The following is a 257,138-nucleotide window of genomic DNA, read 5'->3' as shown; positions in this document are numbered from 1 at the left end:
TCAGAGACAGTTGACACTGCTAGTACATAAAAACAGCAAAAGAAACATGGTTTGAAACTAGACTTTCAATCCATAAACTTGTTAAAAATAAGTATAGGGAAGGGAGAGAGGTTGTGGGGGGAGGGAGCAGAGGGGTTTGCTTAGACCAATTAATCTGTTTATTTGATCTTCCCTCCATCTATGTAAATCTCCAGGACGTGAGAAATCTTGCTCCAATCCTCACTTCTCTCTGCAACTCCACACCTCAATTTCCCGCATGCATCAATCCTCAGCTCTATCAAAGTGTGATGGGGCCAAGGCCATCCGGTAAAGAGGAAGACCTGGTACGGTCCTCGATCTTCAGTTTTCTCAGTGAAGAACATTTCTGTAGCCACTCGGCAATACATTCAAGTTTGAGGCAATCGGCAATATCTATCCTCTGAAGTGTTTGCAGACCCTTCGAGCCACTGGGGTAAAGAAACCTTTTTCGAGAATCCCGCAAACATCAAGGACTGAAGCCTCCACATGGAGAGTGGTCCATTACTTTCGCTTTGTGACAAGTTCAACTTACTGCAGTTGCAAATCAATAGATTCTCAAATACCTTCAATATGCCTTGTGGTAAGGAGGCCAACTCAGGACAACCCCTCTAGATAATTTAAAGAGCATCATTCGCGTGTATAAATCGTCAAACTAGGCCTCCAAATTCTTGCACTTTCTAATGAATAGACACTGCGGAGAAGTCAAGCATCCTATTCCATTCTCCAACAAAAGCAGCTGTTTCATGGTTGTCTACAAAAAGTGGAGGCTGATCATATTATAGATGTTTGGGGCAATTGCTCAAGTTTCTCACACCTGGGCCAGGCAAATCCTAAGCTCTGCAAATGGCGAAGCTCGTACACTGAATTAGGGAGTTTCTTGATCTTACAGTTTACGCACGAATGAAGAAACATTAAATGCTTTAGAATGCCAATAGAACTTGGCATAGGTCAAGCTAGAGTCTTGCAGTTAAGAGTCTTGCAGTTAAAACCTGTGCAAGTGCTCGAACCTTGAAAAAATGCACATCTCCATAGAACCTCCCAGCAGCCCCCTGCTTTCTTGTAAGAAACATGAGGGAGCACATGCGGCTAGTTTGCTCTAGTAGCTGGGTAGCTCATCTTCCGCTAGAAGAGAAGGATCAGAAAATGACGGATGCCAAGGCAGCAATGACAAAATTTCTGAAATAGAAATTGATTTCTGATCAGAAATCAATTTCTTAATTTCTATTCATTGGACAAGTTTCTAAGTAAAGAAACTTGTTTGATAATGACTCAAAATTTTTATCTTTAAATTAGAAATCCGTTTGATAACAGAACAAAATTTCTATTTCTAGGAATAGAAATTGATTAAATAACAATATAGGAAATCCTCGAATACAAAATAATAGTCGAAATAATACTAAAACAACATAGGAAATCCTCAAATACAAAATAATAGTCGAAATAATACTAACACATTACAAAGGTTAGAATACAATTTCATAGAATTTCCGGCATATTATTATCCCTTGCCATTTTATTAGCATTTGTTTTCCTAAGCGTATTTATTTGGTTTTTCCTTGGTCAATGTATCGTTTGCAAGCTCATCTTGCGTAGGTTCAGACGAGTACTGTGGAAACATGAATATGGGTGCCATCAATGGCGCCTATACAGCCTTGTCATTTTATCAAAAACTAGTATTATACAAGATTATCAACAAAATAAAATTAATGGTGTAAAGGAATACATAAGAATTCTACCTTAAAGTAACGTTTATGGTTAAGAACCAATCGGGGGAATGTTAGTTTATTTTGATTCTCGAATTGAATCAATCTAGTTGCTCATCCCTAATTTCTTTATTGTTGCTCAATGAACCTTTAATGGCCCTTGCATAGCAAAGAGAGAGATTCTCTTGCCTTCAAATTAAAATTCAAGATTGTGTAACAATCTAATTATTTTGATTTTGCAAGAATTTTGAATCCGTAAAAAAAATAAGGTTAAATTTCTAGGCACATTTTTTATTCATCTATTACGTAAGAACTTTTTCTTCAATTAGCTATGCGCGTGCCTTTTCTAGGAGGAAAGAGTCCCATTGTTTTTAAGTAAGCATTTAAGAACTTTGGTCGTTTTTTAAAATTGGGGACCTATTCAATTGCCTTTCATCCTAAAGCAAAAGTCATAAAAAAAATTGAAAGAAAAGCAAAAAAAGAAAAAAAAAAACACGAGCAAAATAAGAAAAAGAAAATTAGCAATAATTTGTGAAGTTGTGGTTATGAGTGAATTAAGTTGGCAAGAAAGCGCAAGGTTCTTTTATATGGTTTGATTTCAATTTCTGATTTCATTTCAGAAACTGATAAGTTAAAAATTTTAACTTCTGATTTCTTCAATTTCTCTATTTCTGAAATAGAAATATGTTTCAGAAATAGAGAAATCAAATTGCGTTACCAAATGGATTTCTGTTCCAAACTTGTTCTGGGGAACAGAGAAACAGAGAAATTGAGAAACAAAAATTTTGTCATGCGCGCCCCAAGTAATCGGGCAAAAGCCCTGTCTGATGAAAGCTTGATAGAAGCTATACAGGAAGACAATTCAACATCAATGATGTATGGGAGCTGATTCCAAAACCCAAAGGCAAATCCGTGATTGGAACGAAATGGGTTTTTAGGAACAAGATGGATGAGAAAGGAAAAGTGATCAGAAACAAAACAAGACTTGTAACAAAAGGATATACACAGGAAAAATGGATAAACTATGACGAGACCTATGCACCAGTAGCGAAGTTAGAAGCAATTAGACTAAAGAAAGCACCTTGATCCTAGTATGAAATGTTGAGTAAGTTCTTAACCCATAATGGTTTGAAAAGGGAAAAGTTAGTACTACTCTTTTTATAAAGAAAGAGGGAAAATATTTTCAGCTGGCACAAATTTATGTAGACGATATTATCTTTGATTCTCTTAACGAAAATCTCTGTAAGAAATTTTCAAGATCTATACAGGATGAGTTTGAAATGAGCATGATGGGTGAGTTAACTTTCTTTCTAGGATTGCAAGTAAGACAATCGAAGAAAGGTATATTCATTCATGAAAAGAAATATGCAAAAGATCTCATCAAGAAATTTGGGTTGGAGAATTGCAAGAAGACAGAGACACCAATGTCAAATTCCTCGAAACTGGACAAGGATGAAGGAGGGAAGAAAGTAGATTAGAAGCTATACAGAAGCATGATCGGTTCTCTTCTTTACCTAACTGTTTCTAGACCTAATATTTTATTAAGTATTTGCATTTGTGCTAGATTTCAGTCTGATCCAAAATAATCTCATTTAAGTGTTGCAAAACGCATCATTAAATATATTGTGACTTCTCCAAAGTTAGGTCTATAGTATCCAAAAGAATGAGACTTCACCCTTCTTGGATACTCAGATGCTATTTTAGCAAGTTGTAAAGTCGATAGAAAGAGCATATCTAGCACTTGTCAATTGCTGGGAAATATGTTGGTATCTTGGCTCTCAAGGAAGCAAAGTACTATAGCATTATCAACAGCAGAAGCAGAGTATGTTGCTCTTGGGAGTTGTTGCTCTCAAATCCTATAAATAAGACAACGATTAAGAGACTTTGGGATTGAAGAATTATGCACCGAGATTAGATGCGACCCAATGGGTTTGGTCTGATTTAGGGTTAACTCGGGATCAATCGATAATTTTTTTATTTCATTTTTTGTACTTCTTGAAAATGCGATTGAGGACCAGATCGATCTAATGAGTTTGTTGATGAGCAAAGTCAACTAAAAGAGACGAGCGGTGAGCATCAAACAGAGCAAGCGTCGAGTGTAGGGCGAGCGTTGAGCGAGGCCAGCAACAAGCAAGATGAGCATTGAGTGGCGAGCAACACAAGTAATCAAAAGCGAGTGAGACGAGCCAAAAAAAAATGTTTCTTTTGATTTTGGCAAATTGAATAATAAGATGACAAATAAGACAAAAGAGAATGAGTACTGGAGGAGGATACCGTATGGAGCTGTTTATACATTTTTGGATGCTGTGAAGACCCCTCACAAAGACGTTTTCCTCATTTGTAAATTATGGTTTTGATGTTGTAAAAGACATAAAAAAAATATAAGTTATTAAAGAATAGTGTAAAATTACTTGGACTCCTCATTAAGGAGCCGTTTAATGTTGTTAACGCTATTTGTTTTAGGGTTAAAAAAATTATAAATAATATAATTATATGGCCATGGTTGGTCCGAATTATATCGACCCTAAACTCCAGGACCGAGGACCAATATGCACAATACTGGTCCAAGAATTCTAGGACCAAGGACCGATCTAGTCTTTTTGGAAAAAAAAAAAAAAGAGATCAGTAAGGTTGGGCCGATCTAGGGTCCTCAGTCAGGATTGACCCTAGACCGATGCTCACCTCCATCAAGAAGCTTGGGTAAATATGTCGCATTGTGAATGGTTAAGGGTTTTTGCCAAATTTTTTTTTTCAATTTAAAAATAAAAAGATTCTAGTGACTTAGTTCGTATGTTTCAATATCTTAATGGGCTAAATACATTAAGGCCCATGTCATGTTTCAAAAAAATTAATCATAAAGGGAGAGGGCCCACTTTGAAATATCTTTATAATCGTCCTTTTCCTCTTCTTTTTTCATAAACAACGAGTCTCTTATTTTATGCTTTTTCGTGTGAGAAATTGGCTTTTCTTGTGGCGTTCCACATGGCGAGATTATGGGATGATTTTCTATACATAATTTGGCAAGTGATTAGTTAATAAGGAAAGTCGAATACAAGAAATATAATAATAACAAAATATAATTAAAATAAGGAGGAAAAGGACGATCTTCATTCTTTAGTGCCCCTTGTTGGAGAAATCTTCTTGAAATGTTTTGAAGTTCACAAAACGTTTCCATCAAACTAGTCTGAAGGCTTGAAGACTCTGTTATTTAAAGTTTGAAGACCTTCGGACAGCCAGACTCAAGACTCAAAGTCTATCCTCATTGACAGTCTCTAATCCGTTGAAGAAAGGTTATCCAACCGGATGTTTCGTTAAGGATTTAACCTTATCAACGGAGAAGATCTCGTGGCTGGAAAAGTCATAACGGAGTCCTTTGATTGATCGAAGATTGACTCGATAATTGAAGATCCGGTGATTGCTTAAATATTATTGGAATGTTCTACTTATGGAAACCGAGATCCTGATTGTATGGGCGAACAGGATTGATGGGCTATCGACACGTTCCTTTAATAGCTTGAACAATCTTTCTAATTGATTCCGTCCAACGAGTAGATTGGAGGAATTCCTTTGGTAAGTGCCAACGGGTATGATGGCATAAATGAGTATATAAGGAAGACGGTCTTAGTTGTTCAAGGTGTGCGCGATAGAAGAATTCCAAAGTCTGAAGCTCCTTTTTATTTAGACAATTCCTTTGAGCGAATACTTGTATACAAAAGAGAGTCTATATTTGTGAGAAATCTTGAGGAGATGTGGTAAAACATCTACACTGTGGAATCAAGGCAAAGCTGTGCTGTAACTTCTTTTTTGTTCATAGTGGAATCCAGCCAATAGGCATCGGTGAAGAAGAGTGGACGTAGGCTTGATATAAGCCGAACCACTATAAACCGCGTGTTCAATTTTTCTTCTCTCAATCTTACTTTGATTATCGTTTGTCTTAAATCCATCAACTGTCTAGTATTGTGCAATTGTTGAAGAAAAATCTTTTATATACCTATTCACCCCCCTCTAGGTACTCATACTAGCAACATCACCCCTCCCCCTCCTACTCGTTTCGCTTCCTCCACTCTGCAACTACCCTCTCTCCCCTCTCCCTTTCTCTCTCTAGCACGCACGCTCTTTCTCTCTCTGGCCCTCCCTCTCTTCCTCGTTTTTGCCTTATCTCTTTGAATTCCATTTTCCATGGCCATGAGGGGGGAAGAGAAGGGCGTACTGGTGTGCCGCGGCATCCTGGGCCTCGCCACGGTGGCGAAGGGCCGCAGGCCACCATTATGGAGCCGGTCGCGGCTGTGCCTAAGGGGCGGGGATCCTAGCGGCGGCGGCGGCAAGGGGTTCGCAGCGTTGTTGGTGGTAGAGAAGGGGGAGCGGCGGAGGAGGAGCGAGTGCGAGCCGACACCGGCGCAGCTATTGAAGCCCCCACTGGTGACAGTGGCCCTTGTACCGAGGGACGTGGCACTATTCATTGTTGGGGCCAGTGCGGACGCCGCCACGAAGACTGTCACGGCTCCACTCGACCGGATTAAGCTTCTTATGCAATGTTTCTTTTTTCTTTTTATTTTTTTATTGTTTTTTGCTTCTATTGATTTTGGCGAGCTTCGAATTCAATGGCATTTCCTTTGGCTCAGGAGGATGAATTTTGGTTTGGCCTCGTGTGTTTTGATTCGAGGAGAGTAATGTGACTATCGATTATTTGAATTGTGGATTGTTGTAGGGGAATAAGCTACGATAACTATGAAAATTGAAAAACTATAATCTTCAAATGTTGTTCTTGTTTTTATGTTACTGATATCTCTGGCTTATAGTGCAACCGATTGGTTGTGGCGAAATTCAGCTACTGTTATGACACGGCCATGTGTTTGGAAAGTACGTTGCTGCACTGCAAATGGGAATGATCCTCTTCCTCGGAATATATTTGTGACAGAACAGGGTTGTGAGGAATAATGTGACAAATGCAGGGCCAAGGTCGTTTGGATTTTTAGATTGATTGCCTTAATTTTTCAGTTTGGGGTCATCTTCATGAGTGCATGTTCCTTTGGAGTGGAAGAGGAAAGGTGGATACTTCATTAAAATAGAAGATAAAGATTTTTTACTTGTTCAAATCTATGTTGATGATATTATTTTTGGACCACCTAATGAAAATCTATGCAAGAAATTTTCTAAGTCTATGCAGGATGAATTCAAGATGAGCATGATGGGTGAATTAATTTTCTTTCTCATATTATAAGTCAAACAAGTGAAGAAAGAAATTTTCATTCACCAAGAAAAATATGCAGAATATCTCATCAAAAAATTCGGATTAGAGAATTGCAAAAAGACTGAAATACCAATGTCAAGCTCTTCGAAGTTGGATAAAGATGAATTATGAAAGAAAGTTGACCAGAAGCTCTGTAGAGCATTATTGATTCGCTTCTTTATCTTACTGCTTCTAAACCTGACATTTTGTTTAGTGTTTACATTTGTGTTAGATTCCAATCAGATCCCAAAGAATCTTATCTAAGTGATGCAAAACACATCATCAAATACGTTGCAATTACTCCAAAGATAGGTTTGTAGTATCCCAAAGAATGAGACTTTACTCTTCTAGGATATTCAAACGCAGATTTAGTAGGTTGCAGAGTTGATAGAAAAACTACTTCTGGTAATTGTCAATTGCTGAGCAACAAGCTGGTATCTTGTTCTCAAGGAAGTAGAGTATTGTATCTCTTTCAATAACATAAGCAGAGTATGTAGCTCTTGGAAGCTGTTGTTCTAAAATATTGTGGATAAAATAATAGCTAAGAGACTTTTGAGTTGAAGATTCGTGCACCGAAATCAAATGTGACAACACCAGTACCATCAATCTCACAAAGAATCCAATTATTCATTCAAAAGCAAAGCACATAAAGATACGATATCATTTCATAGAGATCATGTTCAAAATAGAAAAGTTATGATACAGTTCATTGACTCGAAAAATCAGTTGGCATACATATTTACAAAGCCACTGGAGAAAAGCCTATTTAAGTCTATTCACTCCAGACTAAACATCATACCCTTTTATCAATTAAAGTTTGAAGATGATTAGACAACGTCCAAAAGTTACGATTGTAAGTTAATTTCTTTTTAATGTAAAAATTTAATTTTAGGAAGAAATTTTGAAAAGGTACGTTTATTATTTGAATCGTTATCCTTAGAAATTATCTTTTTCGAGTTTTGAATTTATGGCAGTTTTTTATTTTAAAAAAGACAGTTTTTAATTTTTCCTTTATGACGATCTGTATACCCCGTTTTGTATGCTTTATATACTGTCGATTTTCTTCTTCTCCGTTTACACTCACTCAAATCCTAGAATATAGCACTCCACTTTCTCACACTTTCTCTCTAGTTTAATTTGAAAAGATCTCACCTTTTTCATGATTGATTTTGAGGAATCTCCCAAAGAAAGTCTTCTAGAATCGCGAGCAAGGGACCACAGCACATGCCAGAGGGTCCTACGCACTTTGCTCTGATCAAGGAAGAAGACTCCTCAACAGCAGCAACAAAGTCAACAACAACATTCTCAACAACGTCACTCTTCACAGCAAGGGACACGTTCCTCCGCAGCAACAAGCAGAAGAAGAGATTATTGAAAGTGTTGAACTCGTAAGAACTCTGAAGCCCAAATTTCTCTTTAAACTCTACTCTAAGTTAAAGAAGGGTGGAACTGCAATGTCATTAAGTGATGAGTTCTTAAGCAAAAGAGGATACAAGAATGAGACTCACTTTTTGAGAACAATGGAAAGGATGGGCATTCCGCCTGTAGGTTTGGCAACAAGGACTTTTGCCAACTTTTGAAATGATACACGGTTCAAAACCTTTAATTAGCCTGAAGGGAAGGATGATGATGAGAGGATGTATACGAATTTATAGCCTAGGACGGGCGTTGCTGCAAATGTTCATGGTAAAAGGATGGACCTTTTTCGTTCTAAGGACCCCAAAAAGACTTATTCAAAACTGTTGAAGAGAGGGGTGATGAACCCTAGAAGTGTGACTTTGATTTTCTTGATTCCTTGAAGGTGAAATTAAGGGAAAAGTTTGCTCTTCTTCAACTTGAACGTTTTTGCTCAGAGATGACTGTCGCCTACCCAAAACTCACAACTTACTTCTATTCAAATCTATTTTTTTTAGATGCAAATAGATTTTCTTTTACGGTTAGGGACAAAGAATTTGTGGTGGATGTGGAGACATTGGCTGATGTGATTGGAGTGGAAAGGAGTTTCCAACCAATCAGTGTGTCTGTTGGTCACACAACTTTAGCTCTCGTGCGGGACAAGCTTGCTGAAGGCAGAATTTCTTACTCTAGAATGAACGCCTCCAATATTTTGCTTTAAAATATCGTGATGAATTGCATCAGACCCAAATTAACATCAAAGACTGATGTTTCTCACTCTGAAGAGAAGCCGATGTATGCCATCAACATTGGATTCAAGTTCTCACTGCCTCACACTATCCTAATGCACATGTACAGGAGAGTTGTGAAGGACAAGGGGCAACTTCCTTACTCTACTCTTGTCACTCGTTTATTCAGACATTTCAATATTCAGCCTCTTGCTATTTTGTGTGTTCGAACCATTGCTCTAATGGTAGTTGGACTGAAAATGGTTTCTAAGATATGTTTGAAGGAGTTGAACAAGGTTTTGGAGAGCATTAAGAAGTCTCCTATTAAGGCAAGACAAGACTCTGCAATAGGAAAAAGAAAAGGCAAAGAGCCCATAAACAAACCTACCAAGAAGAGGAGAGCCATTATCTTGCAGGACGAAGAAGATGAGGATGACATCACTCTCTCCGCCTTTGCCTTAAGGAATTTACAAAGTTTTGTTAGCTTTCAAAAGCCAAAGAAAAGTGAGAACAGAGAAAGAGAAGATGTAGAGAAGAGAAGCGAAGAAAGAGAACAAAGGAGAACAAAGGAATAAGAAAGAGAAAGAGAAGAGGAGGAAGAAGAGGGTCAAGATGAGTCTCTTGAACTAACTTTTGTCGTATCCTTGTCCAGTGAATCGGACAAGACAATGAGTGGAAATGCAGGAAAAGAAAAAGGATTGATGCTAAAAAAGAACAAGAAGATGAATTCTTTTCTCCACCTGAAGGCACAAAAACAGGGGGAGCAACTGACAAAAGAGGTATTTCTTCACCTATTTTTACTAGTGATGTTAGTAGATCTCCAGCAGATCCAGAAGATGTGTATGCCTCTCAATACCCTGAAGCAAACCTTGAGGCATCCACTCCAAGTCCTAGTGATTGAACTGCTGATGTTCCCTCACATCTTAAGACTCCTGGAATTGATTTGGCTGGACCCAATGCTACATTAGAACTAACAGCAAACTTTCAAAGGTTGCTAGATTTCATTTTGGAATTGAAGGGTCAGCAATATGGTTTTGAGTTTGAGATGAAGAACCTCATGACAGCTCTTAAGTCAACTTCAGCCTCTCTATAAGAGCAATTACAAGCCCTGAAGCTTCAAGTGCAAGAAAATGCAAAGTGAGAGGATATTCAACAATTAAAGGAGACTTTGAAGACACTGGAGGAGACTATCAAGTCTATAGAGGATTTCTAGATCGTTCGCATCCCCAAATAGCCATGATTTTTACCCAACTCTATTCCAGTTTTTCTCTACTTTTTTGCTGATGACAAAAATGAGGAGAGAGTTTATTTAGATTTGACTTATTTATCTTTTGGTACTTCTTATTTTTGCTTGGTATTTTGGACTGACTTTGGAATTGGTATATTTTGGACATTTGACTGCTATTTGATTTTGAATCTTTTTGACACCTGTAGTAACTAAGTCTGTGATATTAATTGTGGTTGAATAGTTTTTATCTTGCAGTATTAACATGTTTTCTGTGATTGCATAATCGATGCTATTCAGGTCCTAATCAACTTATTATAAGATATCACATTTTTCTTAAGTGTTGTTTTGTATGACAAGATTTTTAAATCTGCAGAAAAGTTTTGTCACCATAAAAAAAAGGGAGAGATTGTTAGAGAAAACTCCTTAATTATTTTGAAGTTGACAAAACATTTCCAAAGATCTAGTCTGAAGACTTGCAGACTTAACTATTATAGTCTGAAGACTTCCAAACTCTATTGTTAAAGTCTGAAGACCGTTAGACTTAAGTTTCAAAGTCTGCTATTCTCAGAGCTGATTAATCATGAAACAACTAGATTATCTGGGAGAAAAGAGAAATCTAAATATTCCACTAGGGTCTGCTTCACAGCCATGGAACTGGTTTAGATAATCAATGAATATTTCAAGGAATCAAGAGCTCCTGAGGGCTTTTTGACTATACCATAGCCTCGTGTTGAAGCCATTATATCTGCCCACTATAAGACCATTGGAGATATTGCACCAAGCAGAGCGAGACTTGTATTGTTAAGCACCGCCTTGTAACATTAAGATAGAAGCTATATATGACTTGAATTTTAATTTGGCATGAGGTTCAATCAACAGTGATTACGACCATCATTGTCATACTAATGAAATAAATTTTTGGGCATTTTGGTGTAGTCGTTGATTCTTGATAGATAAGAACCTCTTAACTTCTCCAAATCTATAAAAAGACAATAAATTGTCGGTAAAAGTCTACAGCATAAATTAAATTAAATGCAGCTAATAAAACTTACATTCATAATGACTGTTCAAGTACGTTCATCTGTATAAAGGCCATAGCCATATTGTCTTAACCTCTTTCTCACCCAATCCGAACTGAGCTAGGCCGCACAGAAACCAGCCGAGTTGGGCCTAATGTGCAGGCTCAGTTAGGTATGATTTTTCTTTAAAATAAAGTTCACAAGCCCACTAACTAAACCAGCCTAAACCTAGCCCTAGTACTTGGCCCAAATTGCTCAAAACCCTACCCAACAGGGCTTTCACCCGACCCGGCCAAGACCTGGTTCACCTCCCCCTCTCTCTTGCTATTTTGTGGCACTGGAGGAGGACGTTCAGGACGCTGGCAACTCGGCGGCGGCGGCACAATGGGTGGTGGACGATGGCAGCAAGAGGAATGGCAACGGCAACTTGAACGGGCGGCGGCTCGGCTCGGATCAGCAAGTAGCGCATTGGGACGGAGGGTCCGTGGAGACGAGGTTGGTTCTCCACCAGTTTATTTTTGTTTTTCATTGTCTTATGACGAGAAAATCAGAAATCTGCCATTTGTTTTTGGCCTAATAAAGATTAATTTTGCATGTATTCTTGGCCTAATAAAGATTAATTTTATCTTGGCAACTGCTGTCTACTTCTCATCTTGCCTCATATATGCAGACTCGTGCGTTTTGTTATGTAAGAGCTTTCTGTAGAGCATGCATGGCTTTAAATAACAACATTCTCTGGATGCTTTTAATATTTGGATACTTCCCCGCTTTTGGCTCTTTTTTTAGGAATAGTATTTGTGATTGCTCCATTTTTTATTTTATTTTTTCTTTGAATTTCTTGATGTTGCTGCTCTAGTGTTCAATGTGGAAATGGTGCAACTACTAAGTTGAACCAACTGCTTTTATTCTTCAATTTTATAGGGGACATTTCGGGGAGGGGGATGGGGAGGGAGGTGTGGATGGGCATGGGCTAGGGTTGCAGGATTTGGAGGGCCACAAGATCAGGGTCAAGGGGGAAATTTGGTCGAAAGGCTGCAGGATTAGGGTCAAGGGGTAAAATTTGAGGGAAAAATTGGTGAAAAATTGGTTTGTACGAGAATGGTGGGGCCGCACGATTCGGGTTTTAAAAGACTATTTTAGCAAAGAGGCACATCCAGAGGGAGTAATTAGGATATTATGGGATTTGAAGTACTATATTTTTAGCATAGAAGTAAACTCGACAAGAGCGGGTTCCAAGGATATGAAAGAGATCATGATAATGGGAATCGCCATGGTCCTAGTGTTGGTGGCTTTTCTGGTAATGAGTCGGTACCCATCTCTCAGCAGTGAGTACTTTTGATATCAAGTAATATTTTTTTTAGCGCTCCATCTCCTCTTATGGCTTCCATGTTTTAATAAAAAATTAGTAAAGTATGTAAATTGCCTTTTAACAACTCAACAAATGGCTCATTCAAATGATGCTTTCGAGATTCACATATGATATTGTGTTCAAGAATATGTGGAGTATCGGTGGAATTGTTTCTACAAAAAAAATCAATAAAACAAATGTTGTAAGAGATTAACCATTGTTAGGGGATAAAGGAAAAGACAATCTACATATGACAATTATCCAGAATCTTGAACTTAAAGAATATTTTAGATTTTAACTGAAATTATTCAAAAATAGGAAAAAAAAAAAAAACCTATTTCTCTTCTTTGGTTTTCTAATAAAATAAAATAAAATCGTACCCTTAATTAAGCTGGTTCGATTTAAAGAAAAATAGTACTCGATATGAAAAGTACTCACGGTTGAGAGATGAAAGTACTCACGGTTGAGAGATGAGTACCGACTCATCACCAAAAAAGCCACCAACACTAGGACCATGGCGACTCCCATTACCATGATCTCTTCCATATCCTCGAATCTCGCTCTTGTCAGGTTTACCCTCTGCTAAAAATATAGTACTTCAAGTCCCATAATATCCAAACTACTCCCTCTAGATTAGATGTGTCTCTTTGCTAAAATAGTCTTTTAAAACCCAAATCGTGCGGCCCCACCATTCCCATACAAACCAATTTTTCACCAAATTTTCCCCCTAATTTTCCCCTTAACCCTAATCCCATGGCCCTCCGACCAAATTTTACCGAATTTTCCCCCTTGACCCTAATCCCGGGCCCTCCAAATCCTCCGGCTCTCGCCCATCCACACCTCCCTCTCCCTCTCCCTCTTCCCCTCCCCGTCCCCGGAATGTCCCCTATAAAATTGAAAAATAAAAGCAATTGGTTCGAAGTTGCACCATTTCTACATTAAACACTAGAAGCAACATCAACAAATTCAAAGGAAAAAAAAAATGAAACAAAAAAGAGCCAAAACAGAGAAGTATCTAAATATTAAAAGCATCCAGAGCTCCTACATAACGAAACGCATAACGAAACTTATGAGTCAAAACGTACAAGTCTGCATATATGATGCAAGATAATACAGACAGCAGAAAACCTCTTACATAACAAAACACACGAGTCTGCATATATGAGGCAAAATGAGAAGCAGACAGTAAAATTAATCTTTACTAGGCCAAAAATACATGCAAAATTAATCTTTATTAGACCAAGAACACATGCCAGACAATTAAAAACAAAAATAAACTGGTGGAGAACCAACCTCATCTCCACGCTCACCAACCCACTCCCTCGAACTTTTGCAACATGCTTCAATGTGGCATAAAGCCCCATTGCCGCCTCTGCATCTCGACCGTACAATTCTGCGCCAGATGGAGATGTAATCCCTGTTGATCTTCACCTCGAACCTCGCTCTTTCGTAGCTATCCCCCGCTATCCGGATAATCCTTTTGAAGTGGACTTAACATAATAATTCACACCGCTCTGCGTCGTGTACTTTGGATAAGGAGTAATCGGGTCAGAAGAAGGCAAGAAATTCAATAAAAGGATCAACATGACGGGGAGCAGAATCAATTATCCGCCTGTCTCTACTCCATTCCAGTCCCGAAGCTAAACCCTCGATACTGCGTAGTTGCCGGCTGCATGCCGCCGAAGAAGTTCCTAAATATCTCATCGGTGTCGAACCCGCCTCATAAAATCCATTGAACCCTTGCGCTGGGCCGCGCCTGGCCGCCTGAGCCATGTGAACAGGCTCATCAGAACCGGTGACATCATACTTCTTCCGGCTCTCCTCGTCGCTCAAGCACTGAAAGGCCTTGGAAACCGCCTTGAACGCCTCCCCGGCCCGGAAGCTTTATTCTTGTCAGGATGAACCTTCAGGGAAAGCTTCCTATAGGCCTTCCGCACATCCTCCACGGTGCAGCTCCTCTCAACCCCTAATATCTCATTGAGGTCCTTCTTCTTCCTAATTTGCCTCACGATCGCAATCTGCTCCTCGGTGTACGACGCCGCGCTGCTCGACGAGGAGAACGAACCAGCCGCCAACGGGCCTCGGTGCCGAACCGACGGCCTCTGCTGGCCAGATCGGTCCGGCGCCGGCCCCTCGCCATTGTTGGCCGATTCCGACTGCGAATCGGACTGCCCCTCGATTTTCTACAGCAGATCGTCAACCGGCAGGCTGGGATCCCTAGACGAGTGCGGCGATCGCCGGAGGCCACGGGAACGCCGAATTGGGGACCAGAAAATTGCGAAATTCGCGACGGCGAGGCATTGAATCCGACGGAGACGGAGTGGATTAGGGGTAGGGCTTTTGAGAGAGAGAAAGAAAGGCCGATGGTCCTCTGGAATTGTAAATCGCTCGAGGTGGTTACTATAGAACGAGTTGTGTTCGGGTGCGGGCCGGTGTTTGCTACCACGCGCCCACGCCCTTACAGTTACACGTAGTCGTGGCGATCCGAGCCGTTCACGCACCGCCTTGTTCCGCCACCATAGGATTGTTGCCGATTTGGTGTTATAATCGCACGGTGCGCACGTGTACGGGTGAGAGGAGGAGGCAGGACTGGTAAGTGCGGGTGAAATACACGAGAAAATATTCAGTGGGCTCGCTGAATTATAAAGCCAAAAAGGAATCTTTTTCAGTGAAATCACATTCACTCGATTGTCTCTATAACATATATCGACAGCAATTTGCACTATATACATCAGAAATGTATAACATTAACCTTCACACAAGGTTCATTTACACGAGGAAACCCTAGTCAATGGCATCTCGCTTTTCCTCAAAGCGATCGACAGATCCTCATTATTCAACATGTTTGAAGTCGACCCTATGTTGCTATGAGAATGCTCACCTCCGCCTCTTTATTTCCCAGAGCGTTATTATTATGCCCTTCAACACCTGATTGATGTCCGTTTTGCTCCTCATTCCCCATCACAATCACAGCGCCAAAATGAACGTGCCTTTGCTCGTCCTCATCATTGTCCCCACCATGCGGGGAATCTTTCGCCGGCGACTACGGATTATCCGCTGGCGCTGGCTCTGGCGCCTCAGCAGTGCTATTTACGCGAGCAGTGAACCCTTCTGGCAGATTATTAGCAGGTCTATGCCGGAGCCAATGGTGGAGATAATAAAGAAGATAAAAGCGGAGATAACCAAGAAGCCAAAAGCACCATGGAAGGGCCACAAGGACTATGCCGGCGGGTTTGAGCCAGCTGGGGGATTCGGTCTTACGACGGAATGAGTAGAGCCTGAGGAAGACACTCCCCACGACGATGCACACGAAGAAGAGGCTGAATACTGTCAGGACCCGTGCATCGCCATTCCTTTGTATGGTGTCGGCATCTCCTGGTGGTGGGAGAGAGAGAGAGAGGCGCGGGAGTCTGTTGATTGTTCTTTGCATAGCCGCTAGGGGCAATGCTATATATATAGGCAAAACGCAATTCAAAGGCCAGTAATGTCTTTTTGAACTTCTTAGTGCAGCTCCAATTCTTTTTTCTTTTTATGGTTTTCGTAGGTTGGAACAATTATCAAACAGAAAAACGACAACTAGAAAATGGAAGGAAGCTTCTAATGGAAGGAAGGTTCTTAATGAAAGCTTTTTATGGTTAGTTTAGAACTGTTGCAACATTTAGTTTGGAACTATTGCGACATTTTGCGTTGTAGCCAAACTCCGAAAATGACATATATCGATACGAGATAATTCGCCTTCTTTAACTTTTGAAAGCTAACCCAACCCGTGGCAAATGAGGGCGGTAGCTCATCGAGAAGGCCAGCCCATGAGCATACTGCCTGGGAGTTCATGTTTTGTGTTCGTGCGTGTCGACTGATCTCATCGTTCATGTTGTTACACAATTATTTTGATATGATGGCATAATTTCGGAAACTATCAACCTTACATGATCGAGCCTAGTAACGGCTGACCCATAAAGCAAGAACTTCGCAATTGGCTATGTTATCTAATGTGGGAGCATCCGATTCTACGGGACAACCCATAATGAAGGAGTGGATCTAGAATGAAGGCATCAATGTGAAGATAGATTTTGGTTATAACTTACTGCGGTGGGTCCAAAATGAAGGCGTCGATGTGAAGACCATCAATCAAGTTATTGATATGAGAGATTAATTGTCGATTGATTACCAAGCCATTGAACAAGGAGTTGTCGATTATTGACTTTTTCAAATTAAGTTCCGTTTCACCAAAATAGTTGCCAATTTTCAACACTAATTAACAACATATTTGATGGAAGACTATTCTTGGTTATTTTCTTGGTTATTTGGGGAAGATCCGAGATAGTTATTTTTCTAGATAAGGCTGATGGACGAATTTCGGAAGATGTATTGCAGGGCTGAAGAGTCAATATTTCAGTCTCCATGTCGTTAATGAATTTTCCAATTACTAGGTCTTTAAATGCTTTCTAGTTCCTGTGTCCTTAATTGTTCCTTGACTAATGTGCACCATACGTCTGTGAGTTTTTGGGCACTGTAGCTATCAGGAGCATCCTTCTAGTTCGAATAGTAAGCTAGCTACTTTGACAACGTACATGGATATTAGGGCTAACCAAGATTATCAATATCACGATGTTTTTCCTAAAAGAAAACTTCTAGAAGTTTCATGGTTGATCAAATTATATGAGGAAATCGAACAATTAGGGGATGGAGCACAACGAAATACTACAAATTGATATTTTTCTTTGATTGGCATGTCTGTGAACCCATGTTGATCCTGATCAATAAAAAGAACCCATGGTGATGTATATACTTATATTATTGCAGCATGTCAGTCAGGGTACTACTGGGAAGACGCAACCCAAAACTAATTTTGTGGAAGTTCGTACCTTTTTTGCACCTCTACAAAAGTTTTGATCGGATGTGGATATTCTTTAAATTGGCATATCAGGTAGCCTTGATTTTTTTTTTTTTTTTGGGTCAGAAAAGGAAATATAATATAATTAACGTAAAGAACCAGAGAAGCCTGTTGCGTGGGCTTCAGCATACAAAAGATCTAGGAGAGAGGCAGGAGGGGACGTAGCCCAGTTCGAAGGTAAGGTACCATTACGAGGGGCCTTAGCGGCCTAATCAGCCACAAAATTGGCCTCTCTTCTACGGTATCGCACACTTAGGTTAGGGAAAAGAGAAAGCTTGGCTGCTGCTACTACAAGGAGAGGTCGCACCTCCCATGGTGTTGCAATCGGATCCTGGACAGCTTTCACCAACACCAGACGGTCAGATTCAATGATAAGGTGATCTTGATCCTTCCCTTCCTGTAGCAGATCATCAAGGGTGATGAGGAACGTTTGGATCTCGCTCTGCAGAGCTAAAGTCACTGGAAAATCACAAGTAAGGCCATGTAAAAGAGTGCCTAAATGATCTCTACGAATGCTCGCCATCGCACCTGTTATACTATCAGGATGATAGGCCCCATCAATATTAATTTTCACCATTCCAGGTTCTGGTGGCCGCCATAGCATATTAGATTGAAGGGAAGGTCGGGCTGTTCGCATCAGCGACTAGGCAGAAAGATTGGCAGTGCGAACCTAGGCAAAAGCCAGATCCATGATCTGAAGATGAGCAAGATGTTGCTGCCGAAATACAAACTAGTTGCACGCCTTCCATATTTGCCACAAAAGAGCGGCAATCATTTCTAGATCAGGATAGGTACGCCGTTGTTCAATCTAAGCTATTAGCCACGCATCCATCCTCGTTATTGATCGTTGAGTGATGAGAATATTAATCTGTGAATGCGACCATATACTGCGCGTCCATGGACATAGAAGGAAGAGGTGTTCTGTAGTTTCTGGTATGGGGTTAGAGCAGAGAGGGCAAGTCGGGTCTGTAGTGATGTGTCTTTGGAATAGGTTAGCTTTCGTGGCTAGAGCATTATGGCAAACCGACCAAAAGAAAGGTCAAAGTTTAGGGGCAAGTTTCACAGCCCATATAGTTTTCCATAGTAACTTGGGTGGGTGATAAGATGAAGAAGTTATGTTCAATTGGCTACTGGGAATGGCTTTTCTGAAGACGTGATATCCATTTTTCACATAATATGTGCCGTTTACAATTCCAGTCCAAATAACTTTATCAGAAGTGTATTGAGGTCTAACCTGAAGTTTGAGAATATCTTGGACTGTAGAGGCATCAAATTGTTGGTTAAGAAGAGGAATATTCCAACTATTGTTGTCCGAGTCCAGTAGGTCAGTGACAAGTAACAGGGAATTCCGAGTAGCAGGGCCCCCTATGACTCCTCTAGGAAGCCATCGGTCTTCCCGGATTTTAATTGATTGTCCATTTTTAACAGACCATCGGATATGAGGTAAGAAAGACTCCCTCCCAAATAAAATACTCCGCCATTCCCATGAAGGTCTTGATCAGCTATCGGCATGCATAAAATCATTAGAGTGAAAGTAAAGCCCTTTAAAAAGGGTACTCCATAACGCCGTTGGATTCTGGAATAATCTCCATGCTTGTTTGCCAAGCATGGCTTTATTAAAGTCCTGAAGATCCCGAAATCCGAGACCCCACTATCTTTGCTTCGTTTAAGAACAGCCCAATTTTTCCAATGGATGCCTACTTTAGTACAATCTTTCTGCCACCAAAACCGAGCAACTTTCTGTTCAATGGATCGGCAAATAGATGTCGGGATTCTAAAAATGGACATGGCATACTAAGGTATTGCTTGTACAACAGTTTTAAGTAAAATTTCATTTCCACCCTTAGATAGCAGACTTTCTTCCCATCCCTCCAGTTGGGCATTTACCCTCCCCAAAATCCAAGCAAATATGTCCCGCTTAGATTTGCCTCAATCCGATGGTATACCTAGATACTTTCCAGTCCTCTGAATCACTAGGATTCGAAGTACTCCAGCTAAATTTTCTTGTAGACTAATAGGACAGTCTTTGCTGAAGAAGATTCCAGATTTATTTCTAATAACAGCTCGGCCAGTAGCAAAGCAATACTGATTGATAATGTTTGCTAAATTCAGACATTCAATTAATTTAACATCTAAAAAGAATATAGCATCATCAGCAAAGAACAGATGAGATAGAGTGGGACACCATCTGTTCTATCTCATCTGTTCAGTTTGATGCCTTTAAGATGACCCATGGTAATAGCTTGGTGTATAAGATGGGTCAATAGATTCGCTAGAAGGATAAAAAGGTAGGGGGATAGGGGTCTTCTTGTCTGATACCTCGGGTAGGCTGAAAATAAGGTGAAAGTTCACCATTGAATTTAACACTAAAAGACACTGTGGTTATGCATTGCATGATCCATTGTACCCATGTAACATGAAAGCCTAGAGTGAGTAGATAGTCTTGGAGGAAATCCCACTCAACTCGGTCATATGCCTTTTGCATATCCATTTTGAGGACGGCTCAAAATTGGCGTCTGCATTTTCTAACTTTAAGTTGATGAAGCACCTCTTGGACTATTAAAATATTATCCTGAATTTGACGTCCACTTATAAAGGCGCTTTGCTCTCGGGAAATAAGCACAAGCAGGTAGGGCTTAAGGCGATTGGCAATCACCTTACAAATGATTTTATAAGCATAATTGCAAAGATTGATGGGACGGTATTGGTCTAATCTTTCGGGATGTGGTACCTTAGGGATTAGGGATATAACGGTTCTATTGAGGTCTAGCGGCAGGACTCCAAAAGAAAGAATTGTTGCATTGATAAGAATATGTCTTCTTGGAGAATATCCCAATGATATTGATAGAAGAGTCCATTCAAACCGTCTGGGCCCGGGGCTTTGGTAAGCCCCAATTGGAACATAGCCCGTTGAACCTCCTTCTTGGTGACAAGAGCTATTAAGAACATATTCATCTCGTTAGTAATAACCCGAGGACATTGTTGCAGAATAGGCTAGTAATCTCGATGCCCCACTGTCTGATATAGATGTGAAAAGTAATTTGTCGTCATCTTCTTTAAAAGTCCAGGATCACGCACCCAAGTTTGGTTGTCATCCTGCAACATACTAATTTTATTGCGTTGTCTTCTTTGTATGGTTGTTGCATGGAAGAATTTAGTATTTTTATCCCCCCATCTGAGTCAGTTGATTTGAGAACGCATCGCCCAGAACTGTTATTCTTGCTGCCATAACTTCTGGATTTGCTCTTTCTGGTGAGTAACCAGCGATGCATCATAATGATGAAGAGTCTGATTAGTGTGACTTTGAAGTTGCTGGTACAAAGCTACGAGTTGATTATGTCCCTTGGAGAATTTGGATCTGCTCCAATGAGCTAAAGCTAAGGACATTGCCTTTAGTTTTAAAGGTAGGGCGTAGAAGTGCGTGGCTGTGTGGAGGTCCATGACCGAGCAACCATGTCACGGTAGTCAGGGTCTTGAATCCAAAAGGCTTCAAAGATGAAAGGCCGATGGCGTTGACAAGGTCGGCTGCAGTGGTTAAGAGCAAGGGGCTGTGGTCCAACCCCACCGCAGGTAAAGCAAACACCTTAGCCTCAGGGAAAGTGAGGCGCCAGTCCAAATTACAAAGAGCCCTGTCCAACCGTTCCTTGACAAAATCATCACCAGCCCTATGGTTCATCCAAGTAAAAGAGCAACCCTTGCTTTCTATGTCCATGAGTGAGCAATCATGTAATACATCTCTAAAAGCTTACATCCTATAAGAGTCAGCAAAGCGCTTACCTATTTTTTCCCAGTGATAGAGTACTTCATTGAAATCACCGACACAAATCCATGGAAGGGTGTTGGAGGGGCAAATAAGCCGTAGGGTGGCCCAAAGTAGACGGCGATGCTGGATATTAGACGGGGCATGAAGGCAGGTGAGTCTCATCTGACTACCTCCCATTAAATCACTGCAAATGACATAAAAAAAACTCTGAAGCAGAGTGGTCCACCGTTAGATTAAACTGATCATTCCAAAAAGAGCCATCCCCCTAGCTAAACCAATGGGATTCAGCACAAAAGAGTTAGGATATATGAGTCTCTTTTGCACCCGTTGGACTATGACTTCTTGGTTTTTCGTTTTCATCAAAAAAATAAGGTCGGGCCTCTCATTAGCCACTAAGGCCTTGAGGGATTTGACTGTCAGGGGGTTGCCCAGCCCCTGACAATTCCAATTCAAAAGTTTCATTTGTCACTCGGTGGCTTTTTTGGGCAAGCCACCACAGCCCATTGGCCAACTTCTTCGGCTTCCAAGATAGGAGTATCCATTAGTTGTGTGTCATCAAGGTCGTCGTGCTAATTTAGTCGTGGGACATAAGGAGTAGACCGCTTTAATTTTTTACTTATACCTGCTTTGGGGTTGAGTCGGATTTGCTTTGTCTTTTTTGAGTTGGAGACACTCAGTACTAGATCTTGAGGAGATTTCATCTTTGTAGAGAGAAGATCTATTACTACTTGTGTTGGAGATGTTGATCGCTGATCTACTGAAGCTATTGATTGTTTCTCTGTTGGAACAGGATGCTGAGCAAATACATCAACGATCTGAAGGGGAGGCAGGTCTGGCGCATGAAGCATTCGCCTGTTACTATGATCGATGGGGGGTTGAGCCACAACCAGCTAATGTGAAGGTGGGGGAGTTTCTGGGATGACCTCTTCCAATGGTTCAGGTATTTCTTGCGGTTCATAGAAAACTTTCCAGTAGAGACTATGTTCCCGAACTTCCGCCCTTAGCCATTGATCGTATGCCATTTGTTCTTTGCCCTCCATCTTAGCTTAGTAAAAGGGTAATCTTTGCAGTACATAGCATAGTGTCCGAGTTTACCACAGAAATAACATAAATGGGATAAGTGTTCATACCGAAAATCTAACCATAATGTCTTCCCATTGAGTTTGATTAACTGTCCTGTCTTTAATGGTTCCCGTACAACAAGATCAACCCTTACTTTCACAGCTCGAAGTGAAGTACCCTCCTTACTATCTATACGAACTTCCAGTACTTTGCCTATGTGCTTGACAGCTCTTTCTATCATATCTACATAGCAACATTCTAAAGGAAGACCAAAGACTTGCACCCAGAATGCACAAGTTGAAAAGTCATAACAATGTAGTGGCGTATTGGGAATCCATGGCTTGAAGATCACTAAATGGCCAGAAAAAAGCCAAGGGCCCCCATCCAAAACACGTTGTCTTTCTACATGAGATTTGAATTTAGCGACATACAATCCTGCTTCCCGAACAGAAATATCGACCTGGTCTATTCTTCAAACACGCCTTAAAGTACTTTGAAAGGCTTGCAAATTTATGGATGTAATGGAGAGAATTTTACCAACCAAACTCAATTTGCATGCTTCAACTTTCGCTGCAGGTGGTGCATCGTTCCAGACCTCAATCCCCTGTTCTAGCCAGAGTCGGCCCATTCGGGAGCATGGAGCAGCAAGACGAGAGACTCCTTCATCAGCATGTTCATCCATGAGTGCAGGGTTCAGTAATAAGCATCAACCAGAGAGACAATTGTGAAAAAGGAAATGGTCGAACTCTGAATCATATCGACTAGCGACGAGACGGAATTGAATTGGGCAGAAATCGAAGATGGGTAAGAATTCGGAGGAGAAGATGAAGTCTAGATCAAAGCGAGGCGATTGAACAGATACCTTTCATCAGAATTGGGTCGATGTAGGTGAACTCCAGATCATAGTGACCCGCAACGATGATGCATGCAATTGGGCAAAAGTCGAAGATGGGTGTGAATTCGGAACGGGTTTCGGATGAAGGAAAACATCAATGGAAGAACTGAAGATGAAAGGAAACACTGGGTTGAGAAACAGGGAGGGATGCGAGGATGGAAAGGGAAGTGTGAGATTAGGTTTTAGGGTTCTAAACTACCATGAAGGTAGAAAATAACTCTACATGTCGAGAGAATATTTGAGAACGATGTCGAGGATTTTCGTTAGGTAGCCTTGATGTTGAGCAGCATTATGTCGTACACTTTCTCTGCAAGAAATTAAACGTGCTCCATTTTCTTGGTTCAGGCCATGGTAATTGTTGCATTAACTCCATCCGGGTCTGTCACTGCTCTCTTCCACGAGCATGTTTTCAGACAAGTTTTGACCATCTTCATAACTCATGCTTTCCTGAACTTTCTGAGGGGTATGGTGATGGTACTTTATGTATGTTTCCCCATTATTACCGTAGACTCAATGTGCTAATTTATGCTACATATAAAATAAGACTAGACATTAGCCAGCGCTTTGTGCGGGATAACCACAACATGATAAAAGTCATGTTTAATTGAAATATCAAGAAAATAACCAATATAAAAGTTGACCTTAGTTAAATAGAAATGTGTAGAACTCATTACTATATCTTTATAATTTGTCCAAGACGTAGTTAGAGGCAATCTCATTATTAAAGAAAAAGGTGGGAATAGAATAAATTCTTAAATACAAAGACCTAAGAAGGTACATACCAATAAAGATACGTCTACATCACGTATAGACGTCGACAAAACATAAATATCTTGATTCTCTCAACAATGCAGGAGTGGGCAATTGCTAAAAGGAAAAAAAATTAAAAACAAATGGAGTGATAAGTAAATGAACAAGATAAAAGAAGATATATATTTAAGGATGTAAATGAGCATAAAAAAAGCTAATATCAGGAGAAGGCGAACATGGGAAGGAAAAGTTCATACAAACTCTCATAATCTTTTCTCATCGTATATGAGGTTATCAAGTCCATTCATTTATAAAAGATGCAACTTAGTAAATTGAAAAAGAAGCAGAAACATGTTAGTTAAATACAAATAATTAGAAAAAAAAAATATGAAGCACACAAATCCTTCTCTTCTCTTGCAATAATGTCGTGTTGGTGCCACACATGACCTACAGTAGAGCATAGGTTCACTATGCAAAAAGTAAGAATACTTAAATCAGAAAATCACTAGTCAAATATGACCGGCATTTTAATGAGATGAATTAATTTTAACATCGTATCTTCTGTAATAGTAAGTGAAAAAATTCCAACATTTCCTTTGCCAGAAAAAGAAATCAAATTCAAGTTCATATTCCTCAAATTGAGAAAAGGGATAATGTCACGCTTCATACATTCAAAAGGGGACAACATATTGTCATGATTAATGTATGTGTGTACTATAGACATGCTTCAGCATCTCCAGTGGGCATCACACATTACCTCGAATCATATTCGTTATGATTTAGAATGTAAATTTTCATTGACATAAGTTTTAGAAGCCAATTCATATCAAATTTATTTTTGCAGAATATAAAGTATACAGAAAAGAATGGGAGTACCTTTGACCATTTGTAGAGTAATTTTCCGTTTGACGCCTCTCCAATGTCTATCATCTCCGACAAAACTGCATGAGAAACGGAAGAATTAAAATAATCAAGAGAGAAATAGAATAAGCCCAATATATAAGAGGGATTGATATGTCTGACCGAAAGTTTGTAATAGATAGTGTAAGAAATAAGAAAAGATGGGCGAGAATACTCACATAATTGTGTAACATTTGAGGGAGTCTCCATTGCATCAAGCCATCGAAGTCATTGAGCATTATCCAAGAAGGTATTATCAGAGTAATATGAAAAAAGAAGATAGTGGTCAACTTCTTTCTGAAAGATTGTATTATGCTGGCAAGTCTATTTGGAAATTATGAGTCAACAAATATTAATATCTTATAAAAGAGAGCTAGTGCTTGTGTAGTTGCATGTGCAACATTCCGGAAAATTCATTATACTGCAATCTACATATCATTAGGACTTTCCAAAACCAGTTGAGCCTTAGGAAGGAGAATATTTGCTTAGCCTTGCAGCCTTCTTTATGGAGAATGCAGCAAATCCAATTGTTGTGATAAGGAGAAGGCATTTCTAGCCATCTCAAGTTTTATTTGTGAATCTTAGTGGCAATCCTTAGGAAAAACCTTGTTATAATATATCTCTATAGTTACTGTGTAATATGTTTATCCTGGACCAGTTATGACTACTTGCATATGTATTAGCAAATTTTATAAGAGCCATGTAGCATATTATCATTTCTGACACTGCCTTCTTCCTTTCCTCTTCTGCAGCAAGTCTGGATATAATCCAAGTCTAAATGCCTGGAAAAGCATGAGACATTCGCAGATTCTCCGATACATTCTGAAGAACAGTAAGAGGGAAAAGGTGACAAACATCCATGGAGTTACCGACGTTCATAGACATTGGCCTTGACTTGAATTCACCTCTGTGACACTAGACATGAAGCTCGAGCATGGGATTTTAGCACTAGGAGAAGCCTTATCTTCCACAGCTGGCGATGCAAAGCATTACTTGCTCCATTTAAGAACCTTTGGACTTGAAATATCCGGCGATCACTCGTGGAAATGATCTTTGGTGCTGATTTAAATGTGGAGAGAGAGTCGACACTGCTAGTACACGAAAACAATAAAAGAAACGTGATTTGAAAATTTTAACTTTCAATCCATAAATTTGTCGGAAATAAAGTAGGGGGAGAGAGGGAAAGAGAGGGAGACTTTGCTCACACCAACTAATTGGTTCATTCTATCTTGCTCCGATCTTCCCCCACACTTGCACATTCTCATAGGGTTTACTAAACTTGTCAAAATGGATTTGAAACCCATATACATCCATTTAAAACATAAATATGTCATATATGGATCACTTAATTTTGAAGATTTTATCTTGAATGGGTCAATTTTGGACGGGCCATTTATAACCCGACCCAAATCTAACCCGACCTACTAGTTTGATAGGTTTAGATTCGACTAATCCTTCTCTTTTACCATGCCCACTTCACGAAGAGAGTTAATCCTCTACTAAAAGGCTTGCCAAAATATGCGGGATAGTGTCTGTAATCAAAGGAGCCCCGCTTATCAATTTAAACTAAATGTCGTGAGACGTATTTATTGAATGTAATTGTTTGAGGAAAACTTGAAATCAAAGTGATGTAGATATTAGATATTGAATGCAAGCGCTCGTATTAAAGTGATGAAAACATGAAAAGATGACTTGTGATTTTTTATAGTCGAAGGATAAATTAAAATTAACCACCAAAATACAAAATCCCGCGTTAAGGTTCTTGTGGACGAAAAGCAGAGCCAAAACAGACCCTCTCTCTCTCTCTCTCTCTCTCTCTCTCTCTCTCTCTCTCTCTCTCTCTCTCTCTCATGGAGCTCTCGGTGTCTCCTCCGTCTTCCCTCCGCGTTCCGGCCATCACCCCTTTCCGCAGCTCCGCCTCGTCTCTGAAGAAAACTGAATACAGAAGCAAATGAAGCTGAACGAGAAGAGAGCATTCTGTGGAGCTCATCTTCGTCTTTCTTTTTCACTGATCTTTTTCCATCTGAGAGCACGATTTCATCTGTTCTGTTTTTACAAGCTTTTATATAACAATAGAGGAAAAACTTCTAGATCTAAACCAACCACTCCTTGAATGACAGCTCAGCACACACACATAACAGAAAGAAAAAAAGCTCAAGCATATGTGTACAAGAAATAACTCTGCTGAGGCAAACAACGTAGCTTTACACTGCTCCTTCTTTGCGCCAATCCTCTGTTTCCTCTGTTCTAGTTGACTTTCGTTGCTGAGTTTCTTCTTCTTGCTGCTTCCTTTTAAGCATTTGCAGCGTTGCATTCTCAACATCCCCAAACTGGGTGTGGATTTTAATCCTAGACCCAGTTTGGTGCGTATGATGCGGTGGTCCCGTCTGGATAGTGCTTTAGTACAAATATCAGCAATTTGGTAGTTGTTGGGAACATATCGTACACTCAGAGAACCAAGAGCTACTTTCTCACGAACAAAATGGAAATCAATTTCGATATGTTTTGTCTGGCATGTAGTACGGGGTTAGACGTAAGAGAGATTGCTGATTGGTTATCACTGAGAAGATTACCGTTGGTAAATCTAACAAGATGCCAATGTCCCGAAGGACAAAACTTATCCATGTGAGCTCAGTAGTAGTAGAAGCCAGCGCTCTATACTCTGCTTCAGTGGATGATCGAGATATTGTAGTTTGTTTCTTTGCTGGCCTGGAGAGTATGTTAGACCCAAGATAAGTACAGAATCCAGTTGTAGAACGTCTTGTTTCAACACAACCAACCCAATTAGCATCCCAAAACCCATAAAGCTTCAAGGAACTGTTGGAGTGAAGGAAAAGTCCTAGGTTTATAGTTCCTTTAACATAGTGAAGAACTCGTTTTAATCTGTTAAAGTCACCAACTGTAGGATTCTGCATTTTTAGACAAAGCATATTGGTAGCATAGGCAATATCTGGTCTTGTTATTGTCAAATACTGGAGACCCCCAACTAAGCTGCGGTACTCAAGTGGTCGATCAAGATAGACTTCATCATCAGAGGAATATGATAGTTTCAGAGGCAGTGGTGTTGATATGGGTTTACATTCCTTCATGTTTGCTCTCTCAAGAAGATCAACAGCATACTTTGTTTGACAAAGAAAGAGTTCTTCGGGTGTGTGTTTTGCCTCAATGCCCAAAAAATAATGAATACATCCTAAGTCCTTCATGTGAAACGTTGAACTTAGAGATGTAATCAGTTGTGTAAGTAAAAGATCAGAATTACCTGTCAACAGGATATCATCTACATAAAGGAGGAGTAAAATTGTGTCTTGCCCCTTATGAAACACAAAGAGTGAAGGATCTGTAGTGCTACAAAAGAAACCCGATTCAAGTAGGAAATTACTAAACTTCTCAAACCATGCGCGTGGCGCTTGTCGTAGACCGTAAAGAGACTTTTGGAGTAGGCGGACATGATCGAAAAGAGTAGGATGGGCAAACCGTGGGGTTGCTCCATATAGACAGATCTCTTTCAATGTGCCGTGTAAGAAGGCATTTTTGACGTCGAGTTGATGTATCGACCACCTCTTTACCATGGCAACCGAGAGAACGATCCGAATTGTTGCTTGTTTGATGGCCCGGACTAAATGTCTCAAGGAAATCAATTCCTTCCTCTGGTGGAATCCCTTTGCTACCAATCTTGCTTTCAACTTGTCAAGGCGCCATCCGGTGCCAGTTTAGTTTTAAAAACCCACTTGCACCCTATCACATGCATATGATCAGTTCTTGGAACCAATGTCCAGGTTTGGTTTTCATGAAGTGCATTCATTTCTTCGGTCATTGCTCTATGCCACCCCTCATGAGCTAATGCAGATTTGATTGTCTTTGGTTCTGCAGGTACATGATATTCAGCTAGACAAGCATACTTAGGATTTGGTTTCACAAGACCTGACTTGGACCGAGTTTGCATGGAGTGTATTGATGTTCAGTTGAAATAGTGGGCTGTAAAGCTTGTCTGTCTTGATTCGGTAGTTGTCAACCGGTATTGCGGTTGGTTGACTAGTTGCACCATCTCCACTTATCTCTAAGATAGTTGATGCATCTGTTATAGGTGGTGAAGATGGTGAAGGTGGTGAAGGTGGTGAAGGTGGATCTGATGATGTTTGGGACTTCTCAATGGTGGTGTTTGGGGCATGCATCTGTTTGTGTTCAAGCAACTCATGTTCTTGTAAAAATCCTGCATTAGTCTGCGGAATCTTCCTCACTCGTTCTGCTGTGGTTGAATCTAGAAATTCAACTTCTTCGACCCATTTCTTGTACAAAGCAGTATAATGTGGAAACACCGCATTTAGCTTCTTAGCAAAAGGGAAAAAGCTCTCATCGAATGTGACATTTCGACTAATATAAACTCTGCCATCCGAAGGTACAAGACACCTATACCCTTTATGTTTATCCTTTTGTGAGAAACACACAAGTGAGTGAGCGAGGATCAAACTTGTGTTGTGTATATGATCTAAGACAAGGATAGCAAGCACTCCCAAAGACACGTAAATGTTCATAGCTTGGTTTATGCTTGAAAAGCTTACTATATGGAGACTCCATCCGTAAATTTGGAGCGAGAAGCGGGTTTATAATATAAGTTGCGGTCAAGAAGGCATCCACCGGTAAATCAATGGGACTCTTGCATGAAACAACATTGATAATCCAAGTTCCACCACATGCCTATGCTTCCGTTACGAAATCCCATTTTGTTACGGGAGTATGTGGACATGACATGTAGTTTTTGATTCCACAAGCTTTTAGATGATTCTGAAACTTATTGCTGGAAAATTCGCCCCCACCATCACATTGAAACACTTTAATTTTTCGATCAAACTGATTTTCCACATACTTCTGGAACAGGATGAAGATATCATAGAAATCTGACTTCAATCTCATTGGATAAACCCAACTATAACGAGAAAAGTTATCTATAAAGAGAACATAGTATACGAACCCTTGAAGGCGAACTCACGGAGATGGTCCCCAAACATCACAATGTATCCTTTCCAAAGGAAAATTTGTTTGATTCAGATAATGGAAAAGCTAGCTTAGTACTTTTACTATTTGACAGCTCCTACACATAGCTTGAGTCGTCTTATTGCGGTAGATTAGCTTCGATTCGAAGAAACTTTAAGGTCTGAAAATTAGTGTGAGCTAGCCGGCTGGTGCCACACTTCTTCGCAACCGCTTTATGTCTTTGAGTGAAAAGGGCCTTGGTGGTTTTGCTGGTCCACTTTGTAGAGACCCCCAACTTTCCTTCCAAGCAGCATTGTTGTATCGGTTTGATGGTCCTTAACATAAACACCATATTTGTCAAAAACAAAGGAGCAAGGATAGTCATCGGTTAGCTTAGAAACCGAAAGCAGATTTTTCCTTATTTCTGGAACCACTAACACATCATTAAGGGGTAACACATCACATTCAGTGTGTAAAAACGCATTTCCAGTGAAGGTAATAGGAAGACAGGACCCATCGCCTATCATTACTGTATCCGAGCCAATATACTTTGATGAGTTGGAAACAATACCCGGATTAGCAGTTATATGAGCCGAAGCACCCGTGTCTGGATACCATGCACTCCCTTTCGGATCTTCGAGATGTACTGCTGCAAGAGCTGTTGGAATGTCTTGGTCTTGGAAGGAATTATCAAAGCGATACCAACACCGAAGTGCATCGTGTCCTGGTCGTTTGCAGATTTGACATGTCACTCTTGCTCCTCCTGTTGCTTTCTCCTCTTGACTATTTTTAAGTGGAGAGTTAAGGGGAGGATATGACTTAACTTCTTGATATCTTTGTGGAGCACCCGCATAAGGCCGAAATCCTTGGCCGAGACTTACTCATTTGTGGTTTATAAGTCTCGAACCTCTTGTTCGTGGTTTGAGTCATAGGCTCTATAACTTTGATTTCTTCCATAACCACGACCTCGAATATTAAAACTTCGATCACCCCTGCCATAACCAAATCCACTTCTATTTCCATAAAACACGTTGTTTCCTCTACGTCCTACGAAGGCAAGACTTGATTGAAGCTGTCTCACTATCCATATTCGATTCCCTTCAACATTCCTCTGCCCATAATAGGCAAAGTTTGGATTATATTGGTTTGAGGAGTAATTTTGCAACCTTGTTTCAAATCTCTCCGAGTTCGAAATAACTTCATCATAATCCGGTTGAGGTTTCAAACAATACATTGTTGTTCGAAAATTCTCATACTCCGATCCTAACCCTTCCAAGACTCCGAACACTTTTGTTATCTCATCCAAAGGCTTACCTATTGCGTTCAACTGGTCGCAAATCGGTTTATATTCTCTCAAGTATTCAGATAATGGCCTACTTCGTTTTTGACATGCTTGAAGTTTCCCTCTTAGCTCGAATTCTCTAGCTACAGACTTCTGTGTAAATCGGTTCAACAAAGTTTGCCATACCTCACAAGATGTTTCCAATCCAATAATCAGCCCAGGATATTCTCGAATCTTGCTCACGCGATCCACGAGGAAATTAGCGATCGGTTTCGATCCAATCTGCATAATCGGGGTTTGGTTCTTCAACCATCTTACCGTCGACATCTACTCGTATCTTACGTGATGGTGGAGAAATCTCACCATTGACAAACCCAAACAGCCCCGACTCCGAAGAAATGCGAGAAACCGAGCTTGCCAAAGAAGAAAATTATCTTGATGTGAGCTTAATCGTGACAAAATTGCTCAAGTTTACGTGAATAGGAAAAGGAAATTTGAGAGTTCTTGCAGCCATGAATCAATGCGTATTTCGAGAAGCACGGCTGAGATCTGAAACCCGGGACGAAGAAGTTCGTGCGGCTCTACACTTTCAGCACGCGGAGGAAGCGGCGCGTGCTTTCGAGCGCGTAACCGAAGAGAATCGCTTCCTTTGTCCCCTCGAATTCTCGCCGGACCACCTCTTCTACCGTAAACGATGTCCTTTGGAAAGCTGCTTTGCAACTATACCATCTTGATCCTCCATGACGACAACATCTGTCACCACGGAGACGATCGTTACTCTGATGAAGGCCGTGAGCGTCACCGTCGAACTCACCAGCGGCTGCTTGTCGCGATCATCGTGCTCTCAGAGAAGTGGCTCTGATACCATGAAGAAAACTGAATACAGAAGCAAATGAAGCTGAACGAGAAGAGAGCGTTCTGTGGAGCTCATCTTCGTCTTTCTTTTTCACTGATCTTTTTTCATCTGAGAGCACGATTTCATCTGTTCTGTTTTTACAAGCTTTTATATAACAATAGAGGAAAAACTTCTAGATCTAAACCAACCACTCCTTGAATGACAGCTCAGCACACACACATAACAGAAAGAAAAAAAAGCTCAAGCATATGTGTACAAGAAATAACTCTGCTGAGGCAAACGACGTAGCTTTACACTGCTCCTTCTTTGCGCCAATCCTCTGTTTCCTCTGTTCTAGTTGACTTTCGTTGCTGAGTTTCTTCTTCTTGCTGCTTCCTTTTAAGCATTTGCAGCGTTGCATTCTCAACAGTCTCACTGTCGGGACAGGCGCGGCGGCAAGCTGACGTGCCAATGCTCCACCGGTCTCTACTTCAAGTTCTCGCGGAGATCGCCATCGCTCGGCGCGTCCAGTCCGAAAAGCCGGTCGAGACCTGCCCCGAGAACATCCGATGGGAGGAGCCTTATCCAGGTAACGCTCTTCTGCTCCGCGTCCATTTTGACTGCGGAGCTTCCGGCGTGCTAGCTAGCTGTGCAGGTCCGTGTGATCTTTGAACTAGCGCGATCTTTGTCGGTTGGGCTCTTGGGTGCGATTGATAAGCTGAAATAATGTCGATTTCTCCCGGGATGAAGAAAGTGTGAGTTCGCGGGCCACTCGTTTAATTGGAAAATGCGCTTCACATGATATTAATCATTTCACTAGATGACAAGTTGGGCAACATAACATTGAATTTGCTTAAGTGGCAGGATGAAAATAATGGAATTGGATGGAGTGGATGAAATGCAGCCCTTAAGCTTGTAGCTTTTGGCAGTATTGGTGCCATACAGCGAGGGGTTGGTGGCGGATTCTGCCCAGAAATTGGGATTAGATGTGATATGACTGGAATATGTGGTCCTACTTAAGAGTTATCCATCATAGTGGATTTGGTGGTGGTAGCAGTTCTCTACTAAGGGTTTTCCATCACTGCATGGATTTGGTGTAGCAGCAGTTTTCACTAGCCAAAAAAATAAACAGCTTCGATACTTAAAGTGTGTCTTGATATCAAACTAAAGAAGTAAAATGGACAACTTGATGAGGAGGGTTTTCTTTAACCCAAGCCGAAAAAAACTCGTTGGTCGGTTGTCATAACGCACCTTGAATAAGAAGAACAATCACTGTTGAGGTTTCAAAAAGTCAATCGAAAGTTTTCTTATGCAGAATTCTCGATCAACTAAATCGAAAAGAACTTACAAAGTGGGGGAAAAAAAGCATCAGGCACATGGGGAAACACTTGATAAAATAAGTTAACAAAAGCAATAAATTGGAGTGTCTAGGCAGCTCAGGGAGATAAATTGAGACCTTACTTTTCGTGAAAATCATAAGACTCAGAAATTTTGCAAACGTATAGCCTCGGAAATGTGAAGTGAGATCTCAATTTATCTCAACTTATTCGATCACTGATATTAAGAAAATATGACAATCACGCTTTTCACCATGTAATGATACCAAAAGACCATGTTGGTCATGATTAAGCCTCCACAATCACATAAGCTATGATTAAGTCTCAATACATATGTTGACAATGAGCATCAAATCCACGGTACCGCATACCAGCATATCCATCACCTTTGTAAATGACAATTATTTCTAGAATGTTTGTGGACAACATTCACGGGAAGTTAAATTAAACTCAGTACGGTATCACAAAATGCTATACTTTCTTATAAAACAAAATACCTGCAATGATGATTTACGTCCCTCACTAGAAATTGCACTATTTAGAAGTAAAGGCTAAATAGGCCCAAAAGTCCTTTCGGTACGAAACTACATAATTGCCTTACGAGACCCGAATTTTGGGTCCATGGGCCCTATACGCACCCCAATGGCCTATAAATTACTTAGCGTCATATAACATATGAACTACTCGATTTTTGTAAACAAATATTATTTTTCGGAACAGCAAATAGAAATTAAAATTTTCCAAATATTGGTTGTGCTAGTCTATTTTCTTTAAGAATCGTATCAAACCGTTCAAAGAATATAGATTAGACATTCGAACCATCAGTATTTATTTGAACAGATCACGTCAATAATACATTTTTTTTTGTCAAAACCATTTTTCATTATTTTCAAATGTTTCATAACTTCTAGAAAACAACGGAACGTTCAAATGTTTCCGAAAATTATGGAAGATTCACAGATCGCGTTATTTATTGTGTTAGTTCCAATAAGATGACATCGCCATATGATGTTTGGGTGGATCGTACGAGTCATCGAAGGGGGCTGCATCCGCAAACTACAACTCTGCTTCACTCAAGAGATCGAAATATTACATCTTTTGAAATGATATTCAGGTATATCTTAAATTCAAGGAGGAGACTTTTGATTAAGACATGCAACTGTCTCTACAAGAGGAGATCCTTCGGTTTGAGCCATCGCGCAAAAGAAATGGACCTGGCACGGGAATGCATGGAGGAAGGCGCTTCCCTTGTATTCCCTAATTTTACTAGTCCCAAGTTTTGGCCATCCCATCGCTGAGAATTATTTGAAAGCTTCATATGAGTGTCCTTGTAGCGAAGAAAGTGAAAACCAACTAGTCCAACCATATTCGCAAAGACACAAATTTGAAAATGGGGATATTGTCCAAAAAGTCCCACACCTATTGTTTTAAACATTTCTATAAACTTGGCGATGCATACAATTCAAATGATTGCTCATTTGGTGGCTTTTGGTCTGTCTATCTCATAAACAATGTTCTTATAAGTCGAATTCTTCGAAAAAGTATGCGATGCTATCTGCAGGGCAAAAGTGGCTCCTCTGCTTTTGTAGCAATGCCATTTATGCTTCTGTTTAGCATTAAGCTCTCTAACGTGCGATCGTTAGTGTAAATTGACTACGTAAATTGTAAAATCTTTTGAAAATTGGAATCTGTTGATAACACCCGACTTCTCGAGGGGATTAAGAGAGGGCATTATGGGACAATTGACAATGATGTATAACATATCAGCACCAGTCGAGGACAAACCATTGCTGACCTAATGTTTGACTGAAAGCTACTCAAGTCCAATATATGCTAATTAGGACTAATTGATTATTGCTTGGGATCGAGCAACAATGATCCAAGACTATTCACGATGATAATTTGCATTGAAATGATAGTGAAATGTGGATTAGGGCTAGTTGTCGAGATCATCTAATCCATTTTACCCATCTAAAAGAGAGTTTTGAATGACATCTTAAAGATACGAACATATAGGACCATGATGCTGAATCGACTCATTTTAAAACTTTGTAAGATATCAAAGAGAAAAATTAAAGGGCCACTTTGCAATTTTTCTTGAAAAAACACAACTTGGATAATTTTCTCATAGGTGTCATTAAATATCCTGTTCGAAGACTTTAATATAAGCTTCTTCTTCTTCTTTTTTTTTTTTTTTTTCCTAATATAACTTCTCTTTCGACCCCAACCGTGCGTGGAGTTGGTTTTCCACCGGTGGTGAATTTTAAATGTCGAAACTGTAAATATGGAAATGAAATATTTTAAATTTGCTTGATGATAAATAGGGTTTATCAAGGACGATATTGAAACATGCATTTCTTTTTATGGAAAGAAAAGACTTTGGTTCCTGACATAAATATGGAAAACCAAGCGTGAGAGAGGATTCCTTCGGAGTTTGCTTACACCGATGAATCAATTTTAATCAGCTTCTTCTCCACTAACTGCTCAATTTCTCGCACTCGGATATTTTCAATGTGGGAATGAGGCGAACGCCATCTGGCAGAGAGGACAATTCGGGAAGCATCGTAAGCTGCAGTTTTGTCAGAGAAGAACAATTTTGCAGCCACTCAGGCAATGCGCTCAACTTGGGACAATAGGAAATCTCTATCGTCCGCAGTGTACTTGCAGAGCCTTCGAGCCACCCGGGCAACGAAACTAATTCCGGTAGATAGCTGAGTACCAAGGATTGAAGGCTCGACATGGAGCCTGGTTCATTACCATCGCCTTCTGGCAGCCTCAAGCTCCCGCAGGCGCAAATGTAGAGATCCTCCAACGCCTTCAGATTCTTGATGCCTTGTGGTAAGGAGGCCAGCTTCCGACACATCCCAATCCGCAACATACGGAGCGACGTGAGCGATTGGATATCATCAAACAAGGCCTCCAAATTCCTGCAGTCCCAAATGCATAGCCGCCGCAGAGAAGTCACGCGTCCTATTCCACTCTCCGGGAAATGTTTTTGTTTCGTGGTTATATACAAAGCGCGGAGGTTGATCATATTCTTGATGTCTGCGGACAATTCCTCGAGATTCTGGCACACGGCAAGATCTAAGATCTGCAGATTGCAAAGCTCATAGACCGATTTGGGGAGTTTATTAATTGTCCCGTCGGATAATTTGAGATACCTCAAAAGCTTTAGATCGCCAATGGAACTAGGCAGTAGGTTAAAACTAGACTCCTCCAGCCATAGCACTCGCAAGTGCTTAAATCGCAAAATGCATGTCTCCAGAAAGAACTCCTCGGAGTCAGAGGATCCCAACTTCTGACACATGATGGTACGAATGCGACTTGGCTTGTTGAAGCAGCCACTCAGTTCATCTTTTGGTACACCAGATAGATCGGGAAATGATACATGCCGAATGGTTGGGGAAATATCCTGCGTCCACACTTTCATGTTGGATGATTCGGTTTGTGCCACCGAAATGGCAAGTTCGTAAATGAGGTCATGCATTTCGAAGTATAGAAAGGGGTAAATGTCTTTGAGAAAAATGAAGAATGATCTAGATAACAACTCCTCCAAGTACTGCCGTCCAATTTCTTCAAGCTCCTGATTATTTCCGCTGGATTGGATAAACCCGTTAGAGATCCACAGTTCGATCAGCTCAAAGTTGTTGAACTCGTGGTTCTTCGGGAATATCGAGCAATAAGCAAAACATTGTTTCAAGTAAGATGGCATTAGATCATAGCTTATTCTCAATGAAGGTAAGATTTCCAATGAAGGTAAGGTATTAGTTAATTGCCATGTCTCGCTGTCTCTTATATGTTCCCAGTCGCTCCGGTTGTTCTTTGAATACAACAAACACCCTAGGGCCCTCAGTGCCATAGGATTTCCCCCGCACTTCTTCACGATTTCCTTGCCGATTTCCATAAGGTCCGGGTGATTCTTCTCTTGCCCTTGATCGAATGCGTACTTCACAAACAAAGTCAAAGAATCCTCCAACGAAAGGTTGGCCAAATAAAGCAGGCAATCAGTGCCCATATTTTTGGCGATGGCTTGATTCCGTGAAGTCAGGATGACTTTACTCCCTTTGGAAAGGCCTTCTAACAAAATTGTCAATTCCAACCAATCATTCATACTCATTGCCCACACATCGTCCATTACGAACAAACACCTTCGGTTCTTCACTAGATTTCTTAGGTGATTTTGCAACGCCTCAAGGTTGTAGTTATCAACTTCTGCTAGACCACTAAGAGACTTGATGATGTCTCTTATTATATTTTGAATTTTGAATTCTTGTGGCATAGATAACCAAACTTGGTTGTTTTTGAAATGCTCCTCTACCCTCTTGTCATTATATACCAACCTAACAAGAGTTGTCTTTCCAGCACCTCCCATTCCGATAATTGAATATACTTTTATAGCTTCAGCATCACTTCTCAACCACTCTATTATGCTTTCCTTTTCTTCGTTTCTTCCAATCACATTCGAAGCGGGTACAAAAGAATGAGTTTCCCTCCGCGGAACTATGGTCCTTTCATGAACATTAGTCGACAAGGTGAATCGAGTTTCGTCTTTATCGATCCCATCAAGACTCTTTCTCAGTTCTTTCATATTATGCGCCATCTTAAACTGGAAAATCATCTCGGATATCCACGAGTACAAGTAGCGTACCTTCCTTTTGAGGGTCAAGTGCTCAATGGACCGCACTCGCCTCCACAAAGCCCTAGCTTCAAATTCGTCTAGCGCGTCCTCGGCGTCATAGCACCAGTTTTTTAGCCTCGACAACCAAAGGCGCACAACATTCTCTTTTGTTTGTCTCTGCTCAGCATCGGCGAGCACCATCTGGATCATCTCTAGTGTGTTCTTGAGCTTCTCTCGATCATCCTTGACGCCACATACCAGTTGAATTTCTTCAGTAGCCAATGAAGTTAGTTTCTCTACAAGAGATCCAAGGATGCTAGAGACGACCTCAGTCATGGTTGTGATTGGTGTTATCGGTTTTTTAGGAGTTTAGTTAGCTATAATGCAGGAACTAAGCTCGTTATCAGGAGGATGATAGCAAACGAAAAATGATTTTGCTAGGTTATGTAGGCACATATATTATAATGGTGCGAAAGAAAACACGATAAGCACGGGCGAGGAAGAAATGGCGAAGGACAAGAGCAGAGAGATAGAGAGAGAGGGCAGTACTTGCGAAGGGGAAATTGAGACTGGAGAGAAGGACGATGGAAGAGGCGGCAGCCCTCTCTCTCTTTGTCTGGCGATGGGGAAACGAAACCCTAGTTTCGCCCTCTTGGATGGTGGGCAGAGACGAAGGACCTATTAGTGGAAAATGTGCTTGACCGACCCATTAGGGCCCTGTTGGTTCCAGCAATGGATCGGGCCAGTCCAAGATGTGATGAAATTGAGAGGCGTGAGGTAATTAATTAACTTATGGACTAAGCTTATCTGTAGTTGTGAGTGAACGAACATAATTATCTATTCCATTCCCCGGTTTAAATTTTTTAATAAAACATAAAGAAGTGAATAATGATTTGAGTTTGAGAGAATTTGGAGAGTTGAAGACATTTTTACGTAACCGTTAGAGGTGTAAGCGGGGTTGATTAAATGGAGAAGTCTCTTACATGATTGGAATTTTTACGTTTTTACTGTCGTTGCATGGTTAAGCGATACTTGATATGATGGTGAAATTGGAAAGGACCTAAAAGTTAGATATGCATCGCTGCTCCTGCTATTAATATTTGGGATAGAGATCGATACGAGGTAAAGATAGAGAAGTTAATGTGATTATGGAGATGATCGACGGGCCGACGAGAGTGATATTTATCGCAGTGCTCTTTTGAAGGTTTCTTTTATTACACTAGAATCAAGGTGGTAAGATCCATTGGATAGCAGATATGACAAAATAAAATTAAAATATCAAATCTTATCTCTACAGTATATTTATTTATCACATACTATTCTTCAAGCGAGAGGTTTCTCTTTTGATCTCTCTAACTTAAATCACCTCCACACATTAGTTACAACTTGAATTAATTTTAAATGAATGGATATTTAGCTCTTAAAAATGAAAACCAGTATTAACCGCCACTTTCCACTAGTCTTGAGTCTCCACTGTCAAAATGCAGCCAGTCAATTGTCAAATAAAAATATAAAAATTAATTACATCTTTTTAATGAAGAAACTAATTATCGTTTGTAAATTTTTAATGGGCGTCCGATCAAATCTAACGTGAATGGTCCACATTTTGGGCCTATTAACCCATTCATCTTTTGCTTTGGGTAACAATGCATGGAGATATAATAAAAATTCTTGAAAAGTTAGATGGTTATCCATAAACAACGAATTTTCTTTTGAATTGTCTGATCTTTAACTTCACTCCTATTTATTGGTTTTCTTAACTTATTATCTCTCATATGCCTCATTTTTTTTTTTCTTTCCCACTTTGTAAGTTTTATTCTAATTACCATGAAACCAAACGGCAAATCGCACATTGAGTTGGAAACTTACAAGTAATAAGACAACTCTGTGTTATATGAAAAACTTATCAATTAAAGCTAGATGTTTTAGATGTATTTATCAAATGTAATTGTTCAAGGAATACTTGAAATTAAAATGTAGATATTGAATGCAAATAATTGTATTAAAGTGACGAAAGCATAAAAAAATGACTTGTGATATTATAGTTAATAAAAAAGAACTTATAAAGTGAGGAAAAATACCAGGAATATGAGAAATAATTAATAAAATAAGTTAACAAAAACAATAAATTGTACTAAAAGTAAAATTGCCAACTAACGTAAGGTAGCTCCTTTGTGTTGTGAAGAGAAATATAATTCTTTCGATATCCAAATCTAACTTGTCAAGAAATTTCATCGCTTCTCTATGCATTGCTTACTAAAGCAAGAGATCATTGGTCAGGCAAACAATCAATCGGAGAAGGAAAAAACAAAACATTATAACCTAGACTTCAAATTACATAAGTAAAGTATCATTTTCTTCCACTAAATCCTCATTAAAAGACATGTCAGCAAGTCTTCCTTGGGGGTGTCAATTGGTTAATCCAATTTTAAAAGATACTGTGACTTGGGCAGTGCCCTTTAGTCAAGCCAATATCATTGGGTTGCGTCCGCTCGTTGACAGAAGAAAATGAGTAATCTTTAATCTCTAGATGCGTGCCCTCCGCTAGTTAAGGCCAGTCTTCGATGAAGCGCACATGCGCTACGGGTGGAGAGCGCGTTCCTTCTGAACGATTACGAATCCGAAAATGTTAAATGAAGAGAAGATGCCTTCCTACTGCACAAAAAGTAATATATAAACAGATGAAAAGGCTAATGGGAGAGCACGTGCTTTCTGAAGGATTACGAATTCCAAAATGTTAAATGAGGACAAGTTGCCTTCCTGCTGCACAAAGAACTAAAGATAAACAGACAGGCTGGATGGAAAGCACATGCTTGTTGGGTGGAGAGCATCTTTTTCTTCAAAATATAATAAAAAGAAAACTATGATTAGGAAGATGAATCATGCGATGAGCTTAAGTGAAAATCACGGGGTTAAAGTTTTGGATTTGGGACTTACATGCCCCCGCTGTCCCAAAAATAGAAAGCAAGATCACCAATATAAGGAATTGCTCCGACAAGCTTCCGGGGTGGGCAAGAGTACCTTCGATAAGATAAGCACAAAAGAGAAGAATTTCCGAACACAAAATGTATAATGAGCAAGTCTTCCTAGGCGGGTGTCTATTGATTAATACAGTGTTAAAAGTTACTACGACTTGATGCAGTGTAATGCATTTCTTCTCGTCCCAATGGACCTTGCCCTCTAATTAATCCAATATCATTGGGTTGCGTCCGTTTGTTGACAGAAGAAAATGAGTAATCTTTAATCTCTAGATGCGTGCCCTCCTCGAGTCAAGGCCAGTATTCGATGGAGAGCACGTGCGCTATGGGTGGAGAGCTCGTTCCTTCTGAACGATTACGAATGCCAAAATGTTAAATGAAGAAAAGATGCTTTCCTACTGCACAAACAGTTATAGATAAACAGATGAAAAGGCTGGATGGAGAGCAACGTCCTTTCTGGAGAGCACATGCTGCACAAAAAACTATAGATAAACAGAAAGGCTAGATGGAGAGCACATGCTTGCTGGGCGGAGAGCAACATTTTCTCCAAAAAAATAATAAAAAGAAAACTAAACAAACAAATGTGCGTTCACTAATTAGTTAATGACCCGTATATAGGAGCACCTTCTCACCATTGCTGATCTGCTACATGGTTCCATTGTTGAGAATCTATCTTCCTTCCAATGTACTACGCCATGCTAACAATGCTTCTTCCTGGCCTTCTAAAACTCATAATGAGGGAAACACAAAACCTTTCAACCGAGAAGCCCATAATGCGTTAGGTGAATGGATGAACCTCGAGGCCAACTTAGCTAGCGAAGCTTTAACAAAATTTCTAAAACCATCCAACTGTCCACCATCATGCCTAGCTTTAGTAAGATCATGCCATTTAGTCGATTCTCGCATGTATGAATGGATCCAACTTCCAATTGATGAACTTTAGCCACGACAGATGGGTTATAGAGTTGGCTTCTAAAATAAGTTTAAGCCCTAACCCAAGTAGGAAGTTTTTTTGGATCACATCAAATCAATACTATCTATTAAATCATACTATTTACTCAATCCTGTGTATATTATTAGATTAGGCAAATGGTAGATAATATATATGATTTTCCATATGACCAAATGTGAATAATCCCATTTTATAAACTATTAATATATATGTACGTATGAACGCAATTTCCATTTTATAACATTTGTCATAATCGTTTTAGCAAGTGCAAAGGTTGGATTGTCATATGAGTTAAAAGGATCGAGTTGTTTCTAATTAAATAGGACAAGGACTGATTTGACAAAAAAGTTTACTCCAAATTGAACATTGACTAAGGTGCCGTTTGGATATGTTCATTTTTTTTTTTAGTGCGCATCTATATCAATTAACTTGCTTTTAGTTTATCAAAATGGTTCTTAATTAAAAGCAACGCTTGCTTACCATGATAATAAATATTTATATATCAACATTTTAATTAAAAATGTTTATCATGTTCAATTGTTGGTTATATTTTTTATCTTATTACACTGAAAAATATTTTCATCTTCCACGATTGAACATAAATTATTACATAAATTATTGCCAATAATGATAATATCTTTATTGACTAATTAATTCTAGCAATAAAAGTGATTTGTTTTAAGTAATGTTTTGCACATATTGCTGAATTTGGATATCCTGTGGGGCTATGTACACATTTCCTTTGGGAAAAGTGAAGGTCAAGTTTGTAAAAGATCATCTCAACGGAGAAGTAGTAATCTCCCAAGTTTCAAAAAGCAAGTATTGAACTCTCGTGGCCAATGGAGTGTCGACATGAAAAGGTAATACCCATGATGGCAGAGCTGAAAAAACAACTTCATTATGCTCAAAACCCAAAACTCGGTAGGACTTGCGTCGGGCTATATAATCGCATCTCCTCGGAGCCCTACAAAAATAAGTGCCAAACACCAAGTTGTGCAATATATTAATAGAAATAAGAAAAAATACGAAAGAAAGTAATTGTTATACTTCGATATCTAATAATGAAGATTATATCAACTTATTTATAAGCTTTATGAAATGATTAGATAAGATAACATATCAATTAAGATACACATAATCAAAGAGAGATAGTAGCACAATCTTGAAAGATTCATATTTCCATTAGAATTATCATAAATATCTCTAACATTCCCTCAAACTCATGGTGCATTGAAAATGTCAACTTTGTTGGAAAAATCATCTCTGTTGTTTTGAAGATGACAAAAACAATCAAAGGCTACTAATGTGTGTATTAATTGAGTTAGTACCAACTAATGCGCACTCAAGCCACAATGTAGATGGTGTCATTCTCAGTATCATCGTAATCAATATTAGGTGTGATATCGAGTACTCTGTCATAATCGAGAATGCTCTATCGATATGGAAATATTACTATCGATGTCTAAGGTGAATAAGGTATTGAGTGTGAAGATGTCTTGTGACATCCCACTCTGCCACATATTAATAGTCCCACTCCGCCACATATTAACACGAGTTATTTTTATTTTTAATATTTTTTTATGACTAAGGAACCACCAGAGATCACCCTTCAAGGATTACATGACCCTCCAGTGCCCGGTGGCACCGTTGAGCTTTGCCGTAAGCCGTTATTTAGACGTAAATCTCAGGGGAGGCTAGCCTAGGACCCCCCTCTTACAACACTTTAGCAATGAGAGGATTCGAACCCTCAACCTTTGCGATGAGGGAGAAAACTCACACCAACTACGCTACCTGTGGTTGGGTATATTAACACGAGTTATTATTCTTTTCACTTTTAGCATAAGCAAAAGCTGAAAGTATAAAATCAAACAAACAATACAATAATGGATGGAAACAATAAGATAACAAACATCATAGCTTTCCTTTCTTATCTTATTTATGAACATGGGTATTTTTGTCAGAAAGCTACACTGGGAGGTCAAAAGATAGGTGCGTTTGGTTCGGCGATTCTCAAGGGGTTTCGGCCGGAAGCCCCGGAAATCTTGAAGCATTGTTAGCAACTATATTGAAGTAGCTTTTAACTAAAAGCCAACATTGGGAAAATTTGAAAGTCCGTCTTGTGGGCCCAGGCTTTGAGCTTTCAACATTTGGTAAATCTTTGAAACTTTTTTTTTCCAAAACTATTATCACTTATTCTTCAAAATTCTAATTTTACCATAGCTATTATTTTTTTAAATGCCAAAATAATGCTAAAAAATCAAAAATTATATAAATACTAAAAAAAAATAAATATATTTTGGTCTTTTAAAAAATTATTTATATATTTGATTTTTAGCATTATTGTCAAAAATTTATATTTAAAAAATTACATACATTATTTTTCAATTTTAAACAAAAAAAAAAAAAAAATTCCAATGAAGAGTTTGATCCTTTTTAAAAAAAATAATATATATACATGTATTTGATTTTTTTAGCATTATGCAAAAGGCTTTTCAAATGTGTTTTCTGCCAAACAACATTTATCTCAAAATTACTTCTCAAAGCATAATTTACCAAATGACATTTGCATTTGTCTAAAGTCCTTTTGGTGAAATTGCTTTGCATTTTCTCAATGAGCTTTCAAAATACTAAATCAAATGCACCCTTACACTCATGGGAAAGCAACATAGAATCCCAATGTAAAACAAGCACTATCACCAATATCACAACAACACTTGAAAGACTCTTTAGTATTTCTCATCCCTCATAATTCCTAATAAAATATCTGTCTTAGAATTAACATAAATTCGGCTCATAAAATTTTAATTGGCTAAATGACTTGCGTGTGATTATAACGAGAAGAAAACCCTATATGCTAGGAGAAAAGGAAGAAGAAAGAAAAAAAATACCCTCTATGCTAAATCAACAACACAAGAATCTTCGCGTCGCCTCCCTGCTCAGCTAATGGAAGCATAAGTGTCAAGGGGACCACTCCATAATAACAAAATGGAGTCACATCTTTTCCTCGTGCGTTTCTTTGTTGGAAGTCTCTCTCTCGTCTATAATGCAATAATGAGAGAGAGTAAGACTAAAGCAGGTTTTTAAAAGACTTAAAATTAAGAAATAGGTGGGAGATCTGTGCTGGGGTTGAAGATTAAGATTGATTGGGGATTAGGGGACTATAATTGTGAAAGTAAACACCACGTCATAGTTATCTAATTTTAACTATCATCAGAAAGGTTGGTATAATAGCTTTCCGCGTCTTAAATGAGAATAAGAGGTAGGTGAAAGGTCTGCTAGACAGGCTGCCTGTAATAATGCAATGGAGATTGGAGAGGGAGAGTCCATTGTAGAGTCATCATCATTGTCCTTGTGGCCCCCTCCATGTGATGTATGTGGGGCTTGAAATTCAATGCCGTTCCAATTGGACTCAGAATAACTTCATCTAAATTAAGGAAAAGCAAAAGTGGCCCGTATTCTGCTACCTTTCTCTTCAATCTTTACCGCATTCCTTTCTTTGTTCTCTGTTTCTTACAAGACATTATACTATGAAATGAGTGAGTCGGACTGGATTTGGATTGGATCATAAATAATCGGATCCAAATTGACCCATTAATTCATTTATGATCAATTTAATTATAATGTAAATTTCTCAATCCATACCTAACTCTCAGCCAATCTGACTTTTATTGCTAAAATACTTCCATATATAGCCCAATTCAAAAAAAACTCGTTTCTTATGATTATTTTAAAAAAAGTATATTGCTAAAACATTTCTATGCAATACAAACCTAGTAGACAATTTTTATAAGGCTTCATTTATTTTACAAAAATTATGACATTTTTAGAAAAAAAATTCAATAAGTTATTTTAAAGGAAAATAGCCTTATTTTTTGGTATTTGGCCGAAACTTAAAAATGAACTTAAAAACATTTTCTATCTTTTGGTATGGAAAGTCTATTTTGATTTTCCTCCGTGCACTTCTTCTTCTTTGTTCGATCACCGATCTCACTAATAGCCGGCGAGGCTCAAGCACTCGAGATCAATGAGCTCAAGTCTCACAAATTCGAAGAGGCTCGAGCCTTGTTAGATCAAACATTGAGCTCACCTCGCTTGTGGCTGGTCACTGGCCATTATGGTGGCTGGCCACCCGGCCGAGGAAGAAAAGAAAAAGGAGAATTATTATATTTTGATTTTAAAAAAAAAATTGTTTTTATAAAGCTGAAGAGGGAGAGAGTGTGTGAGCCATAATTCTAGACTCAACTCATTTACGCCCATTTATTTTAAGATTTAAATTTTAAAACCCATTTAAGATAGGTTCTTCAAATTGAAGTAATCCATTTATTTTTTAAAATGAGTCATATATGGCTTTAACATACATCATGACAAGTTTATAAGATATAAGTGCGCAGAGAAGAACAAGCTCCTTTTCATTGCTTAATCCCAATATTAGATGCCCACTACTTCGCCTTTCTACAAGAATGAGAACTATTGGTTAAGAAGTATGTGCTGTTTTCCTCCCACAATTTTGAAAATTTGAAAAAGACGTTCTAAACATTAGAAGTTAACGGAACAAAATATTAAATGATTTTAGGTATCAGTATTTGTGTAGCTACTATTCAATATTAGATAAGAGTCAAATTGTATACATCACGACAGAAAAAAGGAAACATCACTTTGAATTGCTTCGTGATATCTCTGATTTGAACTAACTATCAAATTCCAAATGTTGATATTAAATATAATAAGTTCAATAAAAAGAGACAACTGTTAAAATATATCATGAATTTGAGTCTAGATAAAATCCAACACGACGAGATCGTGGAGACGATCCACTGCACTATTGAAGTAAAGAAAAGTTGGCAAAAGAACCGTGGCCAACGCCATTTGTTGATGGTCTGCAAAAGAAAAGAAAAGAGAGCTGTTCATTTCTCTTTCTGATGTCTTTCCCGTCCTCGATATGTGTGAGTAAAGAAAAGTTGGCAAAAGAACTGTGGCCACCGCCATTTGTTGATGGTCTGCAAAAGAAAAGCAAAGATAGCTGTTTATGTCTCTTTCTTATGTCTTTCCCGTCCTCGATACGCGTGGTGCTCTCCTTTTTGTTTGTCGTGCAAGTGGAAAGCTGGCGCACATGATGAGTCGGTATCGGCCAGACTTCACATTACGTGAAGAGGACCCGCGGGGACTTCTTTAGTAGGCGGAAAAGAACTTCCACAAATTGCTCTGTGACGACAATGGAGCCCCATGTCTAAAGTGAAAAAAATAAAGACAGAGATAAAGAGAGGGCAATCATGAAGAGGGAGACAGGGAAGATGAAGCGCAGTGATGACCATTTAATGGTCATGGCATGGCCGTTCCTCCTCTTCTCCTCCTTTCCCCTTCCCCTTGGAGCTTCCTCTATCATAACAGGAAGAGGAAGAACGAGGAGAGAACTGTGAGACTGTCGAGAAAAGACTGAAGAAAATGTACAGAGAGTTCCGCAAGACATTTCAGAGTGGTTTTCATATTGTGATTATACTCGAATGATTTAGATATTAAATTCGTGTGTCGTAATTGGACCTAAAAAATACTTAGTGTATTTAAATGCTCGAGTACTGCTATAATCTATATTATATCACTTGATCTATAAAATTTAAGGTGAGGTAAGCTCATCAAAACTGAAGTAACTCATTTATCATGAGTTTAAAATCCATTTTTACAGGTCTATAAGATGCACGGGCACAAAAAAGAACTAGCGCCTCTTCATTGCTCAATCCCTATGTTAGATGCCCACGATTTCCACGATTTCACCCTTCTGAGAATGAGAAGTATTGTTTAGAAACATCTGCTGTTTTCCATCCACCAGTTTGAAAATTGAAAAAGGACTTTCTGGATATTACAAACTAATAGAATAAATATTCAATGATTTTAGGTGTCAACGTGTAGCTATCGTTCAATTGCATGCACTACAACAGAAAAAAGGAAGTAATAAGTAAACATGATTTGAATTAATTTTCCAAATATTGATGTTAAATAAAATAAATTCAGTGAAAGATAGGAAATGTCAAAATATATTTCGAATTTGAATCTATACAACACCCGACACAATGGGAATGTGCGGATGATCCATTGTGTTATTGAAGTAAAGAAAAGTTGTGCAGAGACGATCCACTACATTATTGAAGTAAAGAACCAATGGCTAATAACCGCTAGGGGTTTGAGATGGGGGAGGGGGTTAGAGGTTGGAACATTCAGTTCCAAGTATAAGTTTCGAACAAAGAGTGTGAACAAAAATTTGATGGTGAATTGGGAATTAGAATAGAATGGAAAAACGATTTCAATTTTTAGTGGTCTGCAAGTGAAAAGAAAAGAGAGCAGTTTATTTCTCTTTCTTATGTCTTTCCTGTTCTCGATATGCGTGTAGCTCTCCTTTCTTTTGTTTGTTTGTTGTGCAAGTGAAAAGCTGGCGTGCATGATTGATCGGTACTGGCCATACTTTACCTTACATGAGGGAGACAGGCTTGCATGCCTCATGTGTGAAGCGAAAAAAAGAGAGAGAAAGGAAAGGTGAAGTGCGATGGTGACCATTCCTCCTCATCCTCTCCTCTCCCCCCTCCCCCCTTGAAGCTTCCTCTATCTTAGCGCACACAGGAAGAATGAAGAGAGAGAACTACGAGACTACCAAGAAGAGAGGGAGAAAATGTACGAGAGAGCTCTTCTCCAAGAAATTTCAGAGTGGTTTTCTTATCGTGAATATACCCAAATGATTTAGCCATTAAATTCCTATGGTTATAATTTGTTTAATTTCTTATTTGAGTTATTAAATGTAATTGGATTCAGAAAATATCAAATATGTTTGAATGCCCGAGTGCTGTTGTAATTTTTATTGTACTACTTGATCTATAAATGGACACCCTAATGGAGCCACATGAATCCGGTGTTAGATTAATGTTTTCTCATTTCCTCCATTTGACCCATTCGTTTTGGTGCGTTTTCATGACAACAAACTACATTTTTGCATAAAATGGACAGTGCATAAGAGGATTTCCAGCACTCCACGATACTCAAATGCGGACTTCTAGTGTTAAAAACAGTTGTGGGAGTGCCAGCAGATAATGTTTGGCCTTAACCCTCGTCGCAAGGATAGTTATTTCATGTCCATAGCAGATTTGGAAAACACATTCCTGACAAAATCTCTTATCCTTAAAGGAACTGAGTGATGGTGTTATTCATGAACCTCAGTGTTGCAGAAAGACACTGAGCATCGGACAACAACGGTACGTACCAAAATTGAACCGATGCAAGAGAGAGAGAGTTGTTAGATAATAGGAGGGGGCAAACTTGAGGAGTATCAAAGTCGAACCTCATACTAAAGCCAGGAACTTGCTTTCATTAGCAGCCTGTGGCCACTTGCCACCCGAGTTGACAAGGCATTAGATACAAGGTAGGGAGAGAGAGATTCGTGACAGTTGAGCATCCAGATTTAGGGCGGGATTTCACAATAAAGTTTTGATCACCGAAAGGGATTCCGGACGAACCGGCAAGCCTACCGCTGGAGGCCATGCCTGAAACTTCGTATCTGTTTCGTCTCACCATTCTTCGCCGGCAATGGTTGTGGGTGTGGTTCCTGAATACTTTCTAGTCAAGAGGTGAGTCCAGATACTCGAATGATCTTCGATGGTTATTTGCAACTTTTCTAATGAATGTGTAATTTTTAAGCCCATCCCAAATTACAATAATTGTATCTGAAGTGATCTGTCTGGGCCCTCTTAGTTTACAGTGGATCGGGCCAGTCCAAGATGTGATGAAATTGAGCGGCGGGAAGTAATTAATTAATTATAGGTTATGCTTATTCTTATTTGTAAGTGAACAAAAATGACTAGTTATTTCAGTACACCCTTTGAAATTTTATTATTTCAAAAAATAAAAAGTGAATGATGATTAGAGTACGAGAGGATCCTGAGAGTCGAGGATGTTTCTAAGTAACTAGTTCATTGGAAAAGTGTCTCACACAAGTGGAATTCTTACGTCTTTGTAGTCGTTGCGTGATTAAATGAAACTTGATTTACCGGGGACAAGAGGAGATTTATCGTGGTACTCTTTTGAAGGTTTCTTTTTTATTTTTCATATTTTAATATTAATTCTTAGATTTCTTTTATTCATTGTATTTAGAATCGAGCTAGTAAGATCCGCCGGTTATAAAATGAAAACAAAATATAAAATCTTAGAATTATAGTACATTTCTCTATTCCTACCAAATTTCTAACGAAGAGATTCTTCTTTTGACCTCGCAACTTAAATTACCTCCAAACATTACTAACAACACACATTAATTTTAAATGAATTCATGTCTAGCAATTGACAATGAAAACCGCCATTAAATCGCCACTCTCCACTATCTAAATGCAGTTAGTTAATTGTCAAACAAGAGCATAAAAGATTAATTACATCTTCTTAAGAGCATAAAAGATTAATTACATCTTCTTAATGACGAAGCTATTAATCGTTTGAAGATTTATTAATAGGCGCCACCGGCCCAATCTACTGTAAATGGGCGCACATAGCACGCGTTGGGCCTAGTGGCCCATCGATCTTTTGCACTGGGTAGCAATAGCAATGCATAGAGAAATTATATGGGTATATTTAAACAACAACCTTTCTTCTGAATAGTCTGATCTTTAATTTCACTCCTATTTATTGGTTTCCTTAACTTGTTATTTCTCATATGCATCAGGTTTTTCTTTCCCACTCTGTAAGTTGTATTCTATTTACTATGAAACCAGATGGCAACTCGCGCATTGAGCTAGAAACTTATAAGTAATAAGACAATTCATACAATATCTTAAAATATTAAATTTTGGTGTTGTATTGAAAACCCATCAATTAAAGCCGGATGTTTTAGACGTAATTATTGAATGTAATTGTGCAATCAATACTTGAAATCAAAGTGACGTCGTTGTTGAATGCAAATATTTGTATTAAAGTGATGATTGCACAGAAAAAGACTTGTCATTTTATAGTGAATCGAAAAGAACTTAATAAGTGGGAAAAGAAAAACACTAGGCATATGCGAAAGAGTTAATAAAATAAGTTAATGAAAATAATAAATAGGAGTGAAATTAACCGTGAAATGTCTACTAACATAAGGTAGATTCCTTTTTCTTAGGCAGCTCCGTTGAGTTGCCAAGAGAAATGTGATTATTTTGATATATAAATTATCGTTGAAATATGTCTCGAGTTTGAGCCTATTCAGTGAACCCGACTCAAGTGTTTTGCGTATTAATTTGGTAGATCAAAGGTCAAGATTGGATCTTGCATAACGCGGAAACCTCATCCTTATTGGTGTTGCGATCGAGCACGTATATTGTTTTAAGCTCGACTCGGTGAAGAAAGAAGACAAAAAAGGAAAGTCAAATTGGTGGACTTTGTTGACCGAATTTTTTTTCCTTTCAGGCGGTGGCCATTTAAATACAATTAAGGATGTCGTCCTTGGGTGTGGCACGCTTGAAGATATATACTACAAATCTTCACTGTAGATTAAGAAGAAGAACCTTGAAGCGCCGTGTTATGGACGAGTGCTTGGTGTGCTGCTCGATGTGCAAAATATATTGAAGTGCCGTTTTTCACGAGTGCTGGGCAGTGGGCGTCTTCGTCGAATTACTCAGAAGATTCAAGGGTTTGTAGCAGATTCAATTCTTGCGGTGAGAGTTTTTTTATAATTCTTTCGTAACATTGAGAGATTATTTCAGGAAAAATTATAGGATTATGTTTAATCCTACAATTTTTCGTGAAATAATCTTTGTATATTGCTTGATCTTAGTGGAATTCATCACTACTCTTGCCGTGGACGTAGTTTATTACAATTGAATCACGTAAATCTAATGTCTAGTTTATTTTCTTATTTTGTTTATTTTATTGTTTAATCACTCACTTTTTGCAACAATACAAATCTTACTTTTCAAGAAATTTCATCACTTCTCCTTGCATTGCTCCCCCAATCAAGATATCGTTGGTCATTAAGCAATCAATTGAAAAAAAAAAAAAATTCAATGGGATAAGCAAGATTTCAAATTGCCTAAGTCAATTATCATTTAAGTCCACTCAAATCGTCCTTAAAAGACACGTGATTTTTATTTTTATATTTTTTTGGGTTAGATCTTACTTTTCCAGAAGGTACATATTTCTTTAACCTTGTATTACAGTATTTACTCATGTTAAAAAAAAAGAAGAAAATCAAAGCTTACAACAGCATAAACTATTATAAGAACCAATGACCATGCATTCTTTGTGCACAAACAATCATAAAATGATCTTTACCAAAAAAAAAAACAATCATAAAATGATGATTTTCAGATAGCGGAAAACAATTCAAAATATTATTCTAATTGATAGAAGAAAAACCGGCGAACATGCATTTGTTGAATATTATGTATACATTACTAGCGTTTCACTCTAGACATATAACACGCTACAACTGCCGTTATTTCAGGCATTCAAGGATTGTATCATAGTATATGTAACATGACGATTTGAGTTACTCGAATAGGATTTTCTTTACAAAGAAAATTACATCAACAACCGTAATGTGTGGATGCCCTATTATCTTGAAGTTAGATTATGGAAATATTGCGAATTCCCAACCCCCAACTCTTGTTTAAAAAAATACCATTTAGAAATTTGTAGGAATCCCGTCTTGAACTTGGTTAACTGGTGTCGGGAACCAAAGCTTCTTTCCCTGAAAGAAAATACACTTTCCTATGTATCATTAAGCAATTTAAATTATTCATTCTAGTATTTATAGTTTCGACATTGAAATTTCGTCCCTTTTGGAAAGAAAATTTTTCACATGGGTGGTGGTGGACGAAACATTAATTAAAAAAATAAAATAAAAAGAGTAGGGTCGATGCTGGAAATTTAAAGATACATATGTGAAAATTATCCGGTTGTGTCTATTCAAAGAAAAATTGCAAAGTGGTCCTTTAAACTTTTTATTTATTTCGAAATATAAGATTTATTTGTTTCGTGAAAAATGAATGACTTGGATAATATTTTCCTAAAAACGATCGCTTGTATCGCTTACAAAAAAATAAATGAACGAAAAATATTATTATAATCCATGAAAATATTTGGATATAAATTATTGTCAATAATGAAATTTTTCTATTTCCTTATTATTTCAAGCGACCTGAATCCTTTTTTTCTACGGGACCCATCATTTTTTTTCCAATCTAATCTTGCAAAGTTTAAAAAATGAGTCTGATTCACCAAAATGGCCCGATATATCCATTTCATCGCACCATTCTCTACTGGCAATGGATATTGGTGTAGTTCCCGAATACTCCAACAGAACAGGGAAAAAAGAAAATCAAACTGCATTCGTATTTGCGACTTTCTGGTCAAGGGTGGATCTAAATACTCGAATGGTGGTTATCCTCAACTACTTTGTGCAATTTTAAGCCCATCCCACGTTACTAAAACTATTTCTTTAGTGATCTCTGCAATTTTAAGTCCTCTTTCTCCCACCTCATTCCAACATGTAGGGGTTCCCAGAGCTTTGCCATACAATGCTTGTAAGGGAGCCATACCGATAGTTTACTAACAGGGGAGATCCAGATGGAGCAATTAGATAAGGCTTCGTGATTAGTGTTTTGTGCTACTGCGATTAATGGAAGTTTGGTTCACCATGCATCTGAGCTTGGATGGTTTAAGTACACGGGATGTCCCGGTTTCCTACAAGCTTTGATTTTGAATCAAGTGGGCATGTGATGCTGTGTTGATGTGGTTTTTAGGATTGTTGATGACTTCATAGAAAATTACCCGTCAAATCTGTGGCTGATGGCTACACAAGGTTAAGTAGGAGATATGAAGTAATATTTTCTGGAAACCCATTCTAATATGAACGAAAGTAAGTTTCCAACAAGCATGTAATGGAAATTAATTTGTCGATCACAGTTACTTTGCCAATTCATCACATCACATACTTTCTTGAAGCTTTTAACAAGTATACAACTTACTCCATGCGAGAAACAAACCCGGAAATTACCGGCAAAATCAATCATATGACTTCGAAAATGTAAAATTTGAAGTGCATCTCAGTAAGAAGAAACTCGGAAGAGAAACATAAAGCTGAAACAAGCATAGATTCATCGATCTCCAGTCCACGACCACACAGAAGAAACGGAACAAGAACAGCAAGAGGGAAAAGGTGACAAACAACCATGGAGTTACCAAAGTTCATGGACATTGGCGTTGACTTAAATTCACCGCTGCGATACCAAACATAAAGCTCTTGAGCATGGGACTTTAGCACTAGGAGAAGCCTTATCTTCCATGGCTCGTGATGCAAAGCATTATTTGCTTCATTTAAGAACCTTAGGACTTGAAACACCCGACGATCTCCTGTGGAATAATCTTTCATGCTGATTTAAATGTGGGGAGAGACGTTTGACGCTGCTAGAACATGAAAACAGTAAAAGAAACGTGATTTGAGAACTTCAACTTTCAATTCATGAACTTGTCAAAAATAAAGGAGAGGGGAGAGGGAAAGAGAGGGAAAGTTCACTTATACCAATTAATCGGTTTATTCGATCTTGCTCCAATCTTTCCCCACACTTGCTCACTTGCTCACAAGGTCTGGCTAAACTTGTCAAAATGAATTTTAAACTCATACACGACTCATTTAAAATATAAATGCGTCATATATAAGTCACTTCAATTTTGAGGATCCTATTTTAAATGGCCTAATTTGGATCGAATCATTTATGACCCAACCTAAATCTAACCTAATTTACCAATTTGACAAGTTTAGGTCTGACTAATATTTCTCTTCACCACGCCCATTTCATGAAGAGAGTTAACCCTCTAGTGAAAGGCTTGCCAAAATATCTAGGATAGTGTCCATAATCAAAGGAAAACTTGAAATAAAAGTGACCTAGATATTAGATATTGAATGCAAGCACTCGTATTAAAGTGATGAAATCATAAAAAAATGACTCGTGATTTTTTATAGTCAAAGGGTAAATTAAAATTAACCACCAAAATACAAAATCCTGCGTTAAGGCTCTTGTGGACGAGAAGCAGAGCCAAAAACAGACCCTCTCTCTCTCTCTCTCTCTCTCTCTCTCATATGGAGCTCTCGGTGACTCCTCCGTCTTCCCTCCATATTCCGGCCATCAACCCTCTACGCAGCTCCGCCTCGTCTCGCCGTCGTGATGGGCGCGGCGGCAAGCCGACGTGCCAATGCTCCACCGTTCTCCAATTCAAGTTCTCGCAGAGTTCGCCGTCGCTCGGCGCGTCCAGTCCGAAAAGCCGGTCGAGACCTGCCCCGAGAAGATCCGATGGGAGGAACCTTATCCAGGTGACGCTCTTCTGGTCCACGCCGATTTTGACTGCGGAGCTTCCGGCGTGCTAGCTAGCTGTGCAGGTCCGTGTGATCTTTGAACTAGCCGCGATCTTTGTCGGTTGGGCTCTTAGGTGCGCTTGATAAGCTGAAATAATGTCGATTTCTCCCGGGATGAAGAAAGAGTGAGTTCGTGGTCCACTCGTTTAATTGGAAAATGCGCTTCACATGATATTAATCATTTCACTAGATGACAAGTTGGGCGACATAACATTGAATTTGCTTAAGTGGCAAGATGAGAATAATGGAATTGGATGGAATGGATGAAATGCTGCCCTTAAGCTTGTAGCTTTTGGCAGTATTGGTGCCATACGGCGAGGGGTTGGTGGTGGGTTCTGCCCAGAAATTAGGATGAGATGTGATATGACTGGAATATATGGTCCTACTTGTCTTGTTGCCTAGAGCAAGTGCACAGCTCAACATTAAGACTCTAATAGGTGGGGTACTGCCTAATGAAGATACGTAATTTGTTGGCCCAACGCCCAAAGAAAAGAGGGAAAACAGTTCAAGTGCAATTGCTGTTAGGGAGGAGGGGTTCAATTTTCCACCTTCTTGTATAGGCCTGTGTACTAAGAGTTATCCATCATAGTAGATTTGGTGGTGGTAGCAGTTCTCTACTAAGGGTTTTCCATCACTTCATGGATTTGGTGTAGCAGCAGTTTTCACTAGCCAAAAAAATAAACAGCTTCGATACCTAAAGTGTGTCTTGATATCAAACTAAAGAAATATAATGGACAACTTGATGAGGAGGGTTTTATTTAACCCAAGCCGGAAAAAACTCGTTGGTCGGTTGTCATAACGCACCTTGAATAAGAAGAACAATCACAGTCGAGGTTTCAAAAAGTCAATCAAAAGTTCCCTTATGCAGAATTCTCAATCAACTATTTGACAAAGCTTCAGTTACGTATCTGTCGGAAGATGCATGATCACGCACTTTCGTTAACCGACATTCCTCATGTCCTAGATTCTTTTTAGTTTACTTGTGCCATAATTGAATGTACACAATCTGCTAGGCCTGTGCTCGAGTTGGAGCAGCTGGATCTGATCCTATAGTGAGTAAAGTCTCTGAGTTTAAAGATGCATGTTGGAGATTTTAAGACCTCATACAATAAGAGGGAACATCTCTAGGCTCCTTGTAAGTATTCTTTTCCTGCTGCCACAGTTATTTCCAATTAGCTGATCATAACACTTTTAGTTTTTCTTATGTTTTGTCTCTCCCTGCTTGCCCCAGTTTACTTGAACTTATTCTTGCTCATCAACGGTTCATGGGTGGCTAGAGCTCTGATTGAGAACTCGCACCTGATAAAGTGGTCCCTTCTGCTTAAAGCATTCTCTGGTCTTTTTGCTCTAATATGTGGGAATGGATATATTGTTGGCATCAATCAGATATACGATATTGGCATTGACAAGTACGTGGTGCTTGCTTGAACATTGTTTTATTAAAATATATCTGGCTAGATGGGTGTTGGTTACAGCATCACTATTACTAGCATGAGAAGAACTGAAAAGTTACAAGATATTGGAACTGAGAAACAGAGCAAAATTACTTCCAGCCTCAACATAGATGTTTGAAGTGAGAAAGAATGAATGTGTTCATAATGAATAATGAGACAATGCGGCATCCCAATTTTTACTGGACATCAGATTTAGGTCAGTGTTTGAGGTACCGTGCAAGCACTCACTGTTATTTTGGAGGTCCATCTTTTTAATTAACCTTCTTGTCATGCCTTTGCTTTTGAGGATCAATGTCCTCAACTTCCTCTCCAGTTTTATGATTAGTATCTTTTTTTATCTTATTTCAGGGTCAACAAACCTTACTTGCCTATAGCAGCAGGAGATCTTTCTATTCAACATGCCTGGCTTTTGGTGATTTTTTTTGCAGTGACTGGCCTGTCGATTGTTGCTTCGAACTTTGGATCATTCATCACTTCTCTTTACAGTCTGGGTCTTTTTCTTGGAATCATCTACTCTGTTCCTCCTTTTAGGATGAAGAGATTTCCTGTCGCAGCATTTCTTATTATTGCCACAGTATATTTTCTGACTTTTTTTTTTCCGTAGAATTGAGTAGTTTAAATTTACTTCATCTTTTTGTGCCTTGCTGGAGGACTATGTTCGACTCTTTTTTGGGGGATATTGTACTTGTATTGGCAACCTAACTAATAAAGTATTGGTATATGACCTTTAAGGCTATGACGGATACTTCATCGCAATATCTTAGAAAAAGAATTGTCAAAACGTTTGGCAAGTCCTAAACTGTCCAGAGACTCCACACTTATGATGCTGCATGTAAAATGCAAAATAGTGTATTCTTTTATAAATTGACTTATCCAAGTACTTGCGATACTTTTGCATATTCTACATGTCCCAAATTCAGAGGTATGAAGGAATTAAAGCATCCATTTGCACCTGCCAACACCCTGCTACCTGGTCAGGGTAAACATAACATCAGAAGGGCAGCAGATAAAATAAACACTTCTGAGTGTGGTTGGCCATGTTTGTACCTTAATTATGTGAATGTTGCCATTCTGTTCATATTATGGGAGCTCGATTACAAGTAAGCTCTGGTGGGTGTACATGGTGATGGAATCTTAAATGTGCGTGTTTCTATCAAATCACTCTTCAAAAGATTGACCATTTTAATGTAAAGGGGAGAAAACGATATTGACCTTTGGTGTATCTGCTTGCTATCTCTTTATTCTCTTTCTTTATTTTCACATTCTTCCAGTCATTTCTACTTTGAGCTCTTATTTTCATTGTTCAACTTCACTCATGAAGTTAATGAACTCCCTCTCTGCCTTTGCCTTCTTGTAACTTTTTTGTACGAGTGCTTTGCAAGGCATTTTTAAAAGTGTTGCCGTATCATTGGCTCACTGGGGCTTTTCAAAGAGTAGAGGATTATTTTTCAATGGGCTGAAATGAAAGAATATGCTATGAGATGGACTTAATAATTCCTTTATCTGAATGGTATGTGTCTTCAATTTAATCGAAAGGTATTTTCTTCTTTGATCTAAGGTTAGTTATTTGTTTACATCCAGCTATTTTTAGTGAATTTTTGGCTTAGCAAATGTCAGATGCAGGACATAAGTCGAAAATTGATTTTGTTTATGCAACTGGAGGTCTTTCCTAGTCTGGTACTTCAAGTTAATGTCATGAACTTTAGACTTGATTGTACTGTTAAATGCCTGGTAATACGACTCTAAGATGATTTGCATGTGCATTGTGTAGTTTTCAAATTTAATGTTTTCCTTGTTTCTAGTTCGGTTTGAAGGAGTTACAGTTTGACTAGATATAATAAAATAAACGAAATATCAAGTCTCAATCTCTATAGTGTATTAATTCGATCTTTTTTTTTTTTTTTTCTCTATTCTTCTTTCTAACAAAGGGGTTTGATTATTTATTCATCCATACTATCCTTTTAAGGGAAGGGTTCCTCTTTCGATCTCTCAACTTAAATTACCTTTGAACATTAATAATAACTCGAATTAATTTTAAATGAATGCAAATGCTATATTTCATTAATTAGCACTTTAACCATCACTCTACTCTCGAGTCTATAGTTTCAACTTAATCTCTACTATTTAATTAAGGGTGTATCTGTTTCATGAAAAATGAATAATTTAAAAAATATTTGCCTTTAAATGGTCGTTTCTTGGTATCGTTTGAAATTGTTAGTCAATGAAAAATATTCTTGGCATCTACAACAATTTATGTCTCGGCATTCTTCATAAATGATGAAAGCATTTTTTGTTTATTCATTTTGTAAAAGATACAAACAACAATTTTAAGAAAATTTGTTTTTTAAATCATTTATTTTCCGTGAAAATAAATGGAGTCTAAAATGCAATTAGCTTTGTCAGCAAGGAAGTTATTCATCATTTAGGATATTTTCAGTGGCTGTCACCGGCCCAGCCCAATGTAAATGGCGAACATAGAATGCGTTGGGCCTAGTGACCCATTAATTTCTTGCTTTGAGCAGCAATGCATGGAGAAATATAAAATTCCCAGATAGGTTAGATTGGTATTTGCAAACAATGATCTTTCTTTTGAATTGTCTGAACCTTAATCTCACTCCTATTTCTTGGTTTTATTAAATTATTATTTCTCAAATGCCCGGTGATTTTGTTTTCCACCTTATTTGAAATTCTATTCTAATTTGCTATAAAACTAGACGTTAACTTGCTAATTGAGCTGAAAACTTACAAGAAATAAGACGATCGTTATAACATATGAAAGTATTATGTCTCTATTATATGAAAAACTTATCAATTAAAGCAAGATGTTTTAGATGTATTTATCGAATGTATGTATTCGGGGAATACTTTAAATTAAAGTGATGTAGATATTGAATGCAAATACTTGTATTAAAGTGACGACATAAAATATGACTTGTGATATTACAGTAAATCGGAAAGAACTTACAAAGTGGGGGAAAAAAACATCAGGCACGTGGAGAAACACTTGATAAAATAAGTTAACAAAAGCAATAAATTGGAGTGAAATTAAAAGTGGAGTGTACTTGTGATATTACAGTAAATCGGAAAGAACTTACAAAGTGGGGAAAAAAAACATCAGGCGTGGAGCTTGATAAAATAAGTTAACAAAAGCAATAAATTGGAGAAATAAACTGAGACCTTACTTTTCGCGAAAACCGTAAGACTCAAAATTTTTGCAAACGTAGAAATGTGAAGTGAGATCTCAATTTATCTCAACTTATTCGATCACTAATGTTAAGAAAATATGATGATCACGCTTTTCACCATGTAATGATACCAAAAGACCATTTTGGTTATGATTAAGCCTCCACAATCACATAGGCCATGATTAAGCCCCAAAATAAAAAAAAGCCAATGCACACATACATCATATCATGTCTCAATACATACGTCAACAATGAGCATCAAATCCACATCACAATACCGCACACCAGCATATCCATCACCATTGTAAATGACTTTTATTTCTAGAATGTTTGTGGACAACATTCACAGGAAGTTAAATTAAACTCAGTACTGTATCACAAAATGTTATACTTTCTTATAAAACAAAATACTTGCCATGATGATTTATGTCCGTCACTAGAAATTGCACTGTTTAGAAGTAAAGGCTAAATAGGCCCAAAAGTCCGTTAGGTACAAAACTACAAAATTGCCTTACAAGACCCGAATTTTGGGTCCATGGGCCCTATACGCACCCCAATGGCCTATAAATTACTTAGCCTCATATAACATCTGAACTACTCGATTTTGTTAAACAAATATTATTTTTCGGAACAATAAATAGATATTAAAATTTTCCAAATATTGGTTGTGCTAGTCTATTTTCTTCAAGAATCGCATCAAACCATTCAAAGAATACAAATCAGACATTTGAACCATCGGGATTTATTTGAACAAATTCATGTCAATAATACAATTTTTTTTTGTCAAAACCATTTTTCATTATTTTCAAATGTTTCACGACTTCTAGAAAAGAACAGAACGTTCAAATGTTTCCGAAAATTATGGAAGATTCACAGATTGCGTTATTTGCCGTGCTAGTTCCAATAAGATGACATTGCCATCTGATGTTTGGGTGGATCGTACGAGTCATCGAAGGGGGCTGCATACGCAAACTACAACTCTGCTTCACTCAAGAGATCGAAATATTACGTCTTTTGAAATGACCAATTCAGGTATATCTTAAATTCAAGGAGGAGACTTTTGATTTAGACATGGAACTGTCTCTACAAGAGGAGATCCTTCGGTTTGAGCCATCGCGCAAAAGAAATGGATCTGGCACGGGAATGCATGGAGGAAGGCGCTTCCCTTGTATTCCCTAATTTTACTAGTCCCAAGTTTTGGCCATCCCATCGCTGAGAATTATTTGAAAGCTTCATATAAGTGTCCTTGTAGCGAAGAAAGTGAAAACCAACTAGTCCAACCATATCCGCAAAGATGCAAATTTGAAAATGGAGATATTGTCCAAAAAGTTTTACAACTATTGTTTTAAACATTTCTATAAACTTTTTTCACATTTTGCCAATTAGATTTATCCCACCAATTTTTATTGGAAATTATTGACATTGATGCGACAGTCCTACATGACATGGTCGATACTGACATAGACAATTTTTAATAATATTTTAAAATTTATTTGAATTTTTATTAATTTTTATTTTCTTTATTCCATTCTTTTGTTTTCTTTTTCTTTTTCCCTCCACTGGTCATCCCTGAGTGAAGCCTGAAATGTCTGGTGGTGGCCGGCAAAGGGAAAAAGGGACAAAAAAGAAATAAAAAGAAAGAAGAAGAAAAAGAAGAAAATAAAATAATAATAAAAATCTGAAATGTTCATGAATTAAGATTGTAAAAATGCCAAATGAGAAAGTTGAAAGAAATTTCCCCACTTTTTTTCGACACGTTCATGAATTAAAATTTGATGTTTTGAAATCATATTACTTATCGTGTCTTGATTTAATTGCATTGTTGGCTGCCACGCCATGCCTTGGAATCTGAAGAAAAGCCGTTTCCACATGAGCTGTGGATAATTAATTGTGGGACAATTGAGCAGAGCACCAATCTTAAAGAAGAAGATAGTTGCGAATAAATATTTAAATAACTAGACATTGTGTCATAAGATATTTTCTTATAAGAAGAGTGTGAAAATGTGCGGCCACTCTAGAAATATCTATAAAGATATCTTTTTAGAAAATATCCGTGTGCTATATAAGTATGTGTAAGGAGTTCTCTCAATCGGTATTGTAGAGAGCTTATCCAATAAAAGGCATGTATTTTCTTTAAGTAAGTCCCGTGTCTTTTTCATCAATTGGTATCATAGCTTTCGTGACTCTCGCTTTATGACCACATCTGGAAGAAGTGAAGATTGGAAGAAGTGGAGATTGGAGCAAGATTGCTCCTGTCTGGAGATTTGTACCAGCGGAAGGAAGATTATTAATAAAATCATTGGTGTAAGCAAACTCCCTCTCTTTTTTGACACGTTTAGGAATTAAAATTGGCAATGCATACAATTCAAATGATTGCTCATTTGGTGGCTTTTGGTCTGTCTATTTCATAAACAACGTTCTTTTAAGTCAAATTCTTCGAAAAAGTATGCGAAACTATCTGCAGGGCAAAAGTGGCTCCTCTGCATTTGCAGCAATGCCATTTATGCTTCTGTTTAGCATTAAGCTCTCTAACGTGCGATCGTTAGTGATGCTAGTGTAAATTGACTATGTAAATTGTAAAATCTTTTGAAAATTGGAATCCGTTGGTAACACCCGACTCTGCTCGAGGGGATTAAAGGAGGGCATTATGGGATAATTGACAATGATGTACGACATATCGGCACCAGTCGAGGACAGACCATTGCTGACCTAATGTTTGACTGAAGGCTACTCGAGTCCAATATATGCTAATTAGGACTAATTGATTATTGCTTGGGATCGAGTAACAATGATCCAAGACTATTCACGATAATAATTTGCATTGAAATGATAGTGAAATGTGGATTAGGGCTAGTTGTCGAGGTTATCTAATCCATTTTACCCATCTAAAAAGAGAGTTTCGAATGACATCTTAAAGATACGAACATATATGACCATGATGCCAAATCTACTCATTTTAAAACTTTGTAATATATCAAAGAGAAAAATTAAAGGGCCACTTTGCAATTTTTCTTGAAAAAACACAACTTGGATAATTTTCACATACGTGTCGTTAGATATCCCATTCGAAGACTTTAAACTTCTTCCTCTTCTTGTTTTTTTTTTTAATATAACTTCTCGTTCGACCCCAACCGTGCGTGGAGTTGGTTTTCCACCGGTGGTGAATTTTAAATGTCGAAACTGTAAATATCGAAATGAAATATTTTAAATTTGCTTGATGATAAACAGGGTTTATCAAGGACGATATTGAAACATACATTTCTTTTTTATGGAAAGAAAGGACTTTGGTTCCTGACATAAATATGGAAAAGCAAGCGTGAGAGAGGATTCCTTCGGAGTTTGCTTACACCGATGAATCAATTTTAATCAGCTTCTTCTCCACTAACTGCTCAATTTCTCGCACTCGGATATTTTCAATGTGGGAATGAGGCGAATGCCATCTGGCAGAGAGGACAATTCGGGAAGCCACCTAAGCTCCAGTTTTGTCAGAGAAGAACAATTTTGCAGCCACTCAGGCAATGCGCTCAACTGGGGACAATCGAAAATGGCTATCGTCCGCAGTGTACTTGCAGAACCTTCGAGCCACCCGGGCAACGAAACTAATTCCGGTAGACGCCAGAGTACCAAGGATTGAAGGCTCGACATGGAGCCTGGTTCATTACTGTCGCCTTCTGGCAGCCTCAAGCTCTCGCAGTAACAAATGTAGAGATCCTCCAACGCCTTCAGATTCTTGATGCCTTGTGGTAAGGAGGCCAGCTTCGGACACTCCATAATCCGCAACATACGGAGCGACGTGAGCGATTGGATATCATTAAACAACGCCTCCAAATTCTCGCAGCCCACAATGAATAGCCGCCGCAGAGAAGTCACGCGTCCTATTCCACTCTCCGGGAAATGTTTTTGTTTCGTGGTTATATACAAACTGCGGAGGTTGATCATATTTTTGATGTCTGCGGACAATTCCGCGAGATTCTCGCACCTGGCAAGATCTAAGATCTGCAGATTGCGAAGCTCATAGACCGATTTGGGGAGTTTCTTAATTGTCCCAAAGGATAAATTGAGATACCTCAAATGCTTTAGATCACCAATGGAACTAGGCAGTAGGTCAAAGCTAGAATCCTCCAGCCATAGCACTCGCAAGTGCTTAAATCGCAAAATGCACGTCTCCAGAAAGAACTCCTCGGAGTCAGAGGATCCCAACTTCTGACACTTGATGGTACGAATGCGACTTGGCTTGTTGAAGCAGCCACTCAGTTCATCTTTTGGTACACCAGATAGAGCGGGAAATGATACATGCCGAATGGTTGGGGAAATATCCTGCGTCCACACTTTCATGTTGGATGATTCGGTTTGTGCCACCGAAATGGCAAGTTCGTAAATGAGGTCATGCATTTCGAAGTATAGGATGGGATAATTGTCTCTGACAACATTGAAGAATGATCTAGATAACAGCTCCTCCAAGTACTGCCGTCCAATCTCTTCGAGCTCCTGATTATTTCTGCTGGATTGGATAAACCCGTTAGAGATCCACAGTTCGATCAACTCAATGTTGTCAAACTCATGGTTCTTCGGGAATATCGAGCAATAAGCAAAACATCGTTTCAAGTAAGACGGCATTAGATCATAGCTTATTCTCAATGAAGGTAAGATTTCTAATGAAGGTAATTGCCATGTCTCGCTGTCTCTTATATGTGCCCAATCACGCTGGTTGTTCTTTGAATACAACAAGCACCCCAGGGCCCTCAGTGCCATAGGATTTCCCCCGCACTTCTTCACGATTTCCTTGCCGATTTTCATAAGGTCCAGGTGATTCTTCTCTTGCCCTTGATCAAATGCGTACTTCACGAACAAAGTCAAAGAATCCTCCGATGAAAGGTTGACCAAATGAAGCAAGCGAACAGTGCCCATATTTTTGGCGATGGCTTGATCCCGTGAAGTCAGGATGACTTTACTCCCTTTGGAAAGTCCTCCTAACAAATCTGTCAATTCCAACCAATCATTCCTACTCATTGCCCACACATCGTCCATTACGAACAAACACCTTCGGTTCTTCACTAGATTTCTTAGGCGCTCTTGCAACATGTCAAGGTTGTAGTTATCAACGTTTGCTTCGCCACTAAGAGACTTGATGATGCCTCTTATTATATTTTCAATTTTGAATTCTAGTGGCATGGATAACCAAACTTGGTTGTTTTTGAAATGCTCGTTTACCCATTCATCATTGTATACCAACTTAGTAAGAGTTGTCTTTCCAGCACCTCCCATTCCGATAATTGAAAAGACTTCTATAGCTTCAGCATCACTTCTCAACCACTCTATTATGCTTTCCTTTTCTTTGTTTCTTCCAATCACATTCGAAGTGGGTACAAAAGAATGAGTTTTCCTCCGCGGAACTATGGTCCTTTCAAGAATATCAGCGGACAAGTTGAATTGAGTTTTATCTTTATCGATCCCGTCAAGACTCTTTCTTAGTTCTTTCATATTATGTGCCATCTTAAACTGCAAAATCATCTCGGATATCCACGAGTACAAGTAGCATACCTTCCTTTTGAGGGTCAAGTGCTCAGTGGACCGCACTCGCCTCCACAGAGCCCTAGCTTCGAATTCGTCTAGCGCGTCCTCGGTGTCATAGCACCAGTTTTTTAGCCTCAACAACCAAAGCCTCACAGCTTCCTCTTTTTTCTGCTTCTGCTCAGCATCGATGAGTACCTTCTGGATCATCTCTAGCGTGTTCTTGAGCTTCTCTCGATCATCCTTGACGCCACAGACCAGTTGAATTTCTTCAACAGCCGATGAAGTTAGTTTCTCCACAAGAGTTCCAAGGATGCTAGAGACAAACTCAGTCATGGTTGTGATTGGTGTTATTGGTTTTCGAGTAGGTTTGGCATAATCGCTGTGCAAAAAAGAATTAAGTTACCAGGAAAAGGATAGCAAAGAATCATGACTTTGCCAGGTTATATAGGCAGAGCCATAGGAAAACACATGGTGCAATGGAGTATGTCCAACGTTATTCCAAATTGTTGCATGGTTCATCCAATTCTTGGAGAAAATCTGCAAGCGATTCGATACTGTTCCAATTACATTTGGAATACATTCGTCTGATGAAAGATAAAGGTGGCTTGAATTCTGCTACCTTTCTCTTTAATCTTTACTACATTCCTTTCTTTGTTACTCTGTTTCTTGTAATACAAATATGTGCACAGAGAAGAATAAGCTCCTTTTCAATGCTTGATCCCTGTATTAGATGCCCACTCTTTCGCCCTCCTGCAAGGATGAGAATGATTGGATTAGAAGTATGTGCTGTTTTCCCTCCACAATTTCGAAAATTGGAAAAAGAGTTCCTGAATATTAGAAATAATGGAACAAATTTTAAATGATTTTTGGTGTCGATACTTGTAGAGCCGCTGTTCAATATTACAAAAGAGTCAAATTGCAGACACTGCTTCAGAAAAAAGGTAAGTAAAAAGGAAACATCAGTTTGAATTGTTTTGTAATTTCCTTGATTTTAATTAATGGTCCGGCCATAATATTGATGCTAAATAGACTAAGTTTGAAGCAAGGTAGCAACTACCTTTTTGCACGAAATGGACAATGCATCAGAAAAATTCATTACGGACAAAACTCCACATACTCAATGCACCTGAGGGATTTCCGGCGTTTAGAAGAGTTGAGAGATTGCCAGCCCAAAATGTTTGGCCTTGACCCTCGTCGCGCATCTCAATTTGGGTGACAAGGTCTGCAATCAATATGCTTGGGAGCCTGGTAGTTATTGCACGTCCACAGTTGGGTTGGAAAACACATTCCTGACAAAATCTCTCATCCAAAAAAAAAAAAGAAAAAAGAAAATTGAGTGATGGTGTTATTCATGACCCTCAGTGTTTCAGAAAGATACTGAGCATCGGACACAAACAGCATGTGCTAAAATGGAACAGATGCTAGTACGCCACGGCTTATAAAGAGCTGTTAGACAATAGGACAGGGCTAACTCGAGGAGTATTAAATTGGACCTAATAATTAAGCCAGGAAATGGCTTTCATTGGCAGCTGGTCGCTACTTGCCAAATTAGTTGACAAGGCATTAGAACAAGGCAGAGATTCATGACACTTGAGCATCAATATTCAGGGCGGGATTTGAGAATGAAGTTATTGACCACTGAAAGGGATCATGACGATTGGCAGGCCTACTATCCGATGCCATGCTTGAAACTACATATGTGAGTTCGAATCCTACTAGAGGTTCACTAAAGACCAAAAATTGTTGAAGAGAGAATAAGATATTTCTTTTGTCCCTTCCAAGCAATTGGAAAATAAATAAATAGTTAATATATTCAGGATAATTACATATTTACGAAATACCATCTTAACTCATCCAATTTTATCAGATTTGGGATGTGGTATGGTTCTGAAGGATAAACTGGATATACATAGTTCCCATAAGATTTCATTCTTGAACAAAAATACATTTTCTGATTTATTTCATCTATTCCATAACTGGAATATAGGGATACATATTATACCACGATTTTGAATCAGAAGAGAAATTTATTGCACCATTCTATGTTGACAATGGTTGTTGGCATAGTTCCTGAATACTCTAACGCAGAACAAGGAAAAAAGAAAATTAAACGGCATTCGTGTGCATGTAAATACTCAAATGGTGCTTATCCACAACTACTTTGTGCAATTTTGAGCCCATTCCAAATTACTAGAACTATATTTCAAGCGATCAGTGCGATTTTAAGTCCTCTTTCTCCAAAACTTCATTCTAACATATATGGGTTCCAAGAGCTTTGTCATATAATGCTTTTAAGGGAGCCATACCGATAACCTACTGATAACGGAGGAGATCCAGATGGAGTAATTAGATAAAGCTTCGTGATTAGTGTCACGTGCTGCGCAAAGGATTGTCAATTAATGGAAGTCCGGTTCACCAAAGCATCTGGGCTTGGATGGTTTATGTGCAGTGGATGTACCAGTTTCGTACAAGCTTTCAATTTGAACCAAGTGGGCATGTGATGCTGTGTGGATGTGGTTTCTAGGATTGACTTCATAGATAATTATCTGTCTTAATCTGTGGCTGATGGCTTCACAAGGTTAAGTAGTACGAATCAAGTAATATTTCCTGGAAACCCTTTCTAATACGAACGAAAATAAGTTTCTAACAAGCATGTAATGGAAATTAATTTGTCGAGCTCAAAATAAAGTGCAGTGCAGTGCACTATAATCACATTCACTTTGCCAATTCCGTCGCATCACATGCTTTCTTGAAGTTTTTGACGAGTACATAACTCACTTCATGCAAGAAACAAACTGGAAGTTGCCGGCAGAAGCAATCATACGACTTTCTAAATGTAAACTCTGAAGTGCATCTCAGTAAGAAGAAACTCAGAAGAGAACCATAAAGCTGAAACGAGCATAGAATCGTCGATCTCCAGTCCACAACCATACAGAAGGAACGGAACAAGAACAGTAAGAGGGAAAAGGTGACAAACATCCATGGAGTTACCAATGTTCATAGACATTGGCCTTGACTTGAATTCACCTCTGTGACACTAGACATGAAGCTCTTGAGCATGGGATTTTAGCACTAGGAGAAGCCTTATCATCTACAGTTGGCGATGCAAAGCATTACTTGCTCCATTTAAGAACCTTTGGACTTGAAATATCCGGCGATCACTTGCAGAAAGAACATTTCGTGCTGATTTAAATGTGGAGAGAGAGTCGACACTGCTAGTACACGAAAACAATAAAAGAAACGTGATTTGAAAACTTTAACTTTAGATCCATAAATTTGTCAAAAATAAAGGAGGGGGAGAGAGGGAAAAAGAGGGAGAGTTCGCTTACGCCAACTAATTGGTTTATTCAATCTTGCTCCGATCTTCCCCCACACTTGCTCACATTCTCATAAGGTTGACTAAACTTTGTCAAAATGGATCTTAAACCCATATACGACCTATTTAAAGCATAAATGTATATATTGGTCACTTCAATTTTGAAGATCTTATTTTAAATGGGCCAATTTTGGTCGGGTCATTTATAAGATGACCCAAATCTAACCCGACCTACGGTTCGATAGGTTTAGATTCGATTAATCTCTCTTCACCACACCCACTTCATGAAGAGAGTTAACTCTTTAGTTAAAGGCTTGCCAAATATCTGCAATAGTGTCTCTAATCAAGGGACCTTGCCTGTGAATTTAAGCTAGATGTCTTAAGACGTATTTATCGAATGTAATTGTTCGAGGAAAACTTGAAATCAAAGTGATGTAGATATTAGATATTGAATGCGAGCACTCGTGTTAAAGTGATGAAAACATGAAAAAGTGACTTGTGATTTTTTATAGTCAAAGGGTAAATGAAAATTAACCACCAAAACACAAAATCCCGCGTTAAGGTTCCTGTGGACGAGAAGCAGAGCCAAAACAGACCCTCTCTCTCTTTCTCTCTCTCTCTCTCTCACATGGAGCTCTCAGTGACTCCTCCGTCTTCCCTCCGGCCATCACCCCTCTCCGCAGCTCCGCCTCGTCTCGCCGTCGGGACGGGCGCGGCGGCAAGCCGACGTGCCAATGCTCCACCGGTCTTTACTTCAAGTTCTCGCACAGTTCGCCGTCGCTCGGCGTGTCCAGTCCGAAAAGCCGGTCGAGACCTGCCCCGAGAAGATCCGATGGGAGGAGCCTTATCCAGGTGACGCTCTTCTGCTCCGCGTCGATTTTGGCTACGGAGCTTCCGGCGTGCTAGCTAGCTGTGCAGGTCCGTGCGATCTTTGAACTAGCGCGATCTTTGTCGGTTGGGCTCTTAGGTGCGATTGATAAGCTGAAATAATGTCAATTTCTCCTCGGACGAAGAAAGAGTGAGTTCGCGGGCCACTCGTTTAATTGGAAAATGCGCTTCACATGATATTAATCATTTCACTAGATGACAAGTTGGGCAACATAACATTGAATTTGCTTAAGTGGCAGGATGAGAATAATGGAATTGGATGGAATGGATGAAATGCTGCCCTTAAGCTTGTAGCTTTTGGCAGTATTGGTGCCATACGGCAAGGGTTGGTGGTGGGTTCTGCCCAGAAATTGGGATGAGATGTGATATGACTGCAATATATGGTCCTACTTGTCTTGTTGCCTAGAGCAAGTTCACAGCTCAACATTAAGACTCTAATAGGTGGGGTACTGCCTAATGAAGATATGTAATTTGTTGGCCCAACGCCCAAAGGAAAAGAGGGAAAACAGTTCAAGTGTAATTGCTGTTAGGGAGAGGGAGAAGGTGGGGGGGGGCGGTTCAATGTTCCATCTTCTCATATAGGCCTGTGTACTAAGAGTTATCCATCATAGTGGATATAGTGGATTTGGTGGCGGTAGCAGTTCTCTACTGAGGGTTTTCCATCACTGCATGGATTTGGTGTAGCAGCAGTTTTCACTAGCCAAAAAAATAAACAGCTTCGATACCTAAAGTGTGTCTTGATATCAAACTAAAGAAATATAATGGACAACTTGATGAGGAGGGTTTTCTTTAACCCAAGCCGAAAAAAACTCATTGGTCGGTTGTCATAACGCACCTTGAATAAGAAGAACAATCACAGTTGAGGTTTCAAAAAGTCAATCAAAAATTTCCTTATGCAGAATTCTTGATCAACTATTTGACAAAGCTTCAGTTATGTATCTGTCGGAAGATGCATGATCACACACTTTCGTTAACCGACATTCCTCGTGTCCTAGAGTCTTTCTAGTTTACTTGTGCCATAATTGAGTGTACACAATCTGCTAGGCCTGTGCTCGAGTTGGAGCAGCTGGATCTGATCCTATATTGAGTAAAGTCTCTGAGTTTAAAGATGCACGTTGGAGATTTTTTAAACCTCATTCAATAAGAGGAACATCTCTGGGCTCCTTGTAAGTATTCTTTTCCTGCTGCCACAGTTATTTCCAATTAGCTGATCATAACACTTTTAGTTTTTCTTATGTTTTGTCTCTCCCTGCTTGCCCCAGTTTACTTGAACTTATTCTTGCTCATCAACGGTTCATTGGTGGCTAGAGCTCTGATCGAGAACTCGCACCTGATAAAGTGGTCTCTTCTGCTTAAAGCATTCTCTGGTCTTTTTGCTCTAATATGTGGGAATGGATATATTGTCGGCATCAATCAGATATACAATATCGGCATTGACAAGTACGCGGTGCTTGCTTGAACATTGTTTTATTAAAATATATCTGGCTACATGGGCGTTGGTTACAGCATCACTATTACTAGCATGAGAAGAACTGAAAAGTTACAAGATACTGGAACTGAGAAACAGAGCAAAATTACTTCCAGCCTCAACATAGATGTTTGAAGTGAGAAAGAATGAATGTGTTCATAATGAAACAGTGGGACATCCCAATTTTTACTGGACATCAGATTTAGGTCAGTGTTTGAGGTACCGTGCAAGCACTCACTGTTATTTTGGAGGTCCATCTTTTTAATTAACCTTCTTGTCATGCTTTTGAGGATCAATGTCCTCAACTTCCTCTCCAGTTTTATGATCAGTATCTTTTTTATCTTATTTCAGGGTCAACAAACCTTACTTGCCTATAGCAGCAGGAGATCTTTCTATTCAACATGCCTGGCTTTTGGTGATATTTTTTGCAGTGACTGGCCTGTCGATTGTTGCTTCAAACTTTGGATCATTCATCACTTCTCTTTACAGTCTGGGTCTTTTTCTTGGAACCATCTATTCTGTTCCTCCTTTTAGGATGAAGAGATTTCCTGTTGCAGCATTTCTTATTATTGCCACGGTATATTTTCTGCCTTTTTTTTTCGTAGATTTGAGGTGTCTTGTCCCACATCTTTTCGATGTGGGACAAGATACCTCTTCATTTGTTTTATAAACAAATTACCAACATCAAAAACATACTGAGCATCGGACACAAACAGCATGTGCTAAAATGGAACAGATGCTAGTACGTCACGGCTTATAAAGAGCTGTTAGGCAATAGGACAGGGCTAACTCGAGGAGTATTAAATTGAACCTAATAATTAAGCCAGGAAATGGCTTTCACTGGCAGCTGGTCGCTACTTGCCAAACCAGTTGACAAGGCATTAGAACAAGGCAGAGATTCATGATAGTTGAGCATCAATATTCAGGGCGGGATTTGAGAATGAAATTATTGACTGCTGAAAGGGATCATGACGACTGGCAGGCCTATTGTCCAATGCCATGCTTGAAACTACATACGTGGTTTCAAATCCTACTGAGAGGTCCACTAGAGACTAGAAATTGTTGAAGAAAGAATAAGATATTTCTTTTGTCCCTTCCAGGCAATTGGAAAATAAAGAAATAGTTAATATATTCAAGATAATTACATATTTACAAAATACTGTCTCAATTCATTCTATTTTATCAGATTCAAGATGTGGTATGGTTCTAAATGATGAATTGGATATGCACAGTTCTCATAAGATTTCATTTTTGAACAAAAATATATTTTTTGATTTATTTCATCTGTTCCATAACTGAAATAGGGGGATGCACAATATATCATGATTTTGAATCAGAAGAGAGATTCATCGCACTATTCTGTGCTGATAATGATTGTTGGCATAATTCATAAATACTCTGACACAGAATAGGGGAAAAAGAAAATTAAACAGCATTTGTATTTGTGAAGGGTGCATGTAAATACTCAAATGGTGGTTATCCACAACTACTTTGTGCAATTTTAAGCCCATCTCAAATTACTAGAACTATATCTCAAGCGATCCGTGTGATTTTAAGTCCTCTTTCTCCCACTTCATTCTAACATATAGGGGTTCCAAGAGCTCTGTCATACAATGCTTTTAAGGGAGCCATACCAATAATCTACCGATAACGGGGTGATCCAGATGGAGTAATTAGATAAAGCTTCGCGATTAGTGTCACGTGCTGCGCAAAGGATTGCAATTAATGGAAGTCCGGTTCACCAGGCATCAGGGCTTGGATGGTTTATGTGCAGTGGATGTACCGGTTTCGTACAAGCTTTCAGGTTGAACCAAGTGGGCATGTGATGCTGTGTGGATGTGGTTTCTAGGATTGACTTCGTGGATAATTATCCAGTCTTAATCTGTGGCTGATGGCCTCACAAGGTTAAGCAGTACAAATCAAGTAACATTTCCTGGAAACCCTTTCTAATACGAACGAAAACAAGTTTCTAACAAGCATGTAATGGAAATTAATTTGTCGAGCTCAAAATAAAGTGCAGTGCAGTGCACTATAATCACATTCACTTTGCCAATTCCGTCGCATCACATACATGCTTGAAGTTTTTGACGAGTACATAACTCTTTCTTCACCCGAGAAACAAGCTGGAAGTTGCCGGCAAAAGCAATCATACGAGTTGCCGGCAAAAGCAATCATACGACTTTCCAAATGTAAACTCTAGTGCATCTCAGTAAGAAGAAACTCAGAAGAGAACCATAAAGCTGAAACAAGCATAGAATCGTCGATCTCCAGTCCACAACCACGCAGAAGAAACGGAACAAGAACAGTAAGAGGGAAAAGGTGACAAACAACCATGGAGTTACCAACGTTCATAGACATTGGCCTTGACTTGAATTCACCTCCGTGACACTAGACATAGAGCTCTTGAGCATGGGATTTTAGCACTAGGAGAAGCCTTATCTTCCATAGCTTGGCGATGCAAAGCATTACTTGCTCCATTTAAGAACCTTTGGACTTGAAATATTCGGCAATCACTTGCGGAAATGATCCTTCGTGCTGATTTAAATGTGGAAAGAGAGTCGACACTGCTAGTACATGAAAACAATAAAAGAAACGTGATTTGAAAATTTTAACTTTCAATCCATAAATTCGTCAAAAATAAAGGAGGGGGAGAGAGGGAAAGAGAGGGAGAGTTCGCTTACACCAACTAATTGGTTTATTCGATCTTGCCCTAATCTTCCCCCACACTTGAACATTCTCATAGGGTTGACTAAACTTGTCAAAATGGATCTTAAACTCATATTCGACCCATTTAAAATATAAATGTGTCATATATTAATCACCTCAATTTTGAAGATCTTATTTTAAGTGGGTCAATTTTGAATGGGCCATTTATAACCTGATCCAACTCTAACCTAACTTATCGGTTTGATAGGTTAGAATTTGACTACTTCTTCTCTTCACCACTCCCACTTCATGAAGAGAGGTTTTTTTTTTTTTTTTTTTTTTTTTAATATGAAGAGAGTTAACCCTCTAGTAAAAGGCTTGCAAAAGTATCTGGGATAGTGTCTGTAATCGAATGGACATCTAGCCCATGAATTTAAGCTAGATGTCTTAAAACGTATTTATGCAATGTAATTGTTTGAGGAAAACTTGAAATCAAAGTGATGTAGATATTAGATATTGAATGCGAGCGCTCGTATTAAAGTGGTGAAACCAATAAAAAGAAAATGACTTGTGATTTTTCATAGTCGAAGGGTAAATTAAAATTAACCACCAAAATACAACATGCCGCGTCAAGGTTCTTGTGGACGAGAAGCAGAGCCAAAACAGACCCTCTTTCTCTCTCTCTCTCTCTCATGGAGCTCTCAGTGTCTCGTCCGTCTTCCCTCCGCGTTCCGGCCATCACCACTCTCCGCAGCTCCGCCTCGTCTCGCCGTCGTGATGGGCGCGGCGGCAATCCGACGTGCCAATGCTCCACCGGTCTCTACTTCAAGTTCTCGCAGAGTTCGCCATCGCTCGGCGCGTCCAGTCCGAAAAGCCGGTCGAGACCTGCCCCGAGAAGATCCGATGGGAGGAGCCTTATCCAGGTAACGCTCTTCTGGTCCGCGTCGATTTTGGCTATTGAGCTTCCGGCTTGCTAGCTAGCTGTGCAGGTCCTTGTGATCTTTGAACTAGCGAGATCTTTGTCCGTTGGGCTCTTAGGTGCGATAGATAAGCTGAAATATTGTCAATTTCGTCCTTGGACGAAGAAAGAGTGAGTTCGCGGGCCGCTTGTTTGATTGGGAAATGCACTTCACATGATATGTAGCGTTTCGCTAGATGACAAGTTAGGCAACATAACATTAAGTTGCACGAGTGCGAGGATGATAATAATGGGAATTGGATGAAATGCTGCTCTCAAACTTGTAGCTTTTGCACTACCGGTGCCATACTACGAGGGGTTTGTAGCGGGTTCTGCCTGGATATTGGGATGAGATGTGGTGTGACTGGAATTTGTGGTCCTGCTTGTCCCGTTGCCTAGTGCAAGTGCACAGCTCAACATTTAGACTCTACTAGGAGGGGTACTGCTTAACGAAGATATGTGACTTGTCGGACCAACACCCAAGGAAAAGTGGGAAAACAGTTTAAGTGTATAGACCTGAGTGTGCACTAAGAATTATTGATCGTAGTGGATTTGGTGGTAGTAGCAGTTCTCTACTAAGGGTTTCCCATCACTGCTTGGATTTGATGTAGCAGCAGTTTTCACTAGCTGAAAAAACTTTGATACCTAAAGTGTGTCTTGATATCAAACTAAAGGAGATATTAATGGACAACTTGATGAGGAGGGTGTTCTTTAAACCAAGCCAAAATAACTTGTTGGTCAATTGTCATAATTCACCTTGAATAAGAAGAACAATCACTGTTGAGATTTCAAAAAGTCAATCAAAGAGTTTCCTTATGCACGATTCTTGATCAACTAGTTGACAAAGCTTCAGTTACATATCTATCGGAAGATGCATGATCACACACTTTCATTAACCGACATTCCTCGGGTCCTAGAGTCTTTCTAGTTTACTTGTGCCATAATTGAGTGTACACAATCTGCTAGGCCTGTGCTCGAGTTGGAGCAGCTGGATCTGATCCTATATTGAGTAAAGTCTCTGAGTTTAAAGATGCATGTTGGAGATTTTTAAGACCTCATACAATAAGAGGAACATCTCTGGGCTCCTTGTAAGTATTCTTTTCCTGCTGCCACAGTTATTTCCAATTAGCTGATCATAACACTTTTAGTTTTTCTTATGTTCTGTCTCTCCCTGCTTGCCCCAGTTTACTTGAACTTATTCTTGCTCATCAACAGTTCATTGGTGGCTAGAGCTCTGATTGAGAACTCGCACCTGATAAAGTGGTCTCTTCTGCTTAAAGCATTCTCTGGTCTTTTTGCTCTAATATGTGGGAATGGATATATCGTCGGCATCAATCAGATATATGATATCGGCATTGACAAGTACGTGGTGCTTGCTTGGACATTGTTTTATTAAATTATATCTGGCTAGATGGCCGTTGGTTACAGCATCACTATTACTAGCATGAGAAGAACTGAAAAGTTACAAGATATTGGAACTGAGAAACAGAGCAAAATTACTTCCAGCCTCAACATAGATGTTTGAAGTGAGAAAGAATGAATGTGTTCATAATGAAACAATGGGACATCCCAATTTTTACTGGACATCAGATTTAGGTCAGTGTTTGAGGTACCATGCAAGCACTCATGGTTATTTTGGAGGTCCGGTCTTTTTAATTAACATTCTTGTCATGCCTTTGCTTTTGAGGATCAATGTCCTCAACTTCCTCTCCAGTTTTATGATTAGTATCTTTTTTATCTTATTTCAGGGTCAACAAACCTTACTTGCCTATAGCAGCAGGAGATCTTTCTATTCAACATGCCTGGCTTTTGGTGATATTTTTTGCAGTGACTGGCCTGTCGATTGTTGCTTCAAACTTTGGATCATTCATCACTTCTCTTTACAGTTTGGGTCTTTTTCTTGGAACCATCTATTCTGTTCCTCCTTTTAGGATGAAGAGATTTCCTGTTGCAGCATTTCTTATTATTGCCACGGTATATTTTCTGCCTTTTTTCTTTTTCTTAGAATTGAGTAGTTTAAAATTTACTTTATCTTTTTGTGCCTTGCTGGAGGACTATGGTTGTACAACTTGATGAGCTTTGCTTTGGGTAGAAATTTTGTTACACGACTTTGTTCTTTTAGCATGAAATGGTTAAGGTATTACGAACTGATAGTGAAATGAAAATAAAAAACTGTTTAAGTTGGAAATCCATCTGATTATTTTGCTCAATCCTTGTAAAAAATGCTCATCCGAATCACGTGAAGAAGTAATTTATCTGTAAGTATTCACGATAGGAATACCATGTGGAATAATAGATAGGGTGTAACTGTAGTTATTGCTCTGTGCTATGTTCGACTCTTTTTTGGGGGGATACCATACTTGTATTGGCACCATAACTGATAAAGTATTGGTATATGACCTCTAAGGCTATAACGGATACTTCATCGCAATATCTTAGAAAAAGAATTGTCAAAATGTTTGGCAAGTCCTAATCTGTCCACAGACTCCACACCTATGATGCTGCATGTAGAATGCAAAATAGTGTCTTCTTTTATACATTGACTTATTCAAGTACTTGCGATACTTTTGCCTATTCTACATGTCCCAAATTCAGAGGTATGAAGGAATTAAAGCACCCACCCATTTGCACCTGCCAACACCCTGCTACCTAGTCAGAGTAACATAATGCCGGAAGGGCAGTTTATAGAATAAACACTTCTCAATGTTGTTGGCCATGTTTGTACCTTAATCATGTGAATGTCGCCATTCTATTCATATTGTGGAAACTCAATACAAGTAAGCTCTGGTGGGTGTACATGGTGATGGGATCTTAAGTGTGTGTTTCTATCAAATCACTCTTCAAAAGATTGACCTTTTTAATGTAAAAGGGAAAAAAGAGTATTGACCTTTGATGTATCTTCTTGCTATCTCTTTGTTCCCTTTCTTTATTTTCACATTCTTCCAGTCATTTCTACTTTGAGCTCTTAGTTTCATTGTCCAACTTCACTCATGAAACTAGTGAAGTCCCTTTCTACTTTTGCCTTTTTGTAACTTTGTTGTACGAGTGCCTTGCAATGCTTTTTTAAAGTGTTGCCATATCATTGGCTCACTGGGTTTTTCAATGAGTAGAGGATTATTTTTCAATGGGCTGAAATGGAAGAATATGCTATGAGACGGACTTAATAATTCCTTTATCTAAATGGTATGTGTCTTCAATTTAATTTAAAGGTATTTTCTACTTTGATCTAAGGTCAGTTATTTGTTTATATCCAGCTATTTTTTAGTGAATTTTTTGGCTTAGCAAATGTCAGATGCAGGACATAAGTCGAGAAAATTGAAGGGATTTTGTTTATGCAACTGGAGGTCTTTCCTAGGCTGGTAATTCAAGTTACTGTCGTGAACTTTAGACTTGACAGTTTCTGTTAAATGTCTTATTATACGACTCTGAGATGATTTGCATGTGCATTGTGTAGTTTTCAAATTTAACGTCTTCCTTTGTGGCTATTTCAGTTTAAAGGAGTTACAGTTTGACCAGTGCATAATATTATCTTTGTTCTATGTATAATGATGTGTGAATCCTGATTGGTGATGAATGAAATATCAGAATCAGTGAGAAATAAGCTTCTTATTTGATGTCCACATACTATGATGATTAAATAAGCTTACTATCTAATGTCTAAGAAACAAATTATAACCATCACTGGTAGCTGCAGGTACGAGGTTTCCTTCTAAATTTTGGTGTGTATCATGCCACAAGAGCTGCGCTTGGACTACCCTTTGAGTGGAGGTGTGTTTATGCCTTGCACATTGTGTCGGTACTTTAATATTCTAGATACCAGAATGTAGTGTAGCACATGTTGACTTATATAGGCCTGCTATATAACGCTGAACCTTTTGACTTGAAGATTTATGAAAACGAAAGGTGATGTACCTGTGCTGAGACAGCTTATGGTAGCAATATCTCAGTTCCCATATGCATCTTTTGTAGAATATGCCGAGGTTGTGGTCTGATTATGTCTGAAATTATTGGAGGCAGCTCAGTGCCATAGTGGACAGCTATTTTGCAGTTTAAGTTTCTTCCCATGTGATCCTTAGCTGTAATTATTGCTAAGTCTTGTATGAAAAGGAGCTTTCTGTCTCTGTTCATGCTGCATTCTTTGAATGCATTCTCTTATTTATGTCAGAAGCCTCCTTGGCTCATGAATGTTTTGGTTCAATTTGATCTTCAATCAGTTTTTTGCATCTCCTAACTTCTGACTCACACTCTGGTCTCTAAACTTCATCATGTAGCTTGCCCGTGGCTTTCATCACGAGCTTTGTTACTCTGTTTGCTCTGGTCATTGCCATAACTAAAGATCTTCCAGATGTAGAAGGAGATCGCAAGTGAGTTGCTTCCTTATGCTGCAATTGCTGCTACGTCTCCTCTTACCGCAATTTTGTGTGGGAAAAATTCAATTTATCGTCTATATCATGTTGAATGCGTTCTTATTTTGAAGATAAAGCAACCAGTCAGAAAATGTATGTAGATAGTCCTGGTGTCTGAAACTGTCTTGGCATCATTGGAATGTGTATTTTCTTTTTCACCATCTTATATTATTGTAAGTACCCTAGTTGTTTTGCCATTATTGTTGCTTAGTTTGCTTGCTATCTCAAGCTCTAGCAATCGTTATGGTTTCTTTATCTTCTTGTGCAGATGGACAAAACATTCGAGAATGAATTGAAACACAAAAATGGCTGATATAGTTTTGTTTTGTAGGTTTCAGATATCAACTTTTGCAACCAAGCTTGGGGTTAGAAACATTGCTTTCCTAGGTTCAGGGCTGCTTCTGCTAAATTATGTCGCTGCTATATTTGCTGCAATTTACATGCCTCAGGTGTGTACTGTACATATTATTTTAATTTTCTTTGACAAAAGTGACAGTTAATGCCTTGTTTGGGAGGGTGGGAAATTGTACTTTGATAAAAAAAACTTAACTTTGCCCTTCCTTTTCATCTCATAAAAATCTTAAATTCTTCTTCATTTTCCACACCAACCTCCCAACTCTTCCAAACGGAACCTAAAAGTGACTACTAAGGTGGACATTCTGCAGGCTTTCAGGCGTAGCCTAATGATATCTGCACATTCAATCCTGGCATTGGGCTTGATTTTCCAGGTTTGTTTAAGATCTATCCCTCCATGGAGATAATAATCCTGTTTTTCTTTTTATAGTCATGCAATTACTATTATTCTGATGCATGTGAGGTTCTCTCCCTGCTTGTATGTATTTTCCATTATAGTTTCACTTCTCCACCATTATTAAATTTGGTATAGCCTTAGAATTTAATAATTCTGTTACTTTCTGAAAGAACTAGTTTTCCCATGATGGCGACGACTTAAATTGGTTGTAATGTTGTCCATGAAACCTAAAGGAAAAAATATCTAACAATCGGTGATCCATGCGCCTGGTTCTACTAATTGTTCGATTTCTTTTGCTGTACCACACCATTCATGTTCTGTTACACAATGTTTTTATTTTATTAAGTACGACTGCACTGCAGATTGCTTATTCTATCTGCTTTTATATAATTTGACTGTTCCTTCTGCTATCCCCTTGCTTTACAACTTATGGTGGCAGAAAATCATATTAATTAGCTGTTTCTACTGTGTTAAAAGAAAAAAGATGCATCTGACGACAATTTAATTGGCATCTTACTTGTAATTTCTATGTGCGGGTGCATTGGCATTGCTCATAGCTGTGGTATGCAAGTGCGTGATTTTTAACCAATGCATTTACTTGAATACTTCACGTGTCAAACACAGTTGGAAAATTTCTCTTTTTTGGCTAAAAGAGAATTCACTTTAATCAATCGATGAAATCAGAGGATATGTCAAAATATTGAGGATGTTAAATATGAAAATCATTCAACCAAAAAAAAAGTATGAAATGTATACCTCAGTTTTAGCTTGCTATTGAACCATCTAATGCTAGGGTTGTAGGTATCAAGGATTATCCATGACGATATTTCTGATAGAGAGCCTTTCTGAAACAGATAATGTTAAGCATCTCATGCTACAACTGTGATATGTGTGTTTATGCTTACCTTTATTTGATGCACTATAGCACTGTCCTAGAAACTTTGCTCTTCTATGATAGTCTTGTTGTGCCTTGTTGTGCTTACATTAATTTGTGCCCTGAAGTATGGGTTATCTCTATTTCTTTCAGGCATGGGTGTTAGAACGAGCAAACTACACTAAGGTAAAAGGCATGGTTTATGTTTTACAGAAAGTATTTCTTTCCCACGACTACAAAGGTGAAATGATTTGATTGGTGTATCTGGGTTTTCTGATTCTGTCGTATCGAGGATAAGTAACCCTGTATCAATGCCTCGAGAAATTGATAAAGTAAAAGTTATCAATCTGCAGCTTGACAAGGCACATGTCTATCAGCTCTTTGAGTACTCTGATTCAAGCTCTATAAAACAAATAAAACCAGTATTAAGACTATGCACTGTGCAGAAATCATAACAAAATATTGAAATAGAAAATGTAAAGTATATGATTAGGAAACTAATAACAGCTATGAGAAATAAGAAATTTTATTGCTCTTGACAATAGTTTTCTCTGTACACTTGTCATGACAATCAGAAAATCATGCTGTATAGTTTTATCTTACAGCTGCTAACTGCTACTCAAATAACATTGATAGATTAACTATTTTTTTTTTCTCAATATCAATGTGCAAAAACAATGGAGACCTTTGACATCATGCAGGCGAAATATGATTTCCACCTCTACATTTGCAAACCTCCTTGTTCACAAGCAGTGCGAACGACTACTCTGAACTTTTCTATTGTTGACTACTCTTTCCACAGATCACCTAATTATGCTGCAGCACCCCTATTTATGTTGAAAATTGTTGTTGGAAATATCAAGTCTCCAATTTATATTTAGATATCTATGGTTTCTTCGTCTAATTAGGTTTCTACACTTACAAAATTCCCTGGTTCTGATTTTCATGGATCATTATATATATCTGTTCTCTGACGTGGGCATTCAATTGCATTCTGCAGGAAGCAATTGCCGGATACTATCGATTCATATGGAATCTCTTTTATGCAGAGTACATCATATTCCCCTTTATTTGAAATTTTTTTCTTCTATAAATAATTTAGAGAGTATGAGAGAGAGAGAGAGAGAGAGAGAGAGAGAGAGAGAGAGATCTGTATGCTTCTCTGCTAATTGTACATATCTACCTGGTAGATCTGTATTTTTTTACAAGCTATGTCAGAAAAAATCCTGGTTCCTTTATCAGCTCGCAATAGCAGATGTTTGAACATTGGTAAATTTGCCTGCCTGGACTATGAATTTTGGCTTAAGACCTGTTAAATTGGCAGAAACTGAAAGAGCGTTATGGATAAGTTCAATTGATTTTGCCCCACCTTTTTGACCTCGTTGGCTGAAGTTTACCATATGAAAACCAATTGCCGCATCTGTTAAGAGAACGATATCTCTCTCAGGAGCTTTTACGAGTCCATTGCCTTATTTTGACTTTTGCTGTTTGTTTCCGCGATGTGGTGGCGGCCCTTAAGATCATTAAGTTAAGCAAACTATTCACCTGAGAAGCTGCTAGACTTACGGTCATGGCAGCAATTACGCTCTTAGTCGTGAAAATGTACTCTAGTTCTACAGTGATCTTGCATCTTGAGAATGTCTGTTCCATATCCTGGATATGACCGGACCTGCATGTCACCTGCCGCATATGATATGATACATATAGCCTTCTTTACGGATCAGTTCAGGATTCTAGTTTCACCATCATCTTACCCTTGGATAAAGAACAGAAGTTATGGGCCTTATGGCCTAGTCATAAAACTTTCATTTTCTTCATCTGCTAAGTATGCAGCTTGTTAATCGTCTCGATATATTCATCATATTCATAGGCACGAGGTTGAACAGGGTGTTAGTTGTCCCCTTCCCTCCTCAGCCTGCCGAAGAATTAGGAACGGCGACAGATGATGAGTGATGCTCTCGCACCAGATAGCTCTAGGGATGCACAGAGAGAGAGAGAGATAGAGACGGTTCGTGTTGAATCCTAAGAAATTCCACGGTTTTTCAACTACTCATTGTAGACACGAGTAAAGATGAATGCTATAGGTGACTTGACTTTCCCATTCCGCAAACTCGTTCTTTGCTTTTCTAGCTCTTCTCACAACAATGGAGACGAGCTACAAGAACAGCATTTTGCTGTTTTCCAGGATGTTCCTCTAGGGAAGTTTTCTGAATCTGCTTGCAACGGAGTTCACGTTCCCAGACTTTTACTCAGCAACCATTTTGATGGAGCTACTTAACTAATTTGTGGGGCTATAACAAAATGAAAAGGTAATATAAAGAAATTAACTAGCCACTTTCTATTAAGAAATGCATTAGGTATAATTACTTAATTATTTCTTATAGTGTAATAATAATCAACTCCATCCTTGCATTCAATGTGCAAAAATTTAGAACGCTCCTCCAACTTTCTTTTAGTTTTTTGACTTTTTGATAAAAGTTTGCTTTCAATTAGTGAACAAATAGGGAAAATGTCCATTTAACTTTTCTTTGTTTGAAAAAAGAATGTAAAAAAGAGAAAAGAATGTCAATTTTTTTTGTTACTTTTCTACATCACCAAAGTTAGTAATTTTATTATCAGTATGTGGTATCGGACGAGAAATGAAAATTAATCGCATAGCATGTGAAAACTAGCAAGAAATTTACGAAACTAAACAACTTCTCTCTAATCAAATTTTATGGATTTCGTCAACTCCAGATTAAGTGGAAAGATTATTTTGATTTATATTCTCAGTCAAGTGAATTTCAAAGGAGAAAATAAAACTGCAAACAAAATTTCTGAATCTTTTTTCCCTTCTTTCATTTTCGACTTATTAGGTAGTGCAATCTCAGCCGTCCACTCCGAAACATCGACGACCGTCGGATTGAATCCATGAGGCCCTCGTTTCCCTACTCCTACCGTGCCCTCGCCATCTTCACCGCCGCCACGACATCGGCGCCTATACTCTCGCCTAATAACGCAGACCGGTGCCTCCGTTCACTCCCGACCTCCGCCTCCGCCTCCGCCCGTCGCTCGCAGCCAAGCCCCCGGCCCGCCGGAACCAGCCGGTACGCCTTTTCCTGTTCTCATCTCCGTTTTCCCTTCTTCTTTTTTTCCGTTCGGGTCTATCGTTCGATGGCCTCTTCGTCGCCGCCGTCGGTCGCGGCTGGTGCAGCGGTGGAGATCGAGCGCGAAGAGCTGCTGTGTCTCTGGATTTCGTTTCTTTCGTGTCCGATGCATCGCAATTTTCCCTGCACAGAAGGACGAGGCCTTGTGGCGATTCTGGGGTTTCCTCAGGGCTTGTTAACAACTGACATCGATAATCCATTTTTTTAAAAATCTATTTTCTCATTGGGAATTTTGTCGACTTGGTTGGATTGCATCGTGCGTCCATGAACCTGTTTAGGGGACTGGTAAAAATTGTTTCTTTCTGTCGCGAAATGGGTAGAAAATTGGTTTAGCTAGGTTTTTGAGATAACGCAGCTCTCGCTTATTCAGATATATCAGCAGTATTTTCTGTTTGGATAGTCCTGTTTGATGTCCCAGTGCCCTTATTGTGGCATGTGAATGTGCAGATCCGAAGGAGATTTGGTTGATTTAATCTGCGCTAAAAGAAGATGGCGTCGCGTTTCTGGACACAGGTTCGACCTAAATTTTTTGTTGCTTGTAGAAAATATGGACTTAATGACCTCTATCTCTGTCCCTCCTCACCCACCCACACAGACACGTACGTTCAAATGCACCCGTTTACCCCATGCTTCCACACCCGTGAAAATTCTTATGGGAATGGGTTTTGATATAAACAGGGTGGAAGTGAGTCTGAGGAGGAGGACAGTGATTACACCAGTGATGTTGAAGAAAGCGGGGCAGCTGAGTCCGCTGCTCCTGCTGCTGGAAGCAGATACCTTCAGGAGAATGCTAGTGACAGTGATGATTCCGAGGATCAGAAGCGTGTTGTTCGGTCTGCCAAAGATAAGCGCTTTGAGGAAATGGCGGCCACTGTCGACCAGATGAAAAATGCTATGAAGATCAATGATTGGGTTAGTTTGCAAGAGAGCTTTGACAAGATTAATAAGCAGCTTGAGAAAGTCATGAGGGTCGCGGAGTCTGAGAAGGTTCCCTCTCTTTATATTAAAGCCCTTGTGATGCTGGAAGACTTCTTGAGTCAGGCTTTGGCAAATAAGGATGCTAAGAAAAAGATGAGTAGCAGCAATGCTAAGGCCTTGAATTCGATGAAACAGAAGCTCAAGAAGAATAATAAGCTGTATGAGGAGTTGATTAATAAGTATAGAGAGCATCCTGAAAGTGAGGAAGAAGTGGAAGAGGAGTCTGAGGAGGAAGAATTAGAGAATGAGATTGAGGACCCCACCAAGATTGATGTTTCTGATGAGGGGGATGACGATGAGGATGATGACGCCCCAGATAGTCTCGATGACGGCTGGGAGAAGAAGATGAGCCGGAAAGACAAGCTGATGGATAAACAATTTAAAAACCCTAATGAGATTACATGGGAAATTGTCAACAAGAAGTTCAAGGAGGTTGTTGCTGCTCGTGGGAAGAAGGGAACTGGTAGATTCGAGCAGGTTGAACAGCTTACCTTCTTGACAAAGGTTGCTAAGACCCCTGCACAGAAGCTTGAGATTCTTTTCAGTGTTGTATCTGCTCAGTTTGATGTTAATCCAGGTCTTAGTGGTCACATGCCAATTAACGTGTGGAAGAAGTGTGTGAAGAATATGCTTGTTATTCTCGACATTCTTGTGCAGTATTCTAACATTGTAGTTAGTGATTCTGTGGAGCCTGATGAAAATGAGTCGGAAAAGGGACCTGACTATATTGGGACAATTAGGATTTGGGGAAATTTGGTAGCCTTCCTTGAGAGGATAGATTCCGAGTTTTTTAAGAGCTTGCAGTGCATTGATCCACACACCCGTGAGTTTGTTGAAAGGCTTAGGGACGAGCCATTGTTTTTAGTTCTTGCTCAAAATGTTCAAGAATACTTGGAACGTGTTGGAGATTTTAAAGCTGCTTCAAGAGTGGCTCTACGTCGGGTTGAACTCATCTATTATAAGCCTCAGGGGGTCTACGATGCGATGAGGAAATTGGCTGAGCAGACTGAAGATAACGGAGTTGATGCAGGGGAAGAGCCTAAGGTGGTTGAGGAGAGCAAGGGCCCAGCTGCATTTGTTGTTACTCCTGAGCTTGTGGTGAGGAAACCTACTTTTCCTGAGGATAGCAGGACACTGTTGGATATTCTGGTGTCCCTTATATACAAGTATGGAGATGAGCGAACTAAGGCCCGCGCAATGCTTTGTGACATCTATCACCATGCTCTCTTGGACAAATTCTCAACTTCCCGTGATCTGTTGTTGATGAGTCGCCTGCAGGACAGCATCCAGCATATGGACATTTCGACCCAGATACTTTTTAACAGGGCTATGGCACAACTTGGTCTGTGTGCATTTCGGGTTGGGCTTATAGCTGAAGGACATGGTTGCCTTTCTGAATTATATTCAGGTGGAAGGGTGAAGGAGTTACTTGCACAAGGTTTTTCTCAAAGCAGGTACCATGAGAAGACCCCAGAGCAGGTACAAAGTCCTCACCCGTTTGCTGTGATTGAGTATTTCCAGATAATTGGTTATGAACAAGATCTATTAGCTTCTGAGTAGGCTATTCAATTTCTGGCAAACCTTACCCTTTGGCTTTTATTTAGTGAAATACCAATTCTCACCATCTGAGGAAGATTTGTTATACCAGACTGATGATTTTCTTTAGCCTCTTTAGTTTCTTCCCCTCTCTTCCTCTCACAAATCTCTTGAGGGGGTTTGGGTGTTTGGTCTACCCATAATAGTAAACATCTTTGTAAGTTCGTTATTTAACATATGGTTTGTCTAAGAGTCTCTTAGATTTTACCTCTTCTAAATTATGTTCGAGATTTGAAATAAGAGGATCACAAGTTTTGTTCAGAGAGCTGATGCTATAAAATTTATTTTCTTCTCATTCAGGAAAGATTGGAAAGGAGACGTCAAATGCCGTATCACATGCACATAAACCTTGAGCTTCTCGAAGCTGTGCATCTGATATCTGCCATGCTGTTAGAAGTCCCCAATATGGCAGCAACCAAGCATGATGCTAAGCGCAAAATGATAAGTAAGAATTTCCGACGGTTGCTCGAGGTGAGTGAAAGGCACACATTCACAGGGCCCCCAGAAAATGTGAGGGACCATGTAATGGCAGCGACAAGGGCCCTAAGCAAGGGAGACTTCCGGAAGGCCTTTGATGTCATCCAGTCTCTTGACGTCTGGAAGCTCCTCAGGAACAAGGACTCCGTCCTTGAGATGGTCAAGGATAAGGTTAAGGAGGAGGCTCTGAGGACCTATCTCTTTACCTATTCATCATCCTATCATTCATTGAGCTTAGATCATCTGACAAAAATGTTTGACCTCTCAGAGGCACAGACCCACAGCATTGTCAGCAAGATGATGATCAATGAGGAGCTCCTTGCTAGCTGGGACCAGATGACCAGGTCCATTGTCTTCCATGACATTGAACAGACGAGGCTTCAGTCCTTGGCGTTCCATCTTACAGAGAAACTGGCAATTCTGGCAGAAAGTAATGAGAGGGCTGTGGAAGCTAGGGTTGGCGGCGGTTTGGATCTGCCACCGAGGAGGAGAGATGGACAGGACTATGCTGGTGGGTCAGGTGTTGGTGGTGGTAGGTGGCAAGAGGGCTCGTCTTTCAATCAGGGAAGGCAAGGAAGTGCTGGTGGCGGGAGGCAACAGACAACCGGCCAAGGCGGAGGGGGTGGCTATTCTAGGCAGTCGCGTGGCACAGGTGGATATTCTGCGAGCAACCGATATCAGGACTCTACTTTTGGAGGATCGGGGAGGTATCAGACTGGGTCTGCAGGAAGGTCATCTCAGATGAACAGCTCGGCTCGCATGGTGAGTCTGAACAGGGGGCTTCGCGCATGAGAGGAACTTCGTAATGGTCTCTGACGAAAAGGATCCACGTCGACTGTCGTTGATTGATACGTGAGCTTTTCAAGCTGAAAGCTGTTCTGCTATTTCTGAGTCTTGACTTGAAGAAGCATATTTACCTAATTTCTGTTTTTTTTTTCCTTTTTTGGCGGGCATAGCGTAAGTTTTGAATATTCCTGTGCTGTTACTTTCAATTTTAGAAACTCCGTTCATCGTCCACATTGTTGTTGCATTTTTGGATAATGTTAGATTACAAAAGGCTGGATAACAGCATTATGTTCTTTCTTTTTCTTTACCTCCCTTTTTTGACTTTTTGAACTTTTTTCTTAACACACGGTAGTGGTGCGATGTTGGCTTCCGATTGATGTAGCCTTTGCTTCAATCGACAGCCGATGTCCAAGACTTCACATTGCGAGTGAATAGGCTGATTGACCTTAAGATAGCTGGCGGCAACAAAGACCTACCATGAACATCAATGAACAAGTAGTAGAATGCCCTTCATGAGATGAGTTTCCAGGTCAAGAAGGTGGCCATGCAGACGCCGAGCGCAATGCTGTCAAAAATTCTGCAGGTTTCAACATTTGGACGGTAAGTGTCACGTGACGGAAAAACTGACAGCAACGTTACAGCTGAAAGACTCAGAACTTGCTAGCAGTTCGCCTCTTCTAAATAGCAAATAAAAATCAAAGACTACAATAAACTAATTATCGAAAGCACGAGGTTCTATTTGTCTTGTGGAAAATGAATAATTTTAAAATCATTTTTTCAAAAAATGATTGTTTATATCTCTTACGAAAATAAATAGATGGAAAACATTTCCATCATTCATGAATATATTTAAATATAAATTGTTGTCAATAATAAAAACATTTTTCCGATGACTAATTATTTTAAGCAATATGAATAATTATTTTTAGAAAAATATTTTTTGAAATCATTCACTTTCTACTAAATAATGCCAAAATAAGCGAATGATAAGTAATAATCTAGACTATCGTAAATTTGTATCTCACGCCACACTTATATGTAGATATAGAAATTAGGCTATTCAGGTATGAACTCTAGAAATAGGCATACGATGAATTTTAATACATCTATCGCTATTAAAAGTCAATACTGGTTAAGGAATGTTCATTTAATTTAATAAATTATATGAGGAGAACCAACCCTAATAGATGGTTTGATAATTAAGTTGATTAACATGATTTAACTAAATAAGCTAAAGCCGCTTTCAATTTTAGTTGTATGTGTTAAAGATCAATTTGTATTTATAAAATCTGAAATAAATGTGAAATGAAATTTCGAAACTTCACGTGGGAAATCCATGTATTAATTCAATGTGCTACTTGGAAGTGTAAATAAGAAAAGTCTTGTTAAGGAAATCCATGTACTAGTTCAATGTGTTACTAATTATTGACGACATATGAGAATTTAACTGAAATACAACATAAATATACTAGGAAAAACTCAAATCAAAACAAGAGACAACATAACTAGTTCAAAATCGACATGATTAAATTCGCATAATTTTGAGAAAAGCCCTCTTCATTATGGTGAAAGGCAAAACATTTTTAAAAATTAAAAGAGATCACGTGGAAAACCTACATGATTATGAATGAATTCATGATACTAATTAGCCATCACGTTCTAGATTGTACTTTCCTTATTTGGTTTTCTAATAAACATTTCCTCATACCTTATCCGCTTCGTGTTTGTATCATCACCTACCTTGGTGCTTTTAAATTTGGACAAGACCCACCCAATTCAATCGGGAATAGGACTCGAGGTTCAGGTCCCGAAATGGTCATGAACCGGTCAAAACCCGATATCAGCCGGATTCAATCGAGGGAACCCGACCTCAAGCATCCACCCCTAAGATTCAGGCCCTTTTACTTTCTCCAATGACTTAGATAAATACATTTTACATCATTCATTTGTAGATTATGCAAATCATCAATCCGCCGGCTGAACCGGTCGACCCAGAGTCAGACCGATCCGTCAACCGGCTCATTGACCGACCCGTCTCCCTCGTGTCCAAAGTTTAATGGGCTTCAACTGAATTGACAGTTAATTTTTTTTTTTTGAAAAAAAAAGAAAAAAAAACTGAAATGGAGAAACCCTAATTCCCCGTGCTCAGCTCTTGCTCTTTCGTACTTCCTCTTCGCTTCGGGCATCTGGCCGTCGCCGGCTCCGCCCGTCGCCTCGCCGCGGCGAGCTCGTCGTCGCCGCCGCTCGCCTCCGTCCTCCGAGGTCCGTCCCATCTCTCTCTCTCTAGTTGTAACCCCCTTTTTCCGCGGCGCTCCCCGCGCCGCGGGCGCAGTTCTCCGCCCCGTGCGGCGGGAAAGGGGGATATGGCCTCCGGCCCGCCCCTGCCCTTGGCCATATCCCGGTGCCAGCGGAGTGCTCTCCGGCTTCCAAATGCACGGATGCTTACTGCTTCTGCTTTTGTGAAGGGACAAAAAAATAAAAAATAAAAAAACAAACCTTTTTTTTAATAAGATCCCATCAAATTTATTCTGAGTTATATGGATTTTTTTGTCTAGTTTTGTATTACTCTATTTGAATCTATTTGATGTCCTATTGGCCTTACGGTGCGATGTGGATGTGCAGCGCTGAGGCGAATTGACTGATTTCATTCGCGCCCGAAGAAAATGGCGTCGCGTTTTTGGACACAGGTTCGAGTCTATGCTTTCTAACTTTGTTTTTTGCGCTCAAATTGTGGACATTAGTACTTGTCTCTGTCATAAAAACGTGCCCACATAGTGCACTAGATGCCTCGTTGACTTGTAACCGGTATTACTGAGAGTTCTCACCATGAATGAATTTTGTTAAAAACAGGGTGGGAACGAGACTGACGAGGAGAGCAGCGATTATGGCAGTGATGTCGAAGAAAAGGGGGGAGGTGAGTCCGCTGCTCCAGCTGCCGGAAGCAGATACCTCCAGGGGAATGCGAGCGACAGCGATGATTCCGATGGTCAGCATCGGGTTGTTAAGTCTGCGAAGGACAAGCGTTTCGAGGAAATGTCTGCCACTGTTGACCAGATGAAAAATGCTATGAAGATTAATGATTGGGTCAGTTTGCAGGAGAGCTTCGACAAGATTAATAAGCAGCTCGAGAAAGTCATGAGGGTCACCGAGTCTCAGAAGGTTCCCGCTCTTTACATTAAAGCCCTCGTGATGTTGGAAGACTTCTTGAGTCAGGCTTTGGCCAATAAGGATGCTAAGAAGAAGATGAGTAGCAGCAATGCCAAGGCCTTGAATTCGATGAAGCAGAAGCTCAAGAAGAATAATAAGCAGTATGAGGAGTTGATTAATAAGTACAGAGAGCATCCTGAAAGTGAGGAAGAGGTGGAAGTGGATGAGGAATCAGAGGAAGAAGAATCAGAAAATTCGGAAATTGAGGACCCTACCAAGATTGAAGCTTCTGATGAGGGTGATGATGATGAGGATGATGCAGCTGGGGATAGTCTTGATGATGGTTGGGAGAAGAAGATGAGCCGAAAAGACAAGCTAATGGATAAGCAATTTAGGAATCCTAGTGAGATTACATGGGAAACTGTTAACAAGAAGTTTAAAGAGGTTGTGGCTGCTCGTGGGAGGAAGGGGACTGGTCGGTTTGAGCAGGTTGAACAGCTCACTTTTTTGACTAAGGTAGCCAAGACCCCTGCCCAGAAGCTTGAGATTCTTTTCAGTGTTGTATCTGCTCAGTTTGATGTTAATCCGGGTCTCACTGGTCATATGCCAATCAATGTGTGGAAGAAGTGTGTGCAGAATATGCTTGTTATCCTTGACATTCTTGTGCAGTATCCCAACATAGTAGTTAGTGACTCAGTGGAGCCTGATGAGAATGAGTCTGAGAAAGGTCCGGACTATAATGGGACAATTAGGATTTGGGGAAATTTGGTAGCCTTCCTAGAGAGGATAGATTCCGAGTTTTTCAAGAGCTTGCAGTGCATTGACCCCCACACACGTGAATATGTCGAAAGGCTTAGGGATGAGCCCATGTTTTTAGTCCTTGCTCAAAATGTTCAAGACTACTTGGAACGTGTTGGAGATTTTAAAGCTGCTTCAAAGGTGGCTTTACGGCGGGTGGAGCTTGTATATTATAAGCCTCAGGGTGTCTATGATGCTATGAGGAAATTGGCTGAGCAGACTGAAGATGATGATGATGAGACAGGGGAAGAGCCTAAGGTTGAGGAGAGCAGGGGCCCAGCTGCATTTGTTGTTACTCCTGAGCTTGTGCCGAGGAAACCAACTTTTCCTGAGAATAGCAGGACACTGATGGATATTCTGGTATCCCTTATATACAAGTATGGAGATGAGCGAACTAAGGCCCGCGCAATGCTTTGTGACATCTATCACCATGCTCTCTTGGACGAGTTCTCAACTTCCCGTGACCTGTTGTTGATGAGTCACCTGCAGGATAGCATCCAGCATATGGACATTTCGACCCAGATACTTTTTAACAGGGCTATGGCACAGCTTGGTCTGTGTGCATTTCGTATCGGCCTTATAGCTGAAGCACATGGTTGCCTTTCTGAATTATATTCAGGTGGAAGGGTAAAGGAATTACTCGCACAAGGTGTTTCTCAAAGTAGGTACCATGAGAAGACCCCAGAGCAGGTACAATGTCATTATCTGCTGTGGATGGTTGTCAAAATTTCCTTATGAACAACCCTGTATTACTCAATAATATTTTCTACTTTCCAAGCAAGTGGTTCATCTATATATGCCTCTTATGCTCTGGATTTGGTTTAGTGAATAACTTGTTTTTTCCCATTTGAGAAAGATCTGTTTTACCCTGCAAACAATTTTATTTAGTTTTTCTCTCTTCTCCCTTTCCCCTTGAGAGGATTATCACTTTTGTGTGTGAGCTCACGCTGTGAAACTTCTTTATTCTCATTTTAGGAGAGAATGGAAAGGAGACGTCAAATGCCTTATCACATGCACATAAACCTTGAGCTTCTGGAAGCTGTTCATCTAATTTGTGCCATGCTTTTAGAAGTCCCCAATATGGCTGCAAACACCCTCGATGTTAAGCGCAAAGTCATAAGTAAGAACTTCCGGCGGTTGCTCGAGGTGAGTGAGAGGCACACATTCACTGGACCCCCGGAAAATGTGAGGGACCATGTAATGGCAGCCACAAGGGCCCTAAGCAAGGGAGACTATCAGAAGGCCTTTGATGTTGTCCAGTCTCTTGACATCTGGAAACTCCTCAGGAACAAGGACTCTGTCCTGGAGATGCTCAAGGCTAAGATTAAGGAAGAGGCTCTGAGGACCTATCTCTTTACCTATTCATCATCCTATCATTCATTGAGCTTAGATCATCTGACAAAAATGTTTGACCTCTCGGAGGCACAGATCCACAGCATTGTCAGCAATATGATGATCAATGAGGAGCTCCATGCTAGCTGGGACCAGCCAACCTGGTCGGTTATCTTCCATGACATTGAGCACACGAGGCTCCAGGCCCTAGCTTTTCATCTCACAGAGAAACTGGCAATTCTGGCAGAAAGTAATGAGAGGGCTGTAGAGGCTAGAATTGGCGGTGGCGGTTTGGATTTGCCAGTGAGAAGGAGAGATGGCCAGGACTATGCTTCGGGCTCAGCTGTTGGTGGTGGTAGGTGGCATGATGGCTCATCTTTTACGCAGGGAAGGCAAGGAAGTGCTGGTGGTGGGAGGCAACAGACAACCGGCCAAGGCGGTGGAAGTGGCTATTCCAGGCAGTTCCGTGGCACAGGTGGATATTCTGGTGGCAACCGGTATCAGGATTCTGCTCGTGGTGGATCAGGGAGGTCTGCTTTTCAGACTGGTTCTTCAGCAAGGGCACCTCATCTGGATGGTTCGGCTCGCATGGTAAGTCTTAACCGGGGACTTCGTACATAAGAGGAGCTTCCGTTTTTTTTTTTTTTTTTTTTTTTTTTGGTAGAAAGGGTAATATAGAGGAGCTTCCGTTGGTCACTGAAGACAAGGATATATTGGAGACAAGGATATATTGGCAATTTGCGTTGATTGATACGTGCCCCTCTCGAGTGGAAATCACTTTTTTCTGCTTAAATGAGTTTTGACTCTGAAGACAGATTGTCTGAGTTTTTTGTGGGCGTATCCTCAGTGTGGAATGTTGTATCATTAATGTTATTACTTTATTTAGTACCCACTCTCTTTTTATACTTCTCATGCTAATGTTACATTAGGAAAACCCTGCCTAGTGAGAATAATGTCACTCTGTTATAGCAAAATAAGCACACGAACCATAGGTACGATGAGATACAAACGGCGTTTTACCCGAACCTTAACCCATGCATCTTGTGATTTATATCACCATGCCATCAATTTGGATAGGGGGCCGCTGGAGCTCTAAAGTTCAATAGGGCATGAATTGAGTAGCTTCCATGGGTTTGATCGTCGGAATTACATTTTGGACTCTGTCAAACTGGCGATACTTGCGACGTAATTATATAGTCGAAAAGTAAAACTTGGGTATTGCATTTTGATTGCATGTCGTTGGCGGATATGATTAACATGACAGTTGTTGGATTGTTCAATGGTGCTTCCGTATATGGCATAGCCCCCAGTGTATTGTTCATTTGATTGATGCTGACCAGAATGATACAGAAGCAAATGAATAAGCAAGCTTTAATGTTAGCAACCATCTCGGTTTCTTGTTTTCGCTTGTCTGGTTGTATTTTCTTGTAGCTTTTCTTTCTGTTTGGCTTTTTCGTGGATGCCGTTTGGCTTCAAACTTCCTGTTGCTACCTTGGTAGCTTTTGGCTTCCTTTTCCTGGCATCCTTCCACTTGACCTGGCTTGTTGCCTCATTGAGTGTAAGTTTTTTATGCCAGTTTCCGAGCTGTATAGTTTGGTTTAAGTCAATATATTTTTACCTTACTAAAAAAAACCATCTCAGTTTCTTGTAAGCAAAATGAGAGTGAGGCTGTCAACACGATTAGAGCAAACATTTGACAGGCCTGGGTCAAAAAACCGCATCCACGGCGCGGAGTGAGAAACCTATGGCTACTGATAAAATATCATGAACTCTAGTTTCCATCTCGGGTGGTTCTCGAGCATTAGGAAAAAAGAGAGGAAAAAGCAACCGATTAAGCAATCTTTTCTTCTTGCAAAATTAAGGATACTTAAAAGAGCATGTAATGTGGCTCATAACATAATTACGATGGGACTGACTTCCTATGCTTAACGTACAGATGCAATAACGAACATTCAGGTTCTGTTTCCAGCGTAGATTTCTAAGAATATGAACCATTTTTTATAGGCTAATATTGGAGTGAATTTTAAATGCATTCCAAGAGTACATACTGAAATCCACCGGGAAAGATTCATCTTCCGGATCTGTAGAGCTAGCAGGTGATTATGAAATACAAGCGTAGCCAAATTTGTCTTCTTAACTGATGAGGATGGGTAGTCAAACATATATGTTGCTAAATAGAATAGAAGATCCTTAATATTGGCAAAAACGAAATGTGGAAGAAACACATCCCTCCATCTGTGCGTTCCAAAAGTGAAAAAACGAATAAGCTTCTTTGTGAGTTCAAACAAAACAGTGAGGTCAAGAAAAAGATGACAAGTTATATGAACCCAAAATTGTGCAGAGGAAAAAAAAAGGGAAAACCTCGGGTGTAGACCAAATAATCTACCGACCCATCACTCAAATTGAGAAGTTGCAATATGCCGCAATTTGAACCCTTTTTCATCTCACAAGGTGCCTAGGAAGAAGATGGTGACGTGATGTTAACTTTCATGGTCCGTGTTTATATCCGCTGGACTGGAAACCTCTGTTGGCTCTGCATCAGATGTTGTGTGGGCATCTGGTTGTGGACCAGTAGTCATATTGGCTTCTGGTTGCGGTAACCTTGCTTCCAAATCCTTGAGAGCCGTGGTTAAAGATTTCACATCGCAAGCCAAGGCTAATTCACTGGAAAACGACAACTGTACAGAACGACTATAAATATCAGTGTCCACGCTAGACAATTAGTACTGTGTCCTATGTGCTATATGATGCTGCTCCAATAAATAATTGGCAGAGTGTAATTCATAACATAATTTTCCAGGAAATGAAAGCTAAACAAAATGCTATTAAAAGCTGAAAATTTCAATATTAAATTGCACTGTAACTGTCTGGTGGAATCTTTTAAAATAGACTTCAAGCTGCAATGGGAAAGCTTGTCAGAAATCTTTTCTGCTAAAGCTACACTACTGTTGAGTCACCAGTGTTGATAAACAGAGAGCTACCTCGTGAACTCTTATCTCTCTTGTTTTGTTAAGAACTTTGCAGAGGGCAAAGTGCGAAAGAATAAGACGCTTGCTCATAGGATGTTCTGACATGCAAATTCTATGTAAAAAGAAAACCAACATTAAAAAACCGAGTAAACTAACCTCTAATTGCTCCGCTTGACGTTTGAGATCAGCAGTTGATGCCTCCTTGTGAAATCTTTGAAGAACACGCAGCACATGATCACGGAGACTATCATGAATATGTTGCTTGAGGGTACCTTGAGGTACAGTTGATTGACAGCCAACTTGATAGAAAGGGCACTTCACAAGCTTCATTGGACAAGTGGTTATGCAATGCCTGTCCATTTCACGTCTCATGAGACTTTCCGAGCAATTCTGCTCGCACGGAATTACTTTGAATGGACAAGCTAAATCATGTTTTTCCAAGTGGGCTGCAGTAAATCTAGCGTTACAGCCCTCGTTGGCGCAGATCATAGACCTGAATCCACAACTGGTGACGTGCTCGGCCAGGTCTTCAGCAGCGTCAAATTTCATGACGCAATGAAATGCACCTTTGAAATCTACATTTTTAAGCAAAGTCCGTGCGATTGCTTCTCTCCTGTCTGTAGCCCAAAATTTACTGAGTTCCATCTCCTGGACAATATCATCTATCTTGTCCTCCCTCTTTTCGCTCAGCAGCCATCCGGAAATCCTACCAAACAAGTTCCTCTTCAAAGTCGCAAAGTCATCAGCAAAATCGGCTATTATTTCATAAGGATCATCAGATGCTTCGGCAGCTAAATCCCCTTCTAGAATAGCAGTCTCGGCCACGAACGATTCGCTCCTTTGGGTCAGATACTCCACGAACTCCTTCCTCAAATCTACAGCCACCAAAGCCGGGGTCCTGAAGATGTCGCCCGTCGTGTTGTCCACGCAGGCCGTGGCCAGTCCGGGGAGCAACATCTGAGCTATCTTGTGAGATATCTCCGTGTCGTAGAGATCGCAGTGAATCGAGGGGCCCCTGCTCTCACCTTCAATCTCCTCGTGCACGCGTTCCATGTCGCTCCCCATAGCATCCAAGGTCATCGATCAACCGAAAATCAACAAAGCACCTGAGGCCGATCATTGTTAGGAGAGATGCCAATCATTCGCGACCAGAAAAAATAAAAGGGTAAAACCAATAATTCAAAGTAAATCACACCCACTTTTGCTAATGAAGTTCTGGTTTCCATGCATTCTCAAAAAATAGAACTTGACATCGAAAGATAGAATTTGCAGGCATTCCCCTCACATCAGTGACCCTTTTCCCCCACATTCAAGTGCACCCATAAAAGGAATGTCGACAAAAGTTTGAAATTTAAACCGCGAGCGCGCGCGCGGCGATCAGCTCGACATTTCACATCCAATTCGAAACGAAACACGCGCCTCCCGATCAGGCTCGACTTACAGGAATCAAAAGAGCACGAAACCTCGTCGATCATCGCGTTTTCCAGCCACCGCGCGGGAGGATTTCCGGCGAAAAGGGAAATTGCTTCCGGCGGACCCGACGGAGTTGAAAGGGGCGGCGCGATCAGGGGCCAGATCCAGAACTAAGCTCTCCTGCAGCGAGAATCCCAATGCCTCTCGGAGCAAGCAGCGAGAGAGAGAGAGAGAGAGAAATGAACGTCCGAGAGATTTCTCTGTTTGAGTTTTCTCTTCTTCTTTTTTTTTTAATAAAAATAAAAAAAATGATGTTTTTGTGATGTCAAGGTCAACGGCTTTAACCGTCGCTGTTGGGTTAACAAGATCGACGGGTGACAAGGGCAATGCCGAAAGGAGTGTGCAATCACATCAATTAATTAATTAATTAAAAAATAAATGCACGTGTTTTGGATTAACATATTAGTAGAGATGAATTTGTGTAAATGCGTAAAATGAATAAATTGTCCAAACATGAAACCCCATGAAACGATGTGTCATCAATCAACACCGCAATGGACGGAGAACCTCTTGGGGCCTGCAAGCTGGAAGCCGTGCTGAGTGCGTCCCAACCCAATTCAAAGAAAGTGGACGAGCATCGGAAAGTTCGCAGGGAGAATGACGTTTTGCTCAGGGAACGAGTGCACCGTTCAACTACTCATGGTGCGCGTGGAAACACGTTTTCGAAGTCTCTTAGCTCTACCAAGGATCTGGTACAAATGCCGAGGCGTTTGGTTAAAAAATCTGGAAGTCCATCTGGGGAATAGGATGCATTTCGGAAGACTTTTCTCTCGAGGCCACTAGAGAGACCAGCATTGGGCATTCGGAGCTCCGAGGCTAGAATTGATGATAAAATATATTCTAATGTCACCTTGCCGATTTTTGGCATTCCTCTTCTACTCCTTAATTTTACACTATTTGTCATCTCTACCTCGTGGATCTAGGGATTCACGAAGGTGGCTCAAAGGAGCTAAACAAACGTTAGTGTCGTGCGTCCCGTTGCTTGGCTCATGCAACATCGAAGTCTAGATCTAGTCTCTAGCTCGTCAACTAGAGTTCAAGCCTGTCTTACCTGAGATCGCACAACCTTAGCAGCTCATTACCTAGGGTTGAAGTCGCATGACCTCGGCGATCCATCGCCTAGGTTGCACGATGTCAGAGGTCCTCTAATTTGGCTCGCTTGGGGTCACATGATGTAGGCGATGGCTATTGCTAGAGCTTCCAACTTTGCTTGAGTTATCAAGGAGGGTCACTGCTGCAGTTTTTTTTTTTTTTTTGAAGAAAAAGTAAACTCCTTAATGATAATGATGTTTGTCAAGTACTATTTGCATTTTGTTAAAAACCCTTTACCCTAAAATCAATACATAAACTTTGGGGAAATGCTCTCCCAAAACCTTTTACTAGCCTCATCGACGTATAAAACCTATAGATTTGATATGTGCCGATAACTCTAATCAAAGCATTTTAACTTAGTTGATGGGATTTGAACAAATAAATTTTGAATCCTAATATGATGAAACCTCTCGACGCCCCCATTAACGAAGCTAGGGCCTTTGGCCGATGAAGATGACAAAGGGAGATGGAGTTGTCTTCTATAACACAAAATTTGTATCAATGATTGATCATAGAAATTGAGATTTTGATTACAATTCTAGCATATGATAAAGTCGAGTTGCAAGATATTTATATCACTGTCCAAATTAATACAAGAATGTACTTGAAGTTATACCGTATCGAATTAAAGGCAAGCGCATGGTAGAAAAATAAAGTTGGACAGCAATTTGGTCAATGTGCCTACATCTACACATTACTTATGATCATATTATTTATATAACATATCAAAATCTAATTGGATTTATGATAAGGAAGTCAAAAATAACCTTTTGCTTAAAGAAACACCAAGACAAGAAGATAACTAAATCATTTTTTAAATGCCATATTTTTTTTCTTCGTAATTATCTCTTAATTCTACTTTAGCTTTTGAAATTGATTCGGGCAGGTCCGGGCTTTCGAAGTTCGGGCCGGATCTCAGTTAGAAAGCAGACCCGAACAGCACAAACGGGTCGGAACCCGGTCCCCTCTTTCGGGCACGTGCGGCTTTTTCTCTTTTTTCTTTTTTCTTTTTTCCGCCAGATACGAGCTGACATAATTTACAGCAGCTGGAAGCTGAAGCTCTCTCCCTGTCTCTGCTTGTTTCGATCGACACCTTGGTATCTCAATTGCCCAGTTGATCGAAAGTAAAAAGGTTCGATTTTTCCTATGAATCTCTCTTTTTCTTCGATGGGTTCTTGTGGTCAGTCCTTTACGTTTGAGTTTTTGTGATCTTTTTCATTCTTTATTTTTTTCTTCCTGAATTTCACTGCGGTTCTTGTAGGTTTTGGCAAGGAGTCGTCCCCCCTGCAATGGCGACGGCGACGTATCCACCCCCGCCTCCGTATTACAGGCTTTACAAGGATTACGTGCAAGACCCCCAGTCGGCTCCCGAGCCTCCCCCTCCCATCGAGGGAACCTACACGTGCTTCGGCGGGACTTACACCGTGGGTTTTGCCCCATTTCTTGATTATCATGCTTTCAAATTAGCGTTCGTTATCGCGGGTCTTGGTGATGGATGTGCCTGATTTGGTTTTGATGCTTGCCGGTGTCGGAATCTTGTGCTTTACCCGTGCATTTTGAAAATTTTATTTTGCATGGTTTGTGGGGTTGTCTACAAGGGGAAGGAAAGAGGAATTTTGTCGTTGGTTGATTGTTTCTGTTACTATGTGGAATTACATATTATGTTGATGATGATCAGACTTGTTTGTGCCCTTTTTCTTTGTTTGCAGACCGATGACGTGCTTCCCAGCTTGGAAGAGCAGGGGGTGAGACAGCTTTACCCTAAAGGACCTAATATTGGTAATGCCCATTTAAATATTCTGTATAATGCCTGCTTGTTTTACCGCGTTATCGCAAGTATGTGGTGGAATCAATTAGCTGATAGCTTCACCCAGATTCCATAGCATCCTGAGAACATTTTAGGCTTCCAGTGCAACACTTTGATAATATTACGAATAGAAATTCTCTATTGTTCTGCTCTGACTTGATTTGCGGGAATGCTGTGCCATTTCATAAGTGGTGACACCCTTATTCAAAACAAGTTGCATCATTGTCAAATCATGGTTTCCTTGAACCCCTGCATGTCTTTGATAATGTGTATATGGTGTAACTGTGGCTTTGAACCATGGTTTAGCTTTTAACTTAAGTTGCAACTCTTTCCAGTGGGATCTGAGTTTATCTCATGATTAGTTATAACTTACTGTGAATAATTTATACTTGATACCAAATATTTAAGTCAGATGCAGATATTGGCAATTAAGGTCATCTGATTTTTTATTTTTATTCTCTTCGCAACTTTTCTTTGAATTTGAAGTATCTATTTCTCTTGAACATTTGCATTGATAGAAGCATTAGTGTTATTACCTTGCACCGCGATTAGTTTGTCTTTCTGGTCAATACATAATAAATGTCATCGGGGTGGATGGGTTGGAAGAGATGGTGTTGATTGGAGGATATGCAATCAGCTGGAAGAGTCATTTGTGAGGCTGTCTGAATGATGTCATAGTTCTGTTCAGTATATATCAGCCAATCAATACATGCCATGAGATGAGATATTTGTGAGAGATTAAGTGTTTGGCTTTTCTTTGAGGATTTTCTCAAAAAGGTAGATGGCTTCCCAGCTAGCTTGTTATTCATATATTGTATATTTATTCTGAAATTTGGTATTGCTTAGACTGCAGGATTCTCGCTTTTAAGGCATCAGCTATAGTCACTTTAGGTCCCCTGACTTTTAAAGCACTGCATTAATCGTTTTTATCTTTCCATGTCTCAATTGACTCCTTTTCCCCATCTGGCACTGTCCAATCCCTTCCAAATGCCACTTGTATAAGCAGCATGTGTATGATACATCGGCCATATGTGTATACAGGAATGGACTTCCTCTATCTGTGGCTTACACATGGAGTTTTGGTCTTTCTGCTCTGTACATGTCTTGGAACTTTGGCTGCATCTAATTTCTTTTATTGTTTAGTTGAAAGAGCCGAAGGGATGCATTATAAGAGGCTCTGCCATTATTGCTAAATAGCCTGAAAAATGGCATATGCTGATTATGCTGTCTTTTGGATACAAGGGTGAAAATTTCTCCATGTTTATTGACCTGATTGATTTGGAACTTTTTCTTGCCACATTCTACATCTTCCATTAATGAATCTGTGTCTAAAAAGAGGGGATATCAGCAAAATAATTATATGCTTAACTGTTCTGACCTGTCTGAATTTTTTTAGTCTCTCCGGCTCTCTGGCTCTCTGGCTGTCATTGTCCTTATTCTCTTATCACATACTAGCTAACAATACTTAAATTGATTTCTTATTGGAGAGGAAGGGAGGTGAGTGAGCGCAAGAAAAATTGTGTGGGTGTACATTCTACCTCATCTCCTTTTATTGTGTGTCTAATTCTAATTTTTATTTCAACCGCTAGTTTGGTTATGTTGTGAATGCTAAGTCAAGAGTATCTTCCTTTAGATTTCAAGAAGGAACTGAGATCACTGAACAGAGAACTGCAGCTGCACCTTTTAGAGTTGGCTGATGTTCTTGTTGAGAGACCATCCCAGTATGCTAGGAGGGTGGAGGAAATCTCTCTTATATTCAAGAATTTACATCACCTTCTTAATTCATTACGTCCCCATCAGGTAGAGTTCAGTTATGATATGTTTCACCTATCTTTGAGTATTGACCCCTCATCAAAGATTCTTTTGCCCTCAGGCTCGAGCAACACTAATACACATCCTGGAACTCCAGATACAACAGCGTAAACAGGCGGTTGAAGACATTAAAAGGTATGTCTGATTTGGTGCTGTTCCTCGATAGTAAAATATTTCTAAAGGCAATATTTATGAAGTGTGGGCGTGAATTGCTCTTGCCAATATTATGTTACTGCTAGCTGTGTCATGAGCACAAGAAACTAGCAACTGATTACTGCTAGCCGTGTCATGAGCACAAGAAACTAGCAACTGTAATATCACCATATGTCTGCTTGTGCTCAGATTTTGACTGTTTATTTTTTACTTTATTTTTTACACTCTTTTGTAGGAGGAGAGAGGAGGTACAGAGACTTCTCAAAGAATCCCTGGGAACCTTGGATGGCCACTAGCAGAAGACAATGCAAACAAACTGAGCTGCATTTGGGTCATTTGGCGATTTGCCAATCAGATTACAATGAGGTCATGAACATCATGTAGGAGTAACAGCTTCTTCTTATGCTGTCAAAATCTTTTCTTTCTCTGGGTGGCGAATCTCAGTTAAGTCTAAAATGATGCTGTTGAGTTTTCTTGAAGTAGATGATCTAACTTGTTGGAAAGTTAAAACTACCCAATCGAATGCCTTTGCTGCTGAAATCAAATCAAATTTGCTAATAGTTTCATTGAGTCACGTTCTTCTATTTTTCCAAAGGTTTCTGGGCCTGTTGTGATGCATGATGTTTGGACAAAGCATCAAGTAGCGGTATATTCATGTCATCTTTCATAATAAGCATTCGACGCTGAGAATTAACTCGGGCAGGGTTGTTGCTCCGAAAGATAAACCAGTCTCGAAGATAAGCCAGTCTCAAAAAACAATCATGTAAAGATGGACATTTTCTTGGCCAGCAATATCGCCCACTTTTACGCTAAATCAATAAATTGAGCATCGCTTATGGACAAGTGAAGTGGCTCCAACCGAGAGCTGTCAATGGAGCTCGGTTGGCATATATAATATGAGCATGGTTGGCGGCGGTCAACTGGTGGTTGGCTGCGTCGGTGCTCAGCCGACGGTTGGTGGTCGGTGATCAGCCAGTGGCAGTGGCCGGACAGCAAGGGGCAACGGCCGGGGGTGAGGGGCAGCAAAAAAGAAGAAAAGAAATAATTACTTATTTTTAAAAATTACTTTCGAAAATAATAAGCTATTTATTTATTTATTTATTTATTTATAAATTATTTCACGATCATTTTTCTATTTTGAAAAATAAAAATATTAATTGACGTTATTAAACGGATTTTTATTTTTATTTTTATTTCAGAGAGCCAAAAAATAGAAAAATCAAGATACAGAAACGTTTCGATATGGCATACCCAGTCAGATGGAACTTCGTCTTAATGAGAAAAGGTCGAGCAACGTTGATAAGACACCCGACACTTTCGAAGCGTAAAGAGAACTCAAAGAAGTTTCTTATATACGAGAGAGAAGAATAAATGACTGCCTCAAAATTTCTCTTCCAAAGGAAGACCTAAGTGTAGTTTACTCGGACGTATCCGCTGGTTATTTAAGCTGCCAAAATTCCTACACTAAGTAGAATAAACCCTGCTATCAGAGTTAAATGGAGACTATCCCATAGACATATTAGCTGCTATGGATACAAGTAAACAAGATACAAGCAGTGGCATCTTCGTGATAGATCGGACTCATTTTTTGGGTTGTCAAACGAGAAAATCAGTCTCTCGGCCACAGCAATGTTTCAGCAGTTCAGCTGAAGCACCACATGCTGAAGCATCTCGATGGCACTTTATCGAGATATTGCATAAGAAACCACCGCCAGTGAGGAACAAACTCGTTTTACTCCTGTGTACTCTCAGCGTATTCCATTGCCTTGCGCTTCACATATTCGATTCGTTCTTCATCGCCCAATGTTTTCTCAAAAGCAAGATACTTCTTGAACAAGAACTGCGAGGCAGAAACATGCACATGCACGGGTTAGTCAAAGAATGAAAGTCAAACTTCCAAAAAGGAAAAAGAAACCCACCTTAATCTTTTTGAGTGGAAGGCTTAGACTAATTGCTCTCTCAAAGAGGGCGCGAATGACATCTGTATCTCCTAGTTTCATCTCCTGCAAATTTCGGGCCATAACTAGGTTAGAAAGGAACCTTTAGGTACAATTTTGAACTACTAAGCCGAAGGGACCCACTTGGTCAAGATAGATGCTCCAAAGATCAGTCCGCTTTGGGTACTGGCGCAGTATTCCCTCAAACAGAGAGCGGCCTCTATCAGGAACTCCGCATTTAAACTCCAAAATTGCAGTTTGTGAAATGAACTTTATATGTTTATGATGAGGAAGACTTAATAGAGCACGATTTACAATAGGCTGAACACCTTCATTATGCTGTTTCAAAAGCCACTGCACCCGCCTCAACCATACCTGCAATTATGTTAAATATGAAGCAAAAAGTTTTAAAGCCCCAAGAAAAGACAATCAGTTGTATGATACATTCAGTGTACCTTGCATGAATGCTTGAACTTCCTGACCATTTTCTCAAGGAGGTCATCGACCATCTTATTTTGCTCTGTCCTTTCATACATCGCTAAAAGAGCAAGATGGACCTTCTTAGGATCACAGTATTGTAGAGCTCTTTGAAATACTTTTAGAACAGACTCCTGAGGATAATACTATTTCAGTAACTTCAAAAGCAATGATAAGTAAGATTCACAGCACATAAAAAAAATCATAAGATAATTATCACCTCAGGAGGATTTCCATACTCATTTTCCAGATTAAAGTAAGCAACCCAGATATTGAGCTTCTCATTTTCTTCTCGTACATTAATCGTTCGAAGTGCCCTTCAAACACAGAAAAAAGGTGATATGAATGTTACCGATAAAATGATTAAAAAAGAATTGCTACCTAACTCCGTTTCAACTATAATATTAAACATGAAGATACAAGCATAACATCACGACTGCGGAAGAGAGTGAACCATCAAAGGACTTACTGAAGTCATATAGTGTTGAGAAAAACAAAGAATTGCAGAAGTTCAGGTTTGTAGAGATTAGAGGCCATCTGTAATTCCAATATCCACCGGGCAATGCATCATGATGTAACTCAGCATATGGCACAATTTGATGCCATAACTCAAACGCCAAAGTTACAGCAACTTCATTCATGGATAAGAATAATTCTAAAGAAAGCAAAGACGGCTCTTCCTAGCATTGACTGGCAGATACACAGCACAACTTTAGGACCCTTCCATGCTAAACCTTCTTCTAGCTACAAATTTTTCTACATCAGATCTTCTACGGCAATTCTTTCTACTCAACTGGCACATGCCCGAGAAGTTAGAACCATACAAACTCATTCAACCTCGACATCTTTTGCTATCTTCTAATATAGTGATAGACAGACAGTGGATAGATCAACCGAAGTATTACCTTTCAGCGATGGAACGAGCCTTCTCAATATCAGCTAAAGAGAGCATGAAGGCCATGTATTTTATCCAAACAAAACTGCTATTAGGAGAGCTTCTAACAAGCCTTTCAAATTCATCAGCCGTCCTAGGAATGTCCTTCTCCAGAAGTCTTTCCTCAGCAGCCCGGATCTCTCGCTCCCTGTACAGGATAATAAAGGAATCAAAAGCTGCAAAATGAGAGTAAAGTTCTAAAGAGAGTTGGACCAACTTAATAGGAGAATGACCTCTCTTCCTTCTCTTTCTTCTTTGCCCCTTTCGTGTTCTTCTCAACTTTTTTCACCTCATCGCCATGACCTTCCTCTGGGATGATCATGTTATCTTCATCTAGGTGCTCAATTTCATCTAGAGTGACCTCAAGCGGGGGAATTGAAGCTCTCGATTCTGCTTGTGCAAGAGCAGCATCTTCTTCACTTTCATTATCACTGATCATATGCTGGATCCCATGAGAACTGCTGGATAGCAACATCTGCTTGGTTTCATCTCCATATCCATTTTCTCTAATCAATTCATCAGATTCCTCGTCTGAAGGTACATGAATACCATTGACACTGGTGAAGTATGAGTTTTTCATCCCAAGAGAGATTCGGCGTCTTTCCTCATCGACCTGAATGAGGATATCCATCACAGAACAGAGTTAAACTCACATTGATTCAGTGTTAAGCATAAAAGCACACTCAAAATGGGTCCGAACGCTCAGAGTGGTAGCATGCATAATCAAAGAAACAGAAAGAGAATTCCATGCTGTTCCAACGTCTTAAAATTAGAAAGTTACCTTCAATATCTTCACCCTCACTTCCTCCCCTGCTTTGAATTTAGATTCAATATTGTCAACAGGATCATCTGAGACCTCCGATATATGACATAGTCCAACCTAAATTCCAGTTCGTCATAAAGTCAGAAATGCAGGAAGCAAATGACCAAATCTTAATGTTTCAAATGGTGTTAAAATATAATAGCAACAGAAAGTCGATGCACTCATCAGCAGAGAAAGGAAAGAAACAAGAAATTTTCAATCAGATAATCATTACTCTGAAATAGTAACGCAGAATAGAAAAGAAGATTTTTCATTAAAATTTCTCAAGATCACTTTTTCTGTCTTCCTTTCTACCATTCAGCTATAAAGAATTAGCATGGAAATGCCTACTCAAAGTTCCTTATAAATGAAAAAAGGAGTCTGAATGTTAAATCTGACTAATCCAACATGCTAAATGATCTTACCAAGTTGGTTTGATTGATTGTGATGAAAAGACCGTATGGCTCCACTCGCCTTATTCTCCCGGATACAATACTTCCAATCTGCAGGCTCGATAAACTGTCAATTCTTGATTTCTCATCATTGGCTGCATTGGATGTTCTCAGAGTAACTTCAACTCTCTTTGATAATGTTTCCACAGATAACACCCTGCGCTCGATCTTCTTAGCACACGATATGTTTCCAACATCACTTAATTAAAAACCTTGCTCTCAATTAAAAGGAACAAAGAACTTTACCTGCCCTCCACAAGTTTTCCCACAGGAAATTCTTGCTCCAGATTTTTAACATATCCATCAGACAAATTGGATACGAGGATTTTTGCATCAAGTTTCCGAGAAAGCATAATAAAACATCCTTTAGGCGTAATATTCTTAACATAACCCTGTGTGAACCAGGAAAAAGAGAGTTATTTCATAAGAAAAGGTAGAATAGTACAATCCGTCAACAAAATACAAATATAACCCAGACATTACCACCTTAAAGTAAGCATACGCAAATTGATTCTATGGTTTGGAACAACATTTCAAGTAGACCCATCATTTCCCATATTTGTTAATAGGCAATAATATGCAGACAATTTCAAATCAAGAATAAAAAGATTTTGCAGACCAATGGTGACCTTAAAGTGGAGATTTTATTTTTCACTCATGTTGTTGCACATGTCCATAAAAGGAAGCCATAAATGCATTTTTGAGACTCAGCATTAGATTGACGACAATTTCATTTGAATTTCCGGAACTACAATATTTACAGAAAACAATGTAGATGCTGCATGCTGGAACTCTCCGATTTGCACCTAGTCCAAAGCAAAAGGAAAATCATCTAAACTGACACTCAGACAAACATCCACCCACAATATAATGACGTCATATCAAACCCGAAAAAAATTACAAATTGCATCAAGGAATGTCCTCGAAGAATACTGCAGCTTTTGCATCTCTTACCTGTACAACCATATTAGGATGTAGCTCCTCAATCTTTTCCACACATTTGCAATTACCATTCCTGGGAATGATTTCAAAAAGCAACAGATTTCATCTTCTTTAGACGGACGGGTGAGGAATACAATAATCAAAATATAAGAATGCAATAAGTAACTTAAAACACCATGAAAAGGGAGAAAGCGTGACTACTCATAAAAAGGACAAAATATCAGGCATCGAACAAATCCTCATCAGGATACTTTGTAACTGCTCTAATATAAAGTCAAAATTAATTGATAAGCTGTCTACATCCTCTAGGAGAGAGAAATTTTGAACCAATTCCAAATCACAGGAGATAATCTGTGGAATCAATAACAGATTGGCCAATTTTAACTGGACTTATTTGTGATAGGATAATCTTCTTATCCAAATGCCTTTCAACTTCATTTATCATATTCCAAACCAATTATAACACTAATAGATGGTCTTCATAGTTCATGCTTATAATAGCTGAGGTTAACCATATACGTGCCTTAGTAATGCATCAATGGAATAGTCTGACACTGCAAAGAGAAGTGAATGGTCCCAAGGACAACTATTTGACCAATAACTTTATGCTGTATATACAAAATTCTACCAGTGTGTCCTCATTTGATAATGGGGAATTTATGTGTTTTCATCCCATGACAACACAGCCATTGTTATGGCAAGTGCGAACAACATAACAGTCCAGGATATAATATTCATTAGCATATCGTCGATGATTTTATTTGTCACAAATTAGGTACTAGCAGAACCTCAAGACCTAATACATATACTTAAGGACATGGATCAGGTATTCTCAAATAAAACTCACCTGTCTGGGAGATCCTCAGTACCCTGAACACCCATTCCATCCAGCGATGCTCGTAGAGACAGATCAACATGTACACTTCCCTGGGCTGTGCGAGAGATTTCAATGACCTTGCATTTCACAAATTGTCCTTCATGATGCCCAGATAATGGTTCGGACACCCATGAGTCTGTTATTTCAGTATAGTGAACCCGACCATAAACTGAAGGGCCAAGCTGGACAACCAGTCCACCTACACCAGGAAAAATTTTGGAAATTCTGCCACCCAGGATGTCCCCTTCATGCATATGTGCTGTAACATCATCTTTAAGCTTTTGCTCACTTGAATCATCAATCTTTTGTTGTTCATCATGATTCCCTTTTGAGAAAGGACATGGTACCAACCGCAACAATTTTTTCTCATTGTTGGTGCTTAAAACATATCCGGAAAAAACTTTTCCCACAGGAAAGCGATTCTGGAAGTTTTGAAGTTCACTTGATTCACATGCACTATCAAGAACAAACAACTGAGCCTTTACATGCCGAGTTATGGATATCCATGCCCATTCACTGTCTACCTTATATACATAACCCGAGACATGTTGTCCAGTAGTGAAATTAAAATCTTCAGAAGCAAAATCTTCCCCAATTACACAGGCATCTGTACAAAGAGTTAGCATTGAGATGCTAGAACCAAAAGTCACAGGCACCTTTAACTCAGAAGAACAGTAAAATCAAAGAGGTGATACTAAAGGGCACCCCACTGCACTAGTTCCCAACTTTTGGGCTAAAAGGAGGGTTCCACGTATGCAGCCTTACCCCTGCTTTTGCAAAGCAGCTGTTTCTGCAACTTGAACTTGGGACCTCCGGATTATAATATAGCACCCTTACCGTTACATATAGGTTCGCCTTCTAGGATAAACAAATTACTAGACAGAAGAAATTTTTTATCTATATTGATGGAGAGGTAGATTTTGAAATTCCAATAGTGGAGGGAGGTGGATCACATTGAGTTTTAGTACATAGAAAAGTCACATCCAAGTGGCCTGTCAGAGTATTGAGTGATGGAGGTAGCACCATACAGAGTACTCATGCTGGACCAAGACACTAAAGCAAGAAACACCGCAGCAAAGAGGGAATAAACTCCAAAAATAAAGTATTGTATGAACTACTTGAGCACAACATCCCTAACATTCTCTGTAATTACTATGATGCACATCATGTTTTTCGTTGAATTGACTTGAACACCCCCCTTGGAGTACTGGATAAAAAATGAACAGACAATTACAAATGATATTCTCTGAGTTCATTTAGACCAATATTGCGGAAATGAGTTATCTTTATGATTTAAGGACATAATTTAAGGGATTAAGGTAAGTTAATTAAACTACAAATGTTGACAACACATGTATAATGATAGTGGCAGCGAGATATTGAACTATATCATCAGTTAGAGTCTCAAGAAATTAAAGCATTCTCAGCACATTTAAATCCATTTTAGATCTAACCAACTTTTATGAATAGGTTGACATAAAAATTCTTTAAAATATAGGGCCAAAGTTGCAATATAACAAATTGGAGGGCTGTCCAACAACAAAGCAACTTAAATGTGAACATGTATGGCCAGGAAAAACAAAGTGCTGATGTTACATGGCAACTGACACGTTTGACAAGAAGAAGAAAATGAGATATGAAGAGTTAGAAGACAAAATTGTCATGCCAAGCTCAGAGATGCACGGTCTAGAAGAATTTTGGACACAGCATAACTTTCAAAACAAATTAAATACAGGGCTAAACTTAGATAGCAACATCAAATATAAATTTAATCTTACCACTAAGCAAGGATGGTTTTATAGACAGCTCCCACTGATTATTCTGCTTATTTGATGAGTCAGCTTTCGCAACGATTCTTGCACTTAGCTTTTGCCCGACTTTGAAATTTTTGAATGGATTGTCCACAATGTTATCATCATCGACCTGCCCAAGAAAAACAGCACACAAAATGCACATGCTTTTAATGTAGAAGTATGAAGAGCAATTATTGTGCACTCCAAATAATATAATAACATACTGATAAAGTACCTCTGTTATGTGAACTCTCCCATGCAGACGAACCCCGAATTTTAGTCGCATTTCAAGAGGCTTGATTCCAGTAATCTGATAAATGATAAACAAGTATAGAAAGACTAAATGTTAGTGTATTGCAAAAGAACTTCAATGAACTCCTTGTGACAATATGCAATAACAAATACAAGAACATCAAACATCCATGAGCATCTACCTCTGCTTGTACAAGAGATCCCACATTGAAGTTTGATATTTTTCTAGCCTTCTTTGAACTCGATGTGGTGCTGAGATCAGCAACAGAATTAAGAAGCAAGAGCAACCTTCCCATGGTAGCAGGAGTAGGAAGTGCCACAACAGTGGCAGTGACACTGAAAACAATAACAACAAGGTCATGTAACGATTTCATCATCAATATCGGAATAATACGAGATTAAAACAAATCAAGAAGTACAACCAAACAAAGTAATGGAACGTCTAAAACTTTGTTAGCAGCTAGACAATAAGCCAAACATAAAGTCGTGTCAGAAGCAGGAAGAGCCACAACAGTGGTGGTGACACTGAAACAAGCAACAACAATGTCATGTCACAATTCCTTCATGAGTGAAAACTAGACAACCACAGAAATGATTCAAAAAATTTTAAACCAAAAAAAAAATAAAAAGGAGTTACAGTTGATCTAATGATCATCAGAAACAAGACAAATAGCTCAAACACAAACATCTTCTGCACCGTCTCAGCCCAATGGAGAGAAGAGAGGGGGTTGGGAGGGACAACAGATAAAGGTATCTGAGGTAGATGCTGACTGCAGTTTGAGAAGCCTGGAAAAGCCTCACTCCTATACTAATGAAATAATACTAAACCAGAAAAAATAACAAGAAAAAAATGCATCACCTTTCTCCATTCGAAAATTGTCTCTGAGGGGCCTTCTGCGTGTTATAATCATATATCAGTGCATGTCCCACAGCATAGTTACACTCCGGAATTGCAAGAACCTGTTTCTTTGGCAAAAGCTAACCTTAGAACAATGTATAAATGAAGTACATAAATTATGAAGAGAAGCCATAATCATGGAAGTAAAATGGATAGTGATGAAAACTTTTCCTTGCTCAATAAAGTTAACAAAACATCCAACACTTGCCAGATAATTTTCTTTCACAATCTCTACCACTGCAGCGACAGTCTGATTCAGCTCTGCATTTTTTTTTGCTTCTCTCTTACGCTTCTGAGAAGTAAAAAAGAATTAAGTCAGGTATACAAAGGACAACGGTTTCAGTTAATAAAGGCAAGATACGGTTAATGGTTACTTACTCATGTTCAATGTTTATTACTGAACTAATGCTAAAACAGTTTGCAAATCTATTTATCAAGACATACTGAGGGGACACGGAGATGGAAGTAACTTAACCTTCTTTTCAGAATGGTTAGTAGCACTTTCATTGTTGACCTTGTCAACAAACACTTGCTTTAGAGACAAATCCACAAGCTGCCCCACTTTGGCAACATCGAGAACCACAGCTTGAACAACAGATCCTACTTCCGCAGAACTTCCTCCTACTGCACGAGTTTCAATTGTCTTTTGAGTCAACAGTTGAAAGGTATAAATTCTTCACTAGTTAAACAACATAAATTCGACCAAAATAAAAAACATACATAAAATAACTTACATTGATAGTGAGTAATAAAACCAAGTACATCAGTATAGTCGTCAAAACTGACAACCACTCCATAATCCTTTTTCTCCTGGATTTTTCCCTCAACAATACTTCCAATTTTGAATCTTTCGACCCATTTTAGCTCAGTTCCACTTAGGGTTGGAGATTGGAGCTTAGCAATCTAAAACAAAAAGAAGAATCGAAGATAAATGAAAAGGATAACTTCCACACAGAATACATAGTGCAGAACATCAAACGATCTACAATCGAGTAGCTACAAACATAAAATTGTATTGAAGCATTTGGTGACCAGAGTTTCCGTTGATACGAATTCCAGCTAGAGCAATGTTAACTTGACTAAGATAGTTAAGACAATTTTTCCAAGGGGAAAGGAACCCTCAACTGACAAAATATTTATGAATGATGATGATGGCGATTCAAGCTACTTAGATTGCATCTGGAAGATAAATTGCAAAGACACATAGTTCACAATCGAGAAGAGGACATGTAAGCCCCTAATCCCCATATTGGTTGGGAGAGCAGTTGCGGAGAAATACTAAGCAATCACCCAGCCAACTGGTTTACAAACACAAATTGTAGTCCAACAAAGAAAAAAATGATTCGACCAAAATTAATATTATTAGACAACAGAAATTGTAGTCCAATAGAGACCTACAAACGTTCAAGCAGAGTGCCGAAAGTACTGATCAGATGGCCACATGACAGCCAACTGGTTTGACAACCAGGCAACCAATACTTACCATTATACACGTATAATATTGCTACATATAAAAGCTTTCTGCCTACACTGAAATCTTATCATTTTAGAAAAACCATTCAATTGTCATTCTGTGTGCTTACAAAAGCCATAAGTGAAACAAATACTGCACCCAGTGAAACCCAAGAAAGAATTCCACCTGGCTCCCCAGAAAGAAAAAGATCAAATTGCAGTCATAAACATGCAGCGGAAAACACAAATAGTTCTTGCCCTCTTCCTTTCATATGCAGGGATGGTGGTCTGGCATTAGTTATGAGGTTTATAATTCAATATACCACCATAAGCAGGAAGCACACTAAGCTTGACAGCCTATTTATCCATATGTCTAACATGAGCTCGGCATATGAAAGACAAATTGAATACTACAAATCTGGAAATTGAAGAGCAGAACAAGAAACACTTCGCCCATAGGATTATACAATTTTCTAGCACATTCAAACCATTCTTTTTCAGCTGGTTTTCTTTTTGGTTATCTGCTTAGTAATCTCTGCTTCAATTCTTTTAACCATTTTTCTTCACAGAAGGATGTCTTAATAAAGCAAAATTTTTGCAATTAGGCATGGACATCAAATACCTAATGTTGAGGAGCTTAAATTCATGCCCATATTTATGTCGCAACCCATTGAGACAGGTATATGACATCTATAGAAGAGTCAAAACAGCAGAGTGAAAATTTATGAGGAAATTTTCTCCTAAATAATACCATCTTTAAATTTTCCCAATACACAAGTAAAGAGAATAAGACCGCACATAATTATAGGGGAAATGTTCATTTCCAGCATATCGATCAAGGGCCAACTTATACAAGTGAAACCAAAATGAAGACGCTACAAAGTATCCAGAAACAGGTTGAAGTGCTCCTTTGTCTACCTTATCCTCTGAGAAGTAGTATTCTTGAATCAAGGATGCATCAGTGGAAGAGCAACATGATTGCTTCAACGAAACTGTTATTCTACCTGTTTCATTGTCAACCTGGAGAAGAATAAAATTGAGAATGAAAAATGACCAATCAGCTATTAAAAATGGGTAAATCACAATCGACTGTCAAAGGTTTCACCAACATCAAGTATGTTACTCCGAACAGACTGCCCAATGAAAAAGGCTTCCAAAGGAGTCGCTCTCTGCACATCCATTGCCTTTCAAGGAAAGAAGAGAATCAAATTGCTTGGGTTGTAAGTACAGGATAAGACTAAAGAAACAACGAAATCAGATAACTAATACGACGTGTTCACCTTTTTCCTTGGAGAGAAACCAGTCAAACGGCCTAGGAAACGAACAAAGCAACCCGTCTCGATTATATTGCAGATGTATCCCTGGGATTACATGATGAGTCTATCAATCTTTAACAGCAATATTTGTAAATTATAAGCTACACAGCTAATCTTAGAAATTACAACTCACATGGACAATCGAATTTGTATGTACTTGATGCAGATCAGAAGGAAGATCTGCAGCAGCATTGATGAGGGAACTCTTTGCGGAAAGTAACAAAGTGTTTCCTTCAATGTCTACAAAGTAAGAAGTTTAATACCATAAGACAATTGGTGCAAAAAGTTAAAGAATGATGTCAGAGAGAAAACATGTAAAGAAGTGAGATTAATTAGAATGAGGAACAGCATAAGGAAGTGACTAATGACGAACAGGTGGAAAAGCTATTTTTTACAATGGTTTTTATTTGAGTCATGCTGCAGGTATCAGCCTGGAAAATTTAGCAAGATAAATGCAAAGTCTACAACAAATTTATAAAAACACCAAAATAATGCGGTCTGAAAACAATTAGGCTGTTTCAACAGCCTAAATATAGAGCCTATCCTATCCAGCTTCTGGTGATCACTCAGGATGCTGTATACACAGATAAATAGAGCCAGGATAAAATAAAACTGCCTGGGGGTGAGATGACCCCACACAGGATTTCTCCTATCCAGGATTGAAAACAATTTTGTAAGATAATCCTGAGCATTGAAAAGAGAGGGAGGAAGGACATTGGCGGCCGTCCCCACGAAAGGTGACCATACCTAAGGCTGTACCACTGCCATGGTGGTTGGCCCTCTGAGGCAACCTCCATGGTGATCTTCTCTCTCTCTCTCTCTCTCTCTCTCTCTCTCTCTCTCTCTCTCTCTCTCTCAAATCTAATTACAATGGGTTTTGTTTGTTCATTTCTTTTACTTTTCCGATACCAGAATTCATTATTAGTTTTTTACTTTTCCTGTTGGATCACATAGCTGCTCTCTCTCTCGAATCTAATTACAATGGGTTTTGTTTGTTCATTTCTTTTACTTTTCCGAAACCAGAATTCATTATTAGTTTTCTACGTTTCCTGTTGGATCACATAGTTGCTAGCCTTGACAAGCATATGTCCTATATATCTGGTAGAGGGTGGGGGAGTGGTAGCAATACCTAAAACAAGGAGCTGCTGATACTCATATCCAGGCTTTAACACTGATTTCATCAACATAGCATGCTCTGCAAGGTGAGTGCATAAGATAAGCAACAGAATAAAAGGATCTTATTATGGTAATGCATGTAAAAATGAGATAGGAAACTAACAAGGTACCATGGTGATCCGCCAAATGTTCAATAGGAATTGTACCCTTGAGGAAAATTTTTGCCTTAACATATATAACAATCCCATGAGGACTTACTGCCTCAACCACTCCTGAAACAAGGCTACCCAACTTGACCATATCATCTTCAGAAATCCTGCTTGGAAGTTAGACTGGATATCGTCACTCTCCAGAGTTAAATCAAATTGAAGAATTCATCAAATGGTAGAATTCATAAGCAGTGCAATAAGGTTTGCCAGTATGAGTGTATGCATGGATGAAACCCCTCCCTCCCTCCCTCTCACACTCCAGAGTTAAAAATCATCTGGTAGAATTCATCAAAATGGCAGAATTCATGAGCAGTGCGAGGAGCTTTGCCAGTATAAGTGTATTCATGAATGAAACCCCTCCCTCCATCCCTCCCTCCCTCCCACCAAAATTAAATCAAATGGTAGAATTCATCAAAATGGTAGAATATATGAGCAGTGCAAGGAGCTTTGCCAGCATGAGCATATGGAAGAATGAAACCCCTCCCACCCTCCCTCCCTCCCTCTCACACTCCACAATTAAATCAAATGGTAGAATACATGAAAATGGTAGAATCCAAGAGCAGTGCAAGGAGCTTTGCTGGTATGATTGTACGCATGAAAGAAACTCCTCCCTCCAATGCATGATATGTGTGCAACTTGGTTTGTTTGCATGAGCATCAAGAAGAAAAAAGAAATATTAGGTGAGACTAACTTTGCAGGCTTCATCAGAAAACTTAGATTGATCCTTCGTGCCGCAGGAACAGAACCAGTTACTCTGCACTTGACAACTTGCCCAACATGATACATTGAACCTGGATCGGATCCAGGTTCTAGCCCAAGTTCATGCCTGATTTAGGAGGAGAAAAATCAAATGTGAGACTTTGACAATTATCAAACAATAACAGCTAGCAACGTGCAAGGGGTCTACATGACAGCATGAGGGCATGAGGGCCCATGGACTTGCTCGTCCACCAAAAAATATTCCATTCAACCTTGTTCAGCTTGTCCTCTAATATGATCATATTCCGTACATACTTTTGCTTCCAAATGGAAAAAACGTGGACGACTATGTCCATTATTCACTCAAAGCTTTAAGTAAAACAAAGTCCTCATGAGAATCATCAAATGATATTGTCATAACCCTAATTAGATTTAAACCGCTGACAATATGGAGTTACACTACCACTGAGATACTTATCCAATTAAAACATGTCCTTCTCAAATTTGAATGTGGAGCAAAATGAATCCACCACAAATGCATTTATACAATGGTCTAGTATAATTATTGAATAAAGACATCCTCAAATTTTTTACTTAAAAGTTTTATCTGCAATTAAAATAATTAATTATTTACTGAATTCACTTAAAATCAAGAAAGTCCTCATAATCATTACACTCAATATTATTTTTCTAAAGCAGCACACTTAATTTCTATAGTCTAGTTAGTTCACACAATCTAGATTTTGAGTAACTCAATCACACAATCTTGTATTAGACAAGCTCAGCCATTAGCACTTTATACTAGTGTCCAGATGAATTTATGGCTTCCATGTGGGTAGAGTATTTTTCCCCCTATATCATACGCCACTTTTTGTCATAAAATGTAACACAACAAATAACCTTACAAATAGAAATCACACTACGCTTTACGAACTTTAAGTACGATAGCCTTTGCTACCTATATAGCTGGTATTAGTATTTGCATCACAGGTACTATTCTTAACAAAACAGCATTATGCAGTTTTAAATTGAAAAAAGATCATACAGTTCTATTTCGTAATGGATATAAATGGCCATTCAAGATTGTGGTAATTTCATGTCTACTACCCAAATCAATTTGTTTCTTTCCTCAAACTGAATATAACTACTGCTGACAGTTATATCACTGCATTGTCCAGACTCTGTCAATGGCCCCACCATGAACATGATATACACTAATCGGATTATGCATCACATTATCTTTTCTCAAGTACAAATGGTGGAACAGTTAGTCACTTTCATAAACAATTGAAAGTAATCTGAATGTAACATTTTGAATTTCCAAAGGTTCAAGTGGTAAACACTCCAGAGGACCATTCCCGCGAGTTATGCTTGTATGGTTTCACCAAACAACTAATTAAATATTCAACATGAAGAAGAGAACCCACTTGGCAGCATGCAAACAATTCCACAGCAAGTGCTGACGAAAGAAGAGTAAGATGACAGAGTTAACATAACAATCTATGCAAGGTTCTAGAATATTCTTAACAATGTAATATTACCTAGGAGCAAATCCTTGGACGCCATTGTAGAACCGGACAAAGCATCCATGCTTTTCAATTTTGGTTATCCACCCATGAGTTATAAGTCCCTCTGTAGCATCTGAATATGAGCTAATAATTGTGAGTTTTGATTTCACCTGCCAAAAAATTGATAGATCATTTTCAGCAGCAAGACTAAGATTTTGATTATAGAATTGCCAGAACTTAACTGTTAGATCAGATGCTGCAAACATCACATGGAAAAGTAACATTTGGGAAAAGGAAAAAGCTAATCGTCCACACAGATCCACATTAGCACACAAGTGGAAAGCCTCTTTTGTTCTCAAGCTTAGCTTACTTAAATCTAAATATTCTGGAGAAAGAACTTCGAGAGTGTACATAGTAGGACATGATTTTCTTAGTGGAATGAGAGTGATGATTACAATTCTCAGTCTTAGATTTTAGACCTTCCACTATGATGCTTCAGTCAGATTATCTCTTTTCTAATATCTTGCATTTTTTAGGCGTTCTGATCAACATTTACTGATTTTTTCCAGCCAATGACAGAAAAATATCCAACCTTTTCAAGGTTTTCAAATTCCATGTGAAATCTCATGCATAGCTGGGTCTATGAAGCTATTTTAGGTTGGTTCTAGAGAACAAAATGAGAGATCCTCTAAAGAGGAAGATTTTTCTGTCTAAATACTTACCAAAAATTGTTCCAAATTTTTACACTCTTCTTCTTGGAAATGAGCTCTTTTTTTTTTTTTTTTTTTTGGGGGGGCGGCTTTGAGCTCCTTGGGCTGGGCTGCACACTCTTGGTGCCCTTAGCAAACTTCTCTTTAGGTACCAAAGATATACATTAAATAAATATTGGCATTAATGTCATTGGGGTCATGCAGGATTAATTTATTAATAATTTGGAATTAAAAAAAATGTTTTCAGTGGGAAAGTCAAAAGTTACTCTTTTCACATTTATTGAGCTGAACCACACACAAACTAAAGCTGCAAAGACTTTACCATAGCAAGCAAAACCAAATTGAAGCAGGATAAGGAAAGAAAGGGAGCATACAAGTGTCTTCTTGTGGGTGACAGTTATTCTCTTAGATTTGCAACCAAGCACACGGAACACCAGCTCAGCTCCGACCTGGAGAGAAATGAAGAAAAAAGTGCACAGAGTAAACTTTTAGAAGAGACCAAGAGAACCATGCGGCAAGTGATCTTAGCTGCTGGAATTACCTTAAACTTTTTTCGAGGTTTTGCAATTTCAAACTCAGACATATGTGGAAGTGGACAAAGTGCCTTTACACCACCCGAAAACTGAACAATAGCACCGAAGGAATCAACAACTAACACCTTAGCTCTCACCACCATCCCAGGCTTGACATCCGAGTGGGTAAAAACCGATCCTTCAAATGCTGTGGCCTGCTTGATATCAATTAGAGGTGCAATATATGTGCTGTTAACAAAATGCCATCAAATAATTAAAATGACCATTGAAAAGATTATTGCAGGATAGTTAATATGCACTAAAAAGGACCATTTCCAAGCATGAGGAATCTAGTCTGTAAGGTGCATTCATAAAGACCCAAAAACTTGCCTTACATAGTCAATTTTTCTTTATTTAGCTCAATGACTGGCAGAACATAAAGAACATTAGCACCTCAGAGAGAGCCTTTCACTTGAAACAATAGAGCTTCCCTGTTGCCAAATTCAACAAGAAAAAGGAAGAAAAAAAATGTAGCCAACCAAAGGAACTTCCTCTTAATATTTCAAAAAAGTGATACTCTGGTAGCTTTTATAAAGGATGCATTGGTCCATAACACATACACACATATATTTAATCATATGCAACAGTGTATCATAAACACCATTCATTGACTGCGAACAAGAGAGCAAACCATTATTTGAGTACAAATGATGGAAAGAAAAGCCAATACAAACTTGTGTACTGAAGAAAGGGAAATAACAAAAGGAGATCCATCATACACTGGAAATCATAAAAAGGGGTATTATATACTATATAGTAGCACCTGTCACCACAAAGAATGAATATCCAGACATTCTATATTATGGCACGTCCTTCATGTTAACAGCTAGTTCAACAGTCACAAATCAGAGACAACTAGGCTCCAGTGTAAGCAACCATGCCATCTTAAATTTAAGAGCTTTACAGAGGACCGACCTTCAAAACTCCAACAGCTAGCCCTTCCAAACGCCTAGTCCCAAAAATCCGAACACGAACACAATTTCCTTCCTTAAATTTCTTGCCCAGTTTATGACCTTCCCCTTCAGTGATATCTGATACCTGGAACCATTGGGAGCAAGATGGCATCAAGTTTAAAGTGGAAATATTAAATTCAATTAAGAGATAGAAGGATAAAAATAGAAATTCCTCAAAATTAACTTACATTAACATATGCTGAAGTAGACTGAGGAGTAGAAGGGATCTCAAGCAAAATGCCCAACCCTCTGTCCACCCTCACTATTTTTGCGTTGTCATAAATATCGCCTACACTAGCATGCTGCCAAAGTGAAACAAAGAGGTAGTAAATTGAAAAGCATGCCTGTACACACAATCTTTTGTATTGATTAACAAAGAGATTTAATTAAAAAAATTTGTTTAAGCACACCATGATTATAGAAGAACAGGTCAAAAAGGAAAAAAGTTCGATAACGAAAAAGGCCATCTTAGAGAGAAAAGATTGAAGGGTCCCATGCAAAAGTGGAAAGACTTGTAAATGGCAAATCTTAAACTCATCAACAATAAAAGCTAATCAAAACTGGGGCCACGCTCATATCTCGTGTTGCCTCATGGTCATAGATCTTCCTTCTTATTCCCTATCAGCTGGAAGATCAACAAAAAAGGGCGCCTTTGAATGAGGCACCCACATCGTGGGGTCTGGGAGGGTTCACAAGACCTACCCTTGCTTTCACAGTGAGCCTGTTCTCGTGACCTGGACACCACCCAAACCTGTGGCGTCCAGGTCACAACAGAATAACCTTACTGTTGCACCAAGGAAAATATCAATGGATTTGATATTTCCATATCCATTGAAAAAGAAAAGTGGACAAAAAGGATGCATGAGATTCCATGCAAGAAAAAGGCCAACCTCTCAAAACTCTAATGTAAATTCTTGTTGGAAACCCTTACATGCTCACTCGATGATGTCAAAAATGACACTGACCTTAATTTCTAACGCAATTATGGTAGAAGAGAAAGCAAGATGGAAATTTTCTTGCAATTATTCTTTGCAGAAGTAGAGCAGTTCAGCAATGCCAGCCAAACTTCCACAATACCCTAATACAGCACAACGGACAAATTTGGAAGCATAGAGAGCATCTCTTGTTTCTGTTATCTCTATTAAGGGCAAAAGCATAGCATAAGTTTTTAGCCTAAACTGGATTGGGCAGAGATGCTAGTTCCAAAGAAGTTGCCTCTTGCGCTCCACCAAGCTTAGAAGAAATTATCTTATATTACTGCTAAGTATAATTCACAGGCCTCTTTCAGAAACCAAGTAACAGGATTGCGAATTAATTGCCAGATCCATAGTGACATTCACTCAGAACACAAACAACATATTGACACTGACATTCCTCAGGCTAAAGGAGAATAATGTGTGTAATCTTACCAAAGGAGGAGCCTTATTTTGAATAAGATACGGATTCATAGTCAAACTGATCGCTCTACTAAAAGGATCAACAAATAAAATCCGAGCATTAACCTGATACAGCAAGGTAACAGCACATATTAGTAACAGGAAAAGATGATAGGACCAAATCTCATTTTAACATGCTGAAAATATAATGGGCCAAACATGTCATTGATCAGATCTCGACAACTTTCGAGGATAAAGAACTTCATAGACATAAATTGCAACTACTAATATAGCCAAAGGCAGCAGATTATGTGGTACAAATAAAATAAAACCATAGAACTCATCATTGGCAAGCAATCGTTCATCAAAAGTCCCATCAATCCCAGCTACTCTAATTTAATGCCAGCAGTCATATCAGCAAATGCCCCATGAATGAGAAACCAAGTACCCAAAATGCCAAAATAGGCAGCATGCTCTCCAAGCCTGAAGGAGGATGTAAATGCAAGTTCCAGCAATAAAACCCTGAATGCGTTTGCAGTCTCACACAGTCAACTTACAGTATTGGAAACTTAGAATGCTGTTGTCTCATACAATAAGCTTACAATACTTAATTGTCAATCCACAATACTCTGGCTGATATCATAGCCTTCCATAACCAACCTTGCCTATCAGGATAGTCTCCATGCTATCTGAAACTACTTACACAGACAAACATCTATAGGATAGCTAATGATGTTTTGGTCAACCATCTGTTCTTTCTACAAGTACAGTAATTATCTCAGTGCAAATAGTTATTGATCTTTAAGAATCTCTACTCCTCACAAGAAACTGAAAGTATTGTTGACAAATTTTCCACTCCAGGGATATCAAACAAATGGAAAACCCCCACTGTTACACACTGTCAAAGCAAGAGGTTGAGAATCAAAGCAATATTCACGTCCAAATGAAGCTCGCAAAAACAAAGCTGTCAGCATCTTGCGAAGTTCTGATGTACTAGGGAGAGCATAATAAGACATGCACTCAGCAGAAAATATGACATTATCAACAAAATTTAGATTATTTCCTCATATGACAGTTGCTACAATGTTATGTGGAAAGACAGCAGCCAAGAGCCAACCAAAAAAAGGAACAGTCATGAGCCTAGATATAGATACACACAAGCGTGAAAATAAAGAGGAGTGATTAAACCTTCTTATTTTTAGTGTAACTGTCCATCCAACTTTTTGTAGGTAAAGCGCTCTCTAAGTGAAACATATCCACCTGTCAATTAGTAAAGTAACATGTAACCAGACAAGAAGAATTCACTACCCTTATAAAATATAAAATCCTGCCCATCTTGTCAAAGATAACTTCAGTGTTCGACAATAAGAGAACCAGTGACCATAAAACTCACAGTTCCCGAGAAGTACGTGAGGAACGATAGCATGACCCCATTCTCAATGGTTGATTGTACGCGAGCATTGACCATCATACCAGGAACAAGAAGATCAATTGAGATGCCCTTCACGTCCTTTGTCTGCGTGTAAATACCGATACGAAATAAGGGCAAAAGCAAAACACCTTTGAATGAAAGATAGGTTGACAACTTGTGTGGAATGAATGATTAAGAGATAGCTACCACAAATTTCGACACCATATCCAGGTCAGGGTTCAAATAAACAACTTTTCGACCTTTATCAATGCTTTTGACGACTCCTTGCAAAAGTTTCCCAACTTTTAATTCAGGACCCCTGCTCTCTGAAAAATGAAAGAAGATACATCAAAGCCACATGAGAATGACACACGGCAGACATTACTGAAGCAAGAAAAAATGGAAAAAGAACTATAAAACATATAAACACAAGACCTAAAAACCCAAAGGAAGGACTATTTTAGCCGGAATCTCCATTACATCAATCAAAGCAAACAAGCACACACCACTGAAGCAAGCTAGAAATATGACAGTTTAATTTATTGGGAAAGAAAAGGTTTACAGAACTTGGTATCAGAGTATTGTTACATGTTCAAATCTTGAAACTTCCCTCTCACTGTTGTTCTGCCTAACTAATTCTGTTATAAATTTCTATCTGGGGTTGTCTATTCAATCTCGTCTCCTACTTATAAAACCCGGCTTACAAGAGAGGGTAGCGTCGATAACTATGCTAGTTATGTACATAATTAAATCATAAAACTTTTGGGAGAAACAATTCCTCTAACTGTTATTTTTCAAACTTCTATGAATAAAATACCTCTGCTAAAGAAAAAGAGGAGATATATTATCTGAAAGAATCTTAGAATGATGCCCACTGCAGGTGATTTACGTAGGTAATATTTACAATCCAAACTAAACAATCATGAATGTCAAATGCTATAAGTCAATGCAAGTGACATTATAGCCACAGATGACCAGCCTACATAAGCAACTTCAATGCAACTAAAACGCTTGCAATAGAGAATGAGGACTTCTAAAGTGGTAAAAGTGTCTCATGCTTTTAAAACTTGTGTCAGAGATATCATTCCTACCCTGACAAATTAACCATTTACTATTTTCAGTTAAATCAGAATGCTATCCAACTTGTGGTATTCTGAATGTCCTCAAAAGTTTTCAATAACTGATGGCGAGTGGTTGCCTTAAGGTTTTCTTCTGCAAGTGGCAACTCAAGTTAATAATCCCCTTTCATTTAATTCGTTTCAATCTCTGTGAGATTGCCAAACCACCATAAACTCTAAAGAAAAATTGTTTGAAATATATGTCAGAATGGTTCATTTCCTGTCATATGCATCGTGTCAGGTTGTTGCTGCTATTAAATCATGTCAGACAATGCAAACTTTCATCGATTCTGCTCCCAAAAATGTTTGTGCGACGAAGATGCATCTAAAGTGAAAATCAGACTGCCTTGTAATTCTTATATGCTTTAATATCAGTACCTACTTCATGCTATCCAACCAAAACTGTAACTGAAAAGAAACTTATGTAAACAAGATAGCAACAAACAAAAATGAAAGTTGTTGAGGCATTACCATCTTCGCTGGCTTTTGGCAAAAATCCTGTAAAAGAAGGTGAGCCATAGTGCAGAATGTAACCATGATCTTCAACACTTCTGACGTATGCTGAGAGGACCTATAATATCAACCAGGGACATTAGTTCCAGGCTACAATTCTGATCAATAGTTTATCTAGAAAGAGATTGTTGATTTATGAAGAGAATTGCCGCCCAGAGATAAGCATGGCTGCCTCATAAAAAGACACTCACTATACCCAATGATAAAAAAATTGAGCCAAATAACTGAATTATGGCTGCCAATATCATACAAATAGCATCATTTTATTTTAATGATCATGCAACATGTCAATTAAACTACCAAACAAAATGTAAACAAAATATACTTCAGAACAATTATTTATTCATCTATCAAAAGGGTCAGAGAGAAATTTACACAATTCTAGAAGTATGACAGACATAAACAACGATCTCGAAAATTTTATATTGACACATGCAGGATGGACTCTCCAAATACTTTCCTAATTAAACATTAATATGTTAGTTCAAGAATAGAAACAAAACAACTATTCTATGCTTATGAGTCAGCCCAATACTGAATTATGATTGCTGGGTAAGTAACAGAAAATGATTAAAAAAGCCAAGCATGAGATTGTGTACCACAAAGAATGAGCTTACATTCTTCCCCAGTGTCTAGCAGAATAATCCATCCAAGCTGGGAATGTTTTAACATTAAACAATTAAACTACAATGACTCACATGTTGCATGCTAAGATATATTGCTCCCATTTATTTGCCTGAAGTTTGAGGGCATGCATTTTGACATATTTGCACTAGATAAGAATGTCCAAGTAAGCCAAAAAAATGCCAGTCCTATTCTTTTGTTTTGTTCATGGTTCAGATAAAGAGGGTCTATCAACAAATATTCAAAGTCAAATCCTTTCACCCGTCTTTTAAGAAAATTCAGAAAGCTTACCATCCCTTCTTGAATGGCTTCTAGTGTAAATCCCTTTTGCACCAAAGAGAGACGCAAAGAGAGCCAGATCTTTCGTTTTGCTTTTTCTTTTTTATCATCATCTACTTGCATTACAACACAAGATACAAGATGCCCAATACTGAACACGCTCGACAGTGAATTATTTTCACTTTCCTGCAGGAGAAAAGGAAAAGACAAGGTGAAGTATCAGGGGTGCATAGAATTATTAAAAGAACCAAGACCATGGCCATGGCAATTGTGGAAATGCATATGAGAAAACAATATGCAACAATTACCTTAGTTTCACCATCTAAAACAGGATCTATTGCCTCTGATGCCCGAACTAGACCACGTAATCCCCCAGGAAGACTAACGACGAGATCTTTCTCATTGACTTCGCTGATGACTCCCCAAAGCTTCATACCAGGAGCAATATTCTGGACGAACAAATATTATATGAAAACTGTCCACCCAAATTGGCCGAGAAGCATGGAAAGATAGTGTATAATAAACAATAGGGAGGAAAGAAAAATTTGGATACTACGAAACTTAACCTAAACTAGTCAATATAGCCTCGACAAAATTCATAAAAGGATCGATGACTAAGATGCAGCCCACTGATGACTGATTGCATTTGGGTGGTGGACTGGATGAAGAGAGGGAATCAAGGAAAAAAGGCCACATTGAGCCAAGGGCATGTCAAAATACAAATGTATATGTCACAAGAAGCACGACATTGTAATAGCTCTCATAGTCTGAAGCTCACTAATAGAGCAAAAAGTTAATTCCAAAGCCATGACTATTCTGAATTGATGAATTTCTCTGTGAAGAAACGTAATGTGTATTTGGGTTTCTGATCAAACTAACGAGCATTGTATACATCTTGCTAACTCCTACGAACAACCAGAGAACAGAGACAAGTACCTTCAAAGTGATTCTGTTTGCAAATCTAGGTAATTTCCCAGTCATGCCATCCCCAAAAAGTGAACCCAGGTCATCTTCTGAAGTAGGCCCCCTCTTCTGCATCTTTCTCGTTTTCTTTTTCTTTAACTCCCTCCCGTCAGCATCAAACTGTGAATCGACTTCCGCATGAATTTCTTCACGTTCTTTTCGACTGAGCAAACTTCCGCCACCTGAACATACAAATCAAACAACACTTAAAAAAAAAAAAAAAAAAAAACCTTAAGTAGTTATCCATAGCTACTGTTGCCATTTATTTTTAATCAAATGGGTTCAGGTCTCAAATAAATTATGAACATGGCGAACAAGCTCAGAACTCAACCTAACCATTAAAAACTGATAAGTGATAAATGACTCGAGAGGCATAGGAACTAGATGATTTGCATCGGCATAAATTCTACAAGTCAAAATGCGCTGAAAGTTTTCTTCTTGACGTTCTTCATCAAGAAATGGTGGGAAGTCCAATCAGACAGCTCCAAAGTTTACCTCTTGGGACATTACTAAGTAATTACAACTTACAAATGTACCTAAACCTCGACACATTAGAAGATAACCATCTTCCGACTATAGGTCTAGAATTAGATCACCCAGGACAAATCCACACCGAGCTCCCATCACAAATGCGCCGACCGCGCCACGACAGTTCAAGCAAAAAAGCAACTGAGACCGCTCGCACTACTCTTCCTGTCCTCTCCGATTAATGAGGAACCTCCACAGACGCAGAAGGGGGAAAAAACCCGGAGTCCCTCTAACCTCTGGGGAAATCAGGCACGTCGTCCTCGAGCTGCAAGGCCACGGGCTTCTGCCGCGCCGCCTCGCCGGGGTTCTTCTTGGCCTTGAACGGTTTCCTGGAGTCCTTCGCGAGCTTCGGGCCGTCCCTCGGCTGGGCCTTCCGAGACTTCGGCGGCGGCGCCATGCCGGCGGATCGTTTGCCTGGGGGGAAAAAAATTCCGCAGCAAGAGACCGACCGAACGGGATGACGTTAGGCGGACGAAGGGCCCCTTTAGCTCTCGCTTGGGTTGGACTGGTGCGGTGGCGGTGCGGCAGAGGCGAAGCAGCTAAGCGCGAGAAGCGATTCAGCGCGGTGGCGAGCAGCTATATAAAGCGCTGCACAGAGGCTTTCGGCGGGGGCTTTAGAAGGGTTTTGCGGAGGAGAGAAGAAGAAGAAGACCTCAAGGCTTCGAGGCCACCAGCGGGCATGAGTCGGGTCGGATTGTCCGGCCGGTCCGACTGGGGGCAAAGTGATTTCTTATTGAGTTAAAATATCATGAGAAACCCCCAAGCTTATATATATATCTTCGATAGATTTATTTTAAATTAATATTTTAAACCGGCACATTTATAATAAATTTTCCTGTTAGATTAAATTAATATATCGAAAAACTATAGATAAGTATCTTTGTGACAAAGAGATGATGAAATCTAATTGATACATTCGTCGAATACCACGTGTCATTTAACTCAATATTATTAAATTGAACGAAAATTAATGAAGAGTAAATTTGTTACATATATATTAGTTTATAATTTTTTTATAATAAAAATTAATTTTGATATATGTTTTTCGGTTTAGGACTTTTAATAGTATTAATCCTTTTTAACTTTTAATAGTGCGCAAATAATTAATTACAGTCTAAAAAAGTACGTCGTATTTACAATCTTAAAATTTTGTAGCAACAAAGTACTAAAAAAAACCAAACAAATAGAAAAGATAAGAAGTGTGCTGTGAATTATCTGAAGAAATTCCTAATAAAATTTAAGCGGAGCTGTTTAAGATGTGTTGTCGGTAACATAAAAATACCGGACTACAATACGGCCGGTTAAAGTGAAAAATCTAAGAAAGAATTGAGAATTGCCAAGAAAAAAAGAGTGGGTTTTGCCTGTTAAAAAGAGAATAAACGTTCATGTGATTTTCGCCGTCGGAGACAATATTACTTAGACTTGATATAGGGCATATATGGAAGGGAGAAGGAAATATATATATATATATATATAATATATATATATATATATATATGTGTGTGTGTGTGTGTGTGTGTGTGTGTGTGTACGCAACTTCCACAATCCCCCCACAACTCTATAAGCCAGGTATGATTTGGATACACGTATTTTTATTTTCCACTTATAAACACTAGAATCGTTTTAACTTATTTTTAATTTATTTAAACATTTCTTAACTGAAAGCAATTTTGATGATGCTAAATACTACATATTTATTTGACATTATATTCATAACACAGTATTTTTCATGTCTAGATGCTGGTTATATTCTTGTTTATTCTACTATTCCATGACACCTATTGCTCGTAATGTTATGTAATTAGAATAAATATAATTAATTAAAAAGTTAACAAAAGCAGATAATTTACTTTTTGATGACACTGGGGAAAATTACTCTATTTTTTCGTCCAATACAGTGAACACAATTTAACTATGGGTTTCTAGCAATGACATAATATAAATAAGGGAAAAGACCATTAAAAACTCCAAATTTTACTTATTGTGACAAATTTATCTAAAACTTTTTTTTGTGACAAAAAAAACTATGAACTTCGCAAATTGTGACACATTTACTCCACCAAAGACATTTTCATCTTCTTCTTTTTTTTATGTTTTTCCTTTTTTTTTTTTCTTTTTTTTTCTCTTTCATATGTCGGCCATGGTGGAGGGAAGCCGGCGTCCAACGAGGGCACCCCTCACCCAAGTTTGGTGAGGGCAACCCTCGACTGGGTCAAGCGAGGGGGTGGCCGGGCGAGGCGGGCCCTCGGTTGACGCCTCGCTTGAGTTGGGCGAGGGTACTCCTCACCCTCGCTAGATCTAGCGAAGGCACACCTCGTCCGATGCTAGAGAGAGCCTCGCCAGATCTGGCGAAGGCACCCTCGCATCAACGAGGGCCTGGTGAGAGGTGCCCTCGTTGGCGTCGGGTGAGGGAGGCCCTTGCCAGTATCGAGCGGCCCTAGGCAACCTAAGCAAGGGCCACCCTCACTTGATGTCAACGGAGGGAAGAGAAAAGAATAAGAACAAGAAAAAAAGAAAAAAATAAATAAAAAGTAAAAAAAAAAACAAAATAATGTGTCGCACGAATAATAGTTTAGAGTTTTTTGTATCACAAATAAAAGTATGGGATAAATGTGTTATGGTTGGTAAAGTTTAGTTTTTTTTTTCTGACACTAGTCGGCGATGTAAATTAGGAGGAGCATTAGCGCGGGGCCCGTGGGGCCCACCTCCGATGGCACTCCACTTTAGTTGCGTAATGGGAGTGCGGAGTTTCAAACCCCTCCTCTCTTGGATGAGAGGGTAGGGCGCGAGCCAACGTGTCCACCATGGGGTGGGTTCAAAGTTTAGGGTTTTTCATGTCAAAAAAAATATTTTGGGTAAATTTGTTACTTTAAACAAAATTTAGGTTTTTTTTTGTCTTTTCCCTATAAATAAAAATGCAATAAGTACACCGTATATTATTCAATAAGTACATATTTCTATGAAAAAGATAATAACGGAAAATATCAAGAAAGCAGTAGACATGAAATACATAGGTAAACCTATTTAATGCAAACACTCATATATATATATATATATATATATATATATATATATATATATATACGTGCGCATAGATAATCCGATTTAACATGTTAATAACAAAGACTAGCATAAGAGAAAAGGCACCTTTGAGTTGTTTTTTTAGGTAACATTGGAGATAAGTTCAATTTTTTTATTGTGCTAATACTTCTAGACAAAATCAAATCTGCATTTTTATTACGAAAATCAAAAAAAAAAATTCTAGGTCTCGCTCGGCTACATTTATACAAGCAGCTTCAAAAACGGTTTTCTGTAAACTTTAAAAGAGATGAGATTGCGTCGGTTTTTTATTTTTGGGAAAAAAAAACAATTTTTACCTGTATCCATTCAAAAGTATTTTCACTTACTATTTTTTCTTTAATTTTCAGTATAAAAGAATTGTTTATGCGAATTTTTTTCCTTTAATTTTCAGTAACAACCTCCCCAGTCCCCACCATAACCTTCACACGGTGGGCCGGGCCTCCGCCATATCGACCTTTCATTCATCCACCACGAACGGCTAGATTCGCAAGTACAAATCGGAAAGAATGTCATCGCATGCACTGAATAAAAACCCCTCGATTATCGAACGACTGAGAAGCTTCTCGAACGCATTCGCCCCGCAAGAATCGTTCATAACCCCCCCGACCTCTCGGCCTCATTGCCTCATCACTCCCTCTCTCCATCAGCGCCAGGCGATCGAAACCGGCCGAATCTCTGCGCGTTTCAGGTACGGATTTCGCCCTCCGATGCGCTCGCGATTGCGGTTTCGGTCTCGGTTTCCGAGCTCCGGCGCGACGGTATCCCGTCGATGGACGCGTCATCGAGTTCGCGGAGCTCGACGCTTTCCGTCGGTCCGGCGTTCGTTAGCGCCGCCGGATTCTCTTCGCCTCGGCTTGTTTCGATGTGAGGTCGTCGTCGTCGTAGTCGTTTGATCTCGTGCTTAGGATTTGTTGATTTCCAGCCTTCGCGCGCGCGGTCGGTCGATCGTCGTGATCGAGCGGGGCCGAGACTGCGTGGTGATCGCTAGGGGCAAACAGCGACGGTGTCGTCATGTTTCTTTGCAGTGATCGATCTGAGGTCCGGCATGGTAGTTTACGGGATAAATGATGGGAATTGAAGCCGAAAAATGTCTTCCGTTAGATTAATCTCGAAAGGTGTAACCGGACCTTAGAAGCGGCCCTCTTTTCGGATGAGAAGTTTGTGCTTTTTGTTTTTCTGGTTATTTGTATGAATCGGATGTTTTAAAAGCGGTTGCTTTTCTTAGATTTTTTTTGTCCACTACACTCTTTTATTGTATGTCTTTATTTTTTTTTCCTGAAATTTCAGACCTTTTCTAAAACCACATGAGAAATTGAGAAATTCTGCAGTCTGAGAACGGTCCTCTCTGCGCATTTTGAAGTTGGATAATTCCTATAGTGGCTGGCATATTCGATGGTATAATTGTTATTTCACTGGCTTTGGTGTTAAAACAAGGTTATTGTTCCGGCTCACAATCACTGGTGGCAGAATTGTGTTATCTAGGATTATCTTTTTTATTTGGACGATGATTTTAAGTTCGTAGATTCTCTTGACATAGGAGTGGATAAAGCTTGAGAGTTATTGTTTTGATACTTTGCATGTATATTTGAAGTGGCTGCGGAGCCTTAAGAGTTTCAGTGGGAGCTCATTTGCATGTGAGTTCACGGCGTAAAAGATGCTTTGGGTGAATGGGGTTTACTTTAGATGCTCTTCGCATTAATAGTATGCAAGTCAAATGGTTTTGCTCCAAAGCGATATTTCTCCATGTGAATCAAATGCTCTTTCTTTGTAGGTAGCGGGCTTTAAGTTTTGGTGCAAATGAGGGGAAGAAGTTTTAGCTACAGTCCATCTCCACCGAGGAGTTACAGCAGGAGGCGCCAAGCCCTAGTCCTAGGGATCGATATGACAGTCGTGGCAAAGACCTACCTACTAGCCTTCTGGTTCGCAACCTCCATCGTGACTGCAGGTCTGATTTCATGGCATTCTTTGGTATATGCTTCGTAGCACAGGCACTACGCTTCTCGCAGAATATTGTCTCTTTATATTTCAGAAGATGGAATCGATCAAGTTAGAATATCAGAGTGCTAGCAGGATAATTACCACGAATAGTTGAATTGCTGATTAGAATGATTTGCGTAAGGCAAGAATAAGATTCTTCGCATCTGTTAGTAAATGAATAACCTCCTGTAGGATATTATGACCTTGTGGTATATGGCAGAGTGATTTTCCTTTTCTCGCCCTATTACAGAAAAAATATTATTAAAGCAAACAAAATTTTCTTATGCAGGGCTGAAGACCTACGTGGTCCATTTGGCCGGTTTGGTCCTCTCAAGGACATTTATTTGCCTCGTGATTACTATACAGGGTAAGTCATGACAACCTTTGCAGATATATGTCTAGGTTTCTTTGTTGAGTGGGTTAATGTTTCTAGATGAATTTAAGTACTGATATAGCAAGTACTCAAAGAACTTAAAAAGAAATAAGAAGTATTGCCTATGATTGTTCCATCTCTATATATTTGGCCTCTTGTCAAGATTGTTACCTTTTTCATCACTTGTTTATTGGAGTTTGGTTTTGTCATTGAAAGTTTTGAAGACACCAGTGAAGTAGTGAGGTGAAAGTTTGTTGAAGACACCTATTGAAATGGTAAGGGTATGGTTCAAGGTTGTCTTAATGTCAATGAAGATTTGAAGAAAGTGGATATGACTTCTTATGAAGAAGTTCAAATTCTTGAAGAATTTCAAGAAATTAAGATTTGCTCGCGCAAGGTGAGCAGCTGCATGACTGCCTTTTCGAATTGAATGGAATGTGGGCAGAATTACTGTCGTGATTCTTCATCTTCAAAGATGACTTGCAAATTCACCTGTGCCCTTGGCATTGGTTTCTAGTTTATGGCTGATGATCTGTTTTTGATGCAGGGATCCCCGCGGTTTTGGCTTTGTTCAGTATGTGTATCCAGAAGATGCTGCAGATGCTAAACGTTACATGGATGGGGAAGTGCTCCTTGGCCGTGAAATGAGAGTGATTTTTGCTGAGGAAAACAGGAAGAAGCCTTCAGAAATGAGAGCGAGAGAAGGCTTCAGGTAATTAAGTATATTGCCTGACAGAACATGAACTCTTTGTGTGCTTTTATTATGCCTTTTACCCTTACATAGGATGGGAGGTTGTAAGAGCACATGCTTATGTTGTGGATCTGGGAAGGCATGGGATAACATAATTCTTCTTTGAAAATGGAAACTTTCTCCAATGATGCGATAGCACTTTAAGCAGGGGCCAAATGTGTGGTTGGAAAAAGTATTAGAGGTGCTTAGAGGTATGCCATTGCAATGGAGGTGGTTGTTTTGTGAGAGAATTATAGCATATTCTTTGTCGATTACATGGAATGTTTGTGAAATAATAACATTGCAAGGATAGTTTGTGTTTATTGTGATGAGATGATGAGTTTAACGATGTGGAGAATCTGTATTGTGTCATGGTACTAGTTTGAGTTATTAGGCATGAACTGGGAGGGGATTCGACATGGCTGTTATAGTATCAGGTTTTTCTGTTGCCTCTTTCCTGAAGGTTCTTTATCCTTTTCGACTGATATATTTGGTGATAAGTGAGTTTACTTTTATCATTGTATTCTTAATGTATGGTTTCATGAGAGTCCCTTGATTTAGCTTTGAAAGTTGATTAATATATTGAGGGATGGTTGGCCTTCTCTTGTGGTTTTGTTTAGTAGATGTGTGACTGGTGAAAGCATATTACTATTATTCTCTTATTTGATTAGGCTGTGCTTATAATCCACAAACAGTTTTTGCACTTTCTTTTCTGGAAATGTTATGGTTGGAATAGCTAAATTGTTTCACTAAAGATGAAAAGCCTTTACGTAATGGCTAACCGGAGTTTCCTGGTAGAAGCTGAGATTCATGGGGAATTTCATTGTGCTATTATCAGGGGTCGTTCGTATGATAGGAGACATTCTCCCCGGGGTTATTCTCGATCTCCATCATATGCACGCACTTACTCACGGGATGCATACTATAATTCACCTTCTCCCAGGCGTCGCTGTTACTCAAGGTATTGAGAGTTTTAGTTGCTTTTGTATAATCCTTTCTTGCCTTGTTAGTTGTTTGTTTTGGGTCCACCCAAGATGCTTTGGAGCTTAGTTTATTGTATCATTTTTTTAATGAAGTTTTCTTGATGATGCAGGTCAGTATCACCAAGAGGTCGATCTTATTCACGTTCACCTCATCGCTCAAGGAGTCCCAGTTGGAGCTTCAGCAGGAGCAGGAGCAGGAGCCGTAGTCTTGATTATTCTAGGTAATTAAGTAGTGTAAGACCTATTAACGAATGCCAGTAGAGACGGGCGTAATGTATTGGTTGAGGCATGGACCGTGTTAAAACTTTTCTTGTCTCGCAGGATCGTATAATACACTCTCAACTTTAGTGTTGTTTGTTTGGTGTTGTAATGTTGAAATGGAGGCATGCGTGTCTTCATTTACAATTCATCGTTAATAGTTGCTCCTGCTTTCATGTTTGCCATCTTGTTGATCTTTTTTCTGTTGTATCTTACTTCAAAAGTAGATGCAGATCAAGATATGGGAGTTTGCAATAAATTTCGTATTCCTTTTCTTCCCCTTAGGTAGACTTCCCGCATCTTGACGAGTAAACAGTGTCGCTTTCTAAGGTATTATCGTTCTTCAGGCTCAACTTGTGAGTTTTCCTCATCCTTCGGGTATAGGTGGTACCTCATCCTAATGTCATCTGTCAGCGAAAATGCTCCGTGTACATCTGCAGTGCTTAGCAATCTTTCTCCCAGATCCGGGATTTATAAGCAACCTTGCTTGTAGGCACTAGGGGTATGCATAACGGACTATCTGAACCGAGAACTGCTCGGACCAGATCGGACTGGCTGGTTTGGTCCGGTTTGCGAGAGTGTTGGTCTGGCTCAAAGTGGAACTGGTGTCCAGCGGACCTTTCAAGAGAGAACTAAATCTAACTAAATATATATATATATATATATATATATATATTTAAATAGTAGAATGTAAATTAAATACTATCTCGGTCTAATTTCAATCGGTGAGAAAAAAATGAGTGATTGATTCCATTAGATGCGATTGAAATCGGGCCAGACCGATGGTTGGTCCAGTTCTCAGGACTAATTAGTCCTAACGGTTTCGATTTTTGGGAATTGGTTCTCCAAGTCCAATTTCCGGTGTCATTTTGAAACTGGACTGGACTGGTGGTAGGGTACAAATCTGTAATTGGACTGGTGGTAGGGTGCAAATCTGTCAGTTTAGTTCGCCTCTGAGGGTAGGGGCACTCGATGGTTAGAGTGCGAGCTTTACCTCATAATGAACTAGGAAATGTCGAGATGTCCATTTGGGCATCGAATTTATTATGAGTAAGTAGAGTTCTGATGAGGCATGACAGATGTAAATGGAATATTTAATGAAACCAAGTACGAATCGATTAAAATGTTCTGGAAACAGATGGGAATTTTTGTGCGTCCTCCATATATATATATAGATCCTGCTAACATACAGTTTGTACGGTGACTTACAGCTTATACTTCCTGTCGCCCTTAGCCGGCTTCTTGGGAGCTTGTCCCCATTGCAAATGTCTGAACAAATTGAAGGATAGACACGTTAGTGGTTATATCATATATGAATGGGTGCGGCAGCTTCTTCCTGCCCATGAAATCCCATGATCTGGCTCCTCAAAACCAAAACGAAGGGTCAATGATCCGATGCTTTTGTCCAGACGCATCGATACACCGAATGTTGGCAAAATACATGTTCGGGAAAACATAAGAATGGGGGCATTTGCAACCTTGCCCTTGCTGCCACTCTGGATACCGACAGTGATCCCTATCGGCTGCGGAACACTATCATGTGTATCTGCTTAAGAGCTAGCGATCTTATAAATCTGCTTTAAGATTTTGGTCCGTACCAAAATAGGACCACAAAAAAGGCTTTGGAAGCAGTTTTGTACATAATCACTATACTCACAAAGGCCCAAAATGAATTAGCGACGTTCAATTTTGTCAGCCGGTGACTCTGAATGAGGCGCACCTTCCCTCTTTAACACTCAACGGAAAAAACATATGTATCAGTCTAATGCTGATTTCCAATCATCATCTAATGGAAAATGGTCCTTCCTCACATCCTTTGGTGGAATGAAGCTGTCCACAGACAGACCAGGCACGTTGAATGCGAAATCATCGATGATCCACGTTTCTTCCAACCGAGTGATTTCCGGGCCTGCTCGTAGACGACCATCTCCAAATCGCGTGATGATCGCACTCGATTGGCCTGAGTGAGCGATCATAACGCCATCCACTTCACGGTAGTCCCGGATCTGAGTGGCCATCGAGGTCTCCCAGTACATGGGGCGTGTCCCGGGGGATTGTATCCTTGTCAAATAAGAGTCCTCTAAGTACACCAAGAGTCCATTCTTTTGGCTGAAGTACCCGAAAGCGACGTGCTTGATCGTCTCCGCTGTGCTGTCGCTCCGGTCGGACAAGTCCGCCTGATCTGCAGACAGTTTGAGGACGAAGCAATCCACATCCCCGATCTTCTTCTCTCCCATGTATTCCGACGTAGAGAATACGGCTGCTATCGTTACCGGATCTAGTCCCTGCATGAACTTATGAATTATTCCTCCCCAAAGTTTAAGGGATGCTATATCACATAGACATGGTAATAAAAGGTGAAGAGCCTCACCTCTCAACACCCCAAATACACGCTCTAAATATTTTATGTGAATGGCTCTGAAAAGTTCTATCATTTGCGCACTATTTTTAATAATAAAAGACCAGGAAATGCATAGTACTGGACCTAGGAGACACGATCCGCCATATTGGCTGCAATAGTATTGAATTCGGTAGGGTTAGGTAGAGGTGATTTTGGACCACCGTGTAGCCTACGTTGTCAAATTTTCCCATGTAAAAACGTTAGGCCGCCCCAGAAGAGGATTGCATTCAAATCACCAACTCAGTGCTCATCTGTCAAAATTTAGGTTGCTTTGAATTTCCCGAAACGCCATTGGGCCGAGCTAAGACCTAAGCCCTCAAGAGTTTCTTAGCTTGTCCACTTCTTTTTCGTGGTTATTTTAATCTGACAGCAGAAGTCAAGACCCTAAATTCATTGGTACATCTCAAAATCATTGCGCATGTAGACAATTGGTGGAACGTACCAACATGTAGCAAATCAAATGGAGTATCTATGGAAGTTAGGAGGGGACCATCAAGAAAAGGAACAAATTCGAAAAAGCATAACTAAACACGTGTTTTCTTTTGGCCATTAGTAGCCATGTAATTCAATAAAATTGGATTAATGATTGAACTGGTTGATACTTCTGTAGAAAATTAGAACTGATACAGTCACATTACTTCCTCAAATTACACATAGTGATAAATCTGGGAAAAGAAAAAGTTTTTACTTGCCGTCCCTGAACTTTCACCACTTTTCAAATCAAGTTCTTGTACTACAAGTTTTTCTAATCAAATCATTCAACTTAGACGAAGTTTCTAATCAAGTCCCTCACTACAAAATCCAGCCTAATCCAATTAACATAGCCATCGAAGGACACAGAAGTTTGTTGTGGATGAAATATTTCCCACGTGGGATACCCACCCGAGGGGCGTGGATAATGAATGGATGGCATCTTTCGGCAGCCATGTCAGCTAGATTTGGCCGAATTTTATGTCGGAAAGAATTGATTTGACATATTATGTGAATAGAAAGACTTGATTAAAATAAAATCAAAATACTAAGATTTGATTAAAAAAGTAATTGGCTAAAAATAATTTTCTTTTGGAAAATGCACTCAGTAATAATTGAATAAATTTGGGCTAGAAAAGTGGTAGTATTAACTTACATCGCAAATGTACACAACTATGCAGAGTCTTATAGCACTGGTATATAAATGATGAAGTCAGATTCCATTTTTCTTTGTTCTCTTTTGTCAATGAAACAACCATGACATGACGATGCATTATTCTGAGACATGACATTCACTGGTCCAGCCCTACTGTGCTATGACAGCAACCTAGGTCGCTTGTTTATGTTTTTTAGCAGAAATTAACCTGTTCTGACAGAGCCACAATAATGTCTAAACCCCTATAGTTTAATTGAAAGTGGAGCAGAGTCCCAGCTAGGTCATGGCCATAGATACATAGACCTAGATCTCCCTTCGAGTGTTGACTTCTTGATGGCACAATTTTCAGTGCATTGGTACGTCCCAATTGAGAGTGATCGTCGTGGCAAAAATTTGGAAAAGAACATGCAGAGCCACATTAAAGAAATGCAACAAATTGCACAATTTTCTGTGGCCTGAATTGATTATTTGGTGGGTCCTTCCACAAAGTAAAAACTCATGAATCGTGCAAATTTAAGTACTGAATTTTAGATAGTGTTAATCTTAAGTGTTGAAATAAGAATGAAAAATATTATTTGATGATAATTGGAAACTTATAGCAGAATATTATTGATTTTTTAACAAATGTAAAAAATGATCAAGATCGATTGTTTTTATTAAGATATTTGACAAGATTCTATTCCCATCAGTTATTTTTATTATTGAATGCATTAAGTGATCTCTCATTACTTAACGTCATTAAGTACTGAATATTTTAATTTAGCACTTAATTCTGTAATCAAATAGCCCTTCATTAAATGCAAACCACTGTCGATTCTGTATTTATATGTCATAGAATGTCGAACAATGCAAATGCATGTCCCCCAGTCTTTTTATCTTTAGTATATTAATTTGTGAATCAATCCGAACCTAACATTGATCTTGAAGAATGTATTCTAAGTACTTTCGGTTCGGTTCAGTTAGAGCTATAAGCTAGAACTCAAAGAAACAGTGTTAGTTGGCAACTTGCCTGAAGAGCTCGCCGGAGAGGTCGGACACTGCCCTTCGCGGTGTGTGCGCCGAGCCACGGCGTGTGCCGCCAAGCCACGCTGCCATTGCTGCCAGCCACGACCTTCTGGTCGCCCAACACCAGCTCTATGAGCCACTTGTCGGGCAACATTTGCCACATCACGAAGCATCCCTTTTGCTGTGAAACGCTGCTCGCCATGGCAGCAGTGGCGCCCGCTGCTGCTCCGCTTGGTCCAACCTCCTCTGTCATCGCCATCGTGACTTTTCCTGTGACGAACACGTTCTTCACGTGCCCATCCAGCTTCCGGCAGCCTGTAGCGGCCGTAAAATGCTGTACGATGTACTGTGCTGAGGATGACACCTAACAAGAGCACGACAGTATACCTTATGCATCAAATGTCATCTCAGATGAAATGATTTATGCCTGACATTAAAGTAAGGTCTCTTGGCGACATTTACTTCTTGACATTTTCGGAGTTTGTTGAGAAGAACTTTGTAACCACGCAATATCAATCCGCATTCTCTATAACTTCAACCATGCCTATTGCTTAGCTCAGTTCAGAATTGACGTTGAAAATTTATACAATTCAAGCTTTCGAACTTCAATGGCTAACCAGAGAGCATCTAGGAAGTTAGGCTAGTCCCGACTTGATCCTAATTCAATGCTCAAGCTCAGGACTCCAATTTAAGCTTCACAAAAGAAGAAGACAGGACAATTCTCTTAACCCCTCTCTGCTCAGCAGGGTACTCTTCATGTTCAGCACAAAAATGTTCAAGACTTTTCTTGTGATTCTTATCCCCTTCCCCCGCTTCCGTTCACAATTTGCATTGATTTACATTCAACCCATGTTAGGCCGACCATCTGAATTTTCGCTCACTAAAATGATTCAGATTCAGGAATTCTTCATGGGGACACAAGAACTTTTTCTTCCTGATCAAAGTGTAAAACGCACAAGCAGAAAGCAATTCCCTTTTCTCATTTCCCCGAGGGGAAACGCAAAAAGAAAGATGCCATCAGAAAAGAAAAATTCCACCTTTGCCTTCCGAAAACATGCAATGCCATCTTTACAGCCGCAGAGAATAACACCACCAACAGAGGAAAAACGCAGCAAGAGTAACAACTCACCGAGTTGACTCACCTCATTGACTGGCGTCCTTTGATGGACGGAGACGGGGAAAAGAGGGCAACCCAGGACGCTGAGGAGGACCTTGAGGTGATTGGTGTTCTTGTTGAACGCGAATGACAGGTGGGTCCTGAGCCAGTGCCTCCATGACCGGCCTCTCTTGGAGCAGCTCCTGATGCTCTCCTCGTCGATGGGCTCTTCAGAAACCGGAGCGAGACGACTCATATTACCTTGCACGGAGACCGAGGCAGAGTTGGGTGTTTGTGTGTGCTTGTCTTGTGGGAAACTGTAGGAACCTTAAAGGAACCGAGTGGAAGGAGGGAGCACTTGAGAAAGAGAGAGAGAGACAGAGCGCTTTTCAGAGCACAAGACGCAGTTACTGGCGCGTGTGCTTCGGTGGAGTTGGTGGCTGTAAAGCCAAAAAGAAGAAGAAAGAAGAGAAAAGGGTAGTTTGCTAATTGGAGGTTATGGCAAGAGGTGACATCGTCAGTTAACAGTCTTAGGGAAAAGAGAGCTTTTTCTGTCTGCATCTTTTTCACCTCAGAAAAGGGGTTCCTCTTAAAAAACGACTTGACCATAATGGCTTCTCTAGAGAGGAGAATCAAAATGATGGCTGTCACGTTGCTTTCCAATGGTGATGAAAGTGGGCATAGAAAAAAAGATAAGGGGGGCACATTGGTGAGCAGCTTTCCCATTTGGCGTACCCCGAATAGCGCGCAGTTCTATGTTGACATGGTCCCTCGAAGGACCCGATAAGAGCGCAATGGATTGTGACTTCTATATTTCTTGTGACATGGTCCCTCGAAGGACCGATCAAATCGCAATGGATTGTGACTTCTATATTTCTTGTGACATGTTCAAAAACTTTAGTTTTATGATCAAAGAGAGAGATTTACTCTTTTTTTTTTTCGACGATCATCGATGAGTTGGAACCTTTCCCCAAACAAACTTAGAAATCACCGCCTGAATATCACCTGAAAATCTTAATTGGACATAGAGACCAGAGTAGGCCCATGAGGTGCAGTGTAGTTGGTAGTGATAGTTAAATCCTACTTCGAATCTTGGTACAAGGGCGGTTTCTTCAACATGCATTGCTTTTTAATTAGAAATAGAGAGTAGAGTAGGCCCACGAGACGCAGTGCAATTGAGCCCTCGTAGCACTTCATGAGGGATCTGCACTCGTCGCACAATTAGCAAGCGAGGACAATGGGGTTTCCTTTGTTATAATTGAAAGAAAACAAAAAAGCAAGCAAGCCATAACTAGTATTTAGAAGGACAAGCCATAAAGACAACCCCCACCATATACAGGTGCGTGCATGCATAATTGCAAGCTTACCGCTGACCCAACCTTTCTCTAGTGAGGTTTTTTAAAAATCAAGAAGTTATTGCAATTCAAATCTTGAATCAAAATTTATCTGAGTCACTTCATAGTAAACTTTGTATCACTTGGCGACCACAATACCAATAGTACATAATCTTCTATAACTTGATACTAAAACAAGTGGCCCTTAAATTTTCATTATTATTCAATGTCATCCATGACCTTTTTTTTTTGTCAAATATCATTATCGAACTTTTAAAAAGTGGTTTAATTGTTCAATGTAATCTTCCATTAACATTATTGAGAGAATTTGCACGAAATTTTCCGTTTAGTTTATGGCTTATCATTGTCTTTGGCCAATTTCGTTCATCTGCTTTTTTTTTATTCGTTGAATTTAGTCCATGCACTTTCTTTTTCTCTCTCCGTTGTGCCATGTCAAATTTAGATGTAATCCAAACGCAAAAATTTATCGGTTATGCCATGGCATTAAAACTCAAAACGTAACTAGCTAATTTAATGTGATAGACAACATGAGAACATTTAAGATGCGAAGTCTTATGAATATCAATACTTATTTCTGTCCTTATGTTGTAAGTATTTCTAGATGTAAAGACCATGTCGTGTTATACACAAGGAGTATTTTAAATTGTTCAACCAAACAGTTTAGGCGCATTATAAACCAATAAAAAAGGTCAATTCATACCCGGCGTATTTATTATTCAGCATGATTAAGCTTAGACGAATGTATCAACACATTTACTGTGCATGTTTTGTCAAGAGGTTGTGTGGAAAATTACTCTCTCAAAACAAGGTTTATCAAGATATATCTAGAAGAATATTTGATAACCCTCACCATGCTTAAGTGAAGGTTGTTGGAGAAAATAACCAAAATATAATACTTTTAAGTACTTCCATAGGCGTTATCATAAAGATCTCGCATTTACTTTCTAATGTTTAATTTGAGTGGCAACTATCGATTCACTCAGAACTCAAATATCTGAGATTGACAAGTCCGTGTCATCGCACGTGAGATGATCTTGAATACTGCCAGGTCAAGAATTCTCCGCATTTGAACAAAATAGAAGGAAACTTCCCATTCATTCCCAACCTGTGACAACACCAGAGTGATAAAAAACCAATGACCACTAGCGTACTTGGTCACAATAAACAAAGCATCACCGACTCACTTCCTTTGCATTTTCTCTCTCTCTCTCTTTTTGGGCAGAAAACATGATTCTTTTGTGCAAATTGATGATGCTACTCTGGTTCAAGGCATGCGAATTGCAGACACACTTTTAAACACTCGGACCAAGAACGAAGAAGGTAAGTGGCAGGTGCCACGGAGCGCGTGGGGTGGTTTGCTCGGTTCTTCCCGGGTCTCCATCAAAGACTGGTTCTGGGTTCACTTCAGGTAGACAGAAATACTTGGGAGGGAACTTGGAAGGCAGGCAATGCTGGTCGCGCATCCACATCTCTTTGTAATCATGTCCGCTCCGCCTCCTCCTCTACCACTCCCTTCTCTTTGCTTTGCTTTGGAAAATGCTGCCCTCAAGGTACACCCGTTTCGTACCCCATCACATCCCCTCTTTGATCGACTTTTTTCCAGCTTTTATTTCGCACATCGGTCTCTTGATCGACATTCAATGGCTGGGAATTAAACCATTTTCCGCCGGACAACTCACGTTGATTCAATTTTCAGGACAAAAGTACCATCGCAATTATCCAATATGAGAAATTTCAGTCATTTGAGTGATGTAGTTAAGAGCTACATTGTTGGTTAAATAAGAGAGTTGATTTGCGAGTGTTGACACTCAAAAGTAATTCAAGTCGTTGTAAATAGATGATGTGTTGATATTAAGTTGTTAATAGAGCAATTGATAAGTACAATTGCAAATCGATAGGTAAAATTGGTGTTGTGTTACCAAAGACAATATCGATAGATGAAATTGATCGAGATGGTTGTCGCGACCCAATTTTTGGATGTGAACCACCTAGATTTTGGCTAATGGATTATTAAGCCTAGATTTAACTCGGGTTCTCCCAAGTCCATACCAATTCGCGACTTAGGTTCAAGTTCTTAACATACAATTGATTTTTCAATTAGGAGTCGCCACTAATCTATTTTTGGTGGGTCGATTAGAAACCCAAGTAAAGTAACGGGAGATTCACTTTACTCCTACGAACCAGAGACTATGGGCACGGGGACTTGATTACACTAGATTTTTCTAATGCCCTTTCGGTACCACTTCTTTTTAATTTTCAAAAATGTTTTTTTTGCAGGCAGCTTAAATTGATTTTAAATTTAATTCCCTAACATGAGAGGTGATCATGCAGGTACGCAATCCACCAATTTAACACCTATATAAATAATAAATAAATTGTAAAAACTTACCTCAAAGCAACAAAAGCACCTGCAATGTTAAAATTAAAATCCACATCAACAACCCTAGATATGGTTTCTAATTAACACACAGTTTCTTTTTTTTTTTCATTTAATTAATGAAAATTATGCAATATGCGATGCAATATTAACTAAATAACCTAACTCTAATAACATGTAACTTCTAGTTGAATGGGCCTAGCAACAACTACCACATGACATGCATTTCAATGAATCTAATCCTAATGATGTGCATGTGACATTTTCCTTTTCTTTCCTTTCTTTCTTTTTCCTAAAAGAATGCAATCTATCCTAGAAAATAAAACTAATTCAACTTATGGCATTTTTTTTTGTATTTTTCATGAAATTCGAAATTAGGTGAAATCTGAAAATTACCTAATTAGATTAAGATCCTAATTAGTTTATATTAGGAATTAGGTTGAGCCAAATCCTAATTTGAACTAAAATATTATCTTAACCTAAATGATCCTAAAATGCAATCTATTTGATAAAATACCTACACTTATAATAAATTTAAAAAAAAAAACTATTATCTAAAATTAAACTAAGTGCAATTTAATTCTAATATGCAATGACGTGCAAAATATGTCCTAATTCTATATGACATATGCATGATGATTTTTTTTGCTTTTGTATTAATTAATTTAAAATTTCAAATAATTAAACATGCAATTTAAGATAAGAAACGAAAATCTAACATCCTAAATTTATGTCTTTTTGGTATTTTTTGTTATTTCGACAATTCAGAATAAATAAAAACGCTTAGTCTAAATATGCAGACTACCCTAAAGCATGCGATATTCTAATATGAAGCTAAACTAACTCAAACATATTTCAAGATAAATGAATCAATCAAGATGAGACAAGCACCGAGCCATTCAAATTCATCAAAGATACCATATCCATTGTTCAAATTTGGAAACGATATCTACTCAACTTGGTTATTTTTTGGTAAAATCGATAAATTGATCTTAAGCCTTAAAGATCAAAATATCAATTTTATTCCCGCGTGATTAATTATTCCATCTAAAGCCATGGAATAAAAAACTATATGCGGTTGCGAATTAGGAAATAAATCCTAATTGAAAGCTATGTCCATCGCCCATGGATATGAACATTAGATATTAATAGACATATATTAGGCAATAAAATACCGACATCAAGTTCGGATAAAATAATTACCTAATATTGCAAAGGTTATTGCCACATTTGAGCTTGATGGAATCGGCTTGACAGATGACCGGGAATAGCTCATGGGTGAGGCTCGGCACAGCAGATGGGTCTCGGGTTGGCACACGACATGGCAAGAATGGCTGCTGTTGCTCAACTCGGTGTAGTCTCAGCAAAGGTAGCAGCAACTCGGTGACAGCAAGAAATGTCACGGCGGTGCAGTGATTATGGAGAACACTGGGCACGGCTCCGCGAGACCTACAAGAACGCTAAAAGACGCTGGACTAACAAGGAAATTTATTAGCGACGCCTTCGTGAAGCAAAGAGAAGACGAGATCCGGCACTAGGAAAAGGGTGTCTGGCCATGTCGTGCGCGATGAGAATCGGAGCAGACACGTAGCTCGTAGCACACGCGGGAAGTAATTCGGCAATAACCGTTAATGATGGCCTTTCTCTCAGAAATTCAAGCAAAAGAGAATCCTCCTCTCTTTGACCAAAACTCGTGCCTTTTGATTTTCACTTCTTGGACTCTCGGTGTTGACTTTTCTTCTCAAAATAGTGTATTGCCCCTGTGAAGAAACCTGGACTTGGGTGTGACGCGTGGATGCCCATGTGCTCCTTCACGGACGTCCTTTGCTTCGTATTTTATAGTGGGAGTTGGGCTGGAACTCTCGATCAGCAAACGACATTCGGCAGCTTCATCGTCAGAGGGCTAGTGCAGCATCATTATTCTGGACTTCTTAACGGTGCACTGAGCTCGTTGGGCCCGGATGTCATTGATTTGATGGCAGATCACGAACAGCAGCGGCTTGGCGTGGGCAGCTCCGTGATCATAGGAGTGGTTGGCTCGTGGCTGAAGGAGGGGCGATGCAGTAGTGTTGTCGATGATGAGGGCACAGTGGTGGTGTCGTGGCACGCCAAGACAAGCGTCTCCGCCAAGGGTTGGCCGAGAGAGCTTCTTCTCTCCCTCTTTTCTCTCTATCGTGGCCGTATGTTTTCAATTGTGTGGCCTCCTCCTATAGTCCTCTGCCATGGTTTTATTTATACTGCTGACCTCCTTATATATTCTTGTCCTCAATCTTTCCCCGGTTGGCTGATTCCCTGCAAATATTTTATTCTATTGCGTGCGTTGATATCAGCAAAAGAACCCTTTCCCAAGCGGTGAATGAATTGTTTGAGGAAAGAAATCTCATATGTGAAGAACGTCAAAATCTCATTTCCTTTATTTCCACTTATTTTGTCCGCATGATTGTATTTTTCTTGTTTTATTTGCCCATACTTGCACATATAATGCCACGGTTACATATGAAGAGCATATATGCTCAATTTTGCAAGATTTTAATTCTTCTCTTCCATCAGCAAAGATATTGGTCCAAAGCTTGGATTTTGCGTAAACCCATCATATATTCAGCTTATATTTGCTGCACCCTTCCTCTTAAGGCCTAGAATTATAAAGAATATGCTCTCTTGATTTCAGAATTCTTTCCAATTTAAATCATTGATTTTCAGCTATGCAGACTTCATGGGCTTGACTGAATTTTGTGCTTGTGCTTTTGTGGGCTCCATTAAGTTCGAGACCATTCACTTGAGTCTATCCGTCGCCGATCCAATGCAATGATGATAAATGCTCCTAAAACTATATGCTATGCAACTAAGTTCTAATATTTTTGTTTAGGGGTTAAAAATTAATCCCTAATTTTTTAATGCGATAAATGAATAAACAGGCCACCAAAATTTAGGTGTCAACAATGGTTTTCGATGTACTATAGCAACTGAGTGACTATACCATAAAAGATGTAAATGAAGACCATATGAGAATATTTGATTGATGGCTAATTGATGGCTAAGGGATGTGTAGTTGAAGACGATAAATACAAAGCCAAGAATTTTAGGACAGTTGAAACTTATAATTCAAAGAGATAATTGCATATAAACGGTTATGTTTTGTACAAGGTTATATAAAATAAAAATCGACAAGTTGTAAAAGATCCGCAATCGACGAGCACTTACACAATTTCTCAATTTCAATTTGTCGATTTATTAATTTTATCCTCAGTTTTTTTTACATTTACCTTTATTTATAGTTAATAATTCTTGTTACACAAATTATTTTCTATCTGAATAGCCACGGAATCCGATTATATAAAAACCGGATATCCAACATTTGGTGAAAGTGTCTCGCCAAAGGGCAGCACGCGGGAATGGCTAAAATTTTTGGGGTTGTTGGGTGGGCCTGAGCTCGGCCTGCCTATATATTTGTTAGAAAAATTGAAAGATCATGTTACATTGACAATATTACTTTGGCATTTAAAATTTATATATATTAAAAGGTTTGGCCCACTTGGCCTAAGTTCAATGACCCATAGGGAGAGGATCTCCATTGGGAGAGACGATCTCCATGACTTCTTCAATGAAGTGATCAAGTCTATGCAATCGGTATTAGTTTTCGTTTAGAGATTGAAGTCGATCTCCATGACTTCTTGAATATCTCGATCAGCCTATGTAGGAGGAGCTAAGAATATAATCTTTTATCGAAATGATCATTGTGCAATCTAAGCTCGAGAACGAGAAAAGCTATATGATACACCCAAGTGATTTTGAAAATAAACCAAAGGTGCGCTAAAACTGTAAATCATATTTGTCCTATCTACTTGAACACCTCAACATGGTTCGCAGAACACAAAGAGAATTGAAATGCAGGCTTACATTGAAACATTGTCTCTTTTATTCCTACAGCATAATGAATAGTAGTTGAGATGCTCCTAGTCAGTCGATCGGAAGAGGCCCTTCCCTTGTCTTGCCCAGTGAAATAGTTGAGGGAGAGTAGTCTAATAAAAGTCCAATTAAAAATGACATTATCCCATGTGGATTTTTACTAGTTTGATTATTCGCAATCATTTGCATTTGTTATTGTATAAAAAAATATTAACTGATAGGTGGAAAAAAAATCATGTGTATAAAAGAGTTTATATACGTCAAGAGCATGTCACATTACGAGTAATGTGTGAAATTTGACAAATGGGGTGGACTTACACGCGAAAGGAGCATGAACTTAGAAAATACAGGTTAAAAACTTAATTTGATAATTAAATGAAAATTATGTATGTATATATAAATCAAAATCTACTTAAGTGCCTTTGATGTGAAAGATATAAATATTTTTAAAATAGAAATGGACTTTTTAAAAGTAATGTACAGGGAAATTAAAGATCCGTATTTGGTCCCTGTTGCGGTGTTTCGACTTTTAATGGAGAGTGAAAGGATATATTTAAGGGAGAAAAACATCTAAATAAGAGGAAAGCAGATATTTCTTTCGGCTCATTTGTTATGAAGAGGATTTCCGACAGTATTCTTTACACCGTGAAATTACCGTTTTAGGCTACAAGTCTTGGGTTTTACCTTTGAATCACGACGGTCAAGCATGCACATTCACGCATGAAAAACTCTGCAATCGAGTTAGATCCTTCAATGCACAAAGCATACTTCCCCATGGGGTTAGTACCGTTCAATGCCCGCTTTACCTTTTTACACGCATGTGGTAATTGTGATAATGGTCCGTTGAAACTTGTTATTTATGTACCAAAATTGGGAGATTGTGGTTTTGTCAAAGTGACAACTCATCCACACTAGGGTTGTTTACCATAGTCCGATATGGTCCTCTTTGAAAATGTTCATAATGTTTCTAACTGATGCATTGTGACTATTCTTCATCTTTAGTTTTCATCTACATGTGCGTGGGATGAAAAGGTAGGTACAATATTATCTAAGATTTGACAAATGTAACATAGTGCTACGTTCTGCCCTACAAATTAATACATGTAATGTTGCTGTGTAGCTCTACATCTTGCAGTTGGATTATCTTTGTTCATTTATATAAATATATTTTTTGAGGGCATTCGGAGATGAAATTCTCTCTCACACACACATAGTGATGCTTTTTATGAGCTTGGAAAGTATCAGAATGCCAAAGAAGCATGAGAATTAGGTTCTTCTCTGGCTCCCACGGATGCAAGATTCACGGATTTAATCAAAAGGTGTGACGAGCGTATTGCAGGTACTAGACCAGCTCCATCGCTTTAATAATGAATAAATCTGAATAAATGTGTAATCGATACAAGTGGACGAGACAATATGACATTGGAACTTGACTCTACTTGAGAAATGAAAGCTGGGTACTTGAACTGAGCTGAATGAAGCTTGATTATTATTATTATTTTTTTTTATCTCGAGGTTTATTTTGTGAGATGCTCAATAAGCTTGAGCTAAACTTGTCTCTGGTTGATTGATATTAGCTCGAGTTGAGCTCAAACTCGGGTTCTCGATAGTGTGATGGCAGTGTTCCATCATTCATCTGAAAAAGTCTTTTTCGTAGAGATCAGAAACCAATCATTTAATTAGGTGCCCGAGCTGCTCGAGTTTTTCTTGCTTGAGGATTGAAATTAATTTAATATAGTTTTGGAGCTACTTGAACTTGATTGAATCTAGATCAATTGCAGAGTTTTTCATGCGTGAATGTGCATGCTTGTACTGATTGTCGTGGATGAAATTGTGGAAATTGAATTATATCTTAATGATCAAGTCCTTTGTTGAATTATGTTCTAGAGATATATGGTGAGATAGTCAACCCTCCACTTGTTAAGGCCTCAACCCAGGTGGAACCCTTGGAAGGTGGTCGGGAAAGTGGTTGGATTGTGAATGAGGTTCCAAATCAAGCATCCTCAAAGTTGAATGTCAAATCAAAATGCAGGTCGAGTTCACCTTTCGAGCTTGTCCGAGTGAAGGGAAATATAGAGGACGGGGTTTTCTTTTTTCCTTTTTTTTTTTTTTTTGGTTGGTGGTTGTTTCTTATTTGCCTTCTCTTCCAATGAATGCGATGATGGATGATTATGATGTGCTTCGCTTTTCACGTTTTAAATTGATGATAACATGATAAGCTTATAAATGAATCGCTGCTTACTAATCATGTCAAGCTGTTGTTTTTCCGGATTCTCCCTTTTTCAGAGTCTCTTGCTGATGCAGAGAGGGCAATTGATTTAGACTCGTCGATGCATACGGCATACTTTCACAAGGGGTTAGTTTTCGAACTTGCAGTTGGATGATCTTTGTTGATTTAAGTAAGGCTATCTGTTGAGGGGGTCCAGAACTCATATTCTCTCTCTCATCTCTCTCAGCAAGGCTTTTTATGGGCTCAAATACTATCAGACAGGCAAAGCAGCATTTGAATCAGGTTCTTTTCGGGTTCCAGGGAATGCAATATTCATCAAATTGATCAAACTGTGTGACGAGCGTATTGCGGGTACTAACCAGCTTAATCGCTTTAATGATAAATAATCTTTATAATTGAGAAGAGTAGATGCTACTTGACTAATTCAATTTATTTTGAAGCTACTTGAACTTGATGAGAATCTAGATTAATTGCATAAGTAAGCTGAGCGTGTTGTTATTCCTCTCGAACAGGCCAACTTCTCTCATGATCCAGGTACCTTTTATGCATGAGCGTGCATGCTTGTACTGATCTTTGTGGATGAAATTGTGGAAATCGAATTATATCTTAATGATCAATTGCTCTGTGGAATTATGCTTAAGGGAGACGTGGTGATATACTCAGCCCGTCACTTGTAAAGGCCTCAACCCAGGTGGTACCCATGGAAGGTGGCCGGGAAATTGGTCAGATTGTGGATGAGGTTCCCAATCAAGCAACTTCAAAGTTGAATGTCAAATCCAAATACAGGTCATTGCACCTTTTCCACTTTATGCTTAACACTGAACGATTTATATTGAGTTTCGGATCAATCGTATATGAGCTGCAGTTTGTTCTTCTGTTCATATCAATATCATTGTGGTGCCAAGGAGTCTGGACTTTGGAAGTTTGGAGCATATCATTGAAGATGCTTTTGCAGTTGTTATGCTTCGACTAATTCAAAGCCTTAATATTGTTCATTATGAAATAGATCTTAGAATGAGAGCCTTTTCCATAATTAGGCACGCTTATTAGTAATCTGACTGACAGCTATTCTTTTGCAAGTGCAGGCATCAATTCTACCAGGAGGCAGATAAAGTGGTTGTAACTTGTAACTATGTTGGCAAAAGGCATACCGGCTCAAAATGTGGCGATTCATTTTGGGGAACAATCTGTAATTTTTTTTTTTTTGTCACGTAAGATTGTTTGCTGACAAAAATTGTTTGCTTATCGATGTTGGACTTACTGCTCTTTTCTATGCTTGAAAAATAGAACAAACATTGACTTGATTGATGTCCTTTACAGCTTAGCGTTATCATTGACGTCCCTGGTGAGGATGCTTGTCACTTTCAAGCCAGCCTATTTGGAAAGGTGTGTAACCAGCATTCTGTTGCGGAGTAGCTTCAATAATAGGTTTTTTTTTTTTTTTTTTGGGTAAGGTTCTATAATAGGTTTGTCCGTGGGGACTTTTACATTGAACTATAACTTTTAAATTAAATCTTGCGTCGTTCCCAATTTGACATTTATTAAGAAAACTTTCAAAGTGTATTAACTCTTTTTTTAAATTTATTTAATTTTTTCCGTTTTCAAATTTCTGGTGGGAAGCTAAAAAAATTGAAAAAGTACTCTTTTCAAAGGTAGGCAAAGAGGCTGATGTATTTAAGATGTGGGAGTCGGTTGTTGTGCGATAGATCGTCACATATTTGAACAACCGCTAATTATGAATTGCTTAGTTGATATTCTTGGGTTAAATTTGTTGAGACTGGATTCTTGTTCAAGATCTTCAAATAGGATCGCTAGGCTGTTTAGTTTTCCTTGTGTATCAAGTCAGGTCCGGGCAATGTACTTTCTACTGGACTTTCTATCATGTTTTCTTTTCTGTTCTGCTTCATTCTGATTCCTTGTTTTAACAGGTTGCACCAGAAAGTTGCGAATACAAAGTCTTGCCAAGCAAAATTGAAGTCCACCTTGCTAAAGCTAAAGAGAGCTGAGCCCTTAAACTGGACTTCTCTTTACAGTGCAGTTGCTCATAAAGTTGCTGTCGTTTCAGGTACATTGTTCCACTTTTCTTGTGTACCTACGGTGGAAATGCTTCATTCTTGGTTGCATTCAGCCTGTCAAACCTCCTGTAATTACCCCCTTCCCCTACGGCGCCTCTTTCCCAACCGAAAAAGAAAAAAATTGTCCCCCGCTTGTATATGTAGACTCATACCTGATGTGTCTTGCCATGTTACCTAGATTTGCCAACTTGTATAAATCTAAAGATTCATGTTGTTGCTTACTCATTCTAAAAGTGTCGTTAGTTGTTAGCGAGACATATAATGAGCTGCCAATCTGTCTCATCTGTCTCACTTGAATGCTGTCTTGGACTCCAGGATATTGGGAGTTGTTATGGAAGTTTCTTACGTGATATTTGTTGGTGTTGGTATGGGATAATACCAATTCAAAAGTATGTTACAAATAAACAAATTCATCTGAACACTAAGCTTTCACTGGGACATGGAAACCGAGTCTTGCAACAATTTTATTTAATGTCCTAACAGACTGCCTTTGGTCATTGGAGCTTTGATCGGTTGTGCATAATTAATGTCCCAGCAGACTGCTTTTGGTCATTGAAGCTTTCACTGGGACATGGAAACCGAGTCTTGTAACAATTTTATTTAATGTCCTAACAGAATGCTTTTGGTCATTGGAGCTTTGATCGGTTGTACATAATTTATCCTTCATGTTTTAAGTATGGCTGTCGCAACAAAGATTATCTTTTCTTATGCTGTTGAATACTATGGGAGATGCAATTATTGATGAGCATGCTAAATGAAACCCATAGGCACTGGATGTCGGAGGCCCTCGAATCCATCACCAAAACGACATAGGATAGACTCTGGTGAAGTTGAAGCTGAAAAATTGGGGGTTTGTTGTCAACCTGATCTGTCATTTCTCCTCCCATGTTAGGTGTATAATCTGTTTCCACGAAAGAATGATGTAAAAAAAGACCTGAAGTGTCTTTTTTCTGGCTGCATTTCAGGAGAATAGAGAAAAGTTGGGTGCAGATGCATTTCAGGAGAACAGAGAAAAGTTGTGTGCAGATGCAGTTCTGCCTGCTGTTATGCGAAGGTCATCTTTTTTAAACGTCGGATGTTGCTTTTTTCCCCTCACTTAGGAGGCTTTCGGCAAAGGGTTTTGGTACTGCCTTGATCACAGTTGCTCATACTTGTGATCATGCATTTGACAGGCGCGTCTCCGAAGAAGGAGCTGGACTTCTCGAGAAAAGCCAACATGATTAGATGGCCCGTCTTTGGCAGCAGTCGCATGTTTTCAGTCGGTCCACTCTCCACTATGAGTTCTACTCGGAAATGCGTATGCATCGAGATAGTCGATATGAAAGAAAGACAACAAATCAAAATTACAGTTAGTTACGCTGTATGGTTTTGTAACGTGCTTCCGACACTTCAGGAAGTCGATGATGTCCTTGACCTCCTGGGTAGGCGAGGCAAGTGAGGCATGAAATGGTCTTTGACAATGCATATCTTTTGGTAATACTGGCAAGGGAGCTTCAAACTTTAAGGACCTTAATAACCTCTCCAATCTATGGTCTGTGTCATTTGAATGAGTACATCGCAAGCTCACAAGTAATAAGCATTCCATTTCTTTCTCGCAAAACACCAACGTCGGTCTCTCGCCAGCCGCACCTAGAATGATTTCTGCCAGGTAGAGCTGCCAAACCCACTTTGCAAGCAGGGTGTGACCTTCCCCTTCTAGATAGATCCGTGTCCTGCATGCAATTTCCGGTGCCACGATTCCAAAGCTAAACATATCCGAATCTTTACTCACTCTTCCTTCTATTCCGTTGCCAAGTAGCCGTAAGTCCCTACTATAGCCGTTGCTTGAGTTCTCAATTGAGACTCAACAGGCTTAGCCACCCTGAAATTGCGGAGCTTAGTTTGAAGGTCTTTGTCCAACGGTATATTAGTCGACTTGATGTCTCTGTGAATGGTGCATTCCCTCTCCTCCTCAAAGGTAATGGAGAGCCAAAGCCAGGCTTAATGCTATTTTATTACTAGTCCTGAAAGATGGCAATTGAGACTCCCATTAGGCATGTACTTGTAAACCAGGATGAATTCTCCGTGCTCGCGATACCAGCCGACGAGTGGGACCAAATTTTGATGAATGGGACGGCATATCATCTTCAAAAATAAAATAATGTAAAACCTAAATTATAGAACTTCAGTCCTCAATCATCCATGGAAATTGTTGCAAATTCTAACTATTTCAAATCAAAAGAAACAACAATTATAATTAATCACTCAATAATAGTTTTAAATTTGAAATTACTATTAACTAAACTAAATAATTATTAGATCCATCTCAACCGATAACTTTATTTATCCATGATAATTTACTTATTAAGACGATCCATATCTAAAGTTTAAAAAAAAAGGGAAAAAAAGAGAAGAGGTTAAATAAAATATTCACTCATTAGATATATGAAAATGAATTACAATATATAAAGACAAAGATGAGAAGGGAAAAGGAAACACATTGCAGAAAACTAAGTGAGTCGGGAAGATAATTAGGGATTTAAGGGTTCCCGATTCTGGTTCCCTCCCTGGTTTTCAATTTCGATTCCGATTCTCATAAGATTCGGGAACCGAATCGGTAATCCATGATTCTTGAAAAAGTGGAATCGAGAATCGGACCATCTCTCCTATGAAACAGGAGCTAGACCGGTTTTTACTGGTCTAGCTCTCCGATTTTGAGTTCTACCCTAAAATCATACTCATCCCTATACTCCTGTTCCGTAAGTTGAGACTCAACTCGAGTCAAGTCGGAATGCACGCATTAATTGAAGCGGGGCATGATATCGTGTTACGAGGAAATTATCATATGAGCATGACGAATATGCTGAATTGAATTTAGACCTTGAACATTTGAAACCGTAGGCCCCACAATATCTAATAATTAAGGTTAAACTTAATATTTCTTAAATCTATGGAATACTTATTCGTATCATGAACGGGTCGTTTGGTTTCTTGGTACTTTTGATCTCATTTCTAAAATTTATTTTTCAGAATTGAATACTTTAATAAGATTTAATGTCAACGCCTCAAGAGTAGGCCAATAATCTCTATTTTTGAACTTTACAATGTGGATGGGAGATGATTTAATTTTAAAATATGGGGAAGTTTTATGGATTGCTATAATTGCATGATCTATTTACAATTTGTCCTTTCGATAAGTATTAAAGTGGCCTTTTCCCCAGAGAAGTTTAGATATGTTTGCTCTACATACTATGAAGGCTGTATAGATCAATAACCAATTTATTAAGATGATTTTTGTTTTTAATTAATTTTCTTTTATAGATAGGTGATTTAGGGTGCATTTGTTTGTATTTCTGTTCAAAAATTATTCCGAGGAATAGAAATAGAAAAAATTATTTATGTTCCGAAGAACAATTTTTTACCAGAAAAACACGTTTCGTAAACTTGTTTCGGGAATAAATAAATAAAAAAAACAGAAACACGTTTGATAAATTTATGTTTTTTTTTTTTGTTTCTTTTAATTTTTTAATTTAATTTTTTTCTTCTTCTTTTGGCCGGTCGCGCGGTCTCAGCCATGGCTGGCGACTGGCCGACAAGGGTCGGCGGCCTCACCCAGCCACGGTGAGGCTCGCCTTGGCTCTCGGCCTCGCCTTGGCTGGGCCAGCTCGGGCTTGCCCAGATGCGGCAAGGTCGAGCTCGCCCAACCACCGAAGAGGCTTGGCCTCACCGGGCCACCATTAGATATATATATGTGGTTGAGTATCATGGATTGTTAATTTTAAGAATCACAATTCGAAATTTGAACTAAGAAACCCATCATTATGTTACATATTACTTAATTCGGGATGAAAAAGTACGTGGGCATCATCATTCTAATAGAAGCCAGGCGACATCGAGAGAGGTCATGTTCTAGAATTTTTCAACACATCTAAGCCCTACATTAGGTGTGGCAGCCCATTGCCCCACACACCCCAAGGGTGCCAAGTGGAGGGCATGAAAGAATGCTATCATGATTGAAACTTAAATGTTAGATAAGAAAGATAAATGAACTTACCACTTGAACAATTCTATAAAGTTCTTGAGCATGTCTCGATTGAGAATGACTTAAGTAAAGAAAATGACCCCAGAAGATAAAATATTTAGAAAAAAGATTAAAAAAAAAAACAAATGTGTATGAATTTGACATAATGCTATTGAAATTTCTTGGTTAAAAATAAAGGAGAACATAAAGTTATGAAATTTATATATATTTAATGAATAGTACATCGACTTATTTATCGATTTTATAAGATGATTATTTAAGATATAATATGTCAACCATACACAATCAAATGATATATATCGGCATGATTATTAAATGTTTCTAATATAAGAAATTTGTCTTATGAAAATTCCGAGTACCTCCAACATTTTTCATGCGTACGACCGGACCCGGCAGCCGCACACGTGGGGCGAGCCGAGCGAGTCAACCGTCGACATCCCCAGCCGAAAGGAAGTCCCAATCGACGCGACCCCGCGAGTCCCACCGCCGCAACGGCCGACACGCGGCGCCCAACCGAGCCCCTCCTCGAGTGGCGAACCGACACAACCCATCTTCTCTCCCTCTCTCTTCTCATCGAGAACTCCTTCAGGTAGAGAGAGAAAATTTCTGTTCGTAACAGAATTTTTGTTCAAACAGAAAAAAAGAATACAAACAAACACAAAAACAGAAAACAGAATTTAGTTACCATTTTTTGCCCAGCCCATATTTTTACTCTTCCACTCCTGCTTCCTTCTTCTTCAACCTCCGAATCGCCTGTCTTCTCTCTCCTCTGGCTCCGAATATGTCCTCAGATCCTTCTGCCATGGCGGATTTGGAGACGGAAGCGCTCAAAACAATGATCGTCAACGGAAACTTCAAGCTTGCTGTGCAGCTCTTCACACGAGCTATCTCACTCAGCCTTGAAAACAACGCCGAACTTTTTGTCGAGCGTTCTCACGCTAATTTCGAGCTCGGCAAGTTTGCCGGTACACTTTTTCCCTTTTCCTGTGTAAGTAAATGACACTCGAGTGTTTAGTTGACCTAGGGTTTAGGGTTTAGGATTGAAATTGATGATTGTGGATTGCGTCCGAGATTGCTCTTCCTCCGCATTGCTTTATCGATAGTGAACCGAAAGGGAAAGTGTCGCTTGGTTTTGGATGCAAAATAGAGGGACGGAAAGTTCACCTTTCGAGCTTGTCCGAGTGAAGGGAAATATAAAGGATGAGATTTTTTTTTTCTCCCTTTTCTTGTGTTGTTGTTACATGTTTGCCTTCTCGACGAATGTGAAGATGGATGATTATGATGTACTTTAGTTTTTCACCTCTTATATTGATGATATCATTATAAGCTTATATACGAATCCCTGCTTACTAATCATGTGAAGTTGTTGTTTTTCTCCCTCTGTTAGAGTCTCTCACCGATGCAGAGAGGGCAATTTCTTGAGACCCATCAATGTATATGGCATACTTTCGCAAAGGGTTTGTTTTTGAACTTGCAGTCAGATGATTCATTTATGTAAGGCTATCTGTTGAGGACATCCAGAGCTGACATTATCTCTCTAATTTCTCTCTCAGCGAAGCTTGTTATCAGCTCGAAGACTATGGCACTGCCAAAAGAGCATTGGAATTTGGCTCTTGTCAGGTACCGGAAAATGCAATATTCATGAAGTGGATCAAACAGTGTGACGAGCTTATTGCAGGTACTACCAGCTTAATCGCTTTGATGATGAATAAATCTTTGCAATTGAGACAAGTGGATGCTACTTGAATAATTCAGTTTAATTTTAAACCTACTTGAACTTGATGAGAATCTAGACCAATTGCATGAGTAAGCTGAGCACGTTGTTATTCCTCTGGAATAGGCCAACTTCTCTCATGATCTAGGCACCTTTTGTGCATCAGTATGCATGCTTGTACTGATCTTTGTGGATGATTTGGAAATGAGCGCGTTGTTATCCCCACCCCTTCTTTTCCCAACCAAAAAGAAAAAAGACAGGCCCGGCTTGAATACGTAGACTCACACCCGATGTCTAGCAACATGATTTGCTAACATCTATAAATCTGAAAGTTCACATTGTTCCTAATAGAGAAAAGTTGGGTGCAGATGCATGCCAAATGGAAATCACAGGATCTACATCTGAGACACCCTCGGATTCATCATCAAAACAGCAAAGGGTAGACTCCGATAAATAGTAGAATCTGTTTTCACAATAGAATGGTGTTGAAAATTGTATTTTGACCTGAGATGTCTTTTGCCTGTTGCATTTCAGGAAAATAGAGATAAGTTGGGTGCGGATGAATTTCCGCAACGAGAAAATTTGGCAGATCCTTCTGCCACGGCAAATCTGGAAACCCAAGCGCTCAAAGCGTTCATTTCGCGAGACTTCACGCTTGCTCGCATGCTCTTCACACGAGCTATGTCCACTAGCCCTGATAATGCCGAATTATATGCCGGACGCTCTCGCACCCATTTCAAGCTTGGCATGTTTTCTGGTACACTTATCCCTCTCTATTTGATTTATATTTTTCATGCGTAAGTAATTGAGAAATTGAGTGTTGAGTTGAGTAGTATCACACATATCTTTGGTCTCTGTTTTGGAGGGCTTTAAACGCGATTTGCTATTAGGGATGTGAAATTAATGATTGTGGGATTCGTATGCAGCTAGCCATTCCGTCTGAGATTGCGCTTTATTGGTTGCTTTGCTTTGCTTTCTCGATGAACTGTATGAACAGAGGAAGTGTCATTCAGTGTCGTCGTTGGCCTTGCTAATTTCTGAATCATGACCATCTAAGCTGGTTAGAGAATGGAGGCTGTTTTGGAGGGCTTTAAACACGTTTTGTCATTTGTATGCAGCTACTCTTTCACTCTGAGACTGTGCTCTATTGGTTGCTCTATTTTGCTTTCTCGATAGTGAATTGTATGGACAGAGGAAGTGTCATTCATTTCCTTTATTGGCCTTACTAATTTCTTAAGCACGATCATCTAGACTGGTTAGAGAATGGAGAGCCAGTGACATTTCTATTTGCATAATTTTCCATTCAGCCTGCTTGGTTTAGGTGCAAAATAGAGGTACGAAAATTTATGCTTTATCTCGAGTTCACCTTTCAAGCTTGTCCGAGGGAAGGAAAATATAGAGGACGGGGTTTTCTTTTCCCCCTTTTTTTTGGTGGTTTGCTTTTTCTTCCAATGAATGCGAAGATGGAAGATTATGATGTGCTTCGTATTCACGTTTTAAATTGATGATAACATGATAAGCTCATAAATGAATCGCTGCTTACTAATCATGTCAAGCTGTTGTTTTTCCTGATTCTCCCTTTTTCAGAGTCTCTTGCTGATGCAGAGAGGGCAATTGGTTTAGACTCGTCAATGCATATGGCATACTTTCACATGGGGTTGGTTTTCAAACTTGCAGTTGGATGATCTTTGCTTATTTTAGTAAGGCTATCTGTTGAGGGGGTCCAGAGCTGATATTCTCTCTCTCATCTCTCTCAGCAAGGCGTGTTATCAGCTCAAAGACTATCGGACTGCCAAAGCAGCATTTGAATCAGGTTCTTTTCGGGTTCCCGGAAATGGCCGATTCATTAATTTGATCAGACGGTGTGACGAGCGTATTGCGGGTACTAACCAGCTTAATTGCTTTAATGATTAATCTTATTAATTGAGAAAAGTAGATGCTACTTGAACTTGATGAGAATCTAGATTAATTGCATGAGTAAGCTGAGTGTGTTGTTATTCCTCTCGAACAGGCCAACTACTCTCATGATCTAGGCACCTTTTATGCATGAGCGTGCATGCTTGTACTGATCTTTGTGGATGAAATTGTGGAAATCGAATTATATCTTAATGATCAATTGCTCATTCTAAAAGTGTCACTAGTTGTTAGCCAGACATATAATGGGCTGCCAATCTGTCTCACTTGAATGCTGCCTTGGACTCCAGGACATTGGGAGTTGTTAGGGAAGTTTCTTACGTGATATTCATTGGTGTTGGTAGTACATTACAAATAAACAAATTCATCTGAACACGAAGCTTTCAATGGGACATGGAAACTGAGTCTTGGAATAATTTTATTTAATGTCCTAACAGACTGCTTTTGATCATTGGAGCTTTGATCGGTTGTACATAATTTATCCATCACGTTTTAAGTATGGCTGTCGCAACAAAGATTATCTTTTCTCATGCTGTTGAATGCTATGGAAGATGCAATTATTGATGAGCACGCTAAATGAAACCCATAGGCACTGGATGTCAGAGGCCCCTGAATCCAACACCAAAACGACAGAGGATAGAGACTGATGAAGTTGAATTTGAAAAATCGAAGGTTTGTCGTCAACCTGATCTGTCATTTCTCTCTCTCAAGTTAGGCGTAGAATCTGTTTCCACAAAAGAATGATGTGGAAAATTGCATTCTGACCTGAAGTGTCTTTTGCCGGCTGCATTTCAGGAGAACAGAGAGAAGTTAGGTGCGGATGCATTTCAGGAGAACAGAGAGAAGTTGGGTGCGGATGCATTTCAGGAGAACAGAGAAAATTTGAGTGGAGGTGCATTGCCGCCAAGGTCGTCTTTTTTTTCATGTTGGATGTTGCTTTTTTCCCCTCACTTAGGAGGCTTTCAGCAAAGGTTTTGGTACTGCCTTGATCACAGTTGCTCATTACTTGTGATGATGCGTTTAACAGGCGTGCACGAAGAAGAAGATGGCAAGGAGATGGATCTCTCGAGAAGAGCCAACATGATTAGATGGCCGGTCTTTGGCAGCCGTCGCGTGTTTTCAGTCCGTCCCCTCCCCACTATGAGTACTATTCAGAAAGGTGTGTGCATTGAGATAGGATATGAAAGAAAGACTACAAATCAAATTTACAATTAGTTACGCTGTATGGTTTTGTAATATGCTTCCGATACTTCAGGAAGTCGATGTCCTCGACCTCCTGGGTAGGCGAGGCAAGTGCGGCACGAAATGATCTTTGACAACATGAAAGTGATAAAAAACCAATGACCAATAGCGTACTTGTTCACAATAAGCAAAGCGTCATCGACTCATTTCCTTTGCAATTTGTTTTCCCTCTTTTTGGGCAAAAAAAGATGATTCTTTTGTGCAAAGTGACGATGCTAGTCTGGTTCGGGGCATGCAAGTTTCTGACACGCTTTTAAACACTGGGACCAAGAATGTAGAAGGTAAGAGGCAGGTGCCACGGAGCGCCTTTTTTTTTTTTTTTTTTTTTGGGGGGGCTGTGGTTGGTGTTGTTGAGGGGGGAGGAGGGAGATGTTGGTGTGCTCGGATCTGCTCTGATCTCCATCGGAGACTGGTTCTGTGTTCACTTCAGGTAGACAGAATACTTGGGAGGGAACTCGGAAGGCAGGCGATGCTGGTCGGGCATCCACGTCCCTTTGTAAGCATGTCCGCTCAGCCTCCTCTTCCGCTTCTTTCTCTTTGCTTTGCTTTGGAAAATGCTGCCCTCAAGGTGCACCCGTTTTGTACCCCATCACATCGCCTCTGCGATCGACTTTTTTCCGACTTTTATTTCGCACGTCGGTCACTTGATTGACGTTCGTTGGCTGGGATCAAAACCATTTTCCGCTGGATCACCCGCATGGATTCAATTTTCATTTTCAGAACGAAAATACTATCGTAGTCATCAAATTTGAGAAGTTCCAATCGACCAACGGGTGTAGTTTTAGAGAGTTACTTTGTTGGTCAAATAAGAAGAGTTGCTTCACGGGTATGGCACTCAACAATAATTCTAGTCTTTGTAAATCGATGTGGTGTTGGTACTAAGACGTCGATAGAACACTTGGTAAGTACGGTCATAAATTGATATATAAAATCGGTACTATGTTACCAATGACACCATCCATAAGTGGCGATTGACAAAGACGGTTTTCGATGTGCCATAGCAAACGGTCAATTATACCATAAAAGATGTAAACGAAGACCATATAAAAATATTTGATCGATGGCTACGCTAGAGAATATTCAAGGGATAACGATGTGTGGGAGAGACAATTGAAATTTTTAATTTAAAAAGATGATCGCATATGAACGTTTATATTTTGTACAAGACTATATAAAGTCAAGATCTACACGTTGTAAAGGATCCCGCAATAAATGAACACTTACACAATTTCTCAATTTCAGTCTATCGATTTATAATTTTCATCCTCGGTTTTTATTTATTTATTTATTCATCTTCATTTAGTGTTGGTGATTCTTATTACGAAAATTGTGTCGTATCCAAATCGCTAGAGAATCCGATTCATTCGAAAACCGGATATCCAACCTTTGGTGAAAATAATTCAAGGGCGAGCAGCACATGGGATTAGCCAGATTTCTGAGGCTTGTTGGGCAGGCCTAGGCAAGGGCCTTGAAGTCCGCCTGCCTATATTTTTATTAAAAAAACTAAAAGGTTATGTTACATTCACAATTTTACTTTGGCATTTAAAACTTATATACATTAAAGGTTTGAGCCCGAGTCCGGTCATCTCCATGACTTCTACAATGTGATCGAGTTTATATAATTCTTATCAGTTTCTATTTATATTGTTAAAAAAATCCAATCTAAAAGAGACTGGGGACAATCTCCATGACTTCTTGAATGTATGGATCGGTCTATGTAGTAAGGAGCAAAGAAAATATTCTCTCATCAAAATGATCATTGTACAATCTAAACTCGAGAACAAGAAAAGCTATATAACATGCCCATGCGATTTTGAAAAAAAACTAAAGGTGAGCGAGAATTTGATCTCATATTTATCTTGTCTATTGGAATACCTCGACGTGGTTTATAATACACGATAAAATTGAAATGCAAGCTTACATTGGAACATCGTCTCTTTTATTCCTACAGCTTAAATAAGAAATGGGTTTGGTGTAGATTTGAACCTTATTCTTGCATGATCCGATCAATTCGATCATAGAGCATTGAATGGTAGTTGACATGCTTTTAGTCAGTCGATAGGGAAGACCCCTTCCCTTGTCTTGCCCGGTGAAATAGCTTGAGGGAGAGTACTCTAATGAAAGTCCAATAAAAATGATCTTCATCCCACGTGGTTCTATTAGCTTGATAATTCTCATTCATTTTCATTTGTATCATAAAGAAAAATCCAACCAAAAAGCTTTAATCGATAGGCGCAAGAAAATCACATGTGTAAAAGAGCATATAGATGTCGAGATATTTTATTAATGCCCTCTCGACTTAGAAAATTCAATAAAAAAATCTTAAATCAATAAGTGAATGGAAATTATGTGTGTAAATAAGAATCAAAATCCATTTAAGTGCCTTCAATTCATCTTCAGGATTTAGTATGTGTATGCCACGTGAAAAAAACAAAACTCTCGAAAAGAGAAATGGACTTTCTAAAAGTAATTTAATGGGAAGAGAAAGGATAAATTGAAGTGGGGGAAGTAAAAAAATAAAAGTGGACAGCGAATATTTCCTTTTGGCTAATTTGCAAGAGGATATCTAAAGAGGTTTTATGGGTAGTTTAATTGAGGTGATTTTTATATTTTAATTATTTTCCTATTTCAGATCAGTGATTTTTACACCGTCAAATTACCGTTTAAGCCTACGGCCTTCAGCTATAAATTAGAATCACGACTCATCGAAGTGAATCACAATCTTTCCGGGAGAACCAAAAAAAAATAAAAATCAATCCCTTGCCCATCGTTTCTCCTCTTGCTGCGATTTCTGAGTCTTCTGCTTCTCAGGTCCTTGGGCATGGCGTCGGATCTCGAAACTATCGCGCTGAAAGCATTCATCAACTACGATTTCGAGCGTGCTGTCCAATTATTAACCCTAGCAATTTCATTCAGGCCGAACGACGCCGAGCTATTCGCCGAACGCGCTGAGGCCAACCTGAGTCGCTGCTACTTCAACGGTACATTATGCTCTCTTGTCACCTCGAGTCTTCGGTTTATTTGTTTTCTGGGTAAGCAATTGACAAATCGAGACATAGCACCGGGCGTATTTTTAGGTCCTGTTTTGGAGGGCGGGATATGAAATTGATGATTATGGGATTCGTATACAGCTGTTGTTCGGTCTGAGATTGGCCTTTATTTCTTGCTCTTTCTATTTGCATAATTTTTCATTCGGCCTGCTTGGTTTTGGAGAAAACTGGGACAAAATATAGGGACAAAAATTTCTGCTTTGTCTCGAGTTCACCTTTCGAAAAGGATTTTTTTTTTTGGTAGATGTTACTTATTTGCCTTCTCTTCAAACCTTTTCTGTCAGCTTGAGTCATAGCATTTAAGGTATTCATCTTTTTTTATAAACTACATATACCTCCTGCTTACTAATCATGTCAATCTGTTTAAATTTTTATGCTCCTTCTTTAGAGGCTGTTGCTGATGCAAGCAGAGCAATCGAGTTAGATCCTTCAATGCACAAAGCATACTTCCCCATGGGGTTAGTACTGTTCAATGCCTGCCTTTACCTTTTTGCATGCATGTGGTAATTGTGATAATGGTCCGTTGAAACTTGTTATTTATGTACCAAAATAGGGAGATTGTGGTTTTGTCAAAGTAACAACTCATCCACACTACGGTTGTTTACCATAGTCCGATATGGTCCTCTTTGAAAATGTTCATGATGTTTCTAACTGATGCATTGTGACTATTCTTCGTCTTTAGTTTTCATCTACATGTGTGTGGGATAAAAAGGTAGGTACAATATTATCTAAGATTTGACAAATGTAACATAGTGCTACGTTCTGCCCTACAAAGTAATACATGTAAGGTTGCTGTGTAGCTCTACATCTTGCAGTCGGATTATCTTTGTTCATTTATATAAAATATATTTTTTGAGGGCATTCGGAGCTGATATTCTCTCTCACATACGCATAGTGATGCTTTTTATGAGCTTGGAAAGTATCAGAATGCCAAAGAAGCATGGGAATTAGGTTCTTCTCTGGCTCCCGTGGATGCAAGATTCACCGATTCAATCAAAAGGTGTGACGAGCGTATTGCAGGTACTAGACCAGCTCCATCGCTTTAATAATGAATAAATCTGAATAAATGTGTAATCGATACAAGTGGACGAGACAATATGACATTGGAACTTGACTCTGCTTGAGAAATGAAAGCTGGGTACTTGAACTGAGCTGAATGAAGCTTGATTTTTTTTTTATCTCGAGGTTTATTTTGTGAGATGCTCAATAAGCTTGAGCTAAACTTGTCTCTGGTTGATTGATATTAGCTTGAGTTGGCTCAAACTCGGGTTCTCGATAGTGTGATGGCAGTGTTCCATCATTCATCTGAAAAAGGTGCACGAGCTGCTCGAGTTTTTCTTGCTTGAGGATTGAAATTAATTTAATTTAGTTTTGGAGCTACTCGAACTTGATGAGAATCCAGATCAATTGTACGAGTAAGCTGAGCTCTTTGTTATTCCCCTCGAACATGCCAACTTCTCGCATGGTCTAGGCACTTTTCATGCGTGGATGTGCATGCTTGTACTGATCGTCGTGGATGAAATTGTGGAAATCGGATTATATCTTAATGATCGAGTCCTTTTTTGAATTTATGTTTTAGAGATATATGGTGAGATACTCAACCCGCCACCTGTAAAGGCCTCAACCCAGGTGGAACCCGTGGAAGGTGGTCGGGAAAGTGGTCGGATTGTGAATGAGGTTCCAAATCAGGTGACCTCAAAGTTGAATGTCAAATCAAAATACAGGTCGTTGCACCTTCTACACTTTATGCTTAGCACTGAACAATATATATTAAGTTTTATGTGGGCTGCACTTTTTTTATTCTGTTAGTTTCAAAATCATCGTGGTGCCAAGGAGTCTGGACTCTGGAAGTTGGCAGCTTACCATTAGTGATGCTTTGGCAGTTGTTATGCTTCTACTAATTCAAAGCCTTGATAGATGGTTTTTGCTCATACTTGTGATGATGCGTTTAACAGATGAAGTCTAAGGGAACGGTCCTGTCCAAAAAAAACCAGAAGGAAGGGGTATGGAGGTGAAGAAATGGGATTGTTATGCTCTTAGTCCTTTTTAAGTTTATGAGAGGGATCTTGCCTATCTATATTGTGGGCGCTTCCGTTCTAGTTTCATGAACTATGTTATCTATTGCATTTGAATCCTGGAGAACTACCTTCCCGATTGTAAAAGCCCCTTTTGCTGGTGATACATGTACTGTTGTAAATGCAGTTGCTGGTCTTGAATTTCAAATTGAGAAAGAAAAGAGCTCTGGCTTCTGGTCTCGATCTCTACTCTTTTGTGTTTGCCGTTGTGTGCACACATGACCGACATGACAATGTTGCCGCACATTGTGATGGTATCCAAGTCTTTAAGGATCTATAGAAAATATTTTCACAAATATAATGAAGTGCGCGATACATGTAGCTTTCTGTATCCTTTATAATTTCGCGATTTCGAATGATAGTCCATGGCTTTATATGTACAGAACATGTGCTATGAATGTAACTTTTTGCCATATTTGAAGGACTCTGATCGGCAAGGTCATCATGTTGTAGACTAACAGATGCTCCCAAAAATGATCTGAAAGGGAGTCAAGTTCAGTAAACGTGGTTTGACGTTTGAGCAAAGTCTAACTTATACTGAAAATCACCTTCACAGTCACTACTCGTTCTTGCACTGTATTGTAAAAGCTATCCTTCGGGAGTCGTGCCCTGATGAACAGTGTGAATTCTCAAGCTCTCTCTTCTAAAGGAAATTGCTTCGTCATCTCCACCGAGGAGTTACAGTAGGAGGCGCCGAAGCCCTAGTCCTAGGGATCGATCTGACAGTCGTGGCAAAGACCTACCTACTAGCCTTCTGGTTCGCAACCTCCATCGTGACTGCAGGTCTGATTTCATGACATTCCTTGGTATATGCTTTGTAGCATGGGCACTATGCTTCTTGCAGAATATTGTCTCTTTATATTTCAGAAGATGGAATGTGATCAAGTTAGAATATCAGAGTGCTAGCAGGATAATTACCACGATAGTTGAATTGCTGATTAGAATGATTTGCGTAAGGCAAGAATAAGATGCTTCGCATGTGTTAGTAAATGAATAACCTCCTGTAGGATATTATGACCTTGTGGTATATGGCAGAGTGATTTTCCTTTTCTCACTGTATTACAGAAAAAATATTATTAAAGCAAAGTTGAAACCAAAATTTTCTTATGCAGGGCTGAAGACCTACGTGGTCCATTTGGCCGGTTTGGTCCTCTCAAGGACATTTATTTGCCTCGTGATTACTATACAGGGTAAGTCATGACAACCTTTGCATAGATATGTATAGGTTTCTTCGTTGTGTGGGTTATTGTTTCTAGATGAATTTAAGTACTCCTGATATAGCAAGTACTCAAAGAACTTAAAAAAAATAAGAAGTATTGCCTATGATTGTTCCATCTATATGTATTTGGCCTCTTGTCAAGATTGTTACCTTTTTCATCAGTTGTAAATGGGAGTTTGGTTTTGTCATTGAAAGTTTTGAAGACACCAGTGAAGTAGTGAGGTGAAATTTTGTTGAAGACACCTTATCGAAATGGTAAGGGTATGGTTCAAGGTTGTCTTAATGTCAATGAAGATTTGAAGAAAGTGGATATGACTTCTTATGAAGAAATTCAAATTCTTGAAGAATTTCAAGAAATTAAGATTTGCTCACGCAAGGTGAGCAGCTGCATGACTGCCTTTTCGAATTGAATGGAATGTGGGCAGAATTACTGTCGTGATTCTTCATCTTCAAAGATGACTTGCAAATTCACCTGTGCCCTTGGCATTGGTTTCTAGTTTATGGCTGATGATCTGTTTCTGATGCAGGGCGCCCTGCGGTTTTGGCTTTGTTCAGTATGTGTATCCAGAAGATGCTGCAGATGCTAAACGTTACATGGATGGGGAAGTGCTCCTTGGCCGTGAAATGAGAGTGATTTTTGCTGAGGAAAACAGGAAGAAGCCTTCAGAAATGAGAGCGAGAGAAGGCTTCAGGTAATTAAGTATATTGCCTGACAGAACATGAACTCTTTGTGTGCTTTTATTATGCCTTTTACCCTTACATAGGATGGGAGGTTGTAAGAGCACATGCTTATGTTGTGGATCTGGGAAGGCATGGGATAACATAATTCTTCTTTGAAATGGAAACTTTCTCCAATGATGCGATAGCACTTTAAGCAGGGGCCAAATGTGTGGTTGGAAAAAGTATTGGGGTGCTTAGAGGTATGCCATTGCAACGTAGGTGGTTGTTTTGTGAGAGAATTATAGCATATTCTTTGTTGATTAGATGGAATGTTTGTGAAATGATAACATTGCAAGGATAGTTTGTGTTTATTGTGATGAGATGATGAGTTTAACGATGTGGAGAATCTGTATTAAGTCATGGTACTAGTTTGAGTTATTAGCATGAACTGGGAGGGGATTCGACATGGCTGTTATAGTATCGGGTTTTTCTGTTGCCTCTTTCCAGAAGGTTTTTTCTCCTTTTCGACTGATATATTTGGCGATGAGTTGGTTTACTTGTATCATTGTATTCTTAATGTATGGTTTCATGAGAGTCCTTTGATTTAGCTTTTAAAGTTAATAATTTATCGAAGGATGGTTGGGCTCCTCTTGTGGTTTTGTTGAGTAGACATGTGACTGATGAAAGCATATTACTATTATTCTCTTATTTGATTAGGCTGTGCTTATTATCCCCAAACAGTTTTTGCACTTTCTTTTCTGGAAATGTTATGGTTGGAATAGCTAAATTGTTTCACTAAAGATTAAAAGCCTTTACGTAATGGCTAACCGGAGTTTCCTGGTAGAAGCTGAGATTCACGGGGAATTTGATTGTGCTATTATCAGGGGTCGTTCGTATGATAGGAGACATTCTCCCTGGGGTTATTCTCGATCTCCATCATATGCACGCACTTACTCACGTGATGCATACTATAATTCACCTTCTCCTAGGCATCGCCGCTACTCAAGGTATTGAGAGTTTTAGTTGCTTTCGTATGATCTTTTCTTTCCTTGTTAGTTGTTTGTTTTGGGTCCACCCAAGATGCTTTGGAGCTTAGTTTATTTTATCATTTTTTTTAATGAAGTTTTCTTGATGATGCAGGTCAGTATCACCAAGAGGTCGAAGTTACCGAGGTCGATCTTATTCACGTTCACCTCATCGCTCAAGGAGTCGCAGTTGGAGCTTCAGCAGGAGCAGGAGCCGTAGTCTTGATTATTCTAGGTAATTAAGTAGTGTAAGACCTATTAACAAATGCCAGTAGAGACGGGCGTAATGTATTGGTTGAGGTATGGACCGTGTTAAATCTTGTTTTGTAGGATCGTATAATACACTCTCAACTTTACTGTTGTTTGTTTAGTGTTGTAATGTTGAAATGGAGGCATGCCTGTCTTCATTTACTGTTCATCGTTAATAGTTGCTCCTGCTTTCATGTTTGCCATCTTGTTGATCTTTTCTCTGTTGTGTCTTACTTCAAAAGTAGATGCAGATCAAGATATGGGAGTCTGCAATAAATCTCGTATTCCTTTTCTTCCCCTTAGGTAGACTTTTCCGCATCTTGACGAGTAAACAGTGTCGGTTTCTAAGGTATTGTTGTTCTTTAGGCTCAACCTGTGAGTTTTCTTCATCCTTCGGGTGGCTGTTTTGGCTGCATTATCTTCGGGCTGGTATAGAAAAGCTCTAGGATTGGTACCCTTTTGATTTGGGAAAGCCTTATCGAAAACCTAAATGTTTATTCAGATTGAGAGCTCCATGTTCATCTTGATAAACTTAAGTTATAGGTGGTACCTCATCCTAATGTCATCTGACAGCGAAAATGCTGTGTACATCTATTGTGCTCGGCAATCTTTCTCCCATATCTGGGATTTATAAGCAACCTTGCTTGTAGGCACTAGCGGTATGCATGCATAACGGACTATCCGAACCAATAACCACTCGGATTGGATTGGACCGGCCGGTTTGGTCCGTTTTGTGGGAGTGTCGGTTTGGTTCCCGATTCTTAAAAGTTGAACCGGTGTCTGGGCGGACCGGTCTAGTTTTGGTTCCAACGAGGAACTAGATCGAACCGATTAAATATATTTTTTATTTTATTATTTTATCAAAAAAATTAGTAAAATGTGAATTAAACATTATCTTGGTCCGGTCTCAGTCTCAAGTAATGAGAGAAAAAGTAATGGGAAAAGAAGTAGTGGGAAAAAATGAGTCATTGGTTCCATTAGACGTGATTGAAATAGGGCCGGACCGATGGTTCGGTCCAGTTCTTGGTCCTAGGACCAATTGGTCCGAACGGTTCTGATTTTTCGAAATTGGTTCTCTTGCTCCGATTCCCGGTTCCATTTTGGAACTGGACTGGACCGGAAATCAATTACCCTAGTTGGGAGGGTGCGAATCTGTCACTTTAGTTCGCCTTTGAGGGTAGGGGCAGTTGGGAGGGTGCAAATCTGTCACTTTAGTTCGCCTTTGAGGGTAGGGGCACTTGATGGCTGGAGTGCGAGCTTTACCTCATAATGAAAAAGAAATGTCAAGATGTCCTTTTGGGCATCGAATTTATTACAAATAAGTAGAGTTCTGATGACGGATGTAAATGGAACATTCAATGAAACCAAGTACGAATCGATAAAAATGTTTTGGAAACAGATGGGAATTTTTGTGCGTCCTCCATATATATAGATCCTGCTAACATACAGTTTGTACGGTGACTTACAGCTTATACTTCCTGTCGCCCTTCGTCGGCTTCTTGGGAGCTTGTCCCCATTGCAAATGTCTGAACAAATTGAAGGATAGACACGTTAGTGGTTATACGAAAGGGTGCGGCAGCTTCTTCCTGCCCGTGAAATCCCATGATCTGGCTCCTTAAAAGCAAAACGAAGGGTCAATGATCCGATGCTTTTGTCCAGACGCATCGATACACCGAATGTTGGCAAAATACATGATCGAGAAAACATAAGAATGGGGGCATTTGCATCCTTGCCCTTGCTGCCTCTCTGGATACCGACAGCGATCCCTATCGGCTGCGGAACACTAACATGTGTATCTGCTTAAGAGCTAGCGATCTTATAAATCTGCTTTAAGATTTTGGTCCGTACCGAAACAGGACCACAAAAAAGGCTTTGGAAGCAGTTTTGTACATAATCACTATATTCACAAAGGCCCAAAATGAATTAGCGACGTTCAATTTTGTCAGCCGGTGACTCTGAATGAGGCGCACCTTCCCTCTTTAACACTCAACTCTTGATCATAAAGAGGCAACGGAAAAAACATATGTATCAGTCTAATGCCGATTTCCAATCATCATCTAATGGAAAATGGTCCTTCCTCACATCCTTTGGTGGAATGAAGCTGTCCACAGACAGACCAGGCACATTGAATGCGAAATCATCGATGATCCACGTTTCTTCCAACCGAGTGATTTCCGGGCCTGCCCGTAGACGACCATCTCCAAATCGTGTGATGATCGCACTCGATTGGCCGGAGTGAGCGATCATAACGCCATCCACTTCACGGTAGTCCCGGATCTGAGTGGCCATCGAGGTCTCCCAGTACATGGGGCGTGTCCCGGGGGATTGTATCCTTGTCAAATAAGAGTCCTCCAAGTGCACCAAGAGTCCATTCTTTTGGCTGAAGTACCCGAAAGCGACGTGCTTGATCGTCTCCGCTGTGCTGTCGCTCCGGTCGGATAAGTCTGCCTGATCTGCAGACAGTTTGAGGACGAAGCAATCCGTATCCCCGATCTTCTTCTCTCCCATGTATTCCGACGTAGAGAATACGGCTGCTACCGTTACCGGATCTAGTCCCTGCATGAACTTATGATTTATTCCTCCCCAAAGTTTTAGGGATGCTATATCACATATCACATAGACATGGTAATAAAAGGTGAAGCGCCTCACCTCTCAACACCCCAAATACACGCTCTAAATATTTTATGTGAATGGCTCTGAAAAGTTCTATCATTTGCGCACTATTTTCAATAATAAAAGACCAGGAAATGCATAGTACTGGACCTAGGAGACACGATCCGCTATACTGGCTGCAATAGTATTAAATTCGGTAGGGTTAGGTAGAGGTGATTTTTGGACCACCGCGTAGCCCTCGTTGTCAAATTTTCCCATGTAAAAACGTCAGGCCGCCTCAGAAGAGGATTGCATTCAAATCACCAACTCAGTGGTCATCTGTCAAAATTTAGGCTGCTTTGAATTTCCCGAAACGCCATTGGGCCGAGCTAAAACCTAAGCCCTCAAGAGTTTCTTAGCTTGTCCACTTCTTTTTCGTGGTTATTTTAATCTGACAGCAGAAGTCAAGACCCCAAATTCATTGGTACATGTCAAAATCATTGCGCATGTAGGCAATTGGTGGAACGTACCAACATGTAGCAAATCAAATGGAGTTTCTATGGAAGTTAGGAGGGGACCATCAAGAAAAGGAATAAATTCGAAAAAGCATAACTAAACACGTGTCCTCTTTTGGCCATTAGTAGCCATGTTGTTCAATAAAATTGGATTAATGATTGAACTGGTTGATACTTCTGTAGAAAAGGTTTAGGACTGAATCTGTCCAATTAAAAAGTTTATGACTGAATTAGTACAAATACAATAGGTTTAGGACTTTTTGGATACTTTTCCCCTCTCCTCAAAGGTAATGGAGAGCCAAGCCAGGCTTAATGCTATTTTATAACTAGTCCTGAAAGATGGCAATTGAGACACCCATTAGGCATGTACTTGTAAACCAGGATGAATTCTCCGTGCTCGCGATACCAGCCGACGAGTGGGACCAAATTTTGATGAATGGGACAGCATATCATCTTCAAAAATAAAATAATGTAAAGCCTAAATTATAGAACTTTAGTCCTCAATCATCCATGGAAATTGTTGCAAATTCTAACTATTTGAAATCAAAAGAAACAACAATTATAATTAATCACTCAATAATAGTTTTAAATTTGAAATTACTATTAACTAAACTAAATAATTATTAGAACCATTTCAACTGATAACTTTATTTATCCATGATAATTTACTTATTAAGACGATCCATATCTAAAGTTAAAAAAAAAAAAAAAAAAGAGGAGGTTAAATAAAATATTCACTCATTAGATATATGAAAAGGAATTACAATATATAAAGACAAATATGAGAAATGAAAAGGAAACACATCGTAGAAAACTAAGTGCGTCGGGAAGATAATTAGGGATTTTAGGGTTTCCGGTTCTAGTTCCCTCCTTAGTTTCAGTTTCGATTCTGATTCTCATAGGAACTTGGAACCAAATCGGTAGCCGGTGGTTCTTGAAAAATTGGAATCGAGAACCGAACCATCTCTCTTATGAAACAAGAGCTAGACCAATTTTTACCGGTCTAGCTCTCTGATTTTCGGTTTAACCCTAAAACCATACTCATCCCTATGCTCTTGTTCTGTAAGTTGAGACTCAGCTTGAGTCAAGTCGGAATGCATGCAGTAATTGAAGCAGGGCATGGTATCGTGTTACAGGGAAATTATCACATGAGGGTAATGAATATGCTGAGTTGAATTTATACCTTGAACATTTGAAACCGTATGCCCCGCAATATCTAATAATTAAGATTAAACTCAATATTTCTTAAATTTATGGAATACTTATCGTATTATGAACGGGTCGTTTGGTTTCTTGGTACTTTTGATCTTATTTCTAAAATTTATTTTTGAGAATTTGAATACCTTAATAGGATTTAATGTCAACGCCTCAAGAGTAGGCCAATAATCTCGATTTTTGAACTTTACATATGTAGATGGGAGATGATTTAATTTTAAAATATGGGGAAGTTTGATGGATTGCTATAATTGCATGATCTATTTACAATTTGTCCATTACAATTTGTCCATTCGATAAGTATTAAAATAGCCTTTTTCCACCCAAGCAGCGCAGTTGGTGTGCGTTCTCTCCCTCATCACCGAGGTCGAGAGTTTGAACACCTTTGTTGCTAAAGTGTCTTAAGCAGGGATTATGTGATTTCTCTTTCCTATGGCTCCGATTTTCTGGTAATATGTTCTCAGATTCTTCTGTCGTGGCGGATCTGGCTCGTCAGATTCTTCTGTCATTTTGATTTTCCGGTAATATGTCCTTAGATTCTTCTGTCATGGCGGATATGGCCCGTCGGATTCTTCTGTCACGGCGGATCTGGCCCGTCGGATTCTTCTGTCACGGCGGATTTGGCCCATCTTCTCTCTCCCGCTCTGATTTTCCGGTAATATGTCCTTAGATTCTTCTGTCATGGCGGATCTAGCCCGTCTTCTCTCTCCCTTGCTCCGATTTTCTGGTAATATGTCTTCAGATTCTTCTGTCATGGCGGATCTGGGCCGTCTTCTCTCTCCATTTTCCGATAATATGTCCTCAGATTCTTCTATCATGGCGGATTTGGGCCGTCTTCTCTCTCTGTGGCTCTGATTTTCCGATAATATGTCCTCAGATTCTTCTGTCATTGCGGATTTGGAGACCTGAGCACTCAAAGGAATGATAGTTGTCGGAGACTTCAAGCTAGCTGTCCAGCTCTTCACACAAGCTATCTTTAGCAAGCTATCTCGATTAGCCCTAACAACAATGCCGAACTATTTGCCGAGCGTTCTCATGCCAATTTCAAGCTTGGCATGTTCGCCGGTACACTCATTCCCTCTCTATTATTGTCACATCGAGTCTTTGGTTTATTTGTTTTCCTGTGTAAGTAATTGACAAATCGAGTGTTAAGTTGACCTAATATTACGGCTTTAATTAGCATGTGAAATTGATGACTGTGAGATTCATATGCAGCTAGTCGTTCAGTCTGAGATTGCCCTTCCTCTGCTTTGCTTTATCGATAGTGAATTGAAAAAAAAGAGAAAGTGTCATTCGGTGTCTTTATCGGCGTTGCTGATTTCTTAATCACAATCATCTAGGCTGATTAGAGAATGGAGCTGTTTTGGAGGCTTTAAATGCATGTGAGATTCATGTGTCACGGGCTGATTGATTGGGATCTGATCGCTCGACTCGGGCTATTTCGGGTCACTCAAGCCAAGCCTTACTCAATCAATCGCTCACTCGCTCGTATACCCAGATCGTAAAGAGAGAAAGTTTAGAGAGAGGAGCTCTGGAAAGAAAGTGAGCTTTGTATTGTTGAAATAGTTGGATGATTCCAAATGAGGGGGAGGGCACTCCTTCTTATACTCAAGGCCCTCAGATTACATCCGTTGATCTAAATTTTATCCGGCAGATGAGATCGCACCACCTCAACTACTGACAATAAATGCTAACTACCGTCTACCGATATAAATAAAGATAGAGTCTTCTAGAATCAAGCGTAACAGCGGTATCGCCCGCCCTTGGAAACTTCAGGGAGAAGACGTGATAGGAATGCGAGTGAAAGTAGGAGGTCCTCCACGGATGAGTCACAGCCGTCCCTTGTGAATCTCTTGGATTGGCCTTCTTTCGGGCCGTGACACATGATTGTGGGATTCTTATGCAGCTAGTCGTTCGGTTTGTGATTGCCTTTTATTGGTTGCTCTGTTTTTCTTTCTCGATAGGGAACTGAAGTGTCATTCGGTGTCTTTATTGGCCTTGCTAACTTCTTAGTCACGATCATCTACGGTGGTTAGAGAATGGAGAGCCAGTGATCTTTCTATTTGCATAATCGTCCACTCAGCCTGCTTGGCTTTGGCGATACCGGTGCGAAATAGAGGGACAAAAAGCTCACTTTCGAGCTTGTCCGAGTGAAGGGAAATATAGAGGACGAGATTTTCTTTTTTCCCCCTCTTCTTTTGTCGTTGTTGCTTCTTTGCCTTCTTGACAAATGCGAAGATGGATGATTGTGATGATGTACTTTGTTTTTCACGTCTTATACTGGTGATAACATTATAAGCTTATATACGAATCCCTGCTTACTAATCATGTTAAGAAGTTGTTTTTTCTGCCTCTGTTAGAGTCTCTCGCTGATGCAGAGAAGGCAATTCATTTAGACCCATCAATGCATATGGCATACTTTCGCAAGGGGTTAGTTTTCGAACTTGCAGTCAGATGATCTTTATTCATTTATGTAAGGCTATCTGTTGAGGATATCCAGAGCTGACATTATCTGTCTAATCTCTCTCTCAGCAAAGCTTGTTATCAGCTCGAAGACTATCAGACTGCCAAAGCAGCATTGGAATTTGGTTCTTGTCAGGTACCGGGGAATGCAATATTCATGAAGTGGATCAAACAGTGTGATGAGCTTATTGCAGGTACTACCAGCTTAATCGCTTTAATGATGAATAAATCTTTGCAATTGAGACAAGTAGATGCTGCTTGAATAATTCAGTTTAATTTTAGACCTACTTGAACTTCATGAGAATCTAGACCAATTGCATGAGTAAGCTGAGCGCGTTGTTGTTCCTCTGGAATAGGCCAACTTCTCTCATGATTTAGGCACCTTTTGTGCATTAGCATGCATGCTTGTACTGATCTTTGTGGATGATTTGGAAATGAGCGCGTTGTTATCCCCACCCCCTTCTTTTCCCAACCAAAAAGAAAAAATACAGGCCCCGCTTGAATACGTAGACTCACACCCAATGTCTTGCAATATTACCTAGATTTGCTAACATCTATAAATCTGAAAGTTCACATTGTTCCTAATAGAAAAAAGTTGGGTGCAGATGCATGCCAAATGGAAATCACAAGAACTAGATCTGAGACACCCTCAGATCCATCATCAAAACAGCAAAGGGTAGACTCCGATAAATAGTAGAATCTGTTTTCACAATAGAGTGGTGTCGAAAATTGCATTTTGACCTGAGATGTCTTTTGCTTGTTGCATTTCAGGAAAATAGAGAGAAGTTGGGTGCGGATGAATTTCCGCACCAAGAAAATTTGGCAGATCCTCCTACCACGGCAGATCTGAAAACCCAAGCGCTCAAAGCAATCATATCGCGAGACTTCAAGCTTTCAAGCTTGCTGTCATGCTCTTTACACAAGTTATGTCCACTAGCCCTAATAAAGCTGAACTATTTGTCGGGCGCTCTCGTGCCCATTTTTGGCATGTTTTCCGGTACCCTTATCCCTCTCTATTTGATTTATATATTTTCATGCGTAAGTAATTGAGAAATTGAGTGTTAAAGTTGAGTAATATCACACATATCTTGGTCGCTGTTTTCAAGGGCTCTAAACGCGTTTTGTTATTAGGGATGCGAAATTAATGATTGGGGATTCGTATGCAGCTAGCCGTTCTGTCTGAGATTGCGCTTTATTGGTTGCTTTGTTTTGCTTTCTGGATAGTGAATTGTATGAACAGAGCAAGTGTCATTCAGTGTCGTTGTTGGCCTTGCTAATTTCTGAATCACGATCATCTAGGCTGGTTAGAGAACGGAGGCTGTTTTGGAGGGCTTTAAACACATCTTGTCATTAGGGATGTGAAATTCATGATTGTGGGATTTGTATGCAGCTACTCTTTCGCTCTGAGACTGTGCTCTATTGGTTGCTCTATTTTGCTTTCTCGATAGTGAATTGTATGGACAGAGGAAGTGTCATTCATTGTCTTTATTGGCCTTACTAATTTCTTAATCACGATCATCCAGGCTGGTTAGAGAATGGAGAGCAGTGACATTTCTATTTGCATAATGTTTCATTCAGCCTGCTTGGTTTTGGTGCGAAATAGAGGGACGGAAATTTATGCTTTATCTCGAGTTCACCTTTCGAGCTTGTCCGAGGGTAGGAAAATATAGAGGATGGGGTTTTCTTTTCCCCCTTTTCTTTTTGGGTGGTTTGCTTTCTCTTCCAATGAATGCGAAGATGGAAGATTATGATGTGCTTCGTATTCACGTTTTAAATTGATGATAACATGATAAGCTTATAAATGAATCGCTGCTTACTAATCATGTCGAGCTGTTGTTTTTCCTGATTCTCCCTTTTTCAGAGTCTCTCGCTGATGCAGAGAGGGCAGTTGGTTTGGACTGGTCAATGCATATGGCATACTTTCACAAGGGGTTAGTTTTCGAACTTGCAGTTGGATGATCTTTGCTTATTTTAGTAAGGCTATCTGTTGAGGGGGTCCAGAGCTGATATTCTCTCTCTCATCTCTCTCAGCAAGGTGTGTTATCCACTCAAAGACTATCAGACTGCCAAAGCAGCATTTGAATCAGGTTCTTTTCGGGTTCCCGGAAATGGCCGATTCATTAATTTAATCAGACGGTGTGACGAGCGTATTGCGGGTACTAACCAGCTTAATTGCTTTAATGATTAATCTTTATAATTGAGAAAAGTAGATGCTACTTGAACTTGATGAGAATCTAGATTAATTGCATGAGTAAGCTGAGCGTGTTGTTATTCCTCTCGAACAGGCCAACTACTCTCATGATTCAGGCACCTTTTATGCATCTCATGATCTAGGCACCTTTTATGTATGAGCGTGCATGCTTGTACTGATCTTTGTGGATGAAATTGTGGAAATCGGATTATATCTTAATGATCAATTGCTCATTCTAAAAGTGTTACTAGTTGTTAGCCAGACATATAATGAGCTGCCAATCTGTCTCGCTTGAATGCTGCCTTGGACTCCAGGATATTGGGAGTTGTTAGGGAAGTTTCTTACCTGATATTCGTTGGTGTGGTTTAAAGTATGTTACAAATAGACAAATTCATCTGAACGTGAAGCTTTCACTAGGACATGGAAATTGAGTCTTGCAACAATTTTATTTAGGCTCCATTTGTTTTGCGGAAAATAATTTTCAAGAAATTTTTTTTCGGATTTTTCGGCATTCGTTTAATGGAAAGTGAATTAGTGAAGAAAAATGTTTTTCACTACTAGAAAAACAACTTTTAAAAGTGAGGAAAATGTTTTTCACTTTTCCATAACTTCTTCCACATTACTTCCTTTCATCAAATACATTTTCATTTTATTTTTATGCTTTCTTTTTATTTTTTCTTTTTCATTTTTTTAAATCAAGTTTTTAATTTTTTTCCTTTTTCTTTTCTTTCTTTCCTTTTCATCTTCTTCCTTGGCCTTGGTTGGTCACTGGCTGCCGCAAGCGCCTCGAGCCTTGCCCTAGGCCAGCGAGGTAGCCCAAGCTTAGCGAGCTCGGGCCTTGCCAAATCCAACGAGTTGGGCGGGGCTCGGGCCTCGCTCGAGCTCCCCAGAGGTTTGCTGGGCTCTGGTGAGTTGTGAGTTGTGAGTTCGTCGAATTTGGTGGCGGAGCTAGGGCTTGCCTGGATTGAGGGCCCAATCCAAGCGAACCCTAGCTCTGCTGCCAGATTTGATGAGTTGATCAGTCGAGCCTCGAGCTTGCTGGCCTAGGAAGAGCTTGAGCTCGTCGGATCTAGCGATCACGTCTTGGTTGGCCGGGGCGGCCCGGCCATCGTGAGGCATGTGGCGGTGGAGGAGGGAGGAGGAAGGAAAAAAAAAAGGAAAAAAAGAAAAAAGAAAGAAAAAGTTTAAATTTAAAGTAATAAAATTCGATTTTTAAAAAATAAATTAGGAATTCATTTTTTTAAATATATATAAAATAATTTTTTTGTCCATTAAAAATATTAAAATTCAATTTTTTTTTGGTAATTTTTTTCAAAAATCAAATTAGATAACGAATATAGGAAAATATTTTCTGCTCAAATTTCAGGTTTTAGTCTAATGCCGAAAAATATAGTCATTTTCTTGAAAAATAGCTTTCCGTAAAATATTTTTCGGAAATATAATATTTTCCCTGAACGAACGGTAATGTCCCTAACAAATTGCTTTTGGTCATTGGAGCTTTGATCGGTTGTATATAATTTATCCATCATGTTTTAAGTATGGCTATCACAACAAAGATTATCTTTTCTTATGTTGTTGAATACTATTTTTTGCCAAATAACTTGTATTGATTCAATTTTCGAAAGTTTAGATTTATATGGTTGGTCCAACTGGCAAATAACTTGTATTGATTCAATTTTCGAAAGTTTAGGTTTATATGGTTGGTTCGACTAGAAGATTTGATTTCTCAAGTGTGCTTTGTGTTTGTCATTACGAGGATCCCGTTGATCAAAACGCTTATGGGATAAATTAATGGCATATGAAGACTCAAAAAGCAAATGTATTGAAAGTTGAGAGAGGGATCGTGTTGTAAAAAAATATATTTAGTAGTCATCAGAGCCTTACGAGACTTGTCTTGAGTTTTCAACTTTTTCAATATTAGCATTTGGCTAGGCAATCCCAAAAACATTTGCCAAACACTACATATTTTCGTCTTCGAAAAATTGAATCAAACGGGTCCAAATTCTCAAAAATGTGTTAGGTGGATCAATGATTTTTAGTAGGAAGAGTGCGTGTCCGATGTTGTATGCTAAATACTGAGCACAGATCATTTGCAAAAATCAGGAACGTTTCGACAAAAATGAGAAGAAAACAGCAGTAACGACCAGAACGACGTCGGCGAGCAAGTAAGCAGACTCCGTCTCCGTCTCCGTCTCCGCGCGCGTCGCCGGGAAAATGTCGCTGCTGTCGCGTTACGGCCGCAGTGCGTACTCGCGCAAGCTGCGCGGCCCGAGCGCGCTCCTCCGGCTCGCCTTCCTCTCCACCGCATCCCCGGCCTCGCCCGGCGCTCCCAGCCCGGCCCGACCCGGCGGGCCGCCTCCGATTCGGGTCGCGCTCACGGAGTCGGCCGGCCGGGGCGTCTTCGCGAGTCGGAGGATCGGGTCCGGCGAGCTCATCCACACGGCCGAACCGGTCGTGTCCCACCCTTCGCTTCACTCCCTCCACGCCGTCTGCTACTTCTGCCTCAGGAAGCTAGACGGCGCGGGCTCTCCGGCTCGTGCGGCGTCGTTCTGTAGCGATGGCTGCAGAGCACGCTCCAAGGTAGGGACTACTTAGGCTTTTTGGTTGGTCGATTCGTCGAGGCAAATGTAAGTTCGCCTGTTTGAAAGATCGCGCACGAGCTGTTTGTAGTTTTGCCTTGACGTATTGAACGGCCAGTGACTGTGTGAATTGGCGAGTGGAGAGAGTTTGGATACTTAGATGGTTGTAACGTTAATCGTAATATATTGTCTTACTGTCCTTTTGGCTTTGAATTTTGAACTTATCTAACGTTTTGTTGCTTTGATGAATCTTACGTGATATCGTATTCGATATTGGTCCGCAGGCATTTTATGAAGTCGAGACAAGGGTCGACTGGTCGATCCATGATGACTATTGTCGGTACGAAGTATCTCTAGTCTTGTTACTGTTGTTTGCTTCATCGCCAGCTGGTTATGGCGACTCACACCCTGGACTACATGTGGCTGCGACTAGGCAACAGATAGAAGCCACCACGAGAGTCTTTTGTTCATTTTTGTGTCTGCCCATCTGCATCCTGATTGAATTTCACCTGTTTTGACTACATATGCTTTGTTGGTTAGTCTCTTTTGGCTGACAGAAGAGAACTACTACAATTTAGAAATCTTATCAACCTAGATGCTTTTCCTGAGACCCAATGCTGGTTCCCATTTGATTCATGAAAAGTAATTGCCTATATCTAGCAAAAGTGACCGTGCAAAGGTCTCATTTAAGTTTTTATAAAAGAAGCACGGCAGATTGTAGTCTGATCTGTCAAAGCTTTGATGGCCTTTTCCTAACTAGAGTTGCTTTATTTTTGGTCAAGCTTGGTTTACAGTCCAACCTCTTAGCGAAAGAATGGATGTTTTTCTTCTTCTCTATAAATTTTGAAAGCAAGCAAAGACCATCAAAGCACCATTTTTTATGTTTTGCGTGAGTTGAAAAACTGTATTTTCAGAGAAGAGCATTTAGTAGTTAAGTTGGCGTTATTATATTGTGATGAAAAAGCTTGATTTCTTAAGGGGTTTCCATCATCTTGATGTGTAATTTCATTTATCTCTCTGCAAAGCGCCCGAGGTTTGAAATATCCCTTCCTGGTAAAACGGCTAGCTTGTATGGTTATATCAGGCGCAACATCCAGCGACTGTCTTGACATACTTCAACCTGCTTATTTGTCTCCTGAGATGATATCTGAGGTGAGAACCTTGTAGCCGACTTTTTTTAATCTAAAAATTCAAGTCTCTGGATGTGTGGCTTATTATAAAAGTTTTATTGAACTGTTATAATGTTTTGTCTTCCACACTGATTTTTCTTGTTGTACTAAGAATATTTGGGACTGAATTAGCAGCACTGGAGCCTTTTATCATATTGTTGATGCGTCTCCTTAAATGAAAAGCCTTATCCCTGGACACCTGAATGCTCCTCTTTAAATTTGTTTGGTGCTGTTTTGGTTCTCAGGAAGGCTATGTGCAGCATTACTTTTTCCATGTAAAGCATGATGTGCTTTCCTTTATGAATTTGTAAGGTGCAAATTGGAAACTTTTTAAGATTCATTTTGGAAATTGTCTTCAACATTTGAAAAATGAATTTATCACATTTAGAGATGCTGCAGAATGTATCTTTATTTGTGTTATAAGATAGTTACAAGAACAATACAGAAGACTCACTTTTTATAGTCTCAATGCTTATGTATAGAATGAATAGACTAACAATTAGCAGGAAATCTTGTTGAACTTCCTTTGACCTTCTAAATTAATGTGATTAGATGGAGGAAGGGTTCGGATTGCTGAAGTGTGCCTTCACAAATGCTCATTTGAAGGATGAGCAGATAGCATGTATCCTTCATGCAACACTGATTTTCATTTTCCTTCTTTGTTTTGTATCCTGTCCTTTGTCATTCTTATGAGAATGATTGTCTTTGACATTTCTAGTTCTGACTAAGCAATGGTACACTACGCTGCTTGCACGGATTCATATCAATGCATTCCGTGTAGAGGTGGTTGGAGGATCATTTGAGGATTTGCTTTCAATGGCTGTGGCATCTGTAGAAGCTGAAGCTGCTGTTGGAAATGCGGTTTACATGCTTCCTTCATTCTATAATCATGACTGTGGTATTTCCCTGCTCCTATTCCTGATGATTGTTGCAACAGCGTGGCACAAACTTGAGAGAGAGATAGGGAGGGAGGGAGGGAGGGAGGGAAGTGATTGAGCTTAAGACCAGACTGTCCCTCCTGTGAGAGAGAGTGTATATTTAGTATGACTTGAATTAGCAAATGTAGAGTTTTAGTATAAAAATTTGATAATTTAAAAGATTAATCTACATGCTACTTGGGAAAAAACGTTATACATGTACCTTGGCAGAATCATGAGAGAAGTGGTTGAGCCTTTTTGGCCTCTGCTTTTTGATCAGCTGTTCCTGTGAAAGAAAGTGTGTTTTCAGTCTGATTTTTGAATTAGAAACTGCAGATTTCTAGGATAAAGTTTTGCCAATTTTGAAAAATTAAATTGCATGCTACTAAGGAAGAAAAAATGATTTATGTGCACCTCGGAAGATTGATGAAAGAAGAGACTGAACTTTTTTTGGCCTCTGTTCTTATTCAGCTGTTTAGAAGTATTGTACTGTTTTCCTTGCAGATCCTAATACGCATATTATATGGTTAGAAGATGCAGTTGCAAAATTGAAGGCTCTTCGAGATATTGAGCCAGGTTTGTCTCATTTACAGTAAATTTATGCAGCATTACTTTAGTATATAGCATTTTTTTGCTTATCGCTCAATTGTAGGACATTCTCGTCATAGTCCATATAGAATCTTAGTTTCAACTGGCATCATTTGTAATTAGTAAGTTATTGGTGGAGATTGTTCCATTGCTCTAGCAGTTAGTAGCTTTCCCTTGGGCTGTCAGTTTCTGAAAGTGCAGGCCATGCACTGCCAAGTTATCTTGTACAATGCATGAGAAGGGGTATTTGGTATTTTCGTCGAGTGTTAAGATGCTGAGAGCCTGAGACAGTATCCATATAGTGTCCAAATTCATTAGCTCCTTTGGCATGTGGGCCATTTGTGAGTCTGGGCATTTAGTATAGAAAGCATTCAATTTGCAATTTGGCAATTTGCAAGGACAAGTAGGCTAGACTATGTGATGGATAGTCTGAACTGATGGGGAGGATATAATGATGGTGTAGAAAATCATGGAATACACTCAGGTACCTGCTACATAATTCTTGAGATGAATGGATCAGTAAGTATAGTTTTATGGGTCTCATGATGGAGCTTGAGACCAGACTGTCCATTGTGGTCATGTGCCAGGCTGTTGGCTTCGTCCATTATAATTCAGTATAATTTGTGCAGAAGAAAATTATGACAACAATTATACAGGAAATAACAGGCTAGTTGTCCAGCTGACTGTTGTTACATTGCCCAGTCTGGTTCTTCTTTAGAAAAGGTCAATTCTGTGTTGCAATCTTAGAAGGGTATTTTGCAGGCGAAGAACTTAGGATTTGCTACATTGATGCAAGTCTTGATTGGGATGCACGGCAAAGTCTTCTGTCCCAAGGGTTTGGCTTCAGGTGTGATTGCCCTCGGTGTTTATCTGGAGACTAGAAGGATTTCTGCGATGAAGTTTTGGCAAAGCAGGAGATGAGATTTTTCCTATTCCCTCGCATGCATTAGCAATAGATTCTGCTGCTATTCTTTTATTTTTCAGTTTGCGTGAAAGTCTAGGCATTGCGTACAACTTCAGTAAAACTAAAAGCCTTCGAGGCTACTTAAATTTAGTGAAGTCCCCCATGTGCAGTTCTGTTTCTGCTGTTCTTTTGATGTCATTGTGCTTATTGCAAAGAACAGGAGATCATCAGACATGACTATGGGTATAGGTTTGATATGATTCTTTTCAGTAGCCAATCACCAAATCAATACCTTAATAAACACAATCAATCATTTGTTATTATGAAACATAATCGAGTGATCTTAGTAGAAGTACTTAATAATGGCCACATGAGTGCCTGTTAACGGATGGACTATAGTAGCAATGGTAAAAATGACTACTTCTTGTCTTCACTTGTTTTCCAGATGCCATTGACACCCATTTTATTACACTATACTGTTATAGAACCTAGTGTGTTGTTCTTCTAAATAAATGTCCTTCTCTCTTTCATCACATGCCATCTCAGACCCGGGATATGGACGTTAATGATATAATCTTTCCAGTCAATGCTCCCAACATCAAACCCGAATCTCCTCTTCTCTTCCTCGGACATTCTTTCCATCAGTCGCTCAGTGTTGCTGTTGTCGAACCTGGGATTTTTAAGGTAGAAGTGAAATCCGTGTTTAAGTTTAGTGCATTCTCTTAGATAAGATAAGAAAGAAGTTTATTTTTCTGCACATCAGGGGAAAATAGTGGAATGAAATGCAGGGTTGAGCTGGCAAATTTGTGAATTGTCCGTTCTGTCCTTGACCAACATGTAGTTGATTTCATCACTGATTAATATAACTGTGAGAAATATAAATGCAAAGTTTACTAACCTTCCGCGGTAGAATGCGTAGGGCTCATATATGTTGGCCAATTTCTTTATTTGCTCCACAGATCTACGACAAACAATTTCAAGCTTTTTGGACAGCTTTGCGTCTGAGGTCATGGCTCTCAACCCGCTTATCTGACTAGCATCTCCACTAAGATAAGCTGAAAATTCATCCATGGAAGTGAATAGCTTCATGATGGGACGGGGATTGGTCTACCTTTTGAGTCGAAGCACGGCGAAGTGTTGTAGTGCTCATAGAGCAGTCTAGCCAAGTCTTGGAAAACTAGTGGGTTTACGACCGACGAAGCGATCTGATAAATGTTAACTCCTGACTTTCCGGCCATTCCATGTCTTGCAATGGCTGCTAAGGTAGCATTGACTACGATATCGGCCGGTACCTAAAAGATCAGTAGCAGAAACATCAAGGTTGGCCAATTAGACTGATTTAGTTAAGTTTTTAGGATGATTTTTGCAAGACCCTCAAGAATGGTAGACATCCCTTGTTAATGTTTCAACTAATAGTATGTCAAACGCAAGTACCATTTTCTAATAAGTGAAGAAGCTAGCAATTTCGGCAGTTCTTGCGTGGCAGTTTTTGGCCTTGACCTTTTTAAACCAAATCATATAAGCTCTTGTTAACACAAACTTTTTCTTAGTATAGTGTAATGGCTGTATCATGTGAACAAACGACGATTTTTTCTTTTTTTGCCATTTTGAATGTGAAACAGTTTTAGGAGTCCTGGAGAGATCATCAAAGAGGTACTATTGCTTACGACATCGATTACTCCATTTGGGTCGACCAGAAATCCAGTGAGCTGTCCTTTCCCATAGTACAAGATAATGGGATCCATCATCCTGAAAATTAAAAACAAAGATTAGCTATTTCTTTTTCTGAATATGGCATCGATAGAACAGTCCATAATCTGAATAGATGATGAAGCACCTATTTCCTTCCATCCATCCTGGAAATGGCTCCTTTATAGTACTCTCAATGACACTAGGTCTGATTATGACGACTGGAACCTCTCCTCTCATGTCGTCAATGAGCATCTCTCCCATAGCTTTCGTGAACACGTAAGTATCTTGCCATCCGAACTTCTTTGCCCTGATTTTAGCCATTGTCATAAATCAATAAGAATGTCATTCGGAATCCTAGTCCTAAAGCAATCATTTTTCATTGATATCTATCTATGATGCAAAAATCGAGTGCGAAAGAGTTAAGTAGCAAGCCAAAGATAAATTATCAATCACCTGTTCAGACCCAATTCTTTCATCTTTTTAGCCACTGCGTGATCTTCCAAAGCCTTTTTTGACTCCAGAGCCAGATGAATTTCACTTTCCACATCCAATTGAGGAAGAGACGTTGGTGGTTCAGCACTGTAACTTTCTGTGACTATGCTATCTCCCATGCAGAATGGCTTTTCCATAATCTTCCCTTGCCTTTGTCCATTGACATACGCTATAAACCAAAAAGATAGCAATCAACTATTTAGATACACATTAAAGATGTTCAGAAAATGCTTAGGCCATAACTGTTACACCAAGAAAGTCGTCCCGACGATATTTACCTGTAGAAACTTGCAAGAAGACTTTTAATTGGCTGCATCTCTTTGCAAAGCTCATGAGATGGTACGGTCCTTTGGTGTTAATGTTGATAGCAACATCGTACCTGTAGGATTATATAGAAATGGATCATTTCAACGGTGCTTTATATGGAGAAGTTCACCATACATAGCTTTTCCTATCCCTCTTTTTTCAGCCAAGCAGAAAAGTTTGCCAGTAGATGACATTATCAGTGGATCCATGTAACCAAGAGACCAAGGGGAAAAAAGAGAAATCACATGCCTCTCATCGAATTTGGTATTTGCAGCTGAATTTACAATGATATCTACTTCATTTGCAATGAAGTCAACCAACTCATCTCCTAACCCAAGATTCGATTCAGAAACATCTCCAACCACAGGAATTAGCTTGCTCAGCATGAAAGCTTCATAAGATTTTCCGTAAGTTTGTTGGAGATTCTTGAAGAGCTCTGAATATATTATCTGTGCACAACCATGCGCAAAAAATTCCATTATCAGTAAATGACATAAAGACGGTTGATAAGAAGTAGGCAGTAACCTTAAACAATTCAGAAACAGGAGTGGCATACTTCACTTGATAGCCTCGCCTTTGCAGCATCCTTGTCTTTTGCTTTCATCAAGAGAAATATCTTACCCACATCCGGAACAGTCCTTAATATCTTCTCGACAAGAACTGGACATCAGTACATTGAGAATGATTAACAATGGAGATACTTAACAATTTTCAGCAAAAAAAAAAAAAAAAAAAGGAACAGAGAAACTTTACAAACAAGAGGTATATGTTTGGAAAAAAGGTTCATGTTTTCACCTTTTGCCAAGAACCCTGTTGCACCAGTAATGAAAAATCTCTTCCCTCTCAAAAATCTGACAATTCCAATGCCATCATCCATCTCCACCAAAGAGTGGGAGTGCTCAGCATGAGGCGCCAAATCATTCACACAAATCTCTGCCTGACTGTTCCCATTTGGAGACGTAACCAAGCTTCCTGCATCTATCAGAGCACTACTTTGGTTGGTGCAAACGGACGCAGATGTCTCTTTCAGAACGGTGGACTTGATCGCACTGCCGCTTCCTTGGCAGCACATTAGACTCTTCTTCTTGCCCAATGAGCACTGGTCATGCTTACACAGGGCTCTTCTTGCTGGTTTATTCAGCGAAACTGAGAGAGAATTGAAGGATACAGCCTCCATTTTTTTAGCCCAAAGAATGAGAAAATTCCAAATGCAAAAGAATGATGGCAGACTTAGATATGTGAGGTTGAAGTTGGTTGGCTTGGAACTGAGCTACACCCACTCTGACAAAATGGGAAAAGCTTAGTAAGTAAACAGACTATGTTCATAAGATAAGAGGTGGGTTTGGTTTGGTTTTATAGGAAGAGAAAAAACAATGCATTTCAGAGGAATAGGGAGATCAGAGTTAGGTAAATATTCAAGCTCTTTCTTCAGCCCCCTATTTAGTCTCTCACGGAGGCTCTCTTTTTGCCATTCTCTTGCGAATTGTCACCACCTGCAAAATTGGCGGGAGCTCTCTTTACCCCCTCCTGGTTTCAATGATCCAATTCCTCCAATTAATTAGCCAGTAGAGTCTGATCATATGCTATTTCTCCCTTGCATAATACGAGAAGTATAAGATCGGTTCGCCAAATTGATGTATAAAATGAAATTTTCGAAGACTCGTCGGATTTTTCAGTATAACTTGCTTGAGTATTCATTTAAAGTTAAACTAATCACTTTACCGACTGAACTCGTTTGATATTTGCTTTACTGTGACTATTGTGAAAAGAGGGGTTATGTGCTCATCTATAATTTGCACAGGGCACCAACTCACATAGCCTTTTGTTATTAGGGTAAGGTATATTAAATAATCAAAAATATTTTAGCTCACCAATGCGATTCGGCACCTCTACTATGGAGCAATGAGATAACAAGAATACTGCAGGTCATGCGTCACCTTGATGGAAATGTGGAATCTTCCTTTATGAAATTCAATAAACTTCTTAGTACCTTCATTTCAACAAATCCTCTCAAGCTTTTTGATGTAACAAATAGAGGTAAGATCAATGATGCATAATGAGCTTTTCTCTTCAAGAGAGGTATCATCTTCATTGCCCAACAATTGAGACTCCTTAGAGGTAAGGGATGCCGCATCTACAATTGACTTTGCTAGGTTATTCAAAAGATTGTGCTTTGAAAACTTCCATGCGTTAATACTTGATTGCTGATAAAAGGATATGGATACTAATAACTCATCAAAGTAATTCCATTCTAATCTCAAGATATTCTCCTTTATTTTTCATCCAACTAAAAAACCTTTCACTATCTATAAGAGTACCATGAGAAATTTCTTCTCACACAAATCATCCTTCAACTTAACTTGCAGCCATTGAAGCTCTTCGCCCTCACAAGATAACGGTTGATTGACTGGAAAATAGGATTCGTTATGTCGGGAACGTCAAAATCATCTTAGATACAAACACATGCTCTCCTCCCAAAACAACTATCTACTTTAGTTGTGCACAGCACATGCACTTCACATGCACGGCGCATGCAAATTTTAGCTAGACTCTCAAGCAAGAAAAAGTCGAGAAGCTCATGCATCTAATCAAATGATAGGATTATGATCCCTTTATATATTTCACATATGAATAAATGAAACATCACTATCACACTTCTCACTAGCATAACGAGAACCCAAGTTTGAACTCAACTCAAGCTCATATTAATCGACTGGGACAAGTCGAGCCCATGAGTATCTTACGGCATAGACCTTGTAATAACAAAAATCAAGCTTCATTTATCAAGGATCAAGTTTTATTTCAAGTAGAGTCAAGCTTCAATATCATATTGTCTCATCACTCGTCTTAATTACACATTTATGCAGATTTATTTATCATTCAAGCAATTTAGTTAGTCCACTATCCGCAACATATTTCTTTGTAAAATTCATACGTTGTACATTGATAAATTTGTACATCTACATTTTGACCCTTGCATGGAATTTTTTAAATTTGCAAGGTTGCCCTGCTCAAAAGAACTTCGTTAAATGAATGTCTGAACAGCGCAAGTAATACCACTCTACCCTCATTAAATGAATGATACATTTTTACTTGGTTTCATTTGGCTTCACGGACGGCGTACAATTAGCAACTGATCCAAGTACTTTCAAGTTAGAACTGACAACAGATTACATGTTGGTCTAAAAATTGAACTTTGTAAACGCAACACGTTTCATATCGTGGATTCTTTCTGGCCCCCTTGGGGCTGCTCGAGTCAGGTGCACTTTGGATTCTCAGGAAAGTAGCCTGAGTCGGTCTATTCTAGTCCAGTGATTCATTGGTTAATGAAATCACGGATTAATTAACCATGATCAGCAAATATCCAAAAGGTATGATAGTACTGTGTAGAGTGTGCTAATAGCCGAATGTATGATAATGATATGATAGCCCGTTGCTCTACATAGTATCTCAAGAAAGATGCACACTTGATTATACAAAATCACATCACATTACTTTTAAAATTTAGAGCATAGGCAAATCCGTATTGGTATCGCTCAGCTACATAGTATTCAAACATGCTGGACTTGCTCCGATGCGTTGAGCAGATTGGATTAAAAGAAGAAACCAAGTAAATTTATAAGGAACACTATAAAAGGGACATGCAAATGCAGTCCGTCAACCATTTGCTTTGCTTATAAAATAGAGTACAGGATAATGACTACCTTCTATCGAGAGCTCGTGCTGAACTAATTTCTATGGACGGAAAGGTTAAAAAGAAAAAAAGAGAAATGCGTCGGTTTCAATTTCTTCTATGTGACAAAGGTGACATTACACGGACAGAGATCATAGCAAGGATCCCCCAAGGCTCTACCTGGAAAGGATAGTATATGCATTTGGGAACACCTTCATCTTGTCTATTAACTTGGTACTTCCCTCGCCTTAGGTGTCTCCAGCCCTCACCTATGAGATATCACCCTTGCGTAAGAACTCAACTTGCAGATGGTTACTTGCAAGTTATATGAGCAATTCAAGCGAAGAACGGAGCCAGAGAAGAGGGAAGTACAGATCTACAACATTTCAAATAAGTATTCCCCGCGTTTAGCATTTGAAGGCCATCAGTACCTTGACTCGCAGACGAAATTGCAACATGACCATGACAGGTAGATACCCACGCCCCAACCATATGTCTCTTCCTAAACAAGTATGAGGGTGACCTAACAAGCAAGAGAATCATGCGACAGGACAACCCAATTCGATAGGATAGGAACAGTAAAGAGGCACTCTTTTGTTTGACTAAAATTCTCATTCCACAGAAATTTACAGTTCAGATGACATTGATTTTGACAGCATGCTGAGAACTTTTCTTAGGTTGAGTCACTATGTAAAATTTCTCTCTTTAGCTTCATGTTTTATTTTACAGTTAAGAGGAAGAAAGTTAACTCATCAGACCAAGTAGAGAAGACAATTGCCACCTGACAAGTCAACGTCTGGGTCTTGGCTTGCAACGAAATTCCGCTAAAAGAGCTATATGATCAGAAGACCACTCAGGAGAAGGAAGTGCTGTATCTTTTCTCAAGCTATCCTCATCCAAGAGCTCCAGCAAAGACTCCACCGTCAAAGAGTCCGCTACAACGACAAATCAGCAGCAACATAAGCAAAAGGATACAACATGGATCTATCTTAAAATGATTGATATGGCATTCTTAAAAAATCTGCAGAGCATATTACCAGTGTAAAATATATAATCTAATGTGCCGATGAAATCTCTGGTGCAATTAGTGAACAGAGGTTCATTTGTCGTGCTGTCCAACCTCCTCTTCTGCTGCTCCAAACCAGGACCAGCACCCATTCTTGCAAAGGATGAGTAGGCACTGACCTGTAATGTGCAGAAGGTCAAAAACAGTGACAAAAAAACTTTTGGGCTGTAAGAGCTTGATCTTGCTCATTTCACTACTTTAAGCAATCTCTTCAAGAAATACTAGGCTAATGTTTAAATAGAAATAAAAGATGTTACCAATAGTAACTGATGGGCCAGCTTGCTAGGAGGGCGCAAGATACCCAAGGGATCGACCAATAAATCTGGATGCAGCGGATCAACCTTTCCCATAGCAAGAAGTGAATGAGGCGCACTGCATTTATGTTCACTGGTTCCATCAAAAGACCAAAGAAAGAAAGCAGGTCCACAAATGACCAGCCATAAATATCTGCAACTCTGAAACCACATCGAGATCATGACAAACCTTCCTGGGACTGAATTAAAATCGCCACAGACTAACATTGGAATATCAGCGCTAGCGGCGATTTTCTCCAATCCTTTCAAAAGGGTATGGACCTGATTTATATATGAAAAATTGCGAAATTAGATATAAACGTTATTGCCAGAACAGATAATTTGACCAAATGATGCAATATAGATAGAGTGAGAACCTGCCAAAGCTTCACATCCTTTAGATCTTGTGGGACATTAATATGTGTATTTGCCTGCAGACAAAAGCACCACAAACAGGATATGGTCAAATGATGTTAAATGGCCGAAGGAGGAGGAATGAGGCTTATCTTCAGTTGGTCTACAGAAAAAACTCGCAAGTGCACACATACATATATACATACATGCATACATCATACCTACCAACCTACAAAAATATATACATGCATGCGATGGCTCCTCAGGCTACGCATTTCAAGTTAACTATTCCAAGCTGTCTTATCTGCACCACCAGAGCTTGGCCCCTCCATCCATCTTATCTAAAGAGTTGTCTACAGGGCCATGACACACTTTGCCAGAGAACAGTGACAACAAGTCAGAAATTATGATACTTTTCATGTGACGTGAGGTCACTGGAATTCCACTAGCCTCAGACTTCAATTTTCCACGCCAACAGAGGAATCTCGCCTAATAAATGACAAAAACCTCCCTATAGCCCACAAAATGAGTCAAATGATGGCAGAGACTAGAAGTAAGACACAAGCCGACAGAATCAAGGGTACCAAATTTCTAGAACAGGCTCAGCAGGTATTTACAAATCGCAATATAGTCCAAAGGATCCAAACGATAATTATGTTCATGCTGATCCTCAATTGAGAATGAAAGCACTTACCACACAAAGAAGCTGTCTTTTTCCAAGATTATCACCTCCCTGATTACTAAATTTTGCTTCTAGAACAGCTATTAAAGCGACATTGTCCTGTGGGATATGGGAAAAATGCTTGAGTCCGAAATGATAAACAGAAAAAAGGTCAAAGAACGTGAGCATAACACAATTGGAAATAACTGGGGAAAAAAAAATCCACCACCTTAACTAATCGATTTAAAGCAGCTTTCTTCTGGGTGCTTGGAACCAATGCTTCTGTCAAGGACTGTGCTGCTTTGTTAAATTCAACCTGCATAGACACATTGACGCCTTTAGCTTCTGATGGTACGGAGATGGAGAAGACATCAAATGCAGCAACTTTTTTACCTCGTATTTTTTTACATTAGAAAACCTGTCTCTGCGAAAAAATGTAGCACAACCATCTATTGTATTGATATTCCCACCATAAACCTGCAGACAATGGACATATAAATAAATAAAATGACACGAAACCTAAGACAACATAAAAGGAGAAGTCCATGAATAACCTCGATCGTTTTTTTCTTGTATAAAGCTTCATAACCATGTTTGTCTAATTCAGGGGCGAAAAACTCCTCGAAATGATCACTTTGAACCTGGAAAAGAAAACATATCTGTTTTCAATGTACCAAACATGCCAAAAAGGGAGGACAAAGCTAATAGTCGATCTCCATCGACGCATGAGGAGGAGGCCTAGTTAACATTCTGTTCTTCCAAACAAAGTAAATCTGATCAACATACATCCTCTTACTATAAATTCCTTTCCCATTACTCTCTCTACATAGTAAAGAATCTGCCACAATGGCTAATATATTTAAACAAAAACAGTAATTTAGCAACTTCATCTAGAAAGAAACTAGATTATCTACAAAGACCTTTTTTGCTTCAATTACATAAACAACAAAATTAAGATGTCTGCAACCTGGAACTTCCATTGAGAATAGGAATGCTTATCTCAATGTATACCAGATAATTATGATGGAACTCCAGCTATCAGTCTGACAAGACATCAAGAAGTAACACGAAAGAAAGCACTCGTGTACCTCTTGTAGGCAAACAATGTCTGCACGATAACCAACTATTTCCCGTAGCAAATTCTGTCTGCGATATTGCCAAGAAAGAGCCCATGAAGGGCAGTAACTGTAAAACTCACTGGAGGCATAAACATCAGCCAAAATGTTGTATGAAAGCACAGTAAATGTTCCAGAGGAAACACGATCATCTGAATCTACATTTCCCATCATGTCAACTCCACTAACAGGGATCAATCGTCGTGGACTAGGAGAAGGTGCAGGAATGACGCAAGAAGTCAAAATGGTGTTGACGTGTCCAACAAGAAGTTTTGTCTCCGCATCAACCACCACGCACTCGAACTTAAGAACATGACCGATATCATCTGCGCTTGGGGTATAAGTTTTAGAGCGTCCTACCTCAATCCAAGTAACACCACCACTCCTCTGTGTTACTGTGTGTGGATACAAAGGCACTGATCCATTTGTTAATGTAGAACTAGAAAACGAACCAGATGAAGCAGTATTAACAACTCCAGATCCTGAGCTATTGAAACGTCCAAATAACTCTTCCTCTTCATTCCCATTCTCACTGACAGCACTTGCAGCACGGTCATGCAGAGCTCGATGATGCTGCCATGCATCCGAAAAGCACTTAGGTGAACAATGGTAGCTTTTAGCAACAGGTATTTTGGCCTTAACACAACCTAGGCACTGCAGCGTGGCTTGTTCAGATGGATGTACACTACAGACCGCAACTTTCTTATCACTTTGAATCCGGTACCTGCAAGTGAAAGAAAGAACCCACCAGCACCATTTCATTTCCAAATTCAATCAATTTTTTTTCAGATCAATGTCCAACAAAATATCTAACAAAAGGTAAATAATGCTAACAAGAATCAAAACTAGTTTGACAGTAATGACTTTTGCCAGCTGAAGAATATTAACAGCACAGTCTCCTGCGGATGACTGGTCTAAGATCTTCAAACATTTAATGACCAAAGATTATTACTTAGGACAATCTCCGGGAACAACTTTTGTTTAGCAATTTATTCAGCAGAAACAGGAAATGCAATGAATCACAACATAAAAGCAAAAAAAGAGACAAAGAGCATGTCATTACAAAAGGACATCACTATAATGCCTTTTTTTTCTTCTTTTTTTGTGGTTTGTTTTTGGGGGAGTCTTTGCTATATGCAGAAAGTTCAACAGTCTTTAAATTGGCTAGGCAAACTAGTCTAATACACAGTCTTGGTTTGGTCTAGAATTGAGAGGTTTTTACCACTGGGAGGGTGGAATATATGGTCAGACACAGCTGACATTTTGGATATTCGCCTCATTTAAGCTTATCGGCAAATTGCGCTGATGATAAGTGAAATGCAAAAATTACAATTTTTAACCATTCTTTGCAACTGAAGGCAGGGAAATTTCATAGGTATCCTAAAAAGGACTTTAACCATCTCTTGAAATTTCATGCAAAAATAATTTAGGGCACGTTCTACTATCCTTCTGGAGATCGTTAAGGTCCATTTTGGGATGCAGCTTGTTCTCTCTCTCTCTCTCTCTCTCTCTCTCTCTCTCTCTCTCGCGTGCGCGCACGCTGCACAAGCACCCACACATATATATGCCCCCTCACTACTTCATTCTTCCACACACATTTGATTTAATGAGATCTTGTTCAAAGTTAGTAGAGTTAATTGATAGGACATATCAATTTAGAGAATGTCACCCTTTACTCAACACGTTTTAACAAAAACTCACTCACTGTTCCTCGCCATATTAAGTGTCTTTTGTTTACAATTTCTCTTCATGTCCTAATGTTAATATGTCATTTCCCATTTGTTGGTCATTGTTATTTCACATTGTTTGAAAGTTTGAGCATGCTGAAGAGACTAAAATTGGTTTGCGAATTAATTTAATAAGCAATTTGGTCAACTATAACAGAGCAATTAAACAAGTGGAACATACACATCTAGATGGCAAGAGCTCACGGCATCACTCTGTAAACCAGACTTGTAAATTATTGTTTTCATCTCTAGCTTTATCCTAAAAGTTTTACATGTACTTAACATTCTTGCATCCCATTTAACATTTTGCAATGTTTTTCATAAGCATAGAGTTTATCAGCCTCTCTTGCATTGTCTTTCCTCTGGATAAACCATCATGAGTGAACTCTTCACCTTCATCTAAATTGCTTATTCTTGTCACTCCCCTAGTACATTGTTTGACGTCATTGACATTACTGTGAATCACTTTCAAGGTTCAGTCTAAAATCTGCATTTTTCAATAACCATGCCAGAATTCACTCATACCAGGGGATCATCAATAACAGATGAACGACCAAAATTAGACTTCACCCTTCACAATAGAACATGCCTAATTACTATGGTAATTTTATGACGCATTTACCCAGCCATTGCATCAATAATGCATAATGAACCAGGATAAACCTGACTGTAATAATAAATTGATAAGCACCCACTAAATGATATCATAACTTACCCGATCCTGTAAATAATAAAGGTATAGTATATTCACATCACAATGCATGCTCTTCGAAAATAAATGCAAATTGACAGATAGCTGGCTAATTATTGCCAACAAAGCCAAGAAACCACAGTTCTAACTTGCTTCACCTCATGAGTTTAAAACTTTAAGTCTTAAAATCTTCATTATAAGTAATACTAATTTACAGCATAAGTTATTTAAACCACGAACCCATAAGAAGCCATTCATCACAAGACAAACCTACCAATTGACAAATTGACATAAATTTTACATGCTCGTAACCTTCTTTTCCACCTGTCTAAAACAGCCAATATTTTGCCGACCAAGCAAGCCAAGACTGCCACGACGAGTGGAACAGCCCTCCGCCCTCTGGAGACGCTGATAATTAGACATTCGACTAAACTGCTAACAGGATGAATGTGGCTAACCCCTTCCCATTTGGAGCACACACATGTCTTTTTGTAAACAAACAGACAAAATTGGCAGGTACAAGATAAATGCACCATGTTCTCAAACACTTCTGCCACGTGTTGAAAAAGATTAATTCAAAACGCCAACCCAACACAGGAGGCTTGTCCTATTCTTCCAGAAGTTACAGAAGAAAACGTTCATGTTGTGTCAACAGGGAGGATAAAGGATATTTAACTGATCAAAAACTGCTTCCGGAAAGTCTATGCCACGGGAAAATAGTAACCGTAACATCAACGTTCACAAAATCCTACAGCACATTTGAATGCCCCAAGCTAGCAATGTCACTTTAAGTAAGTAAACCGAGCAAACCAGCATCGCGTCTACTCATTGCAACAAAAGGGGCAGAGAAACAAGTAAGCTAGAAAGGGCATAGAACCATTAAAATGCCACTCAAGAACGCACAAACATCTCTCAAGTTCAAGCAGCTGCGACGCAATTACCCTCTCAGAGAATCAAAAGTGGAAAGCAACCGCGAACCACGCAATTCCCAACAACACGGTCACTCAGACATGGGCGGAACTCACTTACCACTTGTATCTCAAGAAGTGGCCGTCCGATGGGGCGGACTCGGGGACATCCTCGGTGGAGAGGGCCTTGTCGGGGCGTCGCAGGAGCACGTACGGCGTGAGCTCGCAGCCTACAATGGGAATGTCCGAGGGCAAGTGCACGCGGAGCACGCTCAGCATACTTTCTCAATCCTCGCGGCGGTCACGGCAGCAGCAGCAGCGGCGGCAGCGGCGGCGGCGGCGGCGGGGGCTCGAGCTCTGGCGAAACCGACGGGGCGAAGGCGGCGTCTTCCAACCGGCGGATACCTGGCGGATCCGCCATTTACGAGGCCCCGGCGCCCGCCAGCCTTATCGCACCTCCCCAGCTCCTCTCCCTCGCTCGCCGGGTTCCCCCACACCAAAAAAAAAAAAAAAAAAAAATTCGAGCGGCCCCGGGGCCGACGCGATCCTCGATGCGCCGGAGACGGGAGGAATCGAGGGCTCGGATTGGACGGATCGACGGAGGGAGATGGGGGTAGAGAGAGAGAGAGAGAGGGAGGGGATCGAGGAGAGAGAAAGAGAGAGAGAGGGGGAAGGGGATTGATTGATTTCTAGGGTTTTGCAGAAGGGGGGAAGATGGAAGGAGCGGGAGAGTCAGTCAGTCAGAAGGGGTGAAACTGAGATTGAGAGAGAGAGAGAGAGAGAGAGTACGTGCGTCTGCACTTGTGCTGCTGCTGCTGCTGCTGCTGGGGTGTACTGATCCTGATCGGGGTCGTGGGTACTGGGTGGACTTTTCCACTCTCTTGCTACTCGGGGAGGGCGTATTTACGTACATACAAAGCGTGTTCCCCCCCAACAACCATATCTACATCTCCAGTGGCTCATGTTTTATGTTATGGTTTTATCAGATCTCTGGTGATGTTTTGATTTTCATCCTTGAATATTTCTTTCTTTTCACCTCTGATGATCTAAGATGCTAAAAATTTAGTTTTGCTTTCTTGACGAACTGTATTGATCATGAGCTTAGCCATTTTTTACACAATTCATCATTGCGAATTAAGGTTTAATATTCTAAAACCACAAACGATACACGTACGTGAAAATTTATTCCAAATTTTTTTTTCGTACATATGTATCGGATCTATCCTCCGTTACCTTCGTTTCGATTTTTCCGTCAATTTTTGCGCGACGTTAATTGGTTCTTTGACGTGACAAGCCATGTGAAAATTCATAAGTTTAATACCATTAAAAACCCCATGGTATATTTATGATAAATTTACCCCAAATTGATATATTTACGACAAATTTACTCTAATTAAATTTTTCGATCATAAAAAACCTAAATTGGTACACGTGCATCACATTTACCATCTTTCAATTTTCCCAAATTTGACTGAGTTGTGATGTCCAATCAATTTTATTTTCCGGATTACTCTAACATTGCCTCCATATCATTAATACTTAATTTTTTCTTTTTATTGGAATCATTATTAGAAAATATTTAAAGACTACCAAATGTGTACTTCATTATTGTGCCGAGAGGATGCCCATTAACTAAAAGATTGGCAGATCTCTTGCGCACATATACAAAAGAAGTGCACATATTGTGATTGCTTCACTCGTTTTTGGTTCGTGACAAACTTGGCTTTATGTTTATATGTCTCAGCCTCACATGGTTTACTACTTGTCCGCAATCTGTTTGTACGTTTACATATTACTCTTACTTTGCTGGTCTTTAATAGCGTTACGTAGTCTTTCCTACCTTGAATTGTAAGTGTGGAACTTGCATGTGAATGGTATGAGTGACTTGTACATCACATGCTCGTTGAAATGCCGAAACCAAAATCATTTATGTTTGTCGCTAATTTCAAGTGTGCTTTGAGTGTGATTCTTTTGTATATGTGCGCAAGCGATCTATCAATCTTTTAGTTAATGAACATCTTCCCGGCACAAGAATGAAGTGCACATTTGGTAGCCTTTGAATAGTTTTCTAATAATGATTCCAATAAAAAAAGTCAAGTATTAATGATATGAAGGCAATGTTAGAGTAATCCGGAAAATAAAATTGATTGAACATCACAACTCAATCAAATTTGGGAAAATTGAAAGATGGTAAATGTGCCGCACGTGTACCAATTTAGGTTTTTTATGATCGAAAAAATTAATTTAGAGTAAATTTGTCGTAAATATATTAACTTGGGGTAAATTTGTCATAAATATATCAGTTTGGGGTAAATTTGTCATAAATATACTAGTTTGGGGTTTTTAATGGTATTAAACTTATGAATTTCCACATGACTTGCCACGTCAAAGAAAATTAACGGAAAAATCGAACGGAAGCTAACAGAGGTAGATCATCACATATGTGCCGGTTTGGGGTTTTTAATAGTAAAAAAATAGTTTGGGGTAAATTTGTCACAGGTGTACCAGTTTAGGGTTTTTTAAGGTATTAACCCGAGAATTAATCGTGTCAGCGTGTAAGGAATTAAGTCGTTTTTTAGTCATTAGCTACTGTCAAATTCTCATCTTGATAGTAGTACGAGTCAAAATGCGAATTTGGTTTCAAATGACTCTATATTATGCCGATCTGTTTATGTATTCATTCATTTCAACACAAGCTTAATATTAAAATATTTAATAAAGTGTGATTGGAATTGTACATTGATTGAGTGGTTTGATTGATGAGCTGGAGTCGAAAACAAACAAAACTGTCAGAATGTGGAAAATATCATGCCTATCAACATATAAACATATTATGACCCAAAAAAAAACATATAAACATGTATGAGGAACTACTCTTTTTTTTTTCTTTACAACTAAATTGATCAAAACATACCCCCGAACAAATATAAGATTAAATAATAAATTGTCGATTCCCAGTCATATCAATAATTTCAAGATAATCAAATTAAATTTAACTTCACTTTATAAAATAGAGATACGTGCACAAAAAAAAAAATCCTCAAATTTGCCGAGACAGCGTAATTTAATTCTAATGACCCAAGAGCAGCCCCAAGCAGCCATCCGAACTGCCCGACCCAATTGCAACCCTAACCGACCCGGACCCAATCCAAGGCCCAAGGCCCGCCCCACACTGCACAAAAGGCCCGGACCAACGGCCCAAAACTCCTCCAGCAATCATCACCATCCCTATAAAACCCAACCCTCTTCCCCTCCTCTCATCTTCCTCGCTAGGGTTTTCGCCTCCAGCAGCGGCTTTCTTCCAGAGACGCCACGACCGGCGCCGCCGAACCTGTGAAAAGAGTAAGCCCCTCGCGCGCGAAGAAGACATGCCGGCGGGTCACGGTGTCAGGTGCCGGACGAGGGACTCGTTCTCGAGGCCGTTCCGGAAGAAGGGGTTCATCCCCTTGACGACCTACCTCAGGACCTACAAGATCGGCGACCACGTCGACGTCAAGGTGAACGGTGCCGTCCACAAGGGCATGCCCCACAAGTTCTACCACGGCCGCACCGGCCGCATCTGGAACATCACCAAGCACGCCATCGGCGTCGAGGTCAACAAGCAGGTAGGCGCTGTGAATTTTTTGGGGCTTCGAGCTCGATTCGCGGTTTCTTCGCGTTCTGGTTGTTTCGCGCTGTGATTTTATACGGCGATGATGGCATGTGGGTGTCATTTGGGTCGGTGCAAGATTCGATGTTTTTAGCTGTGTTGAGTTGCTCGGTCGCTGTAGTTGCGATCTTGTGTGCTGGGTTGGTGATGGGCATTGAAAGCTTCTGTGAACTGAGGTGGTTTAGCTCTTTTGGATCGTTTCGACTACTGGTTTGTCAGCTCGTTGTGTCCCCTTCGAGCTTGTTTAAGTTCAAACTGCATTCTCGTGCGCCCGCAAAAGTGCTGATCTCGCCATTATTATCTGCTGATTGTATATCATTATGGATAAAGCCCGGTCCTAGGGGTGGCAATTTGTGTCTTGCTTTCGTATATGTGTTGGTAATCATTTTTTTTTTTTTTGAAGCTGGAATAGGTCGAATTTGATTGATATGATAAAAATGGTCCTTTGAAAGAAATCATGCATTGCCGCATCTGATGTCGAGCCAGTTGCATGTGTTGTGCTCTTGTCAGAATTCAAATTTCGCTGCTACTTTACTCTCGTCCTTCTGACGCTCATATCTCTTTTCGATTCACATTGGATATTGTTGTCCCGCTCAAATTGGATGGCATTGCTTGGTGCGTATTGCATTGAAAAAGAAGCCCTTTTAGTGTATATGTATTGACTATGCCATTTTTAATTCTGTGGTGGCTGATTTAGGTGGATGTTTTACATGTTCTCAATGTCTCGTTATGGTGCTGTAGTTAGTTGTTACGTGAGGTTCACTTTGTATTCTGGTATGGTTGTTTGTTGTCTTACTGAAATGCAATTTCTTTTGTCATGAATTAGGTGGGCAACAGAATAATCAGGAAAAGGATCCATGTGCGCCTTGAACATGTTCAGCCTTCAAGATGCAACGAGGATTTCCGTTTGAGAAAGATTCAGAATGACAAACTGAAAGCTGAGGCCAAGGCAAGAGGCGAGAAAATTAGCACCAAGAGGCAGCCGGAGGGCCCAAACCAGGATTCATGGTGGAGGGGGCAACCCTTGAAACTGTTACTCCTATCCCGTATGATGTCGTAAACGACCTTAAGGGTGGTTATTAGAGCTGATCTGTATTGGTTAGCCCTGAAGTGTGCGCCACATACATGTGGTAGCTGTTTTAGTTATATTCATGATCTAAATCCGAGTCTTCTTTGGGATTTGCTTCTCAATTTTTCTGGGGATTTTTATCTGTTTAGAACAGTTCTTTGAATGCTGCAGAAGCAATAGTATCAAGTTAAGAACTACTATTGAGTTGTATTTCTTTTTATTTTCAATGACCTCTTTGAAGGCAGCTGATAATTTCCCCAATCATTATTACGTGTTTTATCTGGTTCAGCCGTGACTTTTAGAATCTGCTATCCTTAGTTCCCGATGAACGCATGCTGCATAATCGGTCTATAGAATCTTTCTAGTGGAATATGGTTATCGGATTATTCAAAATTTTGCTTTGTTTGGTTAAAGATCAAAATTTTAGACGCAGATTTGGAATTTGTGGAATTGAATCAGCTGGAGGAATCGACCTTGCTTGCTGATATCCTTCAAATAGGCATTGATAGTAATGAATATGACCGATGAAGTATGTACAAAGAAAAGTATATGTGCTCAAGCAAGAAGTCTGTCACAAGCTTGGAAACCGCTCTCTGGCTTCTTGGTGACTCGGAGCAAATGTTGGCTTCACCTGCGCACTCTCCGCGTGATATATAAGGTGCTGCGTCAAATTCACCAGCAGAACATCTCACAACACGTTCTTCTCGTCTCTTTCCCATAAACAATTCCCGATTTTCTGGGTGCATTTCTCAGTTCGCCTTGGACATGTGATGAACCTGCTTTGAGATGCTCGCCCGCAGAGATGCGAAATCGCAAGGCTTTTTAGAGAGAGAGGGAGCTCACCAGGGTCGGACCACCAATTTGAAGCTCATAGATGAAGAAGTCTCTGGCATTCCCACCTCTTCTGCTACTGCTTCTTTTCTCAGGTCTTTTTTTTTTGTCCTGCAAGTGCATATGTTCTTTACATGATCATTTTATTTTCACGTTAACCCGTTCTGGCGTGCTCATCCGGTCTTCTTCCTTGAGCAGCTGAGTTTTTTGTGGCCATGGCGGCCTGGGGTGCGGATGCGGCGAGGATTCCGGAGCACACGTGCTACAAGCTGATCAGTTTCCAGAAGTGCAGCCCCCAAATATGCGTTAACGAGTGCTTTAAAGAAGTGTATGGGGTCGGAAAATGCAGAAGCGATGGCTTGTGTTTTTGTACTTACTATTGCAAGCTTCCTCCACAATGAACTTTCTACTTTTTCACTTGGTGCTTCACTGTCACTAGTAAGCTTTAGGCGGAAAACTAACCCAAAAGGATATTATTTTCCACACTGTTCTTCGCTCTTCCTCCTTTCTGGGTGTTGTAAAGACGGCAGAGGATGCTACAGAAAACTACTACGTTACAATCGAGCCGGCGAATGATACTATGGATTCAGTTCGTGGTACGTTCCTTGCATTAGTTGATGATTGCGACATAGTCGTGTTCATGTCCTCAAGGCCGGTTTCATCCTCTACGACGTCAGAAAGAGAAGATGAGCGATCCCAAAATGTTTAAATCAAAACTCCGATGTCAGGTGATTGAGACAAGGCATCTTCTGCTTCAATCTTTGCATTCGCTGCCTTATTTGTCGATGCGGGAGTGTGTAATCAGCTGATGTTTTGAAGGAAATAACGTTGCGCATGCGTTAGGTTTAGCTGAATTTCGATGTAATAATCTTCTTAGGCGAAGGCGAGTGAGCATACTTCCAAGCTGATACTGCATTCTACGCACGTGAGAGAGTATACCTACGTATGCTATTCAAGATAGCCGACGCATCAAACTCTTTAAACTTTACGTGTTCTGTCGGATCAGGATTGGTCAGTGTTATATACCAATTGAACAAAAGAAACAGAGACATGATCCGCATTGAACAAAATCGTAATACCCGGTTAAACGGCGGTGGATTTAATGATAATCCTTTGTCACATTGCACGTTCTATAATCCGAACGTGTAAATTCTGTCATGAATATCCTGTTTGTTTGACTCAAATCAGATGGCGATAACAGAGTGCTGCTCTTGCTAGTGCATGCGCATTAGCAAAAAATGTTGGGAAGTAGCACGTAACGTCGAAAAAGCGAGCAACAGATGTTTATATCACGAAATATCCTACATCAACGACAGGAAAACATGGGTCTCTACAGGAACCGTAATCCCTTGTGCTAAAATCCTAGACAACCTTATTGTTAATTTCTTCAACTGATGGCCCGATACGCACACAACTTGAAAGGTAGCAATGCCACGAGACGAAACACCTCGAAAGTCCTTGATCAAGTTCTGCTGCCAACTGCCAAGTATCTAGGAGGCAGGAGAAGGCACTGCTCCAAGTAAATTGGTGCAGTACTTGTTGACCTGCTCGCCGAACGAGAGACCAAAGGGGAAAATCCATTGGGCGCATGTAAAGGGGATGCCCATGATGACCTTGCAGCAGTCGGGCAAGAAGTCGAATTTCGGCTCTTGGATCGGCTTCAGGAGCTGTTCGGTACACCCCGCTACGCCGTTGATGATCTTCCAACATTCCAATTGACTCGTAGGGGGAAAGCCGGGAAGGCCTCCGCCTGTGGTCTGAGACAGAGCAGGCGTGATGGCCATCACGGTCACCGTGAAGGTCAGGAGCAACGATGCCCGTCGCGACGACACCATTTTAGCTAAAACCAATTCCTTGCGTTCGCCGAAGCTCGTGCCTGATTTGTTCTGCTCTCAGTTGTCGATCTGTATGTGGATGCTTCATGAGCAGCTGGGGCTTTGGCCGTTTATATACAGGCTTCACTGTCTTGAAGGCTTCACTGTCTTGAAGTCTTATTCATTCTGAGCGAGGGAGTTACGGGGGACTAGAGAAACTCATGTTCACCGCAATTTAACGAAGAAGCGTTACGAGAGACTTGCATTATCTCGCTTTGAATAGCAAACGTGCAATAACGCTACCGAGAATCTCAACTGTGCTGTGATCAGCAAATGTACCACTGCCAGTACTATTTAACTCACTGTTCTAACTGAGCTTTTTCGCAAGATCCTATGATGTTATTTGTCGAGTGATCATGTGAATAACAAAGTTTCTGTAAATGGAGTGATAAGTCAATCGATGAATCTAGATTATGACAAAACAAAAGATGAGTTTACTGGTGATTTTCCCTTTTTCGTTGGGTAATGTCGGAGTGAACTCTCTATGTCAAATGCGGTTTAACCTGGAATGCTCTTATGTGGCCAAGCTTCTAGCTCAACTAATCTGTCCTTTCACGAGATTAGAGTGGATATATAAGTACATTCTTTACCGATTCATTTACCTCGACCCGAGACAGGAGTTTTGACAAAGCGGTCTCGCCTCTTTAAAAAAATGTGAAAGAGGACATCCCGTAATGTCTTCTGATCATGATCCTTCCGGGTCAATTGACAGTCACTCTTCGTTTTCGCCACTTTGAAGAAGGAAAATTAGTTAAAAGGCTACTAAACAGGGCGCTTTCCGACTGCAAATCACTATAGGGGGCGTGGATATTTGTAATATGGAACGGAAGTGATATGGTGTTGTGAGCAGTGCTCGAATCTGTCGAAGCAACTTAGAAGGTTGGAGTGGAAGCAGCAAATTCTTTATAAACTTTAACATCTCAAGATTATACAGTAATTTCCAGCCTTCCAGCCTTGTTGAAACTGTAAGAGTTTAAAAACAAGTAGGCCGAGTGGACAGCGGGACTGTAAATCCGATTCTCATTCTTATATCTTTCAAACTCTTTCAATTTTTGTTCATAGAAGATTTGTAAATGGAACCAGTGCACCTTCTACACTTTGTTCATCTCATATTCACATGAAAGTTTCAAGTTCTCAAGATAAACAATTCACCCTTTTTTTTTTATCATCGTGCCTAGTCCATTTAATTTGGTATCAGAGTTTCCTTACTTAGCATATGGGATATAGAGCAAAAGGTCCAAATGGCTGCCATTGAAAAGAGCTTCTTCTAGTGTCGACATAAAGAAAGAAGCTTCTTTTAGTGAATGGCAAATTTATTTCTAGACCTCTTACATTTGATGGAAATAACCATATCTGTTGGAAATGCGGGATGAAAGTTTGCGGGAAGACCGTTACTAGCAGCCCGAAAAATGCCATGTCCTTCTACTTTCAAACTTTTGACTTTTCATTAATTTTTGGGCACGGGGACTCTGACTTTTTTTCTTTTTGGACACAAAACGACTTAACGAAACCTGTCAAAATATTCAAATATCAACATGTAAAATTATATATGTAACATTTTCTTAGTTTTCTTGAGGGAAATAATATTTCCACGAGCGAAATATGGTTTCGCAAATTTTTCATTACCTAGTTTGATCAGACTAATTCGCCTCTTCAAAGTTCCACCACAGTCTCCATGAGGATTCTTGAAAACATTTGAAGACAAATAAATAAATAAATAAAATCTGCCAAGTTAAGTAAATAATCAAGAGAAGTCTAAACTTACCTTTCATTATTCTACAATTTCATGTTTTTTTCAAAGTTTTGGTTATTTAACTTTAATGATCTTTAATGCAAATGTTCCCACATAGATTATTTCTAATTTTAAAGATCGCTAGATATTAGTTCATGAGAATTGCATTTTGTATTTTTGAAAACGTAGGATAAGAATAAAGTACTGATAAATAAAGCCTCATCGGCCCTTAACTCCCACAACCATAATCGAACCTACCCTGTGCTTACAGCTCAGAAAGCTTGAAACAGCACTTAACAATACAATACAGGATTTTCATGACCTTCCAGTTCGAATTTTAAAAGAATGAAGTCTTGTTATAACTGTACTCAACAGATCACCGTTAACTGCACAAACCAAGGCAATCATCTTGGTTCTTCAGTTAATAAGTTGACGCTGAAACACACATATATATATATATACAAAGAGAAACAGGATTCCAAAGAGCATCGAGAAGGAACCCCATCAACACACGATCGAAAGATGGCGAAACTTACGTCGTCCAACGCTTTTCACCTTCTCTTGTTGAGCTCATTGATGTCGTTCGTCGCTGCGACGACTTCGATAGATGATGCCGCGAGTGCCAAGATCATGACATTACCCGGACAACCTAAGGACGCATCTGTTGCTCAATATTCGGGTTATGTGAGGATAAACGAGAAAAAGAAGATGTTCTATTGGCTCGTCGAAGCAGCATCAGATGCAGACTCCAAACCTCTTCTCCTGTGGCTCAATGGAGGACCTGGTTGCTCGTCAATCGGGTACGGAGCTTTCCAGGAGATCGGACCCTTTCAGGTCCTGCCCAACGGGGAACTTGCTAAGAGACAAATCTCATGGGACACCGGTAATTTTCCTTCAGCAATGCTTGATGCGGCCGACATCAGTTTGCTAATCTCTTGCGATGCTCCACGGAACTATCTCTATCGAAATTGAATACGATCAAAATTTAATGCACTAGTTTGGAAATAATGGTAGAACTAGAGTATATACCATCGCGATAAGGTACAACTTTGCCAATACGGTCTTCAGAAACCAAAGTGATGACTTCTTCATGCATGGAGTCTTGATGGTTCGTTTTGGTTATCCCATTTGGACCAATGAACGTCCTTGCGAATGTTACCCCTTTCAAGCTCATGGATCGCCATTTACTAACGTCATCTCGTTGTCTTGTTGCAGAGGCAAATTTGCTCTTCCTCGATTCCCCTTTCGGTGTCGGATATTCTGTTCGCAGCGTTGTTGAGGAAGATGGGGATAATAGCACTGGTCAGGACTTTTGACTCGGTTTATCTTGGTTTTCACGGTTCTATGTTTTGCGTCTTTCTGATAAATTTGTTCCGAAAGATTAATCGGTATCCCCTTTCTTTACGATCTTAGCCATGGACAATTTTGCGTTTCTAAACAAATGGCTTGAAGTCTTCCCGAAATTCAAGTACAGAGACTTCTATATTGCTGGAGAGAGCTATGCAGGTATGCATGTCTTGTCACCATTGAATCCCAATGAACCCAATCATACAACACAATTTGTATCACTCACAAGTTCAAAATTGGACTTGTTTTAGGGCATTTTATTCCTCAACTCGCTCAGGTGATTGTAAATCAAAACAAGGGATTGCCCGACCGGTTATCAATCTGAAGGGACTCTTGGTGAGATGATTAACATGGAGTCTCCAGTTGAACTAGACCCGTTTTCACTGCCGAATTGAACTAAACTTTTGCTATTTTCTTGGGGGAAATTTTCAGTTAGGAAATCCTACTCTTGACAGATCAACAGGAGATCCTGGAAGGTGGGAGTTCTATTGGGTTCATGGGCTTATTTCAGACGCTACGTACGAAAACATGAGGAAGTTTTGCTCTGTCGATAGAGCTTCGGAAGGCTGCAAAAATGCTTGGCAAGAAGCATATAATAATGAAATTGGAGTTGTAAATATCTATAACATGTATGCGAGACCATGCGAGAAAAACACCACGCAGGCGAGACAGCTCCCTAATTTGATTTTGGAGGCACAAAAGAAATCTCAAGAAGTAGCTTTATCTATTGTTTTCTCTGGATGCAGGATCTTATGTATAGAGACGGGAATGAATTCTGCCTGGAGGCTGACACGGTGAAGTACCTGAAAAGGAAAGAGGTGCAAGAGTCCTTCCACGTTGACCCCTCCTACATTCCTTTAAACTACACCCTCTGCAGGTTTTCTTGATCACAACACAACTTTATTCAAATCTAGGGCATGCAAAATATCTGGACATAAATTAATCTTGTGATTTGGCTAATGCAGTGAAGCAGGCGTCAACCTCAGGTATAGCAGAAGCGACGGAGAAATATCGGTCCTTCCCATCCTTAAAGAACTCATAGAGGCCCGCTTGCGGATTTGGATATACAGGTGAGGTGTATCAGTTAATTGCCCGAAACAAAAACGTATAATAGAACATGCTGGATAGACTTGGGATTTACCTATGATAGAATCATTTGGTAGGATTGGTGCACAAACATTCATATTTATGGGGAGACTAACATTTCTTCTAATTCATCACGAAGGTGTCTTTTCTCTTACCGTTGCTAGTGGCATCGAGTGTCGACTCACATGAATTATTTGCCTTTTCTTGAGTAGTGGGACAACAGATGTAGCTGTTCCTTTGCCAATGACTCGACGTAACATTGCAGCACTAAAATTGAAAGTACAGGAGAAATGGTACCCCTGGAACCATCGCGATCAGGTAAACACAGTTTAAATCGAGTTAAAGAAAAGCTTCCACAGATTATTCACAATGACTAAAACTAGACTCTTTGGTTTCCCAGCTTGGAGGTTGGATCGAGATATATGAAGGCTTGACGTTCGTTGTCGTAATGGGCGCCGGCCATGAAGTGCCAATGTATCTCCCCTCTCAGGCACATGCTATGTTCCAGAGCTTCCTGTCCAATGCACCAATGTCCAAGCCACCTCCTAAACAGACAAGCTCCACCTGAAGTCACTCGAGCTATGATCCCACAGATTCTCATGTCCATTGCTAAATGACATGGCTCTGGTCAATCTTTTTTAGTTGATGCAAAACCATTGAAGGGCTTGCAGAATACTAGAAGCTTGGAAATTTATAAGAAATAGTTGGTTGGAAGTGCTTCGTATTTCTTCTTGTCAATTCCAAGTTCTCGTGGAAAGCCAGTAATGGTACCAGTTGAATGAAATTGATGTAATTAAGGCGAAAATATACCGCAATACAATGCCTTTTCTTTTCCGAAGAAAGTAATACTAGCCTCACTTCTTTTTCATCAGGACACAATGAGAATATTTTCAGAACCGAACACGGCATCGACATGTATTATCTTGGAAGTTGCTTGATTTACAGCAGAGATGGCGAGAAGGTTCACTTGACTTGGAGTTATTTGCGAATAGTCAGTGTTTTCCTTATCTATAATTGACACTCAGGCGGTGGTAGTTACATTTTATAATAATAGAATGCATATACATAGCAAAGTCTCTCCATGATTTTGGCCCTTAATTCTAAGACCGTGTTATCATTTGATGAAGATAATTGAAGAGGGTATTCTTTCAACCCCAAAAAGAGATATTTGGGGTACTTTTTTTTTTTTTTGTCAAAATAGTCGGGGTCGATGACTGTTGCATGATTTTGTACCACGGTTCACTTTTTCTATGACTGTTGCATGATTTTGTACCACGGTTCACTTTTTCTTTCTCTTGCAAATGTTGATCATTTCTTCATCTATACGTCCCTTCAATGTACAGTGTACCGGAAATTCGAGTCTATACTTGATAATCCATGATTGACAATTTGAGCAATGGCTGAATTAGGCATGCATCCTATTAGTATCTAGTTTCTCGGCCTTGTTCTTGCTATTTGTTCGGGTGGATTTTGGTCTAAACTACGGGACATTTTCCGGGCAATTGGGATCTTGTCATAGTCAGAGTGCATAAGAAAGGACATTTTCCCAACAACTCAAGAACCGGATTTTGCGACTCAATTTTCACAAAACTTCGAGTTTGACCCTTCACCCCGAAAAATACTTCGATTAGAAGAATGAAAGGTGCGAATACTTATCGGGTATTGCGATATGTAGTAAATTCGGCTTAGCAAGATGTCCATAACGAATACGCGTAAAACCCCTCTTTTTCCTTCTTTTTTGTTTCTTTCTTTTCCTTTCATTCTTCTTCTTTTCTCCTTCTTTTCCCCTTTCTTGCATGCGTCTCGGCCTTATATAGCTGAACGCGCTTCTTTTCTTATTTTATTTACTTTTCAACATTTCCTTTTTCTTTTACCTAGTCAAAAGTAGCAAATGTTACAACCTACCCTCTACTATAAAATAGATGAGGTATTTACATCGCCTCCTCCTCGAACTCTTGAGAAATTTTTTTATATTGCACCCTTCACAAGCAGCATCTTGAATTGGCAATAACCCCCATGCTTGTGACACGGCCCACAGATGAAGCATGATTCAAGACCAACCGTGATAGGCCGTGTCACGCTTAAGGGTTGATCGAAGAGTAGCCCACGATCAATTCATGAGCGATACGGACCAAGGCCCACGCGCGACCCATGAGCGACCCATGTGCAATGATCGAACAGCCCATGACCGTTCAGCTACTCGCGTGTCAGACGGACCTGCAAGCTCAGATCTTGCTTCTGACACATGTCCATGGTCTTCCCAAGGGCCTGCCGTGTATAGCCATCGAGTAGCCTTCGAGTAGCTTGCGATGTAGCCTTGTAATGATGATATGGATTTAAAATAGACCGTTGGATCGGAGGGACAATCAACGGCTGAGATGAGACCTGCATTTGTATAAATAGGGATCCCTCTCCCTCATGTAATCAGTTCGTTCACAAGTGAATATACACTCTCTTTGCCCCATTCGACTCTTGTGTTTGAGCGTGTGTGTGTAAGGCTGACTTGGGATTGATAATCCTAAGGCCGCATGGTGTTTCGATCGATCGTAATCGACCGACCCATGACAAGTGGTATCAGAGCTAACGTTCCAAGCGCAATGGCTGATCCTCGTGTTGATGCTTCGATCGTTCAAGGTGATGACCGAGAAGATTGTGGGCGTCAAGCCGAGAGGGCCACCCGGTCGAAGAAGAGCCGTGTTGCCTCGTGTTCGAAGGATCCGAAGGGGGATTTGGAAAATCAGGTGACGGGTCTAGAAGAGACCGTCACGGACATCCAAGCGATGATGGACGATCTGCACCAGACCATCGAAGGAGCAAAAGTCGGTAGGGAGGAGTTCTTGGCCCAAGTGCAAGAACTCCAGGTCGGCATGGGAGAGCTCCGTGTCGAAGTGCTGGGATCCATCATGCATGAGCTATAGCAGCGGGATGAGACTTGGGAGGCCACGATGGTGGCCATGCGCGCGGAAATGGTCGAGATGAAAGCCAAGCTCGCCGAGCTTGAAGCTGCACGCGTGAACGGGGTGATCACTGTGCAACCACGTGCCGATGCACCCAAGCCAAAGGAGTTCAGGGGCTCCCGGGTGGCAAAGGACGTGGACAACTTCCTGTGGTACATGGAACGTTACTTCTAGACCATGGGGATGACCGACGACGTGATCCGGGCAAACAACATAGCTATGTATTTATCTGATGAAGCGTTGTTGTGGTGGCGTCATAGGTCAGATGGTAGGAATGGTGACCCTATCACGACATGGGCTCGGTTCATCGAGGAATTTCGGTGCACCTACTACCCCGCTTATGTGGAGGAGGAAGCTCGCGGGGAACTCAAGCGCCTAGAGCAAAAGGGTGGAGTCCACGAGTATGTGAAGTGATTCTCGGAGTTGTTGCTCCAAATCCCGTCCATGATCGAGACGGAGGCATTCCGCCAGTTCATGAGTGGACTCAAACCATGGGTCAAACAAGAGCTCAAGTGGTGCAACGCAACATATCTCTCAATGGCTACTTTTGTGGCCGAGTCCATCGTGGAATACAAGCCATCGCCTTCAGCCAGCAAGCCAGACCCTCGACCGAGAGAAAGGGTTACTGGTGGGGGAGATCGGAATCGGTACAACCATCTGAATGCAGGCAGACCACCGGTAGTCCCTCACAAGATTTAACCTGAGTCGAGCAGTGGAGGATACCATTGCAAGGTACACACCTACAAGTGCTTCTTTTGTGACGGGCCACACATGGCTCGGGATTGTCCGAAAAGAGGGAAGCTGGCGGCCTTATGCAAAGAGGATGCATCACGAGAGGAGGCGTGGTTGGGGTTGTTGCGAATCCTTGGGGCGATCAAGGCCAAGAAGGTCAAGGAACCCAAAGGGATGATGTTTGTGGACGTAAAGATCGGTGGTACCACGATGAGTGCACTCGTGGATACCGGAGCGTTCGATCTCTTCATCTCCAAAGAGGCCGCGAAGAAGCTGAATCTTCCGGTCGAGACAAATGATGCCGGTTGGCTTAAAACAGTGAACTCCAAGGAAGTCCTGATTAGCGGCATGGCTAGGGACGTGGAGCTGCACCTTGGTCCATGGACCAGTAAAGAGAACATCGAGGTAATCCCCCTTGACGACTATGATTTCATACTTGGTTTAGGATTCCTCAATCGGATTAATGCGAGAGTTATACCCTTCGCGGATTGTATATGTATTTTGGATAAGTGGTGCCAATGCATGGTCCCGATCTACCACGAATCAGGACGCGATAGGAAGTTGCTATTGGCCATGCAGCTATCAAAAGTGCTGAAGAAGGGCGAGGTGACCTTCTTGGCAGCATTGAAGGATGAGGGCGTGGAAGAAGATGAGGTGCCGGAAGAGGTGTCCCGAGTCCTCACTGACTTCCAAGATGTGATGCCACCCGAGCTGCCAAAGAAGCTGCCTCCTCGGAGAGAAGTCGACCATCGGATTGAGCTGGTGCCCGATGCTCGACCGTCGGCCATGGCACCCTATCGCATGTTTGCCCGAGTTGGAAGAGTTGCGAAAACAACTGAAAGAGCTGCTCAATGCGGGATATGTTTGGCTGTCCAAGGCTCCGTTCGGTGCTTCGGTATTGTTCCAAAAGAAGCATGACTGATCCCTCCGTATGTGCATAGACTACCGAGCCTTAAACAAGCTCACCGTCAAGAACAAGTACCTAATCCCGCTCATTGTGGACTTGTTCGATCAGCTTGGGGAAGCTCGATGGTTCTCCAAGCTCGATCTTTGATCCGGGTACTACCAAGTTCGGATTGCCGAGGGGGATGAACCGAAAACAGTATGCATGACCTGCTATGGATCGTATGAGTTCCTCGTCATGCCTTTCGGCTTGACAAATGCGTTGGCCATGTTCTGCACTCTCATGAACAAGGTACTCCATTCATTCCTTGATCAGTTCGTTGTGGTCTACCTTGATGATATTATTGTGTACAGCTGGACGCTCGAGGAAAATGTCGAGCATTTGAGCCAAGTTTTCCAGACCCTTCGGGAGAATGATCTGTACGTGAAGCGCGAGAAGTGCGCCTTCGCTCAGAAGGAAGTCCCTTTCCTTGGGCACATTGTCGGGGGCAGACGAGTGCAGATGAACGCGGCTAAAATCCGTGCCATCGTTGAATGGAAGTCACCAACTAAGGTGACGGAGCTGAGATCCTTTCTCGGACTCACGAATTACTACCGGCATTTCATCCGAGGATATTTGAGTCTCACCGTGCCACTCACGGATATACTGAAGAAAGAAAAGCCATATGAGTGGACGGATCGGTGTCAAGAGGTGTTCGAACGGTTGAAGCATGCCGTGATCGAAGAATCGGTGCTTGTGTTGCCCGACTACAACAAGCCCTACAAGGTAGAAACCGATGCTTCTGATTTTGCTATCGATGGTGTATTGATGCAGGAAGGGCATCCGGTTGCCTTTGAGTCTCGGAGATTGAATGATACCAAGCGGCGATACATGGTCCAAGAGAAGGAGATAACCGCGATGGTGCATTGCCTTCGTATGTGGAGGCACTACCTCTTGGGATCACGATTTGTCGTGAGGACTGACAACGTGGCTATGAGCTACTTCCAAACTCAGAAGAAGCTCAGCCCAAAGCAAGCTCGGTGGCAAGACTTCCTGGCTGAGTTCGATTATGCGCTAGAATACAAGCCCGAAAAATCCAATTCCGTGGCCGACGCCTAAAGAAGGAAGATGAAGCTGGCCAACATGATGAGTCGACTTGACTATTCATGGATCGAGCGTATCAAGGAGAGGCTGAAGCACGATCAAACAGCCCAAGCCCTCCTTCGATACGCACAAGAGGGCAAGACAAGGCGGTTTTGGTACGAGGACGATCTCCTCTACACCAAAGGACGGCGACTCTATGTGCCGCTCCACGGGAGACTTCGGCGGGAAGTCATGCACGAGTGCCACGATTCCAAATGGGCGGGACATCCAGGAATCCACCGCACCATGGCACTTGTCGAGGATCAATACTATTGGCCGCACATGAGGGATGATGTTGAAGCCTATGTGCGGACGTGTCTTGTGTGCCAACAAGACAAGATAGAGCAACAGTCATCGGCGGGGCTCCTTGAACTGTTGCCTATCCCAGAACGTCCATGGGAAAGCATTTCCATGGACTTCATCGTGAATTTGCCAAAGTCCGAAAGGTGTCGGACCCTCATGGTCATGGTGGATCGCTTCTCCAAGTATGTGATGTTCGTGCCAATCACAAAAGATTGTCCAGCCGAGGAAGCTGCCAAGCTGTTCCTCAAGCACGTCGTCAAGTACTGGGGCATTCTGTGCACGATCGTGAGCGATCGCGATCCTCGATTCACCGGGCGGTTCTAGACTAAGCTCTTCAAGTTGCTGGGGACAGACCTCAACTTCTCCACCAGCATGCATCCCCAAACCGACGGACAGATGGAGCGGGTGGATGCATTGCTGGAGATCTACCTTCGACACTACGTGAGTAACACGCAGGTGAATTGGGCGCGGCTGATCGATGTGACCCAATTTTCCTACAACTTGCAGCGGAGCGAGTCCACGAACCAAAGTCCGTTCGAGATCGTGATTGGGCAACAGCCGCTTACCCCAAGCGTGATTGCCTCAGGGTATTGAGGAAATAGCCCTCCCATGTACAAGTTCGCCAAGGAATGGGATGAGCATGCGGACTTGGCGTGGGTGTGCCTCAATAGAGTGGCAAAGCGCACCAAGAAATGGGCCGACAAGAAGCGATGACACGTGGAATTTCAGGTCGAGGACTTGGTGTTGGCCAAACTTCACCTGGTCCTTCGATACCGAGATGTGCACAAAGGGCTGATCTGTCGCTACGAAGGCCCCTTCCGGGTGTTGCAGCAGATCGAGAAGGTAGCATACAAGCTAGACTTGCCGGCCAAATTCAAGGTACACCCCGTGTTCCATGTAAGTATGCTAAAGCCTTTCCATGCGGACGAGGACGATCCAGGTCGGGGCGAGTCACAACGAGCGCCCCTCGGAGCGAGAACCTCATATGATCGGGATGTTGAAGGCATCATGGCTGACCGGACCATACGGAAGAGATATTGTGCGTCAAAGAAAGAGTACCTCGTCTGATGGAAGGGTCCGCTTGAGAGTGAAGCAAGCTGGGAACCCTCTGAGGCTCTGTGGCAGTTCAAGAAGCACATCGAAGCCTTCCATGCCACGGATACGACGAGGGGGTCGCCAGATTAGGTGGGGGAGAATGACACGATCCACGGATGGAGCATGATCCAAGACCGACCATGATAGGCCGTGTCATGCCCAAGGGCTGATCGAAGAGCAGCCCGCGATCAATTCATGAGCGATACGGACCAAGGCCCATGCGCGACCCATGAGCGAGCCATGCGCAATGATCGAGCAGCCCATGTGCAGCCCATGACCGTTCAGCTGCTCGCGTGTCAGACGGACTTGCAAGCCCGGATCTTGCTTCTGACACACGGCCATGGTCTTCCCAAGGGCCTGCTGTGTACAGCCATCGAGTAGCCTTCGAGTAGCCTGTGATGTAGCCTTGTAATGATGATACGGATTTAAAATAGACCGTTGGATCGGAGGGACAATCAACGGTTGAGATGAGACTCGCATTTGTATAAATAGGGATCCCTCTCCCTCATGTAATCAGTTCGTTCACAAGTGAATATACACTCTCTTTGCCCCATTCGACTCTTGTGTTCGAGCGTGTGTGCATAAAGCTAACTTGGGATCGATAATCCTAAGGCCGCACGGTGTTTCGATCAATCATGATTGATCGACCCGTGACACTTGTCACAATCAAACTCAAGAGTAGCAATCCGTTATTCGAATATATTCAACAGTGAGCAACAACGTGGTACATCACTATAACTAGAAGATAAGCCATCCTCTATGCCTCTTATAAATCCCATTTTCTCAACCAAAACCTTTAATGCTCTCTTAATGGGCATTCCACTTGCTACAAAATGATGTCAAGAATTTTTCTACACCAGCATCATTGCAAACAATAACAACCTTTGCGATCATTTGAAGATTAGCGTCCATCCGCCCAAGGGCCAATCCCAAATTTTTCCATCAAAAGGATCATAGGTTGTCCTGACCATAGTAAATGACCACAAATTACCAAGCCAAGAACCCATATCAAGAAGCTTTGTCACTAACATCTAATTGATGGTCAAAGTACCTATTTTTATGAAAGCATATGACTGTTGTACAGCCAAGAGTCTCAACGCCAGGCACTTTTCCAGGGAGAGCATTCTTTGGTGTTATTTTCTGTGTACCGAGTGCCAAACATGTTTTAATAATAGCTGGCAAACCTTCAAGAATTGCAGCCACCACTAAGACAATTGTTGTCTCAAAGTAATATGTGCACTTTTCGGAACATGAGTTTTACAAATTCAAAAAATACAGTACCATTCGCCTTGGAAAGCCTATGATCAAGCAACGTGCAGCTAAACGAGCCAATAATCTTGTAATCCTAACAATTAATGAGAATCGATGTCAAAACAAAGTAAAATATTACAACAACTACGAATTGACTAAACAATACTTAAATGCTAACAAAAGGACTCATATGCGCTAATAAATTGCACACCTAAAGCAATTATTCAAGTCATTTGCAATGTGAAGCTTGCACGTGAAACCTTAAAATTCTCGCTCTGTCTAAATCGTTACACCAAAATGACTCCTGCCAAACCTGACAGCTCTACAATGATATAATCCACTATTTTCATGAAATCCATAGCCCAACAGCTTAAGAACTGGACTTCGTGGCTTCATTTTCACAAAATTTCGAGTTTGAGTGCTAAACCCACCAAATACTTCAATTGAAAAAACGAGAGGTGTGAGCACTTTGCGATACATAGTAAATTTGGTCAACAAGGTGTCCATGGTGAGTGTGCGCAAAACCCCTCTTCTTCCTTCTTCTTTATTTATTTCTTTTCCTTTTCTTCGTCTTTTCTCTTTCCTTCTTCTTTTCTCTTTCTTTTCCCCTTTCTCGCGTGCATCTCGACCTTAGGTTGCTGAGATAGCTTCTTCTCACTTTTTGTTGACTTTTCAACATTTCCTTTCTTTGACCCAGTCAAAGGCAGCAAATATTACAACTTGACTTGGAGTTATTTGCGAATAGTCAGTGTACTCTTGAGCTATAATTGACATTCAAACGGTGATTTTCACATTTTATAATAATGGGATGCATATGCAAAGCAAAGTCTCTCCGTGATTTTGGCCCTTAATTCTCAAACCATGTTATCTTTTGATGAACTGATAATTTAAGATTGTATTCTTCCGACCCCTAAAAGCGATATTTAGGGTAGTTTTTTTTTTTGTCAAAATAGTCAAGGTAGATGACTCTTGCATAATTTTGCACCACAATTCATTTTTTCCCTCTTGCAGATGTTCATAATTTCTATACATCCCTCCAATGTATAGTGTAACAGAAATTCGAGTCTATACTTGATAATCCATGATTGACATTTTGGGTAATGGCCGAATTTGGCATACATCCTATTAGTATCTAGTTTCTCGGCCTTGTTCTTGTTGCTTGTTCGAGTGGATTTTGGTCTAAACTTTGGGACATTTTCCGGGCAATTGGGATCTTATCATAGTTAGAGTGCATATGATAGTTGAGGACCTGAGTTTTGTTAGATTTGTACTGGGTTTTGGGACATTATAAGGTCAGCTGGGGCTTTTGCGGAAAAGTTTGGGATTGTAAAAAGGACAAGTAGTCGGTTTTGGTCCTGCCACGGTTGCTGGAGTTTCGCGAACGCACGATAATATTTACTTATGGAAAAAAGAAGTCAGTGCAACCAAATCAACACGGACACTTGTTCAGCTGGAGAAAAATGATATGGTATGAGGCTCTACTTCAGCTTCAACAAAGCCTCTTAGATCCATTTGGCTTGTTTTCTTCGTGGAAAGGTAAAAATTGATGCATATGGAAGGAGTGATCTTTGATAGAGTATATGGTCATGTCATCAAGCTCCAATAATTAGCCTGACCAAGAAAAGACGAAACTAGTATTCATTTTCCCATGGAACCGATGCTCTTCCTCACTAGCGAGTTGAATTTTTCTTTGCTCCACTTGAGATACTTGAACCACTTGGGCTTAAGTAGGATTGATTCCAATCATGGAAGAATCCTTAAATTTCTTGGTTCAATGAAATAATTGAGGTACCTCAATCTGTCAAATTCTAACTTCTATGGAATGATTCCTCGATAATTGGAAATCTCGCTAGGTGGGAAGTCCTTGATCTTCATGATTACATCAGAGATTTGGTTATGGATGATATCTTGTGGGTTTCTTATCTTCAATCACTAATATACCTCTTCATGGGTGGCTTAATGATTACGAATGAAAGAGTCCTCATGCAAGTGATCAACACACTCCCAGCTTTATCACGTTTGAGCTTATCAGTTTGTGGATTTACATAATTTTCATCTGTCTTCTAGTCACTTGGTCAATTCTACTTCTCCTGTTCATCTTCAGTACCTCGATCTTTCAAGTAATCTTTTTGAAGGTCCCATTTCGAGCACTTTATTTCAAAACGCGACTTCTCTTCAGCATCTTCATCTTTCATGGAACTCTTTCAACTTGTCAATTCCATGTGGTATGACAAGTTTACAAGCCTTGCTCATCTCAATCTTGAAGAAAATTATTTTGATAGCATTAAGGGAGGCTTATTCTCATTCTTAAAGAACAATCGGGTACCTCAAGTCATTGCATTTGTATGCTAACCAAATCGGATAAGTGTCACACCCCGATCCTCGGGCATGCACACATCCTTCTACTTGGTCGATTTTATAATGCGATATTCTAGGACTATGTATTGCCGACCCTTTCATTTTTAATAGCACATGCGGAAGTAGTTATAAATCCCCAGACAATAAAACGATGGAATAGAAAAGCAAGGCCATATTTTTCATATTGAAATCTACAACCATACTTTTATACAGAGCTTAACTCAAAGTACTTCACAAAACTATTCACAACTTCTTAGTCTTACTCTATTCACATATAAACAGGGTTCACAAAAGAGGATGGGGTCTCAGTCCTCATCCGGGTCGTACTCAGGATCATCCTGATCCTCTTCTGACTCTTCTGTCTCACTTTCCTCCTCCTCAGACTCCTCGTCTTCTTCAGGCTCTTCTTCTACTAGCTCCTCCTTAGCATTCCCCCAATCCTCGTCCTCCTCTGGACTTTCCACTTCTTGTTCCATGATCTCACCTTCCTCAAAATTTTCATCCTCTACAATGTATACAGGTGAAGTCGGCTCACTCCCGAGTGCAGGATCTCTGGCATCATTTACGCCTCCACCATCGGGGTTTGCAGTCCCCTCACCAAAAGCTTTCTCCAGGACGTAGTAAGGTATCTCTTCTTCAGGGATGGGACCTATTCTTCGCCCATCATAAAAGTAGTGATACCAAGACCAATACTCATGGGGCCTTAGGTTGTCATGGCCGACTTCAACCCACACCGTCGACTCAATCAAAATGTATTCTAATCCTTCTAGATGGCCATGAACATGGAAGTGAATTTCTTTCTTGGTGATGTCCACTGGAATGCCGAACTGCTCTGGAGGAGGGGGAGGTACCGGTGCTGCCATCTAGGGGCCTGAAATGGTTATACAATAATCATTGAGACTACGTCTCAGCAAGCTCTACCCCACTAAGACTCGATTAGGAAACCAATACACCACATGGTTGCCTAAGCATAGCACGAATAAGAAGACTTACCTTAGCATCAGTCCCAACCTGCAATTCATGGTTATATACAGATTCTTCATATATATTGCATCAAACAATCAATCAACTCACAACATTCGGATCAGATCATTGATCAATCGACCTAGTCGATTACATGTTAGTCGGACCATTTCTAGGTCATTTCCAATCACCAAGTCACACGTACTCTCTCGGGCGTTTTTTTCGCCAATGATGTATGCAATAAACAACACTTGTGCGTTCTTTAAGGCATCGTTTTCACTAGTGATTTTCTTATCACCGAACCACGTATGTCTATACTGATACAGGTAATAGACAGCACTCGTGCGTTCTTTAAGGCGCCGTTTTCATCAATGATTTCCTTATCACTGAATCACGTATGTTTATACCTCGTACCTGATCGGTTTCGGCCAAGAGTATTTCCAATTCACTCTTACGATTCTCTCCACTTTACAACTCATCAAGCATTGCAAATGCTAAATAACCATACTCGGCCATCTACCAATCAATCATTCAATTCCACTCAATTTAAATCAATTTAAGAATAATTCCTCAAATATCACAATTAATTCAATTCCATGCAATGTAGAGCTCAAATAAATAAACGGACTGCACCACGACAATCAGTATGAAATTTCGGTTGTCCGCTATCCCTACCTAATTTCCGAAAAATAAATAAATAAATAATTAATTTCGAAAATTAATAAATAAATACTAAAAATCCAATTTAGGCCCGTAATGCCTAATTGAAGCCCAATAAGGGTCGGGAAAAATCCCGAGAGACATCCAATAAATAGTATAAGCTATCCTCGAGCTAATTACACTACCCACCTAACTAATATGCAATACAATTAACTAATAATCACTAATCCATTCTAATCTAACCACCTAATCCTATTTAATTAACACTAATCAACCCTTAAGCATAATTAGTCTACTAAGCAAGGATTAGTGAGGTTACTTGGTTAAAAGTGGAGACTGGAACACCGTGACGGCGGCTGAACTTAGGTTCGCGACGACACCGGCGGGCTTGGACCGGGCCTTAAACCTGGCCCAACAAATCTCAGCAGGGCTGAGATTGGTTGCCGAATTGGGCTGGGCCTGCAGCGGGCTTGGGCTTCAAGACTGGGCTGTTGAAGGTTGGGCCGAAACTGAAGATGGGCTGCACTTGTAGACTTGGGCCTCAAATGGACTAACTGCTCGGCTGAGCTGTTACTTGGGCTTTTCTAGTTTGAACATGGGCTGACTTCGCTAGGCTTAAAACTAAGCTAAAAATGGGCCCAACCGTGGGCTGATGGGCTGGCTCAATTTGTTGAACTCAACTGGGCTGGAATTCGCTAGGGCTGAGGACACGCGAAGGGGAGACAACCGAAAGTAGCTGCTGGCGTTAGACCGAATGGCAGCTTGCAGGTGTCGAAGAAGTTGGCACACGAATTTGCTGGCAGCAAGGAAGGTGAAGCAGCTTCGCTGGCTCAACGTGGCAACGGCTGCTGGCGGAGAGAAGACGTGCGGAACGAAGCTTGTTCGGTGGTCTTCCACGCCGGTTTGTTGACCGGACCAAGAGTAGATGCGGCTAAGTGGCAGCAAAGCAAGGTTGCTCGGTCAAATAAGGAGTTTCGATGGGCTTGTTGTTGATCGAAGTAGGCCAAGAAGTTGGCAGGTGGCAGCGGAGGGGAGGAGAGACCAGCGAAGGTGGGGACGCTGGCGATGAGCAGGCATGCAGCGGTCCTAGCGTTGCTAGCTATTCCTGCTTCTGCTAGCTTCTTTGTTGCTGTGGTGTGCGAGATGGAGCGGAGATGAGATGTCTCGGACGGTAGCAAGAGAGAGGGGATAAGAGAGGGATGAGTGAGGGCCCCTTTTGCTTGATTTTTGCACAACAAATATCTCCTTTGTCCCCTCATCTTGATCTACAACCAAAGCTGTCTCCCACCAGCATATTTTCAGCCCAAATTGCCCCTTCTAGAGTGTTAAGTTGGTCCAAAAGTCACTACTCATGGGGGCATACGAATTTCCTAGCAATAAGGCTTCAATTGCACATCAATTCTCCCTCAATTCATTCTCAATCGGCTCTCATAAAATCAATCAATGCCTCAATGCCTCAATTTCTATTTTTCCTCATCCAATAACCCATCTTGCATCTCAATTTTGCGATCGAAAATCATCTTCGGCATTTTCTGCACAAAAACGACCATGCGACGACTTTTTCCCAAAAAGTGTCAGGTGTTAGAAAAATCTTCTGAGACTGAGTCGATACTCCTAGAATTTATTGTGACATGGCAGAAATTTCAATTTCTGAAATCGGACTTGAATTCTCAGTTAATTTTAATTTGGCGTGTTTTTAGCGTGACCTCGGCTACCGGGTAACTTTAAGATATTTTTAAGTGCAAATGACCCGTGGTCGATTTTCTTCGAACCACAATGAACCCACTCGATTCATTGGCGACTCTCGGTTGTTGTGAAGATCTCGAGGACTCAAATACGGACACGGGGTACCAAAACGACAGTAAAATTAGATTAGTGTCGGTCGATGAGAATTTTCCAATTTAGTGGAGTCATCCACGATCGGCCACACATCTCATTCGAACAGACCTATCTCTAATCTCAAATCGATTTTTAATTGTGCCGTAATGGCCTCTAAAATGAGCACGGTTGAGAAGCCGATTCCTGATCGAATTCTTAAGTCTATTGCCTTAAAATTTCTTAATGGCTTACCCTGACTAGTCTAGTTATCTCGAGAGTGATTGGCTCTGAGAATAGCCCTATAAACGTGTCAATGAAATGCCCGATTAATTCAGTAGAAAACAGGTTGAAAAATTCAGGATGTCATAATAAGAGATTTCGACAACCCAAGGAAATTCATTTGGACTCATCGAGAATAGCTTAGAGAGTCTAGATATATATTTAAATAATCTTAAGGGTGCTTTGCCCAACTGGTTGGTGCACTTCACAAAGTTAAAACATATTTTGCTTTTTGGCAATTTCTTCGCCAGTCCAACCCCTAGTGTCATAAGATCATTATCAAACTTGGAAGCACTAGATCTTTTATATAATGGATTGAGTGGGACCATTCCACCATCAATAGGTTGGTTGTCATCATTGAGATCATTATATCTTTCTAAAAATCAATTGGTGGGGCATATTCCTGAATCATTAAGGAAATTGCAGGCTTTGCAATAGTTGTCTCTTTACAGTAATCATTTAGAAGGTGTGATTACCGAAATCCATTATTCTAATTTGTTAAGGCTCAAAGAGTTGTACATCGGTGATAATAATAACTTGAGTTTTAAGGCAAAACCCAGCTGGATACCCCCTTTCAAACTGGTAATTATTTGGATGAACTCTTGCAAATTCGGAACTAAATTTCCCCGATGGATTCAGACACAAGTGGAAGCCACAGATATCTCACTCTCCAATACTTCCCTTTTTGGGCCATTGCTAAAATGGTTAGCCAACTTGATGTTTTCCCTGCTCGATCTATCTTATAATTAGATTAATGGACCCTTGCCCAACATGTCTAATAATTTTTATTTAGATCTCTCCCACAGCTTGATCTCTGGATCTCTTCCAACAGATATTGGTATTATGTACCAAGCACAAACTCTGTATATCAATGACATCCTAATCAATGGTACTCTATTGTCATCATATGCGACATGGAATTGTTGATTTGAATCTTGCCAATAATAACCTATCTGGTAGTATTCTAAACTGGTGGAAGGGTTCTTTATCATTTTTGACTTTGTCATTTAGTAAGTTGTTCAGAGTAATTCCTAGCTCACATGGATCATTGCCCCACCTCATCACCTTCCACTTGATCGAAAAAGTCTCAATGGAGAGCTTCCTTAGGCTTTAGATTATTGCATAGGTCTAGTAATTTTAGACCTTAGAGAGAACAATTTGTTTGGCAGCATTCCGACATGGTTGACGAAAGCGTTCATCCTAAGGCCACAAGAGAATAGGTTTGTCGGTAGCGTCCCCCCGCAACTCTACTCACTATCAAGATTGAAAATATTAGACATGGCAGTAAACAATTTGACGGGAATGTGAAAGGACTAGTAACAACACCTAGAGGGGGGGTGAATAGGTGTGAAGAAAAGTTTTCGCAAAGAACAGTAGAGATATTTTACTTTTGAAACTAAGTTTGAAGAATAACAGACTTTGAACGAGTTCAGACTTTAGCAGTTAAATGGAACTACAAACAAAAAAAAGGAGTTCAGGGAAGAGAATAAGAATACATAATTTATAGTGGTTCGGCTTAGGTCAAGCCTACGTCTATCCCATGTTGACAGCCTTCTGACTGGATTCCACTAAAAAACAAAAGAGATTTTATAGCCTTGTGATCTCAACTTCACAGTGAAGAATCTCTACTACTCTCTCACGAAGTCACATTAAAATTCTCTCTCTTTTGAGTACAACTTTGAGCTCAGTGAATGAAATAACAAGAGAATAGGAAGTTTCAGACTTTGGAATTTTTCTTTCACACACTCTTCAAATGATTGGAGATGTCTCATTTAAATACTCCTTCATGCCTTCTCGATCGTTGGCACTTTCCAAAGGAATTCTTCCAATCAACCTGTTGGACAAAATCAATCAAGGAGATCTCGAGCCGTTAGAGGATTGTGATAAAAGCCCATCAATCCTGATCGCCCATACAATCAGGATCTTGATTTCCATAAGTAGATTCCTTCCAAAATTATTTGCCTTCCAAAAAGATTTGATGTATCTAAATTGATTCCAATAAAGATAGCAAATCTTGTAGGTGTTGTATCCAATCAGAAAGCTATCTAAAATCCATACGAACCGAACCCTTGAAGAAATAAAGATGATCTCACGTCTGGATAAGTCTTCATACTTCATTTGTGTTGATGCGGAATTCGTCAAAGTGGACAGACTTCTAATGTAGAGCAGACTTTGACACTAAAGTCGGCAGTCTTGAGACTTTGACACAAAAGTCTGGAAATCTTCAAAATAGACTTTGGCTACGTTTTGTCATCTTCAAAACATAAAAAGAGTTTTTTCCAACAATCTCCCCCTTTTTGATGGTGACAAAACTTCCCTGCAGATTTAAGGACTTATGGCCTACAAAACAACACTTAAGCAGCACATGATATCTTATAAAACAGATTGTTTAAAGATCTGGATAGCATCGATTCGCAACCACAGAAAACATGTTAATCTTGAAAAATTTAGACAAATATCAAGATTTAAACATCCATCCATAATCATCACCACAAAAGTTGCTGCATAATATAAGTAGTCAAACAGTCAAACAACATCAAATTTGCAAAAGTTCAAATCAAAGTTGAAATCTACATGTTCTCCCCCTTTTTGTTATCAGCAAAAAGTGGAGAAAGTCAAAATAGAGAAAAGATAAATGAAATCAAGTTTGTTTTGGAATTTGAACTAGCTAGAAATCCCCCATTTGACTGAACTCTCTCCTCCAGCTTTTGCCTTGTCTCCTTGCTTCTCAACATCTTCGATCTTGGCAGTCTGTGAAATTTGCTGATGTAGAGCTTGAACTTGAAGGTTTAGAGACTGTGCCTTCTCATTGAGAGAATCTGAAGTATTTTGTAATGCAGAGTGAAGCTTCTGGATCTCAAACTTCATATCATATTGCTATGCTTTTAACTCCAAAAGGAGCTCGAGCAGCCTTTGAAAGTCTGCATTAGGTTCAGTTTGCGCACCAGCCTCAGCGAATTGAATATGTGGAGTGTTGAGAGTTGAGGGAACATCAACTTGTCGAACACCATGACTCGGAGTAGATTTTTCAATGTCAGCTTCCTAATTACAGGATCAATAAAAGTCCACCCTTATCATACCACATTTTTGATAAGGCACAGTTCCGCGATCTCCTTTTCATTCCATGTACTGGTCCACACGCTAGGTAACCTAAGTCTAGTCTTGAAGTATTTGGATATTAGTGATAATTGCTTACTATTATTAGATGTGATAGATGCATGCATTCGTATCTCACACGGCATATATGAGATGAAAAGGAACATGTAAACTCCCTCTTTATTGTAATTGAAAATTAAAGCAATAGATTACTTTCCTTACAATTATATGATATAGTAGATGCATGCATCCGTCTCTCTCACGGCACGCAGACCCTAGGTGTGCAAGGCAATGTATGAAATGAGATTACACTGAAATACTAAAACGAGCATTTCGAACGTTCCAATACACTAATTGTTATTACCTGCCCGAAATATATTTTTCATTAATAATATTTTTGTGTCGAAAAACATAATTAAAAATAGTAATTCTTGTTTGAACATGAAACTTAGTGGTTCGGATACGTTAGAAACGCATTGTACTGCTTATATTATCTATATAATAACTACAAAATCTGGTCTTATCCTAATTACAGGATCAACAAAAGTCCACCTTTATCATACCACATTTTTGATAAGGCGCAGTTCCGCGATCTCCTTTTCATTCCATGTACCGGTCCACATGCTAGGTAACCTAAGTCTAGTCTTGAAGTATTTGGATATTAGTGATAATTGCTTACTATTATTAGATGTGATAGATGCATGCATTCGTATCTTACACGGCATATATGAGATGAGAAGGAACATGTAAACTCCCTCTTTATTGTAACTGAAAATTAAAGCAATAGATTAGTTTCCTTACAATTATATAATATAGTAGATGCATGCATCCGTCTCTCTCACGGCATGTAGACCCTAGGTGCGCAAGGCAATGTATGAAATGAGATTACACTGAAATACTAAAACGAGCATTTCGAACGTTCCAATACACTAATCGTTATTACCTGCCCGAAATATATTTTTCATTAATAATATTTTTGTATCGAAAAACATAATTAAAAATAGTAATTCTTGTTTGAACATGAAACTTAGTGGTTCGGATACGTTAGAAACGCATTGTACTGCTTATATTATCTATATAATAACTACAAAATCTGGTCTTATCCTAATTATAGGATCAACAAAAGTCCACCTTTATCATACCACATTTTTGATAAGGCGCAGTTCCGCGATCTCCTTTTCATTCCATGTACCGGTCCACATGCTAGGTAACCTAAGTCTAGTTTTGAAGTATTTGGATATTAGTGATAATTCCTTACTATTATTAGATGTGATAGATGCATGCATTCGTATCTCACACGGCATATATGAGATGAGAAGGAACATGTAAACTCCCTCTTTATTGTAATTGAAAATTAAAGCGATAGATTACTTTTCTTACAATTATATGATATAGTAGATGCATGCATCCGTCTCTCTCATGGCACGTAGACCCTAGGTGCGCAAGGCATTGTATGAAATGAGATTACGCTGAAATACTAAAACGAGCATTTTGAACTTTCCAATACACTAATCGTTATCACTTACCCGAAATATAGTTTTGTATCAGAAAACATAATTAAAAATAGTAATTCTTGTTTGAACATGAAATTAGTGGTTCGAATACGTTAGAAATGTATTGTACTGCTTATATTATCTATATAATAACTACAAAAGTCCACCCTTATCGTACCACATTTTGGACAAGGAGCAATTTCGCAGTCTCTTTTTAATTCCATGTATCAGTCTACACGCTAGGTAACCTAAGTCTAGTCTTGAAGTATTTGGATATTAGCGATAATTCCTTGCGATTATTAGATGTGATAGATGCATGCATTCGTATCTCGCACGGCATATATGAGATGAAAAGGAACATGTAAACTCCCTCTTTATTGTAATTGAAAATTAAAGCAATTGATTACTTTCCTTACAATTATATGATATAGTAGATGCATGCATCCGTCTCTCTCACGGCACGTAGACCCTAGGTGCGCAAGGCAATGTATGAAATAAGATTACACTCAAATACTAAAACGAGCATTCCGAACGTTCCAATACACTATTCGTTATTACTTACCCGAAATATATTTTTCATTAATAATATTTTTGTATCGGAAAACATAACTAAAAATAGTAATTCTTGTTTGAACATGAAACTTAGTGGTTCGGACACGTTAGAAACACATTGTACTGCTTATATTATATATATAATAACTATAAAATCTGGTCTTATCCTAATTATAGGATCAACAAAAGTCCACCCTATCGTACCACTTTTTTTGATATGGAGCAGTTCTGCGATCTCTTTTTCATTCCATGTACCGGTCCACACGCTAGGTAACCTAAGTGTAGTCTTGAAGCATTTGGATATTAGCGATAATTTCTTACTATTATTGGATGTGATAGATGCATGCATTCGTATCTCACACGGCGTATATGAGATGAGAAGGAACATGTAAACTCCCTCTTTATTGTAATTAAAAACTAAAGCAATAGATTAGATTCCTTACAATTATTTGATATAGTAGATGCATGCATCCGTCTCTCTCACGGCACGTAGACCCTAGGTGCGCAAGGCAATGTATGAAATGAGATTACACTGAAATACTAAAACGAGCATTTCGAACGTTCCAACACTAATCGTTATTACCTGCCCGAAATATATTTTTCATTAATTATATTTTTGTATCGGAAAACATAATTAAAAATTGTAATTCTTGTTTGAACATGAAACTTAGTGGTTCAAATACGTTAGAATTGCATTGTACTGCTTATATTATCTATATAGTAACTAGAAAATCTGGTCTTATCCTACTTACAGGATCAACAAAAGTCCAGCCTTATCGTACCGCATTTTTGACAAGGAGCAGTTCCCTGATATCTTTTTCATTCCATATACCGGTCCACATGCTAGGTAACCTAAGTCTTGTGACATCCCAGATTTTCAACTCTGTTTTCTACTGAATAAATGGGGCATTTCATTAACGCGCCTATAGGGCTGTTCTCAGAGCTGATCACTCTAGAGATAACTAGACTATCTACGGAAACCAATAAGGATTTTAAGGCAAATAGACTTGAGAATTCGACTAGTAATCGGTTTCTTGACCGTGTCTATCTTTAGAGGTCATTGCGACACAGTATAAAATCGATTTGAAATTAGAAATGGGTTGGTTCGATAGAGATGTGTGGCTAATTGTGGGTGACATCACCAAATTAGAAAATTCTCGTCGACCAGCACTAGATTGATCTTCTTATTGTTTTGGTACCCTGTGTCCGTATTTGAATCCTCGAGATTTTCACGAAAATCGAGAGTCGCCAATGAGTTGAGTGGGTTCATCGTGGCTCGAAGAAAATCGACCACAGGTTATTTGCAGTAAAAATGCCTGAAAGTTACCCGGTAGCCTAGGTCACGCTAAAAACGCGTAGAATGGAAATTAACCGTGAATTTGAGTCCGATTTCAGAAATTGAAGATTCTATCATGTCACAATAAATTCCAGGAACGTCGACTCAGTTTTAGAAGATTTTTCGGAGATTCCAAGATTTTTACGGAATATCGTTTGGACGTCGCGGAAAATTAACAGAAATTCGTATTGACCGAATTTAAGCGAGTTTGGACTTTCAAGCCGAGCCTTTGGATGTTGGATACTTATAGAAAATTCTACGGATTTATCTTCATTGAAATTGGACTTCGATTTGGAGATTTGGTGGATAAATTGAAGCTTAAATTGAAGAATTCGGACCTATGGTGAGGGCAGCATATTTTGGCATCAATATTAGATTTATTGGTGGAAATTTAGTTGGAAAGAAATAGGGAACATGCAATCAATGTAAGGGATTGGATTGCTTAACTTTTGTTCCTTCCTCTTCAACTTGCCGTGCACGTTTGGCTGGTCTTTCTCTTCTTCGTGCGAGCTGCCCCTCCTCAACCGAAGCTGCAGCTCTTTTCTTCATTCACTTTTTCCTCTCTGCCGTGTCTTTTTCCACCAACCTGCTTCTCCATTTTCGGTCTTCCCCACATGCCAGCGAAGTTGCTCCCCACTTCGTTCTCTTCCCCAAACAGGAAACCGAGTCAACGATCTCCTCTCGTGTCAACTGCCAGGCGTCCTGCGAAGTCCACGTCTTCGAGCCTCGGTGCCAACAGCTGCTTCTCGTCTCTCAGCTCTGCCACGTTCAGCCACCAGCAGAGTCACCGAAGCTCTCTCTCTCTCTGCTTAGTCCACAATCCATCGAGAAGCTCAGCACCCATCGGTTTGGCACCAGTGAAGCAGCCCAGGCCAGTCAACCTGCAACTGTTGGAGCCCAGGGTGTTGACCGAAATTCAGTCTGTCTCTCCCACCGAAGCTGCAGTTGATCGCCCCCTCTACTAGCTCGTGTCTTCGTCGAGCAAGTTCCAGCAGCCGCGTGTCTTCGGTCAGCTGCTTTCGCCTTTGTCGACCTCGCATCCGTGGATTTCCTCACCGAAGCAAGCTGCCCGCGTTGCCTCTCTCCTCTTGCTTGTGTCTGCGGCCTAGCAAGTCTAGCGAATTGGACGGTCCATCATCAACAGCAGCCCATCTTCGGTCTTCATTTAGCCCACGGTTCGGCCCATCTCCAGCGAATTCAGCCCATCATTTTCAGTCTCTCAGGCCCAGCAAAGCCCAGTCCAACAACTCTTTAGTCGGCGGCCCTTGCTACTTCTTGCTCAGCCCAAATCTGCAGTCTTCAAGCCTAGTCCAACAGATTCTTTTGATTGTTCGGCCCAACAGCCCAAGAAGCTAGCGAAGCCCAGTGAATTCGGCCCAAGCCCAAGAGCGAGTTTAGCCCAAAGTCAAGAACAAATCTCAGTTGGGCTGAGATTTGTTGAGCCCAAGTTTAAGGCCCGGTCCAAGCCCGCCGGTGTCGTGGAAAGCCCGAGTTCGGCCACCGTCGCGTCACCGTCACGGTGTCCTGGTCTCTGATTTTAATCAAGTGAGTTTTGCTCACTAATTCTTGCTTAGTTTGCTAATTATGCTTAGGGGTTGGTTAGATTTAATTAGGTGCACTTAGGTGGTTAGATTAGTTTAGAACAATTAAATTTGTGACTTAATGATGCATGTTAGGTGGTTAGACCTAGTCATTAGCAAATAGAAAGGTTCGGTTATTTATTGAACGGGTCTCGGGATTTTTCCCGGTCCATCTTGGCTTCCAATCAGGCTTTATGGGCCTAAATTAGATTTTTAATATTTATTTATTTAATTTTTGAAATTAATTATTTAATTATTTATTTTTCCGGAAATTCAACCGGGATGGCCGGTGATCGGGATTTTATGCTGATGATTGTGGTGCAGTCCGTTTATTTAATTGAGCTTTATTTTGTGCTAGATAAATTTATGAGTGATTTTAGGATTTATTCCTAAATTGAATAATCTTTGGCTATTAATTGAAAAATAACCAAGCATCGGTTGACAATGCCAAATTTTTTTTTTTTTTTGGTAGACTACAGAAAATGGTGGGATTTATAGAAAGGAAATTATTCTATTTTGGTTAAGGCCGATCGTGTACCCACACACAATATTTTATCGGGTATCTTTGATACCATGAAATTAGGCCAAGATATTATGAAATTGAGGAATTTAATTACGAAGTGCAATATCGTTGGCCGCGGTTGAAAGGGTCGAGTGGGACCGTAAAGCCATTGAATTTTGAAAAGGTCGAGTGGGACCGTAAAGCCATTGAATTTGGAAAAGGTCGAGTGGGACCGTAAAGCCATTGAATTTCGAAAGGGTCGAGTGGGACCGTAAAGCCATTGAATTTCGAAAGGGTCGAGTGGGACCGTAAAGCCATTGAATTTTGAAAGGGTCGAGTGGACTTGTAAAGCCACTAAATATTGAAAGTTGCCGAGTGGGGCCATGATGCCACTAAATCTAAGAAAGTTGCTTGGTGGGGCTATGATTACCCCCTATAAATAAGTTGTGTCCTAAGGACCGTGATTCATATTTGGGAATTGAGTTGGAATAGTTGAAATGACTGGAAGTGGTTTTGTTGATATGTAATCGACTAGGTTGATTGATCATTACTTTGATATGATGTTGTGAATTGATTGATTGAATGGAAATGACCGGTGAATGGTCTGTTTGAGACGTAATCGACTAGGTCGATTTGATTGATGCTTCGATCTGTGATGTGATTGCTTGGGTGCCTATTTGATATGTGCTAATATGTAGGTGGAATCTGAGGTCAAGGTAAGTCCTCTGACTCGTGTTGTGCATAGGTAGCCCTAAGGTGTATTGGTTTACTAATCGGGTCTTAAGGGGTAGAACTTGCTGAGACGTTGTCTCATTGGTTATTGAATAACCATTTCAGGTCCCTAGATGTAGTTGACTTGGATTTTGAAGATCTCGAAAGTCCGGTGCAGTCTGTTGAAGGCTCCAGTTGGAGTGTGGAGGATGATGAAGAGGAGGATGGGGACCCGTAGCTTGTAGAACCCCACTTCTACTTGTAGACCTTGTTGTTGTTGTTTTTTTTTTTTTTTTAAACTGACTTAAGTTGAATTTGACTTAATAGTTCACCTTGTATATATATGTGCACTGGTTTGCAATGTATATAAGAGTGAGTGTTTTTAAGGGTTTGAAATTTAGTCCTATTGTTCTATCCCAATGTTTTATTGTCTGGGGATTTATAATTGCTTCCACATGTGCATATGAAAATGAAAGGGTCGATGATACGTCCTGGGATGTTGCAAAATTTTTAATCGACCAAGGTAAGGGATGGGCGTGTGTCGGAGGATCGGGGCGTGACATCCCGTTTAAGTGGTATCAGAGCGAAGTTAAAGAATTGGAGTGATAAAGTGCGATGACCTATGGGATAGTAGTAGGATGACCTTGACCTTTAAATTTATTCTGGTGCATGTCTTTGATAGCTAATTGGTAGAATTGTTTGTTATGTGTGAATCGGTCGCTTTTAATCCATGTGGATTTGGAAGGCAGAGTGTCGACTCTGGCTAGCTCGAGCATAAGAGTGTCACTATAGGTTGGTACTAGTGTAGCAGCGTCGAATGATCCTAAGTTCGATAAGATCGTTCTAATGCAAGTTGTCCTTGGGATCTAGATGAGCTAGTAGGATCAGGATCAAGTTGTTGTTGTTGCTACCTTTGCCGAGGTCCAACCTAGAAGGATGATTAGGGAATAGATTTCGATATCTGAGTCAAGAGTCAGCGCAAGCAGACTTGGGAATTGGTCAAGGAAAAGACTGATGTTGGGGGAAGAGTATTCGATTTCACCCAGTAGGCAGGGTGGAATAGTTAGGTCAGCATTCAGACAAATGGAACATGTTGTTCCATGGAAGATGGTATGGATTAGTCTCGTGTATTTTGAGGATAGGAATTTGTGGTAAGTTTCGCCAACATGGACAGTGATTTATGGGTTGTCTGCATAAGTAGATGAAATCTCGACAACGGTTATTGCTGTCATCGTCGATAGAGCAAGTCAAGAGAAGTGCTTTATAGAACGCACTGTGGAATTTTTGGGATAGGTCTCAGGTACAAGAAATAGTGCATGCTGGCACCTGACAGGAGGTAGAATATTCACTAGATAGGTGTCGAAATTGTGGAAGGAAACATGGATGAATTCAGTGCTCGGGTATGGCGAGAAGAATGGAAATGGAACCGACCCGGCACTACTCAGAGGAAGAATGTTTTGGGGAAAAATCTATCAGAGTATCCTAGCAGAGTTTTGGTGAAGTTTGGGGAACTTTAGTTTCTTGAAATAAGTGAAAGAAGGGGGAATCACTAGTAATAGTTATGCTTGACTAGTTGCTGAGGTGTAACTTTGACACCACATGAGTAGAGTAAGCTCATGGAGCATCTTGTGGTAATGAATCATGGTCACGGAGCAATTCAACTTAGTCCAGTAGCACATGAAAGTATCGAGTTTATTGGGAGTTGAAATGAATCTTCGATTTCTTTAATCTCGTCGATTGAAGACAACCCACTTGCTAGATAGAGATTGCCGAGGTTACTTGGTGATGGTCATAGTTAAGACAGATTGGAGAATTGGAGATGGAAGACATCTCAGGGGTCTAAGAATTTCTAGATGTGTTGTCATAAGAACGTCAGACCGTTGCTAGAGAAAGAGATAGAAATTGCGATCGAGCTAGCACCGGAATGAGAAGGCTTGTTACCAGTTATTGTTGTCTGAACTAATAGAACAGAAGATGCGGATGTGAAGATTGAGGGATGAGGAATGCATGCATATCAGTGCATCACTTTGGGGAAACATCAGTTTTGTGGAGAGAGAAAGGAAGATGGTTCGTTGCAATCATGCATCAACCATCGTCAACTCAATTAGGTGACAATCAAGGACAAGTGTTCATTGTCGAAGATCAATTAATGGTGTGACTAGTCATAAAGAGTGTTGATGTTTTAAAGGTCGACTTGAGGACAGATTATCATCAGCTGAGGACCAAGAAAGAAGTTATACCGAAGACAGTGTTTTGTACTTGATAGGGCCTTGGTGAGTATAATGTAATGCCGTTGGGCCTGGCGAACGCTCCAACTACTGTCATGGATTTGACAAATCGAGTGTTCGAAGAATATCTAGATCAATCGTGATCATGTCTTTCCATGATATTCTGTGTAATAGAGAAATGCTAAGGAGCATAAGAAACAACGGGGAATGGTGAAAGAATTTCCATGGATCCGATCAAGACCGAGTCAATTATCAGTGGACCAAAATTGACAATAGTATCAGAGATCAGAAGCCGTTTGGGTTGGACAAGTCACTTCAGAAAGTTCGTGGAAAGAGCCTTAACATCAGTGTTGCCATTGACTCGACTTTTGAAGAAAGGAAAAAAAAAATTCGTATGGACAGGCAAGGGTAAGGATAATTCCAAGAGCTGAGGCAAGAACTAGCTACTACACTTGTGCTAATCTCTCCATATGGTTGTGGAGGAGACGAGATCTATATTTATGCATTATTTAAAGGATTGGGTGGCGTATTGATTCAACATAATAGGATTGTTGCACACGCGTTCCGTCAATTGTGATCTTGCGAGTTGAACATGAGATGGTATCGTGAATCAGAACCTTGGTAGGACTAGAATGGTGCTATCTGGTATCACCCCGGAGGAAAGAAAGAAGTCACTGATGCGTTGAGTCGAGAATCTTCCATTGTGCTCAGGCTGGCTAAAGTATAGAATTTACTTGAAAAGGGTTCGAAATTCGATTTTCAAATTTGAGGTAGGCTACCTTTTGAAATTTTTACAACCGCCCTCAAAATTGAACCAATGTATAAGCAAGAATCGGACGCTTCAATTGACAAACCAGAATGTTTAGAAAATCCTACAAGAGGATATCGGTAAGGGAAAAGTTGATGTTCAGATTTCGGAAGATGGAACGTCGAGGTATCATAAATGATGATAGGTGTCAAACAGTATGGAACTTGAGGAAAAGACCTTGTTAGGAAATTCACTATAGTATTGCAGTATGTGATAGACTTACCCAAGGAGTTAAGAGGGTAATGATTCCATCTGGGATAATGGTTAGCAGATGGATGAAACCGACTCATTTCATTGCTGTGTGAAGGGATCTTGATTTGATCAAACATGAAGAGGTGTATAGGAGTCAAATAGTTCGTCTTCATGGAGTATCAGTGGCAGATCTATATCAGATTTAGAACCAAGGATTTCTAGTTTCAGCAGGATAGTCAGATGGATCTTTTTGAAGTACCGCTTAGCATAGTGTGCAAAATATCAGTTGTGGAAAGGAAATTACACAAAGAAAGATCATAGGCCCAGAGTCAGTTCAGCAGTCAGTGATTGTAGTTGTCGTGATTATAATCAGAGTATAGACTGCTTAGAGCCATCAGAAAGATTAGATTTTGTAAACCAAGAAAGTCCCCTTGGTTAAAGTGGTCAGACAACACCACAGACTAAAGAAGCAACCGAGGAAAGTGAGACTCGATGAGACGACGATACCCCCACCTTTCGTCAGGATTGGTAAATGTTTAAAGTTCGAGGACGAAATTTTTATAAGAGGGGAAGAGTTGTGACATCCCTAATTTTCAACTCTGTTTTCTACTGAATAAATCGGGCATTTCATTGACGCGCCTATGGGGCTGTTCTCAGAGCTGATCACTCTCGAGATAACTAGACCATCTGGGGAAACCATTAAGGATTTTAAGGCAAATAGACTTGAGAATTCGATTAGGAATCGGCTTCTTGATCGTGTCTATCTTTAAAGGCCATTGCGGTACAGTATAAAATCGATTTGAAAATAGAAATAGGCTGGTTCGACAGAGATGTGTGGCTAATCGTGGGTAACACAACTAAATTAGAAAATTCTCGTCAATCGGCACTAGATTGATTTTCTTATTGTTTTGGTACCTTGTGTCCGTATTTGAATCCTCGAGATTTTCACGAAAATCGAGAGTCGCCAATGAGTCGAGTGGGTTCATTGTAGCTCGAAGAAAATCGATCACGGGTCATTTGCACTAAAAATGCACGAAAGTTGCACGGTAACCTAGGTCACGCTAAAAACGCGTCGAATGGAAATTAACCGTGAATTCGAGTCCGATTTCAGAAATTGAAGATTCTGTCATGTCACAATAAATTCCAGGAATGTCGACTAAGTCTCAGAGGATTTTTCGCAGATTCCGAGATTTTTACGGAAAATCGTTTGGACCTCGCAAAAAATTAACAGAAATTCGTATGGACCGAATTTAAGCGAGTTTGGACTTTCAAGCCGAGCCTTTGGATGTTGGATACTTATAGAAAATTCTACGGGATTTATCTTCATTGAAATTGGACTTCGATTTGGAGATTTGGTGGATAAATTGAAGCTTAAATTGAAGAATTCGGACCTATGGTGAGGGCAGCATATTTTGGCATCAATGTAAGGGATTGGATTGCTTGACTTTTGTTCCTTCCTCTTCAACTTGCGGTGCACGTTTGGCTGGTCTTTCTCTTCTTCGTGCGAGCTGCCCCTCCTCAACCGAAAGCCTGCAGCTCTTTTCTTCATTCACTTTTCCTCTCTGCCGTGTCTTCTTCCACCAACCTGCTTCTCCATTTTCGGTCTTCCCCACATGCCGAAGGCCCTCCCACTTCGTTCTCTTCCCCAAACGAAACCGAGTCAACGATCTCCTCTCGTGTCAATTGCCAGGCGTCCTGCGAAGTCCACGTCTTCGAGCCCCGGTGCCAGCAGCTGCTTCTCGTCTCTCAGCTCTGCCATGTTCAGCCACCAGCAGAGTCACCGAAGCTCTCTCTCGCTTAGTCCACAATCCATCGAGAAGCTCGGCACCCATCGGTTTGGCGCCCAGTGGCGGCCCGAGCCGATCAACCCGCAAGCTGTTGGAGCCTAGGGTGTTGACCGAAATTCAGTCTGTCTCTCCCACCGAAGCTGCAGTTGATCGCCCCCTCCACTAGCTCGTGTCTTCGTCGAGCAAGTTCTAGCAGCCGCGTGTCTTCGGTCAGCTGCTTTCGCCTTTGTCGACCCCGCATCCGTGGATTTCCTCGCCGAAGCAAGCGCTGCGTTGCGTCTCTCCTCTTGCTCGTGTTTGCGGCCCAGCAAGTCCAACGAATTGGACGGTCCATCATCAACAAACATCCCATCTTCGGTCTTCATTCAGCCCACGGTTCAGCCCATCTCCAGTGAATTCAGCCCAGCATTTTCAGTCTCTCGAGCCCAAAGCAAAGCCCGGTCAACAGCTCTTGGTTGGCGGCCCTTCTTCTTTTGCTCGGCCAAATGCAGTCTTGAAGCCCATCCAATGATTCTTTTGATTGTTCGGCCCAATAGTCCAAGAAGCTAGCAAAGCCCAGTGAATTCGGCCTAAGCCCAAGAGCAAGTTCAGCCCAAAGTCAAGAACAAATCTCAGTTGGGCTGAGATTTGTTGAGCCCAAGTTTAAGGCCCGGTCCAAGCCCGCCAGTGTCGTCGAAAGCCCGAGTTCGGCTACCGTCGCGTCACCGTCACGGTGTCCTGGTCTCTGCTTTTAATCAAGTGAGTTTTGCTCACTAATGCTTTCTTAGTTTGCTAATTATGCTTAGGGGTTGGTTAGATTTAATTAGGTGCACTTAGGTGGTTAGATTAGTTTAGAACAATTAAATTTGTGACTTAATGATGCATGTTAGGTGGTTAGACCTAGTCATTAGCAAGTAGAAAGGTTCGGTTATTTATTGAACGGGTCTCGGGATTTTTTCCGGTCTATCTTGGCTTCCAATCAGGCTTTATGGGCCTAAATTGGATTTTTAATATTTATTTATTTAATTTTCGAAATTAATTATTTAATTATTTATTTTTTCGGAAATTCAACCGGGATGGCCGGTGATCGGGATTTTATGCTGATGATCATGGTGCAGTCCGTTTATTTAATTGAGCTTGATTTTGTGCTAGATAAATTTATGAGTGATTTTAGGATTTATTCCTAAATTGAATAATCTTAGGCTATTAATTGAAAAATAACCAAGCATCGATTGACAATGCCAAAAAAAATAAAAAATGTTTTGGTAGACTATAGAAAATGGTGGATTTATAGAAAGGAAATTATTCTATTTTGGTTAAGGCTGATCGTGTACCCACACACGATATTTTATCGGGTATCTTTGATACCATGAAATTAGGCCAAGATATTATGAAATTGAGGAATTTAATTACGAAGTGCAATATCGTTGGCCGCGGTTGAAAGGGTCGAGTGGGACCGTAAAGCCATTGAATTTTGAAAAGGTCAAGTGGAACCGTAAAGCCACTGAATTTCGAAAGGGTCGAGTGGGACCATAAAGCCATTGAATTTCGAAAGGGTCGAGTGGGACCGTAAAGCCATTGAATTTTGAAAGGGTCGAGTGGGACCGTAAAGCCATTGAATTTCGAAAGGGTCGAGTGGGCTTGTAAAGCCACTAATATTGAAAGTTGTCGAGTGGGGCCGTGATGCCACTAAATCTAAGAAAGTTGCTTGGTGGGGCTGTGATTACCACCTATAAATAAGTTGTCCTAAGGACCGTGATTCATATTTGGGAATTGAGTTGGAATAGTTGAAATGACCGGAAGCGGTCTTGTTGATATGTAATCGACTAAGTCGATTGATCATTGCTTTGATCTAATGTTGTGAATTGATTGATTGAATGGAAATGACCGGTGAATGGTCTGTTTGAGACGTAATCGACTAGGTCGATTTGATCGATGCTTCGATCTGTGATGTGATTGCTTGGGTGCCTATTTGATATGTGCTAATATGTAGGTGGAATCTGAGGCCAAGGTAAGTCCTCTGACTCGTGTTCTGCATAGGCAACCCTAAGGTGTATTGGTTTACTAATCGAGTCTTAGGGGGTAGAACTTGCTAAGATGTTGTCTCATTGGTTATTGAATAACCATTTTAGGTCCCTAGATGCAACGGACTTGGATTTTGAAGATCTCGAAAGTCTGGTGCAGTCTGCTGAAGGCTCCAGTTGGAGTGCGGAGGATGATGAAGAGGAGGACGGGGACCCGTAGCTTGCAGAACCCCACTTCTGCTTATAGACCTTGTTTTTTTTTTTTTTTTTTTTTTTTTTTTTTTTTTTTTTTAAACTGACTTAAGTTGAACTTGACGTAATAGTTCACCTTGTATATATATGTGCACTGGTTTGCAATGTATATAAGAGTGAGTGTTTTTAAGGGTTTGAAATTTAGTCCTACTGTTCTATCCCAATGTTTTATTGTTTGGGGATTTATAATTGCTTCCACATATGCGTATGAAAATGAAAGGGTCGGCGATACGTCCTGGGATATCGCAAAATTTTTAATCGACCAAGGTAAGGGATGGGAGCGTGCCGTAGGATCGGGGCGTGACAAGTCTAGTCTTGAAGTATTTGGATAATAGCGATAATTCCTTACTATTATTAGATGTGATAGATGCATGCATTTGTATGTCACACTGCATATATGAGATGAGACAGAACATGTAAAATCCCTCTTTATTGTAATTGAAACCTAAAGCGATAGATTAGATTCCTTCCAATTATTTGATATAGTAGATGCATGCATCCGTCTCTCTCACGGCACGTAGACCCTAGGTGCGCAAGCCAATCTATGAAATGAGATTACACTAAAATAGTAAAACGAGCATTCGGAACGTTCCAATACACTAATCGTTATTACTTACCCGAAATATATTTTTTGTGACATCCCGAATTTCAACCCTGTCCCGATTATATGAAATGGGCATTTCACCGGCGCGCCTATGGTCCTTTTTCTTTGAGCTGATCACTCACGAGTTAACCAATCTATTGGGTGAAGCTGTTAAGGGATATAACCGCAGTAAAATCCCTAAAAGCTACTTAATAGGTCAGATTGGACTAGAATTGCGTTCGGTTGATTTCAACCACGAAATGGAATTCGGTTTCGGAAATCGGACATTCGAGCATGTCACGGTTCATTTATAGGATGTCATCTTGTCTTTTGGAGAAATTCCATCGAGACCAGGATTTTTACGGAAAATCACTTCGGACGTCGCAGAAAATTAGCTGAAATTCGGTTTAGCTCATTTGAAGGGAATTTTGACTTCTAAGCCGAACTATTGGATGATGGGAATTTGTGGAGATGTGTGGGATTTTTCTTCGGCGAAATTGGACTTCGAATTTGAGAAATTGAGGATGAATTTGAAATCCAAAATTAAGGGAAATTCGGAGCTAGGCATGGAGGGTGCAACATTTGTCATTAAATTGGATTATTTGTGATTAAATGGGCAAGAAAGAATTAGGGGACAAGTGGATAAGCTTGAAGACTAATTGGGCATTCTAATGATGGTTTTAGATATTTGTTTTTTTGACTTCTCTTCCCCCTCATCTTTGGCTTCTCTCGCAAGCCAAGCCACCGACGGACTGCCTCTTCTTCTCCGCACGCTAACTCCCTCAATTTCTCTCCTTCGACAAAAACCTGCAGCTCATTCTTTCCTTTTGGCCACCGAAAGAACCCAACATCCCACCGAAGCCTCTGCATCTCTCTCTCCGCTCAACCCTCATCCCACGAAGCTGCAGCCACACGTCCTCCACCGCTTCGCTTCTCTGCCCACGAAGATTAAAGCCCACGTGGCTTCAATCCCCCGAATCCCATTCAGTCAACCAGCAAGATCTTCAGCCGAAGTCTTCAAGCAGCGCCACTTCGTTGACTCCTCTTCGTGCGCCTCTCCACGCGGCGTTGAAGCTACTGCTTCCTCCAGCTCGTGTCTTCGGCGAGCGATTCCAGCAACGTCTATTGCCCCAGCTCGACGCTAGCTGCCAGCGCCCACGATCTCCCCTCTTCTGGCCCAGCATCACGGAAGTTCAACCCATAGATCGGTCAACGAACCAGCTACTTCTCCCCATCTTTGACCGCGACACCCACCAACGGATGCCAGCATCTGCTTCCGCCATCTTCGATCCTCCTGCCTAGCTTGCTGTCTCCATCTGGCCGTGTGAATCGCACGAAGCAAGCCATGGGTTCCAGCGTCTTCGGCCCACCAGCAGCCCAGTTGAGTTCAGAGAATTGATTCTTCGGCCCAGCTCCAGCAAAGACAGGCCCGGTTCAACTTTATTTCAAGCCCATCTTCAGCAGGCCCAACCCAACTTTGGGCCCAGCCTGTTTTCGGCCCAGTTGAAGTCTTCAAGCCCAGCGAAGTCAGCCCATCTTCAAAATAGAAAAGCCCAAGAGCGAGCCCAGTCCAGCGCAAGAACAAATCTCAGTTGGGCTGAGATTTGTTGGGCCAATTTCAAGGCCTGGTCCAAGCCCGCCGGTGTTGTCGAAAGTCCGATTTCGGCCGTCATCGCATCGTCGTCGCGGTGTCCCGGTCCCCGCTTTTAATCAAGTGAGTAATCTCACTAATCCTTGCTTAGTAGACTGATTATGCTTAATGGTTGAGTAGATTTAATTAAGTACAATTAGGTGGTTAGATTAGGATCGATTAGTGATTATTAGTTAATTGCATTGCATATTAGCTAGGTGGTTAGTGTACTTAGCTAGAGAATTGCCTATACTATTTATTGAATGCATCTTGGGATTTTTCCCGACCCTTATCGGGCTCCAATTAGGCATTATGGGCCTAAATTGAATTTTTGGTATTTATTTATTAATTTTCGAAATTAATTAAATAATTATTTATTTTTCGGAAATTAGGCAGGGATAGCCGACGACCGAAATTTCGTTTTGATTGTCGTGGTGCAGTCCGTTTATTTATTTGGCTCTATGTTGTTCTGAATTGAATTAATTGCGCGAATTGAGGAATTTTTCCTAAATTGTTTGAATTGAATGGAAATTGAATGATTGATTGGTAGACGGTCGAGTATGGTTATTCAACATTATTAATGCCTTGATGGTTAATAAAGTGGAGAGAATCGTGAGATTTAACTGGGAATACTCTTGGTTGAGACCGATTAGATACGAGGTATAGACAGGCGTGATTCGGTGATTAAGGATATCATTGTGCGAAAACGGCGCCTTAAAGAACGCACGTAGACTGTTTATGACTTGTGGCAGGCGTGGTTCGGTGATTAAGGATATCACTGTGTGAAAACGGCGCCTTAAAGAACGTATGTAGACTGTGTATGACTTGTGGCAGGCGTGGTTCGGTGATTAAGGACATCACTGTGCGAAAACGGCGCCTTAAAGAACGCACGTAGACTGTCTATGACTTGTGGCAGGCGTGGTTCGGTGATTAAGGACATCACTGTGCGAAAATGGCGCCTTAAAGAACGCACGTAGACTGTCTGTGATCTATGAAGGGCGTGGTTCGGTGATGGGGAATATCACTGTGTGAAAACAGCGCCTTAAAGAACGCACGTAGACCGTCTGTTACTTATGTCACCTTGGCGAAAACGACGCTCGAGAGTATTAATGGAGCTCTGTGACTAAGTATACTATTGGAGGTTATGTAGGATGGAGTGAATGACCTAGAAATGATTTGATTGACATGTAATCGACTAGGTCGATTGATCATTGCCTTGAATTGATGTTGTAAATTGGTTAGAATAATGGAAATGACTGCAAGTGGTCTTGTTGGTGTGTAGTCGACTAGGTTGATTTGATCGATGCTTCGATCAGTGATGTGATTGCTAGGGTGCCTATTGAATTGTGCTAATATGCAGGTGTAATCTAAGGCCGAGGTAAGTCCTCTGACCCGTGCTTGTATAGGCAGCCCGGTCAGCGTATTGGTTTCCTAATTGAGTCTAAATGGGGTAGAACTTGCTGAGACGTAGTCTCATCCCGATTGTGGGACAACATTTCAGGCCCATAGATGAGCCTATGAAGAAGGAACCAGAAGAGGACGATGAGCCAGTAAAAGATGAAGAGCTTGAAGGATGTGAGCTTAGTGAAGAAGAGTCAGAAGAGGATCAGGATGATTCTGAGTACGACCCAGATGAGGACTGAGATCCCATCCTCTTTTGTGAATCATGTCTAAATGTGAATAGTGTGACTAGAATGTTATGAATAGTCTTGTGAATAGACTTTGAGTCATGCCATGTATAAAGGTTTGGTTGTGGATTTCAATATGAAAAATATGGCCTTACTTTTCTATCACATTGTGTTATTGTCTGGGGATTTATAACCGCTTCTGCATGTGCTATTAAGAATGAAAGGGTCGGCGATACGTAGTCCTGGGATATCGCATTATAAAATCGACCAAGTAGAAGGATGTGTGCGTGCTCAAGGATTAGGGCGTGACATTTTTCATTAATAATATTTTTGTATCGGAAAACATAATTAAAAAAAGTAATTCTTGTTTGAACATGTAACTTAGTGGTTCGGATACGTTAGAAACGCATTGTACTGCTTATATTATCTATAAAATAACTACAAAATTTGTTCTCATCCTAACCACCCACCTGGGTGGCGTTGCTGGCGGCGAGCTTCTCCCCCTAACGCAAGGGGAGGAGTTCAATTCCCGGGCGTCGCAAGGGTGACTTACCTGGGGCACGAGGGGTGGTGGTGACTCATGTGCCTCTCCATGGTGTACTCCGCCGCGCTGTCGGCGTATAGGGCTTCCCTGGGTCATAAAAAAAAAAATCTGGTCTCATCCTAATTACAGGATCAACAAAAGTCCACCCTTATCGTACCACATTTTTGACAAGGAGTAGTTTCACGATCTCTTTTTCATTCCATGTACCAGTCCACACGCTAGGTAACCTCAGTCTAGTCTTGAAGTATTTGGATATTAGCGATAATTCCTTACTTTTATTAGATGTGATAGATGCATGCATTCGTATCTCACACGACATATATGAGATGAAAAGGAACATGTAAACTACCTCTTTATTGAAATTGAATGTGGCACCCCTGATCTGGCAAGGTCGCCACAGATACCTATCGCTCCACCTAATGAATACCAATTACATATCTTTGTTTTGGGGTTAAAGAAGAACCGTAGTTCATAGGCATATATATATATATATATATATATATATATATATATATATATATATATATATTTTAAAAATCCGGCGCAGCTCATAGCGAAAATAAGGACAAGTCACACCATCCCTCTACTCCCATAACGATGATACAACACACACCAACTACACATCGAAGGAAATCATAAAGCCGAGCCACTTTTTATTTATATTTTCATGATGGACTTCTCGGGTCGGTATAACCAAAAAGCCAAGACTTTTAGCTAAACTTGGCCACAGCTCAAAAGAGAGATCTTGACCCCCTATATCGATCACGTATAACCCTCCATCTACAAGTGTCAGCTATCCTCAAAAAGTGTCAGCTCCCACTCCTCACGCGGGCCATCACACCCACCCTGGTGCATCGGGCGGTGGCGGCGGCAACATCCCCCGCATCACTCCGTCACGGCGGACGTGGACAGACAAGAACTCCTGGATGACCGGCCCCTAGCCAAGCCCACGTCATACATCACCAGCACACGAACCCGTATGAACGTCAAACCAGGGATGGTGACACAATCAAGCTCCATACACTTGACCTCCACGTCAGATGGAAGGCCGTAAAAGGTACCCCGCGTGACTGGAGGGAGAGGCATCTTTCTAATCTGAAATGTTAATCCCCAAAGGGGTGAGTACAACTACTCAGCAGGTAAAAGATCCATTAAACTACTCAATGCATCAAACATAACAATCAAGGCATCATAAACAAAGCACATATCATTCATGTATCCAAGCATAACTTACTTTGCAGCCATGCATATATCATCATGCCATATGTGCATGCACCATCATGCACTCATCATCAAGCATTCATGCATATACCATTATGCCATAGGTGCATATACAACCATGCACTCATCATCAAGCATTCATGCATATCCATGCCTTATGTGCACATACCACCATGCACTCATCATCAAGCATTCATGCATATCCATGCCTTATGTGCACATACCATCATGCACTTATACATATTATATCATATAGCCATGCATACATGTCACCATACCATGCATGATTCAATTTCAACTTTTTATCTTTCAATTGGGTCACCACATTTTCTTTCCCGGGACCAGTAATTGCATCCCACATTTTATCGCTCGCACCCAACCTGGCATTGCGAGGAACCTCCGGCACACACCTCCGGGCTTCTCGAAACTCCCGAGGACATCCGGCACACACCTTTGGGCATCCGGCACTCACCTCCGGGCATCTCGAAACTCCTGAGGACATCCAACACACACCTCCGACGGTATCCTCATTTATCATAATTCATATTCACAATTGTGTCTCAATATCAACATGACACATGATGTGATGGCAACAAGGTCAATTTCAGCTTTTGATTTTATATGTAATGCCAAATATCATCACATGTGCAGCAAGATTCAATCACTTAAAAACAATATAATTCATGGGGCAAACTCATGGATTATTGCTATTATTTTAGAAACGGAATGCGTTTTTAATTTACACTTCTTAAAATTTAGTGATTGGCCCTAATAATTTCTAAGAATTTAATACATCATAAACAAGCTCTAGAGGCATTTATCTCATGAAGAACACAACACCACCAGAATTTCATACAAAACAGAATAGTCCATGCATTACAGCCTTTGAAATTCGCACAATCCAGCTTGCACAGTTTTAGAAAACATTTTAATTAAATACCCAAATGACCTTCAAAAATTATGAAATTTGAACGTGTGATAGTCAAGACATAAAGGCAGATATTGCATGAAGAACACTACACCAAAAGATCCCCATATAATTCGGTATAGACCATGCATCACAGCACTACTATTCTAACAGTTCAACCTGCACAGTTTTTGAAACATTTTTGGTTAAATAGGAAAATGAACTTCAAAAATTACGAAATTTGAATATGCTGTAGGGAAGACATGAAGAGAGATATTTCATGCAGAACACGTTTCCAAAAAACCTCATACAAAACGATATAGTCCACGAATTGCAACTTACAAAGTCCGAACATATCAGATTGCACAGTTTTAGAAATATTTCCGATTAAATACCCAAATGACCTTTAAAACTTATTAAATTCGACTATGTGATAGCCAAGACCATAAGGTAGATACTTCATGAAGACATCAAAGTCAGATTCGTCCAAGGTAATTAAATATGGACGGTTAAAACCCCTGTTCCTAGTACCGAAATTTCCAGATCCAGTCTTTCCAAAGAATAATGATTTCACCCACTTATACTTGTTTGTTTTGTCCCAAATCTGAGTATGTTATACTACAAGAAGTCCTTTACAACTTTCATTTAGAGATCAAAGCCAAAATTCAACCAGAACATCACATGCAAGTCACTAGAACATCCAAGGTCGAGCTGTTTTTCTCAAGAACAGTACACTAGACTAGAGCACCACTCTTATAACTTCAATTTTTCACATTCTATACATCCGAAATTGTTACCATTCAATCACACACACACTAAGCACAGCATGCAAGAGTAGATCAAGGGATCCCACTTGCCTCCAAACCGAGCAAACGGCGGCGGGACACGGCGGCGATGGACGGTGACGCACGGCCCCTCCTCCTTCCTTCTTCCATTCTTCCTTCTCTTTCTCTTCTCTCTCTCTCTCGAACGAACCCTCCTCTCTCTCTCCCTGTCTCTCGCTTAAACCGGCCACCCTTTTCCCCCTAATTTCCTTCCCTTCATCATTAGCCATCATCACCTTTTGCATGGGGTGACACTTGGCCATCACCATGGGACAAATGGGGAGGCATGCAAACCGGACTTCCCCCTTCGTGCGACAACAGCCCTTCATGGTCTTATGGGCCGGTCATTAAGGCCCATCTTAGGCCCAATACTCTTGGGCCTAAGACCCAAGCTTAAATAAATCCATAATTGACCCTTTTAAAAACTAACTAAATCCCTATTAAATCAAAGTACTAAATTGCAAAATAAATGGCTATACACTTGCAATCATAAATCCATAAGTTCCAATTTATAATACATATGGCCAAAGATAGAACTTTCTTTCCCAAAATTTATCCATTAAAAGCTTGGCCATAAATCTTATTGCGAATCATGGATCAAAAGGCTACAAAATACAATAACGGTGTTTCCATCGCCTATCCATGGCTCATGGCATACTTAGGGATTTTCATGAAATTCTAGGATGCCACATTGAAAATTAAAGCGATCGATTACTTTCCTTACAATTATATGATATAGTAGATGCATGCATCCGTCTCTCTCACGGCACATAGACCCTAGGTGCGCAAGCCAATCTATGAAATGAGATTACACTCAAATAGTAAAATGACCATTCAGAACGTTCCAATACACTAATCGTTATTACTTACCCGAAATATATTTTTCATTAATAATATTTTTGTATCGGAAAAAATAATTAAAAATAGTAATTCTAGTTTGAACATGAAACTTAGTTGTTCGGATATGTTAGAAACGCATTGTGCTGCTTATATATATATATATATATATATATATATATATATATATATATATATAATAACTACAAAATCTGGTCTTATCCTAATTACAGGATCAACAAAAGTCCACCCTTATCGTACCACATTTTTGATAAGGAGCAGTTCCGCGATCTCTTTTTCATTCCATGTACCAGTCCACACGCTAGGTAACCTAAGTCTAGTCTTGAAGTATTTGGATATTAGCGATAATTCCTTACTATTATTAGATGTGATAGATGCATGCATTCGTATCTCACTTGGCATATATGAGATGAAAAGGAACATGTAAACTCCCTCTTTATTGTAATTGAAAATTAAAGCGATCGATTACTTTCCTTACAATTATATGATATAGTAGATGCATGCATCCGTCTCTCTCACGGCACGTAGACCCTAGGTGTGCAAGGCAATGTATGAAATAAGATTACACTCAAATACTAAAACGAGCATTCCGAACGTTTCAATACACAAATCGTTATTACTTACCCGAAATATTTTTTTCATTAATAATATTTTTGTATCGGAAAACATAATTAAAAATAGTAATTCTAGTTTGAACATGAAACTTAGTTGTTCGGATATGTTAGAAACGCATTGTGCTGCTTATATATATATATATATAATAACTACAAAATCTGGTCTTATCCTAATTGCAGGATCAACAAAAGTCCACCCATATCGTACCACATTTTTGACAAGGAGCAGTTTCGCGATCTCTTTTTCATTCCATGTACCAGTCCACACGCTAGGAAACCTAAGTCTAGTCTTGAAGTATTTGGATATTAGTGATAATTCCTTACGATTATTAGATGTGATAGATGCATGCATTCGTATCTCACACGGCATATATGAGATGAAAAGGAACATGTAAACTCCCTCTTTATTGTAATTGAAAATTTAAGCGATCGATTACTTTCCTTACAATTATATGATATAGTAGATGCATGCATCCATCTCTCTCACGGCACGTAGACCCTAGGTGCGCAAGGCAATGTATGAAATAAGATTACACTCAAATACTAAAACTAGCATTCCGAACGTTCCAATACACTGTCGTTATTACTTACCCGAAATATATTTTTCATTAATAATATTTTTGTATCAGAAAACATAACTAAAAATAGTAATTCTTGTTTGAACATGAAACTTAGTGGTTCGGATACATTAGAAACGCATTGTACTGCTTATATTAACTATAAAATCTGGTCTTATCCTAATTATAGGATCAACAAAAGTCCACCCTTATCGTACCACATTTTTGATAAGGAGCAGTTTCACGATCTCTTTTTCATTCCATGTACCGGTCCACACGCTAGGTAACCTAAGTCTAGTCTTGAAGTATTTGGATATTAGCGATAATTCCTTACTATTATTAGATGTGATAGATGCATGCATTCGTATCTCACACGGCATATATGAGATGAGAAGGAACATGTAAACTCCCTCTTTATTGTAATTAAAAACTAAAGCGATAGATTAGATTCCTTACAATTATTTGATATAGTAGATGCATCCATCCTTCTCTCTCACGGCACGTAGACCCTAGGTGCGCAAGCCAATCTATGAAATGAGATTACACTCAAATAGTAAAACGAGCATTCGGAATGTTCCAATACACTAATTGTTATTACTTACCCGAAATATATTTTCATTAATTTATTTTGTATCGGAAAACATAATTAAAAATAGTAATTCTTGTTTGAACATGAAACTTAGTGGTTCGGATACGTTAGAATTGCATTGTACTACTTATATTATCTATATAGTAACTACAAAATCTGGTCTTATCCTAATTACAGGATCAAGAAAAGTCCGCCCTTATCGTACCACATTTTTGACGAGGAGCAGTTCTGCGATCTCTTTTTCATTCCATGTACCGGTCCACACGCTAGGTCGCCTAAGTCTAGTCTTGAAGTATTTGGATATTAGCGATAATTCCTTACTATTATTAGATGTGATAGATGCATGCATTCGTATCTCACACATCATATATGAGATGAGAAGGAACATGTAAACTCCCTCTTTATTGTAATTGAAAATTAAAGCGATCGATTACTTTCCTTACAATTATATGATATAGTAGATGCATGCATCCGTCTCTCTCACGGCACCTAGACCCTAGGTGCGCAAGGTAATGTATGAAATAAGATTACACTCAAATACTAAAACGAGCATTCCGAACGTTCCAATACACTAATCGTTATTACTTACCCGAAATATATTTTTCATTAATAATATTTTTGTATCAGAAAACATAATTAAAAATAGTAATTCTTGTTTGAACATGAAACTTAGTGGTTCGGATACATTAGAAACGCATTGTACTGCTTATATATATAATAACTATAAAATCTGGTCTTATCCTAATTATAGGATCAACAAAAGTCCACCCTTATCGTACCACATTTTTGATAAGGAGCAGTTTCACGATCTCTTTTCATTCCATGTACCGGTCCACACGCTAGGTAACCTAAGTCTAGTCTTGAAGTATTTGGATATTAGTGATAATTCCTTACTATTATTAGATGTGATAGATGCATACATTCGTATCTCACACGGCATATATGAGATGAGAAGGAACATGTAAACTCCCTCTTTATTGTAATTAAAAACTAAAGTGATAGATTAGATTCCTTACAATTATTTGATATAGTAGATGCATCCATCCGTCTCTCTCACGGCACGTAGACCCTAGGTGCGCAAGCCAATCTATGAAATGAGATTACACTCAAATAGTAAAACGAGCATTCGGAATGTTCCAATACACTAATTGTTATTACTTACCCGAAATATATTTTTCATTAATTTATTTTTGTATCGGAAAACATAATTAAAAATAGTAATTCTTGTTTGAACATGAAACTTAGTGGTTCGGATACGTTAGAATTGCATTGTACTACTTATATTATCTATATAGTAACTACAAAATCTGGTCTTATCCTAATTACAGGATCAAGAAAAGTCCGCCCTTATCGTACCGCATTTTTGACGAGGAGCAGTTCTGCGATCTCTTTTCATTCCATGTACCCGGTCCACACGCTAGGTCGCCTAAGTCTAGTCTTGAAGTATTTGGATATTAGCGATAATTCCGTACTATTATTAGATGTGATAGATGCATGCATTCGTATCTCACATCATATATGAGATGAGAAGGAACATGTAAACTCCTCTTTATTGTAATTGAAAATTAAAGCGATCGATTACTTTCCTTACAATTATATGATATAGTAGATGCATGCATCCGTCTCTCTCACGGCACCTAGACCCTAGGTGTGCAAGGTAATGTATGAAATAAGATTACACTCAAATACTAAAACGAGCATTCCGAACGTTCCAATACACTATTCGTTATTACTTACCCGAAATATATTTTTCATTAATAATATTTTTGTATCGGAAAACATAACTAAAAATAGTAATTCTTGTTTGACCTCATAATTATTATATATTCTAGATGAATATATATATATATATATATATATATTATAACATAAGACATATGCAGTCTGATTCTTTGTTTTTGGGAGGAATTTTCTCTTATTTTATTTTTTTATAGCTCTGAGTTTGTTAGTGTAGTTTATATGTCGGAATGGTCCTATGACCCTTTCGCTTGCTGCACATGAATTGCGCTAAAGATCCCTTGCTTTGTTACCATCACTATTTGTTTAGTGACTTACATCCATGGGAAACACTAAACGCATAACTAAAGAACCAAACTATATCCTTCTATTGAAAGAAAAGCCTACATAGAGAAAGTTCTTTTACAGATTGAACCGTTTATGTTTTCTAAGGTCAAAATCATCATTTATCTAGAGTTTTATGGGCAACGCAAACTCAAGTATAAAATGACTGTTGTGGGGGAAGAATTAAAAAATAAAGAATAAATAATTACATTTGTGATGTTGTGACAGTAATCGTAATATATTTTTTGCTGTTGTTTTCTATTGTCTTGCTTTTTAAGCATTGGCCGACATACTCCCCGTGTTGCACCGGAATAAGATTAATTAAGACCGTTATTTCGATTTTGATAATTTAGTAAAAATCATAAGGTGAATTGAACAGTACCATTATAAGAATGTATTTATATAGAGAAACAATCCAGAAGACTTGACTTAGTCCATGTCCGGCACTGCAAAAAATAAAGCGTAATTCTACACTATCTCATTAGTGGAGCTGCTTTTCATTTGGACTAATTTGTAGAGGTTGAATTCAATCTTGTGAATGGGGCCCGTCGTCAATTGACAAACTTCAATTGCAATAATGGATGTGCCTTTTCCTCTATGACTATGATTATTATAAGCAATGGCCGGCATTTCCCGTGCATTGCACGGGCAATAAGACTAATTAAAATCATTATTTCAAAATTGATTATTTTGAAAAAAATCATAATGTGAAATGAACGGTGCTGTTATAGACACATTTTTATGCAGAAACAATCATTAATTCATAAGACTTGACTTAGTTCATGTCCAGCACTGCAAAAAATTAAGTGTAATTCTCCGCTATCTCCTTAGTGGAGCTGCTTTTTACTTGGACTAATTTGTAGAGGTTGAATTCAATCTTCCGGACGGAGCCTAGTCATCAATTTACAAACTCCAATTGCAAAATGGATGTGCCTTCTCTTCTATGACTGATTGTGATATGTGCATCTTACATGTGCTGCATATACATCCTTCGAGATGGCACACATGCATCAACATAAGTGCGTGCTCTGGAAACCCGACTTGTGTCACATTAAAAGAAATATACATCCTTCGAGATGACACACATGCATCCACATAAGTGCGTGTTTTGGAAACCCGACTTGCGTCACATTAAAAGAAAAATCTTCCCCCTAATTTTCTCTATAATTGATCTTGGTTTAATGAGAGGATCCTTAAACCCCCAACTCTCTAAAGCATAAATTTGTTCTTTGCCTGCGAGACTCTCCCTTATTGCTCGTGGTGAGATATTGTTCTAAAGTCCATTCATTGGTAACTCTTAATGCTCATTTTAAGTAATTCAGGTGTGTGCTTGTGTAGAAACTCAACTTCTATTTGCAAGAAAGCAAGAAAGCAAGAAAGAGAGGCTCCACTCTAGCTTAGACAAAGCATTAGAGACCCATCTCGGTGTATGTCGATGAATTTTTCTTTAATGTAGTCCGAGTTTTAGTATCCTAGAATTTGAGTTATGGAAAATGAATTTTGCATTCCACGAACTCTAAATGGAGAGACTAGAAAAGCAATTTAGAAGCTGCTCACTACCATAGCTTATCATCATTGTCAGATCATTCAAATAATCTTCCAGCTCGACGCATTTAAGAAATTGAAGGAAAGAAATGTACATTAAAATGTTTAGCATCATTTTGATTAGACGTGTTAAATTTTAAGTGTAGTTCAATTTCCCCATTAGTTGATGGATGTTTTGTAAAGATCTTTTTCTTTTAATTATAGAAGCTACGTGCGAGGAAAAAAAATTTAACAGGGCAAAACAAAACATGCGACGCACTTCAGGGAAGAAAAGTTTTCAAAGGTTGACTGTAGAGAAAGTAAATTTTCGTGCCCTTCGTTAGGCTCTTGTGCTCCCCTCTCAGTCAAACTTAAACTGTATAATGAATAGTTTCACTTGAAAACAAAAGAAGACAATATTGGTGAACTAAACTTATAAAGAAATATCGAACCTGTTTTATGATTACATACTGTTGATTTGACTATGCTAAATACAGTCGATCAAACAATGAAATAAATGGGACACTTGATTGACATAAATTGGCCAGTGTGACCTATTTCATAGGGAGCTCATCATGATATTCCACTACAAATTAAGTGATATAACGGAGATTACAATTACATTTGAATCACTTAAATACTCTCAATATTTTTGCCCCTTATTAAACTCAATAATGTTTAGCCCTCATAATTTTTCGCGAAATATATCTCAATATCACATAGAATTTTCAAATCTTACCACATGATTTCACGGCTTGAACACCAACTTTATGAGACTTAATTCACGAATTTTTCTTCAACAATCGTATGAGAAGTCCACAGTTCAAGAACTATCCATCAATGGCAAATCATATACTAAAATGAGCATTTCGGATGTTCCAATACATTAATCTTTTTACTTATTCGAAATATATTTTCATGCTGATAATTTTGTAATTGAAAACATTATTCATAATAGTAATTGTACATGATACGTTAGAATTATCTTTATCGTGACTACAAAATCATGTCTTATCTTAATTACACGATTAAAAGAAGTCTACCCCTATCGTTAGCACAAATGGTGTTCCGCGTTCCCATATTTTGCTCCCTGTGTCCGAGCAATCCACATTGCAAATAACCTAGGTGTAGCTTGTAGTATTTGGATATTGGCAAAAATTACTCGACTTTTAGGGCAAATCCCAACTAGATCAACATTTACACAATAAATGCAGACGCGAGCGGAGGACGGTGGCATCTCTCTCTGAAATGCCTCCATTTTGGGGGCTTTGCCTATATGGTCAGCTAACATGTGACCTTTCTGTCTTGATTTGTCTCACACTTAAATTATCACGCCCTTACTCAATATATAATTTTAACAGCTCCAGTTAAGATCTATATGACAACTTAAATCTTTGTACCTCTTCTACCGTGTCTTTGTGATACCATGATGAATGGTACATTACCATCGTTATTTTAAAGTTAGTGATTTAGTTAAGATCAAAACATAAAACAGATGGTGTCTTTATAAACACGCAAAGTACACCGACAAACGACCTTAATATGAATAATGACATGGGACCCAAAAGACTTGACTTGATCCTAGACCGGCACTGCAAAAAACTAGACAAACTTGTCCGCCATCTCCTTATGGCGCTCTTGCTTCCAAGTTGACGTGGACTTGTCGTCTAGATTGGGTATGGCCATCAATTTGACAAACTCCAACTGCAAGATTGGATGGGCCTTTTCTCCCTGATGACAACTATCATGTGTGGACCTTAAATGCGCTGCATATACATGATACCCATGCATCCATATAAAGTGTATGCATGTAACCGCAACTTGTCATGTTAAAAGAGAAATCTCTTCTTGCTCTTCTCTATAAATGATCTGAGTTTGATTAGAGAACCCTCAAACCCTTCACTCTAAAACATGAACTCATCCTCTCCCTCAATGCTCATGGCGAGATATTGTCCCCAAGTGCTCACCCTAGTAACTTTATTGCTTATTTTAGATAATTCATGTGCGTACTTTTGTAGCAATTCAACGTCCATTTGCAGAGAGCAAGAAAGAGAGGCTTTGCTCCAGCTTCAACAAAGCCTCTTAGATCCATCTGGCTTGCTTTCTTCATGGAAAGGCAAAGATTGTTGTAGATGGGATGGAGTGATTTGTGATGGAGTAACTGGTCATGTCATCAAGCTCCAATTATTACCCCAACCAAGAGGAGATGAAACTAGTGTTCTTTTTCTCAAGGAAATGAAGCTCTTTATGGCTGGTGAGTTGAACTCTTCTTTGCTTAACTTGATAGACTTGAACCACTTGGACTTAAGCGGGATCAATTCCAATCATGGAAGAATCCCAGAATTCATTAGTTCAATGAAACAGTTGAGGTACCTCAATCTATCATTTGCTAACTTCTATGGAACGGTTCCTCGACAATTGGGAAATCTCACCAAGTTAGAAGTCCTTGATCTTCAAGATGAAGATGAAAATTTAGTTGTGGATGATATCCTATGGATTTCTTATCTTCGGTCACTAAAGTACCTCGACATGAGTGGCTCAATGATTGTGAACAAAAGAGTCCTCATGAAGGTGATCAGCACACTCCCAGCTTTATCGCATTTGAGCTTATCGGGTTGTGGATTTCATAATTTTCATTTGTCTTCTGATCACTTGACCAATTCTACTTCTCTTGTTCATCTTCAATACCTCGATCTTTCGAGCAATCTTTTAGAAGGTCCCATCCTAAGCACTTTATTTCAAAACATGACTTCTCTTCAGCATCTTGATCTTTCACAGAACCTTTTCAACTCATCAATTCCCATGTGGTTTGACAAGTTTACAAGCCTTGTACATCTCAATCTCCAAAGAAATGCTTTTGACAGCATTGAGGGAGGCTTATTCTCATTCTTAAAGAACATGCAGTACCTAAAGTCATTGCATTTGTGTGCTAACCAAATCGGAGAAGAGATTTCAACAACCCAAGGAAATTCATCAGGACTCATTGAGGATAGCTTAGAGACTCTAGAGATATGTTCAAATCATCTTAAGGGTGCTCTGCCCGACTGGTTGGAGCACTTCACAAACTTAAAACAGATTGTGCTTTCCAGCAATTTCTTCTCTGGTCCAATCCCTAGTGTCATCGGATCCTTGTCAAACTTGGAAACACTAGATCTTTATAATAATCAATTGGGGGGGCATATTCCTGAGTCATTATGGAAATTGGGGGCGTTACAACACTTGGATCTTGGATATAATCATTTAGAAGGTGTGATTACAGAAATCCATTTTTCTAATTTGTCAAGGCTCAAGGAGTTGTACGTCGATTGCAATAATAACTTGAGTTTTAAGGCAAAACCTAGCTGGATACCCCCTTTCCAACTGACACAGATTTGGATGGCCTCTTTTAAATTCAGAACTAAATTTCCTCGATGGATTAAGACACAAGTGGAAGCCAAATATATCGCACTCGCCAATGCTTCCCTTTTTGGGCCCTTGCCGAAATGGTTAGCCAACTTGAATTTTTCTTGGCTTGATCTAAGTTACAATTCGATTACTGAGCCCTTGCCAAAATGGTCTGGCAACTTGATGTTTTCTAAGCTCGATCTTTCTTACAATCATATTACTGGTCCCTTGCCAGAATGGTCAGCCAACTTGACGTTCCACAAGTTTAATCTATCTTACAATAAGATCACTGGGCCCTTACCGCAATGGTCAACAAACTTGACGTTTTCTTCACTCGATCTATCTTACAATCAGATTACTGGACCCTTTCCCAACATGTCTACTAAGCATT

The 257,138-nt window shown here is 39.8% G+C and overlaps 22 protein-coding genes, 1 long non-coding RNA gene and 1 pseudogene across 28 annotated transcripts; 15 read left to right on the top strand and 9 right to left on the bottom strand.

Annotated features, from left to right (window-relative positions):
* Positions 1–13,683: 13,683 nt before the first annotated feature.
* Positions 13,684–15,624, bottom strand: LOC104414881 (annotated as a pseudogene).
* Positions 15,625–35,834: 20,210 nt separating this feature from the next.
* LOC104446399 (disease resistance protein RGA2) lies at positions 35,835–38,312 on the bottom strand. The gene has a single exon (XM_010060257.3). The coding sequence runs from the start codon at positions 38,310–38,312 to the stop codon at positions 35,835–35,837; it is 2,478 nt and encodes an 825-aa protein (XP_010058559.2).
* Positions 38,313–54,953: 16,641 nt separating this feature from the next.
* Positions 54,954–57,582, top strand: LOC120289200. Its single transcript, XR_005547117.1, has 3 exons — positions 54,954–55,221; positions 56,277–56,398; positions 56,495–57,582. It is a non-coding gene; the product is annotated as an uncharacterized LOC120289200 (long non-coding RNA).
* A 5,701-nt stretch (positions 57,583–63,283) lies between these two features.
* LOC104414862 (disease resistance protein RGA2) lies at positions 63,284–65,749 on the bottom strand. Its single transcript, XM_010026062.3, has one exon. The coding sequence runs from the start codon at positions 65,747–65,749 to the stop codon at positions 63,284–63,286; it is 2,466 nt and encodes an 821-aa protein (XP_010024364.2).
* Positions 65,750–67,981: 2,232 nt separating this feature from the next.
* LOC120287224 (homogentisate solanesyltransferase, chloroplastic-like) lies at positions 67,982–72,500 on the top strand. The gene is made up of 6 exons (XM_039299955.1): positions 67,982–67,994; positions 69,295–69,584; positions 70,665–70,786; positions 70,914–71,060; positions 71,440–71,725; positions 72,393–72,500. Exons 1-6 carry the CDS (start codon positions 67,982–67,984, stop codon positions 72,498–72,500), a joined length of 966 nt encoding a protein of 321 aa, XP_039155889.1.
* Positions 72,501–74,375: 1,875 nt separating this feature from the next.
* Positions 74,376–82,050, top strand: LOC104446383 (homogentisate solanesyltransferase, chloroplastic). The gene is made up of 10 exons (XM_010060243.3): positions 74,376–74,657; positions 75,659–75,780; positions 75,908–76,054; positions 76,441–76,666; positions 78,387–78,460; positions 78,964–79,056; positions 79,430–79,547; positions 79,764–79,826; positions 80,877–80,909; positions 81,724–82,050. Exons 1-10 carry the CDS (start codon positions 74,427–74,429, stop codon positions 81,796–81,798), a joined length of 1,182 nt encoding a protein of 393 aa, XP_010058545.1. The 5' UTR covers positions 74,376–74,426; the 3' UTR covers positions 81,799–82,050.
* A 1,605-nt stretch (positions 82,051–83,655) lies between these two features.
* LOC104446372 (eukaryotic translation initiation factor 3 subunit C) lies at positions 83,656–88,006 on the top strand. Its single transcript, XM_010060232.3, has 4 exons — positions 83,656–83,809; positions 84,317–84,382; positions 84,548–86,326; positions 86,744–88,006. Exons 2-4 carry the CDS (start codon positions 84,359–84,361, stop codon positions 87,710–87,712), a joined length of 2,772 nt encoding a protein of 923 aa, XP_010058534.2. The 5' UTR covers positions 83,656–83,809; positions 84,317–84,358; the 3' UTR covers positions 87,713–88,006.
* Positions 88,007–89,821: 1,815 nt separating this feature from the next.
* LOC104446361 (eukaryotic translation initiation factor 3 subunit C) lies at positions 89,822–93,888 on the top strand. Its single transcript, XM_010060223.3, has 4 exons — positions 89,822–89,968; positions 90,329–90,393; positions 90,557–92,341; positions 92,627–93,888. The coding sequence occupies exons 2-4, from the start codon at positions 90,370–90,372 to the stop codon at positions 93,602–93,604; spliced, it is 2,787 nt and encodes a 928-aa protein (XP_010058525.1). The 5' UTR covers positions 89,822–89,968; positions 90,329–90,369; the 3' UTR covers positions 93,605–93,888.
* Positions 93,889–95,111: 1,223 nt separating this feature from the next.
* LOC104446346 lies at positions 95,112–97,633 on the bottom strand. Of its 3 annotated transcripts, none has more exons than XM_010060209.3 (3): positions 97,394–97,633; positions 96,109–97,058; positions 95,112–95,661 (listed from the first exon to the last, which is right to left on the bottom strand). In XM_010060209.3, the coding sequence occupies exons 2-3, from the start codon at positions 97,030–97,032 to the stop codon at positions 95,464–95,466; spliced, it is 1,122 nt and encodes a 373-aa protein (XP_010058511.2). In that variant the 5' UTR covers positions 97,033–97,058; positions 97,394–97,633; the 3' UTR covers positions 95,112–95,463. The 3 variants fall into 3 exon arrangements, with proteins under 3 accessions (XP_010058511.2, XP_039156347.1, XP_010058517.2); XM_039300413.1 differs by having other exon boundaries at positions 97,416–97,633; XM_010060215.3 differs by lacking the exon at positions 97,394–97,633 and adding an exon at positions 97,152–97,334.
* A 1,907-nt stretch (positions 97,634–99,540) lies between these two features.
* Positions 99,541–102,859, top strand: LOC104446336 (mediator of RNA polymerase II transcription subunit 7a). The gene is made up of 6 exons (XM_010060201.2): positions 99,541–99,649; positions 99,779–99,941; positions 100,227–100,296; positions 101,958–102,124; positions 102,198–102,271; positions 102,525–102,859. Exons 2-6 carry the CDS (start codon positions 99,807–99,809, stop codon positions 102,583–102,585), a joined length of 507 nt encoding a protein of 168 aa, XP_010058503.2. The 5' UTR covers positions 99,541–99,649; positions 99,779–99,806; the 3' UTR covers positions 102,586–102,859.
* A 755-nt stretch (positions 102,860–103,614) lies between these two features.
* On the bottom strand, positions 103,615–127,635 carry LOC104446325 (rRNA biogenesis protein RRP5). Its single transcript, XM_010060191.3, has 40 exons — positions 127,235–127,635; positions 126,446–126,654; positions 125,818–125,958; positions 125,522–125,695; positions 124,565–124,664; positions 123,183–123,301; positions 122,958–123,080; positions 122,753–122,824; positions 121,598–121,690; positions 120,377–120,490; positions 120,151–120,273; positions 119,205–119,390; positions 119,038–119,112; positions 117,987–118,123; positions 116,438–116,572; positions 115,708–115,853; positions 115,551–115,616; positions 114,555–114,661; positions 114,386–114,466; positions 114,215–114,289; positions 114,024–114,125; positions 112,388–112,556; positions 112,129–112,277; positions 111,862–111,945; positions 111,615–111,715; positions 110,938–111,091; positions 110,739–110,813; positions 110,489–110,633; positions 108,681–109,317; positions 107,846–107,906; positions 107,138–107,283; positions 106,865–107,048; positions 106,419–106,517; positions 105,871–106,250; positions 105,609–105,785; positions 104,924–105,020; positions 104,682–104,837; positions 104,371–104,601; positions 104,209–104,292; positions 103,615–104,129 (listed from the first exon to the last, which is right to left on the bottom strand). The coding sequence occupies exons 1-40, from the start codon at positions 127,395–127,397 to the stop codon at positions 104,022–104,024; spliced, it is 5,778 nt and encodes a 1,925-aa protein (XP_010058493.2). The 5' UTR covers positions 127,398–127,635; the 3' UTR covers positions 103,615–104,021.
* A 4,218-nt stretch (positions 127,636–131,853) lies between these two features.
* Positions 131,854–134,661, top strand: LOC104446254 (serine/arginine-rich SC35-like splicing factor SCL33). The gene is given in 6 exon segments (XM_039315707.1): positions 131,854–131,936; positions 131,939–132,026; positions 132,348–132,425; positions 132,979–133,143; positions 134,000–134,122; positions 134,255–134,661. Coding segments are annotated over 6 exon segments (627 nt in total). The 5' UTR covers positions 131,854–131,878; the 3' UTR covers positions 134,370–134,661.
* Positions 134,662–135,945: 1,284 nt separating this feature from the next.
* On the bottom strand, positions 135,946–140,561 carry LOC104446277. Its single transcript, XM_010060154.3, has 3 exons — positions 140,077–140,561; positions 138,939–139,298; positions 135,946–136,687 (listed from the first exon to the last, which is right to left on the bottom strand). The coding sequence occupies exons 1-3, from the start codon at positions 140,284–140,286 to the stop codon at positions 136,160–136,162; spliced, it is 1,098 nt and encodes a 365-aa protein (XP_010058456.1). The 5' UTR covers positions 140,287–140,561; the 3' UTR covers positions 135,946–136,159.
* A 10,037-nt stretch (positions 140,562–150,598) lies between these two features.
* LOC104446294 (protein SGT1 homolog) lies at positions 150,599–153,197 on the top strand. The gene is made up of 7 exons (XM_039299946.1): positions 150,599–150,684; positions 150,984–151,043; positions 151,186–151,284; positions 151,827–151,963; positions 152,741–152,823; positions 152,939–153,027; positions 153,146–153,197. The coding sequence occupies exons 1-7, from the start codon at positions 150,599–150,601 to the stop codon at positions 153,195–153,197; spliced, it is 606 nt and encodes a 201-aa protein (XP_039155880.1).
* A 3,362-nt stretch (positions 153,198–156,559) lies between these two features.
* LOC104446304 (protein SGT1 homolog) lies at positions 156,560–161,010 on the top strand. The gene is made up of 10 exons (XM_010060172.3): positions 156,560–156,959; positions 157,382–157,451; positions 157,548–157,672; positions 158,077–158,147; positions 158,243–158,465; positions 159,296–159,365; positions 159,466–159,590; positions 160,212–160,294; positions 160,418–160,530; positions 160,650–161,010. Exons 2-10 carry the CDS (start codon positions 157,426–157,428, stop codon positions 160,708–160,710), a joined length of 897 nt encoding a protein of 298 aa, XP_010058474.2. The 5' UTR covers positions 156,560–156,959; positions 157,382–157,425; the 3' UTR covers positions 160,711–161,010.
* A 2,560-nt stretch (positions 161,011–163,570) lies between these two features.
* On the top strand, positions 163,571–166,172 carry LOC104446315 (protein SGT1 homolog). Of its 2 annotated transcripts, XM_010060181.3 has the most exons (5): positions 163,582–163,845; positions 164,303–164,372; positions 164,810–164,934; positions 165,494–165,638; positions 165,870–166,172. In XM_010060181.3, the coding sequence occupies exons 1-5, from the start codon at positions 163,686–163,688 to the stop codon at positions 165,871–165,873; spliced, it is 504 nt and encodes a 167-aa protein (XP_010058483.1). In that variant the 5' UTR covers positions 163,582–163,685; the 3' UTR covers positions 165,874–166,172. The 2 variants fall into 2 exon arrangements, with proteins under 2 accessions (XP_018733377.1, XP_010058483.1); XM_018877832.2 differs by having other exon boundaries at positions 163,571–163,845; positions 165,494–166,172.
* A 442-nt stretch (positions 166,173–166,614) lies between these two features.
* LOC120294877 (serine/arginine-rich SC35-like splicing factor SCL33) lies at positions 166,615–169,345 on the top strand (the record flags this gene model as incomplete). The annotated part of the gene is made up of 5 exons (XM_039315711.1): positions 166,615–166,772; positions 167,102–167,179; positions 167,736–167,900; positions 168,753–168,875; positions 169,009–169,345. Coding segments are annotated over 5 exons (648 nt in total), but the record flags the coding sequence as incomplete, so codon positions are not given.
* A 1,825-nt stretch (positions 169,346–171,170) lies between these two features.
* Positions 171,171–171,650, bottom strand: LOC104414843. The gene has a single exon (XM_010026040.1). It carries the CDS (start codon positions 171,648–171,650, stop codon positions 171,171–171,173), a length of 480 nt encoding a protein of 159 aa, XP_010024342.1.
* Positions 171,651–174,386: 2,736 nt separating this feature from the next.
* On the top strand, positions 174,387–177,886 carry LOC120287213. Its single transcript, XM_039299936.1, has 6 exons — positions 174,387–174,529; positions 175,825–175,894; positions 175,997–176,121; positions 176,533–176,603; positions 176,699–176,924; positions 177,789–177,886. The coding sequence occupies exons 1-6, from the start codon at positions 174,520–174,522 to the stop codon at positions 177,884–177,886; spliced, it is 600 nt and encodes a 199-aa protein (XP_039155870.1). The 5' UTR covers positions 174,387–174,519.
* Positions 177,887–180,221: 2,335 nt separating this feature from the next.
* Positions 180,222–184,532, top strand: LOC104446239 (histone-lysine N-methyltransferase ATXR4). 2 transcript variants are annotated; one of them, XM_010060120.3, is made up of 7 exons: positions 180,222–180,698; positions 180,982–181,037; positions 181,723–181,849; positions 182,419–182,488; positions 182,585–182,764; positions 183,288–183,359; positions 184,134–184,532. In XM_010060120.3, exons 1-7 carry the CDS (start codon positions 180,333–180,335, stop codon positions 184,250–184,252), a joined length of 990 nt encoding a protein of 329 aa, XP_010058422.2. In that variant the 5' UTR covers positions 180,222–180,332; the 3' UTR covers positions 184,253–184,532. The 2 variants fall into 2 exon arrangements, with proteins under 2 accessions (XP_010058422.2, XP_010058428.2); XM_010060126.3 differs by having other exon boundaries at positions 180,524–180,698; positions 181,782–181,849.
* Positions 184,533–184,751: 219 nt separating this feature from the next.
* On the bottom strand, positions 184,752–187,942 carry LOC104414834 (fatty acyl-CoA reductase 2, chloroplastic). The gene is given in 10 exon segments (XM_010026029.2): positions 184,752–184,945; positions 185,174–185,369; positions 185,372–185,567; positions 185,943–186,024; positions 186,113–186,274; positions 186,421–186,628; positions 186,738–186,838; positions 187,015–187,214; positions 187,322–187,425; positions 187,561–187,942. Coding segments are annotated over 10 exon segments (1,797 nt in total). The 3' UTR covers positions 184,752–184,779.
* Positions 187,943–190,353: 2,411 nt separating this feature from the next.
* LOC104446230 (carbon catabolite repressor protein 4 homolog 1) lies at positions 190,354–198,014 on the bottom strand. 2 transcript variants are annotated; one of them, XM_010060113.3, is made up of 12 exons: positions 197,375–198,013; positions 193,901–194,651; positions 193,367–193,453; positions 193,206–193,289; positions 193,042–193,128; positions 192,846–192,932; positions 192,175–192,228; positions 191,988–192,079; positions 191,762–191,876; positions 191,476–191,623; positions 191,220–191,373; positions 190,354–190,707 (listed from the first exon to the last, which is right to left on the bottom strand). In XM_010060113.3, the coding sequence occupies exons 1-11, from the start codon at positions 197,530–197,532 to the stop codon at positions 191,228–191,230; spliced, it is 1,809 nt and encodes a 602-aa protein (XP_010058415.1). In that variant the 5' UTR covers positions 197,533–198,013; the 3' UTR covers positions 190,354–190,707; positions 191,220–191,227. The 2 variants fall into 2 exon arrangements, with proteins under 2 accessions (XP_010058415.1, XP_039171633.1); XM_039315699.1 differs by lacking the exon at positions 190,354–190,707 and having other exon boundaries at positions 191,011–191,373; positions 197,375–198,014.
* Positions 198,015–200,511: 2,497 nt separating this feature from the next.
* Positions 200,512–202,259, top strand: LOC104446219 (60S ribosomal protein L21-2). Its single transcript, XM_010060105.3, has 2 exons — positions 200,512–200,858; positions 201,729–202,259. The coding sequence occupies exons 1-2, from the start codon at positions 200,622–200,624 to the stop codon at positions 201,960–201,962; spliced, it is 471 nt and encodes a 156-aa protein (XP_010058407.2). The 5' UTR covers positions 200,512–200,621; the 3' UTR covers positions 201,963–202,259.
* A 4,671-nt stretch (positions 202,260–206,930) lies between these two features.
* LOC120287207 (serine carboxypeptidase 24-like) lies at positions 206,931–209,409 on the top strand. Its single transcript, XM_039299927.1, has 9 exons — positions 206,931–207,291; positions 207,624–207,710; positions 207,822–207,914; positions 208,007–208,067; positions 208,211–208,418; positions 208,502–208,632; positions 208,721–208,825; positions 209,054–209,159; positions 209,242–209,409. Exons 1-9 carry the CDS (start codon positions 206,931–206,933, stop codon positions 209,407–209,409), a joined length of 1,320 nt encoding a protein of 439 aa, XP_039155861.1.
* Positions 209,410–257,138: the final 47,729 nt, after the last annotated feature.

Source organism: Eucalyptus grandis, chromosome 1 (assembly GCF_016545825.1).
Source record: "Eucalyptus grandis isolate ANBG69807.140 chromosome 1, ASM1654582v1, whole genome shotgun sequence".
NCBI lineage: Eukaryota > Viridiplantae > Streptophyta > Magnoliopsida > Myrtales > Myrtaceae > Eucalyptus > Eucalyptus grandis.
The sequence above is the reverse complement of the archived record's forward strand: the minus strand, read 5'-3'. Positions and strand labels throughout refer to the sequence as shown.

Excerpts from the sequence above, each read along its gene's own strand:
- LOC104446361 (XM_010060223.3), top strand. The coding sequence starts at position 90,370 with ATGGCGTCGCGTTTTTGGACACAG. Across the intron at positions 90,394-90,556 it reads CGTCGCGTTTTTGGACACAG|GGTGGGAACGAGACTGACGA; the intron begins GTTCGAGTCTAT and ends TGTTAAAAACAG. Across the intron at positions 92,342-92,626 it reads ATGAGAAGACCCCAGAGCAG|GAGAGAATGGAAAGGAGACG; the intron begins GTACAATGTCAT and ends TTCTCATTTTAG.
- LOC104414862 (XM_010026062.3), bottom strand. The coding sequence starts at position 65,749 with ATGACTGAGTTTGTCTCTAGCATCCTTGGAACTCTTGTGGAGAAACTA.
- LOC120287224 (XM_039299955.1), top strand. Across the intron at positions 70,787-70,913 it reads GGAACATCTCTGGGCTCCTT|TTCATTGGTGGCTAGAGCTC; the intron begins GTAAGTATTCTT and ends GCTCATCAACGG. Across the intron at positions 71,061-71,439 it reads TACAATATCGGCATTGACAA|GGTCAACAAACCTTACTTGC; the intron begins GTACGCGGTGCT and ends ATCTTATTTCAG.
- LOC104414843 (XM_010026040.1), bottom strand. The coding sequence starts at position 171,650 with ATGGGAGAGAAGAAGATCGGGGATACGGATTGCTTCGTCCTCAAACTG.
- LOC104446277 (XM_010060154.3), bottom strand. The coding sequence starts at position 140,286 with ATGAGTCGTCTCGCTCCGGTTTCTGAAGAGCCCATCGACGAGGAGAGC. Across the intron at positions 139,299-140,076 it reads AAAGGACGCCAGTCAATGAG|GTGTCATCCTCAGCACAGTA; the intron begins GTGAGTCAACTC and ends TGCTCTTGTTAG. Across the intron at positions 136,688-138,938 it reads CTCTCCGGCGAGCTCTTCAG|GGACTAGATCCGGTAACGAT; the intron begins GCAAGTTGCCAA and ends AAGTTCATGCAG.
- LOC120287207 (XM_039299927.1), top strand. The coding sequence starts at position 206,931 with ATGGCGAAACTTACGTCGTCCAACGCTTTTCACCTTCTCTTGTTGAGC. Across the intron at positions 207,292-207,623 it reads ACAAATCTCATGGGACACCG|AGGCAAATTTGCTCTTCCTC; the intron begins GTAATTTTCCTT and ends GTCTTGTTGCAG. Across the intron at positions 208,633-208,720 it reads TTAAACTACACCCTCTGCAG|TGAAGCAGGCGTCAACCTCA; the intron begins GTTTTCTTGATC and ends TGGCTAATGCAG.
- LOC104446304 (XM_010060172.3), top strand. The coding sequence starts at position 157,426 with ATGTATATGGCATACTTTCGCAAAGG. Across the intron at positions 159,366-159,465 it reads ATGGCATACTTTCACATGGG|CAAGGCGTGTTATCAGCTCA; the intron begins GTTGGTTTTCAA and ends CATCTCTCTCAG. Across the intron at positions 160,531-160,649 it reads GGAGGTGCATTGCCGCCAAG|GCGTGCACGAAGAAGAAGAT; the intron begins GTCGTCTTTTTT and ends TGCGTTTAACAG.
- LOC104446372 (XM_010060232.3), top strand. The coding sequence starts at position 84,359 with ATGGCGTCGCGTTTCTGGACACAG. Across the intron at positions 84,383-84,547 it reads CGTCGCGTTTCTGGACACAG|GGTGGAAGTGAGTCTGAGGA; the intron begins GTTCGACCTAAA and ends TGATATAAACAG. Across the intron at positions 86,327-86,743 it reads ATGAGAAGACCCCAGAGCAG|GAAAGATTGGAAAGGAGACG; the intron begins GTACAAAGTCCT and ends CTTCTCATTCAG.
- LOC104446336 (XM_010060201.2), top strand. The coding sequence starts at position 99,807 with ATGGCGACGGCGACGTATCCACCCCCGCCTCCGTATTACAGGCTTTAC. Across the intron at positions 102,125-102,197 it reads ATTCATTACGTCCCCATCAG|GCTCGAGCAACACTAATACA; the intron begins GTAGAGTTCAGT and ends TTTTGCCCTCAG. Across the intron at positions 102,272-102,524 it reads GCGGTTGAAGACATTAAAAG|GAGGAGAGAGGAGGTACAGA; the intron begins GTATGTCTGATT and ends ACTCTTTTGTAG.
- LOC104446294 (XM_039299946.1), top strand. The coding sequence starts at position 150,599 with ATGGAAGGTGGCCGGGAAATTGGTCAGATTGTGGATGAGGTTCCCAAT. Across the intron at positions 151,285-151,826 it reads AAGCCAGCCTATTTGGAAAG|GTTGCACCAGAAAGTTGCGA; the intron begins GTGTGTAACCAG and ends TTGTTTTAACAG. Across the intron at positions 153,028-153,145 it reads CTGCCTGCTGTTATGCGAAG|GCGCGTCTCCGAAGAAGGAG; the intron begins GTCATCTTTTTT and ends TGCATTTGACAG.
- LOC104446230 (XM_039315699.1), bottom strand. The coding sequence starts at position 197,532 with ATGCTGAGCGTGCTCCGCGTGCACTTGCCCTCGGACATTCCCATTGTA. Across the intron at positions 193,290-193,366 it reads ACAAGAAAAAAACGATCGAG|GTTTATGGTGGGAATATCAA; the intron begins GTTATTCATGGA and ends CATTGTCTGCAG. Across the intron at positions 191,877-191,987 it reads TTTAATTCAGTCCCAGGAAG|TGCGCCTCATTCACTTCTTG; the intron begins GTTTGTCATGAT and ends ACATAAATGCAG.
- LOC104446399 (XM_010060257.3), bottom strand. The coding sequence starts at position 38,312 with ATGACTGAGGTCGTCTCTAGCATCCTTGGATCTCTTGTAGAGAAACTA.
- LOC104446346 (XM_010060209.3), bottom strand. The coding sequence starts at position 97,032 with ATGACCTTGGATGCTATGGGGAGCGACATGGAACGCGTGCACGAGGAG. Across the intron at positions 95,662-96,108 it reads GTCAAGCGGAGCAATTAGAG|TTGTCGTTTTCCAGTGAATT; the intron begins GTTAGTTTACTC and ends CGTTCTGTACAG.
- LOC104446219 (XM_010060105.3), top strand. The coding sequence starts at position 200,622 with ATGCCGGCGGGTCACGGTGTCAGGTGCCGGACGAGGGACTCGTTCTCG. Across the intron at positions 200,859-201,728 it reads GCGTCGAGGTCAACAAGCAG|GTGGGCAACAGAATAATCAG; the intron begins GTAGGCGCTGTG and ends GTCATGAATTAG.
- LOC104446239 (XM_010060120.3), top strand. The coding sequence starts at position 180,333 with ATGTCGCTGCTGTCGCGTTACGGCCGCAGTGCGTACTCGCGCAAGCTG. Across the intron at positions 180,699-180,981 it reads GCTGCAGAGCACGCTCCAAG|GCATTTTATGAAGTCGAGAC; the intron begins GTAGGGACTACT and ends ATTGGTCCGCAG. Across the intron at positions 181,850-182,418 it reads CTCCTGAGATGATATCTGAG|ATGGAGGAAGGGTTCGGATT; the intron begins GTGAGAACCTTG and ends TAATGTGATTAG.
- LOC104446325 (XM_010060191.3), bottom strand. The coding sequence starts at position 127,397 with ATGGCGCCGCCGCCGAAGTCTCGGAAGGCCCAGCCGAGGGACGGCCCG. Across the intron at positions 111,716-111,861 it reads TTGTGAAAGAAAATTATCTG|GTTCTTGCAATTCCGGAGTG; the intron begins GCAAGTGTTGGA and ends CCAAAGAAACAG. Across the intron at positions 104,602-104,681 it reads AGTTCAAGCATTCATGCAAG|GTATGGTTGAGGCGGGTGCA; the intron begins GTACACTGAATG and ends ACATAATTGCAG.
- LOC104446383 (XM_010060243.3), top strand. The coding sequence starts at position 74,427 with ATGGAGCTCTCAGTGTCTCGTCCGTCTTCCCTCCGCGTTCCGGCCATC. Across the intron at positions 75,781-75,907 it reads GGAACATCTCTGGGCTCCTT|TTCATTGGTGGCTAGAGCTC; the intron begins GTAAGTATTCTT and ends GCTCATCAACAG. Across the intron at positions 79,827-80,876 it reads CATTGGGCTTGATTTTCCAG|GCATGGGTGTTAGAACGAGC; the intron begins GTTTGTTTAAGA and ends TATTTCTTTCAG.
- LOC120287213 (XM_039299936.1), top strand. Across the intron at positions 176,122-176,532 it reads GTGTGATGAGCTTATTGCAG|ATGCATGCCAAATGGAAATC; the intron begins GTACTACCAGCT and ends AGTTGGGTGCAG. Across the intron at positions 176,604-176,698 it reads CATCATCAAAACAGCAAAGG|GAAAATAGAGAGAAGTTGGG; the intron begins GTAGACTCCGAT and ends GTTGCATTTCAG.
- LOC104446315 (XM_018877832.2), top strand. The coding sequence starts at position 163,686 with ATGGCGTCGGATCTCGAAACTATCGCGCTGAAAGCATTCATCAACTAC. Across the intron at positions 163,846-164,302 it reads GAGTCGCTGCTACTTCAACG|AGGCTGTTGCTGATGCAAGC; the intron begins GTACATTATGCT and ends CTCCTTCTTTAG. Across the intron at positions 164,373-164,809 it reads AAAGCATACTTCCCCATGGG|TGATGCTTTTTATGAGCTTG; the intron begins GTTAGTACTGTT and ends ACATACGCATAG.